Genomic DNA, 288,358 nt, shown 5'->3' with positions numbered 1-288,358 from the left:
GAAACCCCAAACTGTAATGCAGAAAGCACTGCCAAATACAATGAAGGTAAAACTAGGGTATAGGTAGATGCTTAGAGAGAAAGACCCTACAGCTGCAGATCTGAAACAAAGCTGGCAGAACAGTTAATTGTGTGGGACACTGTTGTAGGCAAAACCAGTAATTCTTCGGAACAATGAGAATGGCTATGCAAGCTGATGCAAGAGCTTCTCTGGAGCTGGTTTGGCTAAAGAAATAAAAATAGTCAAGGTCAAATAAGGAATGACCAAGGAAATAACATTCGTACAAAGTAGTCTGTGAGTGAGGCAAAATAAAGAAAAAGGACACTATTTTTTTTTAAGATTTTATTTATTTATTAGAGAGAGAGAGAGAGAGCATAAGAAGGTAGAGCAGCAGGCAGAGGGAGAAGCAGGCTCCCCTCTTGAGCAGAGAGCCCCATGTGGAGCTCGATCCCAAGACCCTGGGATCATGACCTGGGCCAAAGGCATCCGGTTAACCGACTGAGCCACCCAGGCACCCCAAAAGGACAATATTTTGAACAAGCCTTAACTACTGCTGTCTTCTGATTGAGAAGTTAAAGCTAAAATAATTCACACACACAATGTCGTGTCAAAGAGTAAATTCCTGTAGCTTAAAATATGGTCCTAGTTTTTTTCCCACATGAATTTGCTCTGAACGAGGGTCCTAGAAGAACTCACCTCATTCAGGAATGAATAATAATCAAAAAGGAAACTGCATAGAATATGTACATAGTTATAACCTGAAAAAAGGGGAAAAATGATAGATGGAGAACACTAGGACAATAAAAAAATGTTGCCTCAGATGAACATACAGAAATTGTTACCAAGCAACCCATACATTAAATATATATACATATTTATTTAATATTATAATCACTGCTAATAAACAAGTGTTTCAGCAAAGATACAAGAGCTCAGGGACTTTATAGCAAGTCAGCAGAAGGATGAATATGGTAAAACTCAGCAAAGAAGCAGAGGAGAAAAATAAAACTATTTTAGCAAGAAAGGCCTTGGCAGTAACACAAAAAAGAGAGAGACATTCTTTTTGTTGTTGTTGTTCCTTTCCTTTTTTTTAAATAGATGCACATTTTTAAAATTTAAATTTAATTAACATATAATATATTATTAGTTTCAGAGGTAGAAGTCAATGATTCATCAGTCTTATATAATACCCAATGCTCATTACATCACGTGCCGTCCTTAATGTCCATCACCCAGTTACCCCCTCCCCCCACCCTTCTCCCCTCCAGCAACCCTCAGTTTGTTTCCTATGATTAAGAGTCTCTTATGGTTTGTCTCCCTCTCTGATTTCATCTTATTTTTCCTTCCCTTCCCCTATGATCCTCTGTTTTGTTTCTTAAATTCCACATGAGTGAAATCATATAATTGTCTTTCTCTGAATGACTTATTTCACTTAGCATAATACCCTCTAGTTCCATCCACATCATTGCAAATGGCAAGATTTCATTCTTTTTGATTCATATATTTACAATGGAGTATATATACACACCACATCTTCTTTATCAATTCATCTGTTGATGGATATCTGGGCTCTTTCCGTATTTTGGCTATTGTGGACATTACTGCTATAAACATTGGGGTGCAGGGCGCCTGGGTGGCTCAGTCAGTTAAGCAACTGCCTTCAGCTCAGGTCATGATCCCAGGGTCCTGGGATCAAGTCCCACATCAGGCTCCCTGCTCTGCGGGGAGCCTGCTTCTCCCTCTCCCACTCACCCTGCTTGTGTTCCCTCTCTCGCTGTGTCTCTCTCTGTCAAATAAATAAAATCTTTAAAAAAAAAAAAAACATTGGAGTGCATGTACTCCTTCTAATCACTATGTTTGTATCCTTTGGATAAATACCTAATAGTGCAACTGCTGAGTTGTAGGGTAGCTATATTTTTAAGTTTTTTTTTTTTAAAGAATTTATTTATTTGACAGAGAGAGACACAGTGAGAGAGGGAACACAAGCAGGGGGAGTGGGAGAGGAAGAAGCAGGCTTCTCGCTGAGCAGGGAGCCCGATGCAGGGCTCGATCCCAAGACCCTGGGATCATGACCTGAGCTGAAGGCAGACGCTTAATGACTGAGCCACCCAGGTGCCCCTATTTTTAAGTTTTTGTCTTCCAGAGTGGCTGCTCTAGTTTGCATTCCCACTAGCAGTGTAAGAGGGTGCTCCTTTCTCCACATCTGTTGTTTCCTGAGTTGTTAATTTTAGCCATAATAGATGTTTTTAAACAGGTAAGAACACAGGAATATAGTTCCTAAGAGTCTTTTGTGAATATTGAACAAACTGTCACGAGATCAACTGGAGGATCACATTGAATCCATAAAATTGTCGAAATAAGACTTTAAAATATTTGGGAAAATAATAAATTTTAAAAACTAACAAATTCAGGGGAAATGGGGAAAGAATGCTGTATATGACTAAAAACACTGAAATCCTCATCTTTTATAGCCAGTGGTCAAAAGATGTAATTTAGGGGCACCTGGCTGGCTCAGTCAGTTAAGTTTCTGCCTTCGGCTCAAGTCATGATCCCAGGATCCTGGGATTGAGCCCCATGTTGGGCTCCTGCTAAGCAGGGGGCCTGCTTCTCCTCCCTCTGCCTCTCCCACCCCCCACTTGTGCTCTCTTTGTCTCTCTCTCAAATAAGTAAATAAAATCTTTAAAAAAAAAGATTTAATTTAAAGCTGGTAAAGCTGATAAATCAATAATAAGTATAATTAAAACTATGAAGGTAAAAACTCAGAAAAATATTAAAATAAAATCAGAAGGGTAAATGGTGGGAAGAAAGAAGTAGACATATACTAAACTTGTCATTATTCAGTTTGGAGTCAATAGATAACATATAAAGAAAATAGAAGATTAAATGTAATCAATAAAGTTATAAATTAACAAACACAAAAAACACTTTAAAATTACCAAAAGAGGGGCGCCTGGGTGGCTCAGTCGTTAAGCGTCTGCCTTCGGCTCAGGTCATGGTCCCAGGGTCCTGGGATCAAGCCCTGCGTCGGGTTCCCTGCTCAGTGGAGAGCTTGCTTCTCCTTCTCCCACTCCCCCTGCTTGTGTTCTTGCTCTCGCTATCTCTCTCTTTGTCAAATAAATAAATAAAAAATCGTTAAAAAAAATAAAATTACCAAAAGAAACATACACATGCACAGAAAGCAAATATAGCTCACATCATAAAAGATTATTTTTAAAAGAAAGAAGCAATAAAAACAAAGCATAATGTAAAATATAATTTAAGCTTAAGATTAAACATATCTATCATGTAATTAATTCATTCAGGAACCATTTAAGCTCTTACTATGTGTCAGGCATTGCTCTAAGTATTGATCCATTTAATCCTCATGATAGCTATTCATTCAAGGAATGGTTGTTATCCACATTTTATAGATGAGAAAATAGAGCACAGCAAGGAATAGTGACTGCTTCCTATCTCACAACTTGCAAGTGAAGTAAATAGGATTAGCATGCAGGGAGTTAAGAACCTGGGTTCTTAACCATTGTACAGCAGAGCCCTAGATACAGTTAAGGCAGCATACAGAAAAACATTTATTGTCTTAAAATGTTTATATTACTAAACAAAATAGAATAAAAATGAGTGTATTGGGCAGTCAGCCAAAGTTAGAACAACAAAATAAATCCAAGGAAAGCATAGCAAAGCACAATAAAAGTAGAAACAGAAGTAAATAAAACACACAAAAAATGGCAACACTAATAAAGTAATACAGCAACTTGATTTTGTGGGGGGGAGAAATGATAAAACTTTAGATAATAGAAGAGGAAGAAAGCATAAATCACAAAAATAAATACTAATGAGGAAACAATCATACACAAAAAAGAGCTGGTTAAAAGAATCCTAGGTGGGGCACCTGGGTGGCTCAGTTGTTAAGGTCTGCCTTCAGCTCAGGTTGTGGCCCCAGGGTCCTGGGATGGAGCCCTGCATCGGGCTCCCTGCTCCACGGGAAGCCTGCTTCTCCCTCTCCTTCTACCTGCTGCTCCCTCTGCCTGTGCTCTCTCTCTCTGTCAAATGAATAAATAAAATCTTAAAAAAAAAATCCTAAGACAATATTGATAAACTATACAAAGAAATTTTAGACTGTAATGGAATCGTTAACTCTATAGGCAGATATAATTATCAAAACTGACCTCAGAAGACCGAAAGAATCTAAACTCTCCAATCACAATAAAAATAGAAAATTGTTGGAGAGCTACTCTCCAAAAGAGCACCAATCCCAGATGTTTTCATGGGGTGATTCCACTAACCTTCTAAGAAAGGAAAGCTTTAAAATTCTTTTTATGATGCTATCATGACAGTGGTATTAAAACCCAGCAAAGATAGCACAAAATGGACAACTACAGATAATTCAAAAGCATTCTAAAATAATGATATACTATTACCAAGTGAGGTTTATTCTAAGAATTCTAGAATTGCTCAAATAATTTTCTGCATTAATGAAAAAGCATATAATTATCTTCATAGATGTTGAAAAGGTGCTTTGTAAATTCAACATCTGCCCTTGGTTAAAAACTCCTAAAAAAATAACAAGAGATGGGTACTTCCGTTGTGTAATACATTATTCCTTTTTGCATAGTACACTATGTGTCCAACCCCATACCAGAATCATGCTAAATGGGGAAATACTAGAAGCATTCAAAATAAGGATGCTCACTATTACCCAACTTGATTTATCATCATTATAGGCTACTAGAAAATGCATTAGAAAAGAGAAAGGGATTCAAAATTTTTAATTTGAAAAAAGGAGTTGACTTTATCATTTTGCAAATGATGTGATTACCTCATAAACTCATGAGAATCAACTGAAAAGCTATTATAAACAATAAAAGAATTCAGAAAGTGGCTGGGTTTATGATTATATGTGAATATAAGTAGTATTTACATACAAACAACTAACTAGGTGATATACTAGAAAAAAAGATGCCATTTAGATTAGCAAAAAAAAAGGGAAAAAACAAATTCTTGGTATTAAACATGGAGAAAATCATGATCTAGATCAGTTTTCTCAACTGAGGCTGATTTTGAACTGCCAGGGGACATCTGGCAATATCTAGAGACATTTTTGATTGTCCAGTGTCAATAATGCTGAGGTTGAGAAGGCCTGATCTAGATGAAGAAAACTTTAAAATGCTACTTAGGACCACAGAGGAAGACTAATTCTTCTTGGATAAGAAGCTCCAAAATAATAAGATATATAAATTTTTCCTAAATTAATATACAAATTTAATGAGATAGCAGTAAAAATAACAAAATGATTTTTTTGAACCAGATAAACTCATTCTAAAGTTCATATATAAAATTAAACAAGAAATTCAAGAAGATTCTGGGGCGCCTGGGTGGCTCAGTTGGTTAGGTGACTGCCTTCGGCTCAGGTCATGATCCTGGAGTCTCTGGATCGAGTCCCGCATCGGGCTCCCTGATCAGCGAAGAGCCTGCTTCTCCCTCTAACCCTCCCCCCTCTCATGTACTCTCTCTCTCTCATTCTCACTCTCTCGAATAAATAAATAAATCTTTAAAAAAAATTCAAGAAGATTCTAAATAAGAACAGTAGTGTTATGGAGAACGATCTGTCAGATATTAACAAAAATAACATTGAAGTCATTATAAGAGACCCAAATACCTATTGGAATTTAGGGTGTAATAAAGGAGACCTTTCAAATCAGAGGAAAAAAGATGCGTTATTCAGCAAATGGGCTTAAGTTAATCAGATGTAATTGGAAAACAAAATTATCCATGTTCCATATCTTAAAATAAATTACAAATGAATTAAATATTAAAGTATAGGGGCGCCTGGGTGGCTCAGTGGTTAAGCATCTGCCTTCAGCTCTGGTCATGATCCCAGAGTCCTGGGATTGAGCCCTGCATCGGATTCCCAGCTCCGCGGGAAGCCTGCTTCTCCCACTCCCCCAGCTTGTGTTCCCTCTCTCGCTGTGTCTCTCTCTCTCTGTCAAATAAATAAATAAATAAATAAATAAATAAATAAATAAATAAATAAAATCTTTTTAAAAAATAAAATAAATAAATATTAATGTATAAAAAGTATAGTAGTAAACATGGGATTTTTTTATTTTCCATGGGATTTTTTTCTTAATTTGTTAGGAATGATTTTTTAGTTTGGAAATAAAAGATTGATAAATTCAACTACATAGAAATAAAAATTGTGTAACAGTATAGCTAAAAGTCGAAAAAAATGATAAACTGGAAAAATATTTGTAACTCCTATCATGGACAATATGGCTAGTTCCCTTACTTTGTGAAGGCTGCTTCTGCATCAACCAACAAAAATGGGTAAAGAATATGAACCGATATTTCACAGAAAGGAGTTTAAATGGATCTTAAACTTGAGAGGATGCCTAACCTCATTCATACTAAGAGAAATAATTAAATTAAAACTCCGTAAGCTACTATTCTTCCAACTTGTTTTTCCATTTCTATTTCCAATGAAATAATGCTGTTTCTGCAATTCAATTTTTAATTAAATAATCAAAGATATAAAAGTTATGAATCTGTGGGTAAGTATATGGTGAAACAGGCTCTTTTATACATTGTTGGTAGAAATAAATTCCATGAAGGGCAATTTGACAATATCTATCAAAATTTTAAATCCACATAGGATTTAAAGCAATTCCATTGATAGGAATTTATCCTACTGAGGTACATATTTGGGATAGTGATATATACAGTTAATCATGGCAGACATTCTTTGTATTAGCCAAAGACTGAATACTCACTACTGAAATGGTTAAATCAACCACGGAATACTATATAGCCATAAAAAAAAAAGATGTGGAAGTTTTCTATATTCTGATATGTAAAGATCTCCAAGATTTATTGTCAAGTGAAAAATGTGAGATACAGAGTATTTGTAGTATGGTACCTCTTGTGTCAATACATACATTTATATATGTGTGTGTGTATTTATATTACAATTCTATTCCATCTTCCCTCAGAAGAATAAATAAGAAACTGGTAATAGTTGTTGTCCCTAGGGAGAACTGTGGAATGAAAGAAGTTACTTTTCATTATATATACAGGCGTAATTTGTTTTATTATGCTTCACTCTATTGCTTTTCACAGATACTGCTTTTTTTTTTTTTTTTTTTTTTACAAATTGAAGTTTCCTGGCAGCACTGCATTGAGCAAGTCTGTTAGTGCCATTTTTCCAACAGCATTTGCTCACTTCATGTCTCTGTCATATTTTTGTACTTCTCAAATATTAATTTTTTCATTATTATTATATTTGTGATGTGATTAGTGTAATTAGTGATCTTTGATGTTACTATTGCAATTATTTTGAGGCATGATGAACTATACCTATATAAAACAATGAACTTAATTGATCAATGTTGTGTGTGATCTGACTGCTCCACTGACCTGCTGTTTCCCCATCTTCCTCCCTCTCCTTGGGCCTCACTATCCCCTGAGACACAACAATATTGAAATTAAGCCAATTAATAATTACTGTATAGTGGTCTCTGAGTGTTCAAGTGAAAGGAAGAGCCATGTGTCTCTCATTTTAAATCAAAAGCTGGAAATGAATAGTGAGGAAGGCATGTTGAAAGCAGACATAGGCTCAAAGCTAGGCCTCTTGTTCCAAACAGCCAAGTTGTGAATGCAAAGGAAAAGTTTTTTGTTGTTGTTGTTGTTGTTGTTTTTAATAGAGCATGAGAGCGGCAGTGGGAGGAACATGGTGGAGGAGAGGGGTAGAGAGAGAATCTTAAGTAGGCTCCATGCTTAGCATGGACCCTGATGTGGGGCTTGATCTCAAGACCCTGAGATCATGACCTGAGCTGAAATCAAGAGCCAGACACTTAACTGACTGAGCCACCCAGGCACCCTGTGAAGGAAACATTTCTGAAGGAAATTAAAAGTGTTACTCCAGTGAAAGCGCAGTGATAAGAAAGTGAAACAGCCTTATTGCTGAGATGGAGAAAGTTTGAGTGGTCTGGATAGAAGATCAAATGAGCCACAACATTCCCTTAAGCCAAAGTCTAATCCAGAGCAAGGCCTAATTCTCTTCAATTCTGGGAAGGCTGAGAGAGGTGAGGAAGCTGCAAGAGAAAAGTCTGAAGCTAGCAGAGGGTGGTTCATGAGGTTTAAGGAAAGAAGCTACCTCCTAACATCAAAGTGCAAGGTGAAGCAGCAAGTGCTGATGGAGAAGCTGCAGCCAGTGATCCAGAAGACTGAACCAGAATAATGAATGAAGTGGCTAACTGAAGAACAGATTTTCAGTGTAGATGAAACAGCCTTCTATGGAAGAAGATGCCATCTTGGCCTTTCACAATTAGAGAGGAGAAGTCAATGCCTGGCTTCAAAGCTTCAAAGGACAGGCTGGTTCTCTTATTAGGGACTAATGCAGCTGGTGACTTTAAGTAGAAGCCAGTGCTCCTTTGCCATTCTGACAATCTTCAGGCCCTGAAGAATTATGCTAAATCTACTCTGCCTGTGTTCTAGAAATGGAACAACAAAGCCTGGATGACAGTACATCTGCTTATAACATGGTTTACTGGATATTTTAAGGCCACTGTTGAGACCTACTGCTGAGAAGAAAAGATTCCTTTCAAAATATTACTGCTCACTGACAAGGCACCTGGTCACCCAAGAGCTCTGATGGAGATGTACAATGAGCTGAATGTGGCTTTCATGCCTGCTAACTCAATATCCGTTCTGCAACCCATGGATCAAGGAGTAATTTTGACTTTCAATCTTATTATTGAAGAAATTCATTTCCTAAGGCTATAGCTGCCCTAGATGGTGATTCTTCTGATGCATCTGGGCAAAGTCAGTGGAAAACCTTCTGGGAAGGATTCACCATTCAAGATGTCATTAAGAATATTCATGATTCATGGGAAGAAGTCAAAATATCAACATTACCAGGAGTTTGAAAGATGTTGATTCCAACCCTCATGGATGACTTTGAGGGGTTCCAGACTTCAGTGGAGGAAGTCACAGGAGAGGTGATGGAAAGAGCAAGAGAACTAGCTTTAGAAATGGAGCCTGAAGATGTGACTGCATTGCTGCAAGTTTATGATAAAACTTGAATGGTTGAGGAGTTGCGTCTTATGGATGAGCACAGAAAGTGGTTTCTTGAGATGGAATCTACTCCTGGTGAAGATGCCGTGAAGATTGTTGAAATGACAAGAAAGGATTTAGAATATTACATGAACTTAGTTGGGAACACAGTGGCAGGGTTTGAGAAGATTGACTCCAATTTGAAAGAAGTTCTACTGCGGGTATAATGCTATTAAACAGTATCACATGCCACACAGAAATTACTCATAAAGTGAAGAGTCATTCAGTGCAGCAAACTTCATTGTTTCTTGTGTTAAGAAATTGCTGCAGCCACCCCAGCCTTCAACAACCACAACCCTGATCAGTCAGCATCCATCAACATGGAGGCAAGACCTTCTACCAGGAAAAAGTTTATGACTTGCTAAAAGCTCAGATGATGGTTAGCATTTTTTAGCAATAAAGTATTTTTAAATTAAGGTGGGTACATTGTGTTTTTTTTAGACACAATGTTATTGTACACTTCATAGATGACACTCAGGTGTAAACATCATTTTTGTATGTACTGGGAGACCAAAAAATTCACTTGACTTGCTTATTGTGATATTTGCTTTATTGTGGGTGGTCTGGAACCAAACCTATGATATTTCCGAATATGCCTGTATATTGCTATGGGTGTACACCACCTACTAAAATATTAATTTTGGGGGGGCGCCTGGGTGGCTTAGTTGTTAAGCGTCTGCCTTTGGCTCAGGTCATGATCCCGGGGTCCTGGGATCAAGGCCCTCATCAGGCTCCCTGCTCCGCAGGAAGCCTGCTTCTCCCTCTCCCACTCCCCCTGCTTTTGTTCCCTCTCTGGCTGTCTCTCTCTCTCTGTCAAATAAATAAAATCTTTAAAAAAATAAAAATAAAAAATAAAATATTAACTTTTTTAATTGTAAGAGAAATGTATATATAATCCACATCCTTGGGAAAGAAAGAGTTCCTGAATTTTCCCAAGATTAACTTAATGTATAGAATTTTGTAAGGGACAAATAGAATGTAATGTATAGAAGTTGTAAGGGACCTCTAGAATTTATTCTCTGAAATGCTTAGATTTTTTAAAAGGACAATTTTACAGAAGTTTTTCAAAAGGTTACTATAGTTTATTAATTGTTTAATAAGTATAACTTTATCCTGATTATTTTTTAATTTTTTTTAAGATTTTATTTATTTGAGAGAGAGAATGAGATAGAGAGAGACAGCATGAGAGGGGGAGGGTCAGAGGGAGAAGCAGACTCCCTGCTGAGCAGGGAGCCCGATGTGGGACTCGATCCCGGGACTCCAGGATCATGACCTGAGCCAAAGGCAGTCGCTTAACCAACTGAGCCACCCAGGCGCCCTTATCCTGATTATTTCGGTTATTTTCAATGTCTTAGTTTTGGGCCAAGCTATCAACTAGAACTATGTACTCTTAAACTAAATGGCTCCAGATTGCTGAATATTTTAAGTTCTCTTGTCTCCTTTTTGAAGTTATTTTTCTGTCTTCGCTGTGAGTGTCCATTTAAATTTTCACTTCTTTTTTTATTGTCCTTGTCCTTAGCCCTGGCATCTCACTCCTTTTAATCTGTCAAAGCTAGGAATCACATATGCAGACTCATTCAAACTATGTCAAAATGAAAGGAAACAAGTTTGGGTTAAGTGCCTGATGGCTTCCCTTGAGAGAAGTGCAAATACATTTAGAGTGTGAACTTTGTGCAGTCTGTTGTGTCTGTTTGTATACTTACCTGCTTACTTTTAGACAGTGGACTGTGTTTACAGTAGTTGAGAATTCTGAGTCAGTGACCCCTAGAGAGAGAAGTTGTTACTGTACTTGAATTGTTGGGAAATTTGGGCATATACATACTTGTGCTTCTTACCAATACATTTTTTTTTTTTTTATAGAGAGAGAAAGCACACATGAGCAGGGGTTGGGGAAGGACAGAGGGAGAAAGAGAAGCAGAACCCCCCCACTAAGTGGGGAACCTGACGTGGGGCTTTATCCCAGGACCCAGAGATCATGACCTGAGGCTCCCCTTATCAAAACTTCTTTAATGAAGTGACTGAACACTAGCATATAAATGTCCAATTCATTTTTACTGAACCTAACTGAAAAGCACTGTAATATCCTATCATTTTGGATTAGAGTAAAAGCTGCGTTTATGGGAGGTTGAATGCAGATATATCTCTTTCTTCAGTATCATGTGGCTCCTAGGAGAAAGTTATATCTTGATTAAATATGAAGGGCATTATTCCTATGATAAAATAACAGGTAACTGGAAATTGTATCTAACTGGCAAATTTCATCTCTCTAAAAATCAACCAGAAAATAGTTTTTCATGTTAACCCTTATAATTGAAAATGTGTCTAAGGGGAATTACTCTACTTTTCTGCTCTCGGAAACCATTTCTGGCATTAGCTGACCTAGGGCTGAAATGGTGACACATGATGTCAGGGACCTGGGCCCTTTCTTTCTTCTGATCCTCTGTGTGTAACTTTCATTTCTAAAGATGCTTTATGGTCCAAGATAGCTGACTGCTTGAGCTCCAACCACCTTGTCCACAATCCTTCCCCACTCTCAGTAGTAATTTTATATTCTTTTTATAAAAGTGAAACAGACTCTTAACTATAGAGAACAAACTGATGGTTACCAGATGGGAGGTGTTGCAGGGGAGGAATGGGTGAAATAGGGGATGGAGATTAAAGAGTACACTTACCCTGATGAGCACCAGGTGATGTGTAGGAATTGTTGAATCACTATATTGTATACCTGAGACTAATATAATACTGTATGTTAACTATACTGGAATTAAAATAAAAAACTTAAAAAAAATAAAAATTAAATTAAAAACTTAATATTTTTTTGGGCGCCTGGGTGGCTCAGTTGGTTAAGCGACTGCCTTCGGCTCAGGTCATGATCCTGGAGTCCCAGGATTGAGTCCTGCAATGAGCAGGGAGCCTGCTTCTCCCTCTGATCCTCTTCCCTCTCGTGCTCTCTATCTCTCATTCTCTCTCTCTCAAATAAATAAAATCTTAAAAAAAAAAAAAACTTAATATATTTTTTTTAAAAGGTGAATGTGCTGGGTAATCATGTAGTTTAGTGAATTAACGAAATTGCTTTTCATTAAAATGTCATATTAATTTTATTTACAGTTGTAACACTGTAGTTAGTCATTAATACAAACCATTTTTAATCTGATGTAATAGATGCCCAAAAAACAATAATAGGAAGATAAGATGGCTACTACTTTCTAAAAAAGATTTGTGCTCTCTTTGACCTGGACCTCAAATATATGAAACTGGTCATTAAAAAAGTTCTTCCCATCTAGAAACTTTGCTAGCAGTAAAATAGAGGTATTAACCAGCATGTTGTTTCTTCCTCTTTCTCTAAATGTGCTGTCATTTCCCATTTGGCACATGTAGCCTTTTGGCAGATGTCTGCTCTTCTTTTTTTCTTTTTTCACCTCGCTTAAAGACTGGTCTAGTCACAAAATCCATTGAGCCATTCGGCTATGGAGTAAATCATGAAACTTTGCATTTCTGGGACAATTGTTAAAAATTAGAATTTATAGTGGGTGCCATAGGATTCATTTGGTAAGGAAGTAGAAATAAAAGAATAGCTTATTAAAAACAAATTGAAAAGTATTATTTTTCTACGTTTTCAATCTATTCTTAAATTACCTCCTGGAGGGTCCAGGTGTTAGTGACAAAGGGTAAACAAAAGGCCTTAAGGCACGTGATTCTACAAATTCAAACACACAGAAACAGGGCAACACTTCCTTTACTACCCCCATCCAAATTAATGGCATGACATTTACTCAAGTGCTCCAACTAGGAACTTCCCCCTTACCTAAGACTTTTTCTCCCCTCTTCACATCCCATGTCCAGTGGGTCACTAAACCCTGCCAGTTCAGGAACCTGCATAAGTCGAATAAATGATATCCATTCCCACTGCCCTTGTTAGTTCCTCATTTTCTCTTGCCAGACCATTTTAATCATCCTGTTCCAAGTTCTCTGTTCTTTGAATCCTTTCCTGTTCCCATTCCAGTGTCTTCCATTTGGTCCCATGAATTGTCTTTTTGAAAAACAAATTTTATCATGTTACTCTTTTACCTACAATCTTTAATGACTCCCCTTTATCTATTAAAAAAATTTTTTAAGCCTCATTTCCTTTCTTAATGTCACTTCATTCTCTAACCTAACTTCCTGCCATTCTGCCTCCATGCATTCAAGGACTCCGACACACACAAAGTGACACCTTCTTCTTTGGGCCCACTGTTTTCTTCATGTGGAATGTCTTCAACTGTACCCTTTCTCTGTCATGCAAACTCCTGCTCATCTTTGAAGTCCTAAGTGCCACTCTCACCCAGGCTTCTTGTATGTTCTCTATTATACCATGTATGTTCTCTGTTACACCGTGTATGCTCTCCATTACATCATGTGTGTTTTGTTACACTATGTATGTTCTCTCTTGCATGCTTCTATCTGCCTCCTCTACACTCAGGGAAGACATTGCTAACTGATGGTGATACTTCCCCACCAAGCCTGGACATGGCCTCCACATTCTTGATTAAAACGATTTTTACAGGTGGCTGCTACCAATGGATCAGAATTGATCCAAATTCAACCTAACTTGAGGCCATTTGCACCATGTATGCTCTTTATTATGCCATGGATGTTCTTGGTTGCACAATGTGTGTTCTCTATTACACCATGTATGTTCTCTGTTGTACTATGTGTGTTCTATATTACATCACATGTTTGCTGTTAGACCATGTATGTTCTCTGTTGCGCTATATGTATTCTCTATTACATCATGTATGTTCTCTGTTGTACCATGTGTGCTCTCTATTATGTCATGCTAGTTCTCTATTACACAATGTATGTTCTCTATTACATTATATGTTCTCTATTTTACTATGTGTGTTCACTGTTAGACCATGTATGTTCTCTTTTGCACCATGTGTGTTCTCTATTACATCATGTGTGTTCTCTTTTGTACATGTGTGCTCTCTATTATGTCATGCACATTCACTGTTGCACCATGTATGTTTATTACACCATGTGTGTTCTCTGTTGCACCATGTGTGCTCTCTATTACTATCAAGTAAGGCTCTCAGAGTTGTGAACTTCTAGATGGTAGTCTTATTCATGAATCTATCCTCAGCATCTATAGTAATGCTTGGCTACTATAGGAACAAAATAAGTATTCATTGAATTGAGTGCAAAAGAAAACAAGTACAGAATGTGCTTTGTGTATCCCAAAAAGACCCCAACCTGAAGACAGTGCAAAGGTAACCAGGAAACCAGGTGGTGAAGCTGAGCTGGATGAGGCAGAATGTAGCACACAAGCCATCAATAGTTCAAATAGTGTCCTGAGAAATTATCTGTTTCCAGCCCCTGTGTCACCCTGGCCTGCCCTGTTCTTCTTTGCTTGTTCTGCTTAATTTCCTCATTCTTTTCTCTTGGTCACTCAGAAGTGTCCATTTAGCTCAATTTATTGAGCCTACTCCATTTTTAACTGCTATATTGTGTGTGTATGTGTGTGTGAATGTGTGAGTGTGTGTGTGTGAGAGAGAGAGAGAGAGAGTGTGTGTGTGTGTGTGTGTGTGTGTGTGTGTGTGTGTGTGTGTGTGAAGATAAACTCCCAGAGGGATGTCTGGGTGGCTCAGTCAGTTAAGCGTCTGCCTTCAGCTCAGATCATGATCCTAGCATTGGGCTCCCTGCTCAGCAGAGAGTTTGCTTCTCCCTCCCCCGCTCTTGTGCTCTCATTCATTCTCTCTCTCTCTCTCCCTCTCAAATAAAGAAAATCTTAAAAAAAAAAAAAAAGGAAACTCCCAGAAATAGAGCTGGAAATATCCACTTAGAGAGTTGTGTGAATGAGGGGGAAAGGGGCAACAGAGAATGAACAATAATCTGTTGTTATGTCCTGAGTGTTTGCCAAATGCCAGGATTTACATTTAATCCTTACAACATCCTGTAATGTAATAGGCACCATTATTATCCCTAATCTACAGATGAAGTAACTGAGGCAAAGAGAGACTGAATCATATGCACCCATGGAAACAGGAGAGCTGGAATCCAGTGAATGCATGTCTTAATCCAAAGTCAGTTCTGTGAACACAATTAGTGTTAGATATTTGTAATGGATCACATTACAACGGATCCTTGTCTTACAAAGATATCTCTGAAGGGCAAAAGACTGAAATGTTTGTTTTTCCCTGAGTTTTTGTGGGCACTGGTAGGGTTTGTTTTGTTTTGTTTTGGCTTTTTTTTTTTAAAGACTTGACTTTTTTTAGAGCAATTTTAGGTTCATAGCAAAATTAAGAGGAAGGTACAGAGGTTTCCCATATACACTGGTGGGTTTTTCTTATCAAGGATTTAACACCAAGGATCATTATAGGCTAGAGAGTATTACTCTTGAACTTGGACTTAATCTCAAGGTCCCCTTCCCAGGTATTAGACACCTGGCCTCTGGCAGAACTAACAGCCTGTTACTCAGTTTCCATTCTGACTAAAGTGTTTATTAATCTCGACAAGGTGCTATACGATGTATACAAGACAAACAAAAACAATGAGGAATGGTCCTTGTCACCCACCCCCTTCTCCCCCAGCACACATGCAATCCTGTTGGGAAGATGAGCCATTCACAAAAGAACTATTAACCAACAATGTGGAGCTGTTGGTGATGCAAGCCCTGGGGAGATTTCTGGGTCCTCAGCTAGTGACAGAGTTCCCCATTAGCCCTCTGAATTCCCCATCTGGCCCTCTCTCCTGTGTTACTTTTACTACCAGCTCATTCTCCATTGATTTCCAGCTTCTCTAAATTCATACTCTGTGATCTGTTCTATGTTCAGACTGCTTAGGGTCCCTCATTACCACAAAGATTTTCCTAGGTCTTTATCCTGGATATACTTCTTTCCCCCTAAATCTTCAGAGGGATAATCAATCCTGAATAGAACTCTGTAATTTAAGAAAAACCAAAACTAAGTTGCTCATTGCAGACAGAACATGTGGGTCCTGGCTGTGGGTCAGCCACCAGTCATTCTGCTTAGCTGGAGGAGGCCCCACGATAGGTCATGCAGTGACAGTCAGTCCTTCCAACCATACCAACGGAAGCACCAATGAGCTGGGGCACTGGCCTTCGAGGGCTGGCCTCACTGTTTGGGGATTGGAAGGATAAACAAATATTTTCACAGGGTGCGTCCAGAACTTAGTAGTCAAGGTCATTGTGGTGCAAACAGAACACATGGTGTCAGTGTGTCCTAGTGTCTGGGCTCAAGTGGCCTTTCTTGGCAGCAACTATAAAGAACACAGAGCATGCCATAACTTCGACTGTTGATGTTGGGTGTGCTTTTGCCACAGCTTAGTGAGATTTCTAGATCTGTTTCCATTTCGTGTAGATTGCTTTGAAAGTGGAGCCAGGCTTGCATTTTCTGTGGATTGGGCCTTTGCCCAGTGTGCTTTGCTCCTCCACTTGAAACCAACCTACAGGGCGCCTGGGTGGCTCATTCACTAAGGGTCTGCCTTCAGCTCAGGTCATGATCCCAGGGTCCTGGGATCGAGTCCCACATCGGGCTCCCCGCTCAGCGGGAAGCCTGCTTCTCCCTCTCCAACTCCCCCTGCTTGTGTTCCCTCTCTCACTGTGTCTCTCTCTGTCAAATAAATAAATAAAAATCTTAAAAAACAAAACAAAACAAAACAACCTACAGTGCTCTTGTTCATTCATTCCACCCAAGGAAGTAGCAGTTCCTCACAGGGGGTCTCAAATAGCCTTCCGTTTTCTTTCACAGGTGGGGGTAAGAGTACCTGAATATACCTAAATCTCTCTTTGAAAAAACTTCACTATGATGAGTCTGGAAAAAAAACTTTAAGGGAGTGTTGATAGCACTTTCTTCTTTGACACACCTCATTTTTCGGAAGGTAACATAATGCAATATTTTTGTTTTCTGCTTTCCCAAATCGCCGTGATGTAAGTAAGAAGTACTGAAGAACTGTTAGGATAAAAAAGTTTCCGACTTTTCTTGTCTTTTAATGGGAATGTCCATCTACATACAGTATAGTATTTAACAGTTTCTAATTACATATACTGTTTCATGACTTGGAGAGTATTTTCTTTTCAAAATAGACACCAGGCCAACTTATCTGCAAAGTTTAAATCAGTGCCTTGTCATTAGCAAACTTCACTTACTAGTTTAGTCAAGTCTAAGCTGCACAATGGTTGAATTGGCAACCATTATATTTGTTTAACTGCTGTAAAGTAAGTTTGCAACAATAGATGCTTGCACTTAAATAGCCTGCAGAGCACTGGGGCCCTATCAATCATGCAGAGATTTCCCTCCTGCTGTCTCTTCTGATGGACAATTCTGCTGATGTGGATATTCAAAAAGAAGGGATCAGGAAGAACAGATGATGGATAAAGACAATCTTCTGTCTTGAGAGGAAATCAGAGAAATCCTTTTAAGGAATTTCTTTGTCTTGGTGTCAGAAGATTAATTATGCTCGTGTGAGAACAGCTTTCTCATTGGGTGAAAAGAGACATTATCCTTCTGACTTGTGACAGAAGATTTTTTTCAAAGAAAGAGAGTTAAAGATTTCAGACTATCTGAAATCTTCTTCCGTTGTTTTCTAAGCATCCTCCAGGACTGTTGGATTACATCCATGATGTTGTGATGTTCAACAAGTAATTAATGAATCAAGAATTTTTGTTTCCAGAAATTCCTCCTCCTTGTTCGTGATGCAGATCTCTTCAGAGGCCTTAATACCTGAGCTTGTACATCAGATTTTAAAATCACATGACAATAGTAGAGGTGATAACTTATTTTCAGCTAGGAATGGAAGCTTGTTATAATAATATGGAAGAAGAGACACTGCAATACAACCAAAAACTTGTACAGTGGTTTGGTAAACACAATTTTTAACAAGGCAAATATAATCTGAAAAGGTATCTTTTAAAAAATTCAACTCTTAACTGTCTCATTTAATGTAGTTGTAAATAGTGATAATGTTTAAGATATTTACGTTCCTTGAAACTTCTCGGAGCATAACAAAGGAGTATTCAGAAAAACCTTTGAAAGTTAGAGAAAAAATATATTGCATAAAGCATAACAATAATAAAGTTGTTTCCTATAACTTTATTTTCCAGGTAACTGAAGCCTCAAAACTTAAAAAAAAATTATTTCATTGAAAGATCTACCTAAAATACATTACTTAGTACTCTGCCTTTTAAATAATGCACATGAACTGACTCAGGGTCCTCATTATAATGATCTGCTATTCTGGTTCACCGAATTACAGTGATGTCTAAAGTGACTGTTAAATAAGTATTTAGTGTAGGGTTATTTGCCTCTATTCTAAATAGCCTGAGTAGTGCTCTCACTCTCTCTCTCTCTATTGATTACTGTCTACTTTTTGTAGATATGGAGTCTCTTCTCTTTAGGTGAGTTATCACTTCTCCCTGGAACCAGGGTGTCATGTTGCTGGTAAACTGCTATTTTGCTTTATACCTGAGGGTTAGCCTACACCTACAATACAAATTCGTTACATTTCTCTCTTTGTTTCACTGTGAAAACTTATTTTTCTCTTATTTCCAGGTGCTTGACTGGTTCAAGGCTAGGTAGTTGAGGTTTCCCAGAAATCTGATGTCTGGAAGGAGGCATTACCATGTACACATGCACCTATATGCACTACACGCGTGCACACACATGCACATGTGTGTTCATTTACTAATTGTATCCAATATTAATACTGTGTTCAATGTGTTATTTTAGTGACTTTGTGAATACTGTATCACCAGTGGCATACTTTTACATCTGAGCCTTGAGAATAGATTTGCAGTGACTACTCCACTTTAGACACTTCCCTACCTTTCCTAGGGCCCCAACACTACTGTTGGGAAATGGTAGCTACACCCTGTTTTTAAGTTAAAAATAAACTATTCGATTGTGTGAAAAAAATCCTTAAATTTAGCATTAAATATTAGCTGATGTTAGCAGTTGTAATTTTTGCAGTAACTATAGTAATTGTAGGGCCAGATTCAGATCTTTGTGAGAATTCATAGCAAAGACCAAGTGACTAAGTAAGTCTTAGTTTAACTCACACTTAATAGTAATACCTAGAAAAACAGATTTAAGTTCAAAATTTGGGATTCTTGAGTTTCACACAGGATCTAAAATTTTATATATTACTAGTTCTATTTTTGGTTCTATTTTTGGTTATTTTTAAAGATGATAAACCAAAGTGATGATTTTCATGAAACACGCAAAGTGTTTAAGAAACAATACCATGAAATAGAGGTCCAGAAGTAGGTGCAATCCCTTTTCTCCTTCCTTTTGAAAGAGGGACCATTTTGCATTTTGTCTTAAAGAAAATCATCCCGTTATGCCACCCTTGCATCATTCTAGCAGGATGAGTTTACCTTTAAGAGGGATTTTATTAAAACTGGAGGTGATTCATCTCGGTAACATAGGGCATTTAAAGAAAAAAAATTTACTAATTAATAAAAAATATAGCCAGTTATAGAAAATGTTTCCCTCTTTGTCTTTCTGACCCTGCTGTTAAAGGAGAACAATCAGTTTATCACCACCAGCTGCATGAATTCAATGGAAAGGAACTTCGGGTTTTCTCCTTCCTAAACCCTTGCTGGATTGTTCTGGCAGTACATAAAAGTGGGTCATTTGTACCTAAAATACTTTACCAATGCTCCATTAATCTTAATGATGGTGTTCTCTTTTTTCCTGCAAGAAGCAGGATGAAGGGATATTATGGGGAAAAAAGAGAAGGTAAGCATTTTTTTAAATGGATATATTAAATGAAGAGGGAAAAGCCATTTAATATTTTGTAGCCTGGTTTTTGTTTTTTGGGTTTTTTTGCTAATGAATACAAGATCAAAATATCAATGATTGTTTTGTGGTGTATTTTATATTATTTATTAATAGCATGTAATCCCATCAGGATTAAGAGGAATGTTTTAATAATTTGTGAAAAAGATAGCGTTTGTCTTGGATATATACCAAGAAGATCTTTAGTCTAGAAACAAATGGTGTGTCAGACCAAAATAATGTGAAAAGATAGATGAATCAAGGACAAAGGATGTTTTCCTTTGGTCATTTTTTTTTAAATGTAAAAGTTTTATCACTGTGCTGTTTAATCACAATGATTAAAAGGAAAAATAAATTAACCTAAGATACAGGGTTTCTCAGCTGTTAAACGAATCATATAAAGATCTGGGCTATAGTCTCTATAATGTGCTTTGTATTTCTTAAAATAATATCTTTAATAAACTGTTTTCTATCCAAACAGCGAGAGAATGCTAGATGGGCAAGGCTGCATTGACCTTCCCTCTTGGTCTTGTCTGTTGATTGGCAGGTTTCAAAGGTTAAACTAGCTACAGATGAAATGTAATCATTAGTGACTTGGTTCCTTTCCAGATCCCTCTGAAAACTGCAGTAAGCCAACTTTGTTCATTTATAAAGAAGAAAGAAAAGTCATTCCCTGAGCAGTTTGGAATGAGAAGCAGCCGCTGTCTCCTTCCTTCTTACCTAAATAAACAAGCTAAATGGAAAAATAAACTTTACTTTTTCACATCTGGTACAAAGCTTCCTCTTTTGTTGAAAGTTCACATGCTCGGTTTGCTATGCCTGGTTGTGTGAATCAGGTGTCTTCCTTCCTTCTGTAGAGTGACTTGTGTAGTTATAATAAGGAAAGATTCTGACTGTTTTAACAGTCCAAAACATCATTATATAGAAACAAACAAAGCCCTCATATTGGGAATGACATCAGATGATGTTTGACCCAGCCTCCCACATATGTTAGTAGTAAGCAACAACGGGACTTTATGCCAGCAATACAGCTAGAAAACTAGAATAGGCAAACATATTCTGCTGGGTCTCCCTTAAATCAAGTCAGATTATACTTATTTGTGTGTGAGCTCTTCTTAATGTGACTAATCTTTCAATTTCCCTTTATGGCATACACTGACTAACAACCCAGAACAGGATGTCACAGGCAACAGTACTTGATTCTGAGGCACACGGGTATTTACTAACCACCAGGATACTGCTAATCATGAAAATTTACCTTTGCTTTATGTCTTTCTATCCTCACCTCCACCCTTCTGTGCTCCTAGACCACTTACTCAGAACTCCCCTCCTTTCTGGCCTCCCTTCTCTAGTGAACTACTTTAATAATTGGTATTTAATAATACTGCAGTTTTTCTGTTTAACTTGTCCATGAAATGGGAGTGTCATTTGCAGTCTTCTTTACCTCAGAATTCCACAGGCTTGATGCCTCTTATTATAGAGTTGAACATTCCACAATATTCTTTAGCTACACAACCTTTATGTAACACAGAATCAAATTACTATTACTTAAAGCTTGGTTAGAAGCTATTTGGGAGGTGGTGGAATATAAAACCTAGAGGAGTTGGGCTTTTGTTTTTTTGGGGGGGCTGCTAAATAAAATGTTTCATCCAAATGATTTTTGTGAGGTTTTATGAGAATAGTATTTCCCCAGGAAATTGTTGGGATTGTTTTTAGTGTGCCAATTGATTTTTTTTTTTTTTTTAGGTTTTACAGTTAAAAACCTAGTGTCTAATTTTTTTTGGATGCTTTTGTTCCCTGCTAGGGCCAGTCTAAGAGGGAGAGGTAAAGGTCAAATGCCACAGGCATCCAAAAAGTGGTGGGGGTGTACACGATGCTCATCCCAGGAGCAATTTGCTGTTGTCATGGCAAAATGTTTTTTTTAACTCTTTTGTGCTCTTACATACCTTCTTTGAGCATAACTAGAGTGGCAGGGGGCTTAGGAGGCACCATCATTGTTTTTTTTCCATTTTCCAAATGAAGGGATTGAAACACAAAGTAGTCAAATAGCCAGTCCTATGATCAGACAATGAGGTTTTTTCCTTTCTTTTTAATGTGTCTGGCTAATTGTTATAAATAAGCATCCCATGTAACAATCATATATAATTTTGATCCCCCCCTTTTTTCCAAGGAGGTGATTTTCAAACTCTAATGTCATAGAATCATCTGAGGTTAGGGTTGCCTATTTGCCAAATCTAGCAACACTTTCCAGGGTATCCAAAATGCAGATTTCTGAGTCCTTTCTAGAACTAGTGACTCATAAATCTCTGAGAGAGAGGGTAAGGAACCGACATGGTAAATATGTTCATCGGGTGATTCTGATGCAGTCCTTGAACTAGACTTTGTGAGAAACACTGATCTAAGTGATGCTGAGCTTTAACAGTGTCTCAGTGGGAAGCATTGGTTTCATCAAGAAAAATTACTAGTTCCAGCCAGATTTTCTGTTTAGTTACATTCCGGTCAAATATAGCCCATGCTGTAGCAGTTGCTGAAACAAATGGGAACATCCATTCTATTCTTCCCCACTATGACTCCTCATTTATTGCTCAGCACTTTCTACCATCACCACTATTACTATCCAACTAGCAAAGTGACTTTAAGAGCCTCTCTGGGCACCCAAATTGGTAGGACGACCCACCGCACCTCACCTGACTGTTGATTATCTCCATCTATAGCTGTGATTACTTGTGTTTTTTTCCTGCTATTCTTTTTTTCTTTTTTAAGATTTTATTTAGCAGAGAGGGAGAGAGAAAGCGAGCACAAGCATGGGGAGCAGCTGGCAAAGGGAGAAGCAGGCTCCCCGCTGAGCAGGGAGCCTGACTTGGGGCTCCATCCCAGGACCCCGGGATAATGACCTGAGCTGAAGGCAGATGCTTAACCTGCTGAACCACCCAGGTGTCCCACCTTCCTGCTATTCTTTTTAGGGTTCTCCTTAGTTTCTTTACTTTTTAATCCCACAATAAAGAGCCCTTTGTCTTTCAGTTTATATCCCATTGGTCCACATACCTCAACTCCGTTAATTAGAAAATTCCTTATATTTTGCTTCTCAACAGAGATTTTCCCCAGGATGTGTAATGGAAGGAAAAGTAATAAGGAAGAGTGAAGATCTTATTCCTGGATGAAAAGTTGTCATTCTGGATTAAGCTTTAAATTTATCTTTTTTAAAAAAAGATTTATTTGAGAGAGAAAGAGAGCGAGTGCACGATCATCTGCATGTGTGCATGGGGGGAGGGGCAGAGGGAGAGAATCTTCAAGCAGACTCTCCACTGAGTGTGGAGCCCAATGTGGATGTCGATCCTCCAACCCATGAGATCATGACCTGAGCTGAAAGCAAGGGTCAGATGCTTAACTGACTGAACCACCGACACACCCCAAGCTTTAAATTTATCTTATTAGAAAATCTGACATTTAAAAAATGCAATTAGTAAAGCCAGAACTTAATTGTATATAATCAGAATGGAGTGAGTTAGGAATCACATTTTCGTTTAGTCTAACTTCTGTAGTAGACCAGGAATAACTTAAAAAATTATTTTCAAACCTCAATAATGGATATCATTCTGACCTCAGAAGTCTCTCATTAGGATATTTATAATCTGTATAAGTAAATTCATGTTTAACCAATGTAACATTTGTTATTTCTCTCTTGAGTTTTAATTAACAATCTTGGTTACAGTTTGGACCATTTTACATATTCTTTTCTGTTGGAGAACATAGTGTGACTTAGCTTGAAGAATGCACATATAGGGTTTAAAGGATGATAGGTTTGTATCAGCACTTTTTTTTTTAAGATTTTGTTTATTTATTTGACAGAGAGAGAGACAGTGACAGAGGGAGCACAAGCAGGGGGAGTGGGAGAGGGAGAAGCAGGCTTCCTGCTGAGCAGGGAGCCTGATGTGGGGCTCGATCCCAGGACCCTGGGATTATGACCTGAGCCGAAGGCAGACACCCAATGACTGAGCCACCCAGGCACCCCCGATTATATTTTTTAAATAAATTTTACAAAAATTTTAACTATTTTTCTAATGTTGTTATGATTATATAACTTCCAAACCTAGAGGAGAGGTGAAGCCAGAAAGTTGTCAGGAGTTCAGACTCACGGAACTTTTCCAATGTTTTTCCACTTGAACATACATGAAGTCAGAGTTTTCACCTGGCCTAATAGCTGTGGGTGACATCAGCCCATTAGGTGTGAACCACTGCCTTCTGTGTCAGTGAAGCCTTGCTTATGACCTTATTAGGGTTTGACAAAACAATGGGAGTACCTCTCAAAGGGAAAGTGGGAGCTGAACTACTTGTGTTCTTGGTGAGGGGTGATTATTTATCAAACTGAGGAGGTATGATGAGAAGTTGACTTTCAAATAGAAATTACAGGGAAAGGTTCTCATTATTATACCTCAAATATGACTTATAGGCTTTTAGGACTGTTTAAGTGATCAGAACCCTTCTTGCCTGTCTGCTTATCTGTTATTGATAGGGGGTCTTTAAATACATGTGTAAAATTTCAGACTCACTGATGGTCTGTACACTTGAACGTGTTGAGTGGAAGGCCATTTGATCCAATATTATTCCTCTTGTCAGTAACTATGTCTTCTTTCAATAAGTAATTATTTCTACTTTACATCAGCATTATTCAGCTTAGTACTATAGATATCTAGTGAATAAAACTGGCAAGCAATATTGGAAGTATTAAATTTATTGAACATAATTCTCTAACATCCCCCTCAAAACAAAAGAAAACAAACAGCAGCAAATATCAGCCTCCTCCACATGGAAGTAAATAAGGTTTTCCTTCCACATTTTAAAATTTAAGCATCTCAACTGTAGTTGAATTTAAACTTCGCAGCAAGAGCCAAACAAGCATGGGAAGTGATGGAAAATGTCCGGGATATTATACCATGGCCTAAAGTTTTGCTGCTTTTCATTTTGGCAATTCATACTTAAAAGTTTTACTTATTTTCTTTGTAAATGAGGCAACAACGTGGAAGAAAAAAATCGAATACAGTTGGAGAGATTCAAGTTTTTCTAGTTGGTATTTAAAGCACTAGTGCTCGTGAGCAGAGTGGTACATGGAAATGGTGTGTATAACAAATTTTAAAGTCATTACATGCCTTTGAAATGTCAGGAAGAATAAAAGGGAAAAAGGCCAGCCTATCTGGTTCATGTATTTTGGTCATGAACATGTTATATTCAAGAACTATGTTTAGGTCCCTGTTCTTCTAGGATAACTTCTTCAAACACAACTTAGGTGGAATTATTTTTTTTAATAATTACACTTAAGCACCTGATGATCTAATGAAGACAATTTCTTAATGTGTCAAAATGAGCTCTTTGTATCTTGTTTGAATCTTTTGTTGCCTTAAGCTAATCTCCTTTAGGGGTCTCAAATCCAGGCATTTTACAATGCAGACTCTAGCAATGGCATTCATTTGGAATGCTGCCTTTTGTTTACTAGCTTTCCCAGACCCTCACTGCTTCCTTTGGTCATCTGGTGTCTTCACTAATGTGATTGGTACTCCTAGGCTCTGCAGGTAGCCACGAGCCTTTATAAGTGGGATTTACAATGGGACTCACAACCCTGGCTGCTAATGAAGGGAACCACAGGGATTTTGTTTTGTTTTTTCTATCTGTCTTCCAAAAGAGTGAAGGAAAATTGAGTTCTAGGTTTGCTAATTCTGTTTTCCATTTACTTTAATTTTTACAATTGATTTACTAACTGTGGTACAAAAATACAAATATTTTTGTTTAGGAGTGAAATGTTTCATCTGCCAGCCCTTCATGCTAATCACTGGAATTGTTTATTATTGAACCTGGAAAGAACAAAGTGGGGTCTCTGTTTAAACTCAACCAACTGGCATTTCACCTTCATCTGTTTTTGTCTTTCAGAAGATTTTTGAACAATTTGGTTGTTTAAAAAAAAAAAAGGCATATGATTGGAAGCCTTGGATTCTACTACCAGCCTTGCCATTTAGTACTTCTGTAACCTTGAGTAAGTCACTTACACTCTTTGATTTCTCATCTGAAAAAAAAAAAAAAAAAGGAAAGTGTTACCAAGGTACATATGAGATCTGAGATGGTGTTTCATATTCTAGCTTTCTTCTCTTTTTACTAGCAAAGTGAATGACAGTGTCCTTTCGTTTGATTTTTGGATAAACCTACCATTGAAAAACATCTTGCATCTATTAAATGTTTTAATCAGCAGTCAAAGCAATAATTAAATATAAATGTCAGTGTCTTCATTTTAGAGGTAATATGCTCTATAGATTGTAGCCTAACCTTATAGAGATAGAGATTTATTTGCCATTTTCCAATTGTGAAACATGGCACCCATGTTTTTTTTTTTTTTAAGTATAGCTGAAATATATTATATTAGTTTCAGGTATACAACATAGTGATTCAACAGTTATATTCATTATGAAATGCTCACCATTAGTATAGTTACCATGTGTCATCATACAAAATTCTTACAGTAGTATTGACTATATGCCCTATGCTATACTTTTTATCCCCTTGTTTGATTGATTGATTGATTTTTTAGAGAGAGAGAGTGTGCACACAAGCATTTCAGGGAGGGGGGAAAAGGTGGGGCACTGAGGGAGAGGGAGAGGGAGAATCTTAAGCAGGCTCCATACCCAGCACAGAGCCTGATGTAGGGCTCAATCTCATGACCCTGAGATCATGACCTGAGCCAAAATCAAGAGTTGGGTGCTTAACTGACTGAGCCACCCAAAATCGAGAGTTGGGTGCTTGACTTACTTATTTTATAACTGGTAGTTTGTACCTCTTAATCCCTTTGACCTATTTTGCCCATCCCCCTGACCCCCTCCCCTCTGGCAACCACCAGTTTATTCCCTGTGTTTATGAGTCTATCTCTGGTTTCTGTTTGTTGGTTTGTTCATTTGTTTTGTTTTTTAGATTCCACATATAATTTAAGTCATATGGTATTTGTGTCTCTGACTTATTTCACTTGCAATCCATGTTTTAATTGTGCTTTATAAGGCAGTGATCTCAAGTGTGGTTTAAAGGTCCTCCAGGGGTCATGGAATTTTGGGATTTTATTTTATTTTATTTTGTTTTTTTTTTTTGGTGCTGGTCACTTTTTTTTTCTTTTTTGAATCTTTGGATTTTAAGAATAAGAAGGGACATCTGCAGTCATCAGGTCCAATCCTTTGAGTTTTACCAACATGAATTCAGCAGATCCAGAAATGCTTAGTAGCTTCTCCATGGTCAACGAGCCTAGAGAGCTGTCGGTAGGGTCCAAACTCCAAAGTCAAAATGTTATGTACCTGGTGGAGGTGTCCTAACTACCTCTTAATGAAAAACAGAGAATGAAAGGTTGAGAGGAGGGGATTGTTTATTCCAAGTCTGAAACTTAAAAATCACTGCTTGATGGAATTAGATAGTTGGTTAGTTTCCACATTGCAGCTTCCAGATTAAAGTCAATCCCACAAATGTTTAATGAAATACTTGTGGATGAGGCATTGAACTGTGGTGATGTTCCTACAAAACTGTCGGAAATCACAATCCCTGCCCTCAGAGACTCTGCAGTCTAACCTGAAGATAAAATAAGTACATAATAGGGAATAAAAATGATAAAAAACACAGGTTTTCAGAACGCAAAGAACTTTGGAGTTTTCAGAGTCTCAAAGAACTTTTAGGATTTCAAAGTCCAAAGGGGAGGTGGACTTAAATAGAACCTGATAGGTCAAGTGTTCATTAGCAGATCAAAGGTAAAATCAGGGTGCTTTGGGAACTCACAGGCAAGGTCTTAAATCAGAGTGGGAGAAAAGAAAGGAACTAGTAAAATGATAAAATTTTTGTAAGTTTTCCTATTCTTGAGTTGGTTATTGCTGCTGGAGAGAACCCCTCAACCATGCAGATTGATATCAACTATAAATTCATTCTCTCTAATCCTAAATACAACTTAATTATTACTTTGAATTGAGTGCCCTTTGTGAGTTCCTCTCTTTTGTGTCTAATCAATTATTCTAAATCTACTCCATTCTCCTTAAGCCTGTACCCAACTGCCCTTTTCTTAGCAGGTTGCTCTTCTTATTTCTAGGAGTCCCTGAAGAGTCCCAGTAATTGCCTTGATTTAGCTGACCTTTAAGTATTAGTGATGCCAAGTGCTTTATCTCCAGCCCTGTTTCCCTCTAAACCTCAAATTTTTCTATCACATTGCTGCTAGATCTCTCTACTTGGGTATTTCATAGCCATCTCAAAATCAATATATCTAAGACCTGAATGTATCACCTTCCACTCAAAACCTCATCTTCTTCCTCCAAGTGCCCTCAATTAGAGGAGGTACCACCATTCTCCCCAATTTGCACTTAAGAAACATGCAAATGCAGAAAGAATGTCCAGTTAGGAGGCTGTAATCACTCCAAACCACTGTACTCCTTGTTACAGTATTTAATACATCGTCTGTAATTGCATGAGAGAGAACATAGTCAAGTGATTAAAAACATGGCTTTAGGGGCGCCTGGCTGTCACAGTCCATAAAACATGCAACTCTTGATCTTGGGGTCATGAGTTCAAGCCCCACATTAGGTCTAGAGCCTACTAAAACCAAACCAAACCAAACCAAACCATGGCTTTAAAGGTAGATCTGTGTATGATTCCTGGTACCACCACTTACCAGCAAGCCATGTGACCTTGAGCAAATTATTAAACTTTCTTAGACTGGGTTACCTCATCTGAAAAGTGGGGACATAGTAATACTTATATTAAAGGATATTGGAGTATTAAATGAAGTATCACATATGAAGCTTTCAGCAATGATATTCCTAAGATCTAGGAGAGCAAAGACCATTTCTGTCTTGTTCACCATTGTATCTGCAGGACCTGGCACAGAGAAGGCACTAAATAAATGTTTATTGAATGAATATGTGAAGTAGTGTATGCCTGAATTGAGGTATAACAGTGGGAATGGAGAAAAGCAATGCAAGATAGAGACCTAAACTTCACCCTGAATCACTTGTCCATGCTATTGGTCACCAATTCCTACTGATTTAATTCCTAAGTATTTCTCAGGTCTCTCCATCCTCTGTAACCCTACCATAACTTCACCCATGCAGGCATCATGATCTCTCACCAGAACTATAGTAGAAGTTTCTAAGCACTCCCCCTACATCCTGTTTTGCCTCCTCATGAGCCTCTTCCAGACTGCCACAGAACAATCTATTCGAAGCTGACATGGGAACATGTCATTTCTTTAACGTGCTTCCATGTAGCTACTTTTTATCCATAGGATCCAGTCTCTGCTCCTCACACCTGGGTCTACATTTTCATCTTCCTTTCCTACCATTCTCTCTCACTTTTGATAGTCTAGCAATTGCAGACTGGTCTTGTCTTCAGAACATACTGCACTATTTCATGTCTTCATGCTTTTGAGAGGGGCTTGCTTATTCTTTCAACACTTTTCTCTCCTGTATCAGTTAGGATTACATTTGTCTGCAAATGACAGGAAACACTAAACATCAAGGTCAGAGTTTATGTCTTTCCTGCATAAACAAGGTTTGGGGGTAATCGTCTATAGCTGTTAAAGCTTCTCTGCTGTCATCAGGGACCCAGGCTCCTGCCCTGTGGTTCCGCCATTGGTGTATCCTCCATCTGTTCCTCTCTCCTTTCTCTACCCTCTAGGACCTTATTCCATTAATCATCTCCTCTCTTCAGTATCACTACCTCTCCATTTCCATGGAGGGAAGAAACACATCCTGTGAGCATCTCTTCTAATGTCTCTTTCCTGTCATTCTACCTTTCCAGCAGCTACCCCCTGATTTCTGTCCTAGTTCACCATACTTCTTGAAGGACTAATTGCTACATGGCATATTTTCATTCTTGGTCCTATTTGACTTCCCCTACCTGTTGAAACTGTTGACTACCTCCCATTTCTCCAAACTCTCTTGTCCCTTGGCCTTCACAACCCCATTGGTTCCTGGTTTCCTTTCTACTTCTCCCTACTGCTCCTTCATCTGCAAAGAGGTTTTCCTCTTTCTTTGCTTGACTCTCAAATAATGGTGTTTCTCAGACTTCCCTCCTTGACTCTCTTATTCTACATACTTTCTCTATGATGGCAGTCCCTAGGTAATCTCCCCAGTACCAATACCAGTTATCTGTGTGGCAGCTGTCTGTTTCTAGGGTCTATTTGTTGAGTTCTTACTCCTGAGCTTGAGTCCTGAATTTCTAACTGCCTACCTGAAGGGCTCCTCTTCTGTGTTCCTTCCACCCCTGATTATGTACAATCTCCATCAACTCCTCCTGGACTCTTCAGAAACCTTTTATCTGGTCTCTAATCCAACTTTCATATTACTGTCAGAGTTATCTTCTATTTTTAAAAAATCTAATTATGTTAATTTTTTGAAAATTAAATTAAATTAAATTAAAATTTTTTGAAAATCCATTGGCTTTCTCCTGTTTCTGGCATAAAATTCAAATTCCTGATTTGGCATATAACGTCCCTTACAGACTGTCCCCAACCTACTTTTTATTTATTTCCACTACATTTGTTACTTATACCAAAAAAAAAAATGTTAAAAAGAAAAATAATTTATTCTCAGGGCACCTGGGTAGCTTAGTCAGTCAAGCGTCCGACTCTTGATCTCAGCTCAGGTCTTGATCTCAGCTCCGGTCTTGATCTCAGGGTTGTGAGTTCAAGCCCCACATTGGGCTCCATGCTGGGCATGGAGCCTAGTTAAAAAAAAAAAGAAAAAAGTTAAAAATTATTCTCAGCTCTCTAATGGCTGTCATCCCTTCCTCTTGCCCACATAACTCCTGACTCATTTCCTTAGGGCCAATTCAAAACTGAACCTGTTCACTGTCGTTTTCATAGAAAACAGCCAGTGCCAGGAATGTGGGGGGAGAAGGTGAGAAGAAGGTGACAGTACTGTCCAGGTTCCACCCAGAGGTGGGCCAGGTAGAGATTCACAGGATTCAGACAGAAGGGCTGGTAGCCTCCCAATGATGAGACTAACTAAAGTGGGCTGGAGAGGACATGGTGTAAGCCTGTCAGAGACTTTAAAGGGCATCTCATGGGCTGTGTCAAACCCAGAAAAACTGACACCAGGAGAAGAATGGGGAGGACCAGGGAGGCAGTCTTGTGGAAAGATTCACAATTCTCCCATGTTGGGAGGTGCAGAAAATCTGGAGGGTGCCATTTTTGGCAGAAAACCTTACTCTAGTGTTGGGAAGTCACAGAAGTGCCACAGACACTGAGAAAGGCTACAAGGGGATGCACAGTTTCACAAAGCACAGTGATCACAGACCAGAGCAGTGGAGATCATGCTACTGACACAGAAACTACAAAATCCAAAAGCAGGGAGAGTGGCCTTTTCAGGGAGGAGCTCTGTACCAGTCATCCAAACTTACCCCAGATTAGACAACCCAGTGACTTTCACAGAGCAGTGGCAACATGGAGGAGAGGACGTGGGTGTCACATAAAAAGGACTTAAAACAAGCAGCTAGAAGAAAAGAATGGTAGAAAACTGCTCCTTGGCTCTCAGGAATTGAGGGCAGTACCAGGTGCTGGCTGGACACATGCACAAGAAATAGCACCAAAGAGGTTTCCTGTTTAGCAGTCAGTTGGTGAGGGAGAAGAAGATCCAGGAGGCAGGTGACAGGAAAAAAGTTGGGGTTCTGTAGGCAAGTCTCTGGAGGCTAGATCAAAAAAAGGAGTGCACACTGCAGACCAGTAATGAAACACAGCTCTGAGCCCCAAATGGGGGAGGTGATCGATGGGAGTGGGTGTCATTGACAGAGCCATCACAGGGCCATGGGGAAATTTATGCCCATTAGGGTCACAGAGGGCTCCTTCCAGCTTGGATGGGAAGGCAGTGTCTCACATAGGAGGTCTGCTGACACCTGGATGGTAGAAGGCTCAGAGGTCCTCCTATCGACCTTGGCCCTTTTTGGCCAAGTGTCAGCAGAGAGGGTGGTCAGATTTGTCTTCCATAACCTGGGGTCCATCCTTTGGGTGGGCAGATATTGATAAAAAAACAACTTTTGAGCTTTTCAGGATTTTCTTTGCTCTTTGGGAAAGCCTCCTCCGGAAGGACCTTTATGGACTGGTCTGGGAAAAGGAGATTCAGCATTGGCCCCCCATCAACCATGACCAATGGGCCGTAGCTGATGCTTAGGCCTCCCCAGAGTGAGCTTCTGCCATAGAGAGGAGGTAGGAGACTCAATTGTGGTATAATCATTGGTCCTCTTGATACTGGAGGACCTCTGTAAAGAGAGGTCAACATCGTGTTTATGAGATTCACCTAGGTTGCCTGTAGCAGGAGTTGTTCATTGTAGTGTAGTATCCCATTGCATGCACACACAATGACTTATTCATCTATTCTACTGATGGTGGATATGTAGGTGAATTCCAGTTTGGGGCTGACTTGACATCACCAGGCTTTCCATTGGCCATGCGGGGAGGGCCCAGAAGGCTGGGTAGTCTGATGGGACTCCCATCTTCCTCATCTCCAGTCTCTTCCCGCTCTCACAGTCGTGGCTGCTGCTTCTGATTCTGCTTCTTTCATTGTGGCAATGGTTGTGGGCAGGTTATGGAGGGCAATGAGTGCTCAACCTACTTGTCACTCAACCCCTTCCTCCAACAATGAACCTTCAGTATTTCTAAAATACATTATGCCTTTGACATTCTGTTCTACTGGCCTGAGCGGTCCTCCCAGTTGTTTGATAAATCCTTTAAAGCCACCCAAAAGTTATCTCTTCTTTGATATTTTCTTCATTTCTCTGGACAGAATTGCTACAATCTCTGTACTTTTACAGTACTTTGTTCCTACTTCTAGTGAACGTTTACACATTTACATATCTTTCACCTCTAGATTGGGATCGCTTTGAGATTGGGGACTGCCTTTATTATCCTTCCTAGCACAGTTCACAGTACTTCCTAGGTGAATAAATGAAAATAATGAAATCAGGAATTAGGAATAGCTTTTACTCTAATAATTATGATTTTTGTTTTGGACATATTGAGTTGATGTATTGAGGTTAGGTGGAGAGCAACAACTCAGAAAAGATTTTAAGGCCAATGATGTAAATGTAGGAGTTACCAACAAAGACAGTAATAAACACTGATTGTGTCCCACATTTTTCAACTATGGGCTAAAGAAAAGTAGAACATTTGTAGGAGGTAGAGAAAGGGTTGGGAGTTGGAATTTGGGGTATGAAGGAGAAAATCCATAGACATGGATGGGGGAAAAAAAACATAGTTGACACTTTTGCCTATGGTCCTCTCCCCTCTACCAGAATTATGCAGCCCTTCCACTACTTTAAAGTCCAGAATCAAGAAATAGATGGATCAAAAGATGTTGATTTGGTTTCCTCTAGGATTAGAAGCTACTTATTCAAAAATTTCATCCCAGGCTCCTGTTGGCTACTTCAAACCCTTGTCCATTCTTCATCTCCACTTTCCTGTTTTTTGTGGTGTGTGTGTGTGTTTCTGCCTGTTTTGCAAAAGCAAGAGAGAGTGGGTAAGGTGGAAATATCTATTTTTCCCTTAAAAAAATGATATACTAAAAAGCCTGAAAAACTTCTTTTTAAAATAGAAAAATAATATCTTTGGGGTTCTAATTATTTAGATAGATTATTTTCTTTAACTTACTCTCCTTTGCTCTTCTTAGTGCCTCTAGGAAAATAAACACTGACTTATATAGATTATTTAATTAAATAGATAGAGTTCTGTGTTTCCATGTGACTCCTTAACATTTTAAAAATTGATAAATTATATAAAAATTAAAACCGTCTGCATGGAAAAAGAACAGCAAACACCAAAAAGCAAAGGCAAAAGGCAAAATGGCAAACTGGGGGAAAATATTGTGCCCCATATCATACACAAAGGACAAAATTCTTTAATATATAAAAAGCTCCTACAAATCAAGAATAAAACCAACAACCAAATTAAAAACAGATAAAGACTGGAGATTTCAGAGAAGAAAATTCAAGGGCTTTTGAACATTTGAAAAGATACTCAATTTCATCCATAATAAGAGAAATGCAGACTAAAACTACATTGAGATACCATTTTTCATCTGTCAAATTGACAAAGATCCAAAAGTAGATAATATTCTATATTGTTGAAGGTATAGGGATCCATAAATTGCTAATGGGAATGTAAATTGGTTCAACCATTAGTTCAATCCTCACTTGGTGCCTCATTATCATGGATTTTTTCCAACCCAGCTTTTCTCTGCTTTTGGCAGTTTCCTACTTGGTGTGGACCTTAGAAAAACTGAACTACAATTGAATGTTTCTAATGTGTGGAAGAAATGAAGACTGCCTTGTGTATGCCAAAACAAAACAAAACCAGAGCGGTTTGGCAATATTTAACAAAATTAAAACTGCATATATCCTTTGACCCAGCAATTTTACTTCTAGGAATTTATCCAAGTACTAAATTAGTGTGTATTAATTAGTGCAGGGTTGATTATTATAATAACTTTAGTAATAACAAAGATTGTGAATTAAGTATCCATCATTAAGGGACTAGTTTAAAATAATGGTATAGGGGCACCTGGATGGCTTAAGCGTCTGACTCGTGATTTTGGCTCAGATCATGATCTAAAGGTTGTAAGATCAAGCCCCACATCACATCAGACTCTGAGCTCAGCAAGGAGTCTCCTTAAGATTCTCTCCCCACCCCCTCTCTGCCCTTCCCCCCTCTGTGTACTCTGTCTTTCAAATAAATAAATAAATCCTTAAAAAAATAATAATCATGGTATATACATGCCAGGGAATTCTCTGAGGCCACAAAAAAGAATGAGGAAGATCTTTATGTGTTTATGTAGAAAGAGCTCCAAAATACTTTTTTATTATTTTATTATTTTTTTCCATCATGATAAGTGTACTTTTTAATAACCATCACCTATTTCCCCCAGTCTTCCACCCACCTCCCTTCTAATAACCATCAATTTGTTCTCTATAGTTAAGAGTCTGTTTCTTGGCTTCTCTCTCTCTCTCTCTTTTCTTATTCCCTTTGCTGATTTGTTTCTTAAATTCCACATATGAGTGTGATCATATGGTATTTGTCTTTTTCTGACTTATTTTGCTTAGCATACTCCATAGATCCATCCATGTCATTCCAAATGGCAAGATTTCATTCTTTTTATGGCTGAATAATATTCCGTTACATATATATATACACTACATCTTCTTTATCCATTCATCTATCACTGGACCTTGGGCTGCTTCCATAGTTTGGCTGTTGTAGGTAATTCTGCAATAAACATGTAAGGGTGCACATATCCCTTTGAATTAATGTTTTTGTATTTTGGGGGTAATTACCTAGTAGTGCAAGTCCTGGATCATGGAACAGTTCTATTTTTAACTTTTTGAGGAACCTCCAAACTGTCTTCTACAGTGGCTGCACCCAGTTTGCATTCCCACCAACTGTGCACGAGGGTTCCTTTTTCTCCAGATCCTCGTTAATACTTGTTGTTTCTTGAGTTTTGATTTTAGCCTTTCTGCCAGGTGTGAGGTGAAATCTCATTGTGGTTTTGATTTGCATTTTCCTTATAGTGATGTTGAGCATCTTTTCATGTATCTGTTGGCTATCTGTAGATCTTCTTTGGAGAAATGTCTGTTCATGTCTTCTGCCCATTTTTAAATTGGATTATTTGGTTTTTGGGTGTTGAGTTGTATAAGTTCTTTATATATTTTGTATACTAACCCTTTATCAGATATGTCATTCACAAATATCGTCTCCTATTCAGTAGGTTGCCTTTTAGTTTTGTTGATTGTTTCCTTCACTGTGCAAGAGCTTTTTATTTTGATGTAGTCTCAATAGTTTATTTATGTTTTTGTTTCCCTTTCCTCAGGGGAGATATCTAGAGTGATGTTGTTACAGCCGATGTCAAAGAAATTACTGCGTAGGTTTTCTTCAAGGATTTTTATGGTTTTGGGTCTCACTTTTAGGTCCTTAATGCATTTTGAGTTTATTTTTGTGTATGGTGAAAGAAAGTGGTCCAGGTTCATTCTTTTATATGTAACTGACCAATTTTCCCAATACCATTTGTTGAAGACTGTCTTTTTCCCACTGTATATTCATTCTTCCTTTATCAAAGATTAGTTGACCCATATAACTGTGGGTTTATTTCTGGGCTTTCTATTCTATTCTGTTGATCTATGTGACTATTTTTATGCCAGTAATATATCATACCATACAGTTTTAATTACTCTCACCTTGTAATATAACTTGAAATCTGGAATTCGCTTTTGTTTTTCTTTTTCAAGATTACTTTTGCTATTTGGGGTCTTTTGTGGTTCCATACAAATTTTAGGATTGTTTGTTCTAGTTCTGTGAAAAACACTGTTGGTATTTTGATAGGGACTGCACTAAATCTGTAGATTACTTTGGTATAGACACTTTATAGTACAGACATTTTAACAATATTTGTTCTTCCAACCCATGAGCATGGAATGTCCTTCTATTTGATTATATCATCTTCAGTTTCTTTCATCAGTGTTTTATAGTACAGGTCTTTCAGGTCTTTCACTTCTTTGATTAAGTTTCATCCTTGGCATTTTATTATTTTTAGTGCAGTTGTAAATGGGGTTGTTTTCTTAATTTCTCTCTCTACTGCTTCATTAATAGTGTATAGAACAGATTTCTGTACATTGATTTTGTATCCTGTGACCTTACTGAATTCATTTATCAGGTCTAGTAGTTTTTAGATGGAGTCTTTAGGGTTTTCTATATATATCATATCATCTGCAAATTGTGAGAGTTTTACTTCTTCCTTAACAATTTGGATACCTTTTATTTCTTTTTGTTGTCTGATTGCTGTGGCTAGGACTTCCAGTACTATGTTGAATACAAGTGGTGAAAGTGGACATCATTGTCTTGTTCCTGACCTTAGGGGGAAAGCTCTGTTTTTCCCCATTGTGTATGATGTTAGCTGTGGGTGTCATGTAATAATTCTTATAGACAATAAAGTTCACTTGGACTGTCTCCAGTGAGCTTCTCATTCTCATGCTAACCCTACATTTTAAATTATTAAATTATTCAAGCAGTATTTGAGTACCTGCTATGTAGGAGGAAACCACAAAGGTGCTGTAATATCAGTAATAGGCAAACACAGAAAAACATAATCCCTACCTTCATGTAGTTTAGAATTTAAGAGGGAAGACAAACATTAATCACACAAATTATATAGCTCGTCAGTGACTAAAATGCTAGGAAGGATATGAATAAGGTCCTATGAGAGCTTTTAGCAAGGACTAAGGGGATCAGAGAAGCAAGGCTTGAGATCTAAAAGGATAAGGAGATTTTAATTGGCAAAAGTAAAAGATAAGATGGGTGAAATTACGGGCAGAAGGAGCATAACTTTAAAGGTTGGTCACTTGCTGGAGCACAGCATTTAGGAAGAGAACAGTGCAGGATAAGACTAGAGAGATGGGCAGAGGTATTTACAATATTGATTTTTATCCTCAGAGTAATATAAAACCATGAAGGGCTCTAGCAAAGGATTGACAGATTATGTTTGTGCTGTAATGCAGAGAAATGATTGGAGGGTGCCAGAGAGGAGGCAAGGAGGGCCAGGTTTCCTGGCTCTCGGTAGGAAACCTCAGGTCCCACCCACAGAGCTGTTTGAGTGTCCTTACAGCATGGTGACTTCCTTCTTTTAGAGCAAGTGATTCAAGAGGTCAAGGCAGAAACTGCAATATCTTTTATGACCTTGGAAATTACACACTGTCATTTGTTTGGTATTTTAGTGATCACAGAAGTCAACCTTGATTCAGTGTGGGGAAGGGGATCACACAGGTGGCAAGAATCATTGAAGCCATCTTGGAAGATGGCTACCACAGACCAAACTCTGTAGAACTCCATTTCATTTCTGGGTGGTGTACTGTGGGAGTGCAAAGGAAATTGAGAAGCAGCACAGGGAAAGGAGGAATACCAGAAAGGTTGTGAGATGAAATCCAGCCAAAGAAAAGGAAATATCAAGAAATCTACCAAGAGGACATGTTAGAGGAAAACCAAAAAAAGTTCATTGGATTTAGTGACATAGATTTAATGGCCAAAAGCTCTTTCCTCCTAATATGATTTAACATTTATTTTGACTTACCTCCCCTTATAACCTTTATTGAAGAGACTTTTTCCCCATCTTTCCTTTGATAATCTTCCTTTAACACCCCTTGTGGATGTTTTCATAATGTTCCTCACAAAATTCTACTGATATTTTGAGTGGAATTGTGTTATTATTTTGTTTGAGAAACATATTTTTACAATGATTAGACTTCTCTTTAAAACACCTAGCACATTTCTCTCTGTGTGTAAATTTTCATTTAAATCACCTAAAGTTTGGCAACTTAAAAAATGTCACTTATCTCTCATTAAGTTGATTCCTGCGTATTGTTTTTGTTGTTGCTATGGTGAGTGGGATCTCTTCCCTGCCCCCATTATCACCATAGGGTTTTCAGTCTAGAAATGTATTTACTTTATGCCCCATTTTATGGATAAGGAAAGAGGCCCAGAGAAGATAGGTGATGGGGCTACAGTTACAGAGTGGGAGAGTTGGGGACTGCAGATTTGAACATCCAAATTTTATTGTGCTACATTAATAGGAAATGAAGTTGCTTACCCAGTCAAACCTAATAAAATTAATAGTCCCTTAAGTATCACTCTCTTTGTCTTTTTTGTTTGTTTTTCTCCTATTGTTTCATTAAGTTTTTAATTTTAATTCCAGTATGCTTAACATACAGTGTTATATTAGTTTCAGGTGTATAATATAGTGATTCACAATTCTATACATTACTCAGTGCTCTAATAAGAAGTATCAATTTCTTTGTATCAGATTTCAAAGTAGTACTCTACATTTTATAGCATATTTCCACTTTTTAGCATTGTCAATTTGAAATATAGTGTCATGACTTGAGGAACTCCCTCTTATCTCCATTCAATTCTCCCAAGACCTGATTCCTACCAGACAGGAACTATTTTTTCTTTGAGGTCTAAATAGACCTAACAACCTATTGCACTGAGTAAATATTTAATGAAGATTGAATATTTCCTCTGTGGTGGATCAATTTACTCTTGTTGATTATCTGAGGAAAGCTTTTTTTCTTTTTTAAATGTCATGTAGTAGTTTAAGATACTTGTTTTCCTGAATATTGTTATTAGTGCCAAAGTGTTTCAGTGATTTAAAAATGCATGTCTCTTAGTTTTTTTCAGTCACCTGTTTTTCCTGGTTTATATATGCAGTTTGAATTATTATCTTATTTCAAATACAAATCCAAGATTCATTGACCTGGTAGCATGTAATAAAGTCATTTGCTGTGAGAGTTGTTTTTTCTTGAATTTGTGGTACTTGGAGCTCTGAAAATGAAAACTGTTTGCTAATGAGGTATAAGGATCTTGATGGTGCATCTTTTAATGGCAGAAATATAATTTTTATTGATAAATACCTCCAAAAACAAATAATTTTTAATTGACAAAAATGTGTTTTTCTTATTTTTTTAAGTATCAGTATATATTTAATTTTATTATTTTAAATTTTTCTTAACTGATTTTAGGTTTAAGTGAAATATATTTATATTTGCCTGTGAATCTCTACATGAAGTTAGTGACTTGAAAGTTTTCAACTTGTAAAACTGGAATGACTACAGTGGAATCATTTAGTGCAAGTTGTTATTGTGGCATTCAGATGTAATTTATCAGAATCAATTAGAAAAACAAACCTCTCATTTAAATGGTAGGGGAAAGGTACATATATATTTCATCCTCTTCCTACACTAGGAAATATGTGAATGTAATTTTGAAATAGAGAATTCATGCCTAGTGACAAAATACCCTTCGTTTCTAAGGAATAACTTCATTGTGTTTCACATTTGATAACTTCTGGGACCTATGTTTCAATTTAAATAACTGTTGACATTGTTTGATGTTTATTTTACTAGAGGAAAATTGTGTGATGACAGTTATAGTACATATTTGATACCAAGCGTAGAATAAATCAGTTAAGTCATAGTGGTCTGATATCTGTTTTTAAGGTCTTTTTGACCCAGGAGTGTGTGACCTGTGAATCTCTACTTTTTGGATTTGTTAAGATATTTTACAATGCAAGGATTTAAATTTAGATGAACATCACTGCAGGAAGTTGGCTGATGTGGGCCAAAACATTCAGAGTATCCAGGTATAAATTGGAAAAAGTTTAACAAGTTCTGGTAACAATTAACATATGTGAGAAGAGAGAAGGTAAAGTTAGAAAGATTCTTTTCTTCCCCAAGTTATAACAAAGAGAACCTGAAATTTAACCTGGTATTTTCAAAGCTCTGATTACTCAGCAGCATTCCATTTTGTGAAAGCATTGCCAAGAAAATGTATCCAATCTTGATTTAACTATTCTTGCATCTGATTGGAAGGGGCATAGGAGTTGTTTATAAGGTTGCAGATCCAAAGCCGCACAAATGAAGGCTGAGACCTGGGGGGAGGGTTTGACTCAGGGAAGGGAAGCTTCGTAGACGTTACAGCTCTGTCCAGAGGCCAAATGGGAGATAAATCACCTCTGGCCACCTCTCTTATTATTGAAATGGTTCAGCCCTGGGGTTTAACTGAAGGACTTACAGGGTTTTGAAGTGCAAATAGGATGGTGAAGGGTAAACCCTTTTAGGGTTTCATTTTGATGGATTTTTTTCCTGTGTGGATTTCTGGCACTGACTGTGATCTGGAAGGGGCCGTTAAAAAAAGAAAAGTTTTGTTTTGTTTTTGATCAATCAGGCAATAAGAACTTTCCACAGGGGTGTACTTTTCCTGCATGCATATCGATCCTATTGTGTTTAAAAGTAGGTCATTTAATTGGGCTTTTTTGGGTGGGGGGAGCCTTGGGCAATGGAACTGTCATTTCAAGGTCATGTCTCTCTTTTTGGTATTAATGCCAAAGTTTGAGAATGTTGAATGATGTGGTACTTTTGGATCAGCATGTCAGCATTAAAATAAAAACCGGAAAATTCTGAGATTCCGAAATATTTGTACTAGCTTATTTGTACAGATACACTGAAGTGTTTGGGGAAATGAGGGATACATTAAAAAATGTTTAAGAAACAGATATATTGATTTATCAAGTTGAACATTTTTTTTTACCCCACAAATAATTCAAACACAGGAGATGAAATAAAATATCTTTTAAATTTTATATATTTTTAGTAAAATGGGAATGAGAGGAGAGTCATTAATGACTTCAAAGAAAAATAATTGTAACTAAGGGCCTTTTGTGCAAAAATTTTAACGAAAAATTAAAATATTTGTCTTAAAGAAATGCCATGGTATGTGCTTATGATTCTTTTTAAAAATATGGTTGACGGAACTTTTCTTGAGCATTTCCCTCTTTATTTCAGATTTAACATAGATATTTGAATCATTTACTCTGTTTCAAAATGATAATGTATTTAGCTGCAGCAGAGATTGCCCTCTGTGTTGCTTGATACCTATTATAAAAAACAGTTGTTAATCTCTGTAATTGACATTGATCACACAATGTTCTTAAGTGACCTCCAAGTCGGCTTTTGTTTTTCTATTCTTCAAAAATTTCCCTTCACTGTATTTATCTAAATTTAGAATTAAATTAAAATGAAATGTTAGAATTTACATTTACCTATTCCTGCATGAAGATTTTAAATAAGATGCCTAAACAAACAAACAAACAAACAAACAAACAAACCCTAGATGGCATCAAGCAGAGTCCACTGTATCTACCAGCGTCCCTGTCTTTAGTTTGTTGCTGGGAGATGTTAATATGACCCTTCCTTTGTTAGAAAAGAGATCTGTAGTCCTTCCCAGAATCCTCTTGTTAACTGTCTTTTTAACCCAAGTTGGAAGTTGTCTGATGAATGAATGGTGAGCCATTTTTATGAGGTACACATATTGTTGACATTGGGTCACACATTGCTTTTTAATTTCTAATGTGTTTTTAATTTGCAAAGCATGCATATGTCTTTCACAGCAGTAGAACTGAGTCAGCGTTTCTGAGCCCAGATATTGCTTTATGCAAACAAGACAGGTCAGGCTCACGGATGCTCTATCTCATAAGCCTTAGCTTTACTGAAACACACACATGAACAAATTTCACTTTGAATATTGTTGAATAAAAGAAGATACTTGAGAAAGGCTTTTTTCCCAAGAACTTCTCTTGCCGCTTGGCAAGTGAATTGCCCCATTATAAAAGCATTGGGAGGGAAAAGTGAGCTGCAGAGTGAAAAGGCAATCCACAAATAATCACTCTTTTCTGCCTTTGATTGTGTCAGATTTTTTTGTGTGTGTGGCAATTGTTTTCTTTTTCGCTTAGAAGAGGTTTATGGTCCAATGTCTGTCAAGTCAGCCCCTGTCTTAAGGTTGCAGTTGTATTTCTCTCTGGAGTTCCTAGAGGTGATGTTATCTTTTGTTCACTCAGCAGTGTGGTGGTTCCTGAGAGCATCTGTCACTTTAGGCATTACAAGATGGATGGGTCTCCAGTGAACTGCTGGTTGAAGCAAATGGTGAAAATAAGAAAAGACAAGGGGTTTCAGGGTCTGCAGAGAGGACAGACAACAAGGAAATACTGTTAGAAATCAAGAGTAAGCGCAGCAATAGAGAGAGAGAGCAAAGATGGATCATATGTCATTTTATAAACATCTTGGAAATGAGAGTCTTTTGGTGGCTACCGTGATCTGAGGGGGACATCTGTATCATGGTAAACAATTCTTTGCTTTGGATTTGCAAAATGTATTTGGACATAAAAAAAAAAGGTCTGGGAAAAGTGTTGAGAAATTGCAATGATATACCTTGTTTTATGTGATGATTTTGCTGTTTGAGAATTAGTAGTCTTTTAAAATGACCTAACAATTTAAAATTTTTCTAGTCTTTAAAATTTCTTTGTATTTCCATTTTTCTTTCCTTCCTCTACTTTTTTCTTGTAAGCATTTGAGCAACTGTAGATATTAAAATGTTGGAAAAGTATTAACCACATAACCAACATCCTTACTGTTTAATTTTTTTGACATTTTTGCAGGGAGAGTCTGAAAAATCTCTGCTCATGCCTTAGGGGGACTGGGGACATATTTTACATTATTTTAAGTAAACTTTCAGTTAACTTAATGAGCTCTTTGATGAAAGAATGAAATATAATTGTTATTGATCTGTCAGAACAAGGTGGAAATTTGGTGTTCTATTTAGAAATTCATTTTGTTGGCAAAAGTCAAAATTTGTAAATCTGGACCAATGCAGAACTGGGCCCATATAAGAGAAGGAATAGGAAGGAGCTTGGTCAGAGAGTAGGAAAGGGGAAAAGGAGGTGGGAGGATGTGGTTGAAAAAAATGATTTTGTCAAACTTTCTGGCATTCGTCTATGAAAAAGACCATAGGTTGAAAGGCAAAGAAATTAAGATGATTAGAAGCTTTAAGCTATACAAATGGTAGAGTCTCTTCCTTCTCTATGGGTGTAAATAATAGATGAAAGAGTAAGAGTGACAACAAAGGATCAGGTCGTTTAAGAGAATGTGTGCAGCCTGAATAGGGGTCTGTGGCCCAGGGCCAAAGGTCTTAGCTTTGAGTGTAATTAGAAGAAAATACAAAAATGTCATTACTAGCAGGTGAAGTGTGCAGCACGTGGCCAAAAATTAGCAATTTTAGACTCTGAAGCTACTGGAATTGGATTACTGACCTTTTTTAAAAATCATTAAGGTCCTCATGGAGTCATACAGTTTCATTGGCAGTAATGCAGTTTGACCTTGTTGACCAGATGGGGTAATCTTGGGTTTGGATGTAGGTAGCAAGACTCCTGACTTACAAAAAGATGTCTATTTGTGTGTGGGTGGGAAATACATGAGTTTGAAAATCTGGCTCTTGCTTTTTTAATTGTTCTTTTGCCTGAAGACATTCTTCTGACAGTAAGAGAGGTAAGAAAAAGATTTTTATTTCAAAATCTAAAATGGTTCTTTTCTGTCTTTCCTCTCTTTCAAGTTGGCATAAAAGGACAATAAAACTGAAAACTATTTCTTTAGAAAGCATAAATTAATATTACTTTAAATATTTTAGTGCTATTACTATGCATATTGAAATTAGTATATTCTTAGGAAAATCCCCTTTTGTTTTCCTTTTAGACACAGTAACAAAGGAACAAAAACACTTCTCAGTTGCATATAAAAATCAGTAACAAATAGTTTTTATTTCACTTGATGTTTTATGACTATATTTCCTATTTTTCCACCCAATAGTTTATATTGACCATAATCTATTTAAAGGAGAGAATAATATGCATACTGTAATTTTCAACCAGTTATATGTAATTATAATTACTTAGTTTAATTACTCCTAGAAATACCCTACTCAAAAGGGTAGAAAACAGTAACTCTTTTTTTCTTCATGCAGCCTCTCTTTCTTGGAGATTATTAAAGCATTAGTTTCAAAAAGTACAAAAATACTTTTAAGCAATATTAGTTATGTCTTAAATTTTTTATAGTTCTTTGAGGAGATAAATTTTGGCCAAGCATCAGAGATTATAAAATTCAAACTCCTTAGAATAAGAAAATTGCCTTTCATTATTTTCATTCCTAAAAATAAAAATAGTCTGTGGGTCTGTTAGCATATGGTAACACTTGTCAAAACTGCAGACTTGACAGATTTATTCAACTTACATTTAGTAGGGTAGGAGTAGGGGGGATATCTTAAGAACAACAAATTATTTTTGAGTATATATAATTAGTGATTATTTTGGGAATATTTAAGAAGGAGGAATACCTGTATTTGCCCATTATGATGTATAGGGAGTTATGTAAGACTTTGATAATTTATTTGTAATTGTAACTTGTAGAATTGTAAATATTTAAATTATTTTTTTCTGGAATATAATGCATTTGGAAACTAATTCATGTCTTTACATAAATATAAATATTTTTATTTTTTTATGTTTTTGCAGGTGCACAAAAGCTTTAAACAAGTAAAATCTAGACAACAGGCTCCCTGAAGTGTTGACAGCCCAACTTAATCATGAACGTGATTCAAAAATGTTAATAAATAAACCAAGGTATTGTACAGTTATAATACCCGCCCCCCAATTTTTCAAGATCAAATTTGTTTTAGGAAGTTATATTTAGAATTTAAATAAAGCTACTATATTTGGTTCCTAAACTGATTAAGCAGATATTTCTATGAGCTCTTCTTCCATTTCCTTCCCTCTGCTTTCCTCTCCCCTCCCCCATCCTTTCCACCAAAAGAAAAAAAAAACCCTTATTCAGCATTGTTTTTGCTTATTCAGTATTTCTGAATAATTTTTTTTTTCTGGCAACAGCCTCTGTGTTATATTTCCTGTATACCTAAATTAAGACAATAAGAATTCAGTTTTTGATTCCCCTTTGTTGACTGTGCTTTTTATCTTTCAAATTGTTTAATAAGAGAGAAATGATCATTGGCCTCTGCAAAAAAAAAAAAAAAAAACCCAAACCATATAAAATGACTGTATTAAAATGTTTATCATATAACACTATCTTGAGATGTATGTTTTAAAAATTTCATTGAAAGGGTTTTTTTCTATTTTTAGGAGGCTTTTAGTTTAGAAAATATTGCCTTTTTTTTCCCTCCCTATGTCCAAGAAAATTAAACATTTGCTCAGGATTAAGGATTTGGAGCTGCTGTTTTAAGGAACTCTTGTTCTGTGTAGGCATAGCCTAAGACTGCATGTCTCCTTTTGGATGTTCCAACACGTTTGAGTAGCCTGGCATTTCCAAGAGAAGGCAAAGATCTTCCTGCTGAATTCTTTTGAGGCCAAAAAGAACAAGAGGGTCATTACCACTTCAGCGTGGTCCCTGTTTGTGCCTTGGTGACCATGCAGACCCTGGAACCTAGTGTTGGCTTAACATTTGGGCCTGGAACATCTGGAAAATGATCAGAGAGGGAGTGGAGGAGATAGAAGAGCGGGGAACCATTGCGTTTTGTTACACCAGGTGCTAGGAGTTAGCAACATCCCCTGTTTGATATGGGAGGCAAATTCTGTGGCCCAGGAGTTAGGCTTCAACAATTGAAGAGGTCAAAGGACAGCTGAGTGGGGTCAGTGAGACACCATGGGGTGTATTTTGTTACTTAGTAAAAGGAGCAGCCTCCTAAAACCTTAAAGGATTCTCTTGAAAATCTGTGTTGTGAAAAGGTTTTATGAGTCTCATGGCAAAAACTCCTGATTTATCTAAGGAATGCTTGCTTTTGTCTAATGGAAGGATAATCCTTACCAAATGTTGGCAACTACTATAAGAGTCAATATAGGTCTGAAAGAACAGTGAGGGTTTGAAGTATACTTTGCTTTCCAAAATGTTTATCATTTTAATGTTTGTCTCTCAGTGAAGAATTTTGCACTGTTGAATTACCACCCTTTTCCTTCCTCAGAGCCAAAAGTGGAGGGTGGGGGAGAGACTGGTAAGGAGCAAGCCTACATTAATTTAAAGATTATTCTAAGGAGCTTTTGACTGACCCACAAACAGGACATTACAAACCTTTAAAAACACCAAAGTTTGTTAACTCTGAAAAGTTACCTTAGAATTTATTTTAATGGATAAAGGGAATAAATGGCACATGAAATATAATGTTTCTAGATTACAGAAGAGGTTTTAAAAATTTAGTTGTATTTCATAGAAGTGGGTATCAGTTGATGAATAACCATAAACCTGTGTTTCTTCTTGAATGTGTTTCTTGTACATTTTATAGTAGTAAGAAGAAAATCAATGTCAGGGTCAAGAATAGAGAATAAGAAAAGCAAGTATAATAAAGAATTTTTCTTTTTGAAGGGAAATGGAAAAGGGGTGGGGGAGGAGGGATCCGCATGTTGTGAGAGCTGTCTTTACCAGAGCCCATGACCTTAAGATACCACTTCCATGATTATGGATACCTTTGAAAGCTGTTGGCCACCTGGCAGATAGGTAGTAAAAGGGGACTGTTAGAGGAATTTGGCAGTATTTTGATGTTCAGCTTATTCCCTCCATACATGTACAAATACATAGAGAACATATATTACTATATATACAGTAAGGGGAAAAAGATGAAATGATGCCTAGTATATAATAGGCTTTGTTAAGCATTTTCTTACTAATTTGTAAATTTACAGTATTTGTGGGTTACACTTGTGTGTAATTTTTTTTCAATCTCTTAATAATTACTCATTTTAAAGCAACATATGCATAAATGTAAGGCTCAGCATGCATGCAGTGTGCTCAGTGTCTATTTTCTCAAGGTTAAAGTGCCTTTCAACAACTAATTTAGAAACCTAAGTGTAGTGACTGATAATTGCCTAGAGAAAACCCACAGCTGTTTAAGTAGCATTGAAATTGTGGCAAAACTGACAAATACAATTAGCAATGTTAATAAGATAAGAAGATGGAAAGACAGGGGCAGATGACAGAGTGGAAAGATGAAGGTAGCAGAAGTAACAAATCCATATAAACACAATGTTCACAGTTGCTTTGAATTTCCAGCACTTTTTCATCTAAGCTAAGTCCTTTTACTTCTCTCTGAATTACCAGCAGAGTGGGTGTTTTGCAAGTTAAAAAATTCAGATAAATTTTTCCAGTCCCTAAGTCACATCTAATTTTGAAAGAACATAGCTGTTTGGTTGTGGTCCGAAGGAAAACAATCAGATTTTGCTGATTCTACCCAATTTTATCTGTGATGCTTTTTAAAAGTCAAATTTAAATATACTTCTATTTTACTGTAATTACTGTGAATGGGAATTTCTTTACCCCACTTTGCACCCTTATAATTCTTATTAGTCATCTAAATACGTTACAAAGGAGACCAAAGAAGTCCTGTTTCTGGATCCAGGGACCCAGTATTACCAGAACAAAACAAAACAAAAACCTGCAGAAGTCTTCAATGTATGATTACTAATTATATTTATCTGGTTAATGTTTATAGCTCACTTTCCAAACAACTTCTTGGGAAAACTAAGTGGGGATTGGAAATTAAGAGAAATTAGGTGAATGTTCTATGGAAAAGATTTAGTCCTCTGTGCTCTTCCCATTATACTTTTTAAAGCATCCAATGAAATTTGGAAAATTATTATGGTTATCTTTTGAAATTCTACTCTGCATTTGGGAAATTGGTTTTTTGCCTCTGGTGTTTTCTGCAGATTTGAATAATTGCTGTGATAAATCCCCACAAGTCTGTTCTCTGAAACCGTAGAGACTCTGAACTCTCTGAGTGTGGCAGCCTTGATGGATGCAGTAAACCACACTTTGGAAGCATTTCTGGTTATTTAATGTTTTCTGTTCTGGATTATTGACTCTTCTCCCTGTTGAAAAATTGGTCTCTGGTGACATGGTCGAGGTCACACGTTGCCTATTATTGTTTTGCTTCTTTGATCTTACACAGGGATTGCCTCTGGTAATTATACTAGTTCCAGAGAGTCTTGATGAGATGTGTTTATTTTACAGAAGAATTTCTGGTATTTCAAGGAAGAAAGTAAAGATTTCCAGTAGAAACATGTACCTCTTCATTGCAAAGAAAAAATAGCATTGTACTTTATCTTTTAATTATGACACTTTTTAATAATTATATGAAATTAATTGGCATCTTACAGTAATTATTTACATAACAATTTAAGACATATTGCATATCCATAAGTATATTGGTAGAAATGGTTAGTTTTAGAATAAAGTTAGTAGGGCAGGGCTTTTATTTCAGTACCTAAAATACTTTTGGCTTCAGAAACTGTCAAAAGAGATTCATCCAGATTTAAATGTACAGAACTATTAAAAGAGGTTGGAAATTTTGTCTTTTAATCTATTTGCATTTTCTAAAGACTTTCAGCAAAGAGGATGAATAAAATCGGAATAACACACTTTTGTTTTGAATGCATGGTTAGCTTTGTGCTTTTTTGGAATGTGCTTGGGAGAGATAATATCTCTTCAAATTCATTTAATGTCTAATTAGATAAGACACACAAAAAGCTCGATGTATTCATTATTTTTTTTTTTACTCATTCTAGTTTTAAACAAAATATTTCCCCTAACAACTCATAATCTAATGGGGAGTCAAACACTAGACTCAACTAATTATAATCAAGTGCAACAAATGTCAATTTCAAAGAATAAATGAAATGCAAAAAGAGCACAAAAGAGAGAGAAATGTGAATATATGCTTGCTTTTAATTTTGGATTATAGACTGTGAGAACTTGCACGAACCATGTGTGATTTCCATTATCACTGTCATCGGTGATTATTTTTTTTAAAGATTTATTTAATTGAGAGAGAGCACGAGCAAGAGCAGGGGGAGGGGAGGGACAGAGGCAGAGGGAGAAGCAGACTCCCCACTGAACAGGGAGCCTGATGTGGGGCTTGATCCCAAAACTCTGGGATCTTGACCAGAGCCAAAAGCAGATGCTTAACCGACTGTGCCACATAGGTGCCCCAGTGAATATTTTTAATAGAGAAAAGATGTGTGAGCAGTAATGCTCTATAACAAGTAATGCTCTTTTTTTTTTCATGTTTCAAGTTCATATTTAAATTCTAATTAGTTAACATATAGTGTAATATTGGTTTCAGGAGTAGAATTTAGTGATTTATCACTACAAGTAATTTTCTTATACAAAGAATCTGATAACTGTGAGGGACAATAAATTTGTATATGTGACTGTAAAATTTCTTAATAAATAAATTGTATATACTACCAAATAGCAGCTTTTGGAACTTCTACATTGATGGCCATTTGTTCCTAGAACAATGCCCCAGAATCTATTGTAATGCCTAATACATGCAAGGGAAGAAGTGCATCTTACTTTTCTTAGTATCTTCAATGTAGCACAATGCTCAAAAACAAAACAAAAACAAAAAAACCCAACCTATTACTACTCTTTTTTTTTTAAGATTTTATTTTTTTATTTTGAGAGAGAAAAAGAGAGCGAACATGCATGCGCATGTCAGTGGGGGCAGGGGCAGAGGGAGAGAGAGACTCTCAAGCAGACTCCACCTTGAGTGTGGAGCCCAAAGCAGGACTCAATCCCAGGACCCTGAGATCATGAACTGAGCCAAAATCAAGAGTCAGACAGTTAACCGACTGAGCCACCCAGGCGCCCCTATTACTACTCTTTTTTCACATTTATTCTGTGCCAGGCACTATTCTAAAAATGTTATATATGCATTAAATCTTATGTATTCTCACAAAAATCTATGATATTGGTTGTATTACCCCATTTTACAGATGAGAGACTAAGTAACTTGCCCAATATCATATGGGTAGTGGGTATAGGATTTGAATTAAAGTCATCTGACTCTACAGCTATAGGATTTCTATAAGTGCTGCTTGGCTGGGTGGATAACTGTTAAAGTTTAGAGAGCAAGTGACAACATCATAGAGTAAAGGGTAACAGAAAACTGACAAGGTACACGAGGTTGGCTTTTTTTAGTACTATGTCTGGCACACAGACAAAAAAATTGGGCCTTAAAAACAAAAACCTCAAACCAAACCCAAATATACACACACACCACAAACAGAATGTATCATGTTCATGCTTACCTTGTTTCTACATCAAATAGCATGTCTTAGTGGGGGAAAAAACATAGACTTTTAGTCTAAACTTGAATCCTAGTTCCAAATTTATTTTTTTTAAGATTTTATTTACTTCTTTGACACACAGAGAGAGAGCACAAGCAGGGGGAGCAGCAGAGGGAGAGGGAGAAACAGGTTCCCCACTGATCAGGGATCCTGATGTGGGGCTCGATCCCAGGATCCTGGAATCATGGCCTGAGCTGAAGGCAGACACTTAACTGATTGAGCCACCTAGGTGTCCCCCTAATTCCAAATTATAAACCAGATAACCCTGGCTTGTTGCAGAAACTAGATCAGTTGTTCTCTCTACCTGTCCCTATTCTGAGTTTGCTTGTTTCTTTACTTGTTCCTCCATCCTATAAATGGAATTTAGATGTAAGGATTTGACTATATTCAAATCAGCAGAAATACTTCCTACGTAGTGTGTGTGCTTCCTATTGTCTCTTGTGGGAAGGCTCCTGGTGTCTCATTGCTCCACTATTAGTGTTGCTAAACTTGAGCTGTGGGTTCAGGAGGTGTCAACCTTATCCCTGTATTATAAAGTTCCCCCATTTATTATCATTGCCTAAATGAATTTTGTATTAAGGTTTGCAAAGTGGTATTTTATAATTCTGTCATTCTTTCCACATTTATTAGCTGAAATTCTTCATTAAAAATATTAAAACTCTCAAAAACCAGGACTATTTGGTTACTTTGAAGTACAGGAAGAGCAGAATAAATATTTCCCTCTTTCCCTTTCCTTTTAGCCACATTCAAGTAGATGCTTTGGGTTTTTTTTGTTTTGTTTTGTTTTGTTTGTTTTTTTCCAAGAGGAGATCTCTCTTTTTTTCCTTGAGTAGCAAAATTAATTTGTGAGTTTTTATGTTTTAAATATGTTTCACTGCATTGCATTTTTCTCTTTTATGTTCAATTTCTCTAGTCCTTGGCCTATGGGAACATTTCATATTGACTCATGTCTTTTGACGTGATCCATTACCCCTTGATAGCTTCTTTGCTCTCTGTTCAAGTGCATTTCCTGCCCCAGACCTGGAATTGGCCATAATTTCAAGGAGCTTTGATTCTTTTCAGTGGGGAATGGTAGTAGAAAACCACAATCAGGGTACTAGGAAGTGCTTATTGTTATTGAATTGTCATTGCTTCTCAAACTTTTCAGTAGACAGTGCTTGGAAATACAAATCTGAAATATTTTTTAAATGAATTATTACTTTAAAAATATATATCCCTGCCTATCTTCTCCATAGCCAATCTTGCTGTTAAAACTAGACTAACCCTGAAGTAGTACCTTAGATTTTCTTCAACCACGTACATGATTTTTTAAAATCCGTGTTTTTCTCCTTCTTTCTTGTCACTAACTGTAATGATCCTTTTTCTCCCTATATATTTTAAAGTTGATGTTTATTTTCTCCAGATGGTTGGTATTAAAAGTCAACTTTTAGGGGTGCCTGTGTGGCTCAGGAGGTTAGGCGTCTGACTCTTGATTTTGGCTCAGGTCATGTTCTCAGGGTTGTGAGATCAAGCCCTGTGTCGGGCTCCGCACTAGGCATTGAGGCTGCTTGGGATTCTCTCTCCCTTTCCTTCTGCCCTCCCCCCTCTAAGTAAATAAAATAAAATAAAAGTCAACTTTTATAAATAGACCAAGTGTAGTACCTTGAAAATATTTGATCAAAAGAGGAACTTTTTGAGGCAGATGGTTGGGCCAATATAAGTATATCATAACTGGGGGGGAAATAGTTTAGAGTATTATGGTAGAAGGTAGTAACAGAAACTCCAAATCTTGATGAGAAGTTCTCAGTCTAAGCACTGGAATGAATTGTAGTCTCCCTGGGATCTTGAAGCACCAGGAAAGGGTGAAGGGATGTTCATTTTGCAAATCCAGTTGTTAAGTAATAAGTCTATGTTTTAAACTGCTTGTTCAAGGATAGTCATAGAGTTGGGATTAGCTCACTCATTATATGATATTTTCCTTTCCTTTATTATATTACACTGTAATAGTGTTCATTACCTTAAAAATTGGAAAATAGAAAAAAATAGATAGTTTATTTTTTTTTAAGAAGGCTCTATGCCTAACGAGGGGCTCGACCTCAGGTCCCTGAGATCAAGAGTCATGCTCTACCAACAGAGCCAGCCAGGTACCCTGAAAAAAAGATGTTTAAAAACAATATAACATCAATAGATAAACATTATTAACACATTATTGTGTGTACTTCCCAGTTTTTTTTCTGCTTGTAACAACATTAACTTTACAAGAAAAATTGTTTTTAAAATTTCCAGTAAATTCATATCATATTATTAATGTCAGAAATTTATTTTTTACTTCTACCTACTTAGATTAAGTGGTCTGCCGCAGATGGAAGAGGGAAATAGAAATGAAATTGTGTTACTTTTTCAAAAGATATGGGCCATATCTCAAATCTAGTACGTTTTAAACTGCTGTAAGAAGAAAGTCAAGGAAGGTACACTCTCAAGTTCATTCCTTCTTATCATTTGGGTTTTAGGAAACTTTCTCTTGTCCTTAATAGAAAATAAAAACTTTTTCAGATGGGGGAAATATTGGAGGAAACTAAGTTATATAAACATCCCTAATATTTTAGGGAGTTGATAAGAATGTTTTTGATTTCTAGACTTGCCACATAATGGATTAATGAAACATGACCAAGTCTTCCAAAGTTGGAAGCAATGGGGAAAAAAGGGTATGAACAAGAGTGTTCTCAAAATTAGGGGACATGCAGCCCAACCATCAGATGCTTTGGAGTCTAAGGGCGGGCCTATGCTGTCTCCCCTATATATGTATTTGGTTATTCTTTGTTAAATAATTTACCCTTTGTTTATCTTTCCCTTTCATCTAATACAGTGAGGTTTGGGATCTTTTTCTTGAGGAGAGGGGTAGTTCTATTTTATTTTGACTTTTTAAAATTGTTGCTTGGCTTTGTGCCTATTAACCCCATATCTTAAGCTAAAACTCCTTTTTCAGCCTTGTCTTGTAGCTGTGAAATATAGAGACAAGGACAAATCGGCTAACAAACAAGAATCTTCCTTGGGTTGTTTTGGTTTCGTTTTGTTTTATTTTGTTTTGTTTAGTTTGACTTGGCAATTTAGTAATATTTTATAGAGTATCCATTTACCCAATTAGGTTATTATTGTAGGTGTTTAAACAGCTGAGGGATCTCAGTGATTAAGATAGCCTAAGAGAGCTGTTGCCATAGCCAAACTGGTTAGATTCTACTCCTGTCTTTGCCATCTCCTTTTTGTTTCACCTTGAGCAAGTGCCTCAGCTCTCTTAAAAATGGAGGCAATATGGGCACCTGGGTGGCTCAGTTGGTTAAGCGACTGCCTTCAGCTCAGGTCATGATCCTGGAGTCCCAGGATTGAGTCCCACGTTGGGCTCCCTGCTCAGCAGGGAGTCTGCTTCTCCCTCTGACCCTCTTCCCTCTCGTGCTCTCTATCTCTCATTCTCTCTCTCTCAAATAAATAAATAAAATCTTTAAAAAAAATGGAGGCAATATGTTGGAGGGGATGCGGAGAAAGGGGAACCCTCCTACACTGTTGGTGGGAATGCAAGCTGGTACAACCACTCTGGAAAACAGTATGAAGGTTCCTCAAAAAGTTGAAAATAGAGCTACCCTACGACCCAGCAATCGCACTACTGGGTATTTACCCCAAAGATACTAATGTAGGGTTCTGAAGGGGTACGTGCACCCCGATGTTTTTAGCAGCAATGTCCACAATAGCCAAACTGTGGAAAGAGCAAAGATGTCCATCGACAGATGAATGGATATAGAAGATGTGGTGTACAATGGAATATTATGCAGCCATCAAAAGAAATGAAATCTTGCCATTTGCAACAACATGAATGGAATTGGAGGGTATTATGCTGAGCAAAATAAGTCAATCAGAAAGACAAGCATCATATCTCACTGATAATGAGGAATTCTTAATCTCAGGAAACAAACTGAGTGTTGCTGGAGTGGTGGGGGGTGGGAGGGATGGGGTGGCTGCGTGATAGATATTGGGGAGGGTATGTGCTATGGTGAGTGCTGCGAATTGTGTAAGACTGATGAATCACAGACCTGTACCTCTGAAACAAATAATACAGTGTATGTTAAAAAAAGAAGATAGTAGGAAGGGAAAAATGAAGGGAGGGGAGGAAATTGGAGGGGGAGATGAACCATGAGAGACGATGTACTCTGAGAAACAAACTGAGGGTTCTGGAGGGGTGGGGGTGGAGGGATGGGTTAGCCTGGTGATGGGTATTAAAGAGGGCATGTAGTGAATGGAGCACTGGGTATTATATGCAAACAATGAATCATGGAACACTACATCAAAAGCTAATGATATAATGTATGGTGATTAACATAACATAATAAAATTTTTAAAATGTGAAAAAAAATGGAGACAATAGAGTACTTACCTGGCAGTTAGCAAGCTCTCCATGTTACTTGTAATTGTCCAAAGAAGAATGTTTCCTTTCACATTTCTTGACAATGACAAGGACCACCGCTACCAGCAATAGTAATAATGATAGCAGCAACTGGTAGCATATCACCTGCCTGTTAGATGCCTACCATAGAAGCCTACGTGCTTCACACATAACTTAAAGTTAACATTTGAAAAATAAGAATATGTATTCTAAATCTTATCTTAATGCTTTATTTTTTTAAAGATTTTATTTATTTATTTGAGAAAGAGAGGGTGAGAAAGAGCATGAACAGTGAGGAGGGGCAGAGGGAGAGGGAGAAGCAACCTCCCTGCTGAGCAGGGAGCCCGACGTGGGGCTTGATCCCAGGACTCTGGGATCATGACCTGAGCCGAAATCAAGAGTCAGGTGTATAACCGACTGAGCCACCCAGGCGCCCCTTATCTAATGCTTTAATTGTAAAAATCTTTAGGGATCAAGTTAAAGGAAATGTTTCTTCCTCTGTCCTGTGTACTTCATAATTACTACAAGAGTAATTATTGTATTAATAATACAGTAACTATTAACCGTGAAACATTTGACAAAATGGAAATAAAAACATTACAGATCAAGAAGTAGTCTCCCTCAAATTGTATTGCTTCTCCTTTCCCTTTTCAACAGAAAAAAGGAGAATTTGGAAGAGGCCATGGAGCCATTACCAGGTACCTTTTCCCAAGCTACCCTTTTCCTTACTTCTTCAGTCCCTGTTCCTAAAGCCACCAGTGATGGAAGCTGACTGTTCTACTCCAGCCCTTTTATTTTTCTGTAGAAAAGGGAAAAGGCTAGTGCATAAAGACACCAAACCACAATGGTGTGGTTTGTACTTGATCTTATTTGCATTTTGAGCAATTAATTAGTGGTGCATGGGGCAGTTAAGCGTCCAGCTCTTGATTTTGGCTCAGGTCATGATCTTGGGGTGGTGAGATCTAGCCCCACATCAGGCCCCATGCTGCTGCGTGAGGAGCCTGCTTAAGAGTCTCTCTCTCCCTCAGCCACTCCCCACCCTTTCTCTCAGAAAGAATTATTGGGGGGCACCGGGGTGGCTCAGTCAGGTAGGCATCTACCTTCAGCTCGGGTCATGAACTTGGGGACCTGGGACGGAGCCTCACATCAGGCTCCCTGCTCAGCAGGGACCGTGCTTCTCCCTCTCTCTGTGTGTGCTCTCTCTCTCTGTCTCAAATAAATAAAATCTTTAAAAAAAAGAATTAGTGGTGCAGAAAGAGCCCATATTGTGTACCATGTCTTTCTTAGAGATTTCTTTAATGTCACAAGAGTGTCTATTAGCATCTCAGAGGTCTGTAGTCCTTAATGTAAGCCCGATACATAAGTTACGCATGTATATGTAGAAATTACAGGTTTGCTTTCTTATTGTATTTGATTCAACAACTGATTCTGAAAATTCTGAAAAGTAGTTCTCTGTTTTCTGACCTGAAGTTGGATTTATTCACAGTGACTTACAGTGGGATGTTATGCCATCTCAGGCACTGGAGATCTTTGAGATTCAGATGAAAGGAACACTGGCAGTCTAGGTGGATAATGCCAACAGTTTCAGTGACCCTAAAAATTATAGCATATGATATTAAGAATACATTGCACTAACAAGACTTCTTCCCTGAACTCTACCTTTCTTTTGGTAAACATTGAACTGGAAATTGGGTAGCACTGAACTTGAACTAATAAAGGGAAGAACTTCATACTCAGCACTAAAGAAGTCTAGGGTCAGTTTTATAATTCTTCACATTATCATTATCATTTGAAAAATGCCCAGTTATGTTTTCATTTGGAATAATCAGTCACTTCCTTTTACTCTTCCAACTGTTTCATGGGTACTTCCCTTTGTCTTCCCCTGAATATTGCTAGTGCTCTTGTTGGATTATGTATATCTTCTATGATGGTGAAACTTGATCACCCATTTTCTGTTGATTTAATATTTTTATTCAGCACAATATTTATTTGCCATACATATATGTATCTGTTATATTGCTCCTTAAACTATAAATTAAAGAGATTGAAATTATGTAGTCCTCCATGTACAACTGGGCACTTCTTTATTAAACTAAAAAGATCTCTTAGAGAATATGGTTCTCAAGGTTTTCAATGATAAAAGGAAGATAACTTGTTGAGCAGGTAATAGTTAAGTAGAGGCAAGATTTCCAGGCATTTGGTGCTCTGGAGAAAGGCTAAAGGTCCACCTTTGAAGTTATTCCATTGTTCTCCACAGTTAAGAAATCCCATGGCTGTGCTGGTAGTTTTCTCCCTTCTGCAAAGAAGAAAGGTGAAATGGCTATTGAATTTTGACTTACATACATAAACTGGTGACACAGCATATTTCTCCTGCAACCCCACCCTGTTTTGATCCCATGAGGTTCTCCTGAAAAATAAATTGTTTTTGAGCTTTAGAAAATTTAAATTGTTTATAGTTATACTAATGGGGAGTCTTAGAAGCTTGGACAAAAACTTGGTATTTCAGGAGAACTTTATTTGACAGACCTTGTTGTTTTTCTTCCACTTACAGTTTTGAGTATCATACATATGTTTTTGGGTATGTACTTTTTATAAGAAAGAATCCTAGTAATTTATTTCTTCTAGCTTTATAGAGATAAAATTGACACATAACACTGTATAAGTTTTAGATGTACAATATGATGATTTGATAAAGGTATATGTTGCGGAATTGTTCCTACAATGAGTTTAGTTAACCATCACCTCATATAGTTACAAAATTTCTTTTCCTTATAAATAGGAACCTACTAATTTAAATCCATGGCATTTAGTTTCTTATTACCTATTTTGAGAAAGGTTTGCCAAAATATAATTCCAGCTTTTCCTCCAAATCATAATCTCTAACAAAGCTTTGATAAACTTAGCTACTCCGATGGAAATCTCTGAATACTACTCACTGCTACCAGGAATCATGTAAATGGCCTTCTTTGCTATACAGAGGCAGCTCAGAGCCACCAAAATCTCCTATGGAGCTCATGCATATAAATCTGAGAAACCCGACAGTAAGTTTGTGCTATGCATCACCCATTCTCTGCTGAGTCATCACCACTGGGTCTTGGCTTTCTTTTCCTGCTGAGCCCAGATGCATGCTCAGGGTCCTTCTTAATTAGTCCTCTAGGGACTCCCTCCAGAGAGTCAATCAAAGTTGGAGTTCCAGTTGAAATTTAGTATCTGTCCCTCTCCTTGATGGGATAAGTGGGACTAAGATATTCTCAAATTGCCTTTCTTTTCTTTTTTTAAATTTTTAAATTTTTAATTATTTAAGTAATCTCTACACCCAATGTGGGACTTAAACTCACAACCCTAAGATCAAGAGTTGCACACTCTTCTTCTTTTTTTTTTTAAGATTTTATTTATTTATTTATTTGAGAGAGAGAGAGAGGGAGCACATGAGAGGGGGGAGGGTCAGAGAGAGAAGCAGACCTCCCTCCCGAGCAGGGAGCCCGATGCGGGACTCGATCCCGGGACTCCAGGATCATGACCTGAGCCGAAGGCAGTTGCCCAAGCAACTGAACCACCCAGGTGCCCCAAGAGTTGCACACTCTTCTAACTGAGCCAGCCATGTGCCCCTCAAATTGCCTTTCTTTCTTTTTTTTTTTTTTAAGATTTTATTTATTTATTTGTCAGAGAGAGCACAAGCAGAGGGAGAGGCAAAAGGAGAGGGAGAAACAGGCTCCCTGCTGAGCAGGGAGCCCGATGTGGGGCTCAATCTCAGGACCCTGGGATCATGACCTGAGCCGGAGGCAGACGCTTAACCGACTGAGCCACCCAGGCGCCCCTCAAATTGCCTTTCTTGAAATGAGATTTATCTAAGCTGAGCCTGTACTCTAGGAGTGCAGGATTTATCATCACACAGCTAAAATCTGAGTTCCGGTTCTGACTTTTATCAGCTGGATGATAGCAGGCAAGTCACTTGGCTTCTCCAAGCCTTAGTTTTTCATCTATGAAATGAGAAGAGGCCCTATCTACTTCAGAATACTAAGGATTAAGTAAAATAATTTTTTTGAACTGTTTAGTGTACTATCCAGCTCAACATCTCTCAAACTTTTCATCTCAGAATCCCTTTACACTCAAAAATTATTGAGTTTTGCTCATGTGGATTATATTTATTAGAAATTGAGACTAGGAAAAAAAATTTTTTTCTTTTTAAAGATTTTATTTATTTATTTGAGAGAGAGAGAGAAAGCACGAGCAGGGGGAGGGACGGGGGAGAAGCAGGCTCCCCACTGAGCAGGGAGCCCGATGCAGGACTCGATCCCAGGACCCTGGGATCATGACCTAAGCTGAAGGCAGACGCTTAACCAACTGAGCCACCCAGGTGCCTGAAAAAAAATTTTTTTAAGATTTTATTTATTTATTTGACAGAGAGAGACACAGCTAGAGAGGGAACACAAGCAGGGGGAGTGGGAGAGGGAGAAGCAGGCTTCCCGCCAAGCAGGGAGCCTGATGCGGGGCTGGATCCCAGGACTCTGGGATCATGACCTGAGCCGAAGACAGATGCTTAATGACTGAGCCACCCAGGCACCACAAGACTAAGAAAAAATTTTAAAAGATTTTATTTATTTATTTGAGAGAGAGAGAGAGAGAAAATGAGTGGTGGAGAGGGGCAGAGGGAAAGAGAGAGAGGTAAACTCCCTGCTGTGCAGGGAGCCCGATGCAGGTTTCAATCCCAGGACCTAGAGATCATGACCTGAGCCTAAGGCAGACACTTAACCAACTGAGTCACCCAGCTGCCCCAGGACTAAGAAATATTTAAAACACATATTAACTTAAAGAATTAAAATAATAAACCCATTATATGTCAACATAAAAAACATATTTTGTGAAAAAGAACTGTATTTTCTAAAAAAAATTTAGCAAGAAGCGTGGTCTGTCTGCTTCCACATTCAACTTGTTGCAGTATCACACATCATGCAGCCTCTGGAAATTCTACTGGACACGTATGAGAGACTGAGAGTAAAAAAGGCAAATACTATCCTAGTAATAAGTTTGAAAAGAGTTTTGACCTCCTGGACCCCAGAAAGGGTTTTGGTGACCTCAGACCGCACTTTGAGAAATGTTGGCGTAGCCAATAGTTAGTACCTCATGAATTGTAGTTATTATTTATATACATGGAGATTTTTGTAACTAGCAAGAACTATACAAATATTAGTTATGAGAAGTAAAGGCCGCAACTTTAGAACTTCCTACATTATACTTTCCTAATGGGTCCCAAATGAGATTATGATTTAAATGAAGAAAAAAAAAACACTTTTTTAAAATAAATACTAATAATACATGAATGACTTCTTTGGGTTTAAAAGGTTTAAATCTTTCTTTTAGGAATTTGTCAATTAAGTATATTATCATAAAGCTTTCATTTTTTTTTCCCAGAGAAGCATCTCCCCCCACTGTGCCAGGGTAAGAAGATTTTAGTAGAGAGAGAAGTAACTAGAGATTTACTCTAAAAGTACTGATAGAGTTGGTATAGGGTTATGGGAGCCCACTAGTTTTAAGGAGGAGTTGTGGTCCCATTGTCATCATGTTCAGCTTCACAATTAACAGGTCAATCTTGATTTACTGGTTGGAGAACCTTAAAGCATTTATTACCATTTGATTCTCAGATATAAGCTCCTCTAAAGGGTCTTTTTGTTTTTGTTTTAAAGATTTTATTTATTTGACAGAGAGAGACACAGCGAGAGAGGGAACACAAGCAGGGGGAGTGGGAGAGGGAGAAGCAGGCTTCCCGCGGAGCAGGGAGCCCGATGCGGGGCTCGATCCCAGGACCCTGGGATCATGACCTGAGCCGAAGGCAGACGCTTAACGACTGAGCCACCCAGGCGCCCCTAAAGGGTCTTTTTGAAATGGGTTTGGATTATAAAGACAAAAAGCAAAAATGATGTAATGGATAACTGATACAAATTGTCTTAAGAAATATAGATAAAGTTCATGTATGAATCTTAACAAGATATATGGATATAGTTTATATCAGCCCTTCGTGTACTTTGCAGACATAGAGTCCTCTAATCATATCAATTTTTTCCTTTCTCCCTCTTTCTCTTTTGGGGGGGTGGTGTAGACCATGGGGAATTCATATGCTGGGCAACTGAAATCTGCTCAATTTGAGGAAGCTCTCCACAACTCCATAGAAGCGTCTCTCAGATGTAGTAGTGTGGTACCACGGCCAATTTTTTCCCAGCTGTACTTGGACCCTGACCAGCATCCTTTCTCATCTGCAGGTAAGTTTCTCAATCCCACACATTTCTAGATTCCTTTTAAAAGAAGTGAAAATTCCAAATCTGGGGACCTCTGAAGTAAATTGATTAAATGTTAGACATTGCTCATCTCCCAGTCCTCCAATATCTTTTAGAACTATGAATTTTTCTTTTGGTTATTTTTCCATAAACATCTTTTTATTAACTTAGCTGTGATTTATTTGCTCACCCAGATGTAAAACCCAAGGTGGAGGATCTGGATAAAGATTTGGTGCACCGCTACACTCAAAATGGAAGCCTGGATTTTTCTAACAATCTAACAGTTAATGAAATGGAAGATGACGAAGATGATGAAGAAATGTCTGATTCAAATAGCCCACCAATTCCCTATTCACAAAAGCCTGCCCCAGAAGGGTCTTGCACTACAGATGGTAGGTTTCATTTTTGTTTTTTTTTCTGATCCCTCTTTATTGTCTGGCTAGTTTCCAATCATGCATGTGGTGCTCAAGGCTGGAAACCAGTAATTACAGAAAGGAATGAGGAATGATTATGCTCTCACTGACATTATCTCCTATGATTTCACAGCAGGTGTCTATAAAAAAGACAGGTATTATCGTTCTATCTTCTAGATGAAGAAAGTAAGATTCGGAGCAGTTGAGTAACTTCTCTGAGATGATATGTGGCAAAGCAAGCCTAGGCCCAGATTGGGGTTTTTCCTGCAGGAATACTACTATTTTAGGAACTTTTATTTTCTTTTAAAGATTTTATTTATTTGAGAGAGCGAGAATGAGAGAGAGAGAGAGAGAGCACACGAGAGGGGGGAGGGTCAGAGGGAGAAGCAGACTCCCTGCCAAGCAGGGAGCCCGACGCGGGACTCGATCCCGGGATTCCAGGATCATGACCTGAGCCGAGGGCAGTCGCCCAACCAACTGAGCCACCCAGGCACCCTATTTTAGGAACTTTTAAAGTGTCCTATCTTGGGGCACCTGGGTGGCTCAGTCGTTAAGCGTCTGCCTTCGGCTCAAGTCACGGTCCCAGGGTCCTCGGATTGAGCCCCGCATCGGGCTCCCTGCTCTATGGGAAGCCTGCTTCTCCTTCTCCCACTCCCCCTGCTTGTGTTCCCTCTCTCGCTGTGTCTCTCTCTGTCAAATAAATAAATAAAATCTTAAAAAAAAAAAGAAATCCCAGAAATGCGAATCAAACTGTTTTAAAAAAATAGTGTCCTGTCTTCCTACTTCTTTCTCTTCCACCCTCAAAATAATAATGTATATATTAGATGTTTTATATTTACCTTTTCCATTTATTTTGAACAGTTATACAGTCTGTGTTATTTGTAGAAGATAAAAATGTACATATTTTGATAACCCCATTTTATTTATTTTGTCAACTTCCTCTTCCACTAAGGCTTCAACCACACTTTAAAAAGGAAATCCAAATATAAAACGTTCTCAGTATTTCATGGTTTTGATAATGTCACAACTTAAAATATACTCTCTTCCCTCTGTTTAGTGTATGTGCTGTTTTCTGGCTATCCCAGCCTACTTAGTATGCGGATTCTACTTTATCCATATTAGCCAGGGCACAGCTTTTATACCCCACATGGGGTGATTACAATGCATGCAAATCTTGGGGGTGAGGAGGTAGGAGGAGAGGGGTAATATTGCAGGACATTCTCCCTACAAAGCTTGAATTGCAAATAATCTGGGATAAACTAGAAATTCAAATGTGCAAATCCAGATAAATGTGCACTGTTTGAAAGTTTGATTTTTCTCTTGCCTTTTTTTCTTTTCTCTCTCTCCCTTCCTTCTTTCCTTTCCTTTCCTTTTTCCTTTCCTTTTTCCTTTCCTTTTTCCTTTCCTTTTTCCTTTCCTTTCCTTTCCTTTCCTTTCCTTTCCTTTCCTTTCCTTTCCTTTCCTTTCCTTTCCTTTCCTTTCCTTTCCTTTCCTTCTTTCCTTTCCTCTCAAAAGAATCTGATAAACTGTAAAAAGCTCAAAATCCTTAATTCTAGTAGCCTATCTGCACCTGAGCCTGCCTCTAGCACATCATTCCTTATAAATTTTCTTCCACATGTGATTGATTTCTTTTGCCCAGACTTAATATAATATATATCAATTTACTCATTATTGTTGGTCATATAGGCCTTTAAACCTATATTTGTGTAGAAGGTGACCAGATTGGGTTTCCACTTAGCTCTTTTATATCCATTTTTGTACCTTTTATTTATTGATCAGTCAAGTCATACTTAACAGTTAACAACCAGACATTGAAATTATGCTTAAAATATTGTTAGATTGTCATTGAGAATCTTGTTATATGTAAGAATCTAATAGAACCAGAGTAAAAGCTTTAGGGGATAGTTTTGAAATATCAAATTTTGTACCAAAAATGGGGGAGGGGCTCCCCATTTTCCTATGTTCTGAGCATGTTTTTGCCTCTTGGGGGTGCTGACACTGGTATTACTAACAGTCAGGTGTGGAAAGCTGTTTAGTGCACACCAAGATATAAACACCGTGATCTAACAGATAGCAAATATTTCTTGAACTTTAAAACACGAGAACACTACTCTTACCGTGTAGCAGTTATGTAAAGTGTAAGGGAAGGTATTGTTAATTTTAGAGATGAAGGTTAAAACTTGGAGGTGCAATTTTCCTTGTGTGTGTGTTGGGGGGGAGATCCCACTCAAGTATAAATTCACATTCCAAAACAACTTGAAAACACTAGTCCTACAGGTAGATTCCTACATCAACTACTTTGATTTCTTATAATGAATTACATGTCTGTATTTTCCCCCTTTTAATTCCCCGGAAGGTGGCCATTAAAAACAAAAAGCATAGTTTATAATTTGATAGTTTAAAGTTTGTCCATAGCTGTTTTGATTTGGCTCAGTCTAGGGTAGTTCCAAGAGCCCTCTCCCTCCAAAGACAGAACAGTCCTGAAATTTTTCTTATAGAAATTGAGGGTTGCTGGAGTGGAGGCAGGTGGGAGGGATGGGGTGGCTGGGTGATGGACACTGGGGAGGGTATGTGCTATGGTGAGCGCTGTGAATTGTATAAGACTGATGAATCACAGACCTGTACCCCTGAAACAAATAATACATTTTATGTTAATTTTAAAAAAAGAAAAAAGAAATGATGGTGAATTTGGGCAATATAATGCCTGGACTTGTCTTAGCATACCACCTTCCCTTCGTGGGAAATCCTCTATTTACCTAAGACTTAAAGGAAGGGAAAGCTATTTTTAGAGGCAATTTAGATAAGCAGATACTTAATACCTGATGGGCTTCTAGGGTTACCTTTCAGATGTAAATTTTGGTTGCTAATTTCTTATGTAAATTATTGGAATAGTGTAGGTTCCCACCCTGCTGGGAGGCAGTTGATTGTCTAAAGAGGTGAAGGGCAACCAAATTTGAGGCCTCCAAATACTGCTTTGATTACTTTAGTTTGTGTTGACAGCTGTTTCGGTAAATGGTCCCCTCCCCCCGCTTAGATTACTCTGTAACCTTCCAGTTAGAGATAATTGGAGAATGCAAATCTGGTTCTGCGAAGTGAAAACCTTGGCTATTTTCTTAAGGAAATGCAGACGAAGTTTACAAAGAAGGGCCGTCTGCCATTATTCCTTTTCTTAATTAAAATAATTTGCTGCAGAGGTCTTGGGGTTAAGGCAGCATTTCAGTATTGCTCTCAATTTAGGGGCAAGTTGTCAAATAAATTGTTATTTGTGTGCCCACATCGATAACTTATCTTTCTTTCCCTGCATACAGTAAACAGGCTTAGATCCTTCCTTAGGGCACTCTTCCCCAGGTCTTCCAGAAGCCTCTAAAATAAAGATTCTTTCAGGATTAGTTCAGATGTGATTCAAAATTACCCTACAGGGGAGTAATAAGGTTTCTTTTCATTTTGTTTGAGGCTTTACTTGAGATTGAATAATTGATCTTTATTATATTATTAATCTGACATATTTCTAGAAACTAGAACTACCTGCCTCACCAGATATTTGGATCCTACAGACCTTCAAATATAATTACATTTCTTAAGCTACCCACTCTTCTTTATAGACACACAGAGCTTATTTTCAATCTTAAAAAAAACTAAATATTGCTTTTTTGCATAATGTTTTTTCTTAATTGGAGATCCCTGATAATATATTTTGTATATAATTAGCTGATCTGAATCCCAAGAATGAGGGTTTGTTTAGAGGAAACAGTTAAAAGATATCATAGCAAAAGGCCAGACCCTTGCCAGGTGAGTGTATTCTCAGAATAATTACAAACTAAACTTAGGAACTTTTTCTTGATTTTGCAACCATTTCTGGCCTTGGATTGATTTCTTCCTGACCCTTTTTACTGGACTCAGCCTTGCTTTCTCTTTCTCTCCTATTCGCTTTCCTCTTAACTGAATTGGCCCAGTGGCTTATGTTGGTGAGTAACACGAAAGGCAAGATGATAAAATAGGACATTGTAAAAATAGACTTTATTTTATTTTTTTTAAGATTTTATTTATTTATTTGACAGAGAGATAGCGAGAGCAGGAACACAAGCAGGGGGAGTGGGAGAGGGAGAAGCGGGCTTCCTGCCCAGCCGGGAGCCTGATGTGGGACTCGATCCCAGGACCCTGGGATCATGACCTGAGCCGAAGGCAGACGCTTAACTACTGAGCCACCCAGGTGCCCAATAGACTTTATTTTTTTAGAACAGTTTTAGATTTAAAGAAAAGTTGAAAAAATAGTATAGAGTATATCCCTGTAGTTTCTCCTATTGTTGACATCTTACATTATTACTAATTTTTAAAAAAGATTTTATTTATTTATTTGAGTGAGAGAAAGCACCAGCGGGGGGTGGGGTGGTGTGAAGGGGCAGAGGATGAGGGAGAAGCAGACTCCCCACTGAGCAGGGAGCCTGAGGCGGGACTCAAACCCAGGACCCTGGGATCATGACCTGAGCCCAAGGCAGATGCCTAACCAACTGAGCCACTCAGGTGCCCCTATTATTAATTTTAATAATAATTAAAGTTCATAGTTTGAGTTCCTTAATTTTTACCTAATATCCTTTTTCTGTTCCAGAATCTCACCAGGATACTAAATTAGTTAGTCATCATGTCTCCTTAGAGTCCTCTGGGCTGTGACAGTTTCTCAGACTTCCCTTGTTTCTGATGACTCTGACAGTTTTAGGAATTATTGGTAAGGTATACTGTAGGTGACCCTCTACTGGAGTTTGTCTGATGTTTTTCTCCTGATTAGACTGTGGTTATGGGTTTGGGGAAGGAAGATCACAAAGGTAAAGTGCCATTTTCATCATATTATATCAAGGGTACATTCTATCAACATGATTTATGACTGTTGTTATTGACCTAGATCACCTGGTGGAGGTAGTGTTATCTCCATGCTTTCCCCCACTTTCCATACTGTGGAAAAAAGTCACTATGCTCAGCTTATGCTTAAAGAATAGGAAATTATGTTCCACCTTCTTGAGGGCAGAGTATCTGCATAAATTATTCAAAATTCTGCATGGGAATTAGTCTCCCCCCCCACCGTACTTATCAGTTTATTCAGTCCTTTATATCATTATGCACTCATGGATATTTATTTTATGTTGAGTTATAATCCAATACTACTTTGTTCCTCAGATTGTTCCAGTTTTGGACATTGGAAGCACCTTCAGTTGCTTCTTGTGCCCCTTTTATATACTCTCATCGTTGTAGCTTTTTTTTTTTAAGCATAAATAGGGCATTTTCTCTTTTCATTGCCATAAGCACCGCTTAAATTTTTTTTTAAGGAGGAGAGTAGTAGAAAACATGCTTTTAGAATCCAGTCATTGTTTAATAATTATTACTTTCGTCCTCTAGGTGTCCTCATATCATAAGTGGGAGAACCCTGAAAGGCTGGAATACTGAAAACTATTTGTACTTCTTAATTTGGGCAGACTGTGTATTTCTCTTTTTGCCACAGAAATCATTCTGAAATCATCTTTCTTCTGTAGAAAATCCTGCTTTCTTCAGGTGTTCTCCACACTATGTCTTCTTGACTCTATCTGTTAAGCCCAGAATCAAAATTGTACTTTCCCCCTTGATTTCCCTTTGCTGCAATGTACTGCTTTTAGAAATCTCATCAGAAAAACAGTGAATGTTAAGGATTCATCAGCAAGTATGAGGTAGGTAGGTGCCGACAGACCATGGCTCACAGGCAGGAACTGGTGTGGAAAGTGCCTCCTGGGATTCAGCTAGAAAGTTGGGTAGTAGGCCTTAGCCAAAAAATAGGCAAGGAAGAAACAATAGGAGAGGGTCCTCCTACATCAGATCAAAGGAAGGTGAAGCATTATGTGTGAATCAGATGTTAATGTCAGTGATGGGGGAGCATCAGTTTAGAGTCAAGACAGGTTTTAGTCCCACCTTTTCCAGTTACTATTTGAACTTAGACCATCTTCTTAACCTTTATGGGCCCTCGTATCCTCATTTACATACTAAATAGATTAGTACTACCCAATCTTTGACTCACAAATTTCTTTTATAGTACTATGTAGTCTTTTGAACTCCTTAGGAATTTAAAACCTAATTCTGTCACTACATGGCATGTTGTAAAGAATTGATTTTAAGTAGAAAGTATTTATTTTAGACCAGTATGTTAATATACTCTGATCTTATTCATGCATATGAGAAAAAAATTGTCTACATTTAATGGTTCAGTAATTACTATTTATTCAGTTAATTGTGTAAGAAAAAGCATATTTCATTGACAAATTCAAAAACAAAATATAGCTTTTCAGGGGGCTGAGTATATTTAAATGTTTTCTGGCATCAAAAAAAAAAAAGGAAATCAAAATCTACTTTTAATGCCCAAATTTTGGAATTTTTATATTTTGGGATTAAAAAGGTATAGTAGTATATTTTTATAATTTTTGCATTTTTGCTCTATATGATGAAAGGGTTTCAGGCTGATGCTTGCAGAATTTCTGCTCCTGAAAAGGCTGCAGAATGAGGTCAGCTTTTCCCTTTTACATGAAAAGCCAAATTGGATTATAACCTCTAAATTTTACCTTTAACATTGTTTTTTCCTTTTTTTTTTTGGTGTCCTGGAAACATATTGGTGCATTTTATATAATTTTATAATTTAATGAGTGGTGTTGGGATTGAATCTAACTTTCATTTCTAGCAAGAGCATCTTTAGACACATTTATAAAATGACTGTGCTTATTTACACAATCAGTGCTCCCTGAGCTTCCCATCATTAACCAGCAGTGTATTACAAGCATAAATTAAGTGACATATCAATACATATGGCTGATAATAAAAACAATTGTGTGGGAGGCGCCTGGGTGGCTCAGTTGGTTAAGCGACTGCCTTCAGCTCAGGTCATGATCCTGGAGTCCCAGGATCGAGTCCCACATTGGGCTCCCTGCTCAGCAGGGAGTCTGCTTCTCCCTCTGACCCTCCCCCCTCTCATTTGCTCTCTCTCCAGTCTCACTCTCTCAAATAAATAAATAAATAAATAAATAAATAAATAAAATTAAAAAAAAAAATTGTGTGGGGGTGCCTGGGTCACTCAGTCGTTAGGCGTCTGCCTTCCTCTCAGGTCATGATCCCAGGATCCTGGGATCGAGCCCCGCATCAGGCTCCCTGCTTTGCGGGAAGCCTGCATCTCCCTCTCCCACTGCCCCTGCTAGTGTTCCCTCTCTCGCTGTCTCTCTCTCTCTCTCTCTCTGTCAAATAAATAAATAAATCTTAAAAAATTGTGTGAAAATCAAAGCCACATACTGATACATGGTTCAAACATATGAGTCCTGAGTTCATTCAGCTGGTTTCCACTATCCTTTTAAGTGTAGCAGGGAAGGCCCTCAGAACATTCTGTTTTAAAACTAGGATATTAGAATGATTATTTATTAGTCTTTAGAAACTGGTAATGGTATTTATTTGAGTTTGACTTATAATTCCAAGTATCATGGAATACCTTTATAAATCCCTGGGAGTTTGATAACTACCTGTTGGGAGATGCTGTATCAGATGATCTTGAGGTTTTGTATAGCTCTGATGTTCTAAAAAGCTCATAATTTGCAAGTTCATATAAATTGGTACAGATTCATCATTTCATCTAGTCCATTCCTTCTAATGTGGTGTGAGTCAAAGTTGTAGAAAGGTTGTATTACTACTTCTTAGTGACAAAGACAGCTCCCCACGCATCCTGTTTTCCATCAATAGGTAATCATGAACCTCTCATCACTGAATTTATCTATACCTTTTGGGAAGATATGTGGTCTGCCTTTTGAAGCAAGTCATGATGAAGGTGCTATTTCTTAGGGAAATGTGTTTCTAGGTTTACTGTCTACACAAATTAATAATTCCTTTGATTAAAGAAATTAGTGTTTCAGCACTTTAAAATGCCTCCTAGATGTAATATTTTAGAATTTGGTTAAATGTCTATGCTCACCTCTCATGGTTTTAGATCTGGATTATAATTGTTTTTAGCTTTTCTTTTGCCAAGTTGAGTAGTATACTTTTTGGTCTGCTTTTGTGTGTGTGTGAGAGAGAGAGAGAGAGAGCACACAAGCAGGGGGCGTGGCAGCAGACGGAGAAGCAGGCTCCCTGCTGAGCAAGGAGCCCGATGCGGGGCTCGATTCCAGGACCCTGGGATCATAACCTGAGCCGAAGGCAGACGCTTAATGACTGAGCCACCCGGGTGTCCCTTTTTGGTCTGTTTTTATATAGTAAACTTCCCATCTCTTACATCCCTGACATTACTGAGCTCATTATGTAACCTTAGACAAGTTCCCTAACCTTTCTGAGCCTCAATGTTTCCATCTTTGGAAGGAGTTGGTAATTGTTGAGAGGATTAAATAAGATAATCTATGCAGTGGTTAGCACTGTACCTGGCTTATGTTAAGTGCTCCATATGTTTTTCTGCCATTGATACCATCATCATCATCATTTCCCCACTTTCAAACCTGTGAGTCCTGTCCCTTAAATGGGGTGAGGGCAGCAGAATTTTTTTAGGGGTTTTATGTATCCATAGTTTCCCCCAAAATGTTTGTAAACTAAATAAACAATATGATTCACATGTACAAATTACTGTTTTTCAAATACATATAGGTGATATTGTAAATAATAAAATATAGATTCATTCAAAATTGTTAAAGAATTTACAGTAACATTCTGCTATTGTTTTTCTCAGTTCACAAGCACTAAAGTTGAATTTGAAAGTTTTTAGTGTTAAAAGAGGACCTGTAAGCTTGAAATGGTTAACCCCATTGTCATATCATCTTAGTCTTTCTTCTGTTGACTTCTTCCAATTCCATTATGTCTGCTTTTGAAATTTGATGAGCCAAACCATATGTTTGGATGTTGTTTTCTTATTATTTCTCATATACTAACTGATCACATCCGTTTGTTTGTTGGCATTTGGTTAACATCATACAATGAATCGATATTGGAAGAATTTAGCATGGTTTATTCCCTACTTTGTATTGGGCAATAATGATGGTCTCTTCTGGTTTGTATGCAGAGAGTTATATGTCCATGCTTCATCTTCCACAACTCTCTGAAATAGTATTTATCATACTTTTATTCACCCTCTTTTGGTTGCAAGTGAACCCCAACCCAACTGAGATTAGCTTTAGAGAGAATGAAGAAGTTATTCAAAGAATTCCTAAGCAAATGTTTCACGGTCAAACCATGGGAAAAGCACATATAGTGGGCTTCAGGGGCCCAAATGCTGCCAGAATATTCCCCCTGAACCTCCTGTCTGCTGGCAGTGCTGACAGATTTCTCTCACAAGGCAAGAAACTGAGCTGCCACAGACCGAACTAAGCCACACTCTGGCTCCATGTTCAGAATTCCTAGAGAAAAGGCTTTGAATGGCTTAGTTTATGTCAGGTGCCCCTGACTAATCAACTATGGTGGGAAAGGCAGGGTATTATATTAGCCAGCTTGGACCAGGTGCCAGTTCCGGTCAGTCTAGAATATCACAATTCTCCAAGAGGAATCATGTAATTAGAGTTCAGGGAGGTCTGATTTTCTCCCAGAAGATGTAAAATGGGTGCCTTGCAGCAGAAAATAGCTGTCCTCTGTAATATTGTTTTGTGACTATTGGTTCCTTATACATTTTTTCAGTTAACTATAATGCGAGCTCTTAAAGGAAGGTACATTTGTTCAACTCGATCCCCCGGCCTACGGCAGTATCTGTTGCAAATGATTTTTAATAAATGATGAACTAATGAATTAGTGTAATATGTTATGGTACATAAAGTGGTTATGTAAGGTTTTGTCATATGTTGTCATGTTGTAGCTCATGAAGATTGTCCTCACAGTTCTGGGTTCTAGTTCTGGCCATTCATTTATAAGCCACCAAACCTGGAGGTACAGCCTCTTCCTGTGTGAAATGGAAAGCCTCCCTCTTCTTTTTTTTTTTTTTTAAAGATTTATTTATTTCAGAGAGCGAGAATGAGAGAGAGAGAGTACATGAGGCGGGGAGGGTCAGAGGGAGAAGCAGGCTCCTTGCCGAGCAGGGAGCCCGATGCGGGACTCGATCCTGGGACTCCAGGATCATGACCTGAGCCGAAGGCAGTCGCTTAACCAACTGAGCCACCCAGGCGCCCAAGCCTCCCTCTTCTATGACAGTCACCATTTACAGAAGTGAACTTGCATTGAAAGTATAAAAATACTGTATTATATGCACATAAAAATTACATACATTTTTCAAAGTTTGCTGTGTATATTTATCATTTGCTTACTTGTGGATCAGAAAATATAAAGTCGTCAATGTTGACTGAACCCGTCAGAAATACCTCCTTTTTGTGTCTTTTCAGCTCCCTTCAGAGGGGCACATATGATAGATTTGTCTTCTGGTTGGAGTATATGGACTTTAAATTTAGGCCTTAATAGTGATTCCCACAGGTAAATCCACTCTCCAGATGGGTGATAAGAAGATAGAACCTTTCCAAACATTTCACTGTGTCCTTTTTTACTGGTTTTTAGGTTTTTGTCAAGCGGGAAAGGATTTGCGTTTGGTATCTCTGTGTATGGAACAAATTGACATCCCAGCAGGATTCCTCCTGGTGGGGGCCAAGTCTCCCAATCTTCCTGAACACATCCTAGTGTGTGCTGTAGACAAGCGATTTCTACCAGATGATCATGGGAAAAATGCACTTTTAGGTGAGTATTCCACACTTATAAAATCCCTTCTAAGATGAAGGAGTTAAACTACAAGTTTATTTTAAATTATCACAGAATTTTCTTTTAAAAAATCACAGAATTAGTTGGGAATTCTGTACTTTAACTCAAGTATGAAACTTTTTTTTCTTTTAGTAACTTCTTAAAAATTACCTTTTATTTTTTTATTCATTCTCAAAACACCCATCTTGAAGAGACTTTTTTAAACCAGGCTTAATGGATGGCATGAGATTTATCAAAAATTAATACTTTGGGGGTGCTTGGGTGGCTCAGTCAGTTAAGTGTCTGCCTTTGGCTCAGGTCATGATCCCAGAGTCCTGGGATCAAGTCCCATGTTGGGCTCCCTGCTCCGCAGAGTCTGCTTCTCCCTCTGCCTCTGCCCCTCCCCTCTGCCTGTGCTGTCTCTCCCATGCTCTCTCTCTTAAATAAATAGATAACAATATTTTTATTTTTATTTATTTTTTTTAAAGATTTTATTTGTTTGACAGAGAGACACAGCGAGAGAGGGAACACAAGTAGGAGGAGTGGGAGAGGGAGAAGCAGGCTCTCCGCCGAGCAGGGAACCCCATGCGGGGCTCGATCCCAGGACCCTGGGATCATGACCTGAGCCGAAGGCAGACACTTAACGACTGAGCCACCCAGGCGCCCCGATAACAATATTTTTAAAAACTTAATACTTTGTGAAGCAAAGTAGGATTCACTCTTTATAGAGTCATTGATTTGGACCTGATGTCGTCAACTCTCAATTATTCAATTGTGGATCATCCACTTTGTAAGTTATTGCTAGTTTTTCCATACCACCCATTATTCCTAACTACACTTGATTGATGTGATTCTCATTTTATATTTAGCATGGGTTCAACCAAAATAACTAGGAATAGATATATGATGTAAAATACCTAACTGTATCTCAGAATTGTTTTACTGCCTGGTATTAGTTTGGGTCTGTGCTTTTTTCACAACCTAGCTTTCTTACATCATGGAAAATAAAGAGTGGATTTATTTTTTAATTAATTTTAATAATTAAGATGTCACATGAGCTTTGTTGCTTTCTTTGCTGCTGTGTTTCTCTGGAGTTTCTCAGAATTTCTCTAACTGTAGATGCCATCAGATAGATGCTTTTGGCACAAGTAACAATAAAAATGAAAAAGAGAGGAGAGGGCAAAGAAATCAAGAATTGTATTGGTTCTAAGCTGTTTTTGTTTAGTTTGATGCATTTTTCCTAGTTATACAGTATTATTGGAAAGTTTAGAAATACGTACATCAGTATCTTGAGTCAGAAAATAACCCTGCCCATGCTTTATAAAGGTTCCTTGCATTATAATTCAAAGCATTCTCTTGGTTCACAGGAAAAGAAGTGGTAATTTCCATAAGGCTTTCTTAAAAAGTTGTTAATTTTCTTTTCTTTTAGTGATTTTGAGCAGATGGTTTAACACGGAAGCCTAATGGTAAAGTTTACACATTGGACTACGTTAGCAAAGAAGTTTCCAAGTCTTCAGTTGTTCACTCATTTATCCAACACTATGTGTTCCAAATGTTCTGTGTGACAAAAATCACTGTAGGCTGTTCAGAACTAGTAACCTAGTTCGCTTGTGCTATAACAATTTTAGGAAACTTCCTTTTAGCATTTTAAAAGCATCATATCAGGGCACCTGGGTGGCTCAGTCATTAAGCGTCAGGCTTTGGCTCAGGTCATGATCCCCGGGTCCTGGGATGGAGCCCCACGTCTGGCTCCCTGCTCCGCGGGAAGCCTGCTTCTCCCTCTCCCACTCCCCCTGCTTGTGTTCCCTCTCTCGCTCTTTCTCTCTATCAAATAAATAAATAAAAATCTTCAAAAAATAAAAAAATAAAAGCATCATAGCATCAGGGAGCCTTGCTGGCTCATTTGGAAGAGCATGCAACTCTTGATCTCAGGGTCGTGTGTTTGAGCCCCATGTTGAGTGTGAAGATTACTAAAAATAAATAAATAAACTTAAATAAAAGCATCATAGTGTCATCAAATGGAATAATTGATATGTGGCTCTGACTACAAACACAAAAATCTCTCATGATGCCTTCTTATTCAATGATTCTTCATGACTAGAAGAATCCTCCTAGAATATATCATAGGAAGGACACAACAAACACTATCAGAATAATAGATTTCATAATTATAGGTAATCAGGTATATGAGATCAAGGACCATAGGTATTGGGAGTTGGAACTGAGGTTAAAATGCCAGATTTACCACTTAGTACTTTCAGAACTTGAGCAGGCTACTTATCAGGTCTCAGATTCCTCATCTATAGAAAGAGGCCAATGATGCCTACCTTGCAGGGTTGTAAAGATTAAATGATGATGTTTATAAAGCACCCATCAAGCATCCATGCTGAGAACAGAACACTTGTTCTTTACATGGTAGTTATTCTCCATTCTGTCATATTTATTCATACCCTTATCGAAATGGAATTTTGCTTACTTTCTCTAGTCTTGTGAATGGACATAATTTTTTACTAACCACTTTCCAAATTGAAAGTGTAATACAACAAAACGGTTGAAGTTTTCTCTTAGATAAGTACGTTGTTGAGATTTTTATATGTTCAATTTCTGTTGTCTAAAAGTTAATATCCATCCAACATTCTTACTGATGATAGATTATTTTAGTATGCATTAAGATATAGTGGGAAAAAATGTTAAGCTTCAAATATACTAGAATCTCAGTGAACACCAATATCCATTTGTCTGAATTTTTATATAAATTATGCAGATTCAAAAGACTGTGGGGAAATTGATTAAAAAATATATTGATCCGGGGGTGCCTGGGTGGCTCAGTCAGTTAAGCGTCTGCCTTCGGCTCAGGTCATGATCCCAGAGTCCTGGGATCAAGTCCCACATCAGGCTCTCTGCTCAGGAGGAGTCTGCTTCTCCCTCTCACTCTCCCTCTGTGCTCTCCCTCTCTCTCTCAAATAAATAAATAAAATCTTTAAAATATATCTATATTTATATTGGATCAATATATATATTGATCCAGTTGGCAGTTCATTCATGTGTCCCAAATCTACCATGCAATTGGAAGACTTGATTGACAGAAAAACTAGAAAGGTAATTTGGCTGTAAGAATAACAACAAGATTAACAAGAATAACAACAACAACGGTAACAACAAGAACTTTGAGCAGATATAATCTCTCTTGAACCAAGGTTAGTACTGAAACAATACAGAGTTTTAAAAATGAGCTGTAGAATTCTATCTCTTTAATATTATTAATTCTCATCATTAATGTGCCATTTCTGTTCTTTGAAGATTATCTGGTTGCTTTGCTTTTCTTCCTACTTTTGCTCTCTTGCTTTTCACCTCAGAGAATAAGCAAAAGAAAAGATAAACGACAAAACCTCACCTCCGTAATTTGTTAATTCTAATTCTCACACTAATCTTTTATGAACTACTTGGATCTATCCAATAGATCTACTTGGATCTATTGGGGGGCACTGTTTTAATTATTTTTCTGAAGTGTTCTTATATCATTTTACTGTATTTGGGTGCTACATTGCCTTGCCAATCAAACACTTTTCCATCAAGGCATGACGATCATACCACAATGTAAGTTACGTGGAGGCAGTCGTTTTGTCTGCTTTGTTCCATGCTGAAAACCTAGCCTAGCACATGGTAGAGTACAAGTATGGATGTATGGATGGATTTGTTGGATAGATGCATGGATGCATGGAGAGATGGATGGTTAGATGGCTTGTGACCTTGGTGAACTAGGTAGCCATTGACAATTTTTTTTTTTTTTTTTGGCCTGTAGCTCTAAAGTATTGGACAGATAGCCAAATGCTCTCAAATGCAAACCATCTCTGAATATATTTTAAATAATTTATGAAATTACATCAATGTTTATAATTCTATAAAATAATAGTAATAAACTAATTATACAGAATTACTAATTTTATGTAACTGACCAGAAATTACAACTATCTCTGTTTTTCCAGTTTCGCACAATGCGTGGTATATAGGTAGATACTCAATAAACAATTGCTGAATAAATAATAATAAATTGGGCTGCCATTTCTAAATGCTTGGACTTGATTGTCAGCATTCTGAGATTGGTACCTTGTGAAATATTCTGTCTTTAATCCTGGGGTTATGTAACAGGTTGTTTTGGGGTTTAAAAAGAGAGTATCACTTCATCAGTAAACTTATTTTTTAAAGATTATTTATTTGTTTATTTGAGAGAGAGAAAGAGAGAGAGAGCACGAGCAGGGGGAGGGACAGATGGAGAGCTGCTGATCAGGAGCCCAGTGCAGGACTCCATCCCAGGACTCTGGGATCATGACCTGAGCTAAAGGCAGACGCTTAACAGACTGAGCACCCAGGCACCCCAGTAAATTTATTTTAAGTTAGTTATGTATATAGAAGGATATAGTATGTATAGAGTTTGGAGTGCCCTTTCTCATTTATAGCTTTTTTGTCCTTGTTTGCTACATGGCAGTACATATGTGGTGTCCTCATCTGTCACAACGAGAGGAACTCACGCTCTTTCCGTGCAGCTTTCCTCTGTGTATTGGGAGTTGATTTCCAACTGAGCAAAGCATGTCCTCTTATTCTCTTAGCCCTCTCCACTTCTTTTTCTTTCTGTGTCCCCTGCTCTAAGCAGGTCACTGAAAGTTTTATTTTGTTTGATTAATCTGAGTGAGAATTGTTTGGTTGTTAGATCTAAAGGAATAATAAGCTAGTTTGAGTACAGGGAGGTGAAGAAAGAGGAAATGGGACTCTCAGCAAACTCATGTGAGAGAGTACAGCTCGATCTCATAGAAACTGGAAAGTTGGCAGTACCTGGGTTTGCCCATCACTGTCCACACTTTCCTGTCTGCAGACCACCTTCCTCTTCATGGTTCTCAGTTTGTGCTCTCCCATCCCTTAGCTGACAGGTGGTTGGACATACCCCCAACTTGGGTTCCAATTTTATAAGACCTTACAAATCCAGGGTCTAGTACCCTCTGACTGATTCTTTTTGTATTTATTTTAAAACTCCAGGAGATTCTGACTGTCGCAGAGTGGGTCAGATATTAGCACAGTCTAATCAGCTGTGGCCATGAAGGCAAGTCCACAGGGTGCGTAGGGTAGAGAACCAGGGCCAGCAGATTCTCTAAGAAGGGAGTGTGGGGGAAAGGAATAATGGACATCTCTAGGACCAAACTTTTTGATATTTTTATGTCGACCATATGAATTCTATCACATGATACTATCCACTCTTGTTTCCTTAACCATTATCCTTTTAGAGCAGAATTTAAATTACTGTCAGTCTTTATAAATAACTTGGCTTAAAAAATTGGGTTTTGGGCGCCTGGGTGGCTCAGTCGTTAGGCGTCTGCCTTTGGCTCGGGTCATGATCCCAGGGTCCTGGGATCGAGTCCCACATCGGGCTCCCTGCTCGGCGGGAAGCCTGCTTCTCCCTCTCCCACTCCCCCCTGCTTGTGTTCCTGCTCTGTCTCTGTCAAATAAATAAATAAAATCTTTAAAAAAAATTGGTTTTTTTTACTTGAAATTAAGAAATTATTGGGTCAAAAAGACTGAATATCTCTCTACATTTTTGTATGTAAAAGTATTGTTATCAGTTTACAAGTTCACCAGTAACTTTGGTTTTCCTTCTTTCAGGGTTTTCTGGAAACTGTATCGGCTGTGGAGAAAGAGGATTTCGGTATTTCACGGAATTTTCCAACCATATTAACTTGAAGCTCACCACCCAGCCAAAGAAGCAGAAGCACTTAAAGTACTACCTAGTCAGAAGCTCCCAGGGTGTACTGTCGAAGGGACCTCTTATCTGCTGGAAAGGTAGCACCAACCTCTGGGAGAAAAACCGAAGGGAAGGGAATGAGGATGCTACAGTAATAACAAGTGGCCAGTACAGGGTTCAGAATTCAGGTATAGATAAATCTCCCAAGCTCAGAAGGCTATCCAAAGATGTAAAGCTCTCTGACAGGTTATTTGACTAGCTTCTTCCTATTTTTAATAGAGACTGTCTGGGTTTAAAAAAGTGCATGTCTCTTTGTCTCTTGGGAGGGTAGAGGGCAGACAGACTCTTTCCAGCTCTTCTGTCATTTAGAGAGGACCTCAAAGTGTCATTTTCCTGGTTAGATGCTCTTTCTACTTTATTTATTTAGGTTCTTCGGTAATTCTCATGCATATATAGTTTTCTGTTTTCATTAGAACTATGTATCCTTTAGAACAAATAATGCTTTCTTCACAATACCTGGGGAAATGCACTATTAAGTTGGCGAAGTTTTTTTTTTTTTTTTAAGTTAAGAAGAACTCAACTAACTTATTTATAGAACTGAATCCAGTTGAAACGTCACATCTTCATGTGATTGATAGGATTTGCCACAAATTCTATTCATTGTTCTAATGCAATGGAATATCTAATCCTTCATTTTTGAGCAGTTACTTAGATGCTGAGATTTTTCTTAATTACTAATATTATTAAAGGTGATATAATAATTGTCTTTAATGTTTCCATTTGTTGTCTGTGCAAGATTTTGGCCTGACTATGAGAAATAGCACAATAAATCCAAATTACAACTGCAGATTTTCCTCTAAGTCTTCTACTGTAATTACACTTGGTTGCATTTGAAATGACATTATATAATTCCTTAGGAAATGGCTGCATATTCCAAGCCAGGTACAATAATTCTGAGTGGCTTTTGAAGCCTCATATTTAAAAAAAATATTTTTAAGATTTTATTTATTTTTTATATATTTTTTTAAAAGATTTATTTATTTATTTAAGAGAGAGAGCATGTGTGAGTGGGATGGGGGAGGGGGAAGGCAGAGGGAGAGATGCTGACTCCCCGCTAAGCACAGAGCCAACTTGGGGCTCAATCCCACAATCCCGAGATCATGACCTGAACTGAAGTCAAGAGTCGGACGCTTAACCAACTGAGCTACCCTGGTGCCCCTCAAAGATTTTATTCTTAAGTAATCTCTACACCCAACGTGGGGTTTGAACACACAACCCTGAGAGCAAGAGTCGCATGCTCTACCAGCTGAGCCAGCCAGGCATCTGAGGCCTCACATTTATAGCACCTGCTATTTTAGAGTTAGAATTGTGTATGTGTATGTATCTATATATACAGATATGCAGACATATGATATAAATATATGCATATAATACACATAATGTGGAGATACCCTTTTAGGCCAGAGTACAGTAACTCTTCAAGGAAGGTCCTAGCAATGAAGGTTATAGAAAACTGCTTCCAGCCCTTGCAGATATCTGATAAACTTGGAAACTCTCTGAAGGACCCTCTCTAATTAACTGTCATTTGCAACCATTTATATTTCTTTTTCACATGCTACCTTTAAATTAAGTCTAATAAAGTATAACATGTAGTATAATTTAGTTGGAAGGTACAGCCCCACAGGGTGTCATAATATTTGCTATCTAACTGACTCAGTTCAAAATATTATTTAAAGTATTACAGGAGAGCTCCGTTAATATTGGCTTACCTAAAATGAAGCTTGGTGTTGCATGATCAGAAATCACCTTGAATATTATGTATCTATTTCCTTTAATAAAAAGTAAGAATATTAAGAATTTGAGCATTTTTAATTTTTCTCTTCTACCTATAAATTTTTTTCTTTGCTTTACTTCAGCTTTTGGACATAAAGTCAAGGTGAGAATGTTGAAAAAACTCTACATGGATTCTAGGTTCCTGTTCCACACTTAAATCGGTCCTGACAGGAGGTTAACTGGCATTTGAAAGTTTATTGCTTTTTTCTAATAAATTACTGATATTTTAGCCTCAGTCTTACCCATAAAACTAGCATGATTATATTGGTTATGAGTAATTTTTCCCCTGGTAACTAATCTGTGAAGAACAAAAGTCTGATCTTTTTTTTTTTTTCTTTCTAAACATGACATCTGGCCTTAGGAAGACAAAGTGAATTCACCATCTTGAACATTCTGTTGGAGTCAGAATTTGAGGAGGGGGAGCCTCTAAGGAACATGGTTGCCATTTAAGGAGGAGCAGTTTATTTTAGAGATTTTATGGTCTGTGTTCCCATCACCTGTATTAACAGAGTATTGGTCTCCTCCCATAATGTGATTCTTACTCCTTCCCAGAATGTAGAAGCCGACAATCCTCTGCTACTTGCCACTCTATGAAACCAAACTCTTCAGTATCATCAACTGTGACTCCGGAAAATGGCACAACTAATGGATACAAATCAGGATTCATTCAGACAGGTATGGGATATTTTCTTTTGGAATTTCAAGCAGCAAATGTATATTTAGTGATGCATTTAAAATTTCCTGTGGACTGGTTTGAATAGAAATATTTTAAAACAGAGGTATTACCTGCGTTACTATTAGAGCAAGAAATTTAGCTCAGGCATAGGGCCTGTCTCTAGAAGACTCTGACAGTGGGCAATAGGTAGAAATCCAGACATGAGGAGAGTCTGTGTCACAGCTATCAGGTGGCATATATTGGGGACATAACTCATGAAGACTAGAGTTCCAGGGTAGGGCTCTAAACTAAGCCCACAGAACATTACAGGGAATATTGCACCAACTAGGATACTAAGTAAGGTCCCAAGGTAGGACTAAGGATCACAATGGAAGAATCCAGGATTGAGTTTCTAGTGGTTCAAGATAGAGGCTTGGTTACAAATAACAATATAAAATTTTAGTCTGAAACTAGGTTACAGTATTAGAGTAGCATCAGCAAAATGGCCACTCCGATACTGAGCAGATAAGTTGCTAGTCTAAGGCTTCTAAAAATTCCTCCAGTGTAAGGACTGCACTGGTCCAGGCCCTGAGGGCAGGATGAGGCTCCAGGTGGGACTGGATGTTTCCAGGTGGCTGAAGGGCTGGACGGGCTGTAACTGAAAAGATCACTGCAGATAGTATTTGAGAAAATTATTTAGAACCAGTCTAGGTTATATCTTAGGCAAGAAGGAAAGTATTTTAAAAGAATTTGTGAATTGTTTTTCCGTTCACTTGTTTTTTGTAAAGTGCCCATTTTACTTATCTGATATGCACACTTCACAGTATATGTGCTTTGCCAGTGTCTTCTTAACTGCAAGTTAAAAAAGGCTGTCTTCATTTATTTCACTACTTAGCATTCCTCTTTCAGATTCATGTGAAATTCTGATGAGCTGATAAACTGTTTCTACTTATTTTCAAGAAATAAGTAGTTATTAGAAGATGTTAGTAACCTTAGCTATGATAAAAAAGGCTAACTTTGTCTGGGGCTCTTCTTTGTGTGTCTGCACTGAGCTAAGTCTACTTCATCTGGGATTTTAAAAGTCTGATTTTTAAATTGAGAGATTTAGATAGCGGCTCTTATGTAAGAAGAGAGAGCATATCTCTTTAAAATGAGAGAACATGGTGTTACTAGGTATTCAAGAAAAAAAAATTGGCACTTGGCTCATGGCATTGAAACATTAATTAGCTTTCATTACAGTTACATTTCATTACAATAATGATAAACCTATATGTCTCTCCTAGAATATTAGTTTAATAATTTGGGTGATTTCATTGTGTATTTTCTTCCATTAGACCTTGGGGCTAGGGAAATGTGATTTTAAAACTACATAAAAAGTGAATATTTACTTTATTACAAAACATCTGAAGCATTTGCTGTGTTCTAAAACCCTTGTCAGATGCCGGAAGGCAGGGTTCCAACATTTGACCAATGGCTCCAATGATTTAAAAACCACTCATACAGGGGATAAAAGACAATGAAACATGTTACTTTTCCTAAAAGGGACAGTTAGATATATAAATAACCAGCTGTACCTGAAAATAATGAAAATATATTAAAATGTTAACAAGCAGTAATGCAGTTTTAATTATATTAGAAAATATATTTTGAAAACAAATATTGCTCTGAAATAGAGGAAATCAAGATTCAGGCTTTAGCAAAGGCTCCATCAATTGCCATGGGAAGACACAGATAAAGCACTGACTGACTCACAGTGAACACAGGTGGTCAAGATTTATGCCCATAATTCTTGTGTATCCCTTGTAGAGGTGAAAGTGGTTATTTGAATATGAAATTAGCTATTAATTTTTAAGTGCTGGTGCCTGGGTGACTCTGTCGGTTAGGCATCTGCCTTCGGCTCAGATCATGATCCCAGGGTTCTGGAATCGAGTCCCTCATCGGGCTCCCTGCTCAGCAGGGAGTCTGCTTCTCCCTCTGCCCCTCCCCGCTCGTGCACACACTCTCTTTCTCTCTCAAAAATCGATAGTCTTAAAAAAAAAAAAAAAGACAGGGATACCTGGGTGGCTCAGTCGGTTAAGTGTCTGCCTTCGGCTCAGGTCATGATCCCAGGGTCCTGGGATCGAGCCTCACATTGGGCTCCTTGCTTGGTGGGGAGCCTGCTTCTCCCTCTCCCTCTGCCTGCCGCCCCCCCTGCTTGTGCTCTCTCTCTATCTCTGTCAAATAAATAAATAAATAAAATCTTTTTTAAAAAGACAATTTTAAGTGCAATCCATAGAATTTAATAGAAGAAAGTACCCTTTTTAATGGAAATTTATTTTTTTATTTTTTATTATGTTCAGTTAGCCAACAATAGTACATCATTGGTTTTTGATGTAGTGTTCAACGATTCGTTATTTGCGCATAACACCCAGTGCTCATCACAACACAGGTGATGGGTATTAAGGAAGGCACGTGTTGTGAAGAAAGTACCTTTAAAGTGAGGCTTTGTATCTAAAACTTTTCTCTTGATGAATTATCTTTATGAGTCTTCAACAATAATTTCTTTCTTCCTACACATGTTGAAAGTAATAGGCTTTAGGAATTTCATGTTAGTGTTACGAAATCATTGCAAACATTAGAGTATGCAGCATCTCCGTAACTGATAGAGATTCATCCTTCTATAGGAGATTGTCTTCTTAATCAGTGGTCAGTGACTTCCTGTAATCAACATTTCTTAGCCTGAAATGTAGGTAGACATGTTGCATAGTATTTGAAGAAGGGATTAATTTACTATTTACACATCTTTGTCTTGAATGCTACCTGCCAAAGTCTGGATTTTCTGTTCTGGCTGGCTCACCACTTTTCCCTTGCATATTGTTTTCAACGTAGTTATGTCATTGATAATTCAAATTTTAGTCGACAATCCCAGTAAAATAGTTTATCATTTTGACTAAAGGTGGCTATATAGTTACCTACCTACGTCATGCACACATACCACATACAAACACACATGTGTGTACATGTATTATGTTTGATCGGGACAAGAATTCAAGAATCGATGAAAAAATCTTAGCCTAACTAAAGATCTTGAGTTTCTCTTTCCTGTTTTCTTCTGAAAGTTTTATTGTTTTATGTCTTACATTAAAGCCTATGAGCCATTCTGAGTTAATTTCTGTGTATGGTGTGAAGTGACCATCTAAGTTCATCGTTTTTTGCATGTGGATATCCAGTTGTTCCTGCATCATCTTTGAACTGACTATCTTTTTGTCAGTGAATAGTATTTGTCAAAAATCAGTTGACTATAGGGACATCTAGGTAGCTCAGTCAGTTAAGTGTCCGACTCCTGGTTTCAGCTTAGGTCATGATCTCGCGGCTGTGGGATCGAGCACTGCGTCCGACTCTGTGTTCAGTGCAGTCTGCTCCAGATTCTTTCTCCCCTTCTCTCCCTCTCTCTCATTCACTCTCTGTCAAATAAATAAATAAAATCTTTGAAAAAAATCAATTGATTATAAATATAAGGATTTATTTCTGGAAAAATGGATAAAATGGACCTTATTAAAATTCAGGATTTTTACAGTTAAAAAGGCAACATCAAGAAAATGAAAAGACAAGTAACAGAATGGGAAAAATTGTGTGAAATACATATTTAATGAAGAATTTGTATCCAGAATTTTCAAAGAACTCTTAAAACCCAATAATAAGATGACAATACAGTCAAAATATGGGCAAAGGATTTGGAATAGATACTTCTTCAAAGAATATGTACAAATGGCTAATAAGCACATGAACAGATGTTCAACATCATTAGTCATTAGGGAAATGCAAATCAAAACCAAAATGAGATACCACTTCACACCCGCTAGAATGACTATAATCAAAAAGACAGATGGCAGTAAGTCTGTGGATGTGGAGAAATTGGAACCCTCATACACTGCTGGTAGGAACATAGAATGTGGCAGCCACTTTAGAATACAGTTTGGCAGATTCTCAAAAGTTAAATATAAACTACTATGTAACCCCACAGTTCCACCTGAGTATCTAAGTGAAGACAGACACATCATCACAAAAAATTGCATGCAAATGTTTTTAGCAGCATTATTGGTCATAGTTGAAATTTGGAAACAACCAAATGTCAATCCGCTCATGAACGGATAGACAAAAATGTGATATATCCATATAATGGAATACCATTCAGCAATAAAAAATAATAATAATAAAGAACAAACTACTGACACATGCTAAATCATGGATGAACCTCAAAAACACTACGCTAAGTGAAAGAAACTAGACAAAAGAGACCTTACACTGTATGATTTTGCTTATATGAAATATCCAGAAAAGGCTAATTATAGACACAGGAAAATAGACTACTGGTTGCCTAGACCAGGGGGTGGGAATAGAAATTAACTGAAAATAGGAATTCGGATTCTTATGGGGGGGATGAAAATGTTCTAAAACTGATTTATGATGGTGGTTGCACCCTTGGTAAGTTGCTAAAAATCATCTAAGTATACATTTGAGATGGGTAAATGTTATGATTTGTAAAATATACCTAAATAAAGGTATGGGAAAAAAGATTAAATAGAGAAAGAAGAAACCCTTTGGTTTCTATTCTATTTCTATTTCTTATTCAGTGCAATACACTCTAATTTATTGACTATTTACTGTGAAATGGTAAACAGCACATGGCTTGGAGTCAAAGTCCTGGTATTCAAATATTACATCTGAATATATTCATTGATACTCAGGATAAATCACTTCTGTGCCTTGGTTTCCTCATTCGATAAACCAAAAATAACACCTATTTTGCAACTAAGAATTAACTCAGCCTTTCTACCATACTTCTATTTGTGTGACATTCCTCCCAATTATAATTGTTAATGATCTGTATTTCTCTTATATGCTAGAAGCTCTATGTTCATTTGTTTATCCCTGTACCTAGTACCTGGCAAATACCTGAAAATAAATATTATTTGTATTCCATTTTTATTCAAATTTAAAGTTAGCATTTGGGTGATTATTAATTTACTGGTGTGTACAATTTTTCCAACTGAAGATGATATGCTCATCTGCTATTAGGAGGAAACATGTTTTTATGCCCTAGCCTATTTGGCAGGATAGAGATGCACCACCTAAGTTCTGCCCTTATGACTAATAGGATAATTTTTAAGAACACTATCAGGCAGGGCCACTTTACGAGCACTGGGCACATTTGCCTACCCTTTCTCCCTAGAAAAGTACTTAAAAATATGTTTTATGACTGTGTTGATATAAAAATGAATATTTAGTATTATATGTTAAAATACTTCCTTCAACCAAAAGTTCATTGTTTTCTTTTGATTTTTAAAATAAATTAAAACATTTTCTTGAGCCCCTAAAAATATTATAGACCCAAGGCATTGTGCCTTCTGTGCCTAATGGGGAAGTTGGACCTATTATTGGAGACAGAGGTATTGTCTGTGAAATGGGCTTTTCATTTCTGTGAGCCACAGTAGGCCTAAAGGAACATAAGCCCTATCTTAATCTTGTGTATTAAAGAACCAAAAACAATATGAAAGGACTTGCCCTATAATGCATAAAGCTCATTAACCTTTACTAATAAAAACAGAGTGGACCTGGCACAGGGAATAGACACAGAGCTGCAGAACAGAGTAGAAAGCCCAAAAAGCAGATTCACATAACATATGGGTAGTTCATCCTTAATTGAGGTGACTTGCAGATCAGTGGACATTTTCTTTCAATAAATGGTGCTCAGAAATCGGATATCCTATGTGGAAAAAAAAAAAAAACCTGGACCCCTATTTCACATTATACACAAAATCAGTTCCAGGTAGTTGGAAGATCTAAATGTGAAAGGCAAAACTATCAAACTTTTAGAAGATATTGTAGAAGAGTAGGCTCACCATGGCGATGGGCGGAGGTGGCGGCGTCCCAGAGCAGGAGGACTCAGTGTTGTTCCGGCGTGGCACCGGCCAGCATGCTCTAAAGAATGGTGACATTTCTGAAGCTTCAGATAAACCAAAAGGCGCACCTAAAAGAAAACCTGCTAAGAAGAATAAAAGCCAAAAAAAAGAATGCTACAACACCCCTGAAGCAGTGGAAAGTTGATGACAAATGTTCTGCCATTTGGTCAGAAGATGGCTGCGTTTACCCAGCTACCATTGCATCAATTGATTTTAAGAGGGAAACCTGCATTGTGGTTTATATTGGATATGGAAATAGGGAGGAGCAAAATATGTCTGATCTACTTTCCCCAGCCTCTGAGGTAGATAATAATGTAGAACAGAATGCTCAGGAGAATGAAAATGAAAGTCAAATTTCAACAGATGAAAATGAGAATTCCTCTAGGTCTCCTGGAAATAAACCAGATAACATCAAGTCAAAAGCTGCACCATGGAACTCTTTTCTCCCTCCACCACCCCCCATTCCAGGATCAGGACTGGGACCAGGAAAGCCTGGTCTAAAATTCAGTGGCCCACCACCACCTCTACCACCACCACACTTCTTATCATGCTGGCTGCCTCCATTTCCTCTGGACCACCAATAATTCCCCCACCACCTCCCATATGTCCAGATTCTTTTGATAATGCTGATGCTTTGGGAAGTATGTTAATCTCTTGGTACATGAGTGGCTATCATACTGGTTACTATATGGGTTTCAAACAAAACCAAAAAGAAGGAAGGTGCTCACATTTCAATTAAGAAGTAATTCATACAGTATTCTCTAATAGGGGCAGCTCTCTCCCAAGGAGAAGGTATTTGATGTGCCATGGTCAACATGAACAAAATTTCATCTTCTTCTTCATGAACAGTTGGTTGGGTGGTATAATCACCTGCATTTCCCCTTGTTGCATGTGACTCATGCTTAAATAACCAGCTATGTGTTTCAAGGGAATAATCTGTTTGAATAACTCAACAATGGAAATGTGAGTAATTAAAGAAACTCATCACGTGTAGTACAGAAAAGTCAATCTGTGAAAATTTCAACTCAGCCCATTTGTATATTGTAACTTTCTTAGTATAAAGTATGTTAAGCTTTTTATTAATGCCTTTAAAAATAAATGGTGAATTTAAAAAAAATATTGTAGAATATCTTAGATATTGTAGATATCTTAAAAGTAGCAACAAAAAGTGCTGCACATAAAGGAAAAGACTATTTCACTACACTAAAATTACACCTTCTGATTATTAAAAGGCACCCTGAAGAGAGTGAAAAATCAAGTCATAAACTAGGAGAAGCCGTGTAACACATAAAACTGACAAAGGAGGAGTACGAAGAGCATATTAAGAATGCCTATGAAAAAAGAATGCCTTTTTCAGTAAGAAAAAGACACATCAACAGAAAAAAGGACTTCACAAGAGACAAAATACAAGGAGCCAGAAATTACATGAAAAGATGATTAACCACTTTGGTAAATAGGGAAATTACTTTAAAAATACAATGAGATACCATTATACACACACCAAATTGGCAATAGGTTGAAGTAGAACGGTAGTAAATCTTGGCAAAGATTTCAAGCAACAAGAACACTGCTGGTAGTAGGAGTGTTAATTGATGCCACACCTAGCAAGTCATTTGCAACACATAGCCAAGTAGAAAGTGTGCATCTCCTATGCTTCAGCTATTCTACTCCATAAACTCTTACACATGTGTACCAAGAGATACATACAAGACTGTTCATAGCAGTGTTCTTCACAATTGGCTCAAAATGGACACAACTCAATGTTCATCAACAATAGAATGGTTAAGTAAGTTGTGATACATTTATATAATGAAATATCATTGGGGTGCCTGGGTGGCTCAGTCATTAAGCATCTGCCTTCAGCTCAGGTCTTGATCCCAGAGTCCTGGGATCGAGCCCTGCATCAGGCTCCCTGCTCAGCAGGAAGCCTGCTTCTCCCTCTCCCCCTGCTTGTATTCCTTCTCTCGCTGTGTCTCTCTCTGTCAAATAAATGAATAAAATCTTTAAAAAAAAGAGAAAGAGAAATATCATTTGGCAATGGGAACGAACAGTACCTACATACAGCACAATAGAGGAATCTTAGAAACATCATGTTGAGCAAAAAAGCCATTTACAAAAGAACTCATCCATTATGATTTCATTTTTATTATGTTCAAAACCAGGCAAAACTAAATTATTTTAGGAATATGGGGGCTCCTGTGTGGCTTAGTTGGTGTCTGCCTTCGGCTCCGGTCATGATCCCAGGACTCATAATCCCAGGGTTCTGGGATCAAGCCTCATGTCGGTTTCCCCGCTCAGTGCGAGCCTGCTTCTCCATCTCCTCCCTGCTTGTGCTTTCTTTCACTATCTCTGTCACTCTGTCTCTCTCTCTCAAATAAATAAATTTTAAAAATCTTAAAAAAAAATACATAGCCCAATGTTTACTTCTGAGGGAAGGGAGAGTGAAGGGATGGAGAAGAACACAAGGGAGGGTACTGGCTGCTGGGAGTATTTCATTTTGTTATTTTCCTTGCCTTGGATGGTGGTTGGTTGCATAGGTATTTGCTTTGTAATTATTCCTTAAACAATACATAAATATTTCACGTGGTCTTTTTTGTATTTTGATCTCAGTAGGGAAAAAAGGTGGATTTATCCACTCAGACTACACACATGTAATGTATACAGTCCTCACACCTCGAGAGTAGGTGGTACAGGCCAGGGATACTATGGTGTAATAATAATATCTTCGTTCTTTTGAGTTTTTATATTTCCCGCTGTGGTGAGTTACTGCTATAGTGGTAGAGCTACAGCGTGGAGCCTCACAGCTGACTTTGGTCTCTAGGAAGGGGGGAGGCAGAACTAACCCTAATAAAAATCTCTACATGCTCAATCTTTTTTCCTTGCCTGCAAACTCTTTCCCTCCTTTCCTTTGCTTTCTAAGAGTTTAGAGCTCTCATGCTGCCATCATACTACTTCATGATGCCTGCCTTGCTCACATAGTTTTCTTATTTTGTCTCCATTCCCCTCCTTTCTCTCCCAGTAAAACTTCTTTGTCCCTTGTGACAGCCATTTAGAGAGCAGTTTCTATTAGAATGTATCATCTAACTGTCCCTAAAATGTAGCTATGTTTGTCCCTTTCCCCTTTAGATTTGTCTTTCTTTAGCTGCTAAACTTCCTTGAGGTCAGTATAATCAAAAGTTCCTCTGGCAGGTTTTTCTAAACTTAGTTCCTTGTAAATATTCAAGTTAATGCTTTGCCGAAACAAAGTCTGCTTTTTCCAAATGTGGTGGGAACACTGGCCAGCAGATTTGCCTACTCCCAATCAGACATAGAGAATGGAGGCTCTGTCTTGGGCAGGGGTTGTAGCTTTGCCTTCTTCTCCAAATTCTGTCCCCAGAGCCTAGCATAGTACCTGGCCTGCTGAAAAGGCTCAATAAACATTTGATGAATGAATAGAGGGGAGGGAGGGAAAAGAAAACCAGTGATCATACCCTTCCAAGGCAGGGCCACGAATGTTTGTGAGACCTCTCTTCCTCCCCTACAGAAGAAAAAAACGCCACTATTTAGCAGGTATAAGGAATATGGCCTACTTTGTAGAAATGAAGAAACTAAGTAATAACAATGAAAAGTAATTTTCACTAATTACATTAGCCATAACATTTCAAGTGATAATATACAGTGCTAACAAGAATATGTTAAGACTGACACTCTCAGCCAGACTGGTAGAGATGAACAGTGGCACAATCTTTCATGAAACTATTTGGCAATATGTAACAAGAACATTAAAACTATATCCTTTACTCTAGTAATCTCACTTTAGGTGATTTGACAAGAAAATAACCTAAAAGGAAAGTCAAGATAGTCACTGAAGTTATTCTTTATATTAACGAAAAAAGGAGAAGTTACCTTAGTATAGAAACAACTGAATAAATCATTGCATGCCTGCGTGACAAAGATGTTAAAAAAGATAATTATGGCACTATGCAACCACATAGAATGTAATCATATTAAGTAAAAAACGTAAGGGGGTGCCTGGGTGGCTCAGTCAGTTAAGTGATTGCCTTCGGCTCAGGTCATGATCTCCAGGTCCTGGGATTGAGCCCCACATCAGGCTCCCTCCTCAGCAGGGAGTCTGTTTCTCTCTCTCTCTCTCTCTCCCTCTGCTCTTCCCCCCTGCTTGTTCTCTCTCTCTCTCAAGTAAATAAATAAAATCTTTAAAAAAGTAATATTAAAGTGTATTTTTGTTATATCATGTTCAAAGTATGATGCAGATAAAACACAGAAGGGTATATACTGACAGAAAAAAAACACAATGGTTTGTAGAAGTGAGATTTTAGCTTGTTTGTTTCTATTTTTCAATTTTTTATGTTATATTTTTCATAGTTAAACATTTAAAAATTCTCAGGATTAAGCCAAATTTATAGCTCAGTAGAAAATATCTGCTTTTCCTGATTTCTCTTCAGCACTCTATGCATGTGTAGGAAAAAGGGCCAGTACTTAGCATAGTCAAGTCCAAGATACAGCTAGAAGGCAACAGAACCAGAATTTGAACTTTCTCTTCTCACTACTGACAATTTTATTGGTCAATTACTGAGTACTAGGATCAGGAATATAAAGATGATACTGATCTCTATGTAGAATTCTGTAAAATGTTCATGTGTCTCAGATTTTAAGGACAGAAGGTGCAGGAAAAGAAGAGGGGGAGAACCTAGGTTGAAAAATCAATAGCAGACCAACTTAACATTTGCTTCTGGGCAAAATGAGTAAAAAGGGACTGAATTTGCCCTCCTACCTGAAATAACTAAGAAAAACAAACAAAAATACATGAAAAATGACTTTTAAAAAACTTTATATCAGACAACAAAAAAACAGTGATGCCTGAGAGATGGGTAACAAATAATGTGAGTCTTTCCATCACCTCAGCTCAGTGCTTTGAGTTTCCAGACCATTCCAGACAAGGAAGGGGAACTGTGGGGGAGCACCCTGTAGAAGGAACTCTCCCTGAGAGTACAGGGACACCAAAATAGACAGAGTTCATAGGACCAAGGACCAGAAAAGAGAGAGCTGAACAGACAGAATGTGCAGAGGGTCCCCTCAAATGTTGAACACAGCACTGACTGATGCATACAAGTAAGGAAACTACTCAAGGCTGGTAAAAAGTACCATCCAATAGGATGAGAGGAAACAGTGCTCAGCATTCTCACAGGACCAGGAACAGGGACTGTTCCCACCAGCTAGAGGAAAACCTCATTGTTCATCAGGCACTGGATAGAGTATTTAGGAAGGTCTTATCTCAGTAAGGGAGATACTTTGTTCTAGACTGAATACTGCTCCAGACCTGCCTGAAAATACCAAAAAATAAAACCCCAAAGGATCAAATGGTTTTCAAGTAATTTAACTGTGTTCCAGGACCAAGCTCAAGAATATTTATAGGAATACAAAAAATAATCCGACATCCAACAAGAGAACATTAATAATGCCTGACATCCAAGCAGAGATTACCAGGCATGCAAAGAGGCAAGAAAACACAACTAATACTGAGGAGACTAATTAACCAAACCAACCAAGAACTGACACAGATCTTAGAATTAGCAGATAAAGACATCAAAACAGTTATTATAACTATATCTCATATGTTCAAAAAGTTAAATAGACATGTAAGATATAAAAAGGATCCAGGGATGCCTGCCTGGCTCAGTTGGAAGAACATGCAACTCTTGATCTTGGGATTGTGAGTTTGAGCCCCACATTTGGTGTAGAGATTATTTAAAAATAAATAAGTATATAAAAAAATAAAAATAGGATCAATTAAAAAAGAGATCCAAATCAAACTTCTAGAGATGAAAAGTACAGTATTTGTAATGAAAAATACACTGATTGGGATTAACAATTGATTAGTCATTGCAGAAGAAAAGATTAGTAGCTTGAAGGCATAATAATAGAAACTACAATGAAGCATGGGAAGGAAAAAAATAAAATGAGCATCAGTGAGCTGTGGGACAACTACAGGCAACCCAATATACTGGTAAGTGGAGTGCCTGAAGAGGTGGGGATGTGGGAGACAAAAAATATTTGAAGAAATAATGGCCAAAACTTTCCAAACTTGATGAAAATTATAAACCTACAGATCCAAGAAGTTCAATGAACCCTGAGCACAAGAAACGTGTAGAAAACTACACCAAAGCACATCATAATAAACTTTCTTAAAACCAACCAAAAGAAAACCTTAAAAACAGCAAGAGAAAAAGACATATGCAGAGGAACAAAAATAAGCATGACATCATATTTCTAAATACATAAGACGGAGCAACTGAAAGCTAATAACCATCAATCTAGAATTCTATACTCAGCAAAAATGTCTTTCAAAACTGAAGGTGAAATAAAGATATTTTCAGACATACAAAATATGAAAGAATTTACTACCAGCAGTTTCACACTATAAGAAATGCTAAAGGAAGTCATTTAGGTAGATGGAGAATGATACCAGACAGAAGAGAATCTGAATCTTTACAAAGGAATGAAAATCACTAGAAGTGATAACTACAAAAGGTATACAATTTTTTTTCTTATTATTTAAATCTATTTAAATGATAGTTGACTTATACAAATATAATAATATATTGTGATGTTTATAATATATGGAAAAGTAAAGTGCATGACAACAGCATAAAGGACAGGAAGAGGGATACAGAAGTATACTATTATCAAGTTCTAGTACTATATGTGAAGTTGCATAGTGCCATTTAAGATTAGACTGTGGTAAGACATAGTCTATAAACCCTAAAGCAACTACTAAAAAAACCCAAGAGTTATAGTTGATAAGCAAGAAAGGAGATAAAATAGAATCAAAAAAATACTTGATTAATCCGGAAAAAGACTGAAAAGAAGAAAAAGGGAACAAAGAATAGATAGGACAAGTAAAAAACAAATAAAAAGCTGAAAGACTCACACCTAACCACATCAAGAATCACATTAAATGTAAATGTTCAAACACCCCATTTCAAAGGCAAATATTATGAGAGTGGGGGGAAAAAGTAAGATCTAGCTCTATGCTGCTACCATGAAGTTCAATTAAAATAAAAGTACAAATAAGTTAAAGGTAGGAATATTTTTAAAGTACCATGTTAACAGTAAAAAGAAAGCTTGAGTGGCGGGGCGCCTGGGTGGCTCAGTCAGTGAAGCGTCTGCCTTTGGCTCAGGTCATGATCCCAGGGTCCTGGGATCGAGCCCTGTGTCGGGCTCCCTGCTCTGCAGGAAGTCTGCTTCTCCCTCTCCCACTCCCCCTGCTTGTGTTCCCTCTCTTGCTGTCTCTCTCTCTCTCTCTCTCTGTCAAATAAATAAAATCTTTAAAATTAAAAAAAAAAAGAAAGCTTGAGTGGCTATATTAACATCAGCCAAAATAGATTTCAGAGCAAAGAATATTACCAGAGATTAAAGAGTTAATTTCATAATAATAAAGAGATTGAGTAATCAAGAGGACAGAACAATCTTTTTTATTTTTTTAATTAAGTAGGCTCCATGCCCAGCATGGAGCCCAGTGCGGGACTTGAACTCATGACCCTGGGATTGAGACCTTAGGCAAGATCAGGAGTCAGATGCTTAACTGATTGAGCCACCCAGGTGCCCGTGAGGACTGAAAAATCTTAAAACATTTATGCACCAAATGACAGAGCTTCAAAATACATGAAGCAAAAACTGATAGAATTATTTTAAGAAATATATAAATCCACAGTTACAGCCAGGTATTTGAATACTTTCCTCTCAGCAATTGATACAACAGATAAACAGAAAGGGTATAGAATATTCAAAAAACACTATCAACCAACTTGACCTAATTGTCATTTATAGAACATTCCACCCAACAACAGCAAGCTACACATCCTCTTCAAGTTCACATAGAACATTTACCAGGCCAAAGAAAACAGAAATGTTACATACAGAGGAACAAAAATAATCATGGTATCATGCTTATGGGCCATAGAATAAGTCTTTTTTTTAGTGTAGTTGACATATAATGTTACATTAGTTTCAGATAAACAATATAGTGATCCAACAGATTTATACATTATGCTATGTTCACCACAAGTATGGCTACCATTTGTCCCAGTACATTGCTATTATAGTATTATTGACTATATTCTTTATGCTGTACCTTTTATTCCCATGACTTATTCATTCCATAACTAGAAGCCTCCTCTTCACCCAGTTTGCCCAGCCCTCCATCACCTCCTCTGGCAACCATCAGTCTGTTTTCTGTATTTATAGGTCTGATCCTACTTTGTTTACTTGTTTGTTTTTGTTGTTGTTTTTCAGATTCCACTTATGAATGAAATCATATAGTATTTGTCTTTATCAGTCAGTCTTATTTCACTTAGCATAATACCCTCTAGGGTATTATACCCTCTAGACATCCACATTGTCTCAAATGGCTATCATTGGTTTTATGGCTGCATAATATTCCATTGTGTATTCATACACACACACACACACACACACACACACACACACACACACACACACACACACACTACATCTTCCTTATCCATTCATCTATGGATGGACACTTGCTTGCTTGCACCGTATCTTGGCTATTGTAAATAATGCTGCAGTAAACATAGGGGTACATACATCTTTTAAAATTAGTGTTTTTATTTTCTTTAAGGAAATACCCAGTAGTGGAATTACTGGCTCATATGGTATTTCTAATTTTAATTTTTTGAAGAACCTCCATACTGTTTTCCACAGTGGCTGTACCAATTTACATTCCTACCAACAGTGAACGAGGGTTTCTGTTTTTGCACATCCTCACCAACACTTGTCTTTTTTATTTTAGCCATGCTGACAGGTCTAGTTGTGGTTTTGATTTGCATTTCCCTGGTGATTAGTGATGTTGAACATCTTTCATGTGTCTGTTGGCCATCTGTATGTTTTCTCTGGAAAAATGTCTATTTGGGTCCTCTGTCCATTTTTTAAATTGGATTGTTTGTTTTTTCGGAGTTGAGTCATATGAGTTCTTTATATATTTTGGAGATTAGCTCCTTATTGGATATATTATTTGCAAATATCTTCTCCTATTTAGTAGATTGTCCCTTTGTTTTGTTGATGGTTTCCTTTGCTGTGCAAAAGCTCATAAAGCAAATCTTAATACATTTGAAAGGATTCAAATAATACAAAGTATGTTCTTTACCTAAAATGTAGTTATATTAGAAATCAATAACTGGATGGGTTAGCCTGGTGATGGGTATTAAAGAGGGCACACACTGCATGGAGCACTGGGTGTTATACGCAAACAATGAATCATGGAACACTACGTCAAAAACTAATGATGTAATGTATGGTGATTAACATAACATAATAAAAAAATATGAAAAAAAATCAGTAACTGAAAGATCTGTGGAAAATCTCCAAATATTTGGAAACTAAATAATACACTTCTAAATAATCCGTGGATCAAAAGAGAAACCCGAAAGGAAATTAGCAATATTTTGAATTGAATGGAAATGCAAAAGCAAATAAAATTTTGGGGACTCCATTAAAGCAGTATTTTGAGGGAAATTTATAGCACTAAAACCTACATTAGAAAACAAGAAAGATCTTGGGGGCGCCTGGGTGGCTCAGTCAGTTAAGCGCCTGCCTTCCGCTCAGGTCATGATCCTGGGGTCCTGGGATCCAGCCCTGCCTCAGGCACCCTGCTCAGTGGGGAGTCTGCTTCTCCCTCTCCCTTTGACCCTCCCCCGTCCTTGTGCTTTTGCTCACTCTGTGTCTTTCTCAAATGAATAAATAAAAAATCTTTAAGAAAAAAAAAGATCTTGAATCAATGAACTCAGCTTCCACCTTAAGAAACTAGGAAAAAGAAAATTAACCCCAAAGTAATCAGAAGAAGGGAAATAATAAAGATCAAAGTGGCAATCAGTGAAATTAAAAAAAAAACAAAACAGAAGAACAATAGAAAAAAATTAACAAAACTAGAAACTAGTTCTTTGAAAAAGTCAATAAAATTGATAGACCTCTAGCCACACTATTAGAAGAAAAAAGAGAAAATCCAAATTATTAATATTAGGACTGAGAGAGGTGACATCATTATGTATTTGAATGATATTGAAAGGATAATAAGAGAATGTTAGGAACTTTTTATACCAAAAAATTTGGGAGCTTAGATGAAATGAACAAATTCCTTGAGAGACAAATTACAAAAACTTAAATAAGAAATAGATAACCAGGGCACCTGGGCGGCTTAGTTGGTTAAGAGTCCAACTCTTGGTTTTGGCTCAGGTCATGATCTCTTGGGCTGTGAGTTGTAGACCCGCCTCAGGCTCCATGCTCAGTGGGGAGTCTGCTTGAGATTCTCTCCCTCTGCCCTGCTCCCCACTCTCAAATAAATAAATAAATCTTAAAAATGTATCTATATAACCTAAATAGTGCTATGTCTTTTAAATACATTAAAAATGTGGTTAATATCTTTCCTAAAAAAACCCTCCAGGCCCAGATGGCTTCAGTGGTGGATTCCACCAAATATTTAAACAAGAAATAATACCAATTCTACATGAACTCATCCAAATAATAGAAGAGAATGGACTACTTTCCTAACTCATTTTAGTTGGCATTACTTTGATACCAAAATCAAAGACATTATAAGAAAAGCTCAAGCCAATGTCCTCATGAAATAAATTAAAAAAAAAAAAATTTTTTTTTGAGAGAGAGAGTGTGGGAGGAGCAGAGGGAAAGGGAGAGAGAGAATCTTAAAAATGCTCCACGCCCAGCACAGAGCTTAACAGGGGGCTCAATCTTATGACTCTGAGAGCACGACCTGAGTCGAAATCAAGAGCCTGATGCTTAACCTATCCATGCAGGCACCCCATAAACAAAAAAATTTCTAAGTAAAATTTTAGTATATTGAATCCAATAATATATTAAAAGGATAATATATCATGACCAAGTAGAGTTTATCCCAGGAATGCTTGGTTGGTTTAACATTTGAATATCAATGTTTCCTATGTTAACAAACTAAAAAATAAAACCATATAATTATCTCAGTAGATGCAGGAAAAAAACACTGACAAAATCCAATATTTATTCCTGATACTCTTAACAAATTAGAAAAAAAAGGGAATTTCCTCAGCCTGATAATGAACATCTACAAAAACCCCACAGCGAGCATACCTAAGATCAGAACAAGACAGGTATGTCTGCTCTTACCACTTCTATCCAATTGTGCTGCAGATTCTAGCAGTGTAGTCAGGCAAGAAAAAGAAAGGCCTCCAGATTGGAAAGGAAGACATAAAACTGTCTTTATTTATAGACCACAGGTGATCTATGTAGTAAATTCAGTGAAATCTACAAAAAAGCTATTAGAACTAATAAGTAAGCTTAGCAATATTCAGGATATAAGATCAATATACAAATATCAATTATATTTCTATATGGCAACAACAAGCTATCAGAAATTAAAAATTTTAAAATAACAGTACCATTTATAATACCTATAAGCATGTAACATTACATATAATAAAAATATAAAATATTTAGGGATAAATCTGATGGAAGGTGTGAAAAAACTATAGCCTGAAAACTAGAATATAATGCTGAGAGGAAGTAAAGAAGACCTAAATAAATTGGAGAGCTATCTCTTGTTCATGGGCTGAAAAACTAACATTGTTAAGATGTCAGTTCTCTTGGGCACTAGGTGGCTCAGTTAGTTAAGCGACTGCCTTCGGCTCACGTCATGATCCCAAAGTCCAGGGATCGAGTCCCGCATCGGGCTCCCTGCCCAGCAAGGAGTCTCCTTCTCCCTCTGACCCTACCCTGTCTTGTGCTCTCTCTCTCAAATAAATAAATATAATCTTAAAAAAAAAAAAAGATGTCAGTTCTCTCCAAATTGACCTGTAGATTCAACACAATCCAAACCAAAATTTCAGAGGCTTTTTTTGGGTAGAAGTTGACAAGCTAATTCTAAAATTCATATGGAAATGCAAATGACTTAAAATAACCAAAACAACTCTGAAAAAGAAGAATAAAATTGGAAACTAACACTACCTGATTTGAAGAATGATTTTAAAGCTGCAGTAATCAAAACAACATGGTACTGGTGTAAAGACATACAGATAGATCAGCTGAACAGAATAGAAAGTCTAGAAATAAATTCACACACATATTATGTACATTTAACAAAGGCACAAAAGCAATGCAGTAAAGAAAGGATAACCTTCTCAACAAATAGTGCTGGAACAATTGGATATCCATATGCATAAACATGGACTTCAATCTACATCTCACACCACTTGAAAAAATAACTCAAGTGGATCATAGACTTAACTGTAAAACTACAAAATAGGGGCACCTGGGTGGCTCAGTCGTTGGGTGTCTGCCTTCTGCTCAGGTCATGATCCTAGGGTCCTGGAATCAAGCCCCGGCATCAGGCTCTCTGCTCAGCAGGAGCCTGCTTCTCCCTCTCCCTGCTGCTCCCCCTGCTTGTGCTCTCTCTGTCAAATGGTTAAATAAAATCTTTAAAAAAAAAGAAGAAAACTACAAAATATATAACTTCTATAAGAAAACATAGGAAAAAGGATCTGTGACCTAGGTTAGACAAAGATTTCTTAGATGTAGCACCAAAAACAAAATCCACAAAAGAACGAATTGATAAATTAGACTTCATTAAAATTAAGAAATTCTTCTTAGAAGACACTATTAAGAAAATGAAAAGACAAGCCACAGCCTGGATGAAAATCCTTGAAAAAGATATATAGGAATTGTATTTAGGAGAAAGACTTTTAAAAAAACTCAATAATAAGAAAATAAACCAGTTTTTAAAATGGACAAAAGATATATGGATGGCAACTAAGCACATGAAAAGATACTTAAGACCATTAGTCATTAGCAAAATGCAAATAAAACAGTGAGCTATCACTATACATTTATTAGAATAGTTAAAATTAAAGGGCTAACTATACCAAACATTGATATGGAGGAATTGGAACTAAATACACTGCTGAGAACATAAAATAGTAAAACCACTTTGGGAAACAGTTTGGTTGTTTCTTTAAAAAAGTTAAACATATACCTATCATATAGTCTAGCCATTCCATTCCTAGATATTTACCCAAGAGAAAGGACATATATGTCCATATAAAAACTTGTGCACAAATGTTCATAACAGCTTTATTTGTAATAGCAAAAACTGGAAACAACCCAAATGTTCCTCCAGGTGAATATTTATCCATTGCTATATGTCCATACAATGTAATACAACTCAATAAACAATAATGAGCTATTGATATTTATAACAACATGGATGAATCTCAAAATAATTATGGTGAGTGAAAAAAGCCAGACAAAAGAAAAAGGGATATTGAGTTAGTCTATCTATAAGTAACTCTAGAAAGTGCAAACTAATTTATAGTGACAACAGGTCCGTGATTGCATGGGGATGGGGGAGCAAGGGATACACAAGAGGGAGGGATTACAAGGAGGTACAAGGAGATTTGGGAGTGGGGCGCCTGGGTGGCTCAGTCTGTTAAGCATCTCCTTTCAACTCAGGTCATGATCCCAGGGTCCTGGGATTGAGTCCCCACATTGGGCTCCTTGCTCAGCAGGGAGCCTGGCTCTCCCTCTCTCTCTGCCTGCCATTCCCCCTGCTTGTGCTCTCTCTTTCTCTCTCTCTCTCTCTCTCACTGTCTCTATCAAATAAATAAATAAAATCTTTAAAAAATAATAAAAAAATTTAAAAAAGAGACTTGGGGATGATAAATATGTTCACTGTGGTGATGGTTTCACAGCCATTTCCATATGTAAAAACTTTTCAAATTGTTTAAGTATATGCATTTATTGTTAATCATCCTTAAAGCTGTTAAAAAATCAAAAGCATAAAAACAGATTAGGAAGTACGTTGTTTAATATTAATTTTAGGGGGACTTGTGTTTCAATTGAGTCAAAAGTAAAACACAGCTGACATAAATAACTAATGCAGCCTCGTAGTGCATTAATAGGAATATGGTATCTTATTAGAAGAACACTAATTGCAGTCTGAATGTGAAAATAGGTCCATATACAAAGTCATGTACTTTGTGTGGGAAAGAAGCAGATTATGAGGTCCACATTTTATGCAAGTGTCAAGGGCAGAAAGAGTGGTGATAAAGATTTAAGTTCTCAATCATCTGGAAAACCCTTAACAAGATTTAGCTAAATAGGGGTGCCTGGCTGGCTCAGTGGTAGAGCAGCATGCGACTCTTGATTTCAGAGTCATGAGTTTAAGCCCCACATTGGGTGTGGAGCCTACTTTAAAAAAAATGTTTAGCAAAACGAATATTTACTGAATATCTCCTGTGTTCTAGGCACTGTGCTAAACATGTTATCTGTTATGGTGAGGTAGGTACCATTTTTCAGGTCATGAAACAGAATCTCAGAAAAGGGTTAGTATTTGGTGAAAAAGAGCTAGTAAATGGCAAAATCAGAATTTGAACTCTTTCTACTTACTACGTAAATGGCTTCCTTTTTTTTTTAGAAAAAATTTTCCCCCAGGGATGAGAGTTACTAAACTATTGCATAAAGAGGATAAGGAGATTGTTTTGGCTTTTTTCCCCCATTTTATTTCTTTAGCCACGATATGACAGACATTGTGCCAGGAGCTGGGAATGCCCTCAAGGAGCTCATGACCTAGTGGGAGAAACAAGAAGTTACAAACCACAACATAGAGAGCAGAGCTGTGACTTGCTCAAGGAACTTTCCAAGTCTGTGATTCTTCCAGTGCTTACAAGGTCCTCCTTTAAATGGATGTGAAATCACTAGTAGAGAGAATCAGGCAATCAGCTGCTTACTGGTTATCTAAACACCAGGTACTACACAACAGCCCAGGGTTTTAACCATGTCTGAGTATGAGCAGGATCACAGGCTGTCACAGTTGGGACATTGGAGGCTACTTCCAAATAATCAAAACCACTAGTGTTTAAATGCTGAATATGCCGATGTCCACCATCCATGATAAATTCAAGAATAGAAGCATGTGCAAGGTGGTAAAGATTAGGGAATAACATAATAGGATTTACATTTTAGAAAGTTCACCCTGACATTATCTAATGCACATCTGTCCTTTCTCATTATTCTATAATTGGTATGTTCCAAAATTTGTTAATGAAATGAAATAAGACAAATGATATACATGAAATAAATTTTCAAAAAATAAAAATGAAACCATGGAGTCTTACCAGATTGTCTTGAGATAAATAAAAGGGTGCAGAACACCAGTACTTTAGTAGACAGAGGAAAACTTGCACAAGGACAGCGCTCACCTTGTTGACCATTTAACCAGTAGATCCTAGCAAGTTTCTTGACACATGGTAAGTGCTCAATAAATAATTGTTGAATAAATAAATAAACACAGCAGTGGAATTCAGTATATTAGGTACTGAAAGTGTCTCCTGGATTTGGGAATTAGATCATTGGTAACTTGGCAAAAGCAGTTTTCATTGAAATGGAATTACCCTTTTTTAAATTTTTAAATTAACATATAATGTATCATTTGTTTCAGAGGTACAGGTCTGTGATTCATCAGTCTTACACAATTCACAGCGCTCACCATAGCACATACCCTCCCCAATGTCCATCACCCAGCCACCCATCCCTCCCACCCTCCTCCACTCCAGCAACCCTCAGCTTGCTTCCTGTGATTAAGAGTGTCTCATGGTTTGTGTCCCTCTCTGGTTTCATCTTGTTTCATTTTTCCCTCCCTTCTCCTGACTTATTTCTCAAAATCCTCCTATCAGTGAGATCATATGGTACTTATCTTTCTCTGATTGACTTATTTCGCTTAGCATAATACCTTCTAGTTCCATCCATGGAATTATCCTTTAAAATCACTATGTGTGGGGCACCTGGGATCGAGCCCCACATCGGGCTCCCCGCTTGGTGGGAAGCCTGCTTCTCCCTCTCCCACTCGCCCTGCTTGCGTTCCTGCTCTCCCTATCTCTCTCTCTCTGTCAAATAAATAAATAAAATCTTTTTAAAAATATAAATAAATAAAATAAAATAAAATCACTATGTGTAGGGGAGCCTGGATGGCTTGTTTGGTTAAGTATCTGCCGTTGGCTCAGGTCATGATCCCAGAATCTTGGGATCCAGCCCCACGTCAGGCTCCCTGCTCCACGGGAAGCCTGCTTCTCCCTCTCCCACTCTCCCTGCTTGTGTTCCCTCTCTCGCTGTGTCTCTCTCTGTCAAATAAATAAAATCTTTAATAAATAAATAAATAAATAAATAAAATCACTGTGTAATCTAATACTGAAGTAAATGCTCACTTTGTACAATTAAGTACTTCTGATGCCAATTGTCAGTAGACACATAACTATTTTCTATATTTTTAAAACACTTATTACACTGTTTTGAAACATTTACATTTTAGAAAATATACATGCATACATAAATATGCACTGTATTCTTATATACACAGTGAAGTTTCTCTTTCCATCCCCCCTCATTTCTACATGCCCCCACCAAACAGGTAATCACTGTCACTAGTTTCTCATGTGTCTCTCTAGATTTTCTTTATATCTATTCAAGCAGGCACAAGCATGGATTCTTATTTTTATACATTTTTTTACTCCAAAGGCAGCATTTTGTACATACTCTTCTGCACTTCGCTTTTTCATATAACTATCTCTTAGAAATCTTGCCAAATCAATAAAGAGCTTCCTCATTATGTTTTACTGTTGCATACTGTCACACTGTGTGCATGTACCATAATTTATTTACCCTATCCCCTATTGATGGGGATTTATATTGTTTTTAAACAATGCAACAATGAATAATCCCCACATGTATTATTTCTCACATGTACATAAATACCCAGGAATTTCTGGATCAAACATGTATTCATTTATAATTCCTATAAATGCTGTAAATTACTGCTCATAGAATTCTACCAGAAGATATGTGTCAGTTTGTATTTCCACAGAGGCTCACTAACAAAGTTTATTTTTGAACTTTTGGATTTTGTCATTCTGATGGGTGAAAAATAATATCTGAGTGTAGTTTTAAGCTGCATTTTCCTTGTTGACATTGAGCATCTTTGCATTTGTTTAAAAACTATTTGCATCTTCTTTCTATGAACTCTAAGTTCCCTTACCTTGACTTGTTTGTCATAGTTTGGGTTCTGCTGGGATCAGAGCCCAAAGGAAGGATTTGGGTGCGAGTAGTTTATTTGGGAAGTGATATCTGCAAGCAGGAATAGCCAAAAAAGAGTGTGTTTTCTGTGTAGTTGCTGTAAACCAGGAAGACTTGAATCTACTAGGTTCTCTAAGAAGCATGCAGAATGCCTCCCAGAATTATCCTTCCAAAGGATGGAAAGCTAGGACAAGTTGTTACACTTCCTCACACTTCTGTACCACACACAGGGCTAAGAGCTTGAGGCCTTGAAGAAGGCCCTGAGATAAAAAACTCAAAGAAGCTAGATATAAGCTTGAAGTAAGATGCTACCCCCAGGAATCTGACCTTACACCAAACCATCCACCATAGCTCCTGCTGAAGTCAAAGATGGGCCAAAGGGAAGTGGAATGGGGCAACAAAGGATCTCCAACAGTAATCTTTTCTCTTATTGACTTTTGTTGACAGGACCATAGTGTAATAGTGAGTTATAAATATTATCCCTGGTTTATAATTTTTCTTATAGTGTTTTTAAAATAACAGCTTTATTGAGATATAATTGACATATCTTACAATCTACCCATTAAAAGTGTACAATTAATGTTTTTTAGTATACTCACAGAATTGTGCAACCATCACCACATACACTTCAGAACATTTACATCACTCCAAGAGAAACCATGTATCCATTATCAGTCACTGTCAATTTCAGACCTCTGCTCCCAGCCCCTGGGAACTACAAATCTACTTTCTATTTCTATGAATTTGTCTATTCTGGGCATTTCATATAAATGGAATCATACAACATACGGCTTTTTGTGATTGGTCTCTTTTATTTGGCATATTGTTTTCAAGGTTCATCCATGTTGTAGTATATAGCAGTACTTCATTCCTTTTTACTGCTGAAAAGAATCCCATTTTATGAATATACCACATTTTATTTATCCATTTATCAGTTTATAGACATTTGGGTTGTTTCCACTTTGGGGCTATTAGGAATAATGCTGCTGTGAACACTTGTGTATAGATTTTTGTGTGGAAATATGTTTTCACTTATTTCTCATTTCATACCTATGAGTAGAATTGCTGGGTCATATGATTACTATATATATCCATTTAAGGAACTATTTTCCCAAGTGACTGTACCATTTTACATTCCTACCAGCAATGTGTGAGGGTTCCAATTTCTCCATATCCTCACCAACACTCTTCATTGTCTGTCTTTTTTTTAATTTTAGACAATCTAGTGGGCATAAAGTAATATCTCATTGTGGTTTTGATTTGTATTTCTCCAATGGCAAACGATGAGCATTTTTTCATGTGCTTATTGGTCATTTGTACATCTTCTTTGGAGACATGTCTATAGAAATCATTTGCCCATTTTTCAGTTGGGTTATTTATCTTTCTATTTTGAGTTGTAAGGGTTCTTTATACATAATGGATACAAGTCCTTTATCAGATATATGAATTGCAAATATTTTTCACAGTCTATGGGTTGTCTTTTCACTCTCATGCTGGTGTCCTTTGAAGCACAAATTTTTTTTTATTTTCATAAAGTTCAATTCCTTTATTTTTTCTTTTGTTGCTTGTGCTTTTGGTGTCAAAACTAAGAAACCATTGCCTAATCCAAGGCCATGAACATTTACTTCTGTGTTTTCTTCTAAGAGTGGTATAGTTTTAACTCTTACATTTAGATCTATAATCCATTTTTGGTTAATTTTGTATATAGTGTGAGAAAGAGCTCCAAGTTTATTCTTTTGCATGTAGATATCCAGTTGTCCCAGAATCATTTGTTGCAAAGACTGGTTTTTTACCCATTGAATTTTTTTTGGCACTCCTGTCAAAATTTAATTGCCCATAAAATGCAATGGTTTATTTCTGGACTCTCAGTACTATTCATTGATTTTTGTATCTTGATATATCCTGGAACTTTGGTGAACTCATTTATTAACCCTAGTCATTTTGTAGTCTATTCCTTAGTATTTTCTTTTTGTCCATTTCATCTGAGTGATCTAATTAAATATCTGTATGCTAGGGCTGCCATAACAAAATATCACAGACTGAGTGGTTTAAACAACAAAAATTTATTTTCTCAAAGTTCTGGAGGCTGCAAGTCCAAGAAAGATCAAGGTGCAGTACAGTTGGTTTTTCCTGAGGTCTCTCTCCTTGGCTTGCAGATAGTTGCCTTCTTGCTATACTTCACATGGCCCTTCCTTTGTGTGTGCGCTTCCCTGGTTTCTCTTCCTCTTCTTATAAGAACACCAGTCAGGGGCACCTGGGTGGCTCAGTCGGTTAAGCATCTATCTTCAACTCAGGTCATGATCTTAGGGTCTTGGGATCGAGCCACATGTCAGGCTCTCTGCTCAGTGGGGAGTCTGTTTCTCCCTCTCACTCTCCTTCTGTTCTCTCTCTCTTGCCAATGAATAAATAAAAATCTTAAAAAAAAAAACAAACACCAGTCAGATTGACAACCTTATGACCTCATTTAACCTTAATTACCTCTTTAAAGACCCTATCTCCAAATACTGTCACATTCTAAGGTACTAGGCATTAGGGCTTAAAAATAGTTTTCTGGGCTGGGGTGGGGGTGGGGAATGGACACAATTCAGTCCATAATGGCATACAGTTGTTCACAGTATTCCTTCATAACTTTTTTTAGAAGTAAAGTTGCCAGTGATGCCCTCTTGTTCATTTCTTATTTTAGAAATTTGCATCTTTTTTCTTTTTTTCTTGGGCAGTCTAGCTAAAAGTTTAATTTTATTAATCTACTCAAAGAACAAACTTGGTTTTGTTGATTTTTGCTATTGTTTCTGTATTCCCTATTCATTAATTTCTGCTGTAGTCTTTATTATTTCCTTCTGCTTATTTTGGATTTAGTTTGCTCTTCTTTTCCTAGTTTTTTAAGGTAGAGGTTAGTTATTTATTTGAGATCTTTCTTCTGTTTTCATATAGGCATTTACAGCCATAAGTTTCCCTCTGAACACTTTAACAGCACCTCATAAGTTTCCATACATTGTGTTTTCACTTTCATTTATCTTAAAGTGGTATCTAATTTCCCTTGTGATTTCTTCTTTGACCTATTCGTTATTTAGGAATGTGTTGTTTAATTTCCACATATTTGTGAATTTTTCAAATTTCCTTTTGTTATTGATTGCTTCTCTGAGCCCATTGAGGTCAGAGAATGTAATTTGTAAGATTTCATTTCCTTTAAGTTTATTGAGGCTTGTTTTATCATCTAACAGATTGTCTATCCTAGAGAATATTCCCTGTGCACTTGAGAAGAATGTGTATTCTACTTTTGTTAGAAGAATGTTTTCTTGATATCAGTAAGCCTAGTTGATTTATAATGTTTTAAGTCTTTTGTTTCCTTGTTGATCCATCTCCCTAGTTTCTCTATTCATTTTTGAAAGTGGAGTATTATAGTCTCCACCTCTTACTATTGAATTGCCTATTTCTCCCTTCACTTCTTCAGTCTTTGCTTCATGAGTCTGGGGTTCTATTGTTAGATGCATATATGTTTTTAATTGTTATGTCTTCCTGGTGGATTTGCTCTTTTATCAATATAAAATATCCTTCTTTTTCTCTAATAATAATTTTTGTCTTAAAGTCTATATTTTCCGATATGGCCCCTTCAGTTGTCTTCGAGCTACTGTTTGCTTGGTTATGGTGTGTTTTGTCAAACAGGTTTCTTAAATTTTTGTGTAGCTGAATATATAAACCTTTTTCTTATGGCTTCTGTGTTTTGAACAATAGTTTGACCTTTTCCATTTTAAGGTGATAATTAACTCTTCTGTGTTGTTTCCTATTATTTCTGTATCTTCAGTTTTTAAGTGTGTATCTTTAGTCCATTTGACTTTGGTATTTAGTGTAAGACGTGGGTCCATCTTAATTTTTTTCTTATATATCAAATTGCCTCAATACAATTTATTGAATGGCTCATCTGCGTTGCTGCTTTGAGATGCTACCTTTATCTTATACTAAATTCTCTTGTGTATTTGCATCTATTTCTGTCTTTTTTATTCTATTATTCCATCTACTAATGCACCAAGACCACAGCATTTATTGACTGAAGTTTTTTAGTAAGTCTTATTATATCATCATACTAGACTCCCCTCATTTCTCTTATTTTTCAGAATGTTTCCAGCTATCCTGGTGTGTTTATTTTTTTATATCAACATCACATCAATTTGCCTACTTTAAACATTGTAATAATTTTAATAGTAATTCTAATAACATCTATACCTGTTGGTATTTTCCTAGGATCACATTAAATTTGTAAATTAACTTAGATCAATTTCATCTTTTTGACATCAAATGTTCCTGCTCAGAAACATGGTATGTCTTGACATTTGTTCATGTCTATTTTCATGATCTTCAGAAGTATTTTTTTAATTTTTAGAAATCTTTAATATGAAAAGTTAACATACATATAAAAATAGACTAACAATCAACAAAACTAAAAGGCAACTATGGAATGGGAGAAGATATTTGCAAATGACATATCTGATAAAGGGTTAGTATCCAAAATATGTGAAGAATTTATAAAACTCAACACCCAAAAATCGAATAAGCCAATTAAAAAATGGGCAGAAGATACGAATAGACATTTTCCCAAAGAAGACATACAGATGGCCAGTAGACATATGAAAAGATGCTCAACATCACCAGTCATCAGGGAAATGGAAATCAAAACTACAATGAGATACCACCTCACACCTGTCGGAATGGCCAAAATCAACAACACAAGAAACAACAGCTGTTGGCAAGGATGTGAAGAAAGGGCAACCCTCGTGCACTGTTAGTGGGAATGCAGACTGAAGCAACCACTGTGGAAATGGAGGTTCCTCAAAAAGTTAAAAATTAAAGTGCTCGGGCGCCTGGGTGGCTCAGTTGGTTAAGCGACTGCCTTCAGCTCAGGTCATGGTCCTGGAGTCCCGGGATCGAGTCCCACATCGGGCTCCCTGCTCAGCAGGGAGTCTGCTTCTCCCTCTGACCCTCTTCCCTCTCATGCTTCCTATCTCTCATTCTCTCTCTCTCTCAAATAAATAAAATAAAATAAAATCTTTAAAAAAAAAAATTAAAGTGCTCTATGACCCAGCAATTGCACCACTAGTTATTTACCCACAGAATACAAAAATATTAATACAAAGGGATACATACACCTCAGTGTTTATAGCAGCATTATCTACAATAACTAAATTATGGAAATAGCCCAAATGTCCATCAACTGATGAATAGATAAAGAAAATGTGGTATGTGGGGCACCTGGGTGGCTCAGTCATTAAGCGTCTGCCTTCAGCTCAGGTCATGATCCCAGGGTCCTGGGATCAAGCCCCGCATCGGGCTCCCCACTCCGCGGGAAGCCTGCTTCTCCCTCTCACACTCCCCCTGCTTGTATTTCTCGCTCTCGCTGTCTCTCTATCAAATAAATAAATAAAATCTTTAAAAAATAAAAAATAAAAAATAAAAAATAAAAAAAGAAAATGTGGTATGTATACACACACACACACACAATATATATATATACACATACACACACACAATGGAATATTACTCAGCCATAAAAAAGAATGAAATCTTGTCATTTGCAACAACATGGATGGAGCTAGAGTTATTATGTTAAGCAAAATAAGTCAGAGAAAGACAAATACCATATGATTTTACTCGTGTGGAATTTAAGAAACAAAACAAGCAAAGAAAAAGAAAGAGAGAGAGAGAGACAAACCAAGATGCAGACTCATAACTATAGAAAACAAGCTGATGGTTACCAGAAGGGAGGTGGGTGGGGGGATGGTTAATTAAATAGGTGATGGGGATTAATGAGGGCACACGTTGTGATGAGCACTGGATATTGTATGGAATTGTTGAATCGCTATATTGTACACCTGAAACTAATATTACACTGTATGTTAACTACCTGAAATTTAAATAACTTAAAAAAATAGATTAATATAATGAACGAACACCATGGACCTATCATCCAGCTTCAAAATTATGAGCACATGGCCAGTATTATTTAATCTTACTTCCTCTCTCCTTCTTTCCCTCAATATGTTAAAACAAATCCCACATTATATTAAGAAGTATGTAAAGTTTTTGGCATATAGTTGTGTATATTTCTTATTAAGCTTATTCCTAGGCATTTTATCTAACTATTGATTGTTGCTTATATATATGAAGATTGATTTCTGTACATTAACTTTGTTCCTTTTCATTATTTTAAGAATGTTGGTCCCTGCTAATTTGAATTCAGTGATTTGAAAAAATAAGGTGAATCATCACCCCTCATAATTTACCAACTACATTTTACCTATATGTTTACCTGGACTATTAGACATATGCTAAAATTATAGGTATAAACTACTGTAGTAAGTTACTAGCCTTGTTCCAAACAATAGAACTGTGGCCTGAAACATGACCAACAGCAAACTCACCTGGGATTCCTATCCTGTAAGGTTCTCTATTAAGACGTGAAAAACTGTCTTCCAGTTTCCTGCAACATTGTAATGTTGTATGAGCCAGTTGCTGGCCTCTGTTCTTCCTATAGACTTAAAATCACTCCCTAGTGGTAAAGTCTCCCCCTCAGAGAGGCACATTAACTCTTCTGAGCCAGTAGGGGACCATTTCAATTTTTCTAGTTCTTATGAAGAGCATTGATTAGAGGATCAGGAATCACACTGTGGTATGAATACTTGTTTTTTTAAAGGTTTTATTTACTTACTTGAGAGAGAGAGCATGCACGAGTTGGGGGGGGGGGCAGAGAGAGAGGGAGAAGCAGGCTCCCCACTGAGCAGGGAGCCCGATGCAGGGCTCAACCCCAGGACCCTGAATACTTATTTTTTAGATATTCCTAATGTAGTACCATCAATATCCTGCTCTTTAGAGCATTTTTTCTTTTCAAACTCTCAGGGAGTTTTAACAGTCCCTTTTGACAGTTGCTGGTATTAATTGATTAAGCTGTTCTGGAAGAGTGGAATCAGGAATTGGGGGTCTATACTCATTTTGGAAAACTAGTTGGCTTTAGTGTTTATGTTCCCCATAGCCTGTCTCTGAAATGGCATGTGGTTTTTCTGGGCTGAATTATTTTCTGAATCCAAATAGGTACCTTCTTTTGGATGTACCTGGTATTACATAGGTAAATTAATTCAAGTTTGTTCCAAATATTGAAGCAAACTTTCCTTCAGAGAAAAGTGCTTTCTCCTACATTGCAGTGTCTTAGTTTGCAGGACACCTTTTAAATGACAATGTCATCTGAACAGAGATAAATATATTTCATTAAAATACAACTTTAAGGGGAACTGTGGAGATAGTTTTAAATGGCACATAATGATATCCTTGATGCCACATCATATGACTTTGACCAAGTTAAATGACGACTACTCCTTAAGGTAGTACTACCTACTTCGTTGAGTTTTTATAGGGATTAAGTGAATTGATATATTTAAAGTGCTCAGACTAGTACCCAGCACATAACAAAAACCTGAATACAGAGAAACTGACTTTCTTAAAATAGGTCAAAGATAAAACTGAAATTTTACAGTCTGCTTTCTCTCACCTCATTCTTATTGAATTAACTTCCTTCCTGCATATAAAATAGTTTCTAATTTGAACAACCTCTTTCATTTTCAAGATTCACCAATTCTCAGTCCAGCTAATTCTGCAATCAATTTAAGTGGAGCTCAGGACCTGACCCGGAATAAGAATGTTGTGAAGCCACTGGCTTTATCTTTGCAGGTTGTAGGGAAGACTTTTGCTGCAGGTGATGTTTTCCTCACTTATATTTCTTTGGTAAATACGTAGTCTATATAAGATGTGTGAAATCTCATTGACAATTTGGTAGAACCTATCATCCTCGGAAACTTTATAACAGTTATTCATCATAATTTATCCTGACCACTTTTATTCTTATTCTGTTCCAACAGTTCTTGCAGGATCTACCTTCTGGTTAGATTATAGACTTGAACAAATGGAATCCAAGTTTTTACAGTATTAAAAAAGTTAATAAAATTATAGATCCTGGCAGTAACCAGCATGGTTGCTAAAACCATCAGATGAAGGGCTGATGTACAACTTTATTTTTTTTTAAGATTTTATTTATTTATTTGACAGAGAGAGAGAGGACGAGAGAGAGAGAGAGAGAGAGAGAGCACAAGCAGGGCAAGCTGCAGAGGGAGAAGGAGAAGCAGGCTCTCCGCTGAGTAGGGAGCCCAATGTGGGACTCCAGCCCAGGACCCTGGGATCATGATCTGAGCCGAAGTCAGACACTTAACCGACTGACCACCCAGGCACCCCAATGATGGACAACTTTATAATTTGAGAATTAGGTTAACAACTCTTGAACCCACTGATCGATCTTAACATGACAAGAAGAGAGAAAGCCGGGGCACCTGGGTGGCTCAGTCATTAAGCGTCTGCCTTCAGCTCACGTCATGATCCCAGGGTCCTGGGATCTAGCCCTACATTGGGCTCCCTGCTCAGCGGGAAGCCTGCTTCTCACTCTTCCACCCCCCTGCTTGTGTTCCCTCTCTCTCTGTCAAATGAATAAATAAAATCTTTAAAAAAAAAAAAAAAAGAAGAGAGAAAGCCAGTTATTGTGTGTCTGCTGATGGAAGAATATGACAGTATTTATGAGATACTCTTGCCCAAAAACCCAAATCTAAATCTGAGCAAGCCTCTATATCTAACAATTAGTATGTAGGAAATTGAGGGGATGTTAAATGACGCCATAGATAGCCAATCAGCAATTCAGAAAATGAAAAATTCTGCCAGATTTTCAGCAAATTAATTGGAAGAAAGAAAAAGAAGGGGAATCTTATAGATTAAACTAGGTTCCAGGAGGAAAAAAAGGGATGCAATTGATACTATACAGAGTCTGGAAAACTTCTCAGCAAAAATGACATCATCCTAAATCTCATTGCAGTACGACCTTATCCTGATTCAAACAAATTATTTTTAAAAATTTGTGAGACAATCCATGAAATGCGAACACTAACTGAATATTTTTATTTTATTAATAAATGTGAGCTTTTAAAAAGTGGGTTTAAGGGACATAAAAACTAAATTCAACGTGTAGATCCTTTTTGAACCCCAATTAGAGGAAGTCCACTGTAAAAAAAACATTTCTGAGATAACTGGGGGGAAATTTGAACGCTAATGGGATATTTGACATTATTAATCACTGTCAATTTTAAGTATAATAACAATATTATAATTATGTTTTTAGGAGCTCTTTTAGAAACTCATACAGAAGTATTTATGAATGAAAGAATATAAATAAGTTCACTTCAAAATAATCAGAGCAGTATGTGAGTATGTTGTGTGAGGAGGAAGAGAGACAAAGTATCTTAATCTGTATTTATCTAAAGCAAGATTGGCCATGTGTTGATAAATGTTGAGGCTGGGTGGTAGGTATGTAGTTTTTTATACTATTCTTTCTACTTTTGTATGTATTTGAAAATTTCTAAGATACAAAGTTAAAAAAAAAAATGTTCTCTTTCTTCCACCCACCATCTCCAAAGACGTCACTGAAAATGATTCTAAAAGATCTCTTGGGATCCTAGAAAATTATTTTTAGGTGACATTTCATTTTAAAAAGGGTGCTATTCTGATGGTCGTAGTCTATTTTACACCACAGGCTGTCGTGTCAGTGAGATGTCTTTGAATCCTGGAGGGTGAGGTTGATGGTATGGTTGCAGCATCACGGAATACAGTGTGCTGCCCAGTCCCTTTTCTGAGTGTTTTTCTCGTGTGTTACAGATGCTGCTAATGGAAACAGTAGCCATGGTGGGAAGAGCAGTGCATCGAGCTCCACTCCAGCCCGCCCAGGGAATTACTCTTTGTCACCAAGACCTAGCTATGCATCAGGAGACCAAGGTACAATATCCATCTTAGAGTTTTGAAATAATGCACCTTAATTATGGAAGAAGTGCTATGGAGTTTGGAATGATGAATTACCTGACAGTGCACTCCTAGTTTTTCCTTAGCTTCTCATCCAAGGTTTTGAAGGTTTATGATTGGTGTGAACAATAATGGTTAAATATCTTAGTGATTTACAAGGATGAGCCTAGCTAGAGAATAATGTTGAAACAAATGTATAAGGAAGTGTCTTGAAAAACCATGAGCTTTGCTGACCAGAGTACAGAGATCAAGGTTCCTCTCTATTGCGTGACCCTGGGCAAATCTGAGCCTTCCTTTCACCAGATACAAAATGGGTATAACAATATACTTATCCTACAACTTCACAGTGTTGTTGATAGAACTAAATGAAATAATCTGGGTAAAATTGTAAAAGGTAAAACAGCATACAGTTGTTAGGTGGTGTTCTTAGGGTGACTTTTTCTAATTTTATATTTACCTCTAGAAGAGTGGCTCAAACTTTCTGAGTATAATCAAATTAAAGGCTCCATGTTACTTTGAATTCTCTCCTTTCTTCCACTGCTAAGGACAAGGCTCATCTTTCTTTTTGTTTTCAGCTACCATGTACATTTCTGGGCCACCAAAGAAACGACACCGGGGATGGTATCCTGGGTCACCTGTCCCACAACCTGGTTTAATTGTACCTGTTCCTACAGTTCGCCCTCTTTCAAGAACTGGTAAGATTTCAACAGAAGATGGATTTTCAGTATTTTTGAATTAGCAGAGGTATCTTCTACTCCTATTCTTTTCCTGAACCTTTGAAGATAAATTTCCTTAACCAACCATTGTGTCCAGTATTATGTAAGGAAATTAATCACAGCTGCTATTTTGTCCCCATCACATCTGCCTTCCCTAAAAGTGTATGTGCCATCATAACAGATCTTAATTCACCACCTGGCTTTGTTTGGAACCACAGTATCAATAAACCATTCTTTACGTAGGGCATGATGCTACTAACCCACCATCATAGGGCACAAATGGGCTTGCTTTGCCATTTGTGGTGTTAGACATGTTCTCCTGTTATCTGGTTCCTTTATGTGACATACACCTTTTATTTCTGGCCTGAATGGCTTAGTCTGTGGCTAGAAACCTGAAAAACCAACTGGTTCTCCTTCATAATAGCCAAGCCATGGCCATTGGGTGCCTACTGGTAAATGTTTAAACGCTGGTCTACCTTGCTGTACTAAGCACGGACAAATGTAAATAAACCAATTCTAAGGCATAAATGGGATTCTTTAAAAATTTAAGTTTGTTTAAATAGCTTTAAAGACTACATAGAGATGCTGTATAAACAAAGAATTATGCCAATATGTTACTGTGTTTGCCTCTGGATAGTACTGATTAATGATGAATTTATTCTTCTTCACTCTTTTCTATATTTTTCAAATTTTCTATGATGAGTAAATAAACCATGATAATTAGGATGGGGATGGAGGGAATTAAATACAAAGCTGAATCCAAAAGATTGCATGTGGAAAAACAACTAGAAGAAAAAACTAGTTATCTTCAGATGGTGTGATTATGATTGGGGTTTTTTCCTTCTGTTTTTCTCACTTTTAATTTTATATAATAAACATGAATTACTTTAATTAAAAAAAAACAATGAACCATTAGGCTTCTAAAACTTCTCTATTAAAAGTATTAAGACTATGTTGATTTCAGTGGTATTTCATTTACCTTTCATGTCTAATCCTTCTTGTCAAACAACTTTTTTCCAGAGTCCCTTTTATCTGCCCCAGTTCCACAGACCCCATTAACTGGAATTTTACAACCTCGACCCATTCCTGCAGGGGAGACTGTAATTGTTCCTGAAAACCTGCTGAGTAACTCAGGAGTTAGACCAGTAATTCTGATAGGTAAGGGAAAGGAATTCCAAGTTGCCTGTGTCTGCTGGGATCTGAGACTGTTTCTCCATTTCATTGTTTGTGTATTTATCCATATGTTCATGAATATCTTCGTTCATCCATATATTAATTTTTTCAGCTTTTATCGGTCAGATCACTCATGCTGTGAAGCATGTGACTGGGAATAAGGGAAAGTCTTTTTGCCCACAGGGAGCACTGTTTTTAGTGGGGAGTCTATCATGTAAATAAGTACAATATTGTGAAACTTGAGCTAGTAGAGGTTCACAACCAAGAACTCCAAAAACTCAAAGGAGAGAGAGCTTAACTCGGCCTGGAGGGAGTCTGAGAAGACTTGTCAGAGGTGATGTTTCAGCTGGGTCCTGAAGGGAAAAGGACGTTCTAGTCAAAGGGAGCAAAACCACAGAGAAAAGAAACAAGCTGAACCAGCTTACAGGCCCACTTTGGGAGAACTAAGAGGTCCCAGAGTTGCATGGGGAAGCGTTGGTGAATAGCTCATCTTTACAGAGTCTGAGTCCTTCCAAACTATAAGTGGGGGTATAGAAATTTAGAGGCCCCTAGAATCCAGGACTCACTTACTGTTTTTCAGACCCACATCAAGAATGACCTTATCCGGGGACTATCCTAGGTCAGAAGGAGACTTCCTGCTTTACCTCTGGGACTAAATAGATGGGGTGTTTAAGCCCCACTGGATCTTTAGTGTATGTCTATATGAGGTGTTATCTGCTTCTTTGGGTTGACTTGAGCCTACTGACATGGATGGTTTTGCTTCAAGCCCTGTCCTTTATCAGGCTGTCCTACCCACTGCTCCTGGGCCTATAGGCACTAGGAGAATCCCAGTTGTTTAAATTCCATATGGTCAGGACCTTTTTATTAAACATTTGAGTGGTGTGCATAATGGAGCTAAGCCTTGGAAAAATATGTAGACCGTGGGGACCCTTTGGTGTTGGCCTTTTAGAAAGTCTCACAGAGAGACTGCCCCTGTTTTTTAACCACACCACCAAAACAGGGTATATTTTCAACATATTTTTGTCCTATCTACTTCTAAGATAATTTAAGGCTATTTACCGACATTTGAGAAGAGAACATAAAAATAACTAAGATAGCAAGAAGGGTAGGAACCTGCAAATACCTGTGACTAAAAGAATATTCCTGGTCATCGATGAGTTTGTTAGCTCTTTAAAATGTTTAAGAAAACCTCAGGAAATGAAATATGTTATTGTGGTTTGTTATCTGGCTTCTTATGTGGAAAGAAACTTGATCAAGAATTTTATTGGAAAATATTTTATCATTGCACTTTTGCCAAAGGACACAGAGATGTTTTGCAAATTTTCATCAATCCTCTGTGGCAGATATATTAACATGTCCCTTCTGTGGGAAACAGAGATGATATCATCTAAGTCTTTTGCTTCCTGTTCATTTGATTTAATATAAGGGTAGAATTCGGAAGCATCTGAGGGAATTCCCTAGAATATTTGAGTGATTTTGTTTGGCAGCCATCTTAAAGGGCAGGAAACTTTGTTCAGCATCTTTGATCCTAGTTGGGCACGCGTACCTGGTTGGACCTGAAAAAGAAATGTTGAACTTTATTGACCTGCTTCTATTGGGGCAGGCTATGGCACTTTACCCTATTTCTATGGAAATGTTGGTGACATTGTTGTGAGTCCTCTGCTGGTGAATTGCTACAAGATTCCACAGTTGGAAAACAAAGATTTGGAACACTTGGGGTTGACTGGCAGCCAACTCCTGAGCGTGGAAAACATGATTCTTCTGACGATACAGTATCTTGTGCGGCTAGGTAAGCGATTTTCAATAATTATTTGGTGGTGATAATTTTTATTCTTTTTTGCATCATGCTTTTTTTCCTTTCTTTCCTCACTTTCTCACATTCATCCACTTGTCCAGCTCTTACTTTTTACCCTTTTCATTTCTAATACTCCTTTCCTTCAGCCCTACCCTCTATGACTGTTCCCTTTCCTTTCCCATTTCTTTCCTACTCCTTTCTGCCATTTGCCTTCCCTCCACCTCATTTCTCTCTCTGACCTCCCTAGCTTCTCGCTCGCCTCTGAGTCCTAGAAGAGATAAATTGCGCCACCTAGTGTCCAGTCTCATGATGGTCCTAAGGTCTCCAGAGTGGTTCATACAGGCAGAACCACAAAGGGCTGGGCCATGGGCACCCTCCTCCCTTGGGGAGTCTGGTCAGCCACCCTTCTGAGAAAGTGCAGCTGTCATCTGGAATGCAAATGAGGCCATTGCCTTAGACAATTATTTTACAGTTTTCTACTTAGTCTTTTTATCTTGTTTAGCCACTGTCCCTACATCCATTTTTTTCTTCTCCAGCTACACCCCTTTGATGTAGTCCCATCATGTTTTCCTTCATTGAGGCAGTATCTGTGGACCTCCCTGAAAGGCTCTTTAGGCTGTAGGGTAAGGGGGATACATAGGTCATGAACCCTTCACTTCCTCTATTTGGTTAAGTCCTCCTGAGCTCCATAGTGGGTGTATGCAGGTGCCCTGACAATGCTGTCAGTGGCTCAGCAACATTTACATTGCAATGTCCTTTATTTTGCAAACTGCAGCAGGTCATCTAATATGCAGCCTAATTATACACTCACTCTAGGACTTCAAGCCACTGATTTACTTAGGAAAATGCTCAAGATGTAAAATTATACATAGGAAATTTTATCTGCGCTCTTGTGAATTATTTTAATGTTTGAAAATAAATAAGTGTTAAATAATGAAAATACTGGGCTAAACAGTGTTAAAAACAAAACAAAAGCTTCAGCTGGCCAGATTCAGTCTTTGGACCATCAGCTAGCAAGTGCGGCTGTAAGGCTTGGTGCCCTGAGAATCTGAAAGCCTGCTTTGACATGGGCTTTTGAAACTTGCAAGGCTTCGGATATCTCACAAACCACTTTGATGATAAACCTAGGACTTACTAATCATGCTGATGAGTGGGTAATAAAATTATAAAAACCACCTGTGTCTGCAGCTCATTTGGTGTCATAATTTTAATTGCTACATACACTGACTTCGACTATATTCCGAGATCTAAAACCAGCTTCTTGATGCATCCAGAATTCATAAAATGAGCCCACATGGAGTAATGCTATTGGCAAACCAAGCCAATCAGTACAGCGTTTTTTTCAATCTTAATAACAATTTAAAATATCAAAGTCTAAGTTAATTAAATGAATTAAATGTCAAAACAAAATGTCTCTCCTCAAACAACTAAAAGCTCTTATCTTAAAAAAAAGAGAAATCTCCATTCAATTAGACCTCTCTGCCTGTGGGATCCGTTCTTTCTAGAGTTTTACTGACAACCAATTAATATATCTCTCAATGTGCAACATGAATGGCTTTTTCTTTCTCTTTTTTTTTTTTTACCTAAATTTTGTATATCAGGACAGCTCTTCTCCTCAGCAGCTTTCTTCTGGTGTCCTTAAGTTTTTGTTTGTTTGTTTGTTTGTTTGTTTTGCCTCCAAAGATTTTGAAGAAGGCAGCAAGAACATTTTTTACATATGCTATAGATTATAGATAGACTTTTAAAAAAAATCCAAGCTTTTAAAAGAACAGGTCTAATACTTTGATGGCTCAGTTACCTGGACATAATAGAGAAGAAGAAAAGCAAGATTCTTCAGAAGGAAGAGGCCTTTAACTACAGTTACTTAAAAAAAAAAATCGATCTGTTATTTCACAGCCTGAAAATCTTTTGAAGTAGAAAGTGAAATCAGCAAATCTAGTGATTATTGGAGAGCTCTGGGTCTGTTGGAACTTTGTCTCTTCTTATTAAGGTAGCCCTATCTGAAAAGCCATAAGAACTGATGCGTAAGCTAAGCTGAGTTACTGGAGATCAGCAGTTGATGGGGGAAAAATTACTATTATCAAGCTTGTGGGAAGCGGAGAAAAAGCTCCTGCAATTTAGCCATAAAGGCTGAGGATGAAATGATGGGAGGTGATTGGAAGCAAGGCATTTTGCTCTCTTGCCTCATTTAAACTTTGATACATTTTCCTCTATTTCTCAATTCCTAACAGTAATCCAGTCAAAACTCTGTAAAGTTAGTTTTGAGGCAATGGAAAAATGCTATGAACATGTTTTATAATTTTATATTCCGAGAATGCCTTTAAATTTGAAATTGATTACACTGAGAACATGTTACTCAATCATGGTTTGGAGCGGTCTTATGGACATACCTATTCACCAGGCTTCTGAGCCTTCAGGTCTACGAGAGGCTGTAGGGCATGGCAGCAAAGCCACTTGCTTTTGAGCTGTCATTTGTTCTGATGAAAGGAAGTTTTAAATGACAGCCACCTTACCTTCATCTCATTTGTACTGTGCATTTGTACAGTCAATGCATATGTATACACTTGGAGCTCACTACCTAGCATGTACCTAGTGACCACTAACCATGATGCTAATTTGATAAAGCAAAATGAAGACAGAAGCCTTGGCGGCTCCCAGGTTGATAAGGCATCCACCTCCCTCTAGCAAGTGACTGGGTAGGACGTAAGAAATAGGAACACAACGTAAGCATTGCAGGGTTCTTGCCCTCTTTCCAAGGACAGCAGAAAAAACTCTGAGGGGATTTCAGTCTCCCTCCCTCTAGCCTTGAACCAATCATTGAAAAACATATTTTCTCCAGTTTAAATTATTTTAAAAATATATAATATTTTATTTACTTTTTCATATCCTGAAAATATGACTAAACATTCATTTTCTTACTCTCCCAGAGAATATGGGTGGGGGCCTGGGAGGCCACTTAAATCCCTATTGAGGAAGGAAAGGTTTCTGACTCACTCAAGGTGCCTTCTCATACAGAAGTCTAGTCCCTTAAACCTGTATTCTTTCCCAAGGGGATTTTTAGCCCTGGGTTCTGAAGTTATTGCTTGATCTCAGGTCACAGACACTGAGGGGTCTGTATCTGTCTAGCAGAGCCTGACTTTCAAATCTCAGATCTGCACAGCAAAAGAAATGACTGAAAAGTGAAGTGAGCATAGTCTCACTGGTTTCAATTTAAAATAAATGTAGTAGGAGTTCATTTGAGTCACTTGAATGTCAATCGTTGACTTGCTTGCTTTGTCCTAAAGACTGGTTGAGTTTCTAAAGAGAATCAGAGAAACAAAATCCCCCTAATTCCAGGGACTGTAGGTCACCCATATAAATTTAGCCATAACCACAGCTGGAGGAGACGACCAAATGCCATCCTTAACAACCCAGAATGCTGGGGAATAGCTAGATGACAGTAACATTCTCTATCGAGGGAAAGTGTGAGGCTCCCTAAATATAAATTAGAAGTGAAAATAGTTAAACTTAATTTTCTTACAGACAGTATTCCTAAAATTAGGTACAGAGGCAATACATTAAAATGTTTTTCAAGGTAGCGATAGATAAAATGAGAAACGAGTGAAACCTAAAGTTGGTTATATGCCAGTAGGTTAACTTCTTCCTTCATGAGTCATTAATCGTGTCGGTAACAAGTTTAACAATTCAACAAATACACCACCTTCAGTGACCATCCCCTAAGGCATATAGTGGAATTGATACTGACTTGGAGTACATCCTCTTTTAAAAATATCAAGATTAGGGCACCAGGGTGGCTCAGTTGGTTAAGTGTCTGCCTTCAGCTCAGGTCATGATCCCAGGGTCCTGGGATCGAGTCCTGCATCGGGCTCCCCGCTCAGCGGGGAGTCTGCTTCTCTCTCTGCCTCTACCCCTGTCCCCTGCTTGTGCTAGCTCTCTCTCTCTTTCTCAAATAAATAAATAAAATATTTAAAAAATATATCAAGATTAGCATAAAGGAGAAGAGAAGCCTGCATTTGTTTTTAATATTGACACAGAGAGAAGGTAATTTCACAATGGAAAATGGTTAGCAGGAGCTCCATGCTTGTGACCACAACAGGAAACAACTCTTTTGCTAGTGGAATACGGTGGGCTTAGAAGGACTACACACTAGCATGTGTGTGTGTGTGTGTGTGTGTGTGTGTGTGTGTTTCTCTTTTCTGGCTGTGATTTTTTTTTTTTAATTCTAGCTGTAATTCTCTTCCATTTAGGTCCTGATCAGATACCTCTCAGGGAAGAATTTGAGCAAATCATGCTGAAAGCTATGCAGGAATTTACTCTGAGAGAGAGAGCCCTGCAGATGGGGGCTCAGTGTACGCCTGTGTCACCAGGACAACTCCCCTGGCTTGCGAGACTAATCGCCAGTGTATCTCAAGACTTGGTTCATGTGATTGTGACCCAAAACTCTTTGGCGGAGGGCATTTCAGAGACATTGAGGACTCTCAGTGAAATGAGGCACTATCAAAGACTACCAGATTATGTTGTGGCGATTTGTGCATCAAAAATCAGAGGAAATGAATTTTGTGTGGTAGTGTTAGGTGAGTAATGTTTTGGGTTTTTTTTTTTTAATCTATTCATTTAATTATCTGTCCATTTGAAAAATATTTATTGGGTGTTTCAAGCATCCATGTGATTAATCCTCTAGTTAATTGCTCCCATTTGAGTTCTTCCTCCTAATTTTAACTTTTGTTTTTGTCCTCATATCAGATTTTTGTAGTCCTTAGTTTGGCTGGTGTCCCTGTCAGCTGGTTGTGGGAGAATTATTTCAAAGCATGTCCTAGTAACAGATACCCTTGTCTCACGTAACTTCTGTCCTTAAAAGGTTCTGGAAAGGTTACCACTCTAGCATGTGATAAAGCCATTGCCACAGGTGGCCTAAGCCAGTGAATCAAATTTGCCAGGAAACTTACCTCATGTATTCGCCCCCTCACTGAAGAGGATACTTAATGTTGTAACATGGACTCTAAAGAAAAGGTTCAGAAAGTTGGAACATTACAAAGTGTGTTTTTGTTTTTTGTGCTGATTTTCTATCAGGCACCATCTGGACTAAATTTGCTTTTTGCCTCTCTAGTGATGGTTCTCACCTATTCCTACCAAAGAAGCCAAGCCCCCTCACTTTGGCAAAACCTGCCTGCCCGTGTCATAAATCTTTTTCAGAAATCTTCATCAGAAAATATAATACATTAATTTTTTAAATTTTTATTTATAAAAACAACTAAACACCATACGTTTGTATTTTTAAGACAGATATTCATAATAACCATGCAAACACAATTTTAAAGGTCTTTCACATTCCTCCCTAGTCTTTAAACACATGTATAGAATGTTTTCACAGTTACAAACGGAAGGTATATCATTTTTGCCCTTGATCATCTAACATTTTATTAAAACATTTTCTTTTTAAAATAGTCAATTTAAATGCTGAATAATTGTCCATCTTTTGATGTGACATAATTTCCTTAACCAAATCCCTGTAGTTACATGCTTTGATTGTTTCCAGTTTTTGCTGTTATAAATCATATTTCAGTGAACATTTATTCACCGGATGCATCACCTCCTCTCCCTCCCTTCTGCAGGTCAGCATCAGTCCAGAGCTCTAGCAGAGAGCATGCTCACCACAAGTGAGTTTTTGAAAGAAATTAGTTATGAGCTCATCACAGGAAAGGTCAGTTTCCTGGCATCGCATTTCAAAACCACATCATTAGGTGAGTAGTTGTAGGATTCAGCAATACCACCAGCCTCTAGTTGTGTGATTTTCTGAATTTAAATCTTAGCCCGTCAAGGAGATGAGTGTGGAGCCTTAAACTCGCCTTCTGACCTTCCCTCACTTGGAATGGTTTATCCTCAGTATTTTGTTACTGAGACAACAAGGCGTCCAGAGGAGGGCACACAGGCACTAGTATGGAGGGCTTCCGCTCAGCCACGACTTAGTGGTGTGACCTTGAGAGAGATGCTGCCTCCCCGGATCTCAGTTTTCTAGTATGTCAAATGGAGATAGAATGATCCCATCCTGCCTGCTCTGAGCATTATGGAGGTCAAGAGAGATACACATGTGAAAGCATGTAAATCGTAAGCACGATAAAAACGAGGGTGGCTCTGGCTTTAGAGATAGTGCCGCGGACGTGACGCGGACGTGGCCAAGTATACACTCAGCCGTGAAAAGCTGGCAGACTGACAAATCTTGATGAGAACCCAGCTTAAGGGCCCAGTTTAGAGACTGATACAAATGTATTGTTCCTTGCAATCTTCTTATCCCCACTTTATTATGTAATAGGTGATGACCTGGACAAGCTGCTAGACAAAATGCAACAGAGAAGAGGAGAGAGTGTGGTTACCCCTTTCAATGGCGATCTTAACGAGTGTGTGTCAGCTCAGGAGGCTGCCGCTATGATCCCCACGCAAAACCTGGGTAACGTCACCTCAGACCAAAAGGAGGAAATAGAAGCTAAGTCATTCTGAGGGTTTTGAGGTCTTGTGTTTAGAGTCACAGACTGTGACAGGCTTTTCCTCATTATCTACATGATAAATATGGCTCAAATTAAAAATGCCTTATGATGGGGTCTGGATCCAGCACCTTGTTCTTAGTAGATGTCTCCTAGAATTAAAATCAAAGTTGAAGACTTTATGGTAAGCCGACTCTCTCTCTCTCTTTTTTTTTTTTTTCCTCAAAATTTCTGGGGTCCTTGGTGTACTTTCCTTAGCTCCACCAGCTATGCCCAGAGAGCTGTTGGTGCTCTCTGAGGGCTACAAAGAACTGCTTGAAAGAATGTAGAATGCAGTCCATGCAGGGCTCCTGGCTCTCCACAGCCTTCATTGACTCTCTGACATGTAAAACACACATCATCTCAGGGGTAGCAGGGCATCCCTGGCAGATAGCACAGCAATACCAGGACATCGTCTGCCCTACAAGCTTCCAGGATGCAAAAAGGGAGAGTGGGAGGGGAGCCTGGGTGGCTCAGTCAGTTAAGCATTCAACTCTTGATTTCGGCTCAGGTCATGATCTCAGGGTCCTGGGATCGAGCCCTGCATCTGGCTCCCTGCTCAGTGGGGAGGCTGCTGGAGATTCTCTCCCTCTTCCTCTGCTCCTCCCCACGCCCCAGCCCTGGCACACTCTCACTAAAATAAATAAATAAATAAATATGTTTTTTAAAGGGGAGGATGGGGGCATCTGGATGACTCAGTCAGTTAAGCCTCTGCCTTCAGCTCAGGTCCTGATCCCAGCATCCTGGGATCGAGCCCCATGTCAGGCTCCCCACTCAGCAGGCAGGCTGCTTCTTCCTCTCCCTCTGCCTCTCTCTCACTCTCTCTAAAATATATAAATAAAAATCTGAAAATAAATAAATGAAAAGGGGTGATGGTGGGAGCAGGACTGGGGAGTTCCATCATTAGATTGGATTCCTTTATGTTCAGATTTCTTCCCCGATTCCCCCATTTGATAAGGACAACATAGGAGAGGACCGAAAAAAGAGAATAAGACAAAGCGTAGACATCCATAAAGCTGCTGCTGACAGCCTTCTAGCCTTCCCTTAATAGGAGTGTGTCTTTTATATATTAGGGTTGCCTCAGCAATAAAAGTAGCATGGCTTGGCATTAGCTTAGTCATAAATTCAAATGCATGCAATATTTTTTTTAAGTAGGCTCCATGCCCAGTGTGAGCCCAACATAGGGGTTGAACTCACCACCCTGAGTTCAAGACCTGAGCTGAGATCAAGAGTCAGATGCTTAACCAACTGAGCCGCCCAGGTGCCCCCACAAGAAAATTTTTTTACTTCTACACTTTATTTGATGATAAAGCAATCACCTGGATGATCTAAAATGTGTTCATATTATTTTTGAATTATTAACAAAGTTAGAATTTAAAAATTCTCAGGGTACTTACAGATTTCCACGTTCATGTCCTTGATTCCCTGTCTAGGAAACGTTACTTAAAGATATATTAACAGTTCTGGGTGCCTGGGTGGCTCAGTTGGTTAAGCGACTGCCTTCGGCTCAGGTCATGATCCTGGAGTCCCGGGATCGAGTCCTGCATCGGGCTCCCTGCTCAGCGGGGAGTCTGCTTCTCCCTCTGACCCTCTTTCCTCTTGTGTTCTCTGTCTCTCATTCTCTCTCTCTCAAATAAATAAAATCTTTAGAAAAAAAGATATATTAAAAGTTCCTCGAAGTTCAAAATTTGCTACGTTAAGTTCTTCAAAGTTATGCTATCATCCAGGTTAGTCCCCCCCATCTAACCTATGACATGAAAGAAATAATAGCCTATCAAAAGACCGATTTATTTTCATTGGTAATCTTTGTGGGTCAAAAACCATTCTACTATAGAAGTTGCAGCTTTAGGCTTCTCTAGTGGGTTCTCTCAGCCACTTGTATAACTCTCCACTAACTGTCAGGGTTCCCTGTGGCTAGGGTACTCTGACCACCGTCTTTACTTTGGCCACATTGCAATTTGATTTTTTTAAAGATTTATTTATTTATTTGACACAGAGAGAGAGAGAGAGAGAACAAACAGGGGGAGCGGCAGGCAGAGGGAGAGGGAGAAGCAGACTTCCCGCTGAGCAGGGAGCCCGATGTGGGGCTCAATCCCAGGACCCTGCTATCATGACCTGAGCTGAAGGCAGGCACTGGATGAGCCACTCTGGCGCCCTGTGCAGTTTGATTTTAGAAACATTAATTAGTGCAGGTTAATTGGGGCCTTGTGTGTTCCAGTCAAACTTTCACCTGTGTTCCTGATAAAAAGCAGCCTCGTAAAGGAGTATTAAATGTTGCCTGCTCAAGGATTCATCTAAGCCTGTCTAGTTAATTGTGTGTGTGTGTGTGTGTGTGTGTGCGTGCACACGCATGTATAAGATTGATTGCTTGGTTATAACTTGTAATAAAAAGCCACTGGCATGTTTAGAGGGTCTGGGCAATGTTCTTCTAATGCATCACCTCTCGAGTAACCAGCTGGCCCTGTTATGAGCCAGGTCTCTTCAGATAATACAGGAGTCAGCCCTGGAGTTGGCCACAACCACCTACCACTGCCAGGCCATGAGCACTGGCAAGTCAAGTGGGAAGAAAGGTGAAGGGGTATCTCTGTGACCTGCGTTATACAGTTCCTGGGGAGAAGAATTTCAAATCAAATGTTGAAACTGACATTTTGGAAAGGAAATGTTTACTGTGGTGCTGTCCAGAAAAGTTCAAAGGAATTCAGCATTAGTATGGTTACAGCATCAACTCCTTCCCTGAATTCGGTCTGGGCTTGGGCACCTAACCTGTGCTGATAGTCCTAAAGAAAACTGGAAACTCTTGTTTCCCCTTTCCAGAGATGGGGAAGTCCCAGCTCCCACTGTGAGAGTGTAGTCTGTCCCGACATTTCTGGGTGGGGGAGGGGTGTTGGGTAGTGACCTATGAGACGATCCGTTGATTTTAAAAGAATACATTTGTGGGGCGCCTGGGTGGCTCAGTTGTTAGGCGTCTGCCTTCGGTTCGGGTCATGATCTCAGGGTCCTGGGATTGAGCCCCCATCGGGCTCCCTGCTCCGCGGGAAGCCTGCTTCTCCCTCTCCCACTCCCCCTGCTTGTGTTCCCTCTCTCACTGTGTCTTTCTCTGTTAAATTAATAAATAAAATCTTTAAAAAAAAAAGAATACGTTTGTAAAATTACCACATCCACTCTTGATCACATCCTTTCAGCCAAGTTTTCAGAGAAAATAAGCAAATCTATTAACATCCAACAGAGAGTGAGAATAGAATGGTTGGTATAGAGCATTACTGTGTATGTATGTTATGTGTCCCCCATATGGATTCATAGTGGCCATCAACAGAAGTGAATTAACCTTGTTCTTATGACTTTTTTTATTTTAGATTTAGATAATGAAACCTTCCAAATTTACCAACCACAGCTAACGGTTGCCAGAAAACTCTTATCCCAGGTGTGTGCTATAGCAGACAGCGGCAGCCAGAGCCTAGACCTCGGCCACTTCAGCAAAGTGGACTTTATCATCATTGTCCCACGATCGGAGGTTCTGGTCCAGCAAACTCTTCAACGGATTCGACAATCAGGTGAGACTGAACTTTCAAAGAAGACCCTACAGCGATCCAGCTTTAGATTCCCTCTGCCTCTTGCTTTTGCTTAATCCAAATGTTTATAGGACGATTCCACCCTTTTTTACAGTAATACAAAATCAGAAGAGCACTTTAAACATTATTTCAAATTTATCTGTAAGTTTTCCCTCAAAGTACTCTGACCTTTTTCCCTCCTAGGTCAAGGGTAAATCGATGTGCATGTTTACCTGATACTGTTAAGTCTGTGATGTAATTGGTAGACTAGAAACTGGTCGTTCATTTATGAAGAGAAATTTTCTCAAGTCAGGGATAGCCCTGCATGGGGTGATGGGGTCTGTGCCACCTGAGCTCCTTCTATGGCTTGGATAGGTCACATTCCCATATGTGGCTTCTTAGATATTTAGCACACTACCAGCACATTTTCAAATTAGAAACCAGATCACCATCCCCCATGTGAACAATGATAACACCTCCTTAGAAAAATACAAAGTTGTGGGCACCTGGGTGGCTCAGTTGGTTGAGCATCCAACTTTTGATTTCAGCTCAGATCTTGATCTCAGGGTGTGAGTTCAAACCCTGCTTTGGGCTCCACACTGGGCATGGAGCCTATTAGAATTTCTCCTAATGACTTTCTAGAATAGGTATGGAAGAAAAAACATTTTTCCCGGAAAATGGAAAAAGGTAGGGAGCAAAAATTTTAGAAGTCTGTGGTAAATAATATCCTTTCCAAACATAAAATTTGCCTAGAATTAGAAGATGCAATAAATAATTCAGAAAACTGGGACAGCTGAAAACGTTTGCCTTTGTAAGCTAGGTTTGAAAAGGAAATTACAAATGTCAAGTTGCTTCTGAGTACCTTAGCTGAGAGAAACACACACACACACACACACACACACACACACACAGGTTTTAACTGGAGGATAAATCTTTTTGCCACAGTAAAAATTTTTATTTTCGGGGTGCCTGGGTGGCTCAATCATTGGGCATCTGCCTTCAGCTCAGGTCATGATCCCAGGGTCCTAGGATCGAGCCCCACGTCGGGCTTCCTGCTCGATGGGAAGCCTGCTTCTCCCTCTCCCACTCCCCCTGCTTGTGTTCCCTCTCTCCCTGTCTCCCTCTCTCTGTGTCAAATGAGTAAATAAAATCTTTTTTTTTTTTAAATGTATTTTTCAATATATTTGAAAACAAGAAGAAAAATTCAAGAGCTTAAAAAGTAGTTTATATGTAAAAAAATGTAGTTTATATGTTTCATACCTATGATACAATGCTCCTTAAACTTTAGTACACATATAAATCACATGGGGATCTTGTTAAAATGCAGGTTCCTCTTAGTGGGCCTGGGCGAGCTCATTTCTTTTTTTATTAATTGAGGTATAATTGACGTATAACTTTGTATTAGTTTCAGGTATATAGCATAATGATTTGATAATTGTATATATTGTGAAATGATCACCACAATTAGTCTGGCTAACATCTGTTACCATACATAGTTGCAGAATTTTTTTTCTTTTTCATTTCTTGTGATGAGGACTTTTAAGATTTATTCTCTGAGCACCTTTCCAGTATGCGATACAGTAAATTGTTAACTATAGTCACCGTACTGTGCCTTACATTGCCAGGACTTATTTATTTTACAGCTAGAAGTTTGTACCTTTTGACCACCTTCACCCATTCCCCACTACCCCATCCAGCAACCATCAATCTCCTCTCTGTATCTGTGAGCTTCTTTTCTGTTGTTTTTTAGATACCACATGTAAGTGAGATCATATGGTATTTGTCTTTCTCTGTCTGACTTATTTCAGATTCTACATTTCTAACAACCTCCCAGGGGATACCAATGCTATTGGTGGGAGGACCACACTTTGAGTAGCATACTCGAAAAGAAATCTTCCATTGTTAGTTCCATGAGCCAAATGAGCTGAGAGACAATAGATTTTTCCCTCTTTGCGTGTGACTGATACATGTAAAGTCTTTCCATACCTTCTCGAGGCCCAAGTGCCTGGGAAACAGTGCAATATTTTTGTAGCCTCTAAAATTCTGAATGACAAGTTACAAAATGACCTATTATAAATATTGACTTATAGATGATTAGCCGGAGAAAGTCAGATGTCTTCTCTTTAGAGCTCACCAGAGTGAGTTCTAGGCTTTCTCAGCTACTGGCCATTTCTGCATTTCTCTCTGCTCCCATTGTGGGAAATGGATAGGCTATACTTGTAACAAACACTCACCAGATTTTTTTTTTATGGATTTTTTACTTCCTTACCATGGAGGGAGTGCCTTCTCTTATAGGTGTTTTATTTCTACCAATTGGCCTTTGTGACCTTCCTGAGTTTGTGATCTGATATCTGAAATCATGCTTGAGCAAACACATCATAGCACCTGTTTCAAGCGGTGAAATCATCCATGGTCAGCAGTTGTGCTCTCTCCAGAGCCTTTTCCTGAAATAACCTCTTGGTGACCTGTACTTTCACCTTTCTTAATAAATGCAAGACCCTAAATAAAACCCTGCATTTTTGACAGATGAAGAAATTGTACGGGTCCTTCTTTTGTCCTTCTCACTGCCTTTTTTTCTAAAGTGAGAGCTGTAAAAGCAATCACTTCTATATATACAAAAATAACTTTGTTCATTTTATTATAAAAAAATTAGTTGCATTCTTTATTTTAAAAAATAGAAGAACCAAAGTAGGAAAATTTAAACATTTATAATACCACTATTCAAGGATAACCACTGTTAAAATCCAGGTGTTAACAAATGACTTAATACCTAGCAGGCTTCTTCTCTGCCTGTGTCTGTTTTTTCACCTGACATTATAGTTTGCACATTTTTCTATATCACTAAAAGTTTTTGTAAGCATCATTTCTAATAAATATGTAGTATTCCACATCATAATGGCACCAAAATTTATTTGCTTTAATATTTAAACAGCTTCATATTCTTGGAACACATAACAATTGATAGTAGAAGAGCAAGCACATTTAAGGTGTAAAGAGAAATTGTCCACAGCAGAGTAGTAAGCAGGCATTATCCATGAACGGAACTCAACATCAGAGCTATGCAAGCAGGAAGGATTCTCAAGAAATCATCTGATTCAGTTTCCTTCTATTTCACTATGTTACTCTATAGGAGAGCTTCATTTGAATGAAGAGCTGGAGGGAGGAAGAGGTGGGTATAGAGGGGAAACCAGTGTCCAAGTGCTCTGCTTTCTGGTTCTATTGGCCTTTCCCTAAAGGAAGCGTTTCAGCAGCTAGTTGGCCAGGAAAAGCACCTGGCAGGGAGAAGTAGCCAGGGCATGCAGAAAGGCCACATCCTTGGCAGCCCTTGTGTAGCTGAAAGAAAAGGTGAAAACAGAAACCATCACATTGTGCAGACTCAGCTCTAAGGCAAAGAATGTGATACCTCAGCTCACATTCTAATTAAGGAAGGGAGGCAGAGAGGAAAAAAAGAAAAGAAAAAGAAAACATTATGGAAGGAATTTGTTTTTTGTTTTTTAAAGATTTTATTTATTTATTTGACAGAGAAAGACACAGCAAGAGAGGGAACACAAGCAGGGGGAGTGGGAGAGGGAGAAGCAGGTTTCCTGCGGAGCAGGGAGCCCGATGCGGGGCTCGATCCCGGGACCCTGGGATCATGACCTGAGCCGAAGGCAGACGGTTAACGACTAAGCCACCCAGGCGCCCCTATGGAAGGAATTTGAAGGTTTAAAAATGAAATGAAAGGGATTGAACATTTTTAATTTTGTCCAAAATGGATTTGTAACTGCTGGAATGATCAATGGAGAAGCAGCATAAGGAATTTTTAGACTATAGGAAATACTTCTGTCTTAATGTCATTTTTAACAGCTTTTATATGGTAGCGTAATTCTTTTAATTCTAAGGAGACCCCAAATTCTATAAATTGGAACACAAGGGTAGCAGTGTGATCAAAATGCCACTTTCAATTCAAGGTGGTTGGGGTGACAAAAGGAAGTATTAGTGATTGTCCATATTTTCCACCTTTGAAAATGGTGTCTGTGGGGGTCCCCAGTGAATGGGAGCAGATTGGACAGTTTCTGGTCTTCCTTGTTTTATCATGCTCAGGGAAGTGACACAAATTTGATGCCTCAGCACATGCCTGATTATATAAGAAACAGAAATATTTCTGTCTGCTGATATGTGGGTAGCTTTTTCTATCCATACAGAAGTAAAGAGGTTTTAAGGAAGTGGGAGAGATTAGAAGGGGAAGTGAAGAGATAGTGGAAGCCATTTTCACTTTCTAAAATAGATTTTCTTGGTCTCATCAACCTCATACCACCTTGTTAGTCACCTAAAATTTATTAGAAAAAAACTATTTATTGGGCAATGACAGGCAGCAGGGAACAGGATCCCAGAGAAGAAAGTACTAGGAAGCTACTCTGTCCTGAGTTGGAACAGGGGAGCACTAGAGATTCATTTGTACAAATACAACAAGTACCTAAAGGTAACATTCTTAAAATCAGTTTCCAACCATGTAGTTAGCTGCCCAGTGCCCAACCTGGTTTGTAGATGTTGGTATTTGGCTCCCAGCCTCCGCCTCCCAACCTGCCATTACCTAGAGGTGCTGCCTATCCATCCAGTATCCTAGCTTCTCAGGACCTTAAGCTCCTCACTCATCCATACTCTTCTGCAACCGCCTGCTCCATAATCATATCCCAGACCCTGCTGGATCCCAGAATCATCCATTCCAATGTCCCCAATGCCAGCCCACAGACTTTCTTCCTACATACTCACAGTGTTGGGCACTATAGGGGAAGAAAGTCAACCCTTCCAGCTGATGCCATCGTAAACTCTTTTTCAGCTCTCTAGTTGGATCTCTCCCATTCCCCATAGTGGCTGGCTACTATAGACTCTGTTTCATCAAAACTTAAGTCTTCATCCTTCTCTCTTAGCAAACAACCATGCCATGGACTCCTCCCCTTCCCCACCCCCAAAAGAAGAAAACGTCAGATAACAACATCCTGCTTCCAAATCTAAGAACCTAACCGCATACACACCTACCTTTTCCCCTTCCCTCCTGATCAGGGAAAGAGCTCTATGTAAGCCTGACTCTCCCACCTTCTCATTCTCATGGACCTCACACTATTGATTATCTCGTAACTTCCTGGGGCTCGTTTCATCCATTTAAACCTGCTTCCACTTTCTCAAAGATGAAACAAGACTCTGTTAGTCCAACCTAACCCTCCAGCTCACCTTCCTCTGGTTAACTGCCAAGCTTACTGAGAGAGTTGTCTATTGTTATCTTGTTTCCTCAGCCCCTACTCTCTCCTCAACACTCCTCAACACCCATCAGCCTCCACTTCTCACCCCCACCCTTTTAGGACTCTCACCACTGTTACCAATGACCTTTTCAAGCCTTATCTGAACTCTTGATAGCACAGGTGACCTCCATCACTTCCTTTAAACACTGCAGTTCCTTTGGCTTCCAAGACATTCTTACTCAGCTTTTCTTCCACACCCTCAGGCACCCAACTACCCCCTGCAGTGCTCCAACCCCCCCCCCCCCAGGGCACTCAAAGCCCTGTTGTGGCTGTGGGTTTGTTAGTGCTCTTTCTCCACAACTAGAAAAGTAAAATAGGAAACATCTCTGTCTATGGATGGCACAGCAGACACTTAATAAATATTTGTCAAACTGAATTTTTGTAATGTTTTGTTGAATTTTAAGTTAAAATCTATTTTAAAAGGAACCCATCGAAGCAGTATTTGAGATTTGGTAGTCCTCTGGCAAAAACAAATTTGGTTATTAAAACCATATTTCATATAATGATAAATTATTGAACATTACTAATTACATTGAAACTAATGATGTACTACTATATGTTGGCTGATTCAATTTAAATAAAAAATGGGAAAAAAACATATTTCAAGAAATCTACTTTGGCTATAAGTAAAGGCCTTCAATGTGTATGTATTAGGTGTGTCTGTCAGTCACACAGGGCTCTGAAGTCGTATCTATGTGTTCAGAACACTGTTCTTATACAGGTCTAGTGCTGCTTTCTTCCTTCACCCAAATAAACTACCCAGCAGTAGAGATTCACACAGACAAGTCTGCACCAAACCCAGATTAAAGAATTCCCTCCAGGAGGAGGACAGAAGGGAACCAGCTGGGCCACCAAGAGACAAAGGAACCCAGAGCACTGAAAACAATCAGTGGGGATTTTAACCAGCTATTTCAATTGGAGGTTATTTATCTGCTGAAAAGAGATTGCCAGGGTGAAGGAATGCCCATTGTTATCATAATACTTAAAAATTCAGCATGCTCGGGGCGCCTGGGTGGCTCAGTCGTTAAGCGTCTGCCTTCGGCTCAGGTCATGATCCCAGGGTCCTGGGATCGAGCCCCACATCAGGCTCCCTGCTCAGCGGGGAGCCTGCTTCTCCCTCTCCCACTGCCCCCGCTTGTGTTCCCTCTCTCACTGTGTCTCTCTTTGTCAAATAAATAAATAAAATCTTAAAAAAAAATTCAGCATGCTCTAATGAATTAATATTTTCTTGATTTTCATATTCTTTTAAGCAGTACAATCATTTTTGCATACCAAAACTTTGGAGAAATTAATTCCATCCAAAAAGAAGGTGAACAGCTAAAATTGAGAGTAGTTGTATTTTTCTTTGGAATATCTTCTTGATGAGAAGAGCAAGAAATAAAAATTAGAAATAAAAAATTTAGAAATAAAATTCTGTGTTAAAAAACATCAAGGGATAAGAACATACAAGTCAGGGGCGCCTGGGTGGCTCAGTTGGTTAAGCGTCTGCCTTCAGCTCAGGTTATGATCCTGGGATCCTGGGATCGAGCCCTGCTTCAGGGAGCCTGCTTCTCCCTCTCCCTCTGCCCCTCCCCACTGCTCGGGTGCTCTTTCTCTCTCTCTCTCAAATAAATAAATAAAATCTTTTGAAGGAAGGAAGGAAGGGAAGCAAGGAAGGAAGGGAAGGAAGGGAAGGAAGGAAGGAGGGAAGGAGGGAGGGAGGGAGGGAAGGAAGGAAGAAAGGAAGGAAGGAAGGAAGGAAGGAAGGAAGGAAGGAAGGAAGGAAAAAAAAAAAGAATGTACAAGCCAGATGCTTTGTTCTCTCCAAACAGCAGCGTAGTGGGACATTGGTTTGAGTACTGGGTCATCTTTAATGATATCTAGATGTTTCAGATTTCCCTGATCATTATCAGTTTGATGTGATATTCAGGCTGATTAGCTACTTCTAGTGATGGATGCTGGCCACTCATTCAGACTTTCCATCTTTGTGGAAAGGCGTTTGACATTGGTGCTTATAGGGTATTATGGACTTGGTGTATATGTTCTTTTTTTAAATTTTTTTATTAACATATAATGTATTATTTGTTTCAGGGGTACAGGTCTGTGATTCATCAGCTTTACACAATTCACAGCATTCACCATAGCACATACCCTCCCCAATGTCCATCACCCAGCCACCCCATCCCTCCCACCCGCCTCCACTCCAGCAACCCTCAGTTTGTTTCCCAAGATTAAGAGTCTCTTATGGTTTGTGTCCTTCGCTGTTTTTGTCTTGTTTGATTTTTCCCTCCCTTCCCCTATGATCCTCTGTCTCGTTTCTCAAATTCCTCATATCAGTGAGATCATATGACATTTGTCTTTCTCTGATTGACTTATTTCCCTTAGCATAATACCCTCTAGTTCCATCCACGTCATTGCAAATGGCAAGATTTCATTTTTTTTGATGGCTGCATAATATTCCATAGTATATATATACCACATCTTCTTTATCCATTCATCTGTTGATGGACATGTAAGCTCTTTCCATAGTTTGGCTATTGTGGACATTGCTGCTATAAACAGTGCAGTGCACATGCCCCTTCGGATCACTACATTTGTATCTTTGGAGTAAATACCCAGTAGTGCAACTGCTGGCTCATAGGGTAGCTCTATTTTCAACTTTTTGAGGAACCACCATACTGTTTTCCAGAGTGGCTACACCAGCTTTCATTCCTACCAACAGTGTAAGAGGGTTCCCCTTTCTCCGCATCCTTGCCAACATCTGTCATTTCCTGACTTGTTAATTTTAGCCATTCTGACTGGTGTGAAGTGGTATCTCATTGAGGTTTTGATTTGTATTTCCCTGATGCCGAGTGATGTTGAGCACTTTTTCATGTGTCTATTGGCCATTTGGATGTCTCCTTTGAGAAATGTGTGTTCATGTCTTCTGCCCAGTTCTTGATTGGATTCTTTTTCTTTGGGTGTTGAGTTTGGTAAGTTCTTTATAGATTTTGGATACTAGCCCTTTATCTGATATGTCATTTGCAAATATCTTCTCCCATTCTGTCGGTTGTCTTTTGGTTTTATTGACTGTTTCCTTTGCTGTGCAAAAGCTTTTTATCTTGATGAAGTCCCAATAGTTCATTTTTGCCTTTGCTTCCCTTGCCTTTGGGGATGTTTCTACGAAGAAGTTGCTGCGGCTGAGGTCGAAGAGGTTGCTGCCTGTGTTCTCCTCAAGGATTTTGATGGATTCCTGCCTCACATTTAGGTCTTTCATCCATTTTGAGTCTATTTTTGTGTGTGGTGTAAGGAAATGGTCCCGTTTCATTCTTCTGCATGTGGCTGTCCAGTTTTCCCATGGTGTGTATGTTCTTGGTTTTATTCTCCTTCAAGACCCTTGGATGGTAGAAAAATTGCTGCTTCCCCTTTAAAGGTTTTAGACTCATGGCCTCAGAAGACATGATGTTGTTTCTCTTTAATCCCATCGAGGGGAATACAGGATAGTGCTCAAGTTTTCCTTAAGCACATCTGGCTCCTATAGCCTTCAGTAAAGAGAAGGGGGTGCAAATGGCAATAATCAGGCTGCTTGAAGTCCTTGGCCATCCAAGAAGTTTCCTCTCCAGGGATGTGTCAACTTGGTTATTTCCATGGAAGATGTTCACGACTGAGGCATGGCCTCTGGTGCCCCCCAACTTCAGATTAATCACCTTTAGGGAACACAGGGCTTCCCAACCACCACTGGCTCTGTTCTAGAACTCAGTGAGTTGCAAAATAAGAAGAGTTACTAATGCCTTCTAACTTCTCATTCATGTTAAGAGTAAGGTTTATTATTTAAGCAGACATGGCCCTGAATCTCTCAGGGCTACTACCATCAGTACCCCAGGTGGGCCCTATATAACTGTGATAAAGAAGTTATCAAGAAGACGGAAAGGGACCTTTCTCAGACCAGCCTTTTCTTAGCACTTCTGACCATTTTCAGATTCCCCACCTCTGTGCATGTTTTTGAAAAACAAAACAAAATATGAAGGGTAAACCAGGAGCTAGTGAAACATTATTTATATTAGGTTAGAAGAGATACAGATGAGATAACTTTAAATCCTTATAGATGAATTATGAATTAAAAATTAAGTTAAAATGGGAAAAAAACTTAAAATTGAATGCAAACAAAAATAAATGAACCTAACTTCATATCCTAACTTCATGTCAAATTAATAACATAGTCACACACCAATAATTGAAATATTTTTTAATATTTTATTTATTTATTTGACAGAGAATGATACAGCGAGAGAGGAACACAAGCAGGGGGAGTGGGAGAGGGAGAAGCAGGCTTCCCACGGAGCAGGGAGCCCGATGCAGGGTTCGATCCCAGGACCCTGGGATCATGACCTGAGCCGAAGGCAGATGCTTAACCAACTGAGCCACCCAGGCGCCCCTAATTCAAGTATTTTTAACACAGTTTTCTTATTGTATACTCTCAATGTGTTGTATCCTAAGAGCACAAAAAATTGAAAATGAATTTTGAATTTTTTTAAAAGATTTTTATTTATTTTTTTAAAGATTTTATTTATTTATTTGAGAGAGAGAGAATGAGAGATAGAGAGCACGAGAGGGAAGAGGGCCAGAGGGAGAAGCAGACTCTCCGCTGAGCAGGGAGCCCAATGCAGGGCTCAATCCCAGGACCCTGGGATCATGACCTGAGCCAAAGGCAGACACTTAATGACTGAGCCACCCAGGCGCCCCTGAATTTTGAATTTTAACCCATATATTGTTGAGAGTGGTGTTGATAATTTTAAAACTATCGGCTCAGTCGTTCAGCGTCTCCCTTCGGCTCAGGTCATGATCCCAGGGTCCTGGGATCGAGTCCCACGTCGGGCTCCCTGCTCGGCGGGAAGCCTGCTTCTCCCTCTCCCACTCCCCCTGCTTGTGTTCCTGCTCTCGCTGTCTCTCTGTCAAATAAATAAATAAAATCTTTAAAAAAAAAAAAGACTATCTCATGTATATCACAGGGTAGAGCAAATGAGTAAACATTTTAATGTTGTTGAGCACCAGGGTTCTCACATGAAAGAAGGGAGCCTCAAATATGGAATGGGGAAAAGGAATATTCCTTTTTAGATTTAAATTGGATTTAAGTATGAACTCATAATTTGAAAAAAATTAAAAATGTTTCCTAACTCTGTGCACTGAAAGATCTTAAAAATAGTGACATCTCAGGGACACCTGGGTGGCTCAGTCAGTTAAGCATCTGCCTTTGATTGAGGTCCTGATCCCAGGGTCCTAGGATCGAGTCCCTCATCGGGCTCCTTGCTCAGGGGGGAGCCTGCTTCTCCCTCTGCCTGCCACTCCCCCTGCTTGTGCTCTCTCTCTCTCTCTGTGTCAAATAAATAAATACAATCTTTAAAAAAAATAGTGACATCTCAGTATCAGTATGTACACTTACCATCTAGATAGATCTTGGCTTATAAATACCATTCTCCACTGTCTCAGCTCTGAGGTGGGAACAGTCTGGAATCTTGTTGTATCAGAAAGTGAGGAAGTACTCCAAGACTGATGGGGACATTTCAAAAGGACATAGCAGCCTGTTCGAAGGGGCTTTTACTAGCCAAATTTGGTAATTTTGAGTATCAAAAGGAACGATGCTAATGGATTATAACCTACTGAATTTAAAAAAAGAAAATCCATGAGTCCTTAAGTAATACTAAAAAAAAAAAAAAAAATCAAAGGGGCAGGAGATGTGAGGGGTTGGGGGCAAACCCTTCTTTATAAAAGAGTACTAGCTAATAAATGTAGAAAAATATATAGAATTAGAAAATCTCTATTTTGCATTACCAATGTAATTACTAATTATGACCAGTATCATCAAGAGATACTAAAATCATTACATAGGGGCACCTGGGTGGCTCTGACTGACTGAAATCAAGAGCATCTGACTCTTGATTTGGGCTCAGGTCATGATCTCAGGGTCCTGGAATCCAGCCACACCTCAGACTCTGGGCTCAGTGGGGAGTCTGAGGATTCTCTGTCTCCCTCTTCCTCTCCCCCCCATGTATGCACGTTCTCTCTCTCTCAAATAAATAAATAAATCTTTAAAAAATAAATAAAATTATTAAGTAAAATGTCATTTGGGAAAAAATATGCACAGTCTCAAAATGTCATCCCACATATTAAAAATTACACGAAGGAAAATGTGTCTTTACAATGGAGAGATTTGCCAGTAGGCATTACCATAACCAAATAATCAAACTTTGTCCTCTCCAGTTATAGGACAGATTGACATTATGAGCAAAGGGAAGTAAACAATGTCACCTGTGAGGTGTCATTGCCAAAAATGTTTAACCTGAGTCTTATCACAAGGACACTTCAGATTATATGGCATTGTACAAAAGAAGCTGCATTTAAAAAAAAGCAAGGAAAAGTCCAAAAAGAAAAAAAAGGTAGGGGGCTCTTTTAATTATGAATAAAGAAACATGGTAACCAAGTGTAATGCTTAATTCTTGATTAGATCCTAGACCTAAAAAGAAAAAGAAAAAACACAACCCTGGGACAATTAGTGAAACTCAGATGGGGGTTGGTATTAGAGAATATTATATCAGTGTTAGTTTAATTCCTAGGAGATAATAAAGTTATGTAGGAAACTGCCTTTGCTTTACTTATTAAATACATATTGAAGTATTTAGGGGTGAATATTATGATATGTTATTACCAAATTATTCAGCAATAACTAACAATAATAAAAAGTAATAAAGAGAAAAAGCAAATGCAACAAAATATTAACAACTGGTGAATCTAATTGAAGGGTATTGCATTGATCTTTTCTATAGTATTCAAAATAGAAAATGAGGGGAAAATAGTCGCTTTTCATTGATGATATATCCATCAGATAGAATTTAGTATAGTTATTGTTTTCAAATAGTTTCTAAACCATGGATATTTTCATTCTTCCCTTTTAAGAAATTTTAAATATTGAATAAATCAAATTTATAAAATTTATAAAAGATATTATAAATCACAATATAACAAACATTTATGTACCCATTAAAATAAGGAACACTGGACTCTTATTTCCCTCCCTGATGTTAATGTTTTTTTTCTTTCAAAGGTAACCATTATTCTGAATTTTCTGTTTATTGTTCACTTGTTTTATTTAGTTTTGCTAACTCCTAAACATTATATATTAACCTATATTATATTAGTTATATTAATATATAAACAATAACACTCCTAAACAATATATTGCTAAATTTCAAATCCTTTAGACCTTTTGTAAATGGAATCTATGCATGTGTCTGAAATTTGCTTTTTACACTCAGTGTTACATCCCTGAGATTGATCCTATTGATATGTGTAACTGTAATTCATTCATTTTACTGCTTTTTAGTAATCACACATTTAAAAAAAATCAGTTTACTACTGATAGACATTTGGGTTCTTTCTAGTTTTTTACTTTTTCAGATGTGCTGGTACACAAATAAAAGAGTTTTTCTGAAAGTAGAATTGTTGTGGCATAGGTTATATATATTTTAAATTTTACCAAATAATGCTAAATTTTTTTCCAAAGTGGTTATATTTACATTCCCATCAGCAATGTATGTGTTTCAGTTGCAAATATTTGTTTGGTCATGCTTCTTTAAGATTTTTTTTTTATTTTAAAATAATTTTAGATCTACAAAAAAAGTCATAAAAACTGTACAAGGAATACATTAATGAAATTAATGCCACTTATGATAGCATCAAAAAGAATGAAATTCCTAGGAACATATTTGACAAAATAAGTGTAAAACTTAGAAAATATTGTTGAAAGACATTAAAGAAAACCTAAATAAATTGAAAGACATCCTATGTTCATGAATTGGAAGGCATTATTAAGATGGCAATATTCATTAAATGGATCTACAGATTCAGTGCATTCCCTGTCAAAAGCCCAGATGGCTTCTTTGCAGAAATTAACAAGCTGACCCTAAAATTCATACAGTACAAAGCTGCAGTAATCAAGACACTGTGATACTGGCATAAAGATAGACCTATAAATCAATGGGATAGAACTGAGAGAGTCCAGAAATAAATCCTCCTAATGTGTGGTCAACTGAATTTTGACCACCATGCCAAGACCATTCAATGGGGAAAGAATCTTTTCAACAAATGGTGGGGGGCAACTGGATATACATATACAAAAGAATAAATTTGCACTCCCACCTCACAAACAAAAAGTAACTCAAAATAAGTCAAAAACTTAAATATAAGAGCTAAAACTAAAAATTCTTAGAAGAAAACATGGGTAAACATGTAAAAATCTTCATGACTCTGGATTAAACAATGATTTCTTATATTTGACTCCAAAACACAAACAATAAAAAGATAAACTGGACACAATCAAAAAAAAATTTTTTTTAAGATTTTGTTTATTTATTTGAGAGAGAGAGAGAGAGAAACAGTATGAGAGGGGAGAAGGTCAGAGGGAGAAGCAGGCTCCCCGCTGAGCCGGGAGCCTGATGTGGGACTCGATCCCAGGACTCCGGGATCATGACCTGAGCCGAAGGCAGTTGCTTAACCAACTGAGCCACCCAGGCGCCCTGGACACAATCAAAATTTAAAACATTTGTGTATCAAAGGACACCATCAAGAAAGTGAAAGGGAAATCACAGAATGGGAAAAATTATTTTTTTAAGATTTTATTTATTTATTTGAGAGACAGAGATAGAGAGCAGGAGCATGGGGAGAGAACGAGAGGGAGAAGCAGACTCCCCACTGAGCAGGGAGTCCCACATGGGCGGGACTCGATCTCAGGACCCTGGGATCATGACCTGAGCCGAAGGCAGATGCTTAACTGACTGAGCCACCCAGGCACCTCTATTTTTTTTATTTTTAAAAAGTATTTAAATTCCAGTATGTTAACATACAGTATAATATTAGTTTCAGGTATACAATATAGTAATTAAACACTTCCATACATCACCCAGTGTTCATCAGGATAAGTGCACTCCTTAATCATCTATTTAACCCATCCCCCCAACCACCTCCCTTCTGGTAACCATCAGTTTGTTCTCTATAGTCAAGAGTCTGTTTCTTGGTTTGTCTCTCTTTTTCTTTTTTTTTCCTTTGCTCGTTTCTTAAATTCCACATATGAGTGAAATCATATGGTATTTGTCTTTGATTTATTTTGCTAACCATAATACTCCCTAGGTTCACCCATGTCATTGATTTCATTCTTTTTTATGGCTGGGTAATATTCCATTGTGTATATATACCACATCTTCTTTATCCATTCATCAGTCAGTGGACGTCTGGGCTGCTTCCATAATTTGGCTATTGTAGATAATGCTGCTATAAACATCAGGGTGCATGTATCCCTTTAAATTTGTATTTTTGTATTCTTTGGATAAAACCCTGGTAGTCCAATTGCTGGATTGTAGGGTCGCTCAATTTTTAACTTTTTTTTTTTTGGTAAGATTTTATTTATTTATTTGACACAGAGAGAAAGAGATAGTGAGAGCAGGAACACAAGCAGGGGGAGCGAGAGAGGGAGAAGCAGACTTCCCGCGGAGCAGGAAGCCCAACGTGGAGCTCGATTCCAGGACCCTGGGATCATGACCTGAGCCGAAGGCAGACGCTTAATGACTGAGCCACCCAGGCGCCCCTCAATTTTTAACTTTTTGAGCAACCTTCATACTGTTGTCCACAGTGACTGTTCCAGCTTGCATTCCCACCAACAGTGCAAGAGGGTTCCCCTTTCTCTACATCCTCACTAACACCTGTTGTTTTTGTGTTGTTAATGTTAGCCATTCTGACAGGTGTGAGGTGATATCTCATTGTAGTTTTTTTTTTTTAAGATTTTATTTATTTATTTATTTGAGAGAGAGAGCAAAAGCAGGGAGAGTGACAGAGGGAGAAGCAGGCTCCCCGCTGAGCAGGGAGCCAGACATGGGCTTGATCCCAGGACCCTGGGATCATGACCTGAGCTGAAGGTAGATGTTTAACTGACTGAGCCACCCAGGCACCCCTTATTGTAGTTTTGATTTGCATTTTCCAGATGATGAGTGATAATGAGCATCTTTTCTGTTGGCCATCTGTATGTCTTCTTTGGAGGAATATCTGTTCATGTGTTCTGCCCATTTTTAAATTGGATTATTCATTTTTGGTAGTGTTGAGTTTTAAAAGTTCTTTATATATTTTGGATACTAACCCTTAATCAGATAGGTCATTTGCAAATATCTTTGAAAATGGGAGAAATTCTTTGCAAATCATATATCTGAGAAGGAACATATGTCCACACCATTTAAAGGCCTATTACCACTCAATAATAAAAAGACAAATAGCCTAATTAGGTTATGTGTATAAAGGATCTGAAGAAGCATTTATCTAAAGAAAATATACGGATGACCAGTGAGCACATGAAAAGGTGCTCCACATTATTAACCAAAGGAGACATGAAAATCAAAACCACAATGAGATACTACTTTACACCCACTAGAATGGCTGTAATAAAAGAGAGACAATAACAAGTGTTGTTGAATATGTAGAGAGATTGGAACCTCATACGCTGCTGGTGGGAATGTAAATGGCATAGCCACTTTAGAAACAGTCTAGCATTTTCTCAAATGGTTAAACAATGAATTACCATGTAATAAAACAATTCCACTGCTAGATATGAAATGAGAGAGAAGTGAAAACATATGTTCACATATAAACCCGTATGCAAAAGTTTATAGCAGTATTACTCATGATAGCCAAAAAGTGGAAAGAGTCCAAATGTCCATTATGTCCATGATGAATGGATATATAAAATGTGATAATCTATACAATGGAATATTATTCAGCAATAAGAAGAAATAAAAGTATTGATGCATGCTACATGGGTGAAACTTGAAAACATTACTCCAAGTGAAAGAAGCCAGTCATACACATACATAACAATCATACATTGTTATGATTCCATTTATATTAGATGTTTAGAATAAGTGAATCTATAGAGAAAATAGATTGGTAGTTGCCTAGGGCTGGGGAACTCAAGGGAGAATTGAGGAATGATGGTTAAAAGGTATGGGCTTTCATTTGGAGGCCATGAAAATATTCTAAAATTGATTGTAATGATTGTACAACTCTGTGAATATACTAAAGCTATTGAAATGTATATTACAAATGAGCAAATTGTATGTGAACTATATCTTAGTAAATTTGTCAAAAAATAGTAGAGAGTTCACATATACTCTTCACCACCTTCACTTAAAGTTGACAACTTACATAACTATAGTACAATTATTAAAACAGGAAATCAATCCTGGAACAATACTATTAGCTAAAGACCTCACCAGTTTTCCCTTAATGTCTTTTTCTGTTTCAGGATCCAATCCAGGACCCCACATTACATGTAATTATTGTGTCCTCTTTGTCTCCTACAAAAGTGACATTTCTTCAGTCTTTCATTGTTTTGCATAACCTTAACACTTTTTGGCAAATACTAGTCAGTTGTTTTGTATAAAATCTCTCAATTTGGGAATGTCTGATGGTCTCTCACAATTAGATTGAGGATATTTGTATTTGTCAAGAAGACCGCAAAAGTGATACTGTGTCCTTCTCAGTGCATGGTATCAGGGGAACATGATGTTGATATGCCTTATTATTGGTGATGTTAACCTTGATCACTTGATTAAGGTGGTATCTGCCATGTTTCTCCATTGTAATATTATTGTGTTCCTCTTGGTAGTTGATAAAAATATTGGGAGAATACTCTGACATTATGCTAATATACCTCCAATCATGAATTTTAGCATCTATCAGTGGATTTTGCCTACTGCTTATTGTGGTATTTGCATAATGATAACTTTGTATTTCTATCATTTTTCCTACACTTATTAGTGAAAATTCATTAATTGAATCCTTCTGTAAGGAGGAGCTCTTTCTACTCCTTTATTTATATCAGCATGGATTTGTGAACATTTATTTTATTCTATAGGTCATTTCCAACACTATCATTATTTATTTTGCTCTCAAGTTTTCTACTTTGGCCATTGGAAGCCCTTTTGGGTAGACTCTTTTGTCTTTTTTTAAGACTATTTTTTTAGAGCAGCTTTAGGTTCCCAGCCAAATTGAAGGGAAGGTATGGAGATTTCCCATATACTCCTTGCCCCCACATATGCATAGCCTCTCCCATTATCAACATTCCCCACCAGAGTCGTCCATTTGTTATAATTAATGAGTCTTCATTGTTTGTGTTCCTTTAATATGTCACTATCCCTTTTTAAAATATTTTATTTATTTATTTGAGAGAGACAGAGATAGTGAGAGAGAGCATGAGTGGGAAGGAGGGGGAGAAGCAGACTCCCTGCTGAGCAGGAAGCCCGACACGGGGCTTGATCCCAGGACCCTGGGACCGTGACCTGAGCCAAAGGCAGACGCTTAACCGACTGAGCCACCCAGGCGCCCATCACTATCCCTTTTTATGTACTTCTTTATTTTCTGGAACCACAGACATTCCAAAGTTATTTTTAATTTCCCTACCCCAAACCTTGAGTTAAACTCTTCTCTAAGGAACTCTGATTCCTTTTGTTGAAGAATGCTATTTAGAAACCAAAATCTGGGGATGCCTGGGTGGCCAGTTGGTTAAGCATCTGCCTTCAGCTCAGGTCATGATCCCGGGGTCCTGGGATCGAGCCCCATGTCAGGCTCCCTGCTCAGTGGGGAGTCTGCTTATCTGTCTCCCTCTGCACCTCCCCTTTGCTTGTGCTCTTTCTCTCTGTCAAATAAATGAATAAAATCTTAAAAAAAAAAAAGAAACCAAAATCGAGGCTAAGTGTGCTTATCGTTACTGGAGTATCATTGTTCCTGGGCTCACTCAGTAGACAGAGGTAGGAAATATATGTATTTTATTAACCTGTGCATGCGTGCACACACACACACTCCTCTTTATTTCTGTATCTATCTATATATCTATATTTAAAAATATGAGTTGGTACTAATATATGAACACCAAAATGTTCGTTTTAGTCTTTCCCCTTTATTTGTAACTTCTTTCTATGACAGGGGAAAACCTACTTCTCCTTATCTATAATATATTCACTTCTTTGATTTTTTTCTAGCGGTTATGCAATTGATAACCTATACCCCTGTGACAAGCAGATTTGCTAACTGAAGTTTTTTAGTATAATTTTTTTGTCTTTAGCAGTAGAGTATCCAGCCAAAACACTGATTTACTTTACTTACATTTGTTCTTTTCATCCTCATCCCCTTCAGTGTGGTTATGTTAGGTTTCATTTGTTATTGTTTGGCTTCCATTTTGCCCACCTCTGCATCTCCTGCCCTGATCCTTGGTTGATTTCTTTTATTGCTATGGTTCTAAGAGCCAAAGCTATGCAAAATGGTATATTTGGAGAAGTGTCTGTCCCCACTGATACCGACCCCATTCCCTTTCTCTCCTTTCTACCACTTTTCCACCCACTCACCTGTAGGTTATTAATCTCTTTAGTTTCTGGTCTTTCTTTTGCAGAAATGAGGAGATACATATGGATTTTTTTCCCATCAACTTCTTTCTTACAATTATATTGTTTTAAAAATTTTAACTACTTCAATATGGTTCCATTTTGTTGTGGTTTTAATTTGTATTTTTCTTATTAATGAAGTTGAACATCTCTTCATATTTTCAATAGCCTTTGGGTTTTTTATTTTAGGAAATGTCTATTAAACTTTTTTTTGCTCATTTTCTCTTGGGTGTGTAGGAGTAATTTATGTGTTCTGAATACAAATCCTTCATTAGTAATACTTGTTATGGATTTAGGAGGCTTGTCATTTTATTTGTAATGTCTTTGATGAAGAGTTCTTAAGTTTAATTTATCTATCCTCTGGACTTTTGTGCTTAAGAAATCCTCTATGAGTTCATATAGTTATTCTACACTGTCATTTAAAATTTTTAGTTTTGTCTTCTACATTTAAGTTTTTAATCTACCTGATTTTATGTATTTATTTATTTTGGGGTAAGGTAAGATCCAACATAATTTCTTGGTTCTTCACCAGTTATTAAAGTTACCACTGATCTGCAATGCAAGATTTATCATTAACCAAGTTTCCATATGTATGGGGTTCTCTTTCTGTGGTCTACCCCTGTGCCAGAACCACTTTGTCTTAGTAATACAGCTCTATAATTCTTAGTCTCTGGAAAGGCAAATCTGTCCTACCTTTTCTACTTTAGGACTGCCTTGACTATTCTTGGTCCTTTGCTCTGCCATATACATTTTTAAAACAATTTTTCAAGGTTAAAAAAAACTGTTAGAATTTTTATTGGAATTACATTGTGTCTCTAGATAAATTTGAGGAGAATTTATTTTTAACTATATTTTATGATATAGCCCTATTCAGGTCTTCTTTAATGTCATTAATAGTTTCATCATTTTCTCTATAGAGATCTTATACACCTTTATTCCTACTTAATATTTTATGTTATTGCCAATGTTTTTTTAAAAATATATACTTCTTAACTGTTTGCAGCTAGTGTATAGAAATGCAGTTAATTTTTATAAATTGATTTTGATTCTATCAACTTAACCAAATTCTTATATTTGATTTATCTGTGGATTGTTTTGCATTTTTTACACAGACATATTATTAATACATAATGATAGTTTTGTTTCTTATTTTACAGTTACAAGTGAAAAATATCAGGATATACAATTACAAAATGCTAGGTAGCACAATATGCATAGGAAAAGACACAGGAAGGAATGCACAGAACTGTTCACAGTCGCTTATTTTGAGTTAAAGAATTATGGATAAATTTTTCTTTTTAATATATCTCTATACTTTCCAGTTTTTCCAAGATGAGTATCTATCACTTTCATAACCAGGAAAGAAACAAAACTTAAAAATAAAAGCAAGTCTAAAACAAACTTTAAAGGTAAGGATTACCTACTAAAAATGCCCAGTTAGAAATTAAAAAATCAAGTACCTATGATGTGCCTGCTCCCCACTGAAATTCACCACTGCAGAGCCAGATGGCTGCATAGTTATGGACCATTACACATGTTATATCTAAGAGAACAACCTCTTAGATTCATGGAACTTTGCTTTCCATTAGGGCATGTATGAAATTGACCTGTCAAAGGTCTTTATTCATTTATTTTAAAACATAGTCAACTCTTAATTATCCATAAGAAATATTTTTATTCTTTATGAATTATTTATGATCTTTTCATATAGTAAGTTACGATTAATTTGCACTGCTTATTTCCTAGGGATAAACTTAGGAAATATAGACTTATTTTCAACTGGCACTCTTCTCCCTCTGAGAATATACAGATTAAGGAAACAGAAACCCCCGGAGATTAAGTACGTTCTCTCTCTATTTGCTCACCTCCTCTATCACCGCCTCCCATAGTACGTACTTGCCTCCCATCATGACACTTTTCAAAATTATCCATCTTCTCCATCAAAAGCTTCATGAGGTTAAGACCTTTGTCCTGCACTCCTGTGCATCCCCATGACTAGCACAATACCTGACATAGTACCTGATACATAATGGAAGCTCAATAAACCACTATGGAATACTGAATGCATTTTATAAGAAATCCACTTTCAGAAAAATCAGAATACCTGCCACATTAAGTGTTTGGTTGCTTTCAGGTATAGTCACAATAACATTTGGCTACATTTGGGTGGAAATTGAAAACAATGTCTGGGTAAAGTCTTCTCGGCGAAAAATGTTTGAAAGCAAAATGACCTTTCTGTTCATCTTTTCTTGCATAATGAATTTTTCATATGGTAAAACATTCTTCCTATTTTCTTTTATACCATTTAGAGCTATTACTTTACAGCATCTAGATGTTAATTGCATGTCTTTGTTAAATGAGCTGATTTTATCTGAAAAGAAAAGCTAGGTAAACAAAATTAAGTCAACATAATTTTATAAAATCTCTTAATTTAACTTGTTTCTTTTTAATTTTAATTTTTTTTCACATAGTTGTGGCTGGTGGGTGTGGCTGATATTAGATGTCAAATACCCTCTAGTCCTGGGAGCCCAGGCTGATCCTCAAGGTCCCCATGACATATCTAACCCTGAAATTAGCCTTCTGGTTCCTTCTCCTTCTTGGAGGGCTGTGGGCTTGAGTCACAAGGCTCTCATCTCAGGGGAGATTAGTCCTTCCCCCCATGCAGCTAAAGGCCTGGAAGAGGGGGTTGCCCTTGGTTTGGGTTTTTTCCCCCCAGCTTCATTGAGATATAATTGCCATATAACATTGTGTAAATTTAAAGTGTACAATGTACACCTTGATGATTTGATACTTTTATATATTGTGAAATATTTATCACAATAAGGTTAGTTGACATATCCTCCACCTCACATAATTATCATTTTGTCTCTTCATTTGGAAGGAGGATTTTATGTTTTAACTGATTATCCCAAAAACACCTTCATGTGCTTCAAACTTTTTAGATGTTTGAATGTAGAAGTAATTATATTATGGACAGAGGTAATCACACAGTACTGAGATTTCCATTTCTGATATTTTGATATAGTAATTTTGGGTAATTTGGTTCATTTTATTAATTTGGTACATAATCCAACATCCATTGAGGACTGCCCATACTCTAGTTACTGTGCAAAACTGTCACTATATAAAATGAGTAAAAGCTCACAGTCTAGTTATGGCATATATGGACATCCTATGTTATTTTCCTTTTTCTTCTATATGTTTTGTTGCTGATTTGGGGGGTAAAGAAGGCTTGTGTGATTCTATTAATCAGGTCAAGGGCTATAGCTCTGAGTGGCCTGTGGTCGCTATCATAGCAACACTTTAACATAAATAGAATTTAATTAGACAGAGGCCTCATACATTCGACCGCTCCTACTTAACGTAGCAGATCATTCGTTCCCTGTTGCCCTTTGTGTGAGGTGTAGGAGGTGGGGTGGGGGGTTCTAAAGGAAAAGAAATCTGGTATTTCCTCATTAAATTGGGGTGGGGAATATGCAGTTTCCCCATACATATGCTCTGTAAACCTATACATAAGGCTACTACCTGGTATATCAGTTGACATTGAACTTCAGTTTATTTCATTTATATATATGTACGTGAAAAGATAAACTCTTTTTTTCTTCTTGGCAGGTGTCCTTGTAGACTTGGGTCTGGAGGAAAATGGGACAGCTTATCAGAGAGCAGAGAAATATGTTGTTCGTCTAGACAATGAGATTCAAACCAAGTTTGAAGTTTTTATGAGAAGGGTAAAACAGAACCCGTACACACTGTTTGTGCTGGTTCATGACAACTCCCATGTGGAACTAACGAGGTGATTGCTTCAGAGTGAGCAAATACAGTGTTTCTTCTAGCACAGCAATGATTTTATCATAAATTCCCGAAAAGCCCAGAGACCCTAAAACTTGGCATATTCTTATTGGTAACTTATTCCTACTCCTTCCCTATGCTCTCAACTTTCCCTACCAATTTAGTGTTGATTTCATTTTAACTTATTGTGACTGAATTTAGAAATCTTTGTTAAAGGGACACCTGGGTGGCACAGTCAGGTAAATGGCCGACTCATGGTTTCGGCTCAGATGGTGATCTTAGGACCATGATCTCAGGGTCATGATCTCAAGGTCCCGAGGTTGAGCCTGGCCTCGGCCTTAAGCTCCTGTGCTCAGTGGGGACTCTGCCTAAGTCTCTCTCTGTCCCTCCCCCACTCGTGGGGTCCTTCTCTCTCTCAAATAAATAAATATATCTTTTAAGGAAGGAAGGACGGGAGGGGGGAGGGAGGGAGGGAGGGGGAGGGAGAAAGAGAAAGAAGGAAAGAAAGAAAGAAGGAACCCCTGTTAAAAAGCTGTCTTCAGGGTATTGCAGAACTCAGCTGCCTCAGAGAAAGGACAACAAGCAGGAAGGTTGAGGTTCATGAGCTTCCAGAAGGGCCATGTGCTTTCTTTTCCCCACCCGTCTTCCTCCTCAGTTCTTTTCCCTTTCTCCCCCCTTCCTCTTTTCTTTCCTCTTCTGCTGTTGCTCCTGTTCCTTGCCTTTCTCCCGACCTGCATACCTTTAACAGTAGTAAAGATGCCATTTAAAGATCTGAGAGCAGGGGCACCTGGCTGGCTCAGTCAGGAGGAGCATGTGACTCTTGGTCTTGATGTTGTGAGTTTGAGCCCCACGTTGGGTGTAGAGATCACTAAAAATAATAAATAAACTCTAAAAAGAATTTTTTTAAAAAAAGATCTGAGGGCGCCTGGGTGGCTCAGTTGGTTAAGCGACTGCCTTTGGCTCAGGTCATGATCCTGGAGTCCCAGGATCGAGTCCTGCATCGGGCTCCCTGCTCAGCAGGGAGTCTGCTTCTCCCTCTGACCCTCCCCCCTCTCACGTGCTCTCTCTCTCTCTCATTCTCTCTCTCAAATAAATAAATAAAATCTTAAAAAAAAATAAAAATAAAAAATAAAAAAAGATCTGAGAGCAAATCTGAAACCTTCCCCAATTTACCAGTTTAAACAAGAGAATATCCTATTTCTCAGGTGGGTTAACAGTGAAAGGATAGTAAATTAGTAATGTGGCATGATGGAGCCAGTTTTGCTCCCAGACCAAATTATAGTAATTATCTGTTAGGGTGTATCTTTGATCTTATGGGTTAAAAAGGCAAGTTCAGGCATCATCAGGTGTTCATAGATTTTCCTTTCTTCAGGACACACTGAGATTAAGAATATGAAAGATTTGGGGTCTTTTGTAGAAATAACAGAATTACAAAAGTGCTTGTTCAAAAGCCAGAATGTGTTTGACACTCCACAATCTGAACTCTAAATCCATATGTAGGTGTAAATAAGATCTTGCATAGCATGTTAGATTTGAAAGAAAGAAAGAGAGAGAGAGAGAGAGAGAGAGAGAAGAAAGAAAGAAAGAAAGAAAGAAAGAAAGAAAGAAAGAAAGAAAGAAAGAAGGAAAGAAAGAAAGAAAGAAAAAGAAAGAAAGAAAGAAAGAAAGAAAGAGAAAGAAAGAAAGAAAGAAAAGAAAGAAGAAAGAAAGAAAGAAAGAAAGAAAGAAAGAAAGAAAGAAAGAAAGAAAGAAAGAAAGAAAAAGAAAGAAAGAAAGAAAGAAAGAAAAAGAAAAAGAAAAGAAGAAAAGATAGAATTTTGCCCAGATGCTGTTCAGTTACTCCTTGTGTTCTATGAGCAAAAATGATATACCTCATCTTTGAAAGTTTGGGGTAATAGCTCTGAGGATGTATATTGGATGTATATCGCTCTATATTTAATTCCCCAGGGTACTGAGGTTATTTCTTTGACAAAAAAAAAAAAATACATGGTTTTGAGGCTGCATAGCAACCTGGTACATCCAAATTGAACAGAACTGAAAATGATTCAGATATAAAAATTTTGGTCATGAGGAGGGAGGGGTTAAGTGGCCCCTGTGTAACCTCCCCATAGTATAACATGCTCAAGGGAGGAAGGAGAGTGACATTAACACAGGGAGGATTCCTCGTAGTTTGGGGGCCTTTCTGGGGTACCAATCATTGCACAGTTATAAGCATCATATTTTGATGGAGAAACTCATTCAGATGAGCTTTCAGACCAAAGTGATCCATCTCAGCTACAGATTTAGGTATCCTTGGCCTGTAGAACTGAGTTACACTTTGAGGTATATCAGAGGCAGACTGAAACAGGAAAAAAAAAATATCTTTGAGATCTGTCTGAAAGTGGTAAGAAGGAGTGTAATTATTGCTCTTTCAAATTAAATGTTGGTTGCCTCTAATCCTGCTCCCAATTAAAGAGGACTAGAAACATAAAAATGAAAACATTATCTCCATTTTGGTGTCTGCTTCTGTATCTGATCCCTTAAATTAGGAGGTATTAATGTGACTTTCAATATTTCTACACAGTGTCATTTCGGGTTCTTTGTCACATGGTGAACCCAGTCATGGATTGGCTGATAGAGTCATTAACTGCAGAGAAGTCCTGGAAGCTTTCAATCTGCTGGTGCTCCAGGTTAGCTCCTTCCCGTACACACTGCAGACCCAACAGTCTCGAATCAGCTCCAGCAATGAGGTTCACTGGATACAGCTAGACAACATGGTGAGTCTCTGTTCTGCTCTCTGATACACAGTCATGTTCTCAGTTCCCCAGGGAGCAGAATCTTGTAATAAAATATGGTCATTGCTTTGTAAAATAACACATGACTTCAAAAATCTAACATAAAGCTTTATCTCCCAAAAGTTCCGTATAATTACAATTATTATAAGACTAAAAAATTGTGAGTAGTGTCCTATATAAATCTGATTATGTTCTTTTTTAGGTTATCATGCAGATACAAAATTATCCATCCTATATAGTTTTCCCACAAAAAATGTGATACTATCTTATATGGCCACCAATAGCTTGGACTGTCTTTATGCCTTTAAATGATTAATTTCAGGGGCGCCTGGGTGGCTCAGTCGGTTGAGCATCTGCATTTGGCTCAGGTCCCGATCCCAGGGTCCTGGGATTGAGCCCCACCCCCACCCCCCTGGGGCTCCCTGCTTGGCAGGGAGCTGCTTCTTCCCTCTCCTCCCCGTCATGCTCTCTCTCCCTATCTCTGTCTCTCTCTCTCAAATAAATAAATAAAATCTTAATAAAATAAAATAAAATAAATGATTAATATCAGTCTGAAATGTGGAAATTTTATTGTCCTTTTGAATGGCTCCTCTGTCATGTTTCAGTCTTACTGATCTATGACTGTAAGTTATGCTCATGTTCTCCCAGCAACTGGGATTTTTTTCTTGTAATCAGTTCTCAGTCTTCTGGTTGAAACAGGGGATTATGATACTGTTATTTTAAATTACTCAGTAGTAACACTTAATGTGTTAAGAGCAGCCATCTCAAAGTTGTACATATTCAGGACTGTATGTTTTTTTGGCTCCAATCCCTAACACCTGGAAAATATTTTCCATAACCTATACAGTGTATGATAAATACACTATCCAAGAAAAGAAATAAGTGTTTCATAAAAAAACAACGAAGGTTAGCCATTAAGCAATGGATTCTTTGTTTAAAAATATTGAACATATGTGTATTTTAAAATAAACATGTTTAAGTAAAAGATGCCAGATATGTCTTACATAAGAATAACATTTAGGGGCGCCTGGGTGGCTCAGTCATTAAGCGTCTGCCTTTGGCTTAGGGCATGATCCCGGGGTCCTGGGATCCTGCCCCGCATCGGGCTCCCTGCTCAGTGCGGAGCCTGCTTCTCCCCCTCCCTCTGCTGTTCCCCTTGCTTGTGTTCCCTCTCTCACTGTCTGTCAAATAAATAAATAAAATTTTTTTTAAAAAAAGAATAACATTTATTCACTTATCAACCCAGTGCATTTCATTCTGTTATGAAGTACATAAGTTTTCCCTTACCTGTAGCTCTTATTTTTGAGTATTGGTTTGCTCTTTGCAGTCAAGCAAGCTCAAGTCACTGAATCATGTTGGCATCAACCATGCCTCCCTTGTGAGAACTGTCTCAGTGTGTTCACTAGCACATAGAGATTGCTTTGAGCTCTCACTTTGTTAGTATCTTCTCTATGCCATCTTCGTCAGTTGGATGTCAAATTACAGGTGAGATTAAGAGGCTACACTTTGCCTCTAAAGTGTAGGGTGCACTTGAAGCCTACCCAAGTAGTTGCCCTGACATGGAATGGGATTGCCAATAGAACTTATGAAGGGAAAATTTGTTTTTTGATTTTTTAAAGATTTTTATTTATTTGACAGACAGAGACACGGCAAGAGAGGGAACACAAGCAGGGGGAGTGGGAGAGGGAGAAGCAGGCTTCCCGCCGAGCAGGGAGCCCAATGCAGGGCTTGATCCCAGGACCCTGGGACCATGACCTGAGCCGAAGGCAGACGCCTAATGACTGAGCCACCCAGGTGCCCCAGGAAAATTTGTTTTTTAAGCCAACAGTTTTCCTATTAAATGTTAGCTTTCAAAATATTGTTGGGGGGGAAGAGAACCATCCTAATTTACCTTGTTGGTGTTGTCTTTTCCAGAGGGATCACACCAGTGATAGGAAGGACTCATAGCTTCTGCCCTTTACCTTCTCCTGACATGAAATAATAGGGAAATATGCTTAAGATAATTTTCCTTAGAAGTCATTCCTGGATGCCTGGATGGCTCAGTTGGTTGAGCATCTGACTCTTGATAATCAGGTCATGATCTCAGGGTTGTAAGATCGAGCCCCACATCAGGCTCCACACTCAGCATGGAGTCTGCTTGAGATTCTCTCTCTCTCTCTCCCTCTGCCCCTCCACCCACTCCTGCTCACTCTCTCTTTCTAAAATAAATAAATAAAATCCTCAAAAAAAATCATTCCTATGATTATGGTTACTTTTTTAGGCATAATAACGGTACTATGGTTATAATTTTTAAAGCGTTCTTATTTCAGAGGCATCTAGTGAAGTATTTATGAATTAAAGATTTGATACCCAGATTTAATCAAAATAATTGAGGGGTGGGGAGTTATTATACTCTAAAAAAAAGGTGGTTTGTTTTTTTTTTTTAATCATCACTATGAGGGGTGCCTGGGTGGCTCAGCTGTTAAGCATCTGCCTTCGGCTCAGGTCATGATTGGGATCGAGCCCCACACTGGGCTCCCTGCTCGGCGGGAAGCCCGCTTCTCCCTCTCCCACTCTCCCTGCTTGTGTTCCCTCTCTCATTGTGTCTCTCTCTGTCAAATAAATAAAAATAAAATCTTTTTAAAAAAATCATCACTATGAAATTGAGATCAGCATAGAAAAAAGATAAAAACTTTGAATCTAATTTATAACAACAGCCTTACACATTAGGGAAGAATCCTAACCATTAGCCTCCTTTTGTTATCCTGAGACCAGTGTCTTCAAAAAGGAAAAATTGAGAAAAGCAGAGTAATTCAATTCAAAAAATACTGAGCACTTGTGGGCTAGTGTTAGATCTTTCCAAGAACACACAGAGAGAACTGACTATTTAAAGGAGAAAGCAAAGTACTTATTAAAGTTACTGTTATGAAAGTAGAATAACATATACATAGAGAAAACAGTTTGTTGGTTACCAAAGGCAGGAGTGGGATGGGTGAAATGGATGAATGGGATCAAAAGGTACAAACTTCCAGTTATAAAATTAATAAGTCCTGGGGATGTCATGTACAGCATGGTGATTATAGTTAATATTGTATGGCATATTTGAAAGTTGCTAAGAGAGTAGATCTTACAAGTTCACATCACCAGAAAAAAAATTATAATATATGGGCTGAGGGACTTACTCTGGTGATCATTTTGCAATATGTATGTAGGCATACCTCATTTTATTGTGTTTTTCTTTATTGCACTTTGCAGATATTTCATTTTTTACAAACTGAAGATTTGTGGCAATCCTGTGTCAAGCAAGTCTGTTGGCACCATTTTTCCAACAGCATTGCTCACTTCATGTCTCTGTGTCAAATTTTGGTAATTCTCACAATATTTCAAACTTTTTCATTATTATTTATTATGGTGATCTATGATCATTGATCTTTGATATTACTATTGTAAACACATTAGTAGATTTAGCATTGTGCCACAATGCCACATCCATGTAAGAATGTGAACTAAATAGTATTGACAATGCACTTGGTCACCCAAGAGCTCTGATGGAGATGTACAATGAGGTGAATGTGGTTTTCATGCCTGCTAACACAACACCCATTCTGTAGCCCACGGGTCAAGGAGTAACTTCAATTTTCAAGTCCTGTGATTTAAGAAAATACATTTCATAAGGCTATGGTAGCAATAGATAGTGATTCCTCTGATGGATCTGGGCAAAGTTAGTTGAAAACCTTCTGGAAGGAATTCACCATTTCAGGTGATGAGACATTCATGATTCATAGGAAGAGGTCAAAATATCAGTATTAGCAGGAGTTTGGAAGAAGTTGATTCCAAAGTTATGGATGACTTTGAAGGGTTCAAGACTTCAGTGGAGGAAGTCCCTACAGATGTGGTGGAAATAACAAGAGACCTAGAATTAGGAGTGGAGCCTGAAGATGTGACATCATTGCTGCAAGCTCATGATAAAACTTTAACAGATGAGGAGTTGCTGCTTATGGATGAGCACAGAAAGTGGTTTCTTGAGATGAAATCTACTCCTGGTGAAGATGCTGTGAAGATTGTTGAAATGATAATGAAGGATTTAGAATATTACATGAACTTAGTTGGGAAAGAAGTGGCAGGGTTTGAGAGGATTGACTCTAATTTGAAAGAAGTTCTGTGGGTAAAATGCTATCAAACAGTATCACATGCCACAGAGAAATCATTCATGAAAAGAAGAATCCATTGATGTGGCAAACTTCATTGTTGTCTTATTTTAAGAAATTTCCACAGCCACTCCTGCCTTCAACAGCCACCGCCCTGATCAGTCTGCACCATCAACATCAAGACAAGACCCTCCACCAGCAAAAAGATTATGGTTTGCTGAAAGTTCAGATGATGGTTAGTATTTTTAAGCAATAAAGTATCTTTTAATTAAGGTATGTACATTGTTTTTTTAGACATAATGCTATTGCACACTTAATAACATAACTTTTGAATGTATTGGGAAACCAAACAATTCATTTGACTCATTTTATTGACGACCTGCTGTATTGTAGTGGTCTGGAACCAAACCCTCAAATCTCCAAGGTATCCCTTATGCATAAATAGAATCATTATGTTGTACACCTGTTAACTAATGCAATGCTACATGTCAATTACATCTCAATTTCAAAAAAAAAATCAAGTTGTACACCTTGAATATATACAATTTTTATTTGCAAAAACTAAAACAACAGAGTAGAGTAAGACAATTTTAAAAAATCAAAATGCTCTGGGGGTTGAAGGGAGGGAGAAGTCCCACCCATCTGAGAGCACTAGGAAAAGCGACATGGAGAGAGCATGGCAGATGGCGTTGCAAGAGCGGAAGGACTGGGTGCAGGCACTTCTGGCAGCGGACAGCTTGGGCAGCACCACAGAGGAGGAAACACAGGGATTTTTCAGAGAACACTAAGGGGATGAAAAGAAACCTGGAAATATACAGATAGAGGCTTGCAGTGCCAGGCTGGCAAAGTTTACACTTATTACATAGGCATTAACAATTTTTTCATAAGGGCATAGTATTATTAAAAATGCAGTTGAGCCTTGAACAACACAGGGGTCAGAAGCACCCACCCCTGTGCAGCTGAAAATTCGCATATAACTTTGACTCCCCCCAAATTTATCTACTAATAGCCTACTGTTGGCTGAAAGCCTTACCGATATATAAACAATTAACATCTATTTTGTATATTATATAACTATATACTGTATTCTTACAATAAAGTAAGCTAGAGAAAGGAAAGGGTTAAGGAAATCGTACGGAAAAGAAAATACATTTACAGTACTGTACTGTAAAAAATCTACATATAGGCAGAGCGACTGATGGTCCTGCAGATCTGTCTCTTGCTTCAACAGTGTTTGGATGGAACAGACCCAGGGATGCCCCTTCTTCCAGCCTCCAAACACCCTCCAATCTCTTTTCCAGTTGCAACCTCAGAACCATCTCAGCCATCCTCTGGCTTCAGGACTAGCCGTCACCAGTTTTTGAGCTTAAGTCCTTATTGCCAATCAACCATGAGCTCCTGGATTCATCAGAATGATCCCATCAAGGTGGAGGCCGCCCTCACCTGCCTGGTCAACATGCATCCACAAGACTCCAATGCCTACCTCTCCCTGGGCTTCTGTTCCAACCTCAGCCATGTGGCTCTGGAGTGCCAAGTCTCTTGAAGATACAAGATCGGCCCGGCAGCCGTTCACTCTTTGGGACATGCGGAAGCCCTCTCAAGATGCGTGGGGTAAACCCATGGTCCTGGAGAAGAATCTGAACCAGGGTCTTCTGGATCTGCCTACTCTGGGTTCTGCCCACACAAACCCCCATCTCTGTGGCTTCCTGGAAAACCACTTCCTAGATGAGGAAGTGAAACTCATCAAGAAGTTGGGCGACTACCTGACTAACCTCTGCAGGCTGGCTGGCCCCCAAGGCTGAGCTGGGTGAGTATCTCTTCCAAAGGCTCACTTTCAAGCAAGATAACTAGGAGCCTCTGGAGCCCAATGGCCCATCTGCGTCCCCTGGGTGTCCGGGCTTCTGCCTGAGCCTCTCCCTGCAGCCACTAGGCAGCTTTTTAACCACCCTGGAGCCCTCCCCCAAGCCCTGCACCAAGTGAAAACAATAAAGCTTTTTGCACAAAAAAGCAAAAAATAAAAGCAAAAAAACCTCAAAAACCCCTTATGTAAGTTGGACCCATGCAGTTCAAACTTGTTGTTCAAGAATCAACTATATTATCAGAATATATATATTTTATTTTTATACTAACATGGTAAATGTACAACTTAATGAATTTTCACAAACTGAAAGCACCCGTAGAACCAGCACCCAAATGAAGAAATAGAACATTACCACTACCCCAGAAAACAGGCACTGCCCACAAAAGGGTAACACTTTTCTGACCTCTTACCCCATAGGTTTGGTTTGCCCAGTTTTGAACTTGATATAAATGGAATCATGCAGTATGCACTCTTTTGTATGTAGCTTCTTTTGCTCAGCATTCCTTGTGAGATTCTTCTCTATTTTGCATGAGTCGTAAAACATTCATATTGCTGTATATAGATTACACTGGGTGACCACCACAATTCACTTACCCATCCCATTCATTTATTTCAAACACTGCTGCTATATATATTCTAGCACATGCCTTTTAGTAGACCCAGGTAGGTATTTTTGTTGGGTGTATATGTGGGAATGAACACATATGTTCAGCTCTAGGAGATATTGAGAGGCTGCTAAAGCAGTTCATTCATGATAGAGGTTAAGTCAAAGTGATTAAACATGGGGAGATCAGTCATCTGGCTTTTCTGATAATTCAGGTTCAAAATAACAAATACATAAATCGTGGTCCTAGCCAGAAATAGTATGGGAGAAATGGCGAATTTTCTAGGATTTCTTTATTGGAGAAGAGAGAACAGTCCGAGATATCTTTGAGGCCCAAGAGGGAGAGTGATCTGTGGAGGGCGGAGGAGGTGGATTTTGAATGAGTTAAGGCTGAGGAGAGTGCACCGATGCAAACGCAAATTTGGAGTTTCTACCGGGGCTTTATGATGTAGATTTGGAATATTTTGTCAAGAACAATGATTACAGAAGCAGCTGGTGTGGATAAAATGGTTGAGGAAGGTAATGAAGAGAACTGCCAAGAGGGTGGTGGCCAAAGACTGATAGGTACAGGCCTTTGGATTTGGCCTCAGGAGTCTTTGGTGACCTTCCAGGGAGCAGAGTGTTTGGCTGGCAAGAAGCAAGGACAGCAGCGAGAGGACAGGGGGAGCTGCAGGTGAGGGTCACTGGGAGGGCAGGACTTTGGGAGGAGGGAGATTTTTGTTTTGTTTTGTTTTTTGTTTTGTAGGAGAAGGGACATTTTCCCAAAAGACATAATGATTCAGTATGATTTGTGATGCTTGGGACACCACGTTTCTTTCAAGTAACATCATTCAGAGCTTTGTAAAGCACATTTGAAAGGGTGGTCCCATTGACATCTGTTACAAGGTTTATAATACTTAGAAAACTACAGTTACAGTTTAATGCAAACCTAACAAATTGGGTTAAGTATTCACATTTCATTCTTATTTTTAGCATATCTGGTTCTTAATCTATAAAGTCTTTATAGATTACTAAAAAACATACGGGCACCAAAAAATACTGGCCTCCAGTACAGGCCATCTGTTTAATAACCCACCCCATAGCTTTGCTAAGAAAGAGAAATTAAAATGAGGAGACATGTGGATGCTTCCTACCCAGTGAGTGAAAATGCTACATCAGGAAAAACAGCAGGCTTGGAGTAGGAATTTGTATTTTCCCAAAGAAGCGGGACAGCTTCCTTTCCACTCTCTCTGTACCAGCGATCCAGGTAAGGAGAGAAACCCAGATGAATGACTTTTCTTCATCCTGAAATGACTTGACACAGTTAGCCAGAAGGAAGGGAACAAACAAACAAACAAACAAAGGCTTCCAAGCCTCCAAAATAGATGCCCCTCGCTGTATGCTCTAAGGCTCCACTGTTGACAGGACATACTGTGGTCCTCTGGCATATCTACTCTCAGATAGGATCCTGTTACAACAAGCAGGAGGAACTGGTTTGGGAGGCCACAAAAAAATGAAAAGCCGCCAGTTGAATAGTGCTTTATCTTCTGTCTTACGGACCTTATAAATCACACAGTTGCTTATCTGTTTCTCTGAGTCACTAAAAAAGCTCAGAAACAAAACATGCAAAACCTTCTTGTGTGCATTTTTGAGAGCACTAACTTCATCCCTGGCCCAATCTTATTTCTCTTACCCTGGCTTCTTCCTCTGATTGCTTACTTTATTTTTAACTTATGTTTGAAGCTACTGTATTACCTTTATGAAATGAGTTGGAGAGTGTTTAAAGAAAAATGTCAATACATAATAAATAACAAATAAAAGTAAGACTAAAACACATAGGACACATGACAGCTAGGAGAAATGACTGGGAAAAATTAAAGTAGAAAACTTTTAAAAAAAGCAGATGCATGAACTCAAAAAGCTTACTTAATATTCTGGGGGGCTATTTACATTTAAGGACAGCTTGTCACACATCTCAGGATCCTCTGAGGGAAATTTTGTGTCACATCTCAAAATACTCATTTCGTAGTAGTGACTGAGTCGTCAAGAAGGGGGATAAATACAGTGAATTCTGCTTATGAAAGCAGAGAAGTATAGATTCCATTTCTAAGTAAATATTTTTTATAAAAGAATAAGCTTTTCTAAATTACCATCATTAGATGATGTCAGAGAAGTTTTTTATAACAGAGTTTTTGAGTTTGTTGATCTCCAGAGAGTACTATGGATAAGTATCAGTATAGAGAACTGCTTTATGAGGGAAAAGTCTGACCAGTGACTGTACCAGCCTAAAAATGTTATTCCTCAGAAGATGCCTGAACAAAGCAAAGAGAAAACAAACCATCTGTGTAATTACCATCTGCCTTAAGAAAGCATGTCAACATGCGTGCTTGGGTGGCTCAGTCAGTTAAGCATCTAACTCTTGATTTCAGCTCAGGTCATGATTTGGGTTTTGTGAGATCAAGCCCCATGTCAGGCTCTGTGCCGGATGTGGAATCTGCTTAAGACTCTCTCTCCCTCTGCCCCTCCTGCCCTCCCTCTCTAAAAAACAACAACAACAAATAAAACATGTCAGCATTAACCACATATTAAAGTTCATTTGAAGGGAAAAGAAATTTTGTTTTTTGCCCCAGAGATAACTGTAGAGTTGATATCAGGTTATATAATGAAACAAAGTTTTTTTTTTCAGCTTCATTGAGGTATAATTGACATTAAATTATAAGACATTTATTGTATTTTAATAATTATTTTATGTATTTTTAATTGAAGTATAATTAACATACAGTGTTATGTTAGTTTCAGATGTACAACATCATGATTCAACAATTCTATACATTACTCACTGCTCACCATGATAAGTGTGGTCACCGTCTGTTACCAAGCAACCTTATTACAAGATTATTGACTGTATTCCCTATGCTGTACTTTTCATCTCTGTGACTTACTTATTTTGTAACTGGAAGTTTGTGCCACTTAATCCCTTTTATCTACTTCACCCACCCTTCCATCCCCCTCCCCCCAGGCAACCACCAGTTTGCTTGCTTACTTGATATATTTATTTTTGCTCTCTATATTTAACAGTCTGTTTTTTGTCTGTTTGTTCATTTATTTTGTTTTTTAGATTCCACATGTGTGAAATCATATGGCATTTGTCTTTCTCTGTGTGACTTATCTCACTTAGCCTTATACCCTCTAGTTCCATCTATGTTGTTGCAAATGGCAAAGCCTCGTTATTTTTTTATGTTTTTTTAGTTTTTATTTTCATTCCAGTTAACCTACAGTGTTATATTAGTTTCAGGTGTCCAATATAGTGATTAACGCTTTCATACATCACCCTGTCCTCATCACCACTAGTGCCTCCTTGACCCCCATCCCCTATTTCCCTCACCCCCCACTCCTGGCAGCCACTATTCTACTTCCTGCTTCTATGAGTTTGACGATTTTTTTTTTAAGATTCCTCATATGAGTGAAACCATGCAGTATTTGTCTTTCTCTCTCTTAACTGATTTCACTTAGCATAATGTCCTCAAGGTCCATCTACATTGTCACAAATGGCAGGATTTCCTTCTTTCTCATGGCTGAATAATATTCCATTGTGTGGACATATACATACACATACTACATCTTCTTTATCTGTTCATCCGTTGACAGACACTTGGTTGCTTCCATTTCCTGGCTATTGTGAATAATGCTCAATGAACATGGGAGTGCATTTCTCTCTTCTATATCTCATTTGCATTTCCTTTGGCTAAACCCAGAAGTGAAATTACTGCATTTTTAATTTTGTTGAGGGGCCTCCATATTGTTTCCCACAGTGGCTGTACCAATTTACACTCCCACCAACAAACATAAGGGTTCACTTTTCTCCACATCCTTGCCAACATTTGTTATCTTTTTTCCTTTTGAGAGCAGCCATTCTAACAGGTGTGAGGTGGGCGCCTGGCTGGCTCAGTCATTGGAACCTGTGACTCCTGATCTTGGGGTTGTGAATTCAAGTTCACATAGGGCCTAGAGATTACTTGAAAAAAAATTTAACAGGTGTTTGGGTGATATTCCATTATAATAGTCACCGTCTTCTACAATTAGATCCTTACTCTGATTTGCATTTCCCTGATGATTAGCTGTGTTGAGCACATGTCCATGTACCTGTTGGCCATTTGTATGTCTTCTTTGGAAAAATGTTCAGTTCCTCAATCTGTTTTTGATTGTTTGGATTTTTTGCTGTTGAGTTATGTGAGTTTTTAAAAAATATATTTTGGATATTAACCCCTTATCAGATATATGATTTGCAAATATTTCTCCTGTACTGTAGGTTGTCTTTTCATTTTGTTGAGGCTTCTTTTGCTGTGCAGAAGCTTTTTAGTTTGATGTAGTCCCACTTGTTTATTCACAATTTTTTCACCTTCTAGCAAATAACATATTGCAGGGATTTTTCCCCCAACCCTAGAAAACAAGACACATTGTATCCTCTCCTCACTGGGTTTGGCTCTGTTTTGAATCAGGAGGACATGAGCTGCGAGGAGAAGCTGTATTTCGGCTTGAATGAATACAGTAAGTCTCTACAGTGGGGCATCACAAGCCCCCTTCTGAGATGTGATGAGACTTTTGAAAAAATGGTGAACACGCTCTTGGAAAGGTAAGTAAGGACCTTCAACTTTTACTTTAGCTGTACTTGTGTGTCTAAAATAGCCAAAAGTCTCTTGTGTCACTGTCACAGGGAGTTCTGTGGAGCTCCGGCTGTGCAGATGACATGCAAAGGCAGAATAAGAATAGCCTCTCCTAAGATGACCTTTTACTCGTATAGGTTTTCTGTGATCATCCAAGACTAACAAAGGAAACTAGGGACCCAGAGTGGGACTTAGAACCACTTGCCATGCTCTGAATCATCTTCCAAGCACGCTTTACTGCTACCACCAGGGGATTAGATGGACGGAGGAATTTGCTGATTAAAGACCATTTCTCTGAGGGGTGGCCTCCCCACCGTATGTCCTACACTTCTTCTTTTTCTCTTTTCCCCTCTATCCACCATAGGCAAGTACCCTTAGATGACTCAGTAAAAACTGAACTTTACTATGAGAGATTTGGAGTGTAGACTGGAGAAAATTAGGAGCAATTAGATCACAGAAGTGAGTTCAGTTCCTAATGTGCCTCCTCCAATCCCTGACCTTGGGAGATAAAGATCATAACTTTTCTGTCTCCTATGCTTTCTTTTTATTCTCCAAGTTCTGGTCAAACTCCAGGAAAGTAAAGGGTTTTCCTGTTTTTTTCTCTCTGATCTTGAAGCATAGACTCAAAGCATCACAGAGGCACTGGAATTTACCTAACCTGGTAGAGGGCCCTCCCTGCCCTCGGCTGCAATAGTCTGTCTGACCTTCCAGTGATGGGGGCAAGTGTACTCTTTTTGAAGAGGCACATTCTAATTTTTAGTAGCTCTTGTTCTTCAGATTGGCTCCAGTTGACCACAAGCCACCTGTTTAACAACCTGTTCTATAACTTTGCTAAGAAAAAAGAAAGAGAAATAAAAATGAGGATGGGTGGCTGTACCCTACCAGTGAGTTATTATGCTGCATCAACAAAAGGAGAAGCCTCAGAGTAGGATTTTATATTTTTGCAGCTGTTGGATTTAAGAAGACTTAACGGACACTGTGACATTAATCCTGCCACAGCACATGTGATCCTAACGTTTCCAAAATCATCCCATGAGTCTCCCTTTTAAGGGTTTCCCACCCACCTGCTGCATCCACCAGCTTGGAACGTTCCCTCCCTCCGATACCATCATTCCCAGAGTCAATCCTGTTAACTTCTCTTACAACTTTGGTAATACTTAAAATACGACAAACAATTACAGTTCAGTGCAAACAGAACAGGTTGTGAAGACTGTTGCCTTCTAAATTCATACTTCTTTCAGAGTGTGAGATCTAAATGCCTGTAGATCAAAGTTACCATGTGTTCTAACTTTGGCTTACCTACCTGACCCATCAAAAAACATTAAGCTTTAAACAAGGATCTTGTGTGCTCACTTCTTCCAACCCAGTCACTCAAGCTAGTAATAGCTGTGATTTACTGAGCGTTTGAAGAACCGGCCCAGGATTGAGTGAACTGAAGGATTTCTTCACTTTTCCCCAACCTACTAAATCCTTGCAATGCAAGGAGACATTATCAGAGACCTGAATGACTCCAGACCCAGCTCTGTCCCTGACCAACCGGTTGCATGATCCTGGGCAGGTAGCCAGGTTTCTCTCAGCCGCTTAACTCACTCTCCTTCTGGTAGGAGCGGGAGTGGTCAAATCCAGGGCATCCACGGTCCTTTCCAACTCTGAAGTACTTCAAAAGCATACTATTCATTTGATGACCCTAACTGGTATTTGACCCTGTGCAAGGCTGGCGGACCACTTGTTTTACTTTAAATAGAATTATAAAGTAGAACAAAGGCAAACCACCCCATGGCCTACCCAGCTGCTAGGCCGCTGCCTGTGCTACCAGCTGACAACCAGAAAGAAAGTTCACAGGCTCATCCTCATTTTGCCAGCACCTCTTTTCTTGACCAGCACCTCCTTGTGCCTGCAAAGGGGTCCTCTTTGCCCATTTGTACTCACTTTGCCAGCAGGCCTGGCTTTCTGAGGAGTAACTCACAAATAATTCATAAATAAATTTCCTGCCTGCTCTGTAGCTGTAAAAAGTGCCAATTTGAACAAAGTGATCCTCTTACTTGGCAGTCCAGGTGGGGTGGGGGTGGAGTACCAATGGGTGTTGGGATGAGGCAAGGACACCCCTATTTGCCAGGCTCTGTTGACGAAGCAGGGCTCGGGTGATAGGAGGCTACACCACTAGGGGGTGCTATTTCTCCAGTCAGCTCCAAGTTTTCTCCTGCACCAAGGCACATTTTATGGGAAGATACACTTGCTGTCTGTGGGGCTACCGTCAAATTAGTAATTATTAGTAATAATAATTATTCTTTTTCTGTCTGCTACTTTGCAAACATGATACTAATGTCTCAATTTTCTTTACTGTAGTTTTAAGTATCAGAGAAATAAGCTGACAAAACCACCATTCTAAGTGCCACCAATAAGAGGTTAGGATCCAGGGATGCTCCATTATGACTCTGTCAACAAATAACCTGACTAGATCAGTGCTTCTCAAAAGTTAATGTGCATACAAATCACCTGGGGGTCTTGTCAGGCTATGAGTTCTGATTCAGGTATCTGGGGTGGGGGAATTTGGCATTTCTAGCAGGCTCCCAAGTGGTGCTGCTTCTGGTCCACAGACCACACTCAGAGAAGCTAGGGTCACTAGACCATCCCCAAACCTCTTTAACTTGCTGTACGTATCCCAACAGTTTCTGACTCACAGGAGTTGAAGGCTCTACTTTTCCTTCTAACGATGTGGGCCCCAAGTTCATACTAGGGCTCCAGCCCAACCCTGATCGGTAACCCCTTCCCACCATGCTGGGTCTGCATTCCTCCCACAGAGACCTTACTGTGCCAGCTGGTCCTGCTGCCCAAGTTCTAGCTCCCTGTGTTCTGTTGAAGGTACCCCAGGCTGCACAGCATGGTCGTCCGCTGCTACCTTCTCATCCAGCAGTACTCAGAGGCTCTGATGGCTCTCACCACCATGGCGTCCCTCCGAGACCACAGCACACCGGAAACACTCAGCATTATGGATGACCTCATCAGCTCCCCAGGAAAGACAAGAAGTGGGAGGGGACACATGCTCATTATCAGGGTGCCCTCCGTGCAGTTGGCAATGTTAGCCAAGGAGAGGCTGCAGGAGGTGCGCGACAAGCTGGGGCTGCAGTACCGCTTTGAGATCATCCTCGGGAACCCCGCCTCTGAACTCAGTGTCGCAACGCATTTTGTGGCACGATTAAAGGTTAGCAATGGTCGGACAGCTCTCCTTTGAAATATCATTCGTTTCTGTTTTCTAGGAACCCCACCTAGGTGGCTCGGAGGCCTGAGTTTAGTAGAGTTTTGCACACGTGTTGATTTGATCTTCGTGACAGTGTTAAGGCTAAACCAAGGGACGTGTACACTTCCCTAATTGGAGCCGATTTATTAAGATTCTGTCAAGCCCCCTTTTTAGCATGTGCCTGCAGTTGGTCTTCCATGCCCTCCAACTGCAGGTGTAAAAATGAGATGACCCAATTTGACCCCATGTTTATTGACCTTGTTCAAGATGCATCTAGCCCACGGCCATCTGTTTTCTCAGAAAGAAAGGTGAGTTGTTCTCTCAGACCTCTGTGGGTTCGCCTTTAAGTGACATCAATTCACTAATTCTTTTCTGTCTACCTAGCCTGTCAGCTCAGGTCTAGAGTAAGTAGGTAAAGTATTCTGTTTTATCTTTAGAACTCATATAGAGCTATTCCCCACCCTCTTGCATGTGGATTCTTCAACCCTTTGTTGTTTCATTGAAATCGCTTTGACGCCCAGCCCTGAGGCTTGCTGGTCTGACTTCTCCAAGCCTACTGCAGAGGGATTAGTGCATGAGCACGGGTCAACCCCCTCGCATGGCTGGTGGGACTGCTTCTCCTAAATCCCTCCTGGTAGACATGGAGGGGACAGGCAGAATTCCTAAATCAACTCACCTAACTCCCTACTTTATGCCCTTCTCAGGTTTTTCTGGGGACTTTTATAATCTAATGTGTCCTGGCCATTAGGAAGAATATAATAAAATAACTGCCTATATATAGATATGATACCAAGCTAAGTAGCGTATGTCTGAGCTAGACCAGCATGGTACCTGTACCCTGCACACTAAATACTGAGCTAAATTGGGTTAAAAAAGTCTAGTTTGGGACGCCTGGGTGGCTCAGTTAAGTGTCTGCCTTCAGCTCAGGTCATGATCCTGGGGCCCTGGGATCGAGTCCCACATTGGGCTCCTTGCTCAGCAGGGAGCCTGCTTCTCCCTCTCCCTCTGCCTGCCACTCCCCCTGCTTGTGCTCACTCTCTCTGTCTCTGACAAATAAATAAATAAAACCTTTTTTAAAAAAAGAAAAGAAAAATCTATTTTGGCACAAATTTTATGAAAAGAAAGCACATAGTCTTGGGCAATTCTCATTTTTACCCTGGGTTGCAGTTTCCCACCTGCAAAATGAGAGAGGTGGACTGAATGATCTCAGCTCTAATTTGAGGATGTTATTCACTGTTCATAAAGCATTTTGCAAACATAAACCTTTTTATTGTATTCTATTAGCTTAACCTAAATGGGATAATCCCAAAATGCAAACAAAATACATTAGCTTGATAAGCAACTGGAATAAATCTGTCTAAAAATAGAAACCCTATATTTAGTGGAAGTTGAAACATTTATATTTCATATGTAGATATAATGTTCACAATTTTAAATTATACACCACATAACTGCGAGATTTCTAGGATGAATAACAAATGAGAGTCCTGAAACTCTTCTTACAGTATAATTCATTGAGACGTATGTCTTGAGACAATTTGAATGATACTAATGATTGAAGAATCTGGAAAGGCAAATAATCTGCAAGGAGATGGTTGAAGAGGATGTGAGGCTGCAGAATCTTCTCGGGGTCCATGACACTGATCAAGTGTAGCTACCTATAGTTGAGGTCATTCGTTGAGAGTCTTCAAATGTGCCAATCACTAAGTCAGTATAAATCAGCCAGTCCTAAATAATTAACCCCTCTGGGCCATAGGTTTAAAACCACAATCAAGACTTGAGGTTCTTTTTTTTTTTTAACCTTTTCTTATGTAATCTCTACACCCCGAGTGGGGCTTGAATCCACAACCCCAAGATCAAGAGTCCTAACTGGCTGCTAGCACATCAGAATCACCTTCAGAGCCTCTAGACAGCAGTGGTTCTGTGAGCCCTGAGAACGTGCCATACATGAAGGGGGGCCCAAGTAATTCTCAGAACAGTTATATCTCAATTTGTATGAGTAGCTGCCAGGCACTGACCACACAAAAGAGATTTCCATATTGTCAAAACCACCGGATCACATCAGTCCATCCTGTTTATACTCTCTCTTTGTGTGGAAGTAAAAATATGAAATCCCACTGAAATGGTCACATCCTAAGCAAGACTGCCACTTGCCAGGTGGTTTCTGCTTCACATGTTTTCTTCCTTCCTTCCTTCCTTCCTTCCTTCCTTCCTTCCTTCCTTCCTTCCTTCCTTCCTTCCAAGATTTACTTATTTGAGAGAGAGAGAACGGGAGCAAGGCGAGGGGCAGAAGGAGGGGGAGAGAGAGACTCCTCAAGCAGACTCCTCATTTGAGTGCTGAATTTGACCTGAGGCTTGATCCCACAACACTGAGATCATGAGCTGAGCCAAAATCAAGAGTCAAACACCTAACCAACTGAGCCACCCAGGCATCCCTTCATGTTTATCTCTAAGTTACTAACCTCCCTTACCACTATCAGGATGGCATGGGTGGGTGGGTGTGCCTTTTATCTGTAGTCTTGGGTAAGATCCTCTGCCTCTTCTTCCATTGGATGGCCTTATTTTCCCTCTAATTATCCTGCTATGTGTTGTGATTGACTTATAAGTGATGACAAGCATTCTGGAAGGACACCAGGCTTAAATCTAAATAAATCAGTTCCTCCAGAAGGCCTGTGAAGCTTTCATCAAATGTCCTTGGCCATGAGCCCCATATTTTCCTTGAACTCAGTGCCCACCCCATCTTTTGTGTTGTTTTAAATGCTCTGCAGTGAAATCATCCTGAGGACATGGTCAGTCTGTTGAAGAATGATGGCCATCATTCATCAGAACAGAAAAGCATGTTGGAGTGTTTTGGCTAGCTCTGATTGGTCAAGAGTAAAAGCAAGATTTCTTTAATAATCTTTTGAAAATAAATCTTTTTGTAGAGTAAAACATAATATCCCTTATACCATCATTATAACGACCTCATTATTTGTGAACCATGACCAATGGATGGTTTCTGGGAGATAAAATCCATTCAGGGAGAACCTCAGTGTCAGGGACATCATGAGTCCAATGCAAAATTATATAAGCAAAATGATTCCTGTTCCCAGAATTGTTTACTCTAAATCAAAGTGTTATTATATTTACTTTGACATGACAATGTATGGAAAACTGAATTTTTGTAGGTACCTTTCTTCTAATATTTAAAAAAATATTTTTGATAGATTTTTTTTTTTCTAAAGTAGGTTCCACACCCAGAGTAGTAGCCAATGCAGAGCTTGAACTCATGACCCTGAGATCAAGACCTGAGTGGAAATCAAGAGTCAGATGTTTAACCCAATGAGCCACCCTGGATAGATTGATTTTCTAAGACAAAAAAGAAAAGTCTCTCAAATTTGTAAACAGCTATATAGATCTATTGATTTCCCTTTGGTATGCAAATATATGATTTAAAAAAACACTTGTTAGGTTAGAGTGCTTCCCATTTTACAAATTATATACATTTTATTCAAATAATTGTGGGTATATTTATTTCTAAAGGTTGTTTTATCTAGACACCAACAAATCATTAATCAAACCCTATGACATTATTTTTTGCCTATTAGATTTCTTTATCCCATTTTGTGTTTAGCAAAAGAAGTACCTGTCTATTTTAAAATAAAGTGTATGCATTACTTAAGACCTCTTACTCTTTGTTCCCTAAAGCATTATCAGAAACATCAGTTTATTTCCTATAGTAACTCCTGCTGCAAAGCTGTTATGAGCATAGTTAGATGCTAGACACTTTATAAATAGTAGAAACCACCTTATCTACTTAAGACATAGTCTATTTTCTTTCTGCTCTAAAATCTAAAAATCTATAAGATCTTTTCACTTTTGAACATCTTTCAGGTTGGTGGGATTTTTTTTTCTCTTTGCACTGATTGGCATTCCATTTATTAAAGATACACATACACGTGTATGTATGTGTTAATCTATATCATAAGTTGATGCTTCATAGGTTATTTGTGAAACCATAAGCTAATAGCATTACTCTTCTAAGTAAGGGACAGGGTTTTTTTTTTTTATTGGTCCTGATTTGGTTATATTTTTCGCCTTCTTGAGAGAGACTTTTGAGAGCCCCAAGTCAATTATTACTTGTCACTTATTTTGAAAGTCAATATAGAAAGAAAGAGGGGAAAAAACCATCAAGGGTAACTAACTTCATGATTTTCTTGGTGAAAATGTCTGTCTTCGTGGAGTCTTTTGAGATGCTTTTATTAGTCATTCATAACTGAAACTGTCTTTTTCAGTCAGTCCATCCCAAGAGTCTGTCCATTACATGAAGAAAGTGTATTTGAGAGCCTTGAGTCAGGTAGTTTAACCAGGGTTGTTCACCTTGTCTGCTGCTTTGGCCTGCGTGGCTACTGCATGATGTACACCAAGGTCTCCTGTTTTATCCTACTGAGATAAAACTGAAGGCCACATTCTTCTAGAGTGCTTTGTTATGCTTTTTAGTAGCAATTTAGTACACACACACACACACACACACACACACACACACACACTGAAAGTCGTTTGGAAGCACAAAGGCATCTAAAATCTGGACCTAGAAACCTTTTAAGAAGTGGAAACTTAAATAAGGGGTTTTAATTTTATCATGTGGGTCCCTTTCTACAGACCTGGAGAGGAAATGAGCTGGAAGAGTGGACCCCTCGGACATACCAGGATTTAGAAGGTCTTCCTTGTATTGTGATATTAACTGGCAAAGATCCTCTTGGAGAAACATTTCCCAGGTACAATGTGAACGGCCAGTTCCCATTCTTCATTAGTTGCCCAGCTAAGCTGATGGCTGAAACTTGGCTGACACTTAGCCATTTCATTCATTGGGCGAGGAGGAAGAGAATCGCTTTCCTCAGAGAGAAAAGACACACACCCTTCCTTGACCCTTTGTTTTGATTTTCCAGAGATTGCCTAGCATTTGGGTAAATGGAAGGTAGCCACAGTGAGAAGTGTCTCTGCATCAAAGCAGGGCCGCCAGAGAGGCAGGGAGGGAAAGCATCTGCCCCAAACTGGGGTTTTGTTATTTGGATGAAGTGTCTCTTCATTTGCTGTTCCCACGCCCGTTAAGGGCCCAGGGCCTGGGGACAGGAAGGCCTCAACGCCAGTAATAACAGCACGAGCCACATGCTTCCTGTGTGTCAGGCATTGCCGCAGATGTCTTCCCTGCGCCATCCGTGCATTCCATACAGCCCATGAGCCAGGCACTGCTATTCTATTCTATCCTTGGGGAGGAGGAAGTGGCTAGTGCAAGGTCATAACAGCGAGGAGGCAACAAAGCTGAGGTTTGACTCAAGGCCAGATGGACTCACCCAAAACATCATGACTTACGTGCAGGTCTTTGAAGTACTGTGACCTCCGGCTCATCGACTCAAGCTATTTAACTCGCACAGCCTTGGAGCAGGAGGTGGGTCTGGCGTGCTGCTATGTCTCCAAAGAGGTCATCCGGGGCCCCGCTGTTGCCCTGGACCTTAGTGGGAAGGAGCAGGAGAGAGCCTCTGCCAGCGAGAACGATGCTGAGGAGCTGCTGGTTGACCTGGAGAGGCCACAGAGCAACGGTAGTGCTGTCACTGGAACCTCGGGTCAGTGCTTGCTTGCTGTCTGTGGGGACGTGGGGGTGGGGGGTAGGGGGGAGGGGGGAGGCATTTACTCATACCTCTCAAGCACGTCAGAGGAGCCTTTGGTGGCTCGGGCATCCGGTCCAGACCTCGGGTTCCCAGGAGAGATACTTGGAAAACATTAACTGTTGAACAGCCACAGAATACTTCTTGGGATAAACATTTAATGAAGAACTTGGTAATAAGCTAAGTATAATAAATAAATTTTACCAACCCCAGCCTGCACCATTTTCCCGAGTCTTTTCCACCCTTAATCACCTCATGGATATTATACATCTGCAATTTGCACAGAAGCCTTCTTTTCCGTCTAGATCCGAAAGCTGTTAAGTTTGTGCTCATTGGCTTAGTACCTGGCACAGTGTTTACTTGTTTGAATGAATGCATGAATGAGTGAATGAATGGCTTTTCTAAGCAGTCAATGGCAAGTGTTTGTAGACCGAAGGCTACTCTGGGGCCACTGGCCGTGCTGAGCTGCCATGCAGCCTGCCAGCCCCACTCCTGGAGTGTCACTGAATGGCCTCTGGCAGTGCCCGGCATGAACTCTCTTTTGATGACTTATATTACTGCAAATGCAGCACTGTTTCCATTTTTTTTTCTCATTAGGAAAGTAATAAAACTCAACACAGAAAACTTGGAGAATGTAACAAAGGATAGAGAAGAGGTTAAAAATTAAAACCCTGGGGTGCCCAGCTGGCTCAGTCAGTAGAGCATGAGACTCTTGATCTTGGGGTTGTGAGGTCAAGCCCCACACTGGGGGTGGAGATTTCTTTTAAAAATAAATAAAGAGGCGGCACGTGGGTGGCTCAGTTGGTTAAGCGTCTGCCTTTGGCTCAGGCCATGATCCCGGGGTCCTGGGATGGAGCCCTGAGTTGGGCTCCCTGCTCAGCGGGAAGCCTGCTTCTCCCTCTGCCCCTCCCCCCTCATGTTTTCTTGCTTTCTCTCTCAAATAAATAAAATCTTTAAAATAAATGAATAAAAATGAAAACTCCACGACCAGAGAAGACCACTGTGAACATTCTTCTTTCCCATGTCTCCCCTCTTCCATCATCATAACACATGCGTGCAGACACACAGACGGTTTCAGGTCGCAGGCAGCCTTCGTGAGTCTGTTCATCCTGCAGCTGCTGCTGGATGGCTACGGGAATCGAAGAGGCGGTCCTCTACGGGGCTTTCTGTGTTGATAGGGACCCTCCGCCTGGAAGAGCAAGAGGACTGTTCTACTGGGTGTGCCCAGCTGCGCGCCTCAGCCAGGGGTCCGGGCTGTACCTTCCTCCAACCCCAGCACTCCAGGCTCCCCAGTGGTTTCTCTGAGACCAGTTCAGAATAAAGGCAAGAAGTTTGGGGGCTAGTAAAGAATAACAGAAGGGAAGGGGGACCATCACATCTGGAAGTTTCTGGATACCAGCATCAGCGAGGGAGAGGTGAGGGGGTGTTACCTCCTTCCTGGGGGCTCTTTAGTCAGACCCTCCCCTTTCCCTGCACTTCCAGAGCTGCCCCACAAGGCTCACATAGTCTTGTCCTTGCTCCGATTAACTGGCACAAAGGTCATGGCTTGCCTTCTGCTGCTTAGTTTCCCTCCCTCCAGGGACAACCTGGCCTGCCTGTGCTCCCACCACTGAGCACACGTCCCTCAGCCATGGGCTGACTCTGAGGGTCCTTGGGGAAGTTCACTGCCGAAAGTGTGCAGGCTTTAAAGGCCAGGGCTGTGAGGGGAAAAGCAGGCTCTCATGCAAGATGGAAGGACACAAAAAGTCAGATGAGCAAGTGGAGTGACTTAGTTGCAGCAACCTCCAGTTACTGGCTGCCCCTCTGGGACCTCCTGAGGTTGGGATTTGACCTACATGCCTTCGAGCATCAGTGTGAGCTCAGAGAGGGCCTTCCGTCCTGAACGTATGAACTTTTGGTTTGTCCACAAATGAAAGAGTGGCTGACCCATCAGAGGGGAAAACGTATTTGAAGTGAATTGGCCAAATGCACAGAGATCTCTGGATGAAAGCAAGACCTCATTGAGTGTAGATTGTGCCTTACATCCTCTGTCACATGGAGACATTCCCCACGCTGGTTTGGGCATCCATGGGAAGTGGCTACCTCCCTGGGAACTTCTCCACAACCAGAAGCGTGAGACCCTTGGACCCCAGGAGGTGGCAAGTGCCCTGGAGCAGAACTTGAACATGGAGCCTGTATTGGTCAGGGTCCTGGGATGAATCAGGTGGCATATTCAAATGAGGTCACCGAGGAGAGTTTAATAAAGTTACACCATTTACAAAGATGGGGGTAGGATTTAGAAAAGGAGCTCGAGGTATAGTTACCCCCAGAGCGCCCTGAGCACCCTGGGGCCAAGGAAGCCAGCAGAGGAAGCAGCGTCTGGGACTGGAGAGGCCACAGCCCTCCCGGAGGAAGGCGGTCTAGCCTGGCCGGCATGCAGGGAGGGAACCGGGCAGTAAACGGCCGAGCCCTGCTGATGGATACGTCCGTCTTCTTCCAGGCTCCATCATGGAGAACGGGGTGAGCTCTTCCAGCACGGCCGACAAGTCCCAGAAACTGTCCCTGACCCCCAGCTTCCAGAGCCCGGCCAACAGCATGGGGCTGGATGAAGGGGTCTCCACGGGCACAACGGGAGCTGGGGAGACCCTGAAGCAGGAGTGCGACTCCCTGGGCCCCCAGATGGCCAGCAGCACCACCTCCAAGCCGTCGTCGTCCTCATCCTCGGGCCCCCGGGCCCTCTCGTGGCCGGGGCAGCCGCCCCAGGGCTGCAGGGGCCTGCACGCCGCCCTACCCCCGATCGTGATCTTATCGAAGGCAGCCTACAGCCTGCTGGGCTCGCAGCGGGGAGGCAAGCCGCCCGCGTCCTCCTCGCTGCTGCCGCACGCCGACGTGGCCTGGGTGAGCTCCCTGCGGCCGCTCCTGCACAAGGACATGAGCAGCGAGGAGCAGTCCCTCTACTACCGGCAGTGGACCTCGGCTCGGCAGCACCACGCCGACTTCAGCAACCAGCCGGACCCCGCCTCGGGAGCCCGCACCTGCCACCCCCGGCGGCTGCTGCTGACCGGCCCCCCTCAGGTAGGACCCGTGGTCCCCAAGAAGGAAGGCAGCGGGGGAGCCGCGCGAGGTGGTGTGGGGGTTGACCCAGAGCGATGAGGTCCTCGCTCTGGCCTCTCAGGGGCAGGAGCGATCCAAGAGCCCAGGTGTGAAATCTCGTCTCTCTTCTCCTTCCCTCTCTTCCCTTCCCCCCTCCCCAATTAAAAATATTTCCATCAGGTGGGAAAGACCGGCTCCTATTTACAGTTCCTTAGGATCCTCTTCCGCATGCTCATCAGGCTCCTGGAGGTGGATGTGTATGATGAGGGAGAGATCAACGCGGGTGAGTTGCGCGGGTCGTGGGCCGAGACACAAGACACTGACACCCAAGTCCGCTTGCGGGCTGTCCCGGTGCCGAATGTGCAGGGTTATCGGGAGGCCAGGAGCGCCGTGCGAGCAAACGGTTGTGCGGACAATGTGGCCACTTTTTAGCTCTTTAAGTTGCGGTGGAGTCTTCCACTTCTGGCCTCCCCTTCTTAACGTCCCCCGGGAGGCAGGGCAGAGAGGCATTTTATAAAGCCCTCGTAGGTGGATTAGTTGCTTCTATGGGTGTAAAATTCACTTGCAGTGTTCTGCTCAGGGTCCGATATTCGCTGGTTACTTCTGCTTTAACAACAGGCTCGGAGAGAAGGTATATGGATAACTCTAATTAAAACTTTGTGCAGAACCAAAACCTAGTGCCATTAACAAACCCCTTCACGTTTGCAGAAAGATGCAGGAGCTAGTGCTTGACAGGGCTGTGGGGGCTGGTTTTCAAAAAGATTATCTCCCATCTTCCTCCTGTAGCCCCTTCTCAGCCCTTCCCCATCAGCTGTCACCTGAGGCTCCCACGGGCAGGGAGCCTGGCCAGCAGAGCCAGAAAGTGAGCGTAAGCAGGATCAGCCAGCATTAGCTCTGTAGCTAGGGTCAGTGTGGCCTCCATACCGTGGCTTCACATCTTGGAGCAGTGACCTGTACTGGAAGGGGGGCGGGGAGGGGGGCATGGACAGTAGAAGTCATCAGGTAGAAGTTCTTCCAAGCCCCTCAGAGATGAGTCTGGAAAAGGGAAAGGCCTTGGCATCTTCTGTCAGATTGGCCCTCAGATCTCACCCCACTTGCTGCTTGTCCTAAATAGTTGGACTTGTTCTGTGACAAGCCCAAGGGACTAGTTCAGTCCAGAGCAAGACTAGGCAAAATCAGCCGTATTTAATCATTGTATTATCACTTTCGGCCCTATTTCCACTCCTTCATGATTGCAGACACACACACAATCCCATCTTCCCACCCGCCTCTCCTTGTTTGTGTCCCCACCTGAGCTGCACCAGACCCCAGGCCCACCACAGAGGGGACTGAGAGCTCCAAGTTGGCCTCAAAACACTCAGGGCCGCCTGGAGGGGGCTGGGACCAAGAGGGCAAAGGCAGAACCATACAGAGAAGGAAAGAGGGACCTGTCATCTCGCCAACCTTCTCACAAAGTCCCTGGGCTCCACAAGACAACGACGCCTTTAATTTTCTCCTCAGATCTGGCTACACTGTTCTTGGGCTTTAATCTGTGTGATGAGCTGTGAGAGAATCTACCACAGCTGGTGTGACCAGCAAACCGGGCCTTTGTGCTGTTAGCTTGGCTTTATTCCTTCTACCTCATTTTAGTGCAGGTGAATGCGATGGTGCTCTGGAGAGCCACGGTGGTATTAAAAAAAAAAAAAAAAAACTAGAATAAGCTTTGGGTTTTATTTATTTTTTAAAGATTTGTTTATTTAACAGAGAGAGACACAGAGAGAGAGGGAACACAAGCAGGGGGAGTGGGAGAGGGAGAAGCAGGCTTCCCGCTGAGCAGGGAGCCCGATGCGGGGCTCGATCCCAGGACCCTGAGATCATGACCTGAGCCGACGGCAGACGCCCAATGACTGAGCCACCCAGGCGCCCAAACATAAACGATACTGTGTTAAAAAAATAATAACTGTACTTGTAGTCTTTAGGTTTTTTTTTTTAAGCTTTTCTCTTTCTCCCTTTGAAAGTTATCTTAAGCTTTTGAATCTTATGAATTTTATCAATAGTAACAATAAATATCCTCTATTGGTTACCCTCCCTGCGCCTACCATGTCTGAGCATTTCCAGCACACTGTCTGGAATTCTTACAATAACGCGGCTCCCTGCGAGCTGAGGGCGGTGGCTGTCACTGTGCAGTAGGAAGGAGCAGTCTGCATTCAAGCCCGGGGCTACTAGCTCTCAAACTTGACGGCATATTGGAGCCACCTAAGCAGCTTTAATTGCCGTGACAGGTGTCTGGGGACTAAGGGCGATTGTGGGGGTAGTGACCTAAGTACAGGGATTTCTTTTACAAGCTCCCAGGTGATTCTCCTATGCAGCAGACACTGGGAATCTTGCTCAGTGCATCCCTAAAATCTCTTGGTCCATATTTTAAACCCCACAATGAAAACGGTGAGAATTTAGATCACCTAAAATTAAACAAGCTTTTCAGACAATTTGGGGAGCTGGGATGGGAGACTAGTTGATCTCCTGGAAGTGGTTGTTGGTGAACCAGATCTGTAGAGGTTCATGCCGGGACCAGTGAGGGCATGAGTCTCTCCCGGCATGGGCCTGAAGGAATCATCCTGGGACATGGGAGATCATTTTTCAGAAATGCCTTTGTCCACCCATCTGGGAGTCATGTTTCCTAAAACCTCTCGTCCCTGACCCTTGGGAGGGAGGTTGGGAGGCTGGTCAGTCTGGCTGCTCTGCACACTTTCTTTCTTCTTGTCCTAGATCACAGTGAAAGCCGTGAAGTCAGCCAGTTGGAGGGCGAGCCCTGGCCTGACATTGAGAGCTTCCGTAAAATGCCCTTTGACGTCAGTGTGCACGATCCCAAGTACAGCTTGATGAGCCTGGTATATACAGAGAAGCTGGCAGGGGTCAAACAAGGTCAGTGCCAGCAGAGCTAGGCGGACCCCTCTGCAGGTCAAGGGGCACCTAAACCAAGGCAGGAGGCCTGGGGCAGTTTAATCATTGAGAGCAGTTTAAAGGAATTCTCCTGCTTTTCCCTTCTCTTACACATGTATTGATCACCTTTTACTTTTCATACCTGACTCTCTGGGCATAAATTATAGAATCCTTGGAAGAGGCCTTTCAGGGAATGGGGGACTTTCTTCCCAGGAGTAGGGGCTCCATGCACATCATGGCAAGGTTTTTTTGCCCCTTGATATGCAGAAGCAATAAAGGATGCCAAAGCCGAGGAGCCCAGGAAGCGAGGAACCGTGTCCATGATGCTGACCAAGTACGCGGCCTACAACACCTTCCACCACTGCGAGCAATGCCACCAGTACATGGACTTCACTTCTGCCTCCCAGGTGTGGCCCCCTTGTCCTTGCCTGTCGCCCAACAAGGATCTTGTGTGTCAGGACTGAAAAAGAAGGCTCCCAGTTTCGGGCCCTAGACAGAGGACACCTGATTTACGAGATGGAGCTGCACATTTGTGAGCAGAATGTGGGAAGCAATTAATTACTTTGAGCTTATTAGGATTGTGGGCAGTGGGAGGAGAAGGGAAAGAAAGAAACTTGAGTTTTAGCCTCTGAAGTCACTTTATCAAAATGGTTCCATGTGCCGTGTTTAGGTTAGCTGTTATCTGTGATCCTGAAAAAATGAGATAGTATGGTATATTTGGTGAAATATATGGTGGAAAAAGGTGGGCCTTTTTCCCACTTTGGGTTGTTGACAAAAATGGTGCTCTTATCTAACAAGTCCACGGGGTGCCCTTTGAGCTGTGAACAAGTCTGCTGATCGGCACGGACCGAGTCATATTCTTACTCCAGTGTGGGGTGGTCTTGATCACTAGGCATATGGAGGGGTCAATATTTATCTTTTATTTAGAGAGAAGTGAGAGGTAGAAACACAGAAGGTGAGCCAATACCCCATAGTCTTTGGCTGCTTTTTGGCCAGAGCATCTGTAAACACAAAAGGTGGGAAAGGCAGCAAATGACAGCAGTCCAGAGCCCATGTGGGGGATAAGTTCTATGTTGCTTTCTCCCACTTTACCTTCTTGATTTTTATGACTTAGTTCTGAACACCTAGAACAACTCTTCCTTCCTGTAGGACATGCTGATGGGACTTCCCCCAAACTTGCTTCCGCTCTGGAGGACCATGTCTTCACCCTTTTCCCACAAGGTGCCAGAAGGGATATACTGAAAAACTGGATTGGTCACTCTGCTCTTCTAATACAAGTTATCTTTTATGCCCCATTTGTTTTCTTGGTGTTCTTGAAAACTTTTGGTGGGCTAGTTTGTAATCCACTCACAATGCTTTACAGAATATAGAAGATTCAAGTCTCCGGTTTATAAATCATAAGCTTTTAGAAAACTTATTAAAAATCCTGTTTATATAGTTAGTTTCTATGATTGTAGTATTCACTAAGTAGTATATTCCCACACTTGTGAAGCAAAATGAACTAGAATTTAAGGGAAGAATTACAATACTATTTTCCTATGTAACATAATATTTAGGTTAAAACTTTTGGGAAATCTACCTGATTTCTAGCTGCTGCGGAAAATTGATGCTACCCTTTCATGAAGCCCAGTGCTGTGTTGTAAAGCACCTAAAGACCTTTATGTAATTATTCACTGAGCTGGGTTACTGATAGAGCATGTGGACTTTAGTATTTTTTTAAATATGTATTTATTTATTTTCAGAGGGGAAAGGGGCAACGGGAGAGGGTGAGACAGAATCCCAAGCAGACTCTGCTGAGCGCAGAGCCCACAGTGGGGCTCGAACCCACAACCCTGAGATCACGACCTGAGCCAAAACCAAAAGTCGGATATTTAACCGACTGAGCCACTGAGGCGCCCTGAGCATTTGAACTTTGTAGCAAAAATTAGTTTTTATTTTTTAAGCTCCGTGCCCAACATGGGACCTGAAATCCTGGCCCCTGAAATCAAGAGTCACATGCTCTACCGACTGAGCCAGCCAGGTGCCCCAACTTTCTGGCAGTTTAAAAAATAAATTAGTTTTATATTTGCCTTCAATTAGTCAAATGGTCTTTTCCTGGAAGCCAGAGTTCTAGGCTAAGTGTTCAAATTTCTTCAGCTTCTACTGTAGCTAGGAAAGATGGGGCCACAGATGCATTTTAATGTTAGCCCTAATGTTTTACTTAGCAAAATGATATTCATTTAGCTTGATCCACATAGATGGAAGTGATTTTCCCCCTAAAACTGGGCACCTTTGAAAATGTTCAGAGAGCAGGACATCCCACAGGGATATTTAACCTCTGCATAAGTCTGAGTGGTAGTGGCTCTAAGAACATGAGGAATTCAAAGACCGTGCCAGGCAACAGAAAATTCTCCATCCTCAGAGAGGCTGTGTAGAGGCAAGATGCTTGGCTCTCATGTCAGTGGTAGCGACTAAAAGATGAAGCATTTGCGTTTCCAACTCTTCCAATGTTGCAGGCACAGCCAGATCTGGTGGCCTCTAGAAGTTCAGGTTAGTTTGCCTCTCTTGAAAACAACCTTAACGAGTGGTCTAGAAGTTTGCAAACCATGAGCTTACGTCCTTTTCCTCTCTTCTATACAAACACAGATGTCCGACTCCACCCTTCACGCATTCACGTTCTCTTCCTCTATGCTGGGAGAAGAGGTGCAGCTCTATTTCATCATTCCCAAATCCAAAGAGAGTCATTTTGTCTTCAGCAAGCAGGGCAAACACCTGGAGAGTATGCGGCTGCCCCTGGTTTCTGACAAGGTGGGTGGCAGTGTCTGGATGCGAACACTGATTTCAGACAGACAGGCCCGACATACTAGATTGGGTTCTCCAAACTTCCTAAATCTAAGGGTTTTAATTTCCCTTTTTGGTCTCTGGTTCTTTTCTCTTTTTTTTTTCTTCCCTTTCAGCAGAATTTGAATGCAGTCAAGAGCCCTATTTTCACTCCTTCCAGTGGTCGCCATGAGCATGGACTCCTAAACCTCTTTCACGCCATGGAGGGCATCAGCCACCTGCATCTTCTGGTGGTCAAAGAATACGAGATGCCGCTGTACCGCAAGTACTGGCCCAACCACATCATGCTGGTGCTCCCTGGGATGTTCAATAACGCAGGCGTGGGTAAGGGGCCCCTGGGTCACAGAGAAGGGCTGAAAGGTCAAGTGAGCTCCATTCCCCGGACATGAGACTTTCAGAGGTTCCCCTGCCTCTCCAAAGAGTCCTTTCCTCCTGACCAAAGGACTTTTGATTCTTGAGTTTTCCATTCCCTTTATCTGCAGTTGTGCAGAACTTTTAACTTCCGAGGGCTAGTGACTAAAGAAGCCACTGGTAGATTGAGCGTCCCAGGAAGGGTTTTGGATTCTTCCCAACCTCAGCTGCTGATGTTCCGGGGCTGGGCCTGCTGCTGCAGGAATGGAACAGTGAGGAGAAGGGGAGGTAGTAGTTCACTGTGGTCGGGAGGGATCTGGAGGTGTTCCCGAGTCATTGTTAATCATTTTAAAGGCACGTGGCAAGTTCTAAGAGGGGTTCTGTACAACAGGAGATTGGAAGCATCATTACTGCCTACGGCAGTCATCTTAAAAGCATCTGGACAAAGTCTTTCCCGCTTTCCCCCAGAGTTTAAGAGCAATGGGCTGAGTCATCAAAGGGGCACATGGTTATCTGAGCGTGTGACAGAGCTGTGAGAGGCAGAAGACCTCCATTTGGATTCAGAGCTGTGTCTGGTCACTTCCTGCATCGTAGTTCTTAACCATTTCCCCATCTGCTCCTATGGGTGTCTGACTCTATGCAGTCTCTGAGGGCTGAAGATGAACAGCTGCTAATTGACATGTTAGAGGGAAGTAGGAACATCCAGCCCAGAAACAGCGAATGCAGATGAGACCTGAGTAGTTTCTCTAAATCTCCATCCTTCTCTCCAGGGTCTCATCTTCCCTCATCTCCACACCCAACACAGCGCGCCCGCCCCCCCCACCCCCCCCCCCGCCCCCCGCCTGCTGATCTGTCCATCTCTCTCCCTTCCTGTCTCTTCTCTTACTGTTCTCCCTTCCATTCCTTTTCATGTCCTTAAACCTTAGCCTTAAGGGCGCCTGGGTGGCTCAGTTGGTTAAGCGACTGCCTTCGACTCAGGTCATGATCCTGGAGTCCCGGGATCGAGTCCCACATCAGGCTTCCTGCTCAGCAGGGAGTCTACTTCTCCCTCTGACCTTCTTCCCTCTCGTGCTTTCTGTCTCTCATTCTCTCTCTGAAATAAATAAAATCTTTAAAAAAAAAATCACATGCTCTTTAAAAAAAAAAAAACCTTAGCCTTAAAAAGGGATTTAAATATTTTCAAAAAGTAGTTTTGAATAGGATTTTTCCATGTTTATAACTTTATATCAAGTGGATTAAGGCTTTTACATATTTCTGGTTCTCTGTCCTCTCCAAAACCTCATATTTCTCCGTATGAATGTGATCCTCAAATTCTGTGCCTTACCGATGTTTAGGTGAATTTCCTCATCCCAGATCTGACTGAATTTGTTTAGTGCCAGTTTTGCTGTTTTTTGCAACAATTTGAGGAGAAACTAACATATACAAATGAAATACATGCAAATCATTTTTAATTTTTTATTTGGGAAAAAAACATAAAATTTACCATCTTAGTCATTTTTAAGGGTTCAGTTCAGTAGCAATCAGTATATTCACGTTTTGCAACTAATCTCCCAGAACTCTCATCTTGCAAAACTGAAACTCCATACCATTGTTAACTCCTTATTTCGCCCTTTCCTTGACAACTACCATTCTACTTTATCTCTGTGAATTTGACTACTTTAGGTACCTCATGTAAGCTTGATCATACAATATTTGTTCTTTTGTGTCTGGCTTATTTCACTCAGCAAAATGTTAAGATTCATCTACATTGTGCATGTGTCAGAATTTCCTTCCTTTTTAAGACTGAGTATACACCATTGTGTGTATACACATTTTCTTTATCCATTCATCCACTGATGGGACACTTGTGAATAATGCTATGAACATAAGACTTACAAGTATCTCTTTAGGAACCCTGATTTCAATTCTTTTGATTATATACTCAGAACTGGAATTGCTGAATCATATGGTAATTGTTTTTAATTTTTTGAGGAATTGACCTACTGCTTTCCATAATGGCTATACCATTTTACATTCCTACCAACAGTGCAAAACGTTTCTTCATATCCTCAGCAATAAATATTTCCTGATTTTTGTCTTTTGTTTTTTATGATAGCCATCCTAATAGGAGATGCTATCTTACTGTGATTTGATTTGCATTTCCCTAATGATTAGTGATGTTGAACATCTTGTCACGTGCTTCTTGGCCACTTGTATATTTACTTTGGACAATCAAGTCTTTTCCCTATTTTTTAATTAAATTTTTTTGTTGTTGACTTGTAGGAGTTCTTTATATATTCTAGATGTTAACCACGACTAATGATTTGTAAATGTTTTCTCCCATTTCATGGGTTGCTTTTCACTGTTTATATCCTTTGTACAGAAATTTTATTTTTATCTTTTTAGATCTTTGAATCTTTATTGTATATTCATTTCTTTTTTAAAACTTTTACTTAAATTCAACTAACATATAGTGTATTATTGGTTTCAGAGGTACAGGCCTATGATTCAGAAGTCTTATATAATACCCAGTGCTCATTACATCACATGCCCTCCTTAATGCCCATCATCCAGTTATCTCATCCCTCCACCGCCCCCCCCCAGCAACCCTCAGTTTGTTTCCTATGATTGAGTCTCTTATGGTTTGTCTCCCTCTCTGATTTCATTTTGTTTTAGTTTTTCCTCTATTCCCCTATGATCCTGTTTTCTTAAATTCCACGTATCAGTGAGATCATATAATTTTTTCTCTGATCGACTTATTTCGCTTAACGTAATACCCTCTAGCTCCATCCATGTCATTGCAAATAGCAAGATTTCACTTTTTTGATGTAATATTCCTGTGCATGCGTGTGTGTGTGTGTGTATACACACATTCATCTGTCAATGGACATCTGGGCTCTTTCCATAGTTTGGCTATTGTGAACATTGCTGCTATAAACATTGGGGTGCAGGTGCCCCTTCAGATCACTACATTTGTATCTTTGGGGTAAATACCCAGTAGTGCAATTGCTGGGTCATACGGTAACTCTACTTTCCACTTTGAGAGGAACCTCCGTATTGTTTTCCAGAGTGGCTGCACGAGCTTGCATTCCCACCAACAGTGGGAGGAGGGTTCGCCCTTCTCTGCATCCTCACCAACATGTCATTTCCTGACTTGTTAATTTTTGCCATTCTGACAGGTGTGAGGTGGTATCGCATTGTAGTTTTGATTTGTATTTCCCTGATGCCGAGTGACATGGAGCATTTTTCCATGTGTCTGTTAGCCATTTGGATGTCTTCTTTGGAGAAATGTGTGTTCATATCTTCTGCCCGTTTAGTGATTGGATTCTTTGGGTGTTGAGTTTGATAAGTTCTTTATAGACTCTGGATACTAGCTCTTTATCTGATGAGACATTTACAAATATCTTCTCCCATTCTGTCAGCTGTTTGTCGACTGCTGTTCAAAAGCTTATCTTGATGAAGTCCCAATAGTTCAGTTTTGCCCTTGCTTCCCTTGCCTTCGGAGACATGTCTAGCAGGAAGTTCGAGGTCGAACAGGTTGCTGCCTGTGTTCTCAAGGATTTTGATGGATTTCTGTCTCACATTTAGGTCTTTCATCCATTTTGAGTTTAGTTTTGTGTGTGGTATAAGGAAATGGTCCAGTTTCATTCTTCTGCATGTGGCTGTCCAATTTTCCCAACACCATTTGTCAAAGAGACTTTTTTCCATGAGATATTCTTTCCTGCTTTGTCAAAGATTAGTTGACCATAGAGTTGAGGGTCCATTTCTGGGCTATTCTGTTCCATTGATCTATGTGCCAGTTTTTGTGCCAGTACCATACTGTCTTGATGATTACAGCTTTATAATAGAGCTTGAAGTCTAAGACTGTGATGTCACCAACTTTGGTTTTCTATTTCAACACTCCTTTAGCGATTTGGGGTCTTTTTCTGGTTCCATACAAATTTTAGGATTATTTGTTCCAGCTCTGAAAAAAGTTGATGGTATTTTGATGGGATTACTTTGAATGTGTAGATTGCTCTAGGTAGCATAGACATTTTAACAATGTTTGCTCTTTAGGGGCTCCTGGGTGGCTCAGTCGTTAAGCGTCTGCCTTCCGCTCAGGTCATGATCCCAGGGTCCTGGGATCGAGCCCCACATCGGGGTCCCTGCTCAATGGGAAGCCTGCTTCTCCCTCTCCCCCTGCTTGCGTTCCTTCTCTCGCTGTTTGTCAAATAAGTAAACAAAATCTTAAAAAACAAAACCAAAAAAACCACAATGTTTGCTCTTCCAATCCATGGGCATGGAACATTTTTCCATTTCTTTGTGTCTTCCTCAGTAAAAAAAAAACCAAAAAAAAAAAAAAAACCAGTTTGCTCTTCCAATCCATGAGCATGGAACATTTTTCCATTTCTTTGTGTCTTCCTCAGTTTCTTTCATGAATGTTCTGTAGTTTTTTGAGTACAGATCCTTTGTCTCTTTGGTTAGGTTTATTCCTAGTTATCTTAGGGTTTTGGGTGCAATTATAAATGGGATCTACTCCTTAACTTCTTTCTTCTGTTTCCTTGTTAGTGTATAGGAATGCAACTGATTTCTGTGCATTGATTTTATATCCTGCCACTTTGCTGAATTCCTGTACGAGCTCTAGCAATTTTGGGGTGGAGTATCTTGGGTTTTCCACATAGAGTATCATGTCATCTGCAAGGAGTGAGAGTTTGACTTCTTTGACAATTGGAATATCTTTTTTTGTTGTCTGATTGCTGGACTGCTAGTACTATGTTGAATAGCAGTGGTGATAGTGGACATCCCTGCTGTGTTCCTGATCCTGGGGGGAGGAGCTCTGCTTTTCCCCATTGAGAGTATTTGCTGTGAGCTTTTCATATATGGCTTTAATGATATTGAGGTATGTACCCTCTATCCCTACACTGTGACGAGTAAGAAAGGATGCTATACTTTGTCATGCTTTTTCTGCATCTTTTGAGAGGATCATATGGTTCTTGTCCTTTCTTTTATGTAGTGTGTCACATTGATTTGCGGATGTTGAACCACCCTTGTAGCCCACGAATAAATTCCACTTGGTCGTGGTGAATAATCCTTTTAATGTACTGTTGGATCATATTGGCTAGTATTTTGGTGAGAATTTTTGCATGTATGGTCATCAGGGATATTGGTCTATAATTCTCCTTTTTGGTGGGGTCTTTGTCTGGTTTGGGGATCAAGGTAATACTGACCTCATAAAATGAGTTTAGAAGTTTTCTTTCCATTTCTACTTTTTGAAACGGCTTCAGAAGAATAGGTATTATTTCTTCTTTAATGTTTGGTAGAATTCCCCTGGGAAGCCATCTGGTCCTGGGCTTTTGTTTGTTGGGAGATTTTTGATGACTGCTTCAATTTCCTTGCTCGTTATGGGTGCAGAGAAATTTTAAATTTTGATGCAGTCCAATTTATCTCTTTTTCTTCTGTTGGCTGTGCTTTTGGTGTCATATCCAACAAATCATTACTGCATACAACAGCAAGCTTTTCACCTGTTTTTTCCTGAGTTTTATAGTTTTAGCTCTTGCATTTAGATCTTTGATCCATTTTAGTTTTACAGTGTAAGGTAAAGGTCCAACTTCATTCTTTTGCATGTGAATATCGGTTTTTCTAATACCATCTGTTGAAGAAACTGTCCTTTTCCCATTGAATAGTCTTGGCACCTTTGTCAAAAATCATTTGACCATACTGGCCCTTAGGGCTGGGCCAAAAGCACAAGAGCATACTGCTGGGCTCTGTATTCTTCATCCTATTGGCCTATTTGTCTGTCTTTATGCCACTACCACATTGTTTTGATTACTGTCGTTTTATACTGTTTTGAAATCAGCCAACTGTGAGACCTCCTTTTTTTTTTTTTTTTTTTTTTAAAGATTTTGAGAGAGAGAATGAGACAGAGAGCATGGGGTGGGACGATTGTCAAAGGGAGAAGCAGACTTCCCGCTGAGCAGGGAGCCCAATGCGGGGCTCGATCCCGGGACTCCAGGATCATGACCTGAGCTGAAGGCAGTCGCTTAACCAACTGAGCCACCCAGGCGCCCCCAATTTTGTTCTTTTTCAAGGCTGTTTTGGCTATTGAGGGTCCCTTAAGATTCCACATGAACTTAAGGATGGATTTTTTTTTTCCTGCACACACACAAACCATTAAGATTTTGATCAGGATTGCATTAAATCTGTAGATACTTTGGGTAATATTGACATCTCAACATGGATGTGTCTGGAACATTCATGTTCCCGTCCATGAACACGGATGTTGTTCCATTTACCTGTGTCATCTTTCAGCAGTGTTTTGTACTTTTTCATGTACAGGTCTTTCACATGCTTGGTTAAACATTTATTCTTAAGTATTTTATTCTTTTTGATGCCACTGTAAGTGGAATTGTTTTCTTAATTTCCCTTTTATTGTTAGCGTATAGAGACACAACTGATTTTTTAGTTTTGTATCTACAACTTTGCTTAATTCACTTTTATTATTTCTAACGGTTTGTATGTGTGTGTGGAATCTTTATGGTTTTCTACATATAAGGTCATGTTGCCTACAAACAGGTAATTTTACTTCTTCTTTTCCAACCTGAATGCCTTCTATTTCTTTTTCTTGCCTAATCACTCTGGCTAAGATTTCCAGTACTGTGTTAAATAGAAGTGGTAATGGTACAATGGAACAATCCTTGTCTTGTTCTTATCCTAGAGGAAAAGCTTTCAGTCTTTTATCATTACAATGTTAGTTGTGGGCTTTTCATATATGGTCCTTACTACACTGAGAATACTAAGTATTATACACATGCTCTTGGAAGGTAGATTTTCCTAAATCTCTAGTAGTACCCTTGATCTATTCAAACTGTTTTTCTGGTTCCTCCATAGATTTAATAGTTTTTTTTAGCCTTTTCATTACCTACATTTTGTTTCATTTTCGGGTGTCCCATTCATAAAATTTGGCTGTGATGATCTTTTTAAATTCTAATTCCAGTGTAATTAACATGGTGTTATATTTGTTTTAGGTGTACAATATAGTGATTCAACAATTCCATATATTACTCAGTGCTCATCAAGTGTACTTAGTCCACTTCACCTATTTCACCCAATCTCCACCCCTCTTCCCTGTAACCATCTGTTTGTTCTCTATAGTTTAGTCTGTTTTTCTGGTTTGTCTTTTTTCTTCATTTGTTTTGTTTCTTAAATTCCACCTATGAGTAAAATCAGATGGTACTTGTGTTTCTCTGACTTGAGTTAGCACTATTTATAATAGCCAAATTATGGAAGCAACCTAAGTGTCCACTGATAGATGAAAAAAGATAAAGATGTGGCATATATACACATTGGAATATTATTCAGTCATAAAAAGAATGAAATCTTGCCATTTGCAACAACAGGGATGGATCTGATGATCATCATCTTAATCTTTGAGTACTTACCACATGTCAGGCACTGTCCTGAGCACCATACCAATCCTGTGAAGTGGACATTATCACTGTCTTCTTATAGGTGGAGAAGCCAAGGCATAGGGGAGAGTTAACTTTTTCAGTCACACAGCTAGGAAGTGATGGAATCAGAATTTAAATGTTGCCAGCTTGGCTCCAGTCTTTTACTATACCATACTACCTCTTGCAAAAAAGCCCATCTAGGGAAATGCCAGTTTCCAGAATCTTCTTCAAAGAAGACATTGCTGTCAATCTCCTAAAGCAGGGGATACATCAGAAGCAGCATACCCACTTACTGCAACCCTGGCTACTCCTTAGAGCAGGACATGCAAGTGGCTGCTTCTAAGACTGAGAGCACGTCTTAGGGCTATAAAAGGAACTAACCAGTAGTTAGCGTTTCCTCTACGTGGTATCCTTTGTCCCATCGGGGAAACTGGATTCTAACAGAACCCCTCAAGGTGTAGCTCATGAATCACCTGCATTATCAAAGACTGCTCTGGTTTCTGGCCCTTCATCAGACCTAAAGTGAATCTCTGGTGATGGGCTCCAGGAATCAGCATTTTTAAACAGACTCCTTCACTGATTCTTTTTACTTGAGAACCACTGCTCTGTACACTTGGTTGACCCTCCCACCCTGCATGGTCACCACGTGAACAGGCATGCCTGTGGAAGAATGTGAGCTGTCTGCAGGGTTTGGGTCAAGCCTGAGTGAAGGCTGTACAGCTGTGGTTATGTTGCCTTCCAGGTGCTGCCAGGTTTCTCATTAAGGAGCTGTCCTATCACAATCTGGAACTGGAGAGGAACCGCCTGGAAGAACTGGGAGTTAAACGCCAGTGTGTCTGGCCTTTCATTGTTGTGATGGATGACTCGTGTGTTCTGTGGAACATTCACAGTGTTCAGGATCAAAGCAGGTAGTAGTACTTGCCAAACAGTTCTAGGGGAGTATGACCTAATGTTATGAAGAAGATCCTTTCCTTGGCTATAGTTATGCAAGGAAGTAAATGAGAGAGGTGCAGCTTTCCAGAGCAAAGCAATGATCCAGGAGACTACCTTCACTAGCACTCTCTTTTAAATTTAGATATTCGGTGTGCCATTACATTCCTGGACTATTTCTGCATCATGGCTTTGGTTTGCTATAAAGTCTGTGGAAAGGCGCTATGATTTAGACAATCCACTGGCTCCTGAATCAGACCTGCTTTTTAACCCCAGCTCTGCTTTGTAACTACCTGGATGAAAAGGGAAGTCATTTCATCTCTTTGTCTCAAGTCCATCACTTGTAAAATTAGGGTTGAGCCAAAATCAGTGGTTCTCCTTCCACTGTCTCCACCAGGACAGTGGTGAAGGGGGTCCATGAGGACCAGGGAATGCTAAACCTGGAGAAATCCTATGCAATAAATGGTCCCAAAATATCAGTAGCACCCCACTGAAACAGTTCCTGGTGACCTCTAAGCCTTTCCAGCTCACACATTGTGTCTGTTTCCACTTGTGGATATGAAGCCAGTTACGTTTTCAAATATTCCTTTGTTATACTGTAATTACCACACTGGGAGGTATACCTATGTGCTTCTAACCTCTGGCTCCCTCTCGTTGGTAACTCCCTGTTCATTATTCATTTTGAGATGGGCTGGATTTCTTTCTCTGCCTTAATATGGTTAAGCCCCACACCCAAAAGGCAGTTTCCTTAAGGTAGCAGTGAAAGGCAGCATGAAAACTAGGTTTGACATTCTACTCCAGGCTAATATAAACCAGCTAGTTATATCCTTTACAGATACTAATACTGTATAGTAACATTAGCCCTTCATAAATGACCCTCTCCTCAGTAATATTTATTTTTATTTTTTTAAAGATTTTATTTATTTTGAGAGAGAGAATGAGATAGATAGAGCACGAGAGGGGGGAGTCAGAGGGAGGAGCAGACTCCCTGCTGAGCAGGGAGTCCGATGCGGGACTCGATCCCAGGACTCCAGGATCATGACCTGAGCCGAAGGCAGTTCCTTAACTAACTGAGCCACCCAGGCTCCCCTTCAGTAATATTTATTGATCTCTTATTTAAACCAACTTTACATTTCACAGCCAGCCCATAGAAGCAGGAGTTTCCAGTAAGAATGTGTCCTTGAAGAGTGTCTTGCAGCATATTGAAGCAACACCAAAAATCATCCACTACGCAATCCTGGGCATACAGAAATGGAGCAGCAAGCTGACTTCTCAGAGCCTGAAAGCCCCATTTTCTAGGTGCCATGTGCATGACTTCATTCTCCTTAACATAGACTTGACTCAGAATGTGCAGTACGACTTCAACAGGTAAGTCAGGCCTCCTGGAGGCAAGTAATCCTGCCATCTACTGATTGCTTCTGTCCAACTCTGACCCCTACAATGTGTCTATTCCCTTGAGTTGGTCTTTGAAAAACTGATAATCTCTTTTTTATGGATAAGGAGGGAAAGGGGGTATCACAAGCCCCAAAGTGTACCTTCATAGAATGCCTCAAACTGACCCAGACCCTTAAAACATAGAAATTACATGAAATGCTTAAAAAACCTATTTTAGCTATCCCATTATTCAACAAGAACTAAGATGGGGACAAAAACTATTATGTCAACACAAATCAGTGTGTGGACCCATAACCCACTGAAGCTGAACTCTTTCATCCTCAGAACTCAGAAGTTAATCCCTTTCCCTAAATGTTAGTAAAATCCAGAGATCTGGATTCTTCAGGGAAGAGCCAGCAGGTGAGAATGAGCAGGCTAGCCCTGACCTTGCCTCTTGAATAAATAACATCCCCATCCTGGAAAATCCGAAATGGCCAAGTGAGGCATGTCAGGGACCATAAAGTCGCTTTATGTCAGTCCCCATCCCCGTAGCTATTAGAATATGCTGGAGCTGTTTCATGTCTGTGTTTTAAATTTTGCAGATGTTTCATCCTGTTTGCAGCCAGGATTTTAAAACTGGGAGCACCTCTGCATTCATGTCCCACAAAAATACATATGTGCAGTCCTGTTTCAGTTCAGGAATGCCCAAGGACCCTTGGGGTATCTGGGGCCAAAGCCATCTCACTTTCTCCTCCTTTTAATGACTGCAGTGCGCAATTCAGGGGGTTCACAGGCCAATGGTAAGAGGGCCAGCTCCAGAAGAAGGCAAGGCTGATTCTGAGTCTGCCTCCTACAGCTGTGATGCATTTGTGTGTGATGAACATGGACAGGTAGTCAGAGACCTATCCTTGTGATTATGATTTAGGTATTTCTGTGAAGATGTTGACTTTAATCTGAGAACAAACAGTAGTGGCCTGCTCATCTGCCGCTTTAATAACTTCAGTCTCATGAAGAAGCACGTTCAGGTTGGAGGGCAAAGGGACTTTATCATTAAACCAAAGATCATGGTAAGTTTGCAAGCTTGATTCTACCGTTGAAAGTTAAGACAACAATTTCTTACTAATACTTGTTATTTGTTATTAGCCACTGGCATTAAGCACTTGGCACTTGACTGGAAAGTGAGAGAACAAAGGGAGTCAGTTCTTAATGCCAAGACTGCAGTCTCATTCCCCTTACTGAGGATTCATCCAGAGCAAAACAGAAGATGTGAAAAGTCAACAGATCTACCTTTCTTTAGACTTAAGGCTTAACAATTCCACCAAATCTTAAGTTTCAAACTTAACATTCTATCTTCATAAACTGGCAAAATTAACATTTTTACATTCTTTAATACATAAGAGAAATGTAAATTAAGATGCTTGTCTGTTCCTTTGCCAGATTTTTTTTTTTTTTTTTTAAGAAAGAATTACCAACACTTTTGAGAGTGAAATCTATGGACCTACCCATGTCTTAGAAGAGATTTACTGGTATCTAATCATTTATAACATATGAATTCCCCAATGGAGCTTAGAAACCTCTTTGCTTTTATTTTTTGGATCTGGTGGGATGGGATTTAACCTGTCCACATCCAGCAGCACTGTGAAAGGCTTCCTGTGGGCCCTCACAATGTTGCTAAATGCACTAACTTTCAGAGAAGCCTACGTTTCTCCTGCCTTTGCGGTGTGTTAAGTTAGACCCAACCTATTCCCAAGGGGAAAGAACTTTTTCAGAACCCAAGAATGACAGACTTACATATGAGCCTAGTATCTGCCACTCTTATACTGCTCTTATTTGGGGACTGTTAGTATGCAATGCAGTTTTTCCTTGCCCATTTCGTCCAGTGACAGACATATTTCCCATGATAATCTCGGCTCTGATTTCAGGTGTCAGAGAGCTTAGCACCCATCTTGCCCCTTCAGTATGTCTGTGCTCCCGACAGTGAACACACACTACTGGCAGCCCCGGCGCAGTTTCTCCTGGAGAAGTTCCTTCAGCACGCTTCCTACAAACTCTTCCCCAAAGCCATCCATAACTTCAAGAGTCCCGTGTTGGCCATTGACTGCTACCTTAACATTGGACCAGAGGTAAAGGGAAGAGGGCTAGCACTGTGCTTTTACCCACTTCCATCCATTTCTTTCCCATTTTAGCTCCCATTTGAAAGCTTAAATGGAGACAAAAAAGGAGCCTGTGACATACTGCAAAGGCTCACACAAGATGTGATGGCGATTGTCCCTCCCCATACCTACTTCAGCTCTTCACAGTGAGCCAGTGAATACGCAAAGCTTAGCTCAGAGGTCAGTTCCACTGAGAAGCCTACCCATGACCTTGGACAGAAGCAGTTGCTTGCTGTCCTACAATATATCGGACCATCTTATAATCACGTGATGATGTTTCTCCACAAGACACAGTTCTTCAGAGGCACACAGTGTCTTAGCCACTGTTTAGACAGAAGAGGAGCTCAGTGATTGCTGAACAATTTAGGGGATCACAGGAGACCTTTAGAGCTGTCACGTCACCACTTTCTATTCCTGGATTTCTTTCTTTTCGTTTCCTTATTTTTCATTCTTTCTCTTGTCTCAAATTCCCTATCAGTTTTAGCTTTTTAAAAAATTTGTCACTTGCACCTTTAGACCACTGATGGCCTTCGGACCTTTAAGGGCTTCCACCACTAAGCTTTCCCCTATGATTATTAGTATTGTTTTAAAAATATTTTATTCTATTCATTAACATAATATCCTCTTTGTAAAGAACTTTTTAAAAAATTAAAAGGTATAAAGGAAAAATCATTTGCAATGGGAAGTTAACATTTTGGTGTACTAGATTTCCTCTTTGGCTTTTTTTTCTCTGTGTGTACTGACATACACAATCTCTTCAGACTGAAATACAACTGTTCAAGATTTATTTATTCATTTGAGAGAGAGGGAACACAAGCAGGGGGAGAGCAGGGAGCCCGATGCGGGACTCGATCCCAGGACCCCGGGATCATGACCTGAGCTGAAGGTAGATTCTTAACCAACTGAACCACCCAGGCGCCCCCTGGGAACAGATTTTTAATTCAAATAGCATAAACACTTTACATTCTCATTCTTAAGAAATTTCAGTAATCTGTACTGTGGTTGGACCATGAACTGTAGAATTTGAGGTAGAAGGAACCTTAAAAACCATCAGGTATAATAGTGCTTTTATGATATCTCCAAACTCCTCCACCCCAGGGTCCAGGGCTCTAGATGTGAGTAGCAGTAAGACTGTGTTGTCTAACAGCAGCTAACACTCACTGAATACCTACTAAGCAGTTTACAGTATTTATTCCACAAAAGTCCTATGAAACAGGTACTACTGTTACTTCTACAGACAAGGAAACTGAGGTATGGCAAAATGAAGGAAGCTGCTCAAGGTCACCTACTAGCTACTAAGCAGAGGAACCAGTTATATGGATCCAAGTGGTCAGATCCATGCAGTAAACCATTTCACTGTTCTCAAGATCTCCCCAACTATCTTACTTCCTTGTAATTTCTGTATAGTTATATTCTGTACATGCAAGCCATATAGAACTAAATCTTAAAAATCATGCACTATGGGGCACCTGGGTGGCTGGGTTGGTTAGTCATCTGCCTTGGGCTCAGGTCATGGTCCCCGGGTCCTGGGTTCAAGCCCACCATCGGGCTCCCTCCGCTCAGCAGGCAGTCTGCTTCTCCCTCTCCCTCTGCCTCCCACTCTCCCTTCTTGTGTTCTCTAATAAATAAATAAATAATCTTAAAAAAAAAAATCATGCACTGCTGGGGGGCACCTGGGTGGTTCAGTCAGTTAGGTGTTGGACTCTTGAGCTCAGCTCAGGTCTTGATCTCAGGGTCATGAGTTCAAGCCCCATGCTGGGCTCTACACCCAGTAAAATCATATATTGCTTGAAGCTTCTGCCTGATTGAAAATGTAAGTGTATCTAAATTAAAAGCTGATTACTTTATTAATGAGAATAAAAAATTTCTACTCAAAACATTTAATCTTTTCTAAGTATGCCTTTTTGTGGAAGGCAGTTTTTCATTTTATAAAGACGTTTAGGTGAAGAGGCCTGTTTTCTTACTACTAGTTCTCTCAACCGTCCTTCATTAAGAGAAACACGAAGATTTAAATAGGTTAAAACTTGGCACACTAAATAAAAGAGGTACAGAGTTTAAATAACCAGACTATTTAAGTTTCAGTAAAAAAAATTTACCTTCTTTACCTTACCCTGAAACAGCTAAAGAGGAAGGTACTGGCTCACTCAGCTAAAGTACAGATGGTTTTACTTGCTTTTTGAAATGCCCATGCTATGTCTGCTTGATGATTCCAGGTGGCCATATGCTACGTCAGCTCCAGACCCCACTCCAGCAATGTCAGCTGTGAAGGGGTGTTTTTCAGTGGACTTCTCTTGTACCTCTGTGACTCTTTTGTAGGTGCTGATCTTCTGAAGAAATTTAAGTTTCTAAAAGGTAAGTCAAATTTAGTGTCTTTTGCTTGTGAATGCCATTGTTCCCCCAGACAAAACAGGGAGGTGAAACATATAAAAAAAGCACTTTAACAATCGTTTTTGCCAGTAAGTTGAACACTTTGCTTTTAAACCAGGGCCGCGATTTTCTTAACTGGGGCGGGGATAGAATCAGGTGGTTGTTCTACCAGGACAAACTACAGATACACGGCCAGAAATGTGATCCCATTAAGTTTGTTTTTGCCACTATTAATTTTAGAAAGGAATGATGCAATGTAAGCAGAAATCTAATTTTAGTAAAAATCAGGTTAATGAGTTGTGATTCTGGTATAGAAACTAAAGTTGCTTCAACAGGTATGCACTATACAAAAGAGATCTGCCTAAGAACAAACTGCAGATTAAGCATCACAAATAATCATGACAAGATGACCTCCGAGGTCAGTGAAGAAAGTAAGATTCAGAATATTGTGCAAAGGCCACTGTGGAAAACAGTGTAGAGTTTCCTCAAAAACTAAAGAGTACTGGGTATTTACCCAAAGAAAACAAGAACATTAATTCAAAAAGATACGTGCACCCCAATGTTTGTTGCAGCATTATTTAAAATAGGCAGTATATGTAAGCAACCCAAGTGTCCCACCATAGATGAATAAGGAAGATGTATCTGTATACAATGGACTAACTCCACCATAAAAAAGAAGAGATCTTGCCATTTGCAGCAGCATGAATAGGCCTAGAGAGTATATAATGCTAAGTGAAATAAGTCAGAGAAAGACAAAATACTGTATGATTCTACTCATATGTAGAATTTAAGAAGAGATGATATTGTGTATTTATGTATGCATAAAAATGCATCTGGAGCAGTGAGGCGGGGGCTGCCTCCCAGGGGACATTTAGCAATATCGGGAGACATCTTAGGTTGCCACACTGGAAGGTGCTACTGGCATCTAGTGAGTAGAAGCCAAGGATGCTACTAAACCATCCTGCAAGAACAGAACAGCTCCCCTGTAACAGAATGATCCAGTGTTGCTAAGGTGGAGAAACCCTGCACTAGAAACACAGAACATTGGTTTTACCATTGGTTACCATGGGGGAAGCGAGATTTTTCACTTTACACTCTTCAACTTTTGAATTTGTAAGACTACGTACTCAAATAAAAATTAAAATTATAACAATTGTGATAGGTCACTTACCTTTATGTTGCTTCTCAGATGTGTCAGCTTAGAGGATATAATCAGAAAAAAATGGCGCGTTCTTTATAATTTCAATCCCTGAGCCTAAGACACATTTCTGCCTTTCTTCTGAAGGTGCTACCCTGTGTGTCATCTGCCAAGACAGAAGCTCCTTACGCCAAACAATTGTCCGCTTAGAGCTAGAGGATGAGTGGCAGTTCCGCCTCCGGGACGAGTTTCAAACTGCAAACAGCAGCGATGACAAGCCCCTCTACTTTCTTACTGGCCGCCACGTATGAGCTTTTGAAGAGACCAAAAATAGCAAAGGGATGCCTAGGTGGGGTGGGGCGGAAACAATTATTTGGATTTTTTTTTTCCTTTAAAGTACAATCACTGTGGAGCAAAGTGCAACATATTTGTTCTCCAAAGAAATCCACCCCTGCAACCCCAATCTGACCCAGACTCTTTCAGTTCCACTGTCAGGACCTTAAGTTCAGGTTAACTCCACCCTAGGCAGTTATGCAATTACTTAAGACACGGGAGCCTGAGGAGGATACACTTTGGAGAATGAACATGGAGTTTGCATTGTTTTTTCTACTACACTATGTTAGGGGGAAAACGGACTCTTGGCATGAGCTAGCCTGAATGTGTTACATGAGACTCACACCGTTGGTGTGGAATTAATTGAAGATTAACGTTTGAGGCCTGAACCCTCAGTTTCTCTTCAGATCTGTACTTTGGTACAGTATTACTCAGGGGTCTGAAATGATAGAATGTAGAAGATATTTGTATTTTAAAAAAAAAAGAAGTAGCTTTGTCTTTCTCTGTGCAGTGTTAGTTTAAGATTTATAATCTTATATGTATTGAAACTTTTGGCAAAATTTCCACAGGAGTTAAAAGTTTACTATTAAAAACTGAACAAACAAATCAGTAAATGCAGAGCAGGCACTGTATGCATTTATGCAGCTTCTCCTTGCTGAAATTCCTTTTTTTTCCATTCTTTAAAAATGTTTCCAGTCTCTAAGCACACTATGTCCATGAGAATATGGAACAGAGTTTTTAATCTTTTACAAGGAGAACCTAATTCAGTAGTTGAGCCAATTAAAAAGCTTTCAGCGGTCACCCCATACCCACCCTGTTTGGTTGGAATTAAGCCAGGAAAGCTACATGTCAGGCTATGGTTCTGTGTGGCGTGGAAGTAGTTTCTTTCTTTTCAGGGCCTCAAGCAAAGCTTCCTTTAAAAGATACACTGAGTATCAGCTACCTTATACTGACAACACAAAAATCGCTGAAATGGGAAACAGAGCCAGAGAGACACAACCGTTTTAATCCTTGTGAGGAGTAAGAAAGATTCCATTAAGGTCTCTGACTCACTAAAATCAGCAGGGGATGTTTGTTCAATATCGACAGTGTAAGTTTCTTACAGACTTCTCACCAATATATTTTAATCAAAAACAGACTTTTAGAAAATGTTCTAGAACTAAGTCTATTGAAAGTTTACGCTTAAATTACTCCAGTTCTCGTTAAACAATCTCTTTGACATTTTTCTTATTAGCCCATATGTACCCACTTAAAATGGCCATTGTTACTTGAATTGATATCTTATCTGTGGCCTGAAACTGAGAGGGGGCTGACTAAGCCTGCATTTACTTAGAACAAATAATGTTAACCAACCAGCTTTATTAGCTTGTGATAAGGAGTTTACAGTAGTGAAAAGATGGAATGTACTAATCTGAAAACGGTTTGCAGATCTCTTGGTTTTAATATAGCTACTTATGATGCTTTAAATGTATTTTGAAATGAACAATTCCTTTAAACCCCATGTTTTTTAATTGTCCTTCAAAGAGGATCTGCCTTATGTATTCTTTACAAATACTCCTTAATTTTAGTACAGCAGAATTTTTGGTAAAGAGGTACGTTTTGAAGCAGGTTGATTTAGATATGAATGTATTTCAATTGTTCCTGTTTTGTTGAAAGGGCCTAATGCAGATGATATCAAGAAACCCACTGTTTGTGCAATATTCCAATAATATTTACTATATAGAGCAAATAAGATACTTGAAATAATTCCAAAACAGTTGTACCTGGGGCAGATGGCCTCTCAGGGTTTCTTCTGGCTTTATGGCTTCAAAGTCTAAAGCGTGTTTTTTAAAGTAGTAACTTTAGATGCAGGTACTCCACAGCTGCACTCTGAAAAATCAAATAACCGTGATCTCTTAAATACTATTTAACCCTGTGGAAGAGAAAGTGCTGGAAAAAAGCCAAAAAGACCATCACCCCAATGATGGAAAATTCCAAATGACCCACCTATTCTTTTCAATGCCTGTATTACTAAGGTTTGGATCTTTTAAAATCACCTTATCAGTATAATTCTTTAGAGAATGTGAGGTCCTTCTCCTTTAAGGATAAAATTGCACAAGCACAGACACCATGATTTGTTAATACATACCTTGGTGTGTTCAGCTTCAAGCCTTGCCATCCTTTAGAACATTGTGGTATGAATGTGTTTGCTAGGCCTGCATAATAATTGATCTATAGACCTGTTGAACCTTGCCATGTAGGACAGTTCATACAGGTTAATACTGAATGTAAACTAAAATTAGAATGAGAATTGTATTCAATTATTTTGGCTGTAATTTATGCAATTGCTTTTTGTGATTTTTAGAAAAGGAGGCACCTGTGTTACTTTATTACTGTAAAATTTTCTTAACCAAAATTTGGTGAATTTCACTAGTTGGTCTACCTCACATTTTGTTTATGATTCTAAACTTTTAAGTTGTGTCTACAGTATGTTGTCCTTTCATTTAATTTGGTGAATGTATTAAAATTCTTTCCCAACCCCCCCAAAAAAGAAAAAGTGTGTTTTCTTTGCACTAATTTTCTGGTATGTTCAAAAATGGAATGAGCTCCCTACCACTGGCAATGTCCAAAAAAGACACTTAGAGTCATCCAACCTGTGATATGTGGACTTAAGATTTGACTATTCTCTCGCTTAACAGTCCAAGAAAGTGTTAAGTAAATACTTGTTGAATGAAAATCTGTAGCTTATACAAAGAAAATACACACATATGAAGTATCTACACACCATGCCCATTTGCAGAGTTCCACATTAAGTATGGATAACAGATCTAAAAATGATTTTTAGAGATATTAGAAATACTCAGAGTATATCCCCAATCTTTTATAGACGGTAACTACACTCATTTGGGGTCCTCAGAAGCAGAACTTTGCTTCTGCAAGTTGCGAGAACTGTGTAGTATGACAGAAGGTGTTAATCTCCAATTTATTTCCCAGCTACCTACTTTTAAGAATAACTTTGTTAGGGGCGCCTGGGTGGCTCAGTCATTAAGCATCTGCCTTCGGCTCAGGTCATGATCCCAGGGTCCTGGATCAAGCCCCACATCAGGATCCCTGCTCGGCGGGAAGCCTGTCCCTCTACTACTCCCCCTGCTTATGTTCCCTCTCCTGCTGTCTCTGTCAAATAAATTTTAAAAATCTTAAAAAAACCTCATTATTCCAGAAAAATGCCTTTCATAGTTCTATTATGTAAAGCATAGTAGACTTTGATAAAGAACCATGAAAACACTCTTCTAGGCCAAGGTACCCTGGCCGTTTACCTCAGGAGGGGCGATAAACATTTGTTAAGTGTGGTGACAGATTCAGGAGCAAGTAGAAACTGCCAGTGTTCCACTACATATTCCAAAGCAGCTGCTCCATTGGAAGGACCAAAAAGCTGTGAAACTCGGACTACTGTACCTTTGTATTCAACTACCTAATGCTAGAACAACATCTAGGCAACAAATATTCCTCAGGCCTCTCTTTAGTCATGGAAACTGACCCATAAGCTTTCTCTAGAACACTGTTCTAACACTGAAACCCTGGTTTTACTGAAAGAAACCATCACTAAAGGTGATTTCAGGAAGGGCCTCTGAGGCCAAGTTTTAAAGCCATTCACACAGTAAATTCCTTCTGCTCCTTACTGTCAAGCACTGAGCTAAGGAAAGCATCCACTTCAGTGACTATGACAGCAGGTGGAGTAAGTTCTAAGAGAAAGCAACAGTACGTTTTCTGACCACTTTTTTGTTCTGTAAGTAGTCCAGTGTGTTTTATTTTTACTAGAATGGTGTGGCAGGAGGAGGGGTTATCCTAAGACAGTATCTTCCCTTTATGTGCCAAAAGGCCCAAGAGCCATAAGAATAGACAGAAGACAAAAGTGTGTCTGCAGTCACTCTCCAGAAACCAACTCAGCAATCTTAACTCCTGGTGAAATATGCCTAGGCAGGACTATATCTGGGCAGCCATGCAATGTAAGCAAGAACAATTACAAAGTCACTGCATGTCTATTGTACTTTACTCATAAAATTGATTTTTTTTATAATAAAACCAATGCATGTCCATGTAGAAAAGGGCATAACACATGAAACCTTGTGATTCCTATCTATACTTGTAGTTCCTATGATGTCTACAAACTAGACTTTTTTTTTAATGATTTTTGAGAGAGAATGAGAGTGCGCGTGCATGCAACATGAGAGGGAGAGAATCTCAAGCAGACTCCCTGCCAAGCGCGGAGCCCGAAAAAGGGCTTGACCTAACGAACCTGAGATCATGACCTGAGCCAAAATCAAGAGTCAGATGCTCAACCGACTGAACCACCCAGGCGCTCCAGACATTTTTATACTGAACCAACAACTATTCAAGGGCAGCTGACAAATTCATAGACATATTTATACAATCACAATTATAGAATCACTTCTTTTGAAGTTCGACTGTGGCCATTAGTGTATACTCACTGTGTCCTTTACAGCCTCCACCCCTCCGAAAAGACCGCTCTTCTTTTTCTAGTGTCATTCTTCAGGCTTCAGTTGCAATGTGATAGCACTGACCATTCTTGATTTTTAAAACTCTTCTTTTGGTTTCTACCACTCTCTTCTGATCCTCTTACCTCTTCCCAGGTACTCTTCTTTGAGACTCCTAAATGATGGTGTTCCTCACAACTCTCTCCTATCCTGTCATTTTACAAACCCCATGGTGGGGACATCTCTTCTAACTCTTTGAATAACTACATTAATAAATTTCCTTAGTTCAAACTTCTCCAAACTCTAGATCAACATATCCAATTATATACCAAACAGGTATCTCCACTTGGAGATTCTGCAACCACCTCAAAATCTTTACCAAAATTGAGCTCATCCTTTGTGGTCCAATCCTCCCAACATAATTCTCCAGTATTCCCTTCTCAGTCAATCCATCTATCCAGTTACCCAAATCAAAATTCCAAATTGCCCTAGATTCTTTGCCATGATCTTTGTCCAGCTGGTTGTCAGCTCTTTCAGTTCTTCAATTCTATCTTCCCCAAGTTTATCTGTCTCCTCATCTCCAACAACACATCAGTTTTAGTTCTGTGTTTCAACATTTTTCACAGACCGCTAACAGTAGTCTCTTAACCTTCTAAGTTCCAGATTCCTCATTTGAGGTGTCATGATAAAATAATGCAGCACTATACAGAAGGCATGACACACAGCAAACACTCAAAAATTAGAAGTCATTAATACTAAGAGAAATACCTAGACTACAAAAGTTATTTGAGGGGCTGTGTCTTCAATATAAACATGAAAATAATGGTTTTCCTAATAACTGTAACATTTAAACCAACCAATGTATATTCTCTACTCCCAGGTCCCTTTAAAACCACCAAGTTTGGCTCCACAAAGAAGCATACTATGGCTTCTGTGGAAATTGGGTCTGTATCATGCTGTATTATGAAATTAACAGTTACTAGAGCATCTATACTATACCTGAAAAAGTCCTCTTTTTAAAAGTTACGCTCCTTGTCAGCCAAATGAGGACATCAGGGATGACTAGAATAGTTTCTAGTCCAAAGGGAAAGGGAGTGTCAAAGTCAGACTATCATGATGAGTCAGAGGGAAATATTTACACCCCTACAAACAGAATACAGAGCTTTGTACCACTCTTTAAGTTTAAAAAGCATACACCTATGGGGGGGTAAAATACACACCTGCTAATTTAAAGCCCTAAATTTTAGCTGGTTTTTAATGGAGATATGATTATTTCAGCTCATAAAAATAATCTATGTTAAATGAAGTGGTGCTTCATTCTTGGGCTATGGCTCGCTCTTTCTCTGAAAGACCAGAAAAATTCTGTTAGGATTTTGCCTTTTGAAGACCAAGTTCAGAGTTGTTACAGATATACTGGTCCTCTGGCAAAATGGTGAAACTTATAAGAAGCTGGTGTTTTAATTCTATTTTAAGGTATCAAACTTAACTCCCTGAAAAAGCACAAATGACAACACACTATTATCACATTTATCACTTAGAAAAAGCTATCAAGTATTTTATTATTTTATTCTACATTATATACAGGTCATAAAAGGCCACAGCAGTTTTTCAACATATAAACCCTTTAAAAGTAGAGGGCACTATGAAGGATTGACAAGTATCAAAATGAAGTCCAGTAACGCGGGCATATACTCAGTGTAGTATTTCTGAGGAATAACAAAGCAGATACCAAGTCATCCATAGTTAGCTTACAACTATTCCATAGGTTTTTATAGACCTCTTTGGGATTTGTTAATAGCCTAAGTGTGCCCAGGTGCCACTTACTTTAAGAAATAAAACCGGAATGAAAGAATAATAAACTTTAGAGGGTACTTTCTAATTCTAGTCACTTTATAGCTCTCCAAGAAGAAAAGCCTCAATTCTTTACCACCTTCCACTTCTTCCTGCATCAAGAATAGGAAAGAAAGAAATGGAAGAAAATGTTCAATATTCCAAATTCTTCCTGCTTATTTGGAACTATGCCTTTTTGCAGGGGTTCCTTTAAAATGTATTTCAGGCCCTTTAAGAATTAGCTTTGAATTCTCTGACATGCAATATTGCACCCTCCTTGAATAAGAACCAAAAACATTGGTTCCCGCTCTGTAAAAATACAATCTTTAAAACTATAACTGGTATCAGCAGATCAATATAAAAAAATACAGTACCAAGCTACACTGGTATATTTCCATATTAAGAACTTCAAAATATACTTATCACTGAGACCATAGTCCTTGCATTAGTTTTCAGTCCACTATGAACAATTATCTGCTGCATGTAAACATGTCTAAATAACTATAGATAAAATACATCAATCATAAATTTCTGTAAAAGATAATAAAATATCTTCTTTAAAAAACAAAACAATAATAAGCTATTACTGCATTGTTTCCAATTTTATGAAAATGGAACAACCTTACAGTTGTTGCCAGTCCTGAGTTCATCGTAATAAAAATGGCCCTAGTTCCTGGTTAAAGTCAGCAACCAATCCATTCTCTTCAGTAGATGTCTTCTAGTACTGCAGGCACGAATTTGTTTTAGGTGCTATTTTGTCCATTAATAAAATTATATACCAGAAACTGACCAGTGCCACAGTACTGTGTTGCAAATAGTTTTCCATCAGGAGTGGGATCTGAGAAAGCAATTTCTTCTTTACTCAAATATGAGCCATATATAAAGTTACTCCTATTAAAAAAGGGAGGGGGTGTGGAAGGGTAAAAAGAAAGAAATTAACATTTTTATCATTAAAACTGGAAAAACCTATCAAGTAAAATTTGACCAGTAAAACTTTTAGGTAATGTTGTATGTTCTAAAAATTGTTGAAAATAATCACTCATCTAGATTATTAATAACCTGAGGTAAAAAAATTTTATGAAAGTAACAACGGTTTTAAAAAACATTTACCCAACACCTTTTCTTGATAAAAATACTCAACAATTCTGAGAAGGAACTTCCTCAACCTGATAAAGAGCGTCAGGCAACATCAAAATTAATGTGAAAGACTGAAAACTGTTTCCCAAAGATCAAGAACAAGGAAACCTATCTGTTTATACCTCTTCTATTCAACAGTGTACTTACTGCAGGCTCTAGCCAGGGTAATTAGACAAGGAAAAGAAATTAAAAAGCAGATTAAGAAGGAAGAAGTAAAACTACCTCTTTCTGGAGACAGTTTTGGATGATCTTGTATATACAAAAATCCTAAGGAATTCACAAAAAAACCATTAGATCTAATTAAAAATGAGTTCAGCAAGGTTGCAGGATACAAGAACAATATTAAAAAATTAACTGAATTTCTATATACTTGAAATTAACAATCCAAAATGAAGTTTTAAAAACAATTCCATTGATAATAACATCAAGAGAATAAATACACAGGATTAAGTTTAACAAAGAGGTGCAAGATCTGGGAACTTTAACAGAAAGACATGCCATGTTTATGAATCAGAAGAACTACACCTGGCTTTGCAGAAATTAACAAGCTGGTCCTAAAACTCTCATGAAATTGGAAGAGTCACTAAACAGTCAAAAGAATCTTGAAAAAGAACAAAACTCAAGAATTCACACTTCCTTATTCTGCAACATACTACAAAGCTACAGAACTAAAAGCAGTGTGCTATGGCTTAAGAATAGACTGATGGAATAGAAGTGAACAGTCCAGATATAAACCCTCACAATGAATGACTTTGACATGGGTGCCAAGACCATTCAATGGAAAAGAAAAGTTTAACAAATGGCACTGGGACAACTGGATATCCACATGAAAAAGAGAATGCTGTCGGATCCCATCTCACATCATACACAAAAATTAACTTAAAATGGATCAAAGACCTAAATGTAAGAACTAGAAGTATGAACTCTTGGAAGAAAATAGAGGTATACATCTTTGTAGCCTTGCATTAGGAAATGGCTTCTTAGGACACCAAAAACACAAGTGACAAAAGAAAAAGATATATAATTTGGAGTTCAAAATTAAAGACCTTTGTGCTTCAAAGGACACCTGAGAAGATGAAAAGACAGCTATGAAAAGGTAGAAAATATCTGCAGATCTTAAACCTGATAAGGGACTTGTCTCCAGAATAAAGAACTATTACAATAAGAAAAAGATAAATTAATTTAACAATGGACATTGGATTTGAATAGGTAGTTCCCTGAAGAACATCCGTAAATGGCCAATAAGCACATGAAAAGATGCTCATTAGCCATTAGGAAAATGTAGATCAAAGCCAAAATGAAATACCACTTCATACTCACTAGGATGGCTAAAATTAAACAGACAGTAACAAATGCTGATGAGGATGTGGAGAAATTAGAACCTTCATACATACGTTGCTGGTGGGATTGTAAAATAGTGTAGCTGCTTTGATAAGCAGTTTGGCAGGTCCTCAAAATGTTATACATACAGTTACTATATGGCCCAACAATTCTACTCCTAGGTATATACCAAGAGAAACAAAAACATGCAAACACTTCTCTACTTACCAAGGGAAATAAAAATACACAAAAATTTGTACATGAATGTTCACAGATTATTCATAATAGCCAAAAAAGTGTAACCAAGCCACCCCCGTTCATCAACTGATGAATGGATAAATGAAATGTGATACATCCATACAGTGGGATTTCATCTGGCAATAAAAAAAGGGATGAAGCAGGGGCGCCTGGGTTGCTCAGTCGTTAGGCATCTGCCTTCGGCTCAGGTCATGGTCCCAGTGTCCTGGGATCAAGCCCCGCATCAGGCTCCCTGCCCCGCGGGAAGCTTGCTTCTTCCTCTCCCCCTCCCCCTGCTTGTGTTCCCTCTCTCGCTATGTCTCTGTCAAATAAATAAATAAAATCTTAAAAAAAAAAATTTAAAAAAATAAAAATTTAAAAAAAAGGATGAAGCACACAAATACATGCTACAACATAGATGATCTTTGAAAGCATGCTAAGGAAAAGAAACCAGTCACAAAAGGTCATTTATTATAGGAATCCATTTATATGAAATGTTCAGAATAGGAAAATCCATTCAGATAGAAAGTAGATTAGTGATTGCCAGAAGCTGGGGGAGAGGGAAATGGGGAGTGACTGCTAATAGGTATGGGTTTTAGGGGGACAGTGACGGAAATGTTCTGGAATTAGATAGTGGTGATGGTTGCACAGCCTTCTGAATATATTAAAACCCACTGAATTGTATAATTTAAAGAGATGAGTTTTATGCTATGTAATTATATCTCAATAAAGCTGTTGTTTAAAAGTTTTTTTTTCAATTTAGCCGGATACAGACTATTAGAATTTTCACACTATAATCTTAACAAGGTGAGCTAGGTACATAAGAAAGAACAATAAATGAAAAAAGTAGAAACTCTATATGAGTTTTAACAGGAAGCTTATGGGGGCATCTCACTATCACACACAACAAATGCAATGGCTACACTGTGTAATGTTTTTATAAACTAGAACCATCTTAGGGTTGTCGTAAGACATAAATTTACAAGACTTAAAGGAGGTGCAATACCCTCATATTTAGGACTATTATTTAAGCAGCTGCATTTTCCAGGTTTAGTTTTGAAAGAGCTAAAAACAGACTTGCCTCTTGTCATGAAAAGGGCGGGTAGACCTGAGCCCTTCTGGATCACTACTTTACAATAAAGTAAGAGGGAAAGACCAGAAACACATTAAGGTTCTAAGATTCCTAGATCCTTAGGATCTCACAACAATGATGGACTACTTTGAAAGCTATACCTACAGATAATAGCAGACAGGGATTCCAGAAATAAACAAAAACATGAGACTGACGTAAAAACCTCATCTGTGTGATTAATTTGAACCTCCAATAATCCTCTGGCAAAGGTACTTTAAAGAACAAAAAAAAAAAACATGCAATTTATCTGAGTCTTTTCCTCTATACCTTTAATTTAACATCAAGCAATAAAAATAGCAAAAAGAAAAACTAGTAGGAGACTTAGATAATTTACAAATAATATTCCTAATTTAAGACAAATTTTTCTAAAAGCAATTTTAAATTCCAAATTCTCACATTTATTTGGTTATCTTTAAAATTCTCCAATATTGAACGGTTTGAAATAACTGGGTTATTTTGGCCTAATAACATAGTTACAAGTAAGTAAAAATAGTTTAATAGTATTTAACTGATAGTGTTTTCTCTCCCCTCAGATTAACTTCACATAAAAAACAAAGATCCAATACACTGACAATCTTATGCAAATTTTAAATTAAGATAAATGTTATAGATTTAAGATTAAATGCCAGTCTTGATACTAAAAATCTCCTTAAATCTTAAAACTACAGAAAACCACTTGAAGAATCACATTCAAGTTACCTTAGGCATTCAATCATGCGAGAAGCAATTTTCTTCCGACGCATCATGCTGAATACCCATATCCGACTGATTCCACAGATTGCAGGCTCTGGCAATGTTGAACAGCACCAGGCTTTTTGCCTTTCAAATCTGACTTTTTCTTCCTCTGACCTGATTACTGGATGTTTCTCTTCTATAACTCTGTAGCCCTAAGGTATCAAAATTAGAGGGAAAAATTTTAAAGTGAGAATGTTAACTAGCAATTGTCTAGTACTGACCTTAGTGAGGAGGCTGCTCCATTTGTCTGGCTTAACAAACTATGGGGGCCACTTATTCTTTCACTCCCACTTTAGGAAACAGATCTGAATCTACATTCGGTTCTAATTTACTTACCAGTTATGTGACCACAAAAGCAGTTAACAAATTAAGATTTGGGTTCCTTATCTATAAACTAGAGATATCTACCACTTCTCTCAGAAAATTGTAGAGAAATTAAATAAGGTAATACATATAAAATACCTTGCCCATCATGGCTGGTCCATAATGGCAACTGTTATTTTTTTCTCTACCTCCCACATTCTAAGGACAAGCAAAAGTACATGTCAAGAACTCAGCAGTCATAACAACTGTTTCTGTGATTACTGCCATAGTTCTAGGGTTCATAACTGTGCAGGAACTAGGACTAGGGATGGCAGAACAATCAAAAATTCAAAAAGCTGCTTTCCGCACATTTCCATCTCTTTAAAAAAAAAAAACTAAAGTGCTTTAAAAAACATAGTATCATCTCCTCTACCAGTCTAGCTGGACAACAGCCAGCCTTCTGACAGAACATGGTATAAATCTTAAAACGATTAGACAATACAATGAAGAATTAACAAACAAACATTACACAGCTATCTTCTAAACACTGCAAAAGTGATTTTTGGAACTAGGCAGAATATAAATTGAAAAAAACACAAGGGTATACACTATGTAAAATTAACTCAATTTCAATATGGCAAACTCTGTAAGTCATTTTATATCAAATTTATATCCCCAAATTACCTTATCACAGCTATTCATTTAAATCAATTTTGTTAATATAAATAGCAAGATTCATAAAGCCACACAATTTAAGACTGATTTTTAAAATTAACATATAGAAATTAACTCATAAAGACTTGTTTTGACTTTTTATAAGAAAATTTTTATAAAACATAGTTTGCAGGAAATTATTAATATACAGATACCAACTAAACAAAAATCATATCCAATGTGCACTGAATTCACAAACAAGAACTCAGCTGAAAAAAGACAATTCAAATGAGGTATTCCTCAAAATGAGCATGATTAGAGAGTCTAGAATCTTCTGTTCTCATAAGTTGGTCAGTTACTACATAACTTACACAATGTGAATATATCCCTTTTATTGTGATTCTTTTATTTTTTGTACAATTTGGCTCCTAAATACAAGTCAACTTCTCACCTAGAGCTCAAGCAAAGAAGTGGTGATCTACCACTAAAGAAATTGAAGCAGTCATCAAAAATCTCCCAGCAAACAAAAGCCCAGGGACAGATGGCTTCCCAGGGGAATTCTACCAAACATTTAAAGAAGAATTAATACCTATTCTTCTGAAACTGTTCCAAAAAACAGAAATGGAAGGAAAACTTCCAAACTCGTTTTATGAGGCCACCATTACCTTGATCCCCAACCCAGAAAAAGACCCCATCAAAAAGGAGAATTACAGACCAATATCCTTGATGAACATGGATGCAAAAATTCTTACCAAAATACTACCCAATAGGATCCAAGTGGGATTTATCCCTGGACTGCAAGGTTGGTTTCAACATCCGCAAATCAATCGTGATATAATACATTAACAAAAGAAAGAACAAGAATCGTATGATCCTCTCAACAGATGCAGAAAAAGCATTTGACAAAGTACAGCATCCTTTCTTGACCAAAACTCTTCAGAGTATAAGGACAGAGCGTACATATCTCAATATCATAAAAGCCATCTATGAAAAACCTACAGCAAATATCATTTTCAATGGGGAAAAAAATGAGAGCTTTCCCCCTAAGGTCAGGAACACGGCAGGGGTGTTCACTATCACCACTGCTATTCAACATAGTATTAGAAGTCCTAGCCACAGCAATCAGACAACAAAAAGAAATCAAAGGCATCCAAATCGGCAAACAAGAAGTCAAACTCTCACTCTTTGCAGATGATATGATACTTTATGTGGAAAACCCAAAAGACTCCACCCCAAAACTGCTAGAACTCATACAGGAATTCATTCAGTAAAGTGGCAGGATATAAAATCAATGCACAGAAATCAGTGGCATTCCTATACACCAACAAGACAGAAAAAAGAGAAATTAAGGAATCAGTCCCATTTACGATTGCACCCAAAACCATAAGATACCTAGGAATAAATCTAACCAAAGAGGCAAAGGATCTGTACTCAAAAAACTATAAAATACTCATGAAAGAAATTGAGGAAGACACAAAGAAATGGAAAAACGTTCCATGCTCATGGATTGGAAGAACAAATATTGTGAAGATGTCAATGCTACCTAGAGCAATCTACACATTCAGTGCAATCCCCATCAAAATACCATCCACTTTTTTCAAAGAAATAGAACAAATAATCCTAAAATTTGTATGGAACCAGAAGAGACCCCGAATAGCCAGAGGAATGTTGAAAAAGAAAAGCAAAGCTGTCGGCATCACAATTCCGGACTTCCAGCTCTATTACAAAGCTGTCATCATCAAGACAGTATGGTACTGGCACAAAAACAGACACATAGATCAATGGAACAGAATAGAGAGCCCAGAAATGGACCCTCAACTCTATGGTCAACTCATCTTTGACAAAGCAGGAAAGAATGGAAAATGGAAAAAAGACAGTCTCTTCAACAAATGGTGTTGGGAAAATTGGACAGCCACATGCAGAAGAATGAAACTGGACCATTTCCTTACACCACACACAAAAATAGACTCCAAATGGTTGAAACGACCTAAATGTGAGACAGGAGTCCATCAAAATCCTAAAGAACACAGGCAGCAACCTCTTCGACCTCAGCCGCAGCAACTTCTTCCTAGAAACATCGCCGAAAGCAAGGGAAGTAAGGGCAAAAATGAACTACTGGGATTTCATCAAGATAAAAAGCTTTTGCACAGCCAAATAAACAGTCCACAAAACCAAAAGACAACCGACAGAATGGGAGAAGATATTTGCAAATGACGTATCAGATTAAGGGCTAGTATCCAAAATCTATAAAGAATTTATCAAACTCAACACCCAAAGAACAAATAATCCAATCAAGAAATGGGCAGAAGACACGAACAGTTTTCCAAAGAAGACATCCAAATGGCCAACAGACACATGAAAAAGTGCTTAACATCACTCAGCATCAGGGAAATCCAAATCAAAACCTCAGTGAGATACCACCTCACACCAGTCAGAATGGCTAAAATTAACAAGTCAGGAAATGACAGATGTTGGCGGGGATGTGGAGAAAGGGGACCCTCCTACACTCTTGGTGGGAATGCAAGCTGGTGCAGCCACTCTGGAAAACAGTATGGAGGTTCCTCAAAAAGTTGAAAATAGAGCTCCCATACGATCCAGCAATTGCACTACTGGGTAGGGGGATGGTTTAGCCTGGTGATGGGTATTAAAGAGGGCACGTTCTACATGGAGCACTGCACGTCATACACAAACAATGAATCATGGAACACTACATCAAAAACCAATGATGTAATGTATGGTGATTAACATAACAATAAAAAATTTTTAAGTCAAAAAAAAGAAAAAAAAAAAAAAAAGAAGTGGACAACTTTTTATAAAGAACCAGATAGTATTTTAGGCTCTGCAACCCAACAGGTTTCCGTTGCAACTACTCAATTCAGTCTAGTGTGAACCAGCCAGAGACAATGTGTAAGCAAATGGGCACTGCTTATATTATATTGTATTTAAATTGTATTGTAATTATAATAAAATTTTATTTAAAAAAACAGGCTGGATTTTGCCCTTGGGCCAACAGTTTGCCAACCTCTGCTTTTATTCCAATACTGAAGGAATGGAGACAAACATTACATTAGTACCCAACGTGGAAACTTCCTAAACGAAATTTAACAGTACTTTTTGATTTATAGAATTTTTATTTTATATACTGACTTGAGAAACTAATTCCCATAAAAGATATAATTCTGCTTAGTAAAAATTTAGACACGGCAATTCCAACATTCACATGCTTCCCTGTATAAAATGTAAATTTACCAGGATTGTGTTATTCAAGATTACACAGTAAACTCATTAGACACCAAATTACAAATCAGAACACTCTTTAAAAGTCACTTACCCACTGGATATGTTCTGCAATTAGGCAGCCAACTACTTTTTTGTCATTAGAAATAAAGAGAAGTGTTTTAGTTCTGGAATAGCACATTAGTGGGGCCTGTTGGAAACCTAAATCATTATCAACCATCTCTCTAATCTCGTCAACCTGCCAAATAAAGAACAGTGTATTTTGTAACAATGAAAGGAAGCACTGTATACATGTTAAAACATACTATTTCAGTTCAGTAAGTTGAGCATATTATTCCAAGCAGAATATTGCCTACAGAAGAGCTCTTTGCAATGATTATGCTAACCAGTAATGTTTCTCAAGGCCTGTGAAACAACGTGCAAAATGGGGAAAGAACTGGACAGTAATGCCAAGCCCAGCAGTCTAAGTAACAAGAACAGTGAGAGCTCCTACAATAGACAATAAGAACATTAAAGCATTAGAAGCATCACTGGTTTGAGAATTGAAGAGAACTTCACTGGAATCTTAGCCAGGCAAGCACTTGTCTTCCCAAGCCTTAATTAGTACTCTCATCAGTAAAATGGAAGTGAGCACAGAGGAAAGAAACACATGTTTATTCCTTAACCACCACTGGCCAGATACTATGCAAAGCACTTTATAAATATTATCTTATTTAAACCCAACATTTCTTGGGTCTATGGTCCCTCACTTTACATATGCAAGAAAGAAAGTTCAAAGGTAACTTTCCCATGTCAGATATTGGACATCTAGAAAACCAAAGAGCAGAAATAATGCTAATATGGCATCAAACTGTGCTTCTTCTAGTCTACCTCTAGAACTGTGGTCAAGGTCAAATATGATAAGCTCGAGCTTCTGGAGGCTCAAAGTCAAAGGTTTCTGTAGGTAATCAAACATTAGTTCCTTCTCCAGTTAAAAAATAAAATGCAAATATTCAGTCCAACATTCATTTGTATTACTAAGTTTAAAATTAAAATAACCCCAGGGGTGCCTGGGTGGCTCAGTTGTTAAGCGTCTGCCTTCGGCTCAGATCATGATCCTGGGGTCCTGGGATCGAGCCCCGCATCGGGCTCCCTGCTCTGTGGGAAGCCTGCTTCTTCCTCTCCCACTCCCCCTGTTTGTGTTCCCTCTCTCGCTGTGTCTCTGTCAAATAAATAAATAAAATCTTTTTAAAAAAATAAATTAAATTAAAATAACCCCTCGGAGGGTTAAGTATTCATACCTCTGACATGCAGAATACCATGTTCAGGGATGTAAACTCAAGTCCTCCCAATCCTGGAACAGTGTCCCATAACACAACTCACAATTCAGTTCCTAAAAGCAAATGACTCACAATTCCTTAGATTTTAATTTTTAACCCACTATGGATTACTGACTAGTAACATACGACACTGTTACTAAGATTTTGCCCTAAGAAACTAAAATGAGGAAGTTAGCATTTACTGAAGATTCTTAGTTAAGAAAGTCTGAATGCCACATACGGTGGTGTAGCAAATTTCCCACTGTTCATTTCCAACGGTAATAGTTGGAATTCCAAAAATTACATAATTTAATTTTCATTTTATCAATCACTAATCCAATATTAATTAACAAGTATTTGTTTTTGTGACAAGGATCAATGTTTCAAATATAAGACAGGTGGCATGGTTACATGTCATTCTAAATGTTATTGTCTATATTATTAGGCAGTGGTAGTATGGGAGCTTATTTGGTTATCTGGGATTGTCCAGTCATACATAATACAAGGCATGTGAAAAGTCAAAAACCACAAGATAAAGTAGAATGTTAGTTATATTTTCAAATAATAAGGTCACCCTTTCAAGTGAAGTTTTCCTAAATTGAAAGAGGTCCAATTGTTAACCTAAAAAAAAGAACAATAAATAAAACATTTCCCTTGTGTTTCCTAGACATTTTGGACACACTCTAGTGAAACTAAGTTTTTCAAAAGACAACTGGACCCACCACGTTACATTATAAGGTACTTCTGAAAAGGCAGACGGAGGGTGAAGGAAACATTTTGAGCATATTATTTGAAAATGTAATTAATATTAAGTCATTTCAAAATAAGTTTATCCTATGGTTTCCTGCCTTTTAAGATACCCAATATAATAAAATGAATCCAGACTTCATTATCTCTCTGAACCTTCAAAGTATGGAATTCTAAAAGTTGGACTAAGCCTGGCTCACACCAGATAAGAGGATTTCTTTAACATTTTATGATTACCTAATGTTTAATTTCAGAACTTCTATGACTTTTTGAAAAAGATTTATTTATTTATGAGAGAGAAAGAGCAGAGCAGTGGGGGGAGGGGCAGAGGGAGAGACAGTCTCATGGGAGACTCCCAGCAGAGCCCAACATGGGGCTCGATCTCATGACCCTGAGATCACAACCTGAGCCGAAACCAAGAGTCAGATGCTTAACCGACTGTGACACCCAGGTGACCCTCTATGACCTATTATTATATCTTCTTCTACAATAAGCTTTTATTTAAAAATTTACTCTCAACATGAAACTTTACAATTGTTAATTTTCTAAGTTATTGTCAAATTTTAATTATAATTCTGATTTTTTTAATGAAAGTAATACTTTTTTTAACTAATAGATTTATTTATTTATTTTAGAGGAAGAGAGCACAAGCAGGGGGAGGGGTACAGGGAGAGAGAGAGAGAAGCCTAAGCAGACTCTACACTGAGCAAGGAGCCCAACGTGGGGCTCAACGCAGGGCTTGATCTCACAACCCTGAGATCATGACCCTAAGATCATGACCTGAGACAAAATCAAGAGTAGGACGCTTAACCGACTGAACCACCCAGGCACACCCCCAAGTTTTTTATTTATTTAAGTAATCTCTATGCCCTACATGGGACTCGAACTCACAACCCTGAGATCAACAGTCACACGACCTTGCAACTGAGCAAGCAGGTGCCCCTGTAATTCTGACTCTTAAAGTCACTAATGTGGCATTAAACAACTAGCATGCCTTTTATTCATTCCGTCAAATTATTGGTAACATGGGACAGTAATCAATTCACTAAAAATTTATTTCACATATCCTAGACACATAAATTTAAGCATAATTTTTAAGTATAGTCTTTAAGTGCTTATTTGCTGTTTTCAGAGCTCGTGCTTAAACATGCTATGCCAGTAATGCGCTATCCTGTTAAAATGACTACAAAATTACATTATCTACAGGCGCCTGGGTGGCTCAGTTGGTTAAGTATCTGCCTTAGGTTTGGGTCATGATCTCAGGGTCCTGAGATTGAGCCCCTTGTCGGGCTCCCTGCTCAGTGGGGAGTCTGCTTCTCCCTCTCCCTCTTCTCCTCCCCCTCTCTCTCTCAAAAAATTAGACATTATCCATTCTACATGAAATTTCACTGGACATTTACCTTTTTCAGAGCATACTTTGGGTCTTCAGGAAGAACCATTATTATCCTGCCATCAGGATATTCAGCCAAAATTCTTTCTTTTTTCCAACCCTAGATATAAAAAATATGAATGAATTTTATGTTATATTTCATTCATCAGATTCACAGATAAGAAGAAAAATATATTGATGTATCTAAAAATTGCAAGTATGGAAAAATATTCTCATTAATGTTTAACTGATAAGATATGATGAATCAGCTATTTTGTTAGGCATACAGTGGGTACAATGCAAATTAATTTCTCTATACTACTCATTCAGAAATCTAATACCACAAGAATATTCTTATCATTTCCCATTTTAAATTAATTTTGAAAATCACGCACCAAAAGCAAGCCCCTTAAAAGTGATTCCCAGAGCCTAAAAGATAACTCTCCCGTTTCTTGATAAAAGAATTTAACTCTTAAATTTCTTTGGAACATGGTTACCTCCACAAACAAACACTCATGGTTTTATGTCTGGCATGCCAAAGACCTCCAGGAGGTTTTAAATGAACTGATTTGCATGCAGTAGCCCAGTATGTAGTAAGGAATAGTTTTTATTCTTATTGATCACAACTATCAAAGTCACAAGAAGGAGACTATAAAAATATAACTACCTTCTAAGAATCTAATAGGGAAGGAGAAGCTACGTTGTGTGTATCTGAAGTTAAACATACTCAAAAAAAGAGAGGTAATAAACTCTTCTTCAGATCCACACTCGTGGTGATTAATGAGCAGAACCTGCATGAAAAACAAAACAAAACAAAAGCCACTTAAATCTAGTAAGATGGGACTGAACCAGAGGTTAAAACTAGGAGCTTTGAAGTTAATAATAAGTACAGAAGGAATGAGCTTAACTGGTTGTTTCATTTGTCTTACCCAACCAACTTTACATTAAAAAAAAAAAAAAGAAAAAGGGCCTTTCAAGAAGGAATACGTACTTCTACTAGAGAAAACCATGATCTTCTGAGATCTTTTAAGACAATGAAAGCTCAATAAAACCAAGAAAAAAGTAACTACATTTTTAAAAAATATGGCAAGTCAGAGAAGAGGCTGATTTTCTTAAATAATTTAGAATGATTTTTTGAGGAGAGGGGCAGGATCTTGGGGACAAAAAGTCTAGTAATAAGCTTGGTAAATGTAACAATCTGAAGTACATAAAATGAGAATTCATTTAAAAAATAGAGCACCCAAAGATAAAGTAAGCTTCAGGTGATTATAATTATGATTGGTTAAAAAGTTCTCAAGATTTGCAAAGGAGCAGAACAACAGCCACAGAAGTCATTTTTTTTTCAATTTAGAAATTAAACCTGAATTTAAGTAAACAATTTTTAAAACATAAAAGATATCAACTCTTTAAAAACAAATTTATATTACTATGTTAATTTGGGAAACACTTTTAAAATAAATCCATTTTCAATAAAAATGAAAATGGAGTTTTCGTTTTAAAAGTTCAACCACAAATTCAATGAAGAACTAGAAAACTGAAGTAACCCTCATTTATAAGAAAGTCATAGTTGGGGGGCGCCTGGGTGGCTCAGTTGTTAAACATCTGCCTTCGGCTCTGGTCATGATCCCAGGGTCCTGGGATCCAGCCCCACATCAGGCTCCTTGTTCGGCAGGAAGCCTGCTTCTCCCTCTCTCACTGCCCCTGCTTGTCTTCCCTCTCTCACTGTGTCTCTCTCTGTCAAATAAATAAATAAAATTAAAAAAAAAAAAAGTCATAGTTGGGAGCCTGGGTGGCTCAGTCGGTTAAGTGTCTGCTTCGGCTCAGGTCATTCCGGGGATTGAGCCCCGCATCGGGCTCCCTGCTCGGTGGGGAACCTGCTTCTCCCTCTCCCCGTTTGTGTTCTCGCTCTCTCAAATAAATAAAATCTTAAAAAAAAAAAAAATAAGTCATAGTTCCTCAGCTGAATTATCTAAAGAAAATTTGGTAAGTTATTTTCCTATTATCTTTAAAAACAAAAATGCTGGTCTAATGTCATTACATTGCACTATAGGCACTAGACAAATTGTTTTACTATCTTTTTAGTATTAAACTTTCTCTTGAAACAACCTGACACTTGCACATTCATACAGAAAATCATATCACAATTGGATTTGACATAATTTTATGTTTTAAATATGGGTCTGTTTCTTCATGTACTTAAAAAGCAGCAGGAATTTGCAAAGGGCAGATTATGATTTTTTAAGTTTCATGAAGACAGCATATTTTAGTGAAAACTATTTAAGAGTTCTGGAGTAAAAGTTCAGGGTTTAGGGGCACCTGGGTGGCTGAGTCAGGTGAGCAACTGCCTTGGCTCAGGTCATGATCCCAGGGTCCTGGGATCGAGCCCCGCATCGGGCTCCCTGCTCAACAAGGAGCCTGTTTCTCCCTCTCCCTCTGCCTGCCGCTCCACCTGCTTGTGGTCTTTCCCTCTCTGTCAAATAAATAAATAAAAATCTTAAAAAAAATTTTTTTCAGGGTTTAAAGCCTTGTTTTGTTGTTACTAGCTATACGACCTTGCGCAAATCACAAACTCTCTGCTTCCTGATCTAGGATATGTACAAAATGGCTGTCATCACCTCCATCACTTAGTTGTTAAGAGGGTTGTATTTAAGATAATTCCTCACACAGAGAAGCCACTCAGTAACTTCCATTCTACCTCCCTAATGATATCAAACTAAGATCAGTGCACTACTCTAAGAAAACACAAGTTAACTAATAAAAGTCCCCGAAGTTAAATACAACATCATGGACAGATGAAAGAAGTATGCTGGCTCATGTCTGTCAAATAACATACTCAAGACATTTATATGCCTCAACTGCAGTTATCTCTTTCTTGGAGTTAATAATCACACGATCCTCCCGACTTTAAAAAGTTTACAGGAGACTATCTGCTGCTTGAAACTAAGGCAGAGGGGAAGGTTGTGGGGGAAGGGCATATACAATTTAGAGGAAAAATCAAACAGCCACAGCTTTCGGCAAAGATATAAATTCAAATGCAGTGCATTTACACTTCTCGCCTTTAGCTCTAACATGTTACACACATCCCTCTGCTAGTGAGTAGTATTTTCCAAACCCCAAATTTTCTTAATTCACCCATCTGGCTGTGAAAGCTTACCCTAACAGCAAACAATGACTATTTGTTGTTCCTTGCCACTGTACTTACTCTAAACTTTAGAATCTAAAGAATGGAAAGGATTTCTCCTCTCTTTCCATTTAAAAAAGGTATTAATTGAAAACAAAATACATTAAGTAGCCGATACACTGATGTATACAATTGTCAAAATTCACCGACCAAACATTTAAGATCTGTGCATTTAACTGTATGCAAATTATACCCCAATTTTTAAAGTTCATACTAATCGCTTTCATAAAAGGCTGAACGAGAATACCCATGAAAGAAATAAAACCAACCAGCTTTTTAAAAAATTATCAATATTGCAAGAAAAAAGACAGAGGGAGAACCTTTAGATTAAAAGACTTAAGAGGTATACCAACAAATGCAATATATAGATCTTAATTCAAACAAATAAACAGTATAGAAATTATATTTGGAGAGCTTTGAACCCTAAAGAAATATCTGATATCAAGGAATTAACTATTTTTTAAGGTGTGGTTATATTCTTTAAATAACCTTTATGTAAAAAACAATCTTTTCATCTTTTAAATCTGAGTGATTTAGTTTTTCCTTTTAGCTTATCTATATTTCCTATTTTACTTTAATAAAATGGTATAATAAAGGTATTAAAATACTTAACTATCCCAAGCAGCTGATTTTAAATGCATGTTTGGACCTTTTTTTTTAGAAACATATTCGTATATTATCAGCATTACTGATAAAGATATGTTTCTCCTCAGTGTGACCTTCACTGAACTTTAAAAGTATTAAAAGTCGAAGGAAACTGGGTGACTAGTCAGTTAAGCATCTGCCTTCAGCTCGGGTCGTGATCCCAGGGTCCTGGGATGGAGTCCTGCATCGGGCTCCCTGCTCAGCGGGGAGCCTGCTTCTCTCTCCACCCTCTGCCTGTCACTCCCCCCTACTTGTGCTCTCTGTCTCTGTCAAATAAATAAAAATCTTAAAAAAAAAAAAGTATGAAAAGTTGAATAATTAGATGGAAAAATTCAGTCAATTCAAGAAATATGTACTGACCACCTACCATGTGTGCACACTACTGATCTAAGCAGCATACAAAGCAATAAAGAAGACTTTAAAAATCAGTTAAGACCAAGATTCAAATCCAGACTCTGCTACTTACTAGCTGTGTTGCCTTGGGCCAATTACTTAACCTCTCTAAACCTTGGTTTCCTCACCTATAAAATGGATATAAAAACAGACATTTTTCCAAAGAAGACATCCAAATGGCAAACAGACACATGAAAAAGTGCTCAACATCGCTCGGCATCAGGGAAATCCAAATCAAAACCTCAATGAGATACCACCTCACACCAGTCAGAATGGCTAAAATTAACAAGTCAGGAAACGACAGACGTTGGCGGGGATGCGGAGAAAGGGGAACCCTCCTACACTGTTGTTGGGAATGCAAGCTGGTGTAGCCACTCTGGAAAACAGTATGGAGGTTCCTCAAAAAGTTGAAAATAGAGCTGCCCTACGACCCAGCAATTGCACTACTGCGTATTTACCCCAAAGATAACACAAACGTAGTGATCCGAAAGGGTATGTGCACCCCAATGTTTATAGCAGCAATGTCCACAATAGCCAAACTATGGCAAGAGCCAGGATGTCCATCGACAGATAAATGGGTAAAGATGTGGCATATATATATATACAATGGAATATTATGCAGCCATCAAAAGGAATGAGATCTTGCCATTTGCAACGACGTGGATAGAACTGGAGGGTATTACGCCGAGTGAAATAAGTCAATCAGAGAAAGACGTGTATCATATGATCTCACTGATATGAGGAATTCTTAATCTCAGGAAACAAACTGAGGGTTGCTGGATTGGTGGGGGGTGGGAGAGATGGGGTGGCTGGGTGACAAGACACTGGGAGGGTATGTGCTATGGTGAGCACTGTGAATTGTGTAAGACTGTTGAATCACAGACCTGTACCTCTGAAACAAATAATACATTATATGTTTAAAAAAAAAGAAGATAGTAGGAAAAGAAAAATGAAGGGGGGGAAATCGGAGGGGGAGGCAAACCATGGGAGACTATGGACTCTGAGAAACAGACTGGGGGTTCTAGAGGGGAGGGGGAGGAGGGATGGGTTGGCCTGGTAGTGGGTATTGAAGAGGGCACGTATTGAATGGAGCACTGGGTGTTATAAGCAAACAAAGGATCATGGAGCACTATATCAAAAACTAATGATGTAATGTATGGTGATTAACATAATAAAAAAATTTTTAAAAACCCGTAATACAAAATTACTGAGAACCTGAGAAAACATGATAAAATATTAAGCACAGTGCCTAACACAAATAATATACACCCAATAAATAATAGCTCCTATCATGGTAACAGCATTTTCTTGCAGGTTTTTTCATCTGTGATTTTTTTTTTTTTTTTTAAGATTTTATTTGAGAGCGAGCGAGCGAGCACACGAGCAGGGGCAGGGGTAAAGGAATAGGGAGAAGCAGACTTCCTACTGAGCGGGGAGCCTGACACGGGATTCAAACCCAGGACCCTGGAATCGTGACCTGAGCTGAAGGCAGATGCTTAACCGACGGAGCCACTCAGGCGCCCTCATCTGTGATACCTTCACAAGGTCATTTGTGATCTGGCTCTTCACCCACCTTTTCAAGCTTCCCCTCTTGAAGCTTTCCTAACACAAGACCCAGTCACAGGACATATTTAAAATATCCCAGCTTTTACACCCACTATTCCTCTGGTCCAATGCCTCTGCTCTATATTCTCCTGGGCACAAAGGACTCCTAACTTGTCCTGACTCTACTCAAGTATTAACCTCACTTTTCCAATCTTCGTTGGATATCCTTATGCTCTACATTCAGAGAGTACCCTGTATGTATTACTACTCTAGCACTTTCCACAGGATTTAGATATGTTTACTTATCTATCTGTCCCTTGCACTGCCTGTGATCTTACATGATGGAAAAAACTATCTTTTTAATAGTAATTTTTAAAATTTAATAATTTTAATAACTTTTAAACTATGGAACATAGTAATTAATAATGTTTGAAAAACAAATAAGCTTAGAAAAAAATTACCTGAGATTTTTCATTTTTTACAGATTAAAAAAAAAGTGAAAAAGGTTACTTAACTCGCAATGGTCATATAAGAGGCTCTCTAGAAAACCAAATCTTTCTAATTTAACTAAGCTCACTCACATTCTTCTCTATTATGCCACAATGACCTCAAGAATCTTAACAAATCAAATAGGAGAAATAAATAATACAAATGTCTGTAATAGAAGGTGCAATCCATATACCTCTATGCTTGAAAGGAAGTTCTCCTTGATTCAAACTAAACTTTTTATATACTGAATTCAATGTTTCTGAATCCAGAATTCGTCTTACAACCAATGTGCATATTTAATGCATTTCTTAATTCCAAAAAAAGCAGTTATCAAATTGAAGCTTGAACTTCCAAGAGAAGGCAAAATAATATTTTAAAAAGTATTACAACGAAAAAAATAAAAATAAAAAAATAAAAAGTATTACAACGATTTTAAGCAGAGAAAAAACTTTTATTGGGATTAAAGAGGAAACCAAAAGTGTTTCACAGAAGAGATGGTATTTCCCCTTTAAGAGTACAGATGAGAACAGGAAGGCATTCCCCGTGGTAGAATGTACAAACTAAAAAACAGGTGAGGGGTGCCTGGGTGGCTCAGTCGTTAAGCGTCTGCCTTCGGCTCAGGTCGTGATCCCAGGGTCCTGGGATTGAGCCTCTCATCGGGCTCCCTGCTCCGCGGGGAAGCCTGCTTCTCCCTCTCCTACTCCCCCTGTTTGTGTTCCTTCTCTCGCTATGTCTCTCTCCGTCAAATAAATAAATAAAATTAAAAAAAAAAAACAGAGGTGGAAAATTATAAGCCATGCATAAGACAATGAGTGTATCAATTTTGCTAGAGAAGAGAATTTATAAGGAAATTATGAGAAATACATTTACAAGGGCAGACAAGAACCAATAATGTTCAGGAGCCATGAATGCCTGGGAGAAAAAGGGAGAAATCAAGAAAGATTTTAGATAAGCAAAAATCATGACTATAGTTGAGCCCAATGAAGATGAATTTGGCAGCTGTATATAGGACAGATGGACAACAGCAAAAATAAATAGTCCTAACATGGATTTCAATTTCCAATTATAAACATAAACGTGTCAAGTGTCACTTAAAACCTTTGTATTGTTAAAAATTCAAAAGAACATGAAAGATCATCTGAGCGGACTTTAGTTTAAAAGTAATTGGGGTCAATTTATTTCTCTGAGCTAAATTATATCATACAATATATTCTGTTGAAATTCAAATAAAAAGTAAAAAACTACAGTCTGTTATTCAAGGACTCTATAGAGTCAATTTCATTACTTAGTACCTATGTTTGACTTTAGGCAAATACACATCCTTTCTGCTTATTTCCTCATTTATAAATTAACTGTAACTACTTCATGATTCGCTAAAAGAAATAAGAAGTTTCACAGAGGTAAAAAATTGGATCAGTCCCTGATAGACAGGAAGCCTTTAATTAATGTCATTTGTTATTGTTATCGTTGTTATTTCTCCTAAATGTAAAATAACTTATATAGGAATTTAAGTTTTAAGTTAGGAAAATCTGACTCTATTCTAAAGGCACTTTATGGACTTTTCATTTTTTTAGGTATGTTACGCCAGCAAGATTTTTCTGGTTTGCTGCAATATTTAAGCTGAATGAATAAAAGCTAGAACCTCTGAAAACTTCTATTCCTCCAGTAAAACTATTTGTTTTGCCAAATCCTTTATTCAAGGACCAATTCTCTTTGATCTAGGAATGATGGAAGCTTCAGGGATCTGGAGTTTCAGGATGACTAGGCTGTCAAGGTTTAAAATGAGAAATACCACATAGACCATGTAAGTTCCAAAAGGACCAAGACTTCATCCCAAGCTCATAGCACAGTAAATCAAGTACATAATATTTATTTTTGAAAGGATGGCACATGCTTGAAGAGCCAAAACCTCTATTTATGAAACCAAAAGCTTAATAACCCTTTATGCCTCAGTTTTGCAATCCATGAAAGAGGAATGAAAACTACTTCAATGGTTAACAGTGAATTGAGTAAGTTAATACTTACAGAATAACTACAATAATTAACTACAACTGAGAAACTGGAAGCTTGAGAATGGAATAATGGAAGCATCAAGGAGTCAAATGTTTATAAATATTAAAATTAAAGGCAATCAACAGGACTAAAAACAAAACTTTAATAAAAATTAGAAGATTTTACACACACACATTTATATACAGCTTTATAAATATAAGCTATACATACATAGCTTAATTTATTTAGTTATGCTGTAAACACTCAAACAGAAAAAAGTGCTTTATCACTGGAGAATGGGACTGGAAATAGAGAAAAGGTAAGGAGACTTTCACTTTTCATTTTATATCTTGTAATACTGGTGAAATTTTCACTTCCAGGTATATACACTGCTTTTTATAAATTTTTAGTAAGTTGAAGAATAAAAAATTTGAAGGCCACTCTTTCGTTTACCTAAATTATAATCTTTTTAAGGAAAAGAATGTGAAAAGAAAATTTTCTCCACAGTAGAAGTTTGAAGAACATAATGCCCTTAAAAGAACAAATTAAAAGTATTTAAATGTTCTTTCTTGTGGGTAATACAATGATAATATATAATAAAAAAATTCTCAATGCCTTTTCATAATTAAAGACCATTTGATACTGAAATGCAATTTTAAAAATTATTTTGGGGGCACCTAGGTGGCTCAGTCGAGTGTCTGACTCTTGGTTTTGGCTCAGGTCATGATCTCAGGGTTGTGGGCTCTGTGCTCAGCGGGGAGTCTGCTTGAGATGCTCCCCCCCCGCCCCTCCCCACACTGGCGCATGCACGTACTCTCTCTAAAATAAATAAATCTAAAAAAAATCATTTTGGAAGGAACTCAATGATTTAGACAGTGACATCTATTTTTTAAGTTATTTCCCATTCCTCAAACATCCTGATATGCATTTTTTTAATAATAAATTTTTCTCAGGGAATGGTGAAAACTAAGTCCTAAGAAAGAGGTTTTCATGAGGTGCTTTATATGTTCTGAACAGCACAACATTTTCATAGATAAAATGAAAGAGTCTTAAAACTATTTTGAGCTCAATAATTTCTTAAGAAAAACAAAAACCTAAAAGAGAAGTGATGAAATCTGGTCTTTATGAAAGTAATCCAAATTATCATTCAGAAGAGTCCAGAATTCAATCTGTGCTATTAGTATTTTACTATATGGTGGTAACTTTCTTAATTGATACCCACCTAATTAACTTGCTGGATTAACTAATGCTCAGTTTTCCCTGAGTAACAGAAACAGATACCTGGAGCACACTGACAGATGACCAGTGAACAACCTTGTTATCCCACACCTGAGTGAGACAGGATTACCAAGTATCATTTGTTCCTAAACTTGTGTATGCCAATTTATTTATTATTACTTTTTAAAGATTTTATTTATTTGAGAGAAAGAGAGCACAGAGGGAGAGTAAGAGGGAGAAGCAGACTCCCCGCAAAGCAGAGAGCCTGACGGTGGGGCTCGATGCCTGAGCCAAAGGCAGATGCTTAGCCAACTGAGCCACCCTGGTGCTCCTATTTATTATTTTTAACTATAAAATGTAATCAAATATTAGCTAAACAGTGGAAAGATAGTTGTTCTAATGAAGATAGATAGAATACTCTGGAAAAAAGCAAAATAGGCCAAGCCTCTTTTAAAAATCAAAAATATAACAAGAATAATTCTGTACCCAGAGTCTCAGATTGCTTTGCAATGTCTAAGTTCTTTTTTTTTTTTTTAAAGTATATCACAGAGACTAGCTAGGAGTATGATTTATATGAGAAAAAAACCAAAGCTAATCAGCAGATCCATACTCAAAGAAACAGTCTCCCCATAGCAATTACATTTAATATAAATGTATATGCTTCAAGTTATAGTAAAATGTTTAAACTACGTAATGACCATACAGAAAACATTTCCCTTTGCCTATCCTATAGCCATTCTCTCCCATTCTTTTTTTGTCCCATTTTGTTTGGTAATACCTGCACAAATTATGATTAGTCTAAGTGTTTCTCAACAGGGCTATTACTGACATTTTCAGCTAGAATGTTCTACCTTTTTTGGAACGGCATTGCAAAAAGTTTAGCACCCTTAGCCCCTACCCACTAAATGTCAACAATATTCTCCACATATTTCCAGATGTTACCTACTAGAAGTTGTGTAACAACATCAAATTCCCCTACTGTGAGAACCACTGGCATAAACCAATTATCATTATCTTTGTTCTTTTTGCCAGATTTTTGCTTTCCTAGCTCCCTTGCAGCTAAGGGTAGTTACCAGACCTAGTTCTGGTGAAGGAGACGAAAGGAACTTTTTAAGAGATTCTGGAAAAATGCTGTCCTTCACTGATGAAAGGAAAAAGCCATTTAAAGGGCCTGCCTGATAGGGTACCCACCCCAACAAACATTCTTGTTTTAAATTTGAACACAGTATCTGGACTACAACAGTCTACTTTAAGGACCATGAAGTGGTCCTTCACAGCTATGAAGCCAGAAAGTCAGTACCTTAAGAGAGGAGAGCACTGAATGAGAAATAGCCAGCACTCATGATGACATGGTTGAACTGCTGGATGGAACAATCCTAAAACTACATGCCTCCAGACTTCTTAATACAAAGCCTTATGATTTAAGCTGTTATTCAAGTACTCTGATACCAAGGGTCCACTTGAATCAACTTTTCTGAATAACTGACCCAATTCTCCAATTTTGTCAGTTAAAAGAACTTCTACTATAATTACAACATCAAAATCTATTACTATAGGAATAATATTTCTCATAAGATATCCTTGGGTCAGACCTAATGCAAAGTCAAACAAGAGGAATTATGAGATTCTTTTCTCTCCTGTCATTCTCAAATACTATGGAATCCTAAATAGCTCTTTATTAGGATTCACCAATTTAGTTAAGCACTTTTCAACATACATAATGACTTTCCAATATGTAAGAAATATTTTATTTGATGTAAATCTTGTCTCAAGGTTATGTGGGGCTTAGCACAAATATACTGACCTCCTCAATATTGGTCATAATTTTTAAAAACTCATAGTCCAAACTCCATTCACTCCTATACCCAAATATAAATGGGGCCTCCAGTACTGAAAAATGTTCTCAAAATGTACCTTTTTTTTCTTTTAAAGATTTTTATTTATTTTTTGGCAGAGAGAGAGAGAGAGACAGCAAGAGGGGGAATACAAGCAGGGGGAGTGGGAGAGGGAGAAGCAGGCTTACCGCTGAGCAGGGAGCCCGATACGGGGCTTGATCTCAGGGTCCTGGGATCACGACCTGAGCTGAAGGCAGATGCTTAACGACTGAGCCACCCAGGCACCCCTCAAAATGTACATCTTTGGGAGTTATATTCCCAGTTAGGACAAAGCATGTCATAGAAAATCACTGTTCCTCTTTTAATAAGAAAACAACCAATAAACTAAAGCCATGTTTTCTTTAAAAGCACTGAAGAGCTATGGACTGATTTCCAGGGATGAACTAACCCTTCCTAGATGAGCAGAGACCAGCAGCCATTTTTATCCTAAGACACTGACCAAGCCTGGGAGCATGAGCATGAGAAAGAAAAACTGCCATAGGCAGAGGACAAGGAGAAGAGTGTCCTGCTGGGACAAGAAAAACCAAATCTTAATGGCTGAGTTAGCATGGCTGTCTGAAATATGGAGGAGCTTCAAACACAGAAATAATTCTCCACCGGGACATCTGCTGAGTTGACCTGGAAGGTATAGAGAGATCTACAGAGTTTAGATCCTCAATTTCTTCTGGAGAGAGGCACCTGATCCCAACCTCAGAACATTAAAAACCAAAATGGATGGGAAAACAAACTAAAATTTCATCCCAACTTGAGTCTTTTTTTTTTTTTTAAGTAAGCTCTACACCCAACAGGGGTTTGGAATTCACAACTGTAAGGTCAAGAGTCACGTGCTTGAGGTGCCTGGCTGGCCCAGTTCGTAGAACATGCAACTCCTGATCTTGGGGTCATGAGTTCGAGCCCCACGTTGCGGGGAGAATTTACTATAAAAAAATAAAATAAAAAAGAGTCACATGCTCTACCAACTGAGCCAGCCAGGCCCCCCAACTCAATTCTTAATTAGATCTAAGAGATCAGCACCTGCTGCTTGACAGGCTATAGGTGCCTGACAGCAGAAAGGTTAAACGCTTAGGAAAAATGAAAGGGAAAGCTCTACTTCAGTCTCTACTATCCGTTCATACACAATGCCAATAAAAATGCCCAATAAAAAATTTTGAGACTAGATTTAGAAAGCTAAAAATACTGTCAAGAGGTCAGTTCTTCCCAACTTGATCTACAGATTCAATTCAATCTCAATCAAAATTCCAGCAAGTTATTTTGTGGATACTGACAAAATGATTCTAAAATTTATACAGAAAAGCAAAAGAGGTAGAATAGCCAACAAAATAGTGAAGGAGAGGAACAAAGTGAGAAGACTGATGCTACCTGACATCAAGACTTACTATAAAGCGCACCCTGTCTGGTGGCAGGGTCTGGGGAAGGGGTGCATGTCCGGCCACAAAGGTGGCAAGAAGCCCCTGAAGCAGCCCAAGAAGCAGGCCAAGGAGATGGATGAGATAAGGCATTCAAGCAGAAACAGAAAAAGGAGAAGAAATTCGACAAGCTATAAGTGAAGTCCATGGGGAAGGGACCCTGGCTACAGGTGGAATTAAGAAAAATGGCAATGAGTTTTTCTTGCGCCTGAGGCAATGGTGATCCTTAATTCCATTCCTGTTTAAACATCTGTAGCCACCTATAGCTACAATGAAGTGTTGTCTCAGACAGTGATGGACATTTAAGAATAAACTTTTGTAAAAAAACCGATCATTAAAAAAAGACATATAAAACTACAGTAATTAAGACTGTGATACTAGTGAAAGAAGAAACAAACAGATCAGCGAGCCCTGAAATAGACCTATATAAATATAGTCAACTGGGGCACCTGGGTGGCTCAGTCGTTAAGCATCTGCCTTCAGCTCAGGTCATGATCCCAGGATCCTGGGATCAAGCCCCACATCGGGCTCCCTGCTCGGCAGGAAGCCTGCTTCTCCCTCTCCTATCCCCCTACTTGTGTTCCCTCTCTCACTGTGTCCCCCTCTGTCAAATAAATAAATAAAATCTTTAAAAATACATATATATAGTCAACTGATCTTTGATAAAAAAAGCAACTGCAATGCAACAGAGACAAGACATTCTTTTCAACAAATACTGCTGAAATAACTGGACATCTACATACAAAAAGAATGAATTTAGGTACAGACTTCACACCCTTCACAAAAATTAACTCAAAATGGATCATAGAAATATAAAAGGCAAAACTATAAAACTCCTAGATAATAACAAAGAAGAAATCCAGAAAACCTTCAGCATGGCAATGACTTTTTAGATGTAACACCAAAGGCACTGCACATCATTAAAATTAAAAACTTCTACTTTGCAAAAGACACCATCAAGAACATAAGAAGACAAGCTGCAGACTAGGAGAAAATATAAGAGCTGACAAGGGCTGTTATCCAAAAGATAACAAAGAATTCTTAAAACTGAACAATAAGAAAAACAACCCAACTAAAAAGTGGGCCGAAGACCCGAACAAACACATCACCAGAGAAGATATACAGATGGCAAATAAGCATATGAAACATGTTCCACATCACAGGTCATCAGGGAAATGCAAATTAAAACGAGATCCCACTACACACCTATGAGAACAGCCAAAACTCAAAACGATGACACCACACACTGGTAAGGACATGGAACAGGAAATCTCATTCATTGCTGATGAGAATACCAAATGGTAGAGCCACTATGGAAAACAGTTTGGCAGTTTCTCACAAAACTAAACTAAATCTTACCATACAACCCAGCAATCACACTCCTATTTAGGAAAAGGAGTTGAAAACTTATCTCCACACAAAAGCCTATACCTGCACATGGATATTTATTGCAATTTTATTCATAATTGCCAAAACTTGGAAGCAATCAAGATTTTCTTCAGTAGGTGTATGGATAAATGAAATATAGTATATCCAGACAATGGAATATTATTCAGCACTAAAAAAGAAACAAGCTATCAAGCCATGAAAAGATATGGAGTAACTTTAATTCCATATTACTAAGTGAAAGAACTCAATTATGAAGAAAACTATATAGTGTATTATTCCAACCATATAGCATTCTGGAAAAGGTGAAATTATGAAGACAGTACAAAAGATCAGTATTTGCCAGGGATTAGTAGGAAGGCAAGGGTAAAAAGGAAGAGAACAGAGGATTTTAAGGGCAGTGAAATTATTCTGTATGATACTATAACGGATACATGTCATTATAAATTTTTCATACCCCATGGAACACCACCAAGAATGAGCCCTAATAAAAACTATAGATTTTGAATAATAATGGTGTGTCACTACAGGTTCATCAATTATAACAAATGTATTAGTATGATTGAACATGTGTGTGACGGGGGGGTGGAGGGTAATATATGTGAAATCTCTGTACTTCCTGCTTAATTTTGCTATGAATCTAAAACTACTCTGGGGCACCTGGGTGGCTCATTTGGTTAAGTGTCTGTCTACCTTTGGCTCAAGTCATGAGCATCTTGGGATTGGGCCCATTGGGCTCTCTGCTCAGTGCGGAGTCTGCTTGTCCCTCTCCCTTTCTCTCTCCCCCTCCCGACCCCCACTCGTGCTCTCTCTCACACACTCTCAAATAAATAAAATCTTTAAAAAAAAAAGTCTATTACCACAGAGGAAGGGAGGGAAAACTGAATGGGAAGAAATGAGAGAGGAAGACAAACCACGAAGACTCTGGACTCTGGGAACCAACCGAGGGTTACAGAAGGGAGGGGGGTGGAGGGATAGGGTAACCGGGTGATGGGTATTAAGGAGGGCACGTGTGGTGATGAGCACTGGGTGTTATAAATAACTAATGAACCAATGAAAACTATACCAAAAACTATGATGGCTAAATGAACATAATAAAAAAAAGTTTTTATCAGCATTAAAAAATAAATAAAAAATAAAAAAATATAAATGTATTTAAAAAAAAAAAACTTAACTAGACCATGGACAGAATTAGGAAATTATGATCCAAGATCAAGAAGAAAAAAGGCAACAGAAACAGGCCCAGTGATGACCCACATGTTTGAACTAGCAGAAAAGAACTTGAAAATTTCTGTAATAAATGTTAAAGATTTTAAAGGAAAAGATGGACAAACTAGGGGCGCCTGGGTGGCTCAGTCAGTTAAGTGTCTGCCTTCGGCTCAGGTCATGATCCCAGGGTCCTGGGGTCGAGCATCAGGCTCCCTGCTCCGCGGGAAGTCTGCTTCTCCCTCTCCCTCTGCCTGCTGCACCCCCTGCTTGTGCTCTCTGTCAAATATGTAAAATCTTAAAAAAAGAGAGAGATGGACAAACTATGTGAAAAGGATTTCCACAGAGAAACTGAAACTTCCAAAAATGTACATGCCGTGACAGAAAGATTAGAATTATTTTCATATATATAAACGAAAATACATCTTACGTAAAATTTTAAAATGAAACTGAAGAAAAACCACTGGTATAAAATGATCTTACATATTGTAAGAAAAGGAGTTAAATTACTTTCACTATTTTTCTAAATGAGGAATGAACCACTTTAGCACCTAAATTCAGTCAGGTATGTAATTCTATATGCAAACCTAGTTAATAAACCTTTAACTGCCACAGTGAATTCAAATTTGGGCTGCTTTTATATATTTTGAAGTACATTACTAATAGTTCTATTTTGCCTAACACATCAAATATACACAATATTATTTCATTTCCCCCCAAAAGATATTTATAGTATCAATTCCCAATCAATAAATATAAGAGTTGCCAAAGCCCAGAAACATTTTCTGGTTTAATATCATTTTTATATGAGATAACAGACTCAAACACTCTTTGTTTTCTGGCTTCAGATCAAAATCTGCTCTTTAATTCAGTGTATTTGTTGAGCCCCTACTGCACATTGGCAGGTGCTATTTAAATGTGGTAACAGAGTATCAAGGACTCTGCTCTGACAAAGCTTCTACTCCAGTGGGAGATACACCAAACAAATCTTCACAGTGGGGAAAACGATCTAAAGAAGATAACACTGAGGCGCCTGGGTGGCTCAGTCGTTAAGCGTCTGCCTTTGGCTCAGGTCATGATCCCAGGGTCCTGGGATCAAGCCCCACATCGGGCTCCCTGCTCGGCAGGAGGCCTGCTTCTCCCTCTCCCACTCCCCCTGCTTGTGTTCCCTCTCTCACTGTGTCTCTCTGTCAAATAAAATCTTTAAAAAAAAAGAAAGAAAGAAAATAACACTAATACTGCTTGAGTAGGGAGAAAGGGAGCCACTTTGTACTGGGTGTTCAGGGAGGGCATCTCTGAGATTGTAAGACCTAAATGAAGAGAGCTGGTGTGCTAAGATCTGAGAGAACAGTCCAGGAAAAGATAAGGAAGTACAAACACACTAGGAATGGAATGTGGCTGGAGTGGTTTAGGAACAAAAGAAAGATATACGAACGGAATATAGCAAGTATGGGTAAGAGTGTTAAGAGATGAGATTAGAGAAGCTGGAGTATGTGAGGCCTTGATGCCACAGTAAACACTCTGGATTTTAGTCTGTGTGTGATGAGAATTCACTGGAGAATTTTAAATAAAGGAAGTATATAATCTGATTTAAGTTTTTAAAAGATGGCTGAGACAAAGACCATAGCGAAACAAAAATGGAAGCTGGGAGACCAGTTAGGAAGCAGTACTAGGCAGGAAATGATGACAGCTTGGTTTAGAGTAGAAGCACAGTGGGCATGATAGAAGTGGGAGGATTTGGAATCTATTTTGAAGGAGAGATTTACTAATGATAAATATAGGAGTATACTTTGAGTATACTTCTTTGAGTATATGGAATGCAAAAAGAAAACTGAAGTATTTTCAAGTTTTCAGTTTGAGGAAGCGAGTTAGATGGTGGCACCATTTCCAGAACTGGGAAAAGCAGAGGAAGAATAGATTAAAAGAAGTTTTTATTTGCCACTAGCTACATTATAGGTTCTCCCTCCCCCAGAATTTGTAAACTCTTTTTAAAAATGTAAAAACTGGGGCGCCTCGGTGGCTCAGTTGAGCCCAGAGTTGGGCTTCCTGCTCAGCGGGAAGCCTGCTTCTCTCTCTCCCACTCCCCCTGCTTGTATTCCCTCTTTTGCTGTCTCTCTCTTTCTCTGTCAAATAAATAAATCTTTAAAAAAAAAAATGTAAAAACTTGTTGCATGTAACATTCATTCTAAAGGCATTTTTCCTCCACTATGTGGCCCTCCATACCAAAGCAAAATTAATTTCTGACTAAGATCTGGAAGTGCTGCTCCCATCCTATATTTATATATCATAATATTCTCAGTCTTTAAGATACAACAAAGTAGAAAAATTAGAAATCGGAGTCATGGAAAAGATAAACAAAAATTTGAGATATAAAATCTCTACTCGTGGGGCGCCTGGGTGGCTCAGTCGGTTAAGCGTCTGCCTTCGGCTCAAGTCATGATCCCAGGGTCCTGGGACTGAACCAGGGGTCAGGCTCCCTGCTCTGTGGGGAGTCTGCTTTTCCCTCTCCCTCTGCCCCTCCTCCCCCTGCTTGTGCTCTCTTGCTTTTTCAAATAAATAAATGTTTAAAAAATAAATAAAATCTCTATTCTTGCTGTATTATTTCTCTTTTAACACCCAGTTCCCTTTTTCCTAACACCTTCAAAAGGAATATAGAAAAAGTATGTAGAAGTATGTTAACAGGTATTCAAATTTCACATTAAAGTAATTAAAGATTAAGTAAGAGTTCCTGGACCATGGTTTCCCTGACTCAGCTTTCTGTAGCAGCACTAACGAGAACTCTCTTTGACAATACAAATGTTCTACATCTACTAACTAATAAGGTAGCCTCCAGCAAGATATGAATGTACTGAATACTGGCTAGTGTGAGTGAGGAACAGCACTTTTTGAGATATATATCAATATCTCTCTTTTATTTTTTATTGAAGTATAGTTGATACAGAGTGTTACATTACTTTCAGGTATACAACACAATGATTCCACAAGTCTATACAACTACTCCATAATTATGCAGGGCTCACAAGTGTAGCTATCACTGGTCACCATACACTATTACAATACCATTAATTATATTCCCTATGCTGTACCTTTCATCCCCATGAGGAGGAACAGTATTTTTATTTTGATGGTTTAGTAGTACGATACTGGAGAGTGTAGCTCTATAGCCAATCAGAAATCTGTCAAATCTTTCTTCAGTTTTTCTTGTCATCAGTTTCCCCATTTCTACCAATGCCATAGTAATCCAATACCACACACACCACTACATGTACTACTCTCTCCTTTTATTTCACTAAAATATTATTTCTCAGAGTGCCTGGGTGGCTCAGTCAATTAAGCGTCTGACTCTTGGTTTCAGCTCAGGTCATGATCTCAGGGTCATGAGACTGTGCCCAGCCCCGCATGGGGCTCCAAGATCAGCATGGAGCCTGCTTGAGATTCTCTCCCTTTACCTCTCCCTCTCCTTTTGCCCCTCTCCCTTTCTCTAAAATAAGTAAATCTTAAAAAAAAAAAAATTTAAAAATGTTTTAAATACTGTTTTTCTCTCTACATTGAACGTTATTTAAACTTAACTGTATCATTCACAATGCTCAAAATTCAGTATCTAAAAGAAAAGAAAAAGGCCAAATGGCATCAAAACCAAAGTATCACAATCTGACCTAATGCATTTTTCTGGTCTTTTTACAAAATCTCTAATTCAGTAAGAAAAAAAAATTTACTCATTATTCCCCACAAAGATGTTAAGCTTTCTCATTAGCTATACTGTGGTATCAGTAATAGATGACCTCCTTGTGTCTGTCCATTTAAAAAAAAAAAATCAAATCTTAACTTTTCCTCACCCATGAAAACAAACCCTTCTGATCACTGCTCCACCAAAGTAATTACCACTTCTAAATTGTAAAGCTAATTTATAATTAAATTTAAATAATTAATACTGACTTACTGCTTTAATAAATCTCTTATTGTTAACTTTTCATTTCTTTCAGGCTTTGCTCCTAACCTTGAAGGCAAGGGCATATCATATACCCTGGAGTAGAGGCCTCCACAGAGCTTTTATTCAGTCAGATATTAATTCAAAGGAGATAAAAGGAAGGATGGAGGAAAAAAGGATTAAGTTAGAAATTTCTCTGCAAAGAACCCAAACATGATTCCTTGGCTACATACTCAAAGTTCAAAATAATAGCTGAATTCTGGATAGACTCCAGGCTTGGCAACATTCCTCAGTGCTCTAGGGGAAGTTTTTCCTGCTTTCTCTTCACACCTTTAGCAAAGAGTACCCCCAGATGATCAAGGGAAACTGAAGGTCTGTAGGTCTAAACCAGAGTCCAGGCTCCTCCTGAAGCATTAACAGCTCCTTCCTAAATAGCTTCTAATAAGTTAGATAAAATGCACTTCCTCAAATGGCATCAATGAGGCAGATGGGGTGCTATGAAGGAATAGAGAGCGTCATCACTCTTTCTCCTACCAAAGAGGATAAGGAAAAAAAATATTTTAACCAGCCAAAAAAATAGGCTCTGTGGACATCAATTTCTATGACTAAATAATTTAAATATGATTTTAAATCTTTTGAAAAGGTCTTTAGCCATTTTTAACTGTTACAGATTATTACCATGTCTAAAGGAAAATTTTTACCCTAAGGAAAAGCTATTTATTTCCTTAAAAATATATGATTAAAATTTAAAAAGTAAAACTCATTGGGATCTAATTTATTCTATTTTTAAATAGTCTTAAGTAGATCAACACTTTATTTCCAGTCCCCAAACATTGTTCAATTAATTAAAGCCAGGGCGCCTGGGTGGCTCAGTTGGTTAAGCGACTGCCTTCGGCTCAGGTCATGATCCTGGGGTCCCGGGATCGAGTCCCACATCGGGCTCCCTGCTCAGCAGGGAGTCTGCTTCTCCCTCTGACCCTCGTCCCTCTCGTGCTCTCTATCTCTCATTCTCTCTCAAATAAATAAAATCTTAAAAATAAATAAAATAAATAAAATAAAATCAATTAAAGCCAGAACACCAAATGACTTCTTTTCTATGTGCTTCTCTCCAGGAAACATAAACAGATAAAATTGACATTTTAAAATCAGATGTTTTCTCAAACACCTTAAGAGTGCTTAAACTTCAATTATATCTCAATTTATTAAAAGAAAGAAAAAAAAGTGCTTAATCCAAAAACACAATGCTAGCTGCTCATTAAATGTACAAAAATGCAAAGCACCACACTGGGTGTCCAATAAATGTTTAATGTCCCAACCCCAAATCCAGAGCTGTGATCACAGCAGAACATCTCTAACATATACATATGTTTTTATCCTCCGTCCATAACTAAAAAAGAATGCTACAATGTTCTGGAGGAGTCTCTACTTTAAACTATGTATACCTACGTTTGAAAATAGCAAAAGATAAGAATATTGATCTTGATGTTAGCAAAGGATGGCCAACTGCTAAACTCAATTCCTTCTCTTGAGCTTATTTCAAAAATAATAAAAATAACCCATAGCTCTGTCCCATCAAGGTTGGGGTGAGGGAAGTAGGAGGAGGATAGGGCTGGGGCAGGAATCAATCTTCCCTAAACTGCTACATTGTTTTAGAGCTCTGCAAGAGCCAGAATTTGTTTAGAAGGTGATGACTCCATCTTGTGCCATAAACCAGCTTCCCTTGGTACTGTGGAAGTGCAGAGTACATATTTCCTTACCAATTTCTTTGCTTTTACTCTCAGAAATTAAGATCTTCCCTTAAGATGAAAAATTAAGGCTTTTAAACCTAATACAAAAGTGATCACAAGAATTAAATGATGTAAACTGAAAACTCATTTAAACTAACTTCTACCAGATTTATGTACATTGAATAAAATGTTTTTGCCAAGTATTCTATAATTTAGCTATCTGATAGAACTATTTTTGTTTTCAAGTTGTAAGGATATTAATACAGTAAAATTGGAAAAATACAAATTTCAAACAGTAATCAGTATCTAGCTATAGATATTTTATGTCCACACAGCTTATACTGCATTTAGTTAGGTGACAGAAGCAGGTGTGTGTGTGGAAAAGACAAATGAAATAAGGAGTATAAAGCATCACCACAATAGAGAACCAAAAAAGAAAACCCTACCTGTCTTGGGTAGAAGTAACTGGATAAATGAAACAATAAATATGAACCCTTCAACCAAAAATAAGGATACAAATTTAATTGAAGCTAATAAATATCTTTAAACAATCCAACATCTGTTGCTTATGTAAAAGCCTATATGAAATGAATTGGTGATCTCAGTTCAGATATCCTGGAGGTCTTATTAAGTTGAGTGTACAGTACTGAAGGTAACATGTATAGAATAAAAATAGATTCCATTTCAGATATGGGTAAACAGCAATTACATTAAATTACTATTTTCACAAGATATCTGAAATGGTTCAAAATTATTCAAAATTTTGCCATTTCCAGAAATAACTATTAATAATACCCATTGTGTCTCAAATGCACATACAAAAATATATGCTAAAACATATTTACTTTGTGGGATTTTTTTTTAAGTATACAGCAAATTCTGACATCTTAACCTTCAAGAATTTTTCTTTTTTAATTTTATAAAGAAAAACTCTCATGATAGCAAAAAGAAGGTAAAGAAAAATTCCCAAACCATCTATTTGGTATAATATATATCACTATCAGTTTTCAGAAAAAAAGTTGTGCTATTATGAATATTAAACAGGCTTATCAGCAGCTAATAATTATTAAAGAAAAAATTTTAAATACTCAAGTTGATAGCATTGTTAGAAGAGATGAGGTATAATAACTGCTTTAAATATGTAACTTAAATAAAGAATCCCACAACATAAACCAGGCAGAATAAAGTTAGCTGGCTTCATGTTTGACTTTATTTTTTTTATTTATTTTTTTAATTGACTTTGTTTTAAAATAAGCCGACATACATACAAGGGCTTTGTATATATTATCACTTCCTAAAAACAGAAATTTTTCAATGTCTTAAATTTTGCAATTCATCTCTTTAAGATCCTGACCTACTCATCTGACACTGCATTTTAGAAGTCATGAACTCCACTTACCACATATTTTACAGCACTTATAAACTGGTTGTGGAAGAGCAGATGCTGTGTTTCATCTTCTGGATTTGAAGCTGTGTAAAGCATGCCACAAACATTACAGGAAACTGCTCCAAATCTTTTTTGTCCTGCATCCTATTTATAAAAAACAAACAAAAGTTTTTTTTCCCCTCCCAAAGGAATAATTCCAGAACATCAGCCTCTAAAGCTATAACGGGAACATAAAGGAGAAGTATTTAACCTATATGACAAAAAATATTCAGTGTTGATTAAAAAAGACATTAATCTGTGAAATCTGTGTGTAATTTTATTAAGAACTGTTTCCATTTTAGTAATCTGATCACTCGATTCACAGCATTTAATAATTGAAAAGAACTGAGAAAGATCTTTTAACACTACAATCTTAGTCCTAAACCCCAAACAGGAAATATTCTATAAATAAGAACAAAGATACATTCTATATCTGTAATAATTACACTGGTAAAGCTTAGAGGAAATAGTTTTTCACAGACTCATTTCTTTAATGTCTTAAAAGTATGTTCTTTTTAATGTTTTTCTTTTTTTTTTAAATTTCATCATTAAGTTTTTGATGTAGTGTTCCATGATTCATTGTTTGCATATAACACCCAGTGCTCCATGCAATACGTACCCTCCTTAATACCCATCACCGGGCTAACCCATTCCCCACACCCCTCCCCTCTAAAATCCTCAGTTTGTTTCTCAGAGTCCATAGTCTCTCATGGTTTGTCTCCCCCTCCAATTTCCCCCCTTTTTAATGGCTTTGTTCTAGTTTGTAGATATTAAAAAGAGTATTTTGATGTCACTAGAAACTCCTAAGAAAAGGTAATATTAATTTTTTGTATTATCTTCATAGTACATAAGTACAAAACACAATCATCTCTTTTCCAGTAATTCATACTTGTGCTGTAGGATAGTAACTGTTTACAAAATGTTTTCTATTCTTGTTCTCATTCAACAAGAAATTTTCAGCAGTATGATCTAATTCTAAGAATAATAAACTAATAGAGGCGCCTTTCCAGCTCTGGCCCTGGACGTAGAAGCTGCCAAGATGTTGATGCCCAAGAAGAACCGAATTGCCATTTATGAACTCCTTTTCAAGGAGGGAGTGATGGTGGCCAAGAAAGATGTCCACATGCCCAAACATCCTGAGCTGGCAGACAAGAATGTGCCCAACCTTCACATCATGAAGGCCATGCAGTCTCTCAAATCACGAGGCTACATAAAGGAACAATTTGCCTGGAGACATTTCTACTGGTACCTTACCAACGAGGGCATCCAGTATCTCCGTGATTACCTCCACCTGCCCCCCGAGATTGGGCCTGCTACTCTGCACCGCAGCCGCCCTGAGACTGGCTGACCACGGCCCAAAGGTCTGGAGGGAGAGCGACCTGCAAGATCACACGAGGGGAAGCTGACAGAGACACCGACAGACGAAGAGCTGTGCCCCCTGGTGCCAACAAGAAAGCTGAGGCTGGGGCTGGGTCAGCAACTGAGTTCCAGTTTAGAGGCGGATTTGGTCGCGGACATGGTCAGCCACCTCAGTAAAAGTTGGAGATGTTTTGTGTTGAATAAATTTGTAGCCAGAAAAAAAAAAAGTAAACTAATAGAGGCGTCTGGGTGGCTCAAGTCGGTTAAGCGCCCAATTCTTGACTGCAGCTCAGGTCACGATTTCAGGGTCATGAGACTGAATCCCACACTGGGCTCCGCACTGGGCGTGGAGCCTGCTTAAGATTCTTTCCCTCCTTCTCCCTCTGTCCCTCCACTAGTGCACTCTCTTAAAAAGAATAAACTAGGGCGCCTGGGTGGCTCAGTCAAAAGTGTCTGCCTTCAGCTCGGGTCAGGATCCCAGGGTCCTGGGATCGAATCCGCATCGGGCTCCCTGCTCAGCAGGAAGTCTGCTTCTCCCTCTCCTGGTCCCCCTGCTTGTGCTCTCTCTCTCGCTTCCTCTGTCAATTAAATGAACTCTTTAAAAAAAACAAAAAAGAACTAATAATCCCTTTACTCTTTCTACTCTAAAACTGTGCAATCTGAATTACTACAAAAAATAAGATGTAAGACAATGGCATCTCTAGTGTCTTAGAACTAGGATCAAGTAGCAAAGAGAAATCAAATGGTAAATAAGGTTGTGGGGGCGCCTGGGTGACTCAGACAGTTAAGCATCTGCCTTCGGCTCAGGTCATGATCTCGGGGTCCTGGGATCAAGCCCCACATCGGGCTCCCTGCTAAGCGGGGAGCCTGCTTCTCCATCTCCCTCTGCCTGCCACACCCCGCTGCTTGTACTCTGTCAAAAAAAAAAAAAAAAAATCTTAAAAAAAAAAAGTGTGTATAGAACTTAAGGGAAGTTCACTCTAAAAGATTCAAACTATTCACAAATTGTTACAGGAAATTTATTTCAGGCAGCTAAAAAATTTTTTTGTAATTGTGGTATGACATATATAACAATATTTACCATCTTAATGATTTTTTTTTTAAGATTTTATTTATTTATTTGACAGAGATGCAGCGAGAGAGGGAACACAAGCACGGGGAGTGGGAGAGGGAGAAGCAGGCTTCCAGCCGAGCAGGGAGCCCGATGTGGGGCTTGATCCCAGGACCCTGGAATCATGACCTGAGCCGAAGGCAGATGCCTAATGACTGAGCCACCCAGGCACCCCCATCTTAATGATTTTTAAGTGTACAGTTCAGTAGTGTTACGTATATTCACACTGTTGTGCAACCAATCTTCAAAATTCTTTTCATTTTGCAAAAGTGGAACTCTATGCCCACTAAACTATAGGCTCCCAACCCACTTTCCTTCCCAGTTTCCAGAAACTACCATACTACTGTCTCTGAATTTGACTACTCTAGGCACCTGACAGGAGTGAAATCATGCAGTATTTGTCTTTCTGTGACTGACTTATTTCACTTAGCTTAATGTCCTTAAGGTACAACCACATTGTGCCATGTCAGAATTTCTTCTGTTTTAAGGCTAAATAACACTCCATTGTACGTATACACCACATTTTGTTTATCCGTTCATCCTTGACAGATACTTTGATTGCTTTCACCTTTTGGCTATGATTAATGAACACCAGTGTACAAATATCTCTTCAAGCAGGCAGTATTCATAGTATTGAATAAACATCTCTTCCTCGGTTTCTTAATTGGTAAATGGGAAATAATAGTCCCTACCTCATATTTTTTTTAAAATGTTTTATTTATTTATTCATGAGAGTAAGAAAGAGAGAGAGAAAGAGAGAGAGGTGCAGGCTCCCTGCCTAGCAGGGAGCCTGATGTGGGACTTGATCCCAGGACCCTGGGATCATGACCCGAGCCAAAGGCAGACACCCAACCATCTGAGCCACCCAGGTGCCCCTCTACCTCATATTTTAAAAACTAAGGCTTAATTAAGTTTTTATGAGTGGAGTACATAAAACAATGTATTCAAAAAATATTAGCTGCTATCATGATCATTAACATTATCATCAACTCTTGAACAACTGAAGTGCAAGCCACAAATGTAATTTTAAATTTTCTTGTAGCCATTTTGTTAAAGGATGCAAAAAAACATGGGAAATTAATTTTAGTATTTTATTCAACAAAACATATCCATGTCATGTGATGTACCTTGTTATAGTAGTTGTTTTAAATATTAAAATAACATGGAGCTTAATGCATAAAATGATTTTAAATATCTGTATTTTAGTGTATTTTATATTCTAATTTCAACATATACTAAATAAAAAAAACTTATTAGTGAAATACTTTACATTCCTTTTTCCGTACTAGTCTTTAAAATGCAGTAAATACATTTACACTAGTAGCGTATCACAGTTCTGATGAGCCACATTTCAAACACTAAATGGCCACATGTGGCTACCATACTGGACAGAGAAGCTCTAGATTCTACTAGTCTAATCCTGTTTCACTATCATATTGATTTAACAAAAGAAATGTTATTAAATCTGATGAAACTTTTTCCTGATTAAACTTTCTCAAAAATTCCCAAATAATTCTTACAAAGTAATTCCCCTATATTAAAGTTAGAATCAATAATCTACTCCAAAAAATTCCTATTGATAATGTTGACTGGAAGTACACTAAATTTTCCTATTATTTTGGGTCCCTTCATTTTTTCAGAGTGTGCTCACTCGTTCAAATTAGATTTTTTTTTTTTTTAAAGATTTTATTTATTTGACAGAGAGAGACACAGCGAGAGAAGGAACACAAGGAGGGGGAGTGGGAGAGGGAGAAGCAGGCCTCCCACGGAACAGGGAGCCCGATGTGGGGCTCAATTCCAGGACCCTGGGATCATGACCCGAACCGAAGGTCTTGATGCTTAATGACTGAGCCACCCAGGCACCACTCAAATTAGATTTTTAATCAATCAAAATATCTCCCTCTCTTTTACAACTTGCCAACAAACTGCAGAGTGGTTAAGTTCTATTTCAAATTAAGTATTGGTTTATCTTCCTATAAAATACACTAAAATACAAATATTTAAAATCATTTTATGCATTAAGCTCCATGTTATTTTAATATTTAAAACTACTACTAAAACAAGGTACATCAAATGACATATTTAAGAAAGTAACAAATGATAAAATAAACAAATGTAAAATAAAGTATCAATCTGTCATAAATAAAACTAAAAGCATGGGGATTTTGAGTTTTTATTTGTGGCAGGAGGGTCTCACTATTGGGGGGCCAGAAGGGTGTTTGTAATGACAGCAGAAATATTTCCATAATGGTTTATGGTGACAAAAAAGGCTGTTTGGAAAAAAGGATGAACTTACTCTTTAACAATTTGCATAAGTAAGATGATTATAATAACTCTTCACCAAAAAGGTCAAGTTGGATACTTACTATGATCAACTGTTTTTCATCAACTTTCTCTGCTTCTTTTAGTTTCAAGTCCTTTGGAATTGTTATCTCCAAATGGGAATTACACTTAGGCCAAGAATGATTTGGTGGTGTCTCCCTTAAAAAAAAAAAAAGTCACACCATTAAATGCTATAAAGCTGTTATCGCTTCAAATCACTAAAAAGGAAAAAAAAAATAAACTTTTTCTATACAACACTCACAATTTTCAACTCCAACGGGGGAAAAATAACCTTTTAAAAATCAAGGGAAGTTGGGACGCCTGGGTGGCTCAGTCAGTTAAGCATCTGCCTTCGGCTCGGGTCATGATCCCACTGCCCTGGGATCGAGTCCTGCATTGGGCTCCTTGCTCAGCAGGGAGCCTGCTTCTCCCTCTACCTGCAGCTCCCCCTGCTTGTACGCTTGCTCACTCTCATTCTCGCCCACGCTCTAACAAATAAATAAAATCTTTAAAAAAAAAAAAATCGAGGGAAGAAAACCCAAGAAAATTACTAATTTTCAACAAATAAAAAACTGCTGTACCTACTATAATTTGAATAAGTTTTAAGTTTTTGGGGTAATTTTTAGCCATCTTAGTTACTACAGTTTGTCCTAAATGCTAAATCCAGTAATCTGTAAAGCAAAATAAGTCAGATTTCATTTTATTCTGACATTAAAGAGAATGGAATGCTTTTAAAACACTTAAAACACTTTTACATGTTGATAATACCCAGTACTTCAAGGGGTTTGCAGAAAGGTGCATTCTCAAAACACTGTTGCTGGAAGTATAAAAAGATACACACTGGAGGAAAATATGGCAAGGCAGGCTAAGTCCTATAGCTATAAACTTATCCTAGATATAGTAATACAAATGGGCAAAGATGCTTGTGTTTACTGCAGAACTTTTCCTTGGACAGAAATGAACTAGAAACCAAAATGTCTATTAAAGTGGAGAACTGTTAAATAAACAATGGAATATTCATACAATGAAATCTAATACAGATTTAATAGAATGAGGTAGTTAAGAAAAGATGCCCATAATACTGTAAAAAAAAAAAAAAAAGGCTATAAAACATATGTATAGGCACAAAAAAAAAGTAAAATGAAAATAGAACTTGTGAATATCACATTCTTTCTACATGAAAAACTGTGGATAACCAGCACAAGGTTTTAGGGAAAAATACCCCAAACTTGAAAGGTAAGTATAAAATCCTTAAGTTCTGTTAAAAACAAAACAGGTCCAAAATGGAGTTGCTTATGCTAAGCCCCATATTACCAAACTCAGACTTAGTCTTGGTTCTTCCAGAAATGGAATCTTAAACCATTCAGGAATCACCTAATTAGCACTAGTTAGGTAATTTGCCTGAAAAACCTCTGCCATCTCTCCCAAAGGAAAGTAACTTTGCAATAATCAACCCGCTTTTTTGCCAGTTGTAATTTCCTTATTCCCACTCCTTTCTGCCTATAAAAGTCTTTCATGTTACAGCTCCTTGGCACTCCTTTCTATCTGTGAGACTGGATACCGCCCAATTTGAACTGATTTTTGTTCAAATAAACAAAAACTGTAAAAGCCTCAGTTTATCTTTTAACAGTTCTCGTATTTACTCTTGTATTAAACTAATGTCTTACCTGTTATCACTGGCCTTAGATGTTTGGTTACTGAGTACAGTATGTTGTTTGGGAGCTGAACCTGTAATTTAATCAAGAAAGTGAGTTACATGTTCATCTTTGTACTACCTCATCTAATAGCTGAAAATCATTACAAAGAAAAAAAACACAATGCACTAAATGTTTTATTTTTAATAAAAACCATTTGATTAAAATCAGAGCCCCTTTCTAGAAATTACTCTTCAGAAAAGAGGGAGAAAAAGGCTCTACAAAGCCACAAAGAGATCCAATGGTAGATTAATAGTATCTTCTAGTTTCACCAATCACTAGCACTGAACAATAAAGCAACTTGTGTAAATGCCTATATAATTATACAATCTCTAAATGGAAACAAATGGGAACACTTCTTTGTTTAAAAAAAATTGGTAGTCTACAAGAAACGGTCAGTGTTGGTGAGGATGTGGAGAAAAAGGAACCCTCCTGCAGTGTTGGTGGGTATGCAAATTGGTACAGCTACTGTGGAAAACAGTATGGAGGTTCTCAAAAAATTAAAAATAGAATTACCATATGATCCAGTAATTCCACTACTGGGTATTTACCCAAAGAATACAAAAATACCAATTTAAAAGATATATGCACCCCTATGTTTACTGCAGCATTATTTAAAATAGCCAAATTATGGAAGCAACCCAAGTGTCCATCGATAGAAGAGTGGATAAAAAAGATGTGGTATATATACATACATACAATAGAATATTACTCAGCCATAAAAATGAATGAAATCTTGTCAGCTGCAACATGGATGGATCTAGAGGGCGTAAGCTAAGTGAAATAAGTCAGAGAAAGATAAATACCGTCTGATTTCACTCATCTGTAGGAATTTAAGAAACAAAACAAAGAAAATAAAAGAGACAAAGACTCTTAAATATAGAGAACAAATTTGTGGTTACCACAGGGAGGTGGGTAGAGGAATGGGTGAAATAGGTGAAGGGAATGAAGAGTACACTTATCATGATGAACACTGAGTAATGTATAGAATTGTTGAATCATTATACTGTACACCTGAAACTAATACAAAACTGTATGTTAATTATACTGAATTTTTAAATTGTAGTTTCTAAAGTTTTAATCGCATTAATAATGTAATAATCAATTCATTTTCTTTTCTAATGAATAAGTAGTACATTTCTCATATTTATATTATACTTCCCTTTGCTCCACTAAGAGAAAAGGTTAAATAATATGCAATGAAAGACATTGTCTGACCTCAATATACTGCTCCATGTGTACCTTTCCCTCAGCAGAGAGAAACAGGAATTAGGAATTTCTTTTCTGTATTTCCTCAGGCTTCATCTGATATAGGTGAGCAAATCCCCATCCAACAGCTCAAACAATGTATTGTCAAAAAATTTTTACAAGGTCACACAAAGAGAGTCTTTGTATGGCATAACTGCCCAAATTGCAGTTTTTAATTTTTTTTAAGTAAGCTCCACTGACTGAGCCAGCCAGGTGCCCCTGCAGCATTTATTAAATCCTTTCAAAAACAGAATCACTAACATGAAAAACTGAGTAAGTGAGGATTAAATATAAGAATCTGAAGTAGAAAAACACAGTCTTTGTAACTGAAAAATAAGCTCCTACCACTAACTTAACATAATTCATTAAGTAATACTTCTCCAGAAAGTAAGTCATACACAAAATAAAAGATTTAAAATAAACAAAAGGACTTTTGGTATTGAGTCAAAGAATCGTAAGTAATTTATTTATTTATTTTTACGATTTATCAATATATGTAAACTAGTACTTTATTTTTATACTTCATTCCCCAAAAATGTTTTGGAAAAACATTTAAAACTTAAATAAAGAAACAATGGATTTTCTAAAGAAAAGTTAAGGTTGTCCAAGTTAGTTGACGTTTAGCTAATGTGCTTTGTTTCTGTTTTGGTCCCAATCTTATTGATCATCCAGGCCATTTTATTTTTTATTTTTTCATACTTAATTTAAACAAGGTAAGAAAGAAAAGCAATTCTACCCCAAAGAATGGTAGTAAAGATAAAAACAAAAAACAAAAAAGAATGGTGATAATCACACATTTGAAAAACACACGCAATAGTTCAGAAGGATTTAACTGGCCTATTTGGCAACCAGTATTGTTTTCTATCATACTGACAAAAATATCTCTGAACACTGAGAAATTCAAATAATATTTTCAAAGTTTACCTGGAACTTTATTCTCCCCTGTATCAATTTTTGCTTGACTGGGCAGAGCTGAAACAGTAGAGGTATTTCTCACTGGACTGTTTTCAAGCTTGGATTCCAAACACAGACTGAAATTCTGAATATATAAAATTCAAAATGTTAATATTTGCCTTCCTATCAACCTTTGGGACTCATCCCAAGATATTTTCAGTGAATTTTAGCATACTAAGAAAATTTAGATAATACTTTATAGTTGGAGTAATTCACACTGATATGCCTTAGGAGTCTCTTGATCTCCCCACAGCTACCCTCTTAGCATCAGTTCCCATTATTCCCCTTCATGCTATACTGAAAAACTTGCAAATTCCACAGATATATTCTATTTCTGCCTCTCTCATCTATCTAAATCTGCACTGTCCAATACAGTAGCCATGCCTTATCTGACTACTGAGCACTTAAAATGTCATTCGTATGAATGACTGATTTGAGATTATGTTGTAAGTATGAAACACACACCAGATTTTTAAGACTTACTACAAAAAAAAAGTAAAATATCTCAAGTTTTAATATGGATTACATGCTGAAATGATAGTATTTTTATATGATAGATTAAATAAAATATATTCATTTTACCAGTGTGTTATTCTTTTTAAGGTGGCTATCAGAAAATTTTAAATATGTGGTTCACATTACATTTCTACTGGTTAGTGCTGATCTAGAACCTTTCCCCCTGTATCAACTCATTACTTAAATATTAACCTTTTCCATGAAGCATTCTCCAAGTTTCCTCATGCCCTTTTCCCAAATCTGGAAAAATTCTCCATCTATTTCACCTCTACCTCTTTCATGTCCTTATTACTAATATCAATTAGTTGTTTTTGATTCACCTTCTGTAACTCTTAAGAGCAAAGAACATACTGTATTTATCTTTGTATTCCCAAGATCCCCTAAATCTTAACATTGGCTGGATCTGTATTTTCATTATTACACTCAACATGTAACATTATTTTTGAGTATTTTTGAAAAGGTGAACAATTTTCATCATTGAAAAAGCAGAAAAATTAAAAACAAGAACAATGACAAATTACTAATTAATCTCCATTAAATAGGAAGGAATTTAGCAAGTTACTCGCTTAAAAAAAACAAATATTAAAATAGCTAGGCTTTAAAATTCACAAAGTTCAAACTTTTTTTTAAAGATTTATTTATTTTAGAGAGAGCACATAAGAGTGGGAGGAGGGGCCGAGAGAGAGGGCAAAGAGGGAGAGAGAATCTCAAGCAAACTCCCCACTGAGCAAGGAGCCTGACAAGGGGCTCCATCCGAGAACCCTGAGATCATGACCTGAGCAGAAATCAAGAGTCCAGTACTTAACCGACTGAGCCACCCAGGTGCCCCATGTTCAAATAATTTAAATTCAGCCCAAAGAATTAAAAGAAGGCCTATCAAATGCTTAGCCTTATCAACCATCATTTCTCAGTACTGCTGAAACTGACATAAAAATTACAGGCAGCCCCCCCACAGAAAAAGATTTCGTATGATGTAAGGTTTGTTTTTATATTCTCCTTCCTCCCCTAGTATAACCCCGCTACACATTGAAGCCAGTCAATCTCAGTTTAAATCCTAGCTCTACCACTTAGAAGTCACTCAGTTGTTACCTAAATTTCTAAGCCTCACTCTCCTCACCTGTAATATGTAGGTAATAAGAGAAACTACAGCGTAGATTGTGGTGACAATTCTATGAAGCTCTCCTCTAACAAAGAGGCAGTGTTCACCAAAGGCTATTATGTCATTAACCAAAAGCTATTATGATGGTTCAACTAAGCTACCTCAATTTTTTTTTAAGATTTTATTTATTTATTTGATAGAGAGAGACAGACAGCAAGAGAGAGAACACAAGCAGGGGGAGTGGGAGAGGGAGAAGCAGGCTTCCCGCTAAACAGGGAGCCTGATGCGGGGCTCGATCCCAGGATCCTGGGATCATGACCCGAGCCAAAGGCAGACGCTTAATGACTGAGCCACCCAGGCGCGCCCTAAGCTACCTCAATTCTTAGTGCTCATGGCAAGAAGAGAAATCTCTTAAGTGACTGCTACAATGGAAATTCCTTAAAGGCAGGAAACGTTTCCTCTCCTGTAGCCCTAGCACAATGTCTTGGACACAGCAGGCACAACTATGTCTTGAACTGACCTGGTTACCACACTCCCTGATCACTCTGTGAAAGTGATCACATCACTGGTATTGGCGAAAATAGAAACAACCTGAAAGGGCTTTAGAAGAGGAAAACATAAACTGTGGCATATTCATTTACAGCTATTAAAATACCCATGTATTGATCATATGTTGACTGCACAAAACCAAGTTGCAAAAAAACCACACACACACACACACACACACACACACAACACACACAGACCAACTATGTTAGCATTTAACATTTCAGACATTTAATATTTAAACACTTAAAACACAACATAAAAACACATATAAAACATCTAAAACACAAACAGTGCTTTAGTATTCTTTACGGATATATATACACATAGACAGTGAAATCATAAAAATAAAAAAAGAAAAGATCCTCACCAACTTCACAAACATGTTTAACTCTGGGAAGAGAGGTGAATGGAAAGAAGAGGGAGATATGGCTTTTTCCTATATCTGTAACGTACTTCTCTTATTTTAAAAGACCTGAATTCAATAAAATGTTAGTTTTTGTCAAATTTGGGTGGTAGACACAAGTGTAACGTTAGTTTCTGTAGTATTCTTAATGTTTGAAATATCCAAGAATTTACAAATGTAAATAAAATTTTTAACACAAGTTTCATAGGACAGTTTCTTACAATGTACCTCAAGAGAGACGGACTGTACAAATCCAAAGTAAATTCCAGTAAAAGCAATATTATAGGTCAAAACAATGTGATCTAAGTAAGCATTCTATTCTAGTAGTTTATTCTAAAGGATTACATTTCTTAATCTTCAGTGTAAATCTCCACAAACGAGGGTTTCTTTTTAGTTAACATGCAATGTTACATTAATTTCAGCTGTACAACAGTGATTCAACACCTCTCTATACATTATGCTATGCTCACAAGTGTACCTACCATCTGTCATCATACACTACTACAATATCATTGACTGGATTCCCTATGCTGTAGCTTTTATTCCCATGACTGACTTCACAAACTGAGTTTTGACAGGCATTCATGTAGCAAGGAGTAGAAGATAAACCATGCAGCTACACCTGGAGTATAGCTATCAATACGCTGACAAAACATACCCTGAATAGAAAGCCACCCCACCTCTGATGGAAGCCACAATTGTTACTTACCCTGCCACTCACTACTTACTTCTAATTACTATCACTATTTGAATAATTACCTTCTAATTGGTGCTTTCATTACCATTTGTTCAGAAAATAAAATCTAAGAGTACCATATGGTATCTGTTCCCTTCAATTTGATTTGTACTCCACAAGGACAATGATCTATTTTCATGGCTTCTGGCATAAAGCCCAGACTCCTCACTCATTCGAATTTGCTCCTAGAACAAAATATCTCTAAAGAGAACTTTAAATCATTCCCAAAACTTTATGATGACTTAACTTTCTTCTCTACTCACAATGATTTTTTTCTCAAATGACCTAATGTTCAAAATACGTAACTGTAGAAAAAATGGTGGGCTGAGAATCAGAACACCTGAAAATTCAATCCTGTTTGTGCCCTCAAACACGTGACCTAAATCACATTCCTCTACTGTGCTCAGTTTTCTCAATACCAAACTAACCAACTGAAATAATTAGTGAAGTGTTTCAAAAATATATTATAGAGCTCCATGGTTCTATGCATAAAAAATTTCTGCCTATTGGTTTATATACTGGGATTTTACCTATGATTCAATTTGAAAAAAAAAATGGCTCAGCTGCTTTTAGTTTCAGACTACTTCCTCAGATAATCATTAAAGTTTCAAGCTATTAGATTCTGTTTACTTTTTTTAGATTCTGTTTTTCAAATTACTTGTCCATTTTAAAAAATTCTTTGCCACTACAATCTTATTCTTAAACTGAAGACTGAATTATTTACATCTTTCAGACATTTTATTTGCCCAACTGTTCACAATGTGATCACACAAGTCAAACTTAAAAGACATCCCTACTACTAGAAATATTTAATTTTTCAATTTTATCAGGTGGAAAAAAGGGGTTGATCTGCTGGCTGAAATTAATTTTAACAATTTGGTCAGAATAAGGCCCAAGCTTAATTTCTGTATTTTAGTCACTATGAAACATAGTTTCTGTAGTTACAATTAAAAGAAAAAGCGAATCAGTGTGTTAAAGTTAGGGGGTAAGCGAATGGGCAAAATGAGTGAAGGGGAGTGAGAGATACAGGTTTCCAGTTATGGAATGAATAAGTCATCGGAATAAAAGGTAGAGCATAGGAAATATAGTCAATGATATTATAATAGCATTGTATGGTAATAGGTGGTAGCTCCACTTGTGAGCAAAACATAATGTATAAAGATGTTAAATCACTATGTTGTACACCAGAAACTAACATAACGCTGTGCATCAATTATACTCAAAACAATTTTAAATAAGAAAAAGAAAAGCTAGGGTGCCTGGGTGGCTCAGTTGATTAAGCAACTGCCTTCAGCTCAGGTCATGATCCTGAAGTCCTAGGATCGAGTCCCGCATCAGGCTCCCTGCTCAGCAGGAAGTCTGCTTCTCCTTCTCATGCTCTCTACCATTCTCTCTCTCTCTCAATAAATAAATAAAAATTGTTAAAAAAAAAAAAAAGGCTAGAATTCAACAGGTTCATGCTGCATATAAAATAAAAATAAGGGGCGCTTGGATGGCTCAGTTGGTTAAGCATCTGCCTTCGGCTCAGGTCATGATCCCAGGGTCCTGGGATTGAGCCCCACATCGGGCTTCCTGCTCCGCGGGAAGCCTGCTTCTCCCTCTCCCACTCCCCCTGTTTGTGTTCCCTCTCTCGCTGGGTCTCTGTCAAATAAATAAAAATGTTAATAAAACAAAATAAAAATGAAAGATGAAAATAAGGAAGCAATGAGAACAATTTATGTAAAGGTCAGACATCTAAAGAAACCAGTAAGTTCTATCACTCACTACAAGACTGAGTTAATAAAACACTACTAACAACTGTACAGGGTACCTTAACAAATGACTTCTGTTTTTTATGACTTGATTCTTAAGATAAAATATGCTGTAAAAACTTATTTAATAGAAAGTACTCATGTACCTCTACTGTGCATAAAGAAAATAAATTACCTTATCTGGAGCTGATTCAAAAGAATCTTTCATCTGGTTATCCAACAGTGGGTCTGGGGGTAGTTTTATCTGATTATCCAAATGACAACTTTCAGGAGCCCTTTTTGTGGTTTTATTAACTTCAACTGTAACATCATTAGTTTTAACTTCTTCAGAATTAATTTCTTTCATTTCTTCCTGCTGGCAAGCTATATTTTTATCATTATGTGGTTTTGTCCCTAAAAATGTACTTTGAGTCGCTGGATGATGCATTTCTAAGGCTGGGAGTGAAAAACTGGTTCGTATTAAGCCCAATTTAGGGGAAACTTGAGAGTCCAACTTATTTTGCTGCACAGAGTTAAATTTTGAGAGTTTAATTTTAGTCCAGTTGGAGTTCTTTTTAGTTGAGCTGTTTATTCCATTTAGTATACATTTCACAGGCTTTGTTTTTCTACTGGGGAAGAAACGACTACATTGAACATCCTGATTTGTTTCCTTTTGATGAAGTATTTGTCTTTCATTATCAGTCTCCCCCAATTTTATTTCTGTAGGCTTCTCCATCTTTACACTTTCCATTTGTGAAGATTCCTTTTTTACCTCTACAGTATCGGACTCAATCTCACCAGCAATTTCTTCACAGAGCTGAAGAATGCTACCTCGTTTGCTCTTTCCCACTTGCTCCAGCTCATTATCTACACTTTGTTCAGGCACTGATGGCTGTGGACTTTTTTGGGATTTTGCACTAGTATTCACTTGTGTATAAACTGACTTCTTCACCTCATTCTTTTTAGAGACTGCTGAAGTAACCATTTTTGATCTATTTATCTCAGAAGTTACAGGCACAGATTTCGTTTCCTCTTTTCTAGCATTCTTCTGAAGACACTTTTCAGATGCTTTTATGCACTGAGAACTACAGTTAGAAGATGTTTGATGCTCTACTTTGCGTTTTTTTCCTTTGGGGGAATTTATTACTTCATTAATTACTAGATTTTCATCCTCTTTAGAGTCAGACTTTATTTCTGGTACTTTTCTTTTCACATGTTTTTGACTTGTTTTAACTTTATTAGATTTACTTTGAGAATTGTTACAGTGCTCTTTTCTTGGTGGCAAAGTCTGTTTAACTGCTTGAACCTGACCCTGAATTTCTCTATTACGCAGAGACCTTGTTGAAACTTCAGTTAACTGTTGTAGTCTTTGTGATCTCCGGTTAAGCTGTTCATTTGATTTAGAAGTTCCATGCACTGACTTTTTCTGAGGTAATTTCTTCTTTTTTGTAGATTCTTGTTGTGAATGTCCCTTCACAGTCACCATATTTTTGTTAATGGATTTACTAGCTTTTTTATCATTGGATGCGGCTTTTGTTGACCTTGTACTCATGCATGTTCCTAATTCAGGCTGATTTATTTTACTCTCACTAGAAGATTTAACCAGTGATTTTACAGTTTCCTTTGGACCTGATTTTTTTGCCAGATTCGTTTGAGAACCTTGAATTTGTGCTTCTAAATTCTTATCTTCACTTTTTTTAATAACATTGGAGGAATTTTCTTTTGATTTCTCCTGAATGGACATCATTCCTGAGTAAGGTCCTCCTTTTCTGAGTAGCTTTTGAGAGGATTTTCGTGTCCTGGTAGGTGCGAATGTTGAATGTCTAGTATTATTACCGAAGAGGTCTTAAGAATCAACTTTGAGGCTGATGTACATTTTCAACAAAAATACTAGTTTGCTTCAAGTAAGGTTTCGGTCATCCCTAGGACATGAGAAAAGCTGGGTATGAAGGCTGAAAGATATTTGCTTTACTTCTGGACAAGGCAATAGAAATTTGAGGAAAATTTAATTCTAATTTGATATTTTTAGAACTTTTTATGACAAAAACTTAATTCAGGTTCAATCTGTTTTGTTAATTTTTCAATTAATAATGGTATTCAGGCCTAGCCCTATTACTGGAGGAGTTATTTATCACTGACCTTTTTTGACAAAGATTTTGAAAGCTTTTTTCTTCTGAAGTCTACAGTTACTGGACTTCGATTCATTTGAAACATGTCTTACAGCTAACAGGTGTCTTTCCTTGTTTGCTGAGACTGTTAGTTTAAAGTTCTTATCTAACCTCTTTCGTTTAATAAAATACTCTATTAATATAGATTTCCTTTTGTGCTGCCATTTCTGAAAAATTAAAAAAAATTAAAATTAAATTTTATACAATCCAATATGGCAATGCTAATACTATACAGAAATACTGATTTATATAAACCTAATTCCTCCTTTTTAATTATTTAGTCTCTATATTTAAGGCTAATAGAATAAAGTATCCCAAAGTACATTCCTATAAGTAATCAGTAACTTGTTTTATATAAGCATAGAATAGTCAAAATTTATCAGTTTATTCCCTGAAGTTACTTACAATTCTTTTCCCACAAGACAGACTTGACCTTTCAGCCACCATAACTCATGAAAATTTGGCAAAATCATTCCTTAAAGTATCCTTAACACATTACACAGCACCTAAAAAAAAAAAAGTAGTTTTAAAAAATGTTTAAAAGGTGCAAATATGTAAATTTTCATTCACCACTCACCAAATACAACACTCCACAATTTTTTTTATTTTTATTTTTTTTAAGATTTTATTTATTTGACAGAGAGAGACACAGCGAGAGAGAGAACACAAGCAGGGGGAGTGGAGAGGGAGAAGCAGGCTTCGCGCCAAGCAGGGAGCCCAATATGGGGCTCGAACCCAGGACCCTGGGATCATGACCTGAGCTGAAGGCAGACGCTTAACAACTGAGCCACCCAGGCGCCCCAACACTCCACAATTTTAAGCTGTCCTATCATTAGTCTTCAGAACTCACTTTATACATACCACTTCATTTTAGTATTTCTAACCTGAAGTAAACAGTCCATTTTATGTTGTAAAAAAAAAGTTTTAAAATACAAAACACAATTCATAATACATACATATAATGGGCTAAACTGGTAAAATCCTATTTTGAGGGAAAAGAGTGCACACTACTTGTACATAGAAAAACACTGATACACAGTTAAAAAGGCAGATTTAAACACACATTTTCCTCTACTCTCACATAAAACCTACTTTAAAAAAGCAATAGATTAAAATAAGATAAAACCATGAACCCGAAGGATAAAGAGTAAATGGTAAAAATAAAAAATATGGAAGTTACAAAGAATGACAAATAACAACCTCTAGACTCAAGAAAACTTGAATCCTAAGCTGGAAATGGGGAAAGCCGAGAAGCAGCTCTACTTAAAACCATAGAATCTCCCAAAACTCAGGAACTGCCAACCCAGGCTCCACAGGAGATGAGGATGAAAGTAGGACTCAAAAAAGCAGGAAGATGCCAAGAGTGCCATTCCAATTACTAGCACCAGAAAACTGCCCTGTATCCCTGAAGACCCTAGTATAAATCTCTGGAAAGAGTGCAACAAAAGGCCTTTGGTCTGGCGGCTCATGAGTGACAGGTGAGGGGAGAAGTATCATACTGACAATAGACGGAATTAAGTAGGAGTACACACAGTGCTGAAACCCATTCCATCCACTTGAAAGTCCTCTCTGCCTAATGAAGAAACTCCTAGAGGAAGCAGCCAAGCCTGTACCGTCCTGGAAGAAAACTAGAAGACAGTTTTTTAATGAATTTGACAGGCCTAGAGATAAAAGAACTAAAAAAATACCCTCAGTTAAGTGTGCACATGCATGTGCACACACACTCACACCCTACAGTCAAGAAACTACCAGCCCACCCACCATCCAAACACACAAAACTTCCAAATCAGTTTTTAGTGTCTCACTTGTAACTCTGAGCAAACAAACAAGAATCAGAATACATGGAGAAAACCTTAAAATGAAAAAAAAAAACAAAAAACCAAAAGCCGGAAATAAATAGCTTGGCAGAAACAAACTATGCAAAGCCAAAAACTAAAACCAGGCGCCTGAGTTTCCAGATTTAAAGGGCCAATAGCATTTAGCACAAATGATTTTTAAAAAAAGATGTTAAGGGGTGCCTGGGTGGCTCGGGTCAGTTAAGCGTCTGCCTTTGGCTCAGGTCATGATCCTGAGGTCCAGGGATTGAGTCCCACATCGGCCTCCTTGCTCAGCAGGGAGCCTGCTTTTGCCTCTGCCTGCCATTCCCCCTGCTTATGCTCGCTCCCTCTCTCTCCGACAAATAAAATATTTAAAAAAAAAAAAGATGTTAAAAAGTGTATCATGAAGACAAAAAGATGATCCTCAAGCTTCTCGGGAGGAGGGAAAAATCCTGATCACATACATATTATACATGCAAATTATCATTTGCAAGGAAGAAAAAGAAAAACAAAAAATTATTAGTATGTGAATTTACAAAGGAGAATAAATTTTAAAAATTAAAAATCAAAATAAAAAGCTTTAAATAAACAACAATCAGCTGAAATACATAATAGAAGAAAATATCATATACCAGTTTATAACACACACATGCACAAATCAAACTTAGAATGTAATGGGGTGTAGATCTGTGTCACTTAGTTGTAATAATTAATAATTTAATTCCAACAAATCAATAGACAAGAGAAAACAAAGACTCCAAAAATAGGCCCAAGTGATTAAGAAAAGCTAGAACATATAAAGGTAGTATTAATTACTTTCAAATTAATGAAGAAAAGATTATTCAACAATTGGTGTCAGGACAAGTAGGTAACCATCTGGGTAATTTTGGTTTAAGAGTGAGGTTATGGGGCGCCTGGGTGGCTCAGTTGGTTGGGCGACTGCCTTCGGCTCAGGTCATGATCCTGGAGTCCCAGGATCGAGTCCCGCATCGGGCTCCCTGCTCAGCGGGGAGTCTGCTTCTCCCTTTGACCCTCTTCCCTCTCATGCTCTTTCTCTCTCAAATAAATAAAATCTTTAAAAAAAAAAAGTGAGGTTATGTCCAGGAAAAATTTAATCATTAAAAATTAATTAAAAGTTAAAATATAGTAAATTAAAATGTGTGAGAGTTTTAGTATTTATTTTCAGAGTGGGAAAAACTTTTAAGCATTGTCAGAAAATTCAGAAGCCAGGTTTGAGGAACAAAACTAGGGAAATACACTGGTAAGAAATAGCAAAAGCTATTTACCATGATATATTCACAGGAAAGAAACCACAGAAGGCTGGTGTGATAATAACAGAATAATTTAAGTTAGAACGAAGACAAAACACCATTTTTCACCTATCAGACTGGCCAAAGATCAGGAAGTTTAAGAACATGGTCTTGGCAAAGGTTTGTGACAGGTACTCTCTCATTAGTGCAGCTAATTCAGTGTCTACAAAGGACAATTAGGCAGTATCTATCAAATTATAAATGTTAATTTGAAGCAATTCCATTTGCAGGGCTTTATATTACAGACACACATGCACAAGTGTTCAAAGACACAAATAAATATAAAATTGCAGCACTGTATCAACAGAGTGAAAACCCCAGCAGACATCACTATAAGCTACTTATATAACTGACCCAATTATATATACACCCAACAGAACACCACGCAATCACATCAACTCAATTCCAAGCGAAATTTCCAGTCTTTTTATACAGAAACTGACAATCTGATTTTAAAACTTACATGGAAATGCAGAAACTATGTACAATAGTCAAAGCCTTTAAAAAAATTATTTTTTACAATACTGATACTATAAACTTCAAGACTTATAAATCTACAGTAATCAAGACAGTGTAATACTGATAAAGGAAGCAAAGATCAATGAAATAGAGAATCCAAAAACAGACCCATACATTTATGATCAATTAATTTTCAGCAAAAGTGCCAACACAAATCCATAGGGAAAACAAAGTCTGAAAAAATGGTGCTAGAACTACTGGAAACCTAAATAGAAGGGGAAAAAAAAAAGAACATCAACCCTTCCCTCATACAACCCACAAAAATAATTTGAGATTGACCAAAGAAATAAATATAAAACTACAAAGCTCAAGAAGAAAACAGGCAAAAATCTTTGGGGTAGACAGATTTTTTAAGGCAAGAATCCTACTCATTCTACGTATGACCATGTAAAAACCATGTTCAAAAATCTTCAAAGCAGGAGCACCTGAGTGGCTCAGTCGGTTAAGTACCCAACTCTTTGATTTCAGCTCAGGTCATGATCTCAGGATTGAGAGATCAAGCGCCACTCAGGCTCTGTACTGAGCAGGGAGTCGGCTTGAGATTCTCTCCCTCTTCCTCTGCCCCTCCCCACCGCTTTCTCTCATGTACATGCTCACTAATAAATAAATCTTAAAAAAAAAAATCGTCAAAGCAGCTCTATGCACAATAACCAAAATCTAAAAAAAAAAAAAAAGTTCAGGTGAATGGGTCAATAAAATGTAGTATATCAGTAATATAGAAAAGTACTCAGCAATCGAAAGGAACTATTGGAACAATATGATGAACCTCACAACCATTATGGTGAATGAAAAAAGGTGGACACAAAGAGTACATAATGTATGATTCCACTTGAAATTCTAGAAAAAGCAAACTATAGTTGATCCTTGAACAAAGCAGGGGTTGGAGTGCCGAACCCCAGCACAGTCAAGAATCTGCATATAATTTTTGACTCCCAAAAAATATGACTACTAATATGGCCTACTGTTGACCAGAAGCCTTATCAATAACATAAATATATATTTTGTGATATATGCATTTTATACTGTATTCTTATGATAAAGCTAGAGAAAAAATGTTAAGAAAATCATAAGGAAAAGAAAATAAACTTACAGGACTATACTGTATTTATTTATTTTTAAAGATTTTATTTATCCGACAGTGAGAGACACAGCGAGAGAGGGAACACAAGCAGGGGGAGTGGGAGAGGGAGAGGAGGCTTCCCGCGGAACAGGGAGCCCGTTCCCTGGGAACAGGGACCCTGGGCCCAGGACCCTGGGACCATGACCTGAGCCGAAGGCAGATGCTTAATGACTGAGCCACCCAGGCGCCCCTCTATACTGTATTTATTGATACCATAGTATCATTTATTGATACCAATTGATACCAATTGACATCGTTTCATAAGATGCATCATCAGTCAGAATCTACATCAATATTGTCCTAAATAATATAAAACACTATAAATTTAAATGCTATTACTAACACTAGATATCAAAAATGAAAACATGTGAAAAAAAAATTCATATTTACTTACAGATATAACAATTCACGCACTGATAATGAAGTGGCACTATGACTGCTTTACAGTAGCCCAGTGTAAGAGATCAGTTGCTTCACACTGGACTAGCATATACACTAATGAATGAATCGTTATACAATTTTGTCATGTCATGAAGTATTACAGTCATATTCATTAAGTCATACAATTATGTCATGAAGTATTACAGTCATATTCATTAACACTGCAAACACATTTTTTCTAAAAACCACTTACCTGCGATGATAGGCTGATATACAGTTTCTCCAATTACAAGAGAGAGAAGCATACTGTAATTCTTTGAAAGTTATAAAACAGTAAGAAAACTAACACATTATTAATTTTGTATTAAATATCACTCACCTTATGCCTACGTAAGGATAGGCTATCCACTTCCATACAAGTCTTGTACATGATTTTCTACACGATGAAAACTTAAGCAATGATGATGATGTTGACAGAAAACCGTCTCAGGCAGTTCTTGCCATTCAGTTATTAGATTTTCACACGAAGACACTCACACACACAACAGATAAGTTTATTAACTGTATGGCATGATGATTATTTACTATTCATTAAATGGAAGTGGATTATCATAAATGTCTTCATCCCTGTTGTTTTCACTCTTCATACTGAGTAGGCTGAGGAGGAGGAAGAGAGGAAGATGGTCTTGGTGTCTCAGGGTAGCAAAAGAGGTGAAGGTGAAAAGGAAGGCAGGAGAGGCAAGCCAACTTGGTGTACTTTACAGAAATACATTGTAATTTCCGTCTGACATTTTTGCTTTTTCATCTCTTTAAAAATGTTTCTACACAGTACCAATCCTTCCTCTAGCATTTGCTTTAGTTTCAGTACCCATATCATAGAAGGGTTCATGTCCGGACGCCTGGGTGGCTCAGTTGGTTAAGCGACTGCCTTCGGCTCGGGTCATGATCCTGGAGTCCCGGGATCGAGTCCTGCATCGGGCTCCCTGCTCAGCAGGGAGTCTGCTTCTCCCTCTGACACTCCCCCCTCTCTCATGTGCTCACTCTCTCTCTCATTCTCTCTCAAATAAAATCTTTAAAAAAAAATAAAGAAGGGTCCATGTCCTAGAAGAAGTCAAAAGCAGTCCTGAATAATTAGAATCCTTCTGCCAGACAGTCTAATGTCAATCTGTTTTCTGGCACTGCTTCATTGACATCTTCTTCTTCATCACCTGGCACTGGTTCAGATGTGTTTATCCTCATCAAGTCATCTTCTATTAATTCCTTTTGTGTGGCATCTATTAACTCTTGAATTTCTCCAAGATCTGTACCTTAAAACCCTTCACACCCCCCAACCCTTTTTTGCCATATCCACAATCTCTTTCATGATTTCCTTGATTGGTCTGTTGTAAATTCTGTGAAGTCACACACAACTTCTAGACACATTTTTCTTCTGCAGGAATTTACTGTTTTGGGCTTGATGGTTTTCATGGCTTGTTCTATAAACAATGATGGCATCCTCAATGATACAATCCTTCCAGACTTTCATGATGTTCTATCAGGGTTCTTTTCCATAGTGTTGAAAATCCTTTCTAGAGAGTACCATGTGTGATGAGCCTTAAAGGTCCTTAAGACCTCCTGATCTAGAGGCTAAATTAGAGATGTTGTGTTTAGGGGCAAGTAGACCACTTTGATGCCTTTTGTGCTGAACTCATCAGGTTCTGGGTACCCAGGGACATTGTCTAAGATCAAAAGAACTTTAAAAGGCAGTGCCTTACTGGCAAGGTACTTCCTGACTTAAGGGACAAAGTACTGATGGAACTAATCCCGAAAAAAGATTCTCATTGTTCAGGCCTTTTTGTTGTACAACCAAAAGTCTGGGGTGCCTGCTGGCTCGGTCAGTACAGCATGAGACTCTGATCTCAGGGTCCTGAGTTTGAGCCCCACCTTGGATGCAGAGATTTAAAAAAAACTTCACCTCTTTTGCTACCCTGAGACACCAAGACCATCTTCCTCTCTTCCTCCTCCTCAGCCTACTTCATCGGGCAGTCGGTTTTTATCTTTTCCATTCAAGGTTTGAAGATTAGCAGCTTTACACATAGGACATTCCTGGTCATAAACCCAATTGCATTTGCACAAAACAGAAGAATTGGCCTATCCCTTCCTACCTTAAATCCTAAGGCTCATTTCTCTTCCATATTAATAAATGTCCTTTATGGTATTTTTTTTCCAGAATAGGGCACTTTTTGTCTGCATTAAAAAAAAACCTGTTCAGGCAAATATTCTTTCTCCTCAATGATTTTCTTAATGCCATCTGGGAACTCATCTGCTGCCTCTTGGTCAGCAGAAGCTGTTTCTCCTGTTTTCTTGACATTTTAAAAATCACACCTTTTTCTAAAATTATCAAACCATTCTTTGCTGGCACTAAATTCTCCAGCTTTAGAACCCTTCACCTTCCTTTTGCTTTTAGTTGTCCTATATTGACTTCACCTTTCCTCAAATCATATTACAGTCTATAGGTATGCCTTTTCTATAGCAACCCTGCACCCACATAAAAGCTGCATTTTCAATACAAGATAAAAAGGTATTTCAAAAAGTACAAGGTTTTGACGCCTTCTGGCATAACTGCAGCAACAGCTTCAAGAATTTCCTTTTCTTTTCCTATGATGGTCCTTATGCTGGATTCATTTATCTTGAACTGGCAGGCAACTGTAGCTGCAGGTCTCAATCTATGGTACTTAAACAATTCAACACTTTCTTATAATGTCATGACTTTTCCCTGCTCCTTGGGAGCACTTCCAGCATTACTAGTGGCACTTGAAATGGGTCCCATGGTGTTATTCAAGGTTTACAGTACTGCAAATACGCAAAAACTGCACAGATCACTTTTTACTGTGATACGCAATTTACTGCAGAGACAAACTGCTCACAGAGATGATTAGCATCACACCACCATGTTTTAAGCAGACTCAAACACCTAAGCTCACCACAATAGCAACATGAGATGACTACAAAATAATTACAGTAGTACAGTATGTACTAAAGTTTATGCAGTTATGATTTAATACTGCATCTTTATGTTTGTTTTGATTTTTTACTGTAAATGATGCAATGTATGGTCTGTGTTTGCATACATTTTAATAAATTTTAACTTTTTATAATAGATCTGTGAATATTTTATGGTAGTAAGTAATAAACTACATATATTCTATGCATTCATGAAACACCTTTTTAATTTTTCAGTATTTCTAAGCTACATGGTTTCTCTGCAAGTTTTTTTCAAATTGCCACAAATCTCAAAAAAAATTTTTCAATTTATTTATTGAAAAAAATCTGCATAAGTGGACCCCCACAATTCAAACTAATGTTGTTCAAGGGTCAACTGTAATCTACAGTAAGACAGCAAATGAGTCTTTCCCTAAGGTCAGGAGAGGAGGGAGAGACAGACTTTTGGAAGTGATGGAGATGTTCTGTGTCTTGACTGTAGTGGTGGTTTCAAGAGTGTGTATATCTGTCAAAATCCACCAAATTGTACAGTTTAAGAGAGTGGAGTTTACTGTACATAAATTATACCTTAATAAAGCTGTCAAAAAAAATAGTGCTGTAAGTAACTGAAATGGACCTACACCTACAACCAAGAAGCATTGTTAAACCAAAAAACAGCAAGGTGCAGTAAGAGGGTAAAAACAGCAATCTTTTAGAAAAAGAGTGGGAGAAAGGAAATGCACAGAAACATATGCTTGCTTATGCACACATTAGGTATAGAAAGATACATAATATAATAGTGAAGATTTCCGGGGAAGAGAACTACAAAACCAAGTGTCAGGAGTGTGAAAAAGCTTACTTTTCACTATATACCCATTCAAATGTTTTATTATATAGAGATAAAACCTAATCAAAATTAAAATATTATATTTCTCTGAAAATAAGTTATATTTAGCACACTGACTAATTCATCTTGGAAGGCACTATATTATAAAAGTATAAGCCACTTACCTTACCGAGACAAAAATCACATAACACCGTTTCTTTAAGTTGACTGATAACGCTTCCAATGAATGATGCTTCTAATAACTTCCTGTGTTTGGGAATTAATCCTAAAAGAAAAAAAAAATCCTGTAACTAAAGTAAAACAATCTATTAAAACACATAAGAATATAAAAGTACTATTGTCTACTAACTCATATTAAAACAGCTTAAGACTAAGCTAGACTAAGTAAACAACTGCCTAATAACAATGTAAAGCATCACATATCTCACTTTTACATCATATAATAGATTAGGTTTTTCTTCAAATACAATCACCACCTCCAAACCTCCACTGCATGGAAGGAGTATATTTTCCTTCTCAACTGGTGCTGAGCTTCACCACATGCCTTCCTTTGGCCTCATGGTGGGCAGAGTATACTTCCCTGCCCCCATAACCTTAGCCATCTAACTTGGTTTGGCCAATGGTATATTAAGAGAAATGATGCAGAGGTTTGAAATGTCTTTGTGCAGCTGGGCTTGCCCTCTTGCACCTCTGCCATCACCGTAAGAGCTTCACCAGGTAGATGAAGGCAGCCCTTCAGCCTAGACCCCAGAATAAACAAAGAGTAGAACTGAGCCAAACCCCAAATGAGGTGACAAGCCAAACCCACAGTGAGAAATAAAGCCCACCCATATCGACAGCTGCCCACCAAGCCTAACCTAAGTCACCTAACGCACAGCTGCTCTGCAGATATGTGATCAATTAACTGCTGTTTTAAGCCACCGAGCTCTAGGGCAGTTTCTTATACAGCAACAGCTAATACATATTGTGATTAATTTTTACTTTCTGAGCTCTAAACTTACCAAAGATTAAGCCCCAGAAACATAACAAAAAAAGAAAGCTCATTTATATTACTTTAGTACTTTAGCACTAAGAATTATAATTTTTAAAATGATGAATATTCTTTTTACATCTATTTCTCCCAATTTCTAAGTATTTTAATACATTTGGCAGTTGGGACCTACCTTATAAAAGAGATAAACTGATACACAACTCTACAGTATTTGTCAATCATCTGTTCAAGGTGTGCTAAGGACCACTTCAATTCTCACGCAACCAGTACTAATCTAGCATTACACAACTTAATAAACCCCCTTTCTTTATAACCCTTAATATCTTGCAAATAAGAACTGAAATGCACCCTCTCACCTGTTAACAAATTGACAAGCCCCTCCTACACAACCCAGAGCTAGATTAATATAATCCTAATGAAAACAATATCAGGGTCAAAAAAACACAATTAAGCTTTACATAAAATGACCACTTCAGAAATCCTAAAATAACATTTATATTTGGGCGCCTGGATGGCTAGTCAGTTAAGCGTCTGCCTTAAGCTCAGGTCATGATCCCAGAGTCCTGGGATGAGACCCACGTCAGGCTCCCTGCTCAGTGGGGAGCCTGCTTCTCCCTCTCCCTCTGCCCCTCCCTGTGCTTGTACTCTCTCTCTCTGACAAATAAATATAGAAAAAAATAACATTTATATTTTACCACAAAAGAAATCTTACAAGGCACATTAGAAAATACTGAGAATTTAACAATAATCCATTTCCCACAGTGCTTTATAATAAAATGTACTCAAATTTTAATTATTAAAATATTTGGATTATAGGGGTGCCTGGGTGGCTCAGTTGGTTAAGCGACTGCCTTTGGCTCAGGTCATGATCCCAGCGTCCTGGGATCAAGCCCCGCATCGGGCTCCCTGCTCCGCGGGAAGCCTGCTTCTCCCTCTCCCACTCCCCCTGCTTGTGTTCCCTCTCTCGCTGTCTCTCTCTCTCTCTCTCTCTCTCTCTCTCTCTGCCAGTTAAATAAATAAATAAAATCTTAAAAAAAAATTTAAGATTTTATTTATTTGAGAGAGACAGCACATAAGCGGGGGGGGAGGGTGTAGACAGAGGGAGAGGGAGAAGCTGACTCCCTGCTGAGCAGGGAGCCAGACATAGGGCTTGATCCCAGGACCCTAAGATCATGACCTGAGCCAAAGGCAGATGTTTAACTGACTGAGCCATCCAGGCACCCCATGATTATAAAAAAAATTTTTAAACAGAAAGGAAAAAAAAAGAAAAAATTTGGATTGTATATCACCCAATGTATTTTAATATTAAAGTCATTTTTTTAAAAAACATTCCATGATTAGGGCACCTGGGTGGCTCAATCAGTTGAGGGTCCAACTCTTGATTTCGGCTCAGTTCATAATCTCAGGGTTGTGGGATCAAGCCCCATGTCGGGGCTACACACTCAGCAGGGAAGTCTGCTTGAAATTCTTTGCCCCTCCCCTCTCTGAAATAAATTTTTAAAAATATCCAAAAAAACATTTTATGACTGAGATATAATTCCTTACCATAAAATCCACCTCTTTATAGTATACAATTTAGTGGGTTTTAGTACATTCAGAGTTGTGTAACAATTGCCAGTATCTAATTCCAGAATATTTTCATGACCTCAAAAAAATCCCCCAAAAAACATGCTCATTAAAAGTCATTCTCCATTACCCCTCCCTCCAGCCCCTGGCAACTATAAATCTACCTTCTGTTTTTATGGTTTGACTATTCTAGACGTTGCATATAAATGGAATCATACAACATATGGTCGCTGTGACTGGCTTCTTTCATGTTTTCAAGGCTCAAATAACATAGCATTTATCAGTAATGCCCTATGATTTTTATGGTTGAGTACTATCCCACTGTACAAACATGCCACATTTTAACTATTAATCAGTTCATGGATGTTTGATAGTTTTTTTTTTTAAGATTTTATTTATTTAGGGGCACCTGGGTAGATAAATCTTTTTTTTTTTTAAGATTTATTTATTTATTTGACAGAGAGAGAGAGAGAGACAGCGAGAGGGAACACAAGCAGGGGGAGTGGGAGAGGGAGAAACAGGCTTCCTGCGGAGCAGGGAGCCCGATGCAGGGCTCAATCCCAGGACCCCGGGATCACAACCTGAGCTGAAGGCAGACGCTTAACAACTGAGTGACCCAGGCACCTGTGACAGATTGTTCCTACTTTGTGGCTATCACAAATAATGCTATGAACAATCCTAATGAGTTTTGTGTGAACACAGGTTTCCAGTCTTTTGGTTATACACAAAGAAGTATGACTGCTGGACTGTATGATAGTTAACTTCAGACGGACTGTTTTCCAAACCAGCTGTATCCTTTTACATTTCCACCAGCCATGTAGGAGGGTACCAATTTCTCTACATCCTGGTCAGCATTTTTTTACTATCTTTTTAAACTTTAGCATCCTTTTGGGTGTAAAGTGGTATCTCACTGTACTTCTGATTTATATTTTCCTAATGACTAATTAGGTGAGCATCTTTTCATGAGCTTATTGGCCATTTGTATTTCTTCTCTGCAGAAATATACATTCATATCCTTTCCTCTTTTTAAATTGGGTCGCTTTTCTTTTTCTTATTGAGTTGTAACAGTTCTTTATCTAGATATTAGACTCAGCAGGTGCATCGCTTACAGATATTTTCTCCAATTCTGTTACTTGTCGCCTCATTTTCTTGATAGAGTCCTTTGATGCACAAGTCTTTATTTTTAGTTATGTCCAATTAATCTATTTTTCTTTGGTTTCTTATGATTAGATGTCATATCCAAGAAACCACTACCTAATTCAAAACCATGAGGATTTACATCTGTTTTCTTCTAGGAGTTTTATAGTTAGCTTACATTTAGATCTGGTCAATCTTGAGTTCATTTTGTATATGGTACAAAGTAGGAGAAAAACCTTCATTCTTTTGCAGGTGAATATACAACTGTCAGAGCATCATTTGTTAAAGACCATTCTTTACTGAATTGTCTTGGAAATATTGTCAAAAATCAACTGCCAGTAAACATATGGGTTTAATTCTGGACTCTCTATATTGTTCCACTCATCTATATGATGTTATGCCAGTACCACAAATCTCTTAATTACTGTAGCCTTGTAGTAAACTTTTTCTGAGATATAATCGACATATTGTATGAGTTTCAGGGATATAATACATTGATATGATACTTGTGTAGATTAACATGATCACCACAATAAACCTATTTAACATGTGTCATCATACATAGTTACTAAAATCTTTTTTCTTGTGATGAAAAGTTTTAAGATCTACTCTCTTAGCAACTTCCAAATATACAGTATTATTTTTTTTAAAGATTTTATATATTTATTTGAGAGAGCAGAGCGAGAGAGAGAGAGCACAAGCAGGGGTAGAAGGGCAGGGAGCCCAACATGGAGCTTGATCCCAGGACCCTGGACCTGAGCCAAAGGCAGACACTTAACCAACTGAGCCACCCAGGCACCCCACGAAACATTATTATTATAGTCACCAAGCTGTATATTACATCCCCATGACTTATTTATTTAACTGAAAGTTTGAATTTTTTGGCCCCCTTCCCCTTCACCCATTTCACCTACCCCCCACCTATGGCAACCACCAATCTGTTCTCTGTACCTATGAACTTAGTTTTTTATTTTTGTTTTTAGATTCTGCATATAAGTGAGATCAAACAGTATTTGTCTTACCTATTTCACTTAGCATAATGACCTTAAGGTCCATCCATGTTGTCACAAATGCAAGATTTCATTTTTTTATGGCTGAGTAATATTCCATTGTGTATATAGTCCACTGTATATATTTTTATATATGTATATATAAAAATATATATATTTTTTCTTTATCCATTCATCAATGGATATTTACGCTGTTTCCTTAACTATTGTAAATAACGCTGCAATGAACAGGGATGCATATATCTTTCTGAAATAGTATATTTGTTTTCTCCTGACAAATACCCAGGACCTTATGGTAGTTCTCTTTTTTATTTTTTAAGGAAACTTCATATTGTTTTCCATGCTGGCTGTACCCATTCACATCTCCACTGAGAGTGAACAAAGGTTTCCTTTTCTTCACATCCTTGCCAATATTTGTTATTTGTTGTCTTTTTGATAATAGTCATTCTAACAGGTGTAAGACGGTATTTCATTGTAGTTTTGATTTGCATTTTCCTGGTGAATCGTGATGTTGAGCATCTTTCCATGTACCTATTGGCCATCTGTATGTCTTCTCTGAAAAAAAAAGTCTATTCAGATCTTCTGCCCATTTTTAATTGGATTGTTTATATATTTTGGATATCAAGCACTTATCAAATAGATAATTTGCAAATATTTTCTTCTATTCTATAGGTTACCTTCTCGTTTTGTGATGGTTTCCTTTGCCATGCAGAAGCTGTTTTTAGTATGATGCAGTCCCCCACTTGTTATTTTTGTTTTGTTGCTTTTGCTTTTTTTTTTAAGATTTATTTATTTGAGACAGAGGGAGCACACGTGCGTGCATGCATGAAGGAGGAACAGAGGGAGTGTCCTGAGCAGACTCCACACCCAGCATGGAGCCCAACACAGGGTTCGATTCCACAACCCCAAGACCATGACCTGAGTTGAAACCAAGAGTCAGACACTTAACTGACTGCGCCACCCAGGTGCCCCTGTTGCTTTTGTTTTTAATGTATATTCACAACATCATCACCAAGACCTATACCAAGGAGCTTACCCCCTATGTTTTTTTTCCAGGAATTTATGGTCTCAAGTCTTATATTCAAGTCTTTAATCCATTCTGAGTAATTTTTTGTATAATTTAAGATAGTGGCCCAGTTTCATTCTTTTGGATGTGGCTGTCCAGTTTTCCCATCAACATTTATTGGAGACTATCATTTCCCCATCATACGCTCTTGGCTCCCTTTGTAGTTAAGTTCTGAAATAAGGAAGTGTGAATCTCTCAACTTTGCCATTCTTTTTCAAGATTATTTTGGCTATATGATATTAATTTTAGGATCAGCTTGTGAACTTCTGCAAAAAAGTCAGCTAGGATTTTAATAGGTACTGCACTGAATCTGTAGATAATTTGAGGAATACTGCCATCTTAGTAGTAAGTCTTCCAATCCTTGAACATGGACAGCTTTTCATTTATGTCATCTTTAGTTTTTTAAATGATGTTTTAGAATTTTCAGCATGCAAGGCTTGTACTTCATTTGTTAAATTTATTCCTAAGTACTTTATTCTTTTTTGATTCTATTATAAAAGGAATTGGTTTCTTAATATCCTTTTTAGATGATTCATCACTAGTATACAGAAATACAACTAATTTTTGTACATTGATCTTATATAACCTTGCTGAATTCACTTATTAGTACTAATTGGCTCTGGGGCCTTTTTTGTGGATTTCTTAGAATTTCCTACATATAAGATCATGTCATCTGCAAAACTGTTTTATTTATTCCTTTCCAATCTGGATGCCTTTATTTCTTTTTCTTACCTCAATTCCCTGGCTAGAACCTCCAGTACAATGGTGACTAAAAGTGGCAAGAGCAGGGATGCCTGGGTGGCTCAGTTGGTTAAGCCTCTGCCTTCTGTGCCATCCTGCTCAGCGGGGAGCCTGCTTCTTCCTCTCCTTCTGCTTGCCGCTCCCCCTTCTTATGCTCTCTCTGATAAATAAAATCTTAAAAAAAAAAACCTTCAGTCTTTCACCATAAAGTATGATGTTAGAGATAGGCTTTTCATAGATGCTCTTCTATTCCTTTCTTAAGTGTTTTTATCATGAAAGGGTGTTGGATTTTGTCAAATGCTTTCTCTACATCTGCAGAGGTGATCATGTGTCTCTCCCCCCTTTATTCCATTAACATAGTATATTACTTTGACTTTCCTCAATCTTATAAAAAGCTTCTAACAAGAAAACCTATAGCTTACATTACAAGAGTAAAATATTGACTGCTTTCTCCCTAAGTTCAGAAAGAAGGCAAAGATGTCCTCTCTTACTTCTATTCAATATTGTACTTGAGGTCCTAGCTAATACAATAAAGCAAGAAAGAGGGCGCTTGGGTGGCTCAGATGGTTAAGCGTCTGCCTTCGGCTCAGGTCATGATCCCAGGGTCCTGGGATCGAGTCCCGCATCGGGCTCCCTGCTCCTTGGGAGCCTGCTTCTCCCTCTGCTTCTCTCTCTCTCCCCCTCTGTCTCTCATGAATAAATAAATAAAATCTTTAAAAAAAAAAAAAAGCAAGAAAGAGAAACAAAAAGCCCATAGACTAAAAAACAAGAAAGAAAAACCTCTTGACATGATTATTCAAGTGGAAAATACTAAGGATCTATTTAAAAACCTATTAAATACATGAATCTAGCAAGGTCACAGAATAAAAGCCAATAAATAATACCAATTAATTTCTATATTCTAGCAAAACGAAATTATTTTAAAAACACAAATTACAAGAACATCAAAAACATTAAATACTTAAATTTAAAAGACAAAAAACATACTTCTACACTGAAAACCATGAAACATTACTAAGAGAAATTAATAAGTCCTAAGTGGATAAATATAGCACATTTAGAAAATTCAATATTATCAAGATATCCAGTCTCCTCGGGACGCCTGGGTGGCTCAGGCCTTAAGCGTCTGCCTTCAGCTCAGGTCATGATCCTGAGTCCCACGGTGGGCTCCCTGCTCGGCAGGGAGCCTGCTTCTCCCTCTGACCCTCCCCCTTCTCATGCTCTCTCTCTCTCAAAAATAAAATAAAAAATAAAAAAAATAAAATTTATGTGGAAATGGAAAGATAAAACCAATTCTGAAAGAAAACGACAAAGATGGAAGCTATAATAATTATAGAGCATATTTGAAGACAAATCAATGGAACAAAAAATCTACAGACACATTTAGACAGCAAAAGAATTGAACATACCCCTCACAAAAGATAATTTACAAATGACCAATAAAGATCTGAGAAAGTGTTCAATATGAGTCATCAGGAAAATGCATATCAAGGGCACCTGGGTGGCTCAGTCATTAAAGGCCTTGCTCCACGCATGACCCCAGAGTCCTTCCTGGGATTCCTTGCTCAGCAGGAAGCCTGCTTTTCCTTCTCCCACTCCCACTGCTTGTGTTCCCTCTCTCACTGTGTCTGTCAAATAAATAGGTAAAATCTTTACCAAAAAAAAAAAAAAATGCATATCAAAAACACAACGAGACATTACTACAAGCCCTCTAAAATGGCTAAAATTAAAAAGACTGACAAAATCCAGTATTTGTGAACAGTGCAGAGCTCTAAGAATGCCGCTGGTAGGATGAAATGGAATAAATACCTTGGAAGTTTGGTACTTTCCTATAAAGTTAAATTTTACCTACACTCTGACTCAAATTCCAGTCCTAATTATTTACCCCCCAAAAATAAAAACATATGACCACAAAAAGACCTACACAAAAATGTTTCTATTAATTTTACATATAATACCCAAGATATTGACTTCCTGCATCAATTATTAGGTATATAAAAATAAACTGTGGCATTTTCATGCAATGGAATACTCATAAGGGAAAAAAACATAAGCACGTTGCTTACGCAACATGGAAGAAATTAAAAACCATTATGTTAAGGGAAAGAAGTCAAACAGAATAGTACACACTGCATAATCCCACTTACATGAAGTTCTAGAACAGACAAAACTCACCTATAATGACAGAAAACACAACAGTGATTATCCACAGTGGAGTCAGGAACATACCTGAATAGGTTCCAAGGTACATTTTTTTTTTAAAGATTTTATTTATTTATTTGAGAGAGAGAGAGAGAGAGAGAGAGAAACAGCATGAGAGGGGAGAAGGTCAGAGGGAGAAGCAGGCTCCCCGCCGAGCCGGGAGCCCGATGCGGGACTCGATCCCAGGACTCCGGGATCATGACCTGAGCCGAAGGCAGTCACTTAACCAACTGAGCCACCCAGGCGCCCTCCAAGGTACATTTTAGGGATGATGGAAATCAAGATTGGAGTGGTAGCTTCACAAGTGTTTACATGCCCAAGCTTATCAAACTTTACAATCTTAATCTGTAGATTATATTAAATGTAAAATATACTTCAAAAAAGCCATTTTGTAAAAAAGTTTGCAGGGATGGAGATCTTTTTCTTAGAAATTAGGAATATTAAATATGATATGGCTTTAATTGGCTTTTTTTTTTAATTTTATTTATTTGACAGAGAGAGAGAGAAAGTGAGAGAGCACAAGCAGGGGGAGTGGCAGAGGGAGAGGGAGAAGCAAGCTCCCCACTGAGCAGGAAGCCCGATGCAGAGTTCAATCCGAGGACCCTGGGATCATGACCTGAGCTGAAGGCAGACGCATAACCAACAGAGCCACCCAGGTGCCCCTGATTGGCTTTTAAATATAAATTACTAATAAATAACAAGTTTTCCTCTAAACAAAATAGCAAAAGCAATACCTAACAAGTGGAAGCATTTTCACATTAAATACAGCACATTAAAAAATAATTTATTTTTTTTTAAGTCCTACTTTTTTTTTTTTTAAAACTAAGCTCTTTGCCCAATGTAGCACTTGAACTCACAACCCTGGTATCAGGGTTGCATGCTCTACCAAGTGAGCCAGCCAGGTGCCCCCCGGAAAAAAAATAATTTAAAACAAACCAAAACAGAATCATACCAGGTATGTAAATATTATATATTCAGGAAAAAAAGTCATTTCCTCCTTTTTTATGCCCCCAACAAGCACTTTATTCAATGCACAAATGTTTATTATACCTCTAAATACAGAATTTATTAGTTATATAGCAAGTATGTTTATGAAACATACGTCCTCCTCTTTAAGTTTCAAATCATTTTTGTACCCCAGTTATCAAATAGTAACTACTTGTCAATTTAGACATGATGGATTTGACCACAAAAAGAGCCGTGGTATCTTAGAGTTGGAGAGCCCATTCATTATCTACTGGCATTAAACCCTGAAAACTGCAAAATGCCTCAAGAATAGTTGCCTCAAAATCTATAGGGAAAGTTCAACGCTAAGCCCACTCATAGGCAGTGATTTTCTAAATATTTTAGCCTTGGAAATTTATCTAAAAAATATAAAATCCTGTTTAGAAGAAAGGGGTATGGGAACAAGCAGAAGGGAGGACGAGAAGTTGCTGTTGCTATTCACTACCCACCAAGCTCACAATACCTTAGTCAACATCTGCCCACTAGGACAGTGGTCTCTAAAGCTGTTCTGAAGAGCACAGTTTGAGAAAGAGTAATCTAGAGCTGGACTGTCCAATATGATTATCAATTAGCAATGTGTAGTTACTAAGCACTTGAAATGTGGCTAGTCCAAACTCAGATTGTTTGGTTTATTTTTTTTAACAACCCTTAAAAATATGTTAAACCATTTTGGGGGATGGGGGAGTGGAGCCAAAGTTGGCCTAAGTGACAAAGTAGTTTATCAACTGCTGCTCTTGAGCACATGGAAGCTGTACTAAACAGTCTGTCAGATTATGTGAAGCTAACTAAGACTCAATAGCAGCCTAGTCAACAAGGCAGAAATGCCCACATTCCCAGGTATACTGAAAAAGTCCAAATGGTTAAGGAGGGAGGATTACAAGATTGAATCTACTCTACTCACTCGGCTCAGCTATACCCTAATTCATACTCCTGGGTCAAGTGTGCAAACACCATCATGGTTCTGAAAATTGGATGCCGAGACTGAGCCTTTGTTCACTTGGAGGTCGTCATACCAATACGCTAAAAGGCAAAGAAGGCTGTCATGCGTGACTGATACATGGAGAGCAAAGAGGACTACTTCTGGAACCCAGGAGAATCACTGGGGCACCTCTTAGAACTCTTATCTAATACCTTGGTCAAAGGACAACAAAGTTAGGACTACAAAGACCTCAGATCCCACAGCATGTATATCCCCAACCAAACTGAGAACAACTCATCCGGTCCAGTGTTGGCATAAACCAAAATCAAACAGGTAAGTGACAAGGTAACCATTACTGTTTTATTTGTATTTTAAGAAATTTTTGTTATTAAAGTACACATACAATGTTATATTAATTTCAGATGTACAACACAGTGACTCGCCTGGTACCTATTATTATTAATTTAGGCTTCATGACCACTTGCAGAAGAGAGGCCCATAGATAGCAGTTGTTTTATGTTGTTTCTTTTCCCCCGTCCTCCTCCTCTACCATATATGAAAGGCAAATGTGGTAGCTAATATTTTAAGTTGCAGATGAAAAATATGACTGAATTGACATTACTCCCAAAACTGATAAGATTTTAATGACAAAAAGAGAAAAACATACAAGAGCACGAAATAAAAACAGATTTAACCCCAAATACATCAGAAATCACATTACATGTCCATGGATCAAATCCTCCAGATAGATCGAGATTATGAGATGTACTTAGAGCATAAAAATGAAGAAAGGCAGGGCGCCTGGGTGGCTCAGTTGGTTAAGCGACTGCCTTTGGCTCAGGTCATGATCCTGGAGTCCCAGGATTGAGTCCCACATCGGGCTCCCTGCTCAGCGGGGAGTCTGCTTCTCCCTCTGACCCTCCCCCCTCTCATGCTCTCTCTCTCTCTCTCTCAAATAAATAAATAAAATCTTTAAAAAAAATGAAGAAAGGCATAAAGGACAAATAGAGAATACAAATATTAAGCAAAGGAAAGTCTGTATATCTACATTAATACCAAAGCAACTTTAAGACAAAAGCCAGTATTAAAGAGGAACATAATGATTAAGGCTTCAATTTAACAGGAAGCTCTAACAATTTCAAACTGCACCCATCTAAGAACATAAACTAAAAATATATAGTTCTTGGGGTGCCTGGGTGGCTCAGTTGGTTAAGCATCTGCCTTCGGCTCAGGTCATGACCCCAGGGTCCCGGGGTCAGGCTCCCTGATCAGCAGAGGTCTGCTTCTCCCTCTCCCTCTGCCTCTCCCCCCACCGACTAGTTCTCTCTCTCTCACTCTTTCTCAAATAAATTCTTTTAAAATAAATAAATAAATAAATAAAATATACAATTCTCAAGTTGACATATGTAGTTCCCTAATTGACAAATACAAGGAAAAATGGAGAAATCCAAAATCATAACTGAGACACTTGGACACATTCTTCTCAGCAACTGATGTAACAAGCAGACAAAAAAACCAAAACTACCCCCACTAATTATACAGAATATCTAAACAATTTTAAACTTGACTTAATGGATACACATACAGTATTTTCCCAACAACTGCAAAATACATTCAAGCACACACTGAACACTTACAAAAATGACCCCAAATACAGAACCTAAAGTGAATCTCCACAAACATCCAAGATATGATACCATGCAGTATGTTTTCCAATCACAATGCAATTTACTAGAAATGAATAACCCCAAAACTCTAAACAGAAAATGCCCACATTTGAAATTAAGAAAATTTAGTCTACATAGCATAAGAAATCATACCCTAAAAAAACCACAAGATAGGTGAACTTGCCATACCAGACATCAACAATTAATAGATCAATAAAGCCATAGTAATGTGTTATACTGATTCAAGGACAGACAAATAGAACAATGGAACAGACCAACGACACAAAGCAGAATGCCCAGAATCAGACTCATGTATGTGTGGTCAACTGGTTCATGATAAATAGTAAAAAGCTGGGAAAATAGATTTTTAAAAGAAACAGTGCAGGAACAAATAGTGGAGAAAAAAGTAAAAATGAATCCCTATTTCATACCTGTACTAAAGTCAATGCCAAACAGCTTGATTATAGACACAAAATGTGAAGGTGAAACAGAACTTACAAAATCAGTTATGATTTTGGATTTCTCCATTTTTCCTTGTATTTGTCAATTAGGGGAATACATGTCAACTTGACAATTGTATATTTTATTTATTTATTTATTTTAAAAGATCTTATTTATTTGAGAAAGAGTGAGAGAGTGACAGAGTGAGAGAGAGAGAACCAGTCGGTGGGGGTCAAAGATTCTATTTTTTAAAATCCTACAAATTAATGAAATGGCCAACTGAAGAAAAAAAAGACAAGAAATTTGAACAAGTTCATCACAAAAAGGAGGAGAAAGAAATCCAATAGGACAATGGACAACCACCACAACAGCTAAAATTTTAAAGTTAGAAAAGACAAAGTGTTGGTAAAGTGCTGCTGGTGGCAGTATCAATTGCACAAACACTTTGGAGAACAGGCCAAAAGAGCAACCAGTCTGTAATGAAATAGATGAAGAATCCCAAAATGAACCTTGAGGCTAGTGGGGATGCACACAGAAAAGCGACTGGCCTTCGTTTTGAGAATGAAAAATATTACTGCCAGGCCTATGATATTTGGGAGAAAAATTGCCCTAGCATCTTAAAAAATTAGGCAAAACAAAAGCAAGGCAGGGACGCCTGGGTGGCTCAGTCGGTTGAGTGTCTGTCTTTGGTTCAGGTCATGATCCCAGGGTCCTGGGATTGAACCTGGCATCTGCCCCTCATCTGGCTCCCTGTTCAGTGGGGAGTCTGCTTCAGCTTCTCCCTCTTCCTCTGCCCCTCCCCCTACTGGTGCTCAGGCTCCCTCAAATAAATAAAAACCTTAAAAAAAAAAAAAGCAAGGCAATTACTAACTCCAGGAGATAAAAAGGGGAGGGGAATACAGTTACAGGAGAATACTTAGCTCAGCAGTAAACAATATTTACATAGTTATAACACCACTTACTAGTGGCTTAACCAATAATTGAAATAGAACTCTCTTAAGGGGATATGGGGAAGAAAGTAAGCTAAATTTTTAACTGTGGAAGCAGAAAGTCAGTAACATCTGAAACTGATAAATCAAAATACAGCAGTTATTGCATACTACCAAAAATATAAAGCTAGATACTAAGAGTAACAGCTAGAAGAATAAAAGTGGTAGCTTCTGGAGAAAGGTACTAGAAGATGGGGAAAGATTAGGAGTGGAATGATACTTGTCACTGTAAGGCTTTTAGTGCAGTTTGGCTTTAAAAACACACAAGAGGGTGCCTGGGTGACTCAGTCGTTAAGCGTCTGCCTTCGGCTCGGGTCATGATCCCAGGGTCCTGGGTTCGAGCCCCGCATCGGGCTCCCTGCTCAGCAGGAAGCCTGCTTCTCCCTCTCCCACTCCCCCTGCATGTGTTCCCTCTCTCGCTGTGTCTCTGTCAAATAAATAAAATCTTTAATAAATAAATAAAAATAGACAAGATTTACTTTGAAAATTTTGAGAAAATTCTTCAATCTTATTGCATTTCTGTCAATGTATCCTGGCACTCAATAGGTCTGCTTTATTGACATATAAAGGTTTTAACCATTTTTTTAAATTTAGAGTATACATACAATCTATTCTAAAATCTCACCAAAATTAAAGTTCTGAAAATTATTTACCCTAACTGTCTCAATAAGTCAAAGAAAATCAGAACAGATTTTTTTTAAATCTAGGAAAGAATATAATTCAAGTACAAGAAAAATTAAATTAGTAGGAATACTACCCAAAAAGAGAGTTTATTATTGGGCTACTAAATATCTGAAACTTTAACATCTGAACTCCCAATCTTGCCTCCTAAACCTAAAGCTTCCAAAGGATTTTCCTCATCTCAGTAACCGTCAAGTTCATCCGTGTCTAGAATAAAACTGTGGAATCACCCCAATTCTTCTCTTAAACTTATTTGATCAATTCATCATCAACAAATCCTGTCTACCTTCAAAACACATCCAAAATCTGACCACCTAGAATCTCCACCATTACCACCCAGGTCCAAGTCACCATTACTCCCCTCACCTGGATTTTTGCCAAGAGCTTCTAAATTCCTAACTCTGCCTTCAGAGTTCCTTCTTCCCTACTTCCTCCTCACTTGAGCTTCTCCACACAACAGCCACAGTGATCTTTTAAAACTTAAATCAGGCTCTGTTATTTCTCTGCTCAAAACCCTTCAGTGACTTCTCATCTCAATCTGAGTAAAAGCAAAGGCTCAATGTTAACTACTACTTCCTAGTTTTGTCCCTACTCACTCTGGTCCAGTTAGGTTGGCTCCCTTGCTATTATTTCTTGGATGCATTAAGCACATTCCCACCTGAGGCTAAAAAGTGTTCCAGACAAAGGGAACAGCTCTGCTTTCAAACAACTGATATTTTTGTTGTTGTTGTTCCAGAATGCAGTAAAAGACAAGTTACCCAAATACAAAAATTTTTTGATACCAAAAGTAGTGTACACACACATGTACGTGCACCACACACTTCATATACAAAAAGAACATAAAAAGCCTAAATTAAAGCAAATTGGCTTTTTTTTAAAGATTTTATTTATTTATTTGAGAGAGAGAGAGAGAGCAGGGAGTGGGAGAGGGAGAAGCAGGCCTCCCGCCGAGCAGAGAGCCTGATGCAGGGCTCGATCCCAGGACCCTAAGATCATGACCTGAGCCGAAGGCAGTTGCTTAACCGACTGAGCCACCCAGGTGCCCCGCAAATTGGCAGTTTTAACAGAACATGAGCATAGCCAAATGGTCTACCACTACCAAGGAAAACTGATAAAAGAAATACAGAGATTACTCAATTTAAGAATTCTATTAATAGAGGACACCAGAGGCACCTGGGTGGCTCAGACGGTTAAGCGTCTGCCTTCGGCTCAGGTCATGATCCCAGGGTCCTGGGATCGAGTCCCACATCAGGCTCCCTGCTCAGCAGGGAGTCTGCTTCTCCCTCTCCCTCTGTCTCTCTCACAAATGAATAAATAAAATCTTTAAAAAAAAATAGAGGACACCAACCAGTGAAATAAAAATAATTATTCTATCACATCAATGTAACCCCCTCACCAGAAAAACACTTCATAAAATAAAACAACCTTAGGACTATTTTATCCAATCTGTTCTTGATATTTCAAACATCACTGGGAACTTCTAGCCATCTCAAAGTGCAGTTAACTCCACCGAAGATTTACTGTAGAATCCAAATCAGTACACCTTTCAATTCCACCCTCAATTCTAAAAACCAAATATTCTTCAGACAATAACAAATGACCCCTGAAAGGAAAAATCACCCTTATTTGAGCACTTGACTTACCTTGTTTTAATTCCTCTAGCAGTAGTGTCTGCTACATAAGCCAAAGGCTGGAGCTGCACTATTCTCAGCAACCTTCTGAGTCCTGCACAATGTTCAAGCTTCTGTAAGGCCTAGTGTTTGGTGATTCCTTTCTTTTCTTCCACAAAATCTGGCTCTATAAACGGAGTCTTCTCTTTTTTATTTCTGTGTATCCTGCCAATTCATTCACCCACGGTTTAAGGTAATCCAAGTATTCCTCACATTCTTTTTTTTTTTTTTTTTAAAGATTTTTATTTATTCATGAGAGACGGGGGGTGGGGGGGAAAGAGAGAGAGAGAGAGAGAGAGAAGCAGAGGGAGAAGCAGGCTCCTAAGGAGCAGGGAGCCCGATGCGGGACTCGATCCCAGGACCTCGGGATCATAACCTGAGCCGAAGGCAGATGCTTAACCATCTGAGCCACCCAGGCGCCCTATTCCTCACATTCTAAAACACCCCCAAGGGGCGCCTGGGTGGCTCAGTCGTTAAGCATCTGCTTTCAGCTCAGGTCATGATCTCAGGGTCCTGGGATTGAGCCCCACATTGGGCTCCCTGCTCAGTGGGAAGCCTGCTTCTCCCTCTCCCACTCCCACTGCTTGTGTTCCCTCTCTCGCTGTGTCTCTCTCTGTCAAATAAATAAAATCTTTAAAAAAAAAATAAAAAAATAAAACACTCCCAAAAATACTTAGAGATTAAAAAACATTTTAAGTAACTAAGTTTAAACTAATTACTGCTAACCAAAAACATACAAAATGTCACAACTGAAGCAACAATACACCATTAACAGAGAATGCAACAGAAAACACACACAATAGGGGCGCCTGGGTAGCTCAGTCGTTAAGCGTCTGCCTTCGGCTCGGGTCATGGTCCCAGGGTCCTGGGATCAAGCCCCGCATCGGGCTCCCTGCTCCACGGGAGGCCTGCTTCTCCCTCTCCCTCTCCCACCACCCCTGCTTGTGTTCCCTCTCTCGCTGTCTCTCTGTGTCAAATAAATAAAATCTTAAAAAAAAAAAAAGAAAGAAAGAAAACACACACAATAACGCAAGGTACAATTTTTCCAAACATTCAAAGCTTTAATCTATTACACAAATGGCTCCAAAACATGTGGGTAACACCCTCACCAATTTATTTTAAGGGGCATATATGACTGGAGATCAAAAATTTAATAACAACTAAAAAAAAAAAAAGACTATACGCCCCAATCAATAATTTTAGCAACATGATATCCACTATCATCAAGTAATATTCATCCTGAAAAGAAAAGCAGAACTACCACTGTAAAAATTATTTTCGGGGGAGCGCCTGGGTGGCTCAGTCATTAAGCGTCTTGCCTTCGGCTCAGGTCATGATCCCAGGGTCCTGGGATTGAGCCCCGCGTCAGGCTCCTTGCTCCCCCGGAAGCCTGCTTCTCCCTCTCCCACTCCCCCTGCTTGTGTTCCCTCTCTCGCTGTGTCTTTGTCAAATAAATAAATAAAATCTTTAAAAAAAAAAGGGCCCCTGGGGGCGCCTGGGTGGCTCAGTCATTAAGTGTCTGCCTTTGGCTCAGGCCATGATCCCAGAGTCCTGGGATCAGGCCCCACACCGGGCCCCCTGCTCTGCGGGAAGCCTGCTTCTCCCTCTCCCACGCCCCCTGCTTGTGTTCCCTCTCTCCCTGTCTCTCTCTTTGTCAAATAAATAAAATCTTTAAAAAAATAAAATAAATAAAAATAAAAAAAGGGTGCCTGGGTGGCTCAGTCGGTTAAGCGTCTGCCTTCGGCTCAGGTCATGATCCCAGGGTCCTGGGATCGAGCCCATCAGGCTCTCTGCTCCGCAGGAAGCCTGCTTCTCCCTCTCCCACTCCCCTGCTTGTGTTCCTTCTCTCGCTGTGTTTCTCTGTCAAATAAATTTTAAAAAATCTTAAAAAAAATATTTAAAAAGTTATTTTCGGAATTAGCTTGATAGAAAAACAAATTTTAAAACTGCTGTAATTTTCTCAATAAATAGGTAACAGTAATCAGTAATTCAGTAAAATTCAACATTAGTTAACTCTAAAAAAGCTAGACATGGTGGCGCCTGGCTGGCTCCGTTGGTAGAGCGTGTGACTCTTGATGTTGGGGTTATAAGTCTGAGCCCTACGTTGGGGTCAGAGTTTACATTAAAAAAGGAGGGGGGCTCAATCAGTAGAGCATGCAACTCTTGATCTTGGGGTCGCGTGTGAGTTCAAGCCCTATACAGGGCATAGAGCTTACAAAAAAACAACCCAGACATGGACAACTTTCTTAATTTTTAAAATTCTCTTCCTCTACCAACCTCTTATAAATTAGCATTCCCAAAGTTTTTGTCCTCTCATTATAAAAGACACTCACTAATTTCTTCTATACACATACTTCCAATTACTACCTGTAAGCTGTTAAGATACAAACTCATATCCCCAACAAAACCTCCATCCCTAATGCTATTCAGATACCCAACAGCCTACTGGACATCTCTATCCTGATTTCTTAAAGGCACCTTAAACTCAACTGTCAATCTACTATGTTCATCCTCCACAATTTATTACACCACCATCCACCCACATCAGGAAAATAAAGTAAAAAAAAAAAAAAAAAACTATATCATGACAGCAATGATGAAAAAGCAGCATTTACATTACAAAAATACCCAGAACAGCCCAAATGCCCCAAAAAGCAAAAATAAAATGCCAACAAAGAATTCTGATAATCTGGGTGGCTCATTTGGTTGTGTCTGCCTACAGCTCAGGTCATGATCATCTAGGGTACTGGGATTGAGCCCCAAGTCAGACTCCCTGCTCAACAGAAGGTCTGCTTCTCGCTCTCCCTCTGCTCCTCTCCATCACCCTGCTCATGTTCTCTCTAATAGATAAAATCTTTAAAAAACAAAAAAAGAATTTTGATAATCATTAGAAATAAAAGTATACAAACTGCATAAATATGATTTTCCAAGAAAGAGACAAATGAATGTGTCATATACAACTGTCCTAACACAGAAATAACACACTAAAAGCATATACATTAAAGCATCAACAGTGGTAAAGATGGAGATGAAAGAGTACACAAAGAATGAAGGAATACTTTTACATTTTACTTGCATGTTTATACAACACTTATATCTTTCACATCAAAAATGAACATGCTTATCAGCTATGAAATGAAAAAACAATATACTGTTTATAACTTTGTAAAATATATTGGGAAAGCTCGAAAGTGAATCTGAATACATCTACACAATAACCTGTACACAAATGTTCATAGCATTATTCGTAAAAGTCAAAAAGTGGACACAATCTAAATGTCCATCAACTGATAAATAAACAAAATGTGGTACACGTGTAATCAATTGTTATTTAGCCACAGACAAGAATAAAGTATTCATAGAAGCTACATGGATTAACCTTAAAAACATTATGCTAGGGGCGCCTGGGTGGCTCAGTGGTTGAGCTTCTTTCTGCCTTTGGCTCAGGTCATGATCCCAGGGTCCTGGGATGGAGCCCGGCATCAGGCTCCCTGCTCAGCAGGGGGCCTGCTTCTCCCTCTCCCACTCCCCCACTTGTGTTCCCTCTCTCGCTGTCTCTTTCTGTCAAATAAATAAATTAAAAAATCTTAAAAAAAAAAACACTATGCTAAGTAAAAGAAGCTAGTCACAAAAGGCCACATGTTGTATGATTCAATTTATATGAAATGTCCAGAAAAGACAAATCTATAACAACAGATAAATTGGTGGTAGTAAGGGGCTAGGAAAAAATGAAATGAGGAGTGACATACTAATATAGGCATGGGGCTTCTTCTTGGGGTGATAAAAATATTCTAAAATTAGACATTAGAGGGGCAGCCGGGTGGCTCAGCCAGTTAAGTGTCTGCCTTCAGTTCAGGTCATGATCCCCAGGCTCCCTGCTCAGTGGGGAGTCTGCTTCTCCCTCTCCCCACCCCCCCCTGCTTGCTCTCATGCACTCTCTCAAATAAATAAAATCTTTAAAGTTAAACATTGGTAATGATTGCATAATTCTGTTAATATTCTAAAAACTACTGAACTCTATTAAGGGTAGATTATATCTCCATAAAGCAGTTACCAAAAAGTGACTATGAAACAAAGATTTTAATATGCACCAAACTTTTAAAATAAGCCTAAATTTGTGTTCTGAAAATTATCTTATTTTTTTTTTCTTGAAAAAAGTCTCACTTAGAGTGCCTGGGTGGCTCAGTTAGTTAGGCAGCTGACTTCTGCTCAGGTCATGATCTCAGGGTCCTGGGATGGAGTCCTGCATTGGGATCCATGCTCAGCGGGGAGTCTGCTTTCTCCCTCTCTCTCTTTCCCTCTGACTCTTCCCCTGCTCATGCTTGATCTCGCTCTAATAAATAAAATCCTTAAAAAAAAAAAAAAAGAAAAGAAGCCTCACTTAGTGACTTCACTTAGTGACGAACTTTCAAATACCTGTTGAACTGATTTAACAAAATAAATTTCAAGGGATGCCTGGGTGGCTCGGTCAGTTAAGTATCTGCCTTCAGCTCAGGTCATGATCCCAGGGTCCTGGGATGGAGTCCCAGGTCAGGCTCCTTGCTCAGCGGGGAGCCTGCTTCTCCCTGTTGTGTTTGCCTCTGCCTGCTGTTCTCCCTGCCTGTGTACACGTGCACTCTCACACGTGCACTCTCCCTGACAAATCTTTAAAATAAATAATTCCATATTTTCATGTTAACAAGATTATCTTAAAATTTCTTATGATTTGTTTTATTCAGTAACTGAATTTTCTGAGCTAAAATATTCTAAGACTATGTATTTTAAATATACCCAGTGACAGATGCTGGGGCTAGGCATATTCCCTGTCTTCAAAAACCTTACAGAAGGGCGCCTGGGTGGCTCAGTTGGTTAGGCGACTGCCTTCAGCTCAGGTCATGATCCTGGAGTCCCGGGATTGAGTCCCACATCAGGGTCCCCACTCAGCGGGGAGTCTGCTTCTCCCTCTGATCCTCCCCCCCTCATGTGTTCTCTCTCTCTCATTCTCTCTCTCTCAAATAAATAAATAAAATCTTTAAAAAAAAAAAACCTTACAGAAAACTTATTTAAGTAGTATATATCCTCTAAAATGGAACTATATTATGACTCTTGATCTCAGGGTGGTGATTTTCAAGCCCTCCACTGGGACCTAGAGCTTACTTGAAAAAATAATAAAAATAATAAATAAGCAAAAAATTAAAAAGTAAAAAAATAAAATAAAATAAATGAATAGATAGATAGCACCTGGCTGGCTAAGTCAGGAGAGCATGCAACTCTTGATCTCCAGGTAGTTATCTTCAAGCCCATGCTGGGACCTGGAGCTTACTTAAAGAACAAAATAAAATGGAACTACATCTGCATTATAAATAACATGTATCAGAAAGACTGTACTATCTGTAGAAAAAAATAAGTTAAATTATATTTGCCTTTCTGTTAACCATCACTAAAAAGGATACAAAAGAAACATTTCCTAATATAAAGTTCTTAGATAAGGCACCTGGATGGGTCAGTCGGTTAAGTGTCTGTCTTTGGCTCAGGTCATGATCCCAGGGTCCTGGGATGGAGCCCCGTGTCGGGTTCCCTGCTCAGGGAGAAGTCTGCTTCTCCCTCTCCCTCTGCCCCTCCTTCTGCTTGTGCTCTCTCTCTCAAATAAATAAATAAAATCTTTAAAAAAAAGTCCTTAGAAAAGCTCCTGGCACATCATAAGCACCTGTTAAGTATACTAATAATTTTTTTTTAAAGATTTTATTTATTTAGACAGAGACAGACACAGCCAGAAAGAGAGAACACAAGCAGGGGGAGTGGGATAAGGAGAACCAGGCTTCCCACGGAGCAGGGAGCCCGATGTGGGGGCTCGATCCCAGGATCCTGGGATCATGACCTGAGCCAAAGGCAGATGCTTAACGACTGAGCCACCAGGCGCCCCTGAGAACTTCTTTAAAGTAATACTTAATACCCCATTTTTATTTACATTGAGTTTTCATCTCTGTGAATCTCACACATGCAGCCACAAATGTTTAAAGCTGAAGAAAGCACAGGACATAAATCTTGCTTTCTTCAGATGTACTATAATGCAATTAAGCATAAGATATAGCCCCCTCAAAAAAGAAAAAAGGATGGTGGAGTTAACAGAATTATCCATCTGCCAAAAGTAACTACAGTAGTATGATACAGCTGTAATATAGAACTTAAGCAGAAACAGAGCCAAAGAACTTTCACTGTGCCAAGAAAAAGATGTACACAAAAATCTGAACTGCTGAAGGGGTAACACCGTCCTGAAGTGAATTACCTACCATAACAATTTTACTGGAGCTGATTTCAAACTACCACCTAGACTTCTCAATAAAGGTTAATCATAGAACTCTACACGGAACATAAATCTGCCCAAAAAGTCATAGCAAAATATTTATCTATTAAAAAAAACATTATTTTGAGTTGTGCAATGCTAGTTACCTTAATTATTATAATAAATACAATCACACTGTGCTGTAATAAATTACCAAGCTAAAAAAGGCCATCCAGCCAATGGGGGGTAATGGCATTCATTAATTAGGGCCCTTTTTCCTTCCTTTTCGAAGCATGCCTAGCACAAAACCTAGTATGTGTCTGATGTTAAAAAAAAATTATTGTGGGGCGCCTGGGTGGCTCAGTTGTTAAGCATTCGCCTTCCGCTCAGGTCATGATCCCAGCGTCCTGGGATCAAGCCCCGCATCGGGCTCCCTGCTCCGCGGGAAGCCTGCTTCTCCCTCTCCCACTCCCCTTTCTTGTATTCCTGCTCTCGATATCTCTGTCAAATAAATAAATAAAATCTTAAAAAAATAATTATTGTTCATTACAGAATTATAATACTAGCCAATGGGAAATGATAGGAAATTTTCCTGAGCCAGGATGATCAAGGCGAACAGAAGTTCATAAGCCAGGGCAAGTTTTGTTCTAAGAAGGGTACTTCCAAAATCACATCTAACCTAAGGGGCATAAAACTGCATTCTGCCTAAAAGGGTTAAGTGTCTGTTAGAGTTTTCTCATTTCCTCACATACTCTAGGCCTAAATTTGCAGCTTCCAAACTAAAGCTTTTCAAGCACTTTTCATCCAACTCTCATATCTAATTCCATAATGAGAATTTTTAAGTTCTTCAAATTAAAAATAGTTCCATTGTCGTAGATGCCCTACGAAAAGCAGAAACTAAAGACTCGATAAAAAGATACGCTGAATATACCTGAGTTCACTGCAACCAGGTTTTAAACTGAAATCCGTGTTAACCCAGCTTTTTAAAAATTAAAGGGGAAAAAACAAAACCCACCCACATTTTACTATTCCACCAAGTAGCACTCTTTTATTGTTTTTGTGAAGGCTAATTATTTATTGAAATATCATGTGATAATACTAGTTAAATACTGTGTGCTCCAATTACTTCCTGCTGAAAGATTCCCATTTCAACTACCTAAAGGTTCACAGTACTTCTCAAAGCACAACGATTTAACTCCTTCCTCCTCCCCCGCTGCGCTCCACCACCCCCCGCCCCGGAAAATACATTACCTGCAGCAGGGTTTCCAGAACTCAACATTTAGAGGTGGGGGCGGGGAGGTGAGGGCTGGGGGGCGGGGAGGTAAGGGCTGGGGAGAGGTTGGGAGTGTGGGGGTGGGAGAGTTCTCTAGTTTTTGGACTCACTATCCCATTCTGCCTGAGTAAAACAAACCCCCGTTGTAAATAATCTTATTAACAGTTTAGAGCCCAATTCCCTTCTGCTCGTATCTATCCCTATAAACTTCACTATGGCCTTCACTATGGCACCCATTTCTATTCTAGAGCAGCCCTACCTGTGCCCAGACTTTCAGGTCCAACCTGAATTACTCCATGACCTTGGACCCGAGCCAATGCTCCCCTCCAAGATCCCCACATCACACCCTGCAGGCTGCAGAGGCCTCAAGGTTCAGGTCGGGTCGGCGCCCGGGGCGAAGGCAAGGGAGCAAGCCGCAAGAACCGCAACTCCGCGATGGCTGGTGGGGCTGGCTCGGGGAAAACGCCGGAAAGGAAAGACGCCGGGGGCGGAGACAAGGCCGGGGGCTACCTGCGGGCCAGCGCCGACACCGCCCCGGTAATCGCAATGGCTACACGCCACCTCCGGGTTCTGGATGCCCTCTCAGCCGCCTTGAAAGCCCTGGCCTGACCCGCGGTCCTCGGTCATGGCCCCTTATTACCTCTGCTTACCTAGCAGTGGCAGGTGATGGGCAGCCGAGACGCGCGGGCTGACTGCCTACCTCAAGCGACAGTGTCTTCGAGCCGCCCACTCCCTCCCAGGGGCTCCAGGAGCCCGGACCACAGGAGTAGAAAGAGGCGTACGATGCAAAACGACACAGAAGGTGGGACAGGAAGCGGGGGGCGGGAATCGTCCAGCTCTCCGGAGAGGCTGGCAGAAGGGAGGTGAGGACGCAGGAGGCGCGACAGCACGCGGCGAGGACGGTCAAAAAGCTAGCCTACCTTCCTCACTCCTGGTCGAGGGTCCAATGCGAGCCAGCGGATCACCTCACATCCGGGTATCAGGAGACAGCTGCGTCCGCCGCCTGTCCCGCGGCGCAGATTCGCCAAACTTCCGGCGACGACGGCGACGCCTCGCCCGTCAGATGGGAGTTACCTGTGACCGTCTTGGTCGCGCTTGCGCAACGCTCCTCTTCAGCCGTCACAGGCTCAGCTGACGTGCCCAGAGGAGGAAGATGGCCGCCACGCTCGCTGCGTATCACGCAGTTTTTCACCCCCCCCCCCCGCCCGGGGACGGCTGGGTGTCGGGGGAAAAGCAAGCCAGCGTACACCCTCAGCGCAGGCGCGGTGGGAGGCCTCGCGTGCGCGCACCGCGGGTGGGCGTCTCGCCGAGAAGCGGCGGCGCCGCCAGGCGGCGGCCTCTGGCCCTTCCCCGGAATGTCTCTTTAATAAAGCCACCCACGCCCGCAGCTGTGGTTTGTCTTGGAAATGCTTCGTTGGTCCCTCTTTGGGTTGCGGGTACTACTGTCTGCGACTGTTTCAAATACCTTTAATCTTTGACTTCGGCCAGTGTAAAGAAAAGGGGAGGCAATTGACCCTTCTCTTTCCTTCCCCTGCAATACACTCCAGTGCTTCCAGAAAATCCAGGGCTTCACCTGATCCTTACACTTTCCTCCTTGTGTGCGGACGCA

The 288,358-nt window shown here is 38.5% G+C and overlaps 2 protein-coding genes and 3 pseudogenes across 13 annotated transcripts; 3 read left to right on the top strand and 2 right to left on the bottom strand.

Moving 5' to 3' along the window:
- Positions 1-31,664: 31,664 nt before the first annotated feature.
- Positions 31,665-37,026, bottom strand: LOC114200420 (uncharacterized; annotated as a pseudogene).
- A 23,913-nt stretch (positions 37,027-60,939) lies between these two features.
- GREB1L (GREB1 like retinoic acid receptor coactivator) lies at positions 60,940-197,352 on the top strand. 4 transcript variants are annotated; one of them, XM_088019364.1, is made up of 32 exons: positions 60,940-61,096; positions 61,306-61,503; positions 72,031-72,207; positions 77,860-78,036; positions 80,324-80,446; positions 111,105-111,233; positions 113,231-113,347; positions 113,947-114,066; positions 115,108-115,245; positions 116,864-117,049; positions 121,303-121,629; positions 122,668-122,796; positions 123,366-123,500; positions 126,927-127,124; positions 149,443-149,623; positions 152,183-152,375; positions 163,464-163,597; positions 166,491-166,830; positions 171,508-171,623; positions 172,225-172,469; positions 174,991-175,565; positions 175,764-175,866; positions 178,329-178,484; positions 178,770-178,909; positions 181,128-181,289; positions 181,442-181,646; positions 189,822-189,987; positions 191,150-191,377; positions 192,309-192,450; positions 193,306-193,506; positions 195,750-195,888; positions 197,189-197,352. In XM_088019364.1, exons 1-32 carry the CDS (start codon positions 60,940-60,942, stop codon positions 197,350-197,352), a joined length of 5,901 nt encoding a protein of 1,966 aa, XP_087875490.1. The 4 variants fall into 4 exon arrangements, with proteins under 4 accessions (XP_087875490.1, XP_087875489.1, XP_027948325.1 ...); XM_088019363.1 differs by having other exon boundaries at positions 181,439-181,646; XM_028092524.2 differs by lacking the exon at positions 111,105-111,233.
- Positions 86,310-87,290, top strand: LOC114200408 (survival motor neuron protein pseudogene; annotated as a pseudogene).
- A 6,023-nt stretch (positions 197,353-203,375) lies between the features above and the next one.
- Positions 203,376-287,811, bottom strand: ESCO1 (establishment of sister chromatid cohesion N-acetyltransferase 1). Of its 9 annotated transcripts, XM_028092529.2 has the most exons (14): positions 287,670-287,808; positions 263,294-263,394; positions 259,701-259,978; positions 254,580-254,680; positions 254,146-254,341; positions 252,203-253,928; positions 246,944-247,058; positions 244,745-244,805; positions 243,122-243,236; positions 238,259-238,390; positions 215,880-215,969; positions 212,529-212,672; positions 208,205-208,392; positions 203,376-204,570 (listed from the first exon to the last, which is right to left on the bottom strand). In XM_028092529.2, exons 6-14 carry the CDS (start codon positions 253,751-253,753, stop codon positions 204,423-204,425), a joined length of 2,544 nt encoding a protein of 847 aa, XP_027948330.1. In that variant the 5' UTR covers positions 253,754-253,928; positions 254,146-254,341; positions 254,580-254,680; positions 259,701-259,978; positions 263,294-263,394; positions 287,670-287,808; the 3' UTR covers positions 203,376-204,422. The 9 variants fall into 9 exon arrangements, 6 of the variants coding, with proteins under 6 accessions (XP_027948330.1, XP_027948327.1, XP_027948329.1 ...); XM_028092526.2 differs by having other exon boundaries at positions 252,203-254,341; XM_028092528.2 differs by having other exon boundaries at positions 252,203-254,341; positions 259,701-259,853.
- Positions 239,317-239,852, top strand: LOC114200407 (small ribosomal subunit protein eS10 pseudogene; annotated as a pseudogene).
- Positions 287,812-288,358: the final 547 nt, after the last annotated feature.

Source organism: Eumetopias jubatus, unplaced genomic scaffold, assembly GCF_037043125.1.
Source record: "Eumetopias jubatus isolate StellerSeaLion01/CBP00866 unplaced genomic scaffold, mEumJub1_p1.0 scaffold_16, whole genome shotgun sequence".
NCBI lineage: Eukaryota > Metazoa > Chordata > Mammalia > Carnivora > Otariidae > Eumetopias > Eumetopias jubatus.
The sequence above is the reverse complement of the archived record's forward strand: the minus strand, read 5'-3'. Positions and strand labels throughout refer to the sequence as shown.

Excerpts from the sequence above, each read along its gene's own strand:
- GREB1L (XM_088019363.1), top strand. The coding sequence starts at position 60,940 with ATGGGGAATTCATATGCTGGGCAACTGAAATCTGCTCAATTTGAGGAA. Across the intron at positions 113,348-113,946 it reads CTATGCATCAGGAGACCAAG|CTACCATGTACATTTCTGGG; the intron begins GTACAATATCCA and ends TTTTGTTTTCAG. Across the intron at positions 166,831-171,507 it reads ATTTTGTGGCACGATTAAAG|ACCTGGAGAGGAAATGAGCT; the intron begins GTTAGCAATGGT and ends CCCTTTCTACAG.
- ESCO1 (XM_028092526.2), bottom strand. The coding sequence starts at position 253,753 with ATGATGTCCATTCAGGAGAAATCAAAAGAAAATTCCTCCAATGTTATT. Across the intron at positions 215,970-238,258 it reads TAAGTGCTGTAAAATATGTG|GGTTGGAAAAAAGAAAGAAT; the intron begins GTAAGTGGAGTT and ends TTTTATATCTAG. Across the intron at positions 212,673-215,879 it reads CAAAGTATGCTCTGAAAAAG|GTTGACGAGATTAGAGAGAT; the intron begins GTAAATGTCCAG and ends TTTATTTGGCAG.